The following is a 288,358-nucleotide window of genomic DNA, read 5'->3' on the forward strand; positions in this document are numbered from 1 at the left end:
GTCTCTTTCACAAAACGTTTGACACTTAGACTTTCCCCTTTATCATCAAATGAATTTATTTTCATTGTCATAGAAATTCACAGATAGAATTGAAAAACTTTTCATGTAACTGTAGGTCTGTATATTTTTATAAATTTAGCATTTAATTTTTTTAAATGTATTGGAAAATGTTAGTTGCAAGGTCTTCTTCGGCTTCCCATAAGCCATCCTACACCCCTGACCTACAGACCCGAGTATAGAACAGGGCCTCCCCTGTCATGGTGAGATGACGCTGGGCTGTCCAGCCTCAGATAATTTCCATCACAGGAGGGGCCTGGCTCCTAACCAGCACTTTTCAAAATGCAGCAGAATCGCCTGGGGCTGCTGTGCATAAAAATGCAGACTCCTAGGCGCTGGCAGACTCCCTAGATCAGAATCTCTGGGAGGGCTTTAGTCTGCATTTGTGTTGGCGTTTTGCAAGTCTCCTAGGATTCTGAGGTACAACTGAAGTTTGAGAAACACTCCCTTAGGCTTTCTCGGGAGCCTTTCTGGGACTCTCATCAGCCCTCTTGGAGGTCCACAGATGCTCCAGCTGCCTCCAGCTTCTCACACACACACGTGCACACACATGCATATGTATATACACGTTTTTTGTTTTCTGGATTACATGCACAATGATGCATGTGCATTTCACAAATCCATGTAAGGGAGGAGACCACCCCTTATATCATCTATACCCAATTTCTGCCTCCAAAGAAAGAATAAGTAAAAACTGAAAAGCAGAAATGAAGTCCACAGGCAGACAGCTCTGTGCCGCACCTTGGGCCTGGTAGTTAAAGATCGACCCCTGACCTAATTGATTCTGTTGTCTATAGATTACAGACATTGTATAGGAATGCACTGTGAAAATCCCTGTCTTGTTCTGATCTAATTACCGGTGCATGCAGCCCCCAATCATGTACCCCCTGCTTGCTCAATCAATCACGACCCTCTCACGTGCACCCCCTTAGAGTTGTGAGCCCTTAAAAGGGGCAGGAATTGCTTGCTCAGGGAGCTCGGCTCTTGAGACAGAAGTCTTGCCAATGCCCCCAGCCAAATAAACCCCTTCCTTCTTTAACTCAGTGTCTGAGGAGTTTTGTCTGCTGCTCGTCCTGCTACACATAGATTATAAAAGCAAATAATGTTGGAAATAGAAATTCTCTGATATTTTAGATCGGAGAGAGCTGCTGTTGGTAATCGCTATTTTTACTGCCTCCAATCCTGATGCATCCCCCATTTAGGTACTAAAAATGTAGCAGATTTTTTTCTCCCAGGAAAGCTTCTCCCATAAAATCAAAACAGGGTGCCCACCCCCATCTAACAAATACCTCATGGCTTCTTTATGAGCAAATACGTTTTTTCCCCCTCCTGGAGAAATCAAATGTCAATGTGGACCTGTAGCACTATGGGGTCAAATTATTTCCTCCCGAAGGTGAAGGGCAGGGCTCCTGCACTTGTTTCAGGATTTTTAAGGAGGTGCAACAGGATTTGCAATGCAGGCTCAGTGACTTAGCTGTCACATTAGCGTGTGTTACTGGGAAAGTCCAGAGTCCAAATTCAAGGATTTCTTACAACTTTTGTTTTGACTTTATAGTGAAGTTTTAAAGTTTGTGAAATATGTACTTATCACTAGAATCTCTTGAGACTTCCTTTTCTTACTGAGGCTAAAATTGTCCAGCTATAAGTTGATGGTATGTGAGCTCTATGAGCCAAACACTAAGCTAAATGCTTTATGTATATTATCTTAATTCTCTTGATAGCCCAACAGGCTGACGGCTATTATTCTATGTATAAGGAAAGTGGTGTGGTTACGTGAGGTTATGACAAGCCTGCCCAAGGACCCACAGATTGTAAATCAGTAATAGGACCAAGATTTATGAAATCCCTGCAGTTTGACTCTAGAGCTATGTCCTCAATCGCTGTAATATACTGGCCATTCAACTTTTTCCTTAACTTGGCCATGAAGAATCATGGTAAATATTTGCTATGCTTTCTAAAGGAGAATTGACAGCTTTGCTCATTACATATGCTTTCTTATTTTATTCTCTTGACAATATTGCAAAGTGGGTTAAGCTCCTCCCATCTTGCTGTTTTACAAAATGCAAAGAAAATAGGGAAAATCTCCACTGGACTTAGATGATCCTAGATCAGGGTTCCCCAGAGTGTGTTCCCCAGAATTTTGATAAAAGCCTCCACGGGTATTATCTGAGTGTTAGAACTCATCTCAAGGTCACAGGGCAGCTACTAGGGAGGAAAGGCTCTGAGAAGGTCTGTCATTAAAAGAAAATTTTTGTTACCACTAACAGTACTATTACCATGAACAATATCAAAGTACCATTAAAGGAACTGATACTTAGAGTATGACAGGCAGAATTTGAAGTTGATTACCCTGCTCTCCCACTCCCTGGTATCTACACCTCTATTATTTTTCATGCTGCTGATAAAGATATATGCAAGTCAGGCCGGGCGCGGTGGCTCAAGCCTGTAATCCCAGCACTTTGGGAGGCCGAGACGGGTGGATCACGAGGTCAGGAGATCGAGACCATCCTGGCTAACACGGTGAAACCCCGTCTCTACTAAGAAATACAAAAAACTAGCCGGGCGAGGTGGCGGGCGCCTGTAGCCCCAGCTACTCGGGAGGCTGAGGCCGGAGAATGGCGTGAACCTGGGAGGCGGAGCTTGCAGTGAGCTGAGATCCGGCCACTGCACTCTAGCCTGGGCTACAGAGCCAGACTCCGTCTCAAAAAAAAAAAAAAAAAAAAAAAAGATATATGCAAGTCTTAAAAAAGAAAGGTTTAATTGGACTTGCAGTTTCATGTGCCTGGGAGGCCTCACCATCATGGTGGAAAACAAGGAGGAGCAAGTCACATCTTATATGGATGGCAACAAGCAAAATGAGAGAACTTGTGCAGGGGAACTCCTCTTTTTAAAACCATCAGATCTCGTGAGACTCATTCCCTGTCAAGCGAACAGTGCAGGAAAAACCCACCCTCATAAATCAATCACCTCTCACCAGGTTCGTCTTACGACACGTGGGAGTTGTGGGAGTTACAATTCAAGATGAGATTTGGGTGGGGACACAGGCAAACCATATCAACACCCTTATAGAATCTCCTTCCCTTGAGTTTGTGTGGAACCTGTGATTTGCTGCAAACCAGAAAATATGACAAGGTGAAGGGATTGATTCGAAATATACAATTAAAGTCCCAAATGTGTTGGCTTTGAGTTCACAGATGATCCTGTATGGACCTAGCCTAATCCTGTGAGCCCTTTATAAGAGGGTCCTGGCCATCCATGAAGGGGGGAAGTATGCTGCCATGCTGTGAGATGGCCTGTGAGCATGGAAGAGGACTCTGGGATCCAGCAGGGAATACAGCCTGCTGACAAAAGGATTGCAGGATTGTGAGACCCCAGGCAAACAGCCCAATCAATGGATGTTCACATTCCTGACCCATGGAAACTATGAGATAGTAAACATACATTGCCTTAAGCCCCGAAGTTTGTGGTAACTAATTATGCAGTAATAAAAAATGAATCCAGAGACTTGCAAATGACCCAAGGTCATTTCACACAGCTAAGCAGCAGAAACTCTATTCATAGCTCCAGAGAAATTGAGGCATATACCCAACCATGCCCATACTTAGTGATATGAGAGGAGGGCAGGGAAATGCTAGGTAGAGAAGGGCGGGGTCCCTGGTGAGAGCTCCACCCTTGGGCTTGTGCCCATGGACATAAGTGAGAACAGGCGCTCCTGTTTTCTCACCCAAATGTTGCATTTTCCAAGACCACTCTGGCCTGCCACACCCCATCCTGTGCCCATAAAAACCTGAGACCCTAGTGGGCACAGATACAAGCTAAATATGAAGAGGGAGCAGAAGAACATACTGACAGATGATAGCAGACACCAGCAAGCCACTGAGGCAGGACAATGTGGAATTTAGTCGGGACAGTCAAAGGAGAGTCTAGCTGGTGGGTGGCCTGACTCCCAGGGAAGATCATCTTCCCACTCCATCCCCCATCCACTTCACTGAGAGCCACCTCTACCACTTAGTAAAACCTTGCACCCATCCTCCAAGACCATGTATGATCCAATTTTTCTGGTACAATTCAGGCAAGCACCTGGGATACAGAAAGGCCTCTGTATTAGTTTGTTCCTTACGGTATGACAGAAGGTCTAATTGAGCTGATTAATACAAGCTGCCTGCAGATGGCAAAACTGACAGAGTGCACTGTAATACACACCTACTGGGGCTTCAGAAACTGTAAACATTCAACCCCAGACACTTCTATGGGGTCAGAGCCCAAAAACACTCCTTATAACCTGCCTGTCTGTATGCTTTCCCTAGGAGTTTGAGCAGCAGGGCACCAAAGAAGCGAGCCACACCCCTGCTGCACAACCCAGCAGGAGGAATAAGGGAAAACTCCTCCCGTTTCATTAGTCTACTGCCCAGCACGTTATTGGAGCACAATCAAAATGTGTTGAACAAATGAAGACAGGGTTTTGAACCCAGGTCTGTTTCCTTGCATCATACCATATTTTCCTATTGTCTAACATCCAGGGTCATGCTCTATGCTGGAGCTGTGTCTGTGAAGCAAGCACACCTTCCCTTTGAACTTAATCTTTAGTTCATCAATACGTCTGCAAGTATTTACTAAGTGTGGCTAAATTCTCTGCCTGACTTGGGAAAACAGAGGAACAAGATGTCACTCTTGCCATGAAGTAGGTAAGTTTTGTTTGAAAAAAGAGGAGTTAAATGACCATGAAGGTGGTCATGATTACAGGAGGCGGGTATATTTAGGTGAGTCAGTGTCTGTGCAAACCACTTCCCCAGTCAAAGCCTGTGGCAGTGACGCAAGGGCCCTCTAATCTACATGCCCATTGCAGACATTGACCGTGACTTTGAGGAAATGATATGTCACAAGGACATCCACCTTTACATGGCTGTTTCATAGATACTTAGGTGTTCTTTAGGATGAAAGTAAGTGTAGGAATTTCTGGGCCAAAGATTTTCTTTCTTTTATCAACAGACCTTCTCAGAGCTCTTCCTCTCTAGTAGCTGCCCTATGACCTTCTGGGATGAACTCTTATTTTTTGGGAGGGGTGGGGGCTGGATGGAGTCTCGCTCTTGTGACGCAGGCTGGAGGGTAGTGGCGCAATCTCAGCTCACTGCAAACTCCACCTCCCGGGTTCAGGGGTTCTCTTGTCTCATCCTGTTGAGTAGCTGGGTTTACAGATGTGCACCACCAGACCTGGCTAATTTTTGTACTTTTAGTAGAGATGGAGTTTTCACCATGTTAGTAAGGCTGGTCTCAAACTCCTGACCTCAGATGATCTGCCCGCCTCGGCCTCCCAAAGTGCTGGGATTAAAGGTGTGAGCCACCATGCCTGGCTATGGGATGAACTCTAATACTCAGTTCTCATGGATGATTTTGGTGGAGAAATCTGGGGAGCACATTCTGGGAAACCCTGAGCTAGGATCTTCCAGCTGAGTGAACTTTTTTGCCATTACCATTTTAAACTCATTATTATACTTAAAAATTAAGGGAGGCCGAGGCAGGTGGATCACTTGAGGTCTGGAGTTTGAGACCCAGCCTGGACAACATGGTGAAACGTCATCTCTACTAAAAATACAAAAATTAACCAGGCACGGTGGCCCACACCTCTAATCCCAGCTACTTGGGAGGCTGAGGCATGAGAGTTGCTTGAATCCGGGAGGCAGAGGTTGCAGTGAGCCAAGATTGTTCTACTGCATTCCAGCCTAGGTGACAGAGTGAGGCTCCATCTCAAAAAAGTAAATAAATAAGTAAGATGTAATTGAACTATCATAAAATTAACCATTTCAAAGTGTATAAGTCAATGTTTTTTTACACTATATGAGTTGTGCAGCCATCACTACTGTCAAATTCCGGGACATTTTCATTTCCTTAAAAGGAAACCCATATCTATCAATCATTCCTCATTCCTCCTCTCTGTATCCACCCATTGTTTGTATAGACTAATCTAATCTGGATATTGCATATTAATGGAATTATAGACTATATGAACTTTTGTCTTTGGCTTCTTTCAATTAGCATCTACTTTTCAAGAATCATTGGTCCAGTTGGTTTTAAACTTCAGAATGCATCAGAACCTCTTGGGGATCTTATTAAAGTGCTGTTTTTCTGGCTCCTCTAAAATTGTTGCTTTGGTTTGTCTGGGGTGGGAATCAAGAATCTACTTGTTTAGGCTGGATGCTGTGGCTCACACCTGTAATTCTAGCACTTTGGGAGGCCAAAGTGGGAGGATCACTTGAGGTCAGGAGTTGGAGACCAGCCTGGCCAAGATGGCGAAACTATGTCTCTACTAAAAATACAAAAATTAGCTGGGTGTAGTGGCATGCATCTGTAGTCCCAGCTACTTGGGCGGTTGAGGCAGGAGAATTGCTTGAACCTGGGAGGCAGAGGTTTCAGTGAGCCAAGATGGTGCCACTGCACTCCAGCCTGGGCAACCAAGAGGGACTCCGTCTCAAAGAGACACAATATACCTGTTTGACAAGTTCTCTGGATGACTCTGGTGCAGGCAAACTGGGGACCAACTTTGAGATCCTCCAGCCTACTTCAACAGGGTTATCCCTCCTTTTGCATAGGAGGAGGTTAAGGCTCAAAGAGGAAAAGTGGTGTCATGGAGGTCACACAGCTGACAACACTCCATCCAGGGCTTGTCCTGTGTTTGAGATGTGAGGCTCAGGTTTCTATCTCACTCTTTGGACTCAGTACTGCAGTGATTTAGGAGCTAAGAAGCAATTACTTAGATAGTGAGGGTATGGAAGTCCATTAGAAACAAGAGCTCGGAATTGCGAGGAAAATGAGCAAAGAATTTCTCAGCAAGGCAAATTTACTTCTGTAAAAGGATGCTGCTCACACTTCTGGCAGCTGCAAGAGCACACCAAACAAAGGACAGAAGGAGTTTTTATCCCTAACACAGTCCCTATCCCTGTGTCCTTCTATTGGCTGGGGTTGGACTGCACAATCTAAGCTGACCCTGGTGGGCTAAGACTTAAACTTTTCCAATTAGGGTAAATGGGTGATTCCATAGGGAGTGGGAGGAGGGTAGGAGTGCTCCCTCTGCTACAGCACAAAACGTGTTCGGACATGTCTGGGCAAGTAGGGGCACAACAAGAGCAGGAGGGCTGCTCTCTGGGTAGAAACAAAGTACAAGGAGGTGAAGCCTCCAAACCAAGGACAAGGACATTACACAATTAAACTCTTTGAAGAGGAATTCACCATTTCTGGCAAAGTCCTTGGTAAGGTTTTCCCTTTAATGTAAAGCAGTCCCTAAATCATTTTCCTTTCTAAGAAAGAGCATCCTATAAAATGGAGCTGCAGGCATAAGCTGGAAGCTTGCATGGGTGAATACCTGCAGTTGTGCCCATAGGGATATACTACCTGGGAATAGGCATGTTCATATGGCAGCGCCATCTTTTTTTGCCAGCCACGTGTAGAAGTAAGGAGCAGACAAGATGGCCCAGGCCAAGTGGAAAGCCCATTTGCATAATAAGATTTGGTTGGGGTGACCAGCCTTTTCCCCATGCTATGTAAACATCACACGTGGTCAAACCAATCTGTGAGCCTTATGTAAACATCACACGGGGTCAAACCAATCTGTGAGCCTTATGTAAATCAGACACTGCCTCCTCAAGCCTGCCTAAAAAATCTGCTGTGGTCCACACCTTTCTCCCCCCGCTTTTTTTTTTTTTCCTTTAACGTGTCTCTCACAAGGAGCTGTTCTCCTCTCTCCTTTCTTTTGCCTGTTAAACTTTCCACTCCTTAACCTACCCACATGTGTCTGTGTCCTTAATTTTCCTGGAGAGAGATGACAAACCCTGGTTTTTACCCCAGACAACAACGCTGCTTCAGTAGGTTTTTTTCCACAGATATCCCCGTTAGTTCTTTATAATAATTGCTTGTGGGATTCTCTGGCATCTTGCTAGAACTCACGTACCACCATCCCACCAATGCCCCAAAATTCAAAAACGACCTGAAGGTTATTAGGCACGTAGACATTTGGGAAGGGTTACAGAAGACCTGGATTCCGAAGGTGTAGTTGCGTCTTGTGGCCTAATAGTTAAACCACATGTCTTTTGAGCTAGCGGTTGCATAGGTTTGGTCTTACCTGCTATAAGGTTTCCAGATTTAAAAATACAGGTTGGATGGATGCCAAGTTATGTTGAAATTTCAGATAAACAATAACTTGTGGTATAAGTATGTATCATGTTATATTTGGAACATAATTATATTAAAAAAGTATTCCCCCATTGTTTGTGTGAAACTCCACTATAAATGCATATTCCATGTGTTAGTTGGCAATCCACCAGCCAGATGCCTCTTTTACTTTCCTTGGGGCAACCCAGCTTCGTGGTTGATGTTGTCCAAGAACATGGTTTCTGGAGGCAGACAGCTTGGATCTGAATCCTGGAACCACATAGCTGGCTATAGAACCAGGGTGAGTTGGTTAACTTTTCCTAGCCTCAGTTTCTGCGTCTATGAAATGAAAGCACAGTCTCATGCGGTGATGTTACCAGAAAGGGGTCCTGATCCAGACCCTAAGAGAGGGTTTCTGGACCGCACACAAAGAATTCAGGGTGCGTCCACGGTACAAAGCAAAAGCAAGTTTATTAAAAAAGTAAAATGGTGAAAGTACATCTACTCTACAGACAGAGTAAGGCTTTCCCTAAAGTAAGGAAGGAACGCATCCACCTAGGTACAATACTTATGTGTGTGTGCGTATGTGTATAAATATGAGGTAAATCATGGGGAGATGTGCTCTGTTATAAGGATTTGTGATAAAGGATTAATTTTCTTAATTACTATATTTTGCAAGAATCAATATTATCTTTAAAGCAAAATTAGGAATGTTTCTGTTCTCAAGATATGGGGATATCGGGACACTCCCAAGTCTGGGTCTGTTTAGTAAACACTATGAATCTGTTCCCTTAATCATAAACATCTAGAGGCTAAGAATACCTCACTTTCTGGGGATGCAGCCCAGCAAGTCTGTCTCATTTTCCTAGCCCTCACTCAGGACGGAGTTGCTCTGATTCAAACTTCTCTGACAGTGAGAGGATTAAATGAAATAATCCATCAAGATAGCTTAGCAGAGATTCTTCCTGGCGGTAACAGATAAATAAATATGACTGGGGATTCCCAGTACTGTCTCAGTACCACATTAAAAATGCACTGGGGGTTGCTTCGGTAGTTGGTGGCACTGAAGCTTAGCCCTTTCAAAGTACTGGGAGCATTTTGGGGGGCCGTTTCAGGGAGTTCTATCTTAACTGTGGGACTGCAGATGCTTGGTAGCTGGAAATAGACCACAGGAGTAGGGGCAGATGGTTTCTCTTTCCATCTGGGTCTCCCGATGTGGGGAAAACAGAACTTCTCTCTTGATGACTCATTGTTGAAGCTTGGTTTAGCCAGCATTTAAATAGAAACGCCTGGCTGCAGAAAACATTGTCACCACCCAAAAGTGAGATCTGTTTCAAAACTGTTGTGAGCAAAGTGGATTTCTAACAGGCAAAACCAGTGTATTAAATTTAATGTACTGGCACGTCTTCTCAACCAAGAGCTGTGCAAAAAAGTCAGGCTCTTCTGGCCTCCTGCCTTCCCTGGTTTTAACTGCTCAGTGGATCAAAGTGTCTGCAAGCCTCATTTGCTCAAGAGAAGGTTTCCCTAGGTTAAGTGCTCGTACTGCTGGCGCACATACCTTAAAGAGCTTTGGATCACATTGCGGGGAATGTATTTTCTTTTCCAATGCTCTCCAAACCTTGATTATAGTATCAAGGAGGTAGTTTTTATCTTGATGTTGGTATGCCTTTTAAAATCTTTCTAAAATGTGCTTATTTCTTTTTTATTAAGAAACTGGTCTCCAGTATTGGAGACTTTGATGGGCAGTAGTTTTGAACTTGCCACTGGGGATTAAGCTCTGATATATATATATATATATTTTTTCTTATCTTCCCCAAATAGCTAAGGGGTCTGGGGAGTCATACCCTGCAAACCATAAATTCTCATCAGATGGGTTTTATTTAACTCTATATATCATGACTTACGTTCCAATCTGACTCTGGCATAACATTATGTGACAAAGAAGAAAATACAAATATTTTACCCCAAAACATGTTTCTTTGCCGTCTCTTGAAACGGCCCTGCAAAGCCATCCTTTGTGTGGGAAAATTTACATCTGTAAAGAATCTCTTAGCATAACTCCATCTTTTTCTTTCAAGCCCTGCCAATCCCAAAGAGATTAACTGAGAGTCTAGCACCTTTTAAAGGTCTTGAGTAGGAAACATTTATCTATTGTCTCTAAGGGCAGCCACTGTGAGATTTCAAAAGAACCTTGGTCTCCACAGTCTTTTATCTTAACCTGAACTTTTCCTTTCTATTGATTTCAGGTCTTTAGACAAACTTGACCAATTGTCAACCAGAAAATGCTTAAATTTACCTACAGCCTGGAAGCTCCCTCACTTTGTACAGCCTTTCTTGGACCAAACAAATGTATTCCTCCAATATATCTGATGTCTCATGCCTCCCTAAAATATATAAAACCAAGCTGCACCCTGATCACTTTAGGCATATGTTCTTGGGACCTCCTAACAGCTGTGTCTTGGGCCGTGGTCACTCATATTTGGCTCAGAATAAATCTCTTCAAATATTTTACAAAGTGATGGAAACAGAAACAAGAGCTTGGAGTTGGAAGGAAACCAGCAGCCAAAGGATTTCTCAGCAAGCCAAATTTACTTCTGCAGAAGGGTGCTGCTTGCACTTCTGCCTGCTGGGAAAGCATACTGAACAAAGTAAGGAAGGAGTTTTTATCCCTAATGCAGTTAGTCCCTCCTTCTATGTCCTATCCCCATTGACTGGAGTTGGACAGCACGATCTAAACTAACCCAATTGGCTACTGTTTAAAAATGAATATGGCTAATTAGGCAGGAAGGGAGAGGCTGTCCCTGATGGTACAAGGCATGTTTGGGCATGCCAGGGCACGGCAAAGGCGGGGGAAGGGTAGTTCCGGTGGGAAGAGCTGTTTCAGCAGGAGCGGCAGTTTACAGAATGGGTAGCCAGGAGCAAAGAGGACTCTTTCCAAATGAGGAAGAGATAGGAGTTATAGATTGGGATTGGCGGGAGACGTTTACAGAGCAGGTAGCTTAGGAGAAGAGGACAAGGTAGATGATCTCGAGAACAAAGAACAAGGAGGTCAAAAACTAAACCTTTGAAGCAGAACTCACTGTATCTGACACAAGTTTGATTTTTTCATTGACAACTCTAATAACATGTTTTGTTATATTGTGTTAGTGATTTTTGGTAACTTTTTATTATGATTTCTAGCTTATTGAAAAGTTGCAAAAATTACATAAGGAATGTTTTAATCCTATTATCCAGAATCTCCTGACTACATTTTGTCCCATTTGTTTTATAATCTTCATTCTGTCTCTCGATGCATATTTCTTTCTTTTTGGTTTTTGAGAAGGAGTCTTGCCCTGTCACCCAGGCTGCAGTGCAGTGGCGTGATCTTGGCTCACTGAAAGCTCCGCCTCCCGGGTTTACTTACTTCATTCTCCTGCCTCATCCTCCCGAGTAGCTGGGACTACAGGCGCCTGCTACCACGCCCGGCTAATTTTTCGTATTTTTAGTAGAGACAGGGTTTCACCGTGTTAGCCAGGATGGTCTTGATCTCCTGACCTCATGATCTGCCCTCCTCGGTCTCCCAAAGTGCTGGGATTACAGGCATGAGCCACTGCGCCTGGCCCCCATTTGTTTTATAATCTTCATTCTGTCTCTTGATGCATGTTTCTTTTGGAACCCTGAGAAAATGAATGTTGAAGACATCAGTCTCTTTTACACCTAGCATTTAAGTGTATATTTCCTAAGAAGTTCTCTCATATAGACCCAATGCAATCATCAAAATCAGGAAACATGATATTGATGCAACGCTACACTCTAATCTAGTGCATATTCACATTTCATCAGTTGTCCTGATACAGTTCTATATAGTTCTTCCCCACCCCTACTGCCTCAGTCTGGAATTCAGTTCAGGATCACACACTGTATTTAGCTGTCTTGCTTACTCTTTGGACTCTTTAAATTTGTAACAGTGTTAAGCCTTTTTTTTTGGCCTTTTTGATTTTGCCATGTTTGAAGAGTACAGGCCATTTTGGGGGCTTTTTCTTAGAATGTTCCTCAGATTGGGTTTGCCTAATATTTTTTCCTGAATAAATTTAGTTATGCATATTTTGGCAGGAATATTAAGGAGGTGAGGTTGTGTCCCTCTCAGTGTATCCTATTAGGAAGTAAGTAGTATCAGCTGGTCCACATTGGTGGTGTCGCCTTTGATCCCTTGGTTAAGATGCTGCCTACTGGGCTTCTCAACAATAAAGTTATCAGTTTTTACTTTGTAATTAATTGGTAATTTGTGAGGAAGCATTTGAGGCTAGGAAAATCTGCTACTCATTAAACTTTCACCAACTGCTTGATTTTCTAACTCCATTTTTTTTTGTATTTATTTGTTGGCATTTGACTATAATTACATATTAGTTATTGCTGGGCTCATGGGTTTTTATTTTATTCATGGGTTATGAGCTATTGTTTATTTTATGCTGAAATTGCCCCATATTTGACCAGTGGGACTCCCTAACCTTGCTCTGTGGTATTAATGCTTATGATTGCTTTCTATTCAACAATGGTATTTATTTTCCATTTATGGTAGCAATATAATTTAAAAATACATTTATGACTTTTAACAGTAGGTGGATTTAAAGAGAAATATTAATGATGTAATGGGGTATGTGTTGAGGGGGAGGTGTGCATATGTATATGTGTATACATATATCTACATATATAACAAAAAATATTACTGATACCTGAGACCTAGGTATGACAAAAATCACAAAGCGGTACACAAAAAATTGAAATTTGGCAAATACTGCTCTTGATCCATGAATATGTTGGCTGTATTTTTTTGTACTTCAAATATTTGACCATTGTGTCTTAATGAAAATTCTGAACTGTTTCAGGAATGACTATAATTTGGCATTCCTATTCTCTTATGCTGCTGTTGTCACTGATGTGCAATAAAAATCCTTTGCCAGCTATATGTCCTGATCTTTTTTAAAAAAAAATGTGCTTTTTGTATGGATATACAGGAAGTGGAACCATCTGAGTTATAACCCTAGCACATGATTCAAGACCCAGTTCAAAGGCTCTCTTTTGATCAGTTAGGGTTCTTTGGTTGCATGTAACAGAAATCAAGTCTGGCTAACTTAAGCTTACAGTATCCAATTCTGAACATCTGGTCTCAAAAAAAAAAAAAAATAGAAACTCAAGCAGCTTTGGGGACCTGGGTATCAGGAATTCATGGAGAGTATCTTTAGGGCAGTGTCTTTTTTTTTCTTTTATAGGTGAAGTCTCGCAGGCTGGAGTGCAATGGTGCGACCTCAGCTTACTGCAACCTCCACCTTCCGTGTTCAAGCGATTCTCCTGCTTCAGCCTCCCAAGTAGCTGGGATTACAGGCGCTTGCCACCACATGCAGCTAATTTTTGTATTTTTAGTAGAGACAGGGTTTCACCACGTTGGCCATGCTGGTCCGGAACTCCTGACCTCAGGTGATCCACCAGCCTCGGCCTCCCAAAGTGCTGGAATTATAGGCGTAAGCCACCATGCCCAGTCAAGGACACTGCCTTTAGAATGAATGAGCTCGGCCGGGCGCGGTGGCTCAAGCCTGTAATCCCAGCACTTTGGGAGGCCGAGACGGGCGGATCACAAGGTCAGGAGATCGAGACCATCCTGGCTAACACGGTGAAACCCCGTCTCTACTAAAATACAAAAACTAGCCGGGCGAGGTGGCGGGCACCTGTACTCCCAGCTACTCGGGAGGCTGAGGCAGGAGAATGGTGTAAACCTGGGAGACGGAGCTTGCAGTGAGCTGAGATTTGGCCACTGCACTCCAGCCTGGGTGACAGAGTGAGACTCCCCGTCAAAAACAAAAACAATAACGAATGAGCTCTACCTATTTGTCTCTTTGCATCTCTCTTCTTAAACTTCCAATTACTAGACCATTCATTTGACCTTCCCTGGGTGATAAGCCTCATTTGAGTAAACAAGGGCGAGGCACCTTGATTTACAGAAACCCCAACGCAGTGTATACAGCATGGGTCTTTCCCCAAAGGAAAATCAGGTGCAATGGACAAAACACATCGCAATTACAATTTCTTATTACGTACCAGTCACTCACAATAAGCATCTTATACCTATTGACTCATTTAATATCACCATAACCTCATAACATTTTAGTGTCATCATACCCTTCTACAGAGGAGCCAACAAAGGCCCAGAGATCAAATAACTTGGTCAAGGTCATTTAGCTGCTAACTATACAGCTAGTCAGGATTCAAACACAGACCATCTGTCTTCAGAGTCTCTGCTTTTGACCATGGAACTATCAGCCAAATTTGGCAGGCAAAACCAAGAGTGTCCATCCCACCTCCATTCCATAGAGCTTCTTTATCCTCTATCCAAATACCACCTCTTCCACTGTTGAAGCCCTGAGCCCCATGCATCTCTTCTGTTTATGCTTCTAGCTTTTTCCTGGTGATTGATGTCCCTGTCTCATGCCATCTTCTCAACCATGGGTTTTTGTTTTTTTTTTTTTTTTTGAGACAGTCTTGCTCGTTGCCAAGGCTGGAGTGCAGTGGCAAAATCTTGGCTCACTGCAAGCTCTGCCTCCCAGGTTCACACCATTCTCCTGCCTCAGCCTCCTGAGTAGCTGGGACTACAGGCGCCCACCACCTCGCCTGGCTAATTTTTTGCATTTTTAGTAGAGAAGGGGTTTCATCGTGTTAGCCAGGATGGTCTCGATCTCCTGATCTCATGATCCGCCCACCTTGGCCTCCCAGAGTGCTGAGATTACAGGCGTGAGCCACCACACCCGGCCCAACCATGGACTTTTTGCCAGCAGTGGCCAGGCTGTGTTTAACTCCTTCACAACATGCAAAACAGGGCCATGCACGTAGCCAAGGCTTAGTAATATTTGTAGAACGGAATCGAGTCTATTTCATAACATTAATATTAGGAGAGAGAAAGAGGGCCTGAGTAAGAATGGGAGTTTTAAAAAACACACTCTGAATTTATCTAGTTAATAATTAAATTAAGTGAAATTTAATGATAGATTAACTTCCTTCATTGCTAGTTGATTAATTTCAAAGGACCATTGAGATAATCAAACTTCTGCCTCCAAACAAACACGGGCAGAACAACTCTTAATATCGGAGGTCAGCCTGAGCAGCAGCCTGGGCTCAGTAAATCGACATTTTGTTTGTTTTGGCAAAGGGTGAAGAGACCAAATGTATTATGATTGTTGGGGTTTGTCCAATTCCCTTTTTTCCAGCATAGCGCATTAACTCATCATGCTGCTGAGTTCTCTCCCGTTGGCCTAGGATAGAGTTCTCCAGAACCAGGAAAATAGCAATAATCCCTTCTCACTCCTTGGGCAGGCTTTGGAAAGACTGAGAAGGGCTGGCCCCAGAAGTCAATTTAATTATGACACTAGCTTAGCTTTTGAATAATTTTTCCAGCTTAAGCCATAACGCATGTTTCCAGTGACTTGGCCATTAGAACTTGGCTAGGTTTCTAGGCCCCAATTCTGGAAACTCAGTTGCTAGCTGTGTAGTTTTGGGCACTTTATTTTACTTTTCTGTGCTTCATTTTGTCATCAGTTAAATGGAAATAGTGTCAATTACTTTATAGGGTTTTTGGAGGTAGTTGGCGAGTTAAGACGTGTAAAATGCTTTTTTCACTTGGATTCTACAATAGGATCCCTCAAGACAAGGACTTGGATGGAAATGGTTTATTGGGAATGTGATCTCAGAAAGCAGGAGTAGGAGAATGAGGTGTGGAACACACCTCCAAATCCTGAGACTAGAAGGTGGGAAATCTTGGCATTTATCCACCAGCTGCCGTCTTCCGCTAGTTGAAGCTACCCCTTGCCCCGCACCACAGTAATTCTGGGTGACCCCCGTGCATTTGTGCCCTGTGGTGTTGGAGGAAGCCTGCAGGCACAGAAGAAAGACCAGCGCAGGTGATTGATGTGGAAAGCTGTCCCCATGCCAGGAACTATCTATAGCTGCAGGTGAACTCTAGTGCACCAAAACAACATGTGGTGGGTGTCAGTGGTGATTGCTACAGGGGCTTCAAACAGTGTCTGGCACACAATGGGTATTCCATATACTGTAGCTATAGTGGACATAGGTTTAACCATCCAGCATCATTTCCTCTGAGGATCCTTTTGCAGCTTGACATGGTCCTGATTGTCTTGTCAATCAGGTTGCTGGAACCTACCAGGGCTGTGTGACCCAGGCTGGCCAAGTAATAGCCATCCCTCTACTTCAGTGACTGTTTTACAGACTGGCATGTGACCCAGAATGGGCTAATCAGAGCCTTCCTGAGAGCACCTTGGTTCACACTAGAGCTAGTAAAGAGAAAGTTCTTTTTCTTTGCCAGGAGGTTATTGGAACTACTGGTCTCCATCACCTCCCAGCTATTGAGAGAAGCCTTTCTGTCATATAGAGCTGGGTTCTAGACTGGACACCTCTGCTTTCCGACTGAGTGAACAAGGGCAGGCCACCTAACCTCCCTGAAATCCAGGGTCCTTATCTGTAAGTGAGGATGATGCTTGCTTTTCCAGGCACTGCCGCGATTCAGTGAGGGTGTGTGTAAAATGCCTGGCAAGTAGCAAATCCTCCGCAAATGTTAGTTTCATTTCCATAGTTGGTCTTGATTCAATTCCACTCAATGGACATCTGTCACCTCTGAGCTGGGGCCCGTTTTTGAAAACGGTTCCAATCTTTGAGTGTCAGTGTTTGTGAGTATGCCACATGGGTCACTTGCACTAGTTTTGACTCCCATGAATGGTGATTTGCTTTCTGGAAGCCTCTACTTCCACGGAGAAGAGGTCCCATATCCCCCAGAAAAAGAACCACTAGCCCCTCCTTGTCTCACAGCTCCTGAAATGGAGAGGAGTTCTCTTGTTCCCATGCATGCCAATTCCAGGGGCACCTTATCTCATAACTAAATAGACCATGCATGGGTGCTGGGAGACTGGCCAAAGAACTGTTACTCCAATATGGCACCTTCCTCTGTTCCACCTCCCACAGCTGAACCAAGTGAAATAGTAAAGTTCATTCTGGGAAGATTTCCCATGGTCTTCTCTAACTTGAGACCCTCTTGAGCAATCCCTTGATTCATCCCTCAATGAATTATTCTTTTAGTACAAAATCCAGAACCCTTGAAGTGAAATCCATGGACTTCCATAATCCAGTCCTATTGATTTTCTAGCTTTTCTCTTGATGGATGCAGTAGTTAAGTGAACCATTCCATGAACCTACCCTGGACTTCCTCACTGATGTACCTAATGATAGTTACTTGTCCTAGATGGCTCTCTTTGTCTGCTCCTGATACTCATTTCTCATCAATTATAGCCTCTTTGCCACTCAGACCACATAAATGCCCGGTACCAAGGCAGGCTTTACAATCAAATTGCCATTTTCACAATAAATGACTTATTTATTACCACATCATGAGTTCCCGAATGGCAGGGGCTAGGCACTTATTTTTGCAGCTAAGACACTAAAAATATGTCAGTAACATACTAGACATTTGATCAGTGTATGAATGAGTGGAGAAACCTGGTTTTGGAGGCATTTGTTGTCTGGCTCTTGGACTGGAATTGTGGATCATGATTTCAGCTGGGTTACATCTACACTGTGACATTTGGTCTTCTAGAATATGTACAATATGATCTCCATTGTAGTAGGAGAAAGCTCAAACACCAAGCAAATTCCCCAAGTTCGATCCCTGGTTTGGAAGATTCCAAGGCTTCTGCTCTTGCACAGTTGTTCGTGAGTGTGCACTCCTGTGCTGTGTTGATGTTTCAGTTGCCCCTGTCTGAGTTTCTTCTTTGTTTGGGTGTTTGGATGCCAATTTGAATAACATATTTCCCAGCGTCTTTGCTTGGCTGGCAATAGAAGCTCTGCTCATGGCAGAGAATACCAAAACATTTATTCTTTCCCACAAAGAAATCTGGAAGCAAAATATTGAGATGTATATAGTCTCTGTTGTTTGAAAAAAAAAAAAAAAGTAGAAAAAAGAAGCTACTGAGTTTTCCCAAGTATCCCATTCTTCCCAGCATTGACAAACGGAGGTAGGGAAAGAGAAGTATTGTTTACTGAGTGCTTGCTGCATGCCAGGCACTGTCCTGTGTCCTTTAAGTATCTTATTCTCGTGGATGACATGTGCTCATCTTTCATGGTTTCACTCTAGCATTGCCTCCTCCTCTGTGTCTGCTTTCCTTGCTATTCCCTCCCTACCGTGCATCTTCATTATCCCCTCTCCCATTGCATCTTTAAAGCTACGTTTATATCTTGCAGTCCATTCCCGCTCTTCCTCTACACCTGCCTGTCCAAAATGGTAGCCATTGGTCACAGGTGCTACTGAACGTTTAAAGTGTGTCTAGTCAAAGTTGAGATGTGCTTAAGCATAAAATACATACCAGGGCCAGTGGTATTCAACAGCCCCCAGACCTGGTGCTGACTTCCCATAGTGCCTATCTCCTGCTCCACTCCCTCCGCACAATCTTGTATTTCAGCTACACTGTTCTATTCTCTGCTCCACAAATTTCTCTCTACCTTGCTCATACACAAATGTTTCCCATGCCCCAAATGGCTTTTAAAATGTTACTACCCTAACCTCCTTCAAACCTTTAAAAATTAATCTGGGCTGGGCAGAGTGGCTCACGTCTGTAATCCCAGCACTTTGGGAGGCTAAGGTGGGAGGATCACTTGAACCCAGGAGTTCCAGAGCAGCCTGGGCAATATGGTGAGACCCTGTTTCTACAAAATATTAAAGTTAGCACACACCTGTAATCCTAGCTACTGGGGAAGCTGAAGTGGGAGGATTGCTCGAGCCTTAGGAGGTGGAGGTTGCGGTGAGTGAAGATCATGCCACTATACTCCACCTGGGTGACAGAGCGAGACCTTATCTCAAACAAAACAACAAAAAAATTATTTCCAATTTGTAGTAGACCTCTTTCCCATTTCCAGTTAAAAGTGAAGATGTGGATTTAGTTTAGATTCTAGATTTGGTGGCTGAGCTATTTTTAAATGTGACAGTGCACAAACACTGGCAAGGTGCAGCCATGGGATTCATACAGAGGACGTGAGCATTAAATAAGAATATACAACACTTTGGGAGGCTGAGGCAGGTGGATCACCTGAGGTCAGGAGTTAGAGACCAGCATGGCCAACATGGTGAAACCTCGTCTCTACTAAAAATATAAAAATTAGCCAGGCATGGTGGCACGTGCTTGTAATCCCAGCTACTCAGGAGGCTGAGGCAGGAGAATCACTTGAACCTAGGAGCTGGAGGTTGCAGTAAGCCGAGGATCATGCCACTGCATTCCAGCCTGGGCGACAGTGAGATTCAGTCTGAAAAAATACACACATACACACACACGTTGAACGCAGTGGCTCACGCCTGTAATCCCAGTACTTTGGGAGACCGAGGCAGGAGGATTACTTGAGCCCGGGAGTATGAGACCAGCCTGGGCAACAAAGGGAGAGCCCTGGCATAAAAAAAAAATTAAAAAGCTAGCTGGGCATGGTGGCACGTGCCTATGGTCTGAGCTACTTGTGAGGCTGAGGTGGGAGGATTGCTTGAACCCAGAAGGTCGAGTCTGCAGTGAGCTGTGATTGTGCCGCTGCACTCAAGCTTGGGCAATGGAGCAAGACCCAGTCTCAAACAAAAAAAAAAAACAAAAAAAAAAAAACCAAGAAAGTTAGTAGTGTAGAACTTCCTAAGAATTTCACTGACGGCGTGACTAACTTTTTCTGCTTTGTCAATTCTGGTTTATATATCTTGTGTTTTATTTGACATAGGCCTGTTTTGTTGAATTCCTGCTGAGAAAGATGGTAAAACACTATATACCCTCCCCAGCCATAAATTCCTCTTTTGTGAAACCCTACTGGTGGATATTTACTTTTTTGTATCTCTTTGGTAACCCTGAGGATTTTAGATCATGAAAATGAAAACTGTTGATGAGACATGTGAGTTTCAAAATCAGTATGTCACCAAACGCTTGTGTGGAAGGTTAGAAAGGTAAATATGCTTCTGGACATGCATATTATTTGCTACCAAGCAAGCCAAATTTACAAACATATCCTTGAAATCAGAGAAAACCGGCCGGGCGCGGTGGCTCAAGCCTGTAATCCCAGCACTTTGGGAGGCCGAGATGCATGGATCACGAGGTCAGGAGGTCAGAGACCATCCTGGCTTTCAACACTTATGAAACCCGCCTCTATTAAGAAATACAAAAACTAGTCAAGGAGGTGGCGGGCTTCAGCAGTCCCAGCTACCGGGAGGTTGAGGCCGAGAATGGCGTGAACCTCGGGAGGCTGAGCTTGCAGTGAGCTGGTGATCCGCCACTGCAGTCCAGCCTGGTGACAGAGCCAGACCCGGCCCCAAAAAAAAAAAAAAAAAAAAAAAAGAAATCAGAGAAAACCGAACCCCTAATGGGTTTCAAGTGAACAAGGGATCGTCATTTGAAACGCATTATATTTTCCCCTTATTTAAGGTTCAAGGTAGCATGATGAGGTAGTTAAGAGCATGAATTGGCGGCAAAAGTATGGCTGGAAATTGGTGAGTTCCAGCTTTCACTTAGTAGCATGTGATCTTAAGAAAGGGCAGAGGCTCCCTGTGTTTCAATCTTGTCACCTGTATGTGGACATAATGATAGACCTTACCTCTTAGGGCTGTGGGGAAGGCATGTGAATTAATATGTGGACAGTTTTTAGCCACATATAGTAGGTCGCCTTATAAACGTTGGGCATTATTGTTATTCTATCCTGTTGTTTTTTTTTTTTTGAGATGGAGTCTCACTCTGTCGCCCAGGCTGGAGTACAGTGGCATGATCTCTGCTCACTGCAAGCTCCGCCTCCTGGGTTCACGCCATTCTACTGCCTCAGTCTCCCTAGTAGCCAGGACTACAGGCACCCGCCACCATGCCCGGATAATTTTTGGTATTTTTAATAGAAACGGGTTTTCACCATGTTAGCCAGGATGGTCTCAATCTCTTGACCTCGTGATCCTCCCACCTTGGCCTCCCAAAGTGCTGGGATTATAGGCGTGAGCCACCGCGCCCGGCCTATTGTTATCCTATTATCGTTACCTGTATCATCATTGTCATCATGATCATATGATAGTTTTTTTGGTTTTGTTTTGTTTCTGAGACAGAGTCTTGTTCTGTCACCCAGGCTGGAGTGCGGTGATGTGATCTCAACTCATGGCAACCTCTGTCTTTCGGGTTCAAGTGATTCTCTTGCCTCAGGCTTCTGAGTAGCTGGGATTACAGGCAAATACTACCATACTCAGCTACTTTGTGTATCTTTAGCAGAGATGAGGTTTCACTATGTTGGCCAGGCTTTCTCAAACTCCTGACATCAGGTGATCCACTGGCGTCAGCTTCCCGAAGTGCTGGGACTACAGGTGTGAGCCACTGTGCCTGGCCCATATGATGTTTTCTATATATATATATATATATTTTTTACCTCATGGTTTTACTTCCTAGCTTGAGGGAACCTGAACCTGGTTTTAAAGGCTTTTCTCAACCCCTATTTTCTCCGTGTGGTCTTTAGTTTCTCACGTGGACATGCTCCCATTAGGTTTTTAACTTTTCCTGTTTCAGTTCCACATACATTGCATATTTAATAGTGCAACTGCAGCCGGGCGCGGTGGCTCATGCTTGTAATCCCTGCACTTTGGGAGGCCGAAATGGGTGGATCACGAGGTCAGGAGTTTGAGACCATCCTGGCTAACACGGTGAAACCCCTTCTCTACTAAAAATGCAAAAATTAGCCAGGCATGGTGGGGGGTGCCTGTAGTCCCGGCTACTCGGGAGGCTGAGGTAGGAGAATAGTGTGAACCTGGGAGGCAGAGCTTGCAGTGAGCCAAGATCACGCCACTGCACTCCAGCCTGGGCCATAGAGCGAGACTCTGTCTCCAAAAAAAAAAAAAAAAATTAGTGCAATTGCTTATCCAGCAATGATTTATGTGGAATAGCAGATGTCAGGCGAGGTTTTGCTATGCTGAATACTTTATTTATATTTTTATGTAAACATAATTTGCTTTGTAGGCACAATATAACAAAAGCTCTAAAGCCACGAAGACGTTAGACAATGTTTCAGTTCACTTCAATCAAGCTTAAATTACAGAGAAGCCTTCACAGTTCCTTTAAGGCAGACTGAGACATACTTTACACTTCCTTCAGAAAAAACAATCAAGAGACAGGAAAGAAGGTGCTTAAAATGAGAGTACGTTAAACAATGAATGTGCGTCCCCCGGTTCTTCACGGCAGAAATTAGTCTTACTGGTCAAACTCGAGTTTTCTCATTCTGTACTCTGAAAGGGTTTTCTTTAACCATCTGGCATAATTTGTGATTACTGGATTAACTTTGCTAGTTAAACAAAACAAAACCATACCCAGATTTGGGGGTGGGGTGGGGAGTACCTTTTTTATGCCTCTCCTCTGGTCATAACAAAGGCGACGTGAATTCTGAACTGAATTCTGAACATAGCTGAGTTCCCACGCCCCTGGGGAAGGAGAGCTCTAATATGGCCAGTGTCTCTTAACTCCTTCAGCTCTGGAAAATGTCATTTCTGCCCAACTTACTAGGAATGCCACTCGGATGACAGTTCTCCCTAAGACCCCCTTTTCGGCATGGTTACGGGAGAAACAGCCAATAATATAGCACTTAGCAAAGGTAATAGGGGAATAAACGCCCCATTATCTCTCTAAATGGCCCAGAACTGGAATAGTGGTGAGTCCTGGAGTAGGAAAAAGAATGATGTTGGTGTCCTCTTTTGGGATACTCTCATCCCTTGGTTCCTCAGATGACGGCACCCTTTCTTGTCTTCATACTTTACATACACATTCACAATGGGGAGAAACTCTTCAGATAAATATTTGGCATACATAACTCATCATCCTAAGCTTAGGATAGGAAAAAAGAACATGAATGAGGTGACATTTGCTACAAAAGGACTTTGGAAATCAGGTAATTGATAAGATGCATTCGTTCCTACCACTTGGGGAAAGGGTTGGGTCCACCCTAAGGCTTGTTGGTGGAGAAACTGGGCAATGTAAAAGCCCTCTGATGTTTTTCAGAACACAAACTTGGGGTACTAATCCTGTGAGCTCCTGGGATTTCCAGATTGGTCTGTGAGTGACAGTTAACCATTTTAGCCAAAAGGACTGGAATGAGGGAATGAGGGGCGCCGTTGCGGGAGACATTGAGATCCTTCTCTTTCTCGAGGGTAACTATATTCACCTCTCAAGTACAGTCAAATGACATGGGGGTAGGGTTCTTAGGAGCTGAAAAATTGAACAAGGTGTGTGAGCAGGTGGCTTGTTCCTTGGTTTCCCAAAAGCAGAGGTGATGCAGATTCTACACCAGGGGTTTATATATGGGAGGGGAGGAACTGTACATCTGGCATCAGATGCTGAATATAAACCTGTTATATCACTAGAGTTTGTTACATGTTGGGACATGCTTTGGCCGGGAAGGAGATGCTCCTTGACTTTTCCACCTATGGTCCGCAAGGGAACTCTTTGGGAAATTCATGCATGGTCAATGTGGTCACTTTCCCCCAGAAATTCAAGTTTACAGAATTGGTAATGCAGGTGGCAAGTGTGCAAACACCAGCAATGCTCAAGAATGACTTCTGAATGCATCTCGTATGTGGTGTTTTCTTAAAATTAAAGATATGGAGCAGGAAGAATCCTGCTCATGAGATGTGTTTTGGAGGATAAATCTTCATAGCAGGTCCTCAAACTCATGGCATTGACCCATTGTCTTCTGTGAAAAATCCATACCTGCCTCCCTCTGTTTATGGATAAGAGCCAGTGAAAGGGTCAAACACTGAAGGGGTAGAAGAGAATGGCTCAAACTTTTGATCATAGTCGTCTCTTAAATGGAGACAGGAAAAAGTACTACTAAGAGAGTTTCTAAATTTGTGAGCTTGTGAAAACATCCAGCCTACTCTCTTTCTGCTGGCCAAATTAGCAAGTGTTCTCATCAGAGGCATGGGTCATCAGCAGCAAAAAAGTGTCATTGGCCTGAAGAATTCTAGGAGCTGAACAGGGCTCTATGATAACACCTTTCCATCCAAACTTGTCTTTGCCCGTGTCTGGTCTCTTAGGCATTGAGCCTGGGGCTTGTATTAATTTGCAAGGCTGTTCTAGAACTGTCAAGAAGAACCCACAGATGGATGGTTTTGATACAGGGGAGAGGGGAGTGTGTAATACAGAGATAGAAGAGGGACATAATACTGCATGGCATGGGATTGGCACTTAATTTCAAAAAACAACAGTGATCAACAGCTTTTTAGCTCAGCTGACTGCAGACAAACACAACACGCACTGGACTATAGCATTTGTTCACTGGGGCACAGAAGAGTTTTCTCAGCCGGGTCCTCGTCTTCCAAACCATCCTTTGCATTCTCCCACCTGGGTCCTGGGTTACTGGATGAAGGGCATCCGCTCCTTGTTCTCACTGTCTCCCTCGTGGTCCTCCTCCTCTTCCCCTGCTTCACTGGTCTCTGTGCTGTCATTGGCCATCTGCAATTCAAAAGAGGATGTTACTGAGAGCTATGCAACCCGGATCCATCATCTCTGAGCATCTGACACAGTCCCATGGGAGGACTTGGGGGCTAGGAGTTAGGGTTGCTTGTTTCCCTGGAAGGCAGTGCAGGATTAGCTGTCATATGTTGGGGACCCCAAGAGATGGTGCTGAGATAAGGATTTGAATGCCAGTATCCGGAATTGGGAGATGATCCCACGAAGCACTAGCAGGGGAGTGAAGAAATGAGACTGAAAAGGGGAAGAATCCAATGCAGGGGATGTTAGTAAGTCAGCTCCTGTGTGGGTAGTGGGACTCAGTCCTGCTGGGGACCTGTGAGAGACCCTGGGGGACACACCTTAGAGCTGCCCCTTCTGAGGGAGGAGGAAACCACTTTATGGTTAAGGACTGCTCTCAGGGGAGGTGAGTTATCTCCCTGCACCCCATGCAGGTTCTGTGCAAAACTCAAGCATGCTCTGGTGACGAAATTTAGCTCTCAGGCAGAGAGGGGCAGGTGCTGGAGTGCAGGGGACCCGAGCGCCAAGGGGAGAAGGGAGGGATACTGACAGCGTCAGCTGCACAAACCCCCAGAGTTGAATTCTTGATGCTGTCACTTAGGAAGAACAGATACAACAACCAGAACAAAGGTGTACTGATCTGCTTTTTGGTCTCTGTTCCCCCATTGGAATATAGTTTTTGGGAAGACGGGGATTTTGCTTGGTTCTTTTTCTTTTGTTAACCACTGGTACCTGGCATAGTTATGAATACCCCTCTGGGCCTTCATTTCCTCCATCATGACAGTGGCGATAAATCCACCTGCCTTATAAAGTTGTTACAAGAACCAGGTGAAAGAAGATGGAGCAATGTATCTGAAGAGTCTAGCAAACGGCTGAGCACATCAGAGAGGCTCAGAACCAACATCCATTAACATCCCCCTATGTGAGCTGTGTGTGCCTCAGATTTCTTTTCTGTTCTTAGCTCCTGATATCTAGGTTGGACCCCAGATCTCCCGAACTAGAGTCCCTGGCTGCGTCACGGCCTATTCTGACAAACAGGAATTTGGCCCCTGAATCTCAGCCCACCCCATGTGGTCTCACCTGAAGCTGGGTTTCCCCCCTTGGCCACGCTGTGTGCAGTGCCTTCTCCCTGGAATGTCAGTCCTCTACCCCCTCTGCACAGTTCATCCCTACATTTCCTTTAGGGCTCATCCTACTTCCTCAAGGTAAGCCTTTGCAGAATTCCCTAACTGGAACAATCTCCATATTATGAACTTTCATGGCCCAAATACCTCTTCTTTGTAGCACTGATCAAGAGTTGCAATGTCCCGTTTATATGAATGGCTCATTGACGAATGTCCGTCTGCCCCTGGCAAACCATAGATACCACAGGGGAGGACCAGGTCTCTGCAGTTTTCTTCCCTACAACTAGGTATGTATGCAACAAGCGCTTTAGGATAATGAAGAACTAACCAACTAAGCTGTCCTTTAGTAGTGTATATTATAATCCATAGTCATCACCAATATGCCAGTTAGCTCACAGACACTGGTTCTTTTAATCTTCTCTACGACTCTATGAAATAGTAGCAATAGTAGTAATTATTGTTAGTTCCGTTCTGCAGCAGTGGAAAGGGAGACCCTGAGATGATGTGACCACAGAAGCCATAAAGGCAGCAGAGGTCAGTTGCCTTCAGGAAAGGCCACCCCTGTTCTCTGGGGCACTGGTCTGATGGCCAGGACTGGGGCAGGGCTGCCCTCTGGTACTGAGGGGTCTGGAGGCAGCAGTTCTGCCTCTGCTCTGACTTCATGACACATCATAGGATGAGTTCCAACTTTTGCTTTGGTCCAGCCTCATCAAGAGGAGGCCCTGCGCAGGAGAGACTCCACTCTTAGTGCCTCCCAGGAAATTCACTTCCGGAGCTGCCAAGAGCAATCGACTTCCCCTGCCTGGGTGCTGCCGATACGCCTTACAGCCCAGACTATTCTAGAGGAGCAGTGCATCTCCTGCAGCGTGCTGGCTGGGCAGATTTGGGGCTGAGTGAGGGCTGAGAGTGGTCATGGCTGGGCGCCGTGGCTCACGCCTGTAATCCCAGCACTTTGGGAGGCCGAGGCGGGCAGATCACCTGAGGTCGGGATTTCAAGACCAACCTGGCCAACATGGTGAAACCCAGTGTCTACTAAAAATACAAAAATCAGCCAGGCGTGGTGTGGTATGCACCTGTAATCCCAGCTACTCTGGAGCCTGCGGCATGAGAATCACTTGAACCCGGGAGGCGAAGGTTGCAGTGAGCCGAGATCACACCACTGCACTCCAGCCTGGGTGACAGAATGAGGCTCTGTCTTAACAACAACAACAACAACAAAAAGTGGTCATTCCAGTAGGAGAAAGCACCTCTGCAGGCGCCTTGTCCCCCTCCTCCAACACCTGCCGAGTGGACGGCGACCCGTCCTGCGGGGCCTGGAGCTTGACTTGTTTCCTCTTCCGTCAGGTGCTAGCCCTAAAATGACCTCACTGGATCCCTCCTGCGTCTCCATGTCTTCTGTTGAACCTGACGACATGCTCCCTTTCCTTCAAGTCTGCTTTTCCGTCTACATAGGCCGTGGCCTCTTTTCTACCACATGGTTGCTCTGAATACCCACTCTCTACTGTCTTTTGGTTTCTTTAGGTCTCGGATAAAAGCCTTCAGGAGGGCCAGGTATGGTGTCTCATGCCTGTAATCCCAGCTTTTTGGGAGGCCAAGGCAGGTGTGTCACTTGGTTAGGGGTCCGAGACCAGCCTGGCCAACTTGGTGAAACCCTGCCTCTACTTAAAAAAAAAAAAAAAAAAAAAAAAAAATTAGCTGAGTGTGGTGGCATGTGCCTGTAATTCCAGCTACTCCTGTAATTCCAGCTACTTGGGAGGCTTAGGTGGGAGGATCGCTTAAACCTGGGAGGCGGAGGTTGCAGTGAACCGAGATCGTGCCATTGCCCTCAAGCCTGGATGACAGAGAATCCATCTCAAAAGAGAAGCCTTCAGGAGCTTCAGAAACAAGGAAAATGACATTGTATGTTGCACAGGCAGATCCTGTGCTTTTACAGGAAAGGTGGGTTTTTCCGCCTCTGCTGTGGTAAGAATCCTTACTCCGTAAGACAGGCCTTCCTATCAGCCTAAGGACTTGGCAGCAACTCATGTGTGATAGACACAGGAGCATCCCGGGGTGGGAAACTGGTGCCAACTATTTTGCTTGAAAGCAATAAGCTTCCAGGATGGCCCTAGAGCCTGTCTGCCTTCTACAAATGGGACTGAAATAGGCTTGGTCATATGTTTAAAGACTACAAACAGGTGTACAGGAGACTCAGGATCCAAGTCACTCCCTCCCCTCCCTAACCTTACCCTCTCATCTGCTTTGAACAGCCCTAGAACTTAGTAAGTATTTAATAAGCTATATCCCTATTGTATAAGTCACTTAACAAGAGGGCGTTCTAGAATGTTGAAGTTGTCCTTCTTTGAATGAAATGACTGTCATACCCAAATTACATTATGGTTACAAGTCAAGGAAATACTTTCAAAAATACACACTCCAGGCCGGGCGCGGTGGCTCACGCCTGTAATCCCAGCACTTTGGGAGGCTGAGGCAGGTGGATCATGAGGTCAGGAGATCGATACCATCCTGGTCAACACAGTGAAACCCTGTCTCTACTAAAAAAATTAGCCGGGCGTGGTGGCATGTGCCTGTAGTCCCAGATATTTGGGAGGCTGAGGTGGGAGAATGGTGTGAACCCAGAGGCGGAGCTTGCAGTGAGCCGAGATCGCACCATTGCACTCCAGCCTAGGTGACAGAGTGAGACTCTCTCTGTCTCTCTCTGAAAGAAAAAAAATCAGGGGAACCATCAGGGAGCATCTCGGAAGCAGCTGGCATCATTCTGTTAAGAACATGAATGTGAAATTATTGAAATTTTCCAGGTATTTCCCCCAAGAGCTAGCAGCTGTAATAGACAGGTCTGTTGTTGCTATGCGTTCCTGCCTATGCCTTCAGATTGCTTTTGATATGCTCTCACTGAAGCACTGGCCTTTCCTTTTCAGCATTCATCTCAGTTTGTCATGAATCCCTCATGTGTGAAATCATTTGATTACCCCTAGTCTCCTCCACTAGCCCACAAGCTACCTGTACTTCCTTCTACCCCACCTGTGTCTGCACCTGATTGACCCATGGTGCTCTCTTACGTGGACCTGAACAGACTCCTCTGCTTTTCACTCACCAGTGGAGTTGGGGTCTTTTCTACATCCAGAATTAACTTGCCAATGTTCCCTCGGTCATGAATCCGCTGCATGGCCTCCTTCACCTGCCAGACAAGGCGAGAAACAGAGGTGCTGGTTAGGTGAGATGTTGCCCAGTTATAAAAGGGGCCTGGAAAACTCAAACTGTCAAGTGACCACCAGAGGGCGCTGCGGCTCAAGCTTAGTGGCTAAGAGGTTGATGTTGGACCTTGGGGGTGCAACTTCATTCTGGTTGTGCCATTCACACACCGATCTTGTGCAAACATCCTCTGGGTCGAAAAAATGAGGGTGACAGCTCTTGAAATAAGTAGATGAACATTTCTTAAAAGGGTGGGGGGAAGGTTTTCTGGAGTTCTCAGAGTTACATGCTGCAGGGTGGCAGGGTGCATTAGTCAGATTACATGTTGACCAATAAAGATATTTTCTGAAGGTCATTTGTGCCCTGCTTACTTCAATGTTATTTAACTGTGACTCACAGTTGGGCTAAATTGACCCATTACTCAAGGCTGAACTGCACTCAGGAAAATTCTCACGATTCTGGTTATTGGGAGGAAATGCTGTCTCCAAGTGGAGTTTCCCCTCAACATTATAGTATTCTCCCCAGAAAAGAGGGCCTCCTGTTTGTTTTCAAATGTTGGGGGCTTGCCAGGCCCACAGCTGTCTCCTGGGACCCTCTGAAACAGCAAGGTTGTGGCAGAATCCCATTTGCATTTTGAGCCTCTCATTCTGCTGCCACGTGGAATTCCAACTGTTGAGGGGTAGGGTCGGGGAGGAAGGCATGAGAGTTAAATGAAATCCGGAAAGGGCATCATGGAGCTTGGTACTTGGTACAGGCCCATGCTCCACATCTCAGTGAAATCTGCGTGGAAATGCCACATCTCTTGATTAAGAAAAATAATTGTTTAAAATAGATCTAGCCTAAATATTTTTCCTGAAGTCTCAAACATTTAAAATTTGTGTTCATTCAGTCCAAAAATATTCATTAAATGTTGCTTCTAGCCTAGGTGCTATGGTTAAACAAAAAGTAAGATACAGTGCCTGCCTCTGAGGAACTCACCCTGTGGCTGATTGATAGAGCAGTGTTCGCTTGTATGAAAACCAAAGCCTTCTACACATTTGGATAACAACTTGACACAGCTATTAAAATGTTTGTATTCTAATTGCTTTTCTGGAAATTTATCCTAAAGACATAATTTAAATTATGGGGAAAAAAACTTATTACACAAAAGATACTCAGTTACAGTATTGCTTTTTATGGCAAAACATTGAAGCAACTTATATGTCCCAGAGTTAAGGGAATGGTTGAGTAAACAATGACTCACTCACATTTATCTACTGAAAGGAAATGATATGTGACTGTTAAAGAATATAAAGATATATGCAGCTAATTACAAAGACTATACAGCAGAATTAAATGTTGTAATATTGCTAAATGAGAACTGACATTCATATTTAAAATATTTTAATCTCTATCTCCATAAAAACACACATATACTAAAATAACTAGAAAGGGCTATGGATATATGATAAAACATGTAGAAGAAATGGATACCTTTTAACTTTAGTGTCTGTCTGGTAACATTATCAAATCAGTATTTAATATAAATGCATTTTTAAATGCAGTCTTTGAACAACCCGGCAGTGATCAGAATCAACCCATTTTTGGGGGGACAGGGTCTTGCTCTGTTGCCTTGGCTGGAGTAAAGCAGTACAATTACAGATCACTGCAGGTTTGACCTCCTGGTCTCAAGCCATGCTCCCACCTCAGCCTCCCAAGTAGCTAGGATTATTATAGGCAAGCGTCACCACATGCTTAGCTAATGTTTCGCTTTTTTTTTTTTTTTTTTTTTTTTTTTAGTAGAGATATGGTTTTGCCATGTTGCCAGGCTGCTCATGAACTCTTGGCCTCAAGTGATCCTCCCCTCTTGGCCTCCCATAAGTGCTGAGATGACAGGCATGAGCCACTGTGCTCGGCCCTGATCTCTGACTAATAGTGTCATATGATTGATAAGTTTCTTGGCCCTAATACACAATCCAGTGGATTCCTTTTATTTCTGCAGTGAGCTCTGCTTTTCAAGGGTTTTCACATTTGTTCATAATAGCTACTATCCACCGGGAATCTTCATGTATTACAGCGGACACCTTCTAAAATGGTTGTCAGGAATCCCCACTGCCTGGTACTCATCCCCTCCCCGTGAATGTAGGCTGGATCTAGTGACTTGCTTCTAAGCAACAGAATAGAGCAAAAGTGATGATATATCACTTCCAAAATTAGGTAGTAAAGGACCGTGACTTCCATTTTGCAGTCCCTCTTTCTCTAACTCTTGACGCTTCCTTGTTCTGATGACTCGAGCTGCCACCTTGTGACCTGCTCTATGGGAGAGGTCCACATGGCAAGAAATTGAGGGCAGACCCCAGCCAGCAGTCAGTGAGGAGCAGATACCCTCAGTCCAAATGCCGGTGAGGAACTGAATGCTGCCAACAACCACAGAGACTTTGGAAGCAGACCCTTCCCCAGTTGAGACCACAGCCCCAGCTGACACGTTTGTCAGAGGCATCTGAACCAGAGCAACTCCCTCCTGAGTGAGGGGTAGGATAAACGAGGCTGAGACTTGCTGGCCGCATCCCCAGAGGGTTAGATATTCCTAGCCTCTAGATGCTCACGGTTAAGGGAACAGATTAATAATGTTTACTAAACAGACCCAGACTTGGGAGTGTCCTGATAATGATATCTTGATATCTTGAGAACAGAAGCATTACTAATTTTACTTTAAAGATAATATCGGCACAGTGGCTCACGCTTGTAATCCCAGCACTTTGGGAGGCCAGGGCGGGCCAATCACTTGAGGTCAGGAGTTCGAGACCAGCCTGGCCAACATGGGGAAACCCCATCTCTACTAAAAATACAAAAATTAGCTGGGCGTGGTGGTGGGTGCCTGTAATCCCAGCTACTTGAGGGGCTGAAGCAGAATTGCTTGAACCTGGGAGGTAGAGGTTGCAGTGACCTGAAATTGCACCACTGTGCTGCAGACTGGGCAACAGAGCGAAACTATCTTAAAAAAAAGAAAAAAATAATATTGATTCTTGGAAAATGCAGTAATTAAGAAAATTAATCCTTTATCACAAACCCTTGTAGCAGAGCACATGTCCCCCATGCTTTTTTTTTTTTTTTGAGATGCAGTCTCACTCTGTTGCCCAGGCTGGAGTGCAGTGCCACGAACTCGGCTCACTTCAAGCTTCGCCTCCTGGGTTCACGCCATTCTCCCTCCTCAACCTCTCGAGTAGCTGGGACTACAGGCGCCGCTACCACGCCCGGCTAATTTTTTGTATTTTTAGTAGAGACAGGGTTTCACCGTGTTAGCCAGGCTGGTCTCGATCTCCGGACCTTGTGATCCACCCGCCTCAGCCTCCCAAAGTGCTGGGATTACAGGCGTGAGTCACCGCGCCCGGCCCATGCTCTTTTTTATCCTACATTTAAACAAGCATTGTACCCAGGGTGAACATGTTGTTCCTCTTACTTTCTGGAACGCCGTACTCTGTGGCATAGCTATCGTTTCACCACTTGACTTTCTTAAACTTGTTTTTGCTTTGCACTGTGAATTCGCCCTAAATTCTTTCCTGAGTGAGACCCAAGGCCTTGTCTTGGGGTCTGGACCCCTTTCCTGATTACAGCCTTGTGAGAGTCAAAGCACCAACTAAGCCGTGCCCAGATTCCCCACTCACAGAAACTGGGAGACCATAAGTGACTCTAAGTTTGTTGGGGGCAGGTAGGGGTGGGGAGATTAAATGCAATAATAGATAATATATTCTTATCTTACATACATAATTCTTACCTTTCAACACATATCCCCGTTTTACAGATATATACCCTGATGCTCAAAAATAGAAGCAATTTATCCAAAGATTATATAGTTAATTGTGACAGAATTGTGGTTGACACTCAGGGCTGCCAGACCCCAAAGCTCTTTCCCAGTTCTGCCCGGTCTGTACTGCTTCATTTGACTCTCAAAGGCAGAGGAATGAGGTAGGTAATGTCTCACGTCATGGCTCCCCAGCATTCAGTTATTTTTCACTCTGGCAAGTTATTAGCATCTGAAAACTCCTTGGAGACTAGGAACAACTTTTAAGCTGCCTCCAATAAGACAGAGCCCAGAGAAACTGAAAAGCTGTTTTCTCACCAGTTAAAGCTTATTGTGATGCCAGGAGAAAAAGCTCCCTGCAGGGCTGCCTCTAATCTGCATGCTTTTTGGATATTTCTTCTGAAATGAACTGACTCCTTGAAGTCCCTTATGGAAAGGATGGATAAAGGATTAGCAGTATTTCCAAGAGGCCATTTCAGTAGCCTGACCCCCTAGTCACGCTGTTTGCATTTCTATCCTCTATGCTCTTGGAGATGGAAAAGACCCTTTCTGATGACAATGTTGAAGGAAAGAAATGATACTGTTCCTGATTAATTCTTTCTTAGGTCACCATATGAGGCCCTTTGCATAAGTTGCTTCCTTTTATCCACACACACCAAGCCTCTTAGAAGTGTCTGCATCAGTTTCACGAGGAGAAACCGGATGATACGCTGAGTTAAGCACCACAGTTTTACAGATGCAAAACCCAATGATTACAAAATCCAAGGTTCTTGCCTCTGGTGCCCATCTGAAAGGTGGTGAGAACCATGGGGGATTTGAGAGGGCAGCTTCCCCTTCCTCTGTTGTCAACACCCCACACTGCTCTCAACACCTTGACAAAGCAAAGTCTGCACAAAAGAGACATTACTCCCAAATTACCATTTATAAGTGGAAGTACCCTGGCATGGGTGACCGTGCCCAGAAGATAGTGCTGATGGGCTCCAGAAAGCTCAGTAGCACATGGGAGACCTGTCTTCTCCATTGGGACTGTCAGAGGTGTTTTTTTTTTCCCCTAAAGTACTCTTCTGTTTAAAACCCTTCCCCACTGTATTCAAGAGAACCGTCTAGTAGACCTGCATTGCCTAATACTATAGCCACTAGTCTATGTGGCAAGTGAGCATTTGAAATTTGGCTAGTAAAAATCGCCATGTGCTGTCAGTGTAAAATTCACGCCAAGGTGGCGGGTGCCTGTAGTCCCAGCTACTCGGGAGGCTGAGGCAGGAGAATGGCGTAAACCCGGGAGGCGGAGCTTGCAGTGAGCTGAGATCCGGCCACTGCACCCCAGCCTGGGCAACAGAGCGAGACTCCGTCTCAAAAAAAAAAAAAATTCACGCCAGACTTCACAGACTTAATCATCATAAAAAATCCAAACTATCTCAGTAAGAATTGTTGACATTTATTACGTGTTGAAATAACAATGATTAAAATTAGTTTTTTATAGTTTTGAAAATATGGCTAGAAACTAGAAAATTTAAAACTTTGCGTGTGGCTCACATAATTCTGCTGAACACCTCTGGACTACATGTTTCTGGAGCTGGTAACTGTTGCCTTTTCTGGCTTTATTGCTTTTCTCCACCTCTTAAAGCACCCTCATGTCCACCACTTACAATGCATCTGAAGTTCACTGGGCTCTCTGCACTGTCTCTCTATATCCTGGGTCCCTTCCGGGAGTGCCCTGGTCCCTGAGCTACCTTGGATTTGTCTTGCAGCCGTTGACTTGGATGTGAGCTCTTCTAAACATTTGCCCTCCACCCCCAACCTCACGGTCTTGCCCAAGCACTTCTCCTTTCACACCTAGCTGGCTAGTAATGTCAACCCTACCCCAGCCTTATAAGTTACATATCTGCCTCTCCTCTCCATTGCAATTCAATAGAACAGTGCCATCTAAAAGAAATATAAAGCAAACCACAAATGTGGCTAAAATTTTTCTAATTAACCAAGTCAAGAAATGTAAAAAGAAACTGATGAAATTAATTTTAAGATATTTAAGCAAATATATCCAACATGTTATTTCAATATATACTCAACATAATAAAGTAATAATTTACACTTTTTGCGGGGGGGACTGTTTGGAATCTAGGGTGTATTTTCTACTGAGAGTAAATCTCCATTCAGATGAACCACACTTGAGGTCCTCATTGGCCTCCCATGGCTGACAGCTACCATATTGGGGATTTCAGCTGTATATGGGCAGGACAGTGGTGTCTACCTCAGAGTCCATAGAGCAAAAGGACATCTGTCACACAATAGCTTCCAGGATGAATAAATGAATGAAAAAGTGGATATGTGGAGAATGTGAGATGCTATGTGGCTGAGCCTTACCTAGAGGTCTTTGTCCTGCCTACCCCACAACCTAGAGCCCCTGGCCTGGGCAGCTATCTCTTGGTGGCCTGCTCAGTGCAGCCTGGGTGACCCAGCGGAGTCTGTTCATAATCAGGACTATGGTCCCACACCCAGTCTGGGACGCCACTGCCAGCGGCATGGCTGGCCAGATCTGGACTCAGCACCTGGATTTTCCAGGGCCGTGATTCTGGATTTACTCAGGCCATGTCCAATAGAGCTGGAGGGAGGAAATCTGAGTCATGTCATTCAAGCACCTCAGGATGCCAACATTCTAAGCTCAAAGGACATCTGGACTTTCTCTGACACTTCTGGTGTCTGGGAGGCCACTTTGACAGCATCCCAAGTGTATGGTGGCAGGAGGCAGTGGGAACATTCCAGGACTGAATCCTGGCTTTGCTTTGAGTTGGTAATATCATTCCAACAAGTGGCTTCCTCTCTCTGCATCTCATCTTTCTTATGTGAATGATAATAGCTATACTAGCCATTCATTCATTCATTCATTCATTCATTCATTCATTCATTCAACAGAACCAAAGTCCTGGGCCAGGAACTGGGTGAAACAGATGTTCTCCGTCTGTCCTGGGGGAATCGTATTTTCCCTTATTAAATAGGTTTATCATAATCATTAAAAGTGCTACAGCTGGGTGGGGTGGCTCACCCAGCACTTTGGGAGGTCCTGGCGGGTAGATCACCTGAGGTCGGGAGTTCAACACCAGTCTGACCAACGTGAAGAAACCCCGTCTCTATTAAAAATACAAAATTAGCCGGGCGTGGTGGGGCATGCCTGTAATCCCAGCTACTGAGGAGGCTGAGGGAGGAGAATCACTTGAACCGGGGAGACGGAGGTTGTGGTGAGCTGAGATTACGTCATTTCACTCCAGCCTGGACAAAAAGGGCGAAACTCCGTCTTAAAAAAAAGAAAAAAAAAAAAAAAAGTGCAAAGGGAGTGAGCAGTGTTCCACAATGGAGAATACATGGTGAGGGGTGGAGGCAGAGTGACCCACTTAAACAAGATCCCTGGGGACAGCAGACAGAATAACCTCACACTCCCAAGCCATCCATTTCCTACTGTCCAGAACATGAGGGTATGTTTGTTACCTGACGTGGCAAAAGGACTTTGTAGAAGTGGTTAAGCTAAAAATCTGAGATGGGGGATTATCCTGGATTATCTGGGGGCCCCATGGAACCACAGTGATTCTTGCAGGAGGGGGAGGCAGGAGGGTTTGGGTCAGAGAGCAGGTGGTGGGACAAGAGAAGCGGAGTCTGGAGTGATGCCCTTGCTGGAGGGACCACAAGGCAAGAAAAACACACGTGGCCTCTAGAAGCTGAAGAAGGGAAGGAAATGAATTCTGCCCTAGAGCCTCCATGAGGAATGAAGCCCAGCCCTGCTGACACCTTGATTTTTGGGCTTTCAGAACTGTAAGATAATACTTTAATGTTATTTAAGCCACTATATTTGTGGTCATTTGTGACAGCAGCTTACAGGACACTAATATAGGTGGATTTAACAAGGTGATGGGTGAGACCTGAAAAGCAGAAAAGAGTGAGCCATGGAAGGAGCTGAGCAATAGGGATTCAGGGAGGGAAGCAGCATGTGCTTTGGCTCCAGGTGGATCTGAATCCCACGTGGGATTCCCTAAGAGGAGGCCAGAGTGGTGGAGAAAAATACAAGGGCGGGTGGAGAGGAAGGCAGCGGACGGATCCTGGGTGTCATGCGCGTGAAGAGACCACCAAACAGGCTTTGTGTGAGCAACATGGCTGTTTATTTCACCTGGGTGCAGGTGGGCTGAGTCCGAAAAGAGAGTCAGTGAAGGGAGATAAGGGTGGGGCCATTTTATAGGATTTGGGTAGGTAAAGGAAAATTACAGTCAAAAGGGGGTTGTTCTCTGGTGGGCAGGAGTGGGGGTCACAAGGTGCTCAGTGGGGGAGCTTTTTGAGCCAGGATGAGCCAGGAAAAGGAATTTCACAAGATAATATCGTCGCTTAAGGCAAGGACCGGCCATTTTCACTTCTTTGTGGTGGGATGTCATCGGTTAAGGTGAGGCAGGGTATTTGCACTTCTTTTGTGATTCTTCAGTTATTTCAGGCCATCTGGGTGTATGCGTGCAAGTCCCAGGGGATGTGATGGCTTGGCTTGGGCTCAGAGGCCTGACACTGGGGTCTGGAAGCGGAGAGCGTGGCAGATCTTGAAGTCTCTAACCAGTCACTATTTGCACCACTGAAGGCCCTTTTGTAAGACTCTTGGTTTTGCTCTGACGGTCTTCACATATTGCGAAGACTTCCTCTTTGCTAGTGAGAGAGCTCGTCTCTGATTGCTTCAAATCATTTCTGTGCTGGGAAGTGTCACAGAGAAGTGAATATCACTTTTCCATGACTTCCCCAATATTCTCTTATTTGCCAAATGCATATGCCTTTCCTGTGAGGACACCAGCCTGTACTGTGGAGCAATGGGAGTCTCTGGAGGGATCCAGGCTCCTGCGTTCTCTGACAGTGTGACTTCGGGCAGTTTCCCCAGCCTCTCTGTGACACTGTGGGTTTTTTCCCCCTTTATTTTCTACAAAGTCAAAGTAAGGTTTTATATCAGTTTCCTATTATTACTGTAACAGATGACCACCAACAGTGACTTCAAGCACAAATTTATTATCTTACCGTTCTGGAGGTCAAAAGTTTGAAATGGGTTTTACAGGGTTAACATCAAGGCTCCGGCAGGGCTGCATTCCTTCCTGCATTTGTTTCCAGGGAAGAATTCATTTCTTTGACTTTCCCATCTTTAGAAGAAGCCCTTGCATTTCTTTGCTTGCAGGTCCCTCCCACCATCTTCAAAGCCAGCAGGGTAGACCTTCAAATCTCTCTGACTCTCACTCTCCTCCTGCCTCCCTCTTTGAAAGACCCAGGAGGATCTCCCCAACACCTAATCCTTAACTTAATCTCATCTGCAAAGTCTGTTTTCCCATGTGAAGTACCAGATTTGCGGGTTCTGGGGATGAGGATGTGGGCATGTTTGCGTGGTAGTATTCTGCCCGGCCCAGGTTCTCACCCACCTAATAGAACTGCCGTGAAGGTTGAGGGCCTATGTCTGCTAAGCATAGGCCACTGTTACTGGGTCCACTAGAAGCTGCTTTAGGAGAAAACTTGGGGATCCAGCGCCCTCTACTGGATTTCTGAAAGCCATCTATGTCCTCCTCACCCAGAACCCTAAGATTGTTTCTTTCTTGTTTTGTGTTTGAGGCAGGATCATTATCTGTTGTCCAGGCTGGAATGCAGTGGCATGATCACAACCCACTGCAGCCTCTGCCTCCCAGGCTTAAGCAATCCTCCTGTCTCAGCCTCCCAAGTAGCTGAGACTACAGGCATGAGCCACCATGCCTAGCTACTTTTTCTTTTTCTGTTTCTTTCTTTTCTTTTTTTTAAAGTAGAGATAAGGTCTTGCTATGTTGCCCAGGCTGGTCTTGGACTCCTGGATTGAAGCCGTCCTCCTGCCTTGGCCTTGTGGCCTATTCCTTTATTTATCGGATAAATACTGTCCTGCCTACAGTATACTCAAGGCCACCTAATAAAAGGTAGACTCCAACTGGGTCCTTTCTGACTCCCAAGTCCAAAGGAGAGGTTCTACTCTGAGACCTGGTCCCTACTTAGAGGGGCCTACCCTGGCCTTCCTCTGCCTGCACCCCTGCCTATGTCTGCACCTCTACCTATGGCTCCCTTTGGTTGGAGCCAAAGAGACAGCCATGCAAAGCAAACTGTCTCCCCCAACACATACACTTCTAGACCATGCTTTGAGTTCCTGGCCTTGCAGAATTCTAATCTCAAATGGCCCCAAGACCAAATGGGGACTTTTTCCCACTATGTGGACAGGACCCCTTCTGGTGGTGTAGGTGGGACACTGGGGTGGAGACAGAAGGGGGCTGACCACGGGCTGGGATCCTCCATTTGCACTCTTGCCCAGGGCCCTGCAGATGTGAGGGGTGGGTTTGGGTACAGGACACACTGATAACGTGGCATGACTGGCAGGTTCTGGAAACGAGGATATGGGTATGACGGAGACTGAGGAGAGAGAGAATTAGAGATGACTCACAGCTGATCAGAAGGACTATGATGCTCTAGACGCCAGTCAGAATGGGGCACTCAGTGAGGGATTTGTCACAATGGAATGATGACAATGACAAAAATGATGACAGTATTCACATCAGTATAGCATTCCCATCTTTGCTGAGCTTCGTTTTGGAACAATAAACCTTAGGTTCTGAGATGCTAAGTGTTTCACCTAAGGTCACACAGCTGACAGTGCAGGAGCTGGGAGTAAGGTCAGAGGAGAGGGGGCCAAGCCCAGGCTTTCCCATTAGACCTGGTTTCCTTTCCAAGGAGAAGCAGCTGCATTCATGTCTAGTGTTGTGTTTGAGATCCTGGCTGGGCAGCCAGGGGAAAATGGCCAGAAATGCCTGGACGTTGTGAGTCACAGACTGATCCAGTCCCCGATAAGAGGGCCATGGAAACCTTGGAGAACAATGGTTTCTTCTCCCACCTCCATCTCTGAAAGGTAGATCAGAGATTGGAACAGGCCCAAGGAACTGGGAGCCAGGAGTAGGGCAAGGTGAGGGAACAAGAAGGTGAACAGATCCGAGGGAGGAAGGAGAAAAACTGGCAGGAGGTCCTTGAACCCAGGTCATGGTGATTTAGAGAGGACTGACTCAGCAAAGTGGAGTGGGCAGGAGCTAGATCACAGTGCACCGAGAAGAACCCCCCTTGGTGACAGCCTGGAACTCCTGTCTCCAACTTTTTTGCTTCTCTGTGAATAGACATGCAGCCAACAAAGACACTTGTTCCTCAAGCCCATCCTTCTTGAAAACTGCCCCAGCTGTTTCCCTCAAGGTTAAAGACAGCAGCACAGAGGCTGCAGCATCCTGATAGATGCTCTCAGAAAAATTTATTTAAAAATATTTCACTCTGTGTAGCTAGACTCATTAATGCAGAATTCCTGATTTGTTTATTTAACCCCAGTGCATTGCAACCCACTGGAGCTGAACTCATGCCATCGGTTCGTGCTCTCAAAGAAGTCAGCTGGTGTTCAAGACTCAGTGCATGACCCATGGGGAAAATTTAATTGGCTCACCCCATGCAAGCAGAGGAACAGTAGTCAGTCATTTCTGGGCAGTAGTTATAGTCATTTCTGTCTGCAATGAAATTAGGACAGGTGGGGTGGCTGGAAGCCTCAATCAGGGCTGAGGAGGGCTCATGGGCTGCAACCTTAGGGTCTTGGTTATCATTAGGGGGTTCCTCCCCTCATCCATTCTCTGGCCTCTGTTCATTCCCCCATGGACTGTATCTACCAGACTCCTTGCCCCGTGGCTTCCAGTTGACTTTGGCCAATGAGAGATCCTGGTAGATCAGAAAACAGGAGGAAGGAGAATGAAAATATTTCCCCCTTCATTCCTGCCTTGTGATGGGTCTCTGGAAGTAGCTATGCCTCCTCACAACTACAGCTCCTACAAGGTCCTAGCTTTCTCTCTGCAATCTGGTAATGCCTTTCCTTCCTCATGCCCCTTCAGGCCCAGGGTGGGTAATACCTTCCTACTATGACTTGTTTCTGGGCATCTCAACATTCATGTTGAGTTGGTTTCCTTAACTCTGATACCTTTAGAACCGCAGCTAAATGTGCTGCTTGCTTCCTGCCAGGGCACTGACTGATATATTTGGCTCCAAGCTTTTTTATTCAACGAATACACTGAGTGTGTACTAACTGTTAAGTCCTGCAAAGACAACGGCAAGCAAGCCAAACCCGTACAAGACCCCCTGAGCTGGTGAGGCTTTTACAGTTTCATGGGACCATAGGTTTCATCAAAGAATGACTCAAACAAATGTAACATTACCACTTGGTAAGATGGTGTTATGAGGATGTGGGTGGGGATTTGGTTGCAAAGATCAGGGAGTGCTTCTGAAGAAGTGATAATTGAGCTGGGATTTAAAGGATGGATGAGATTTAGATATGACAAGAGGATAGGGAGAAGACCATTCCAAGCAGAGGAAGTAGAATGTGACAGGAGAGATTGAAAAAAGCCAATGGCCTTGGGGACAAAAGAGCAAAAGTCAAGGTGGGGCAAAATTCTGGAAAGTATTTGGGGACTTTGGTTACTACATTCCAAAGAGTTTCCACGAAAGTGGTTGCAAATCTTGAACCTCCTTCTATCTCCCCTCACCTACCTGAGTGGTTAGTTCCTTCACACTTGGGCCATGAGGGTTAACAATCATCAATCTTTGTTTGGGGTTTCATTTAGTGCTTCATAATAGCCAACTTCCTTTTCAGTGGTGTGAAAGGCACAAAGTCATTAGGGTACAAATGACACTACTTAATAACCATAGCACTTGGCTTGTGCTGTGAATAATAATAAGCATAGCCATGTAAAAAAAGGGGAAAAAATCAAGAGGGGTAATTCCATGGATCACTATGCCTGTTAGATGATAAATTAAAAGCTTTGAAAACAAAGAAATGATTAATACTGGCCGGGCGCGGTGGCTCAAGCCTGTAATCCCAGCACTTTGGGAGGCCGAGATAGGCGGATCACGAGGTCAGGAGATCGAGACCATCCTGGCTGACACGGTGAAACCCCGTCTCTACTAAGAAATACAAAAAATAGCCGGGCGAGGTGGCGGGGGCCTGTAGTCCCAGCTACTCGGGAGGCTGAGGCCGGAGAATGGCATGAACCCGGGAGGCGGAGCTTGCAGTGAGCTGAGATCCGCCCACTGCACTCCAGCCTGGGCTACAGAGCGAGACTCCGTCTCAAAAAAAAAAAAAAAAAAAAAGAAATGATTAATACTATAATTAAGAAGCACATCTACCAAAGTCATCGGTGAGATATTCCTCATATTAACAATATCCATCTTTGGGAGGGATTGATGATTATCTAAAATACAAAGTGGGTGTTTAAATGTAACACATTCATTGCAAGTAGGCTTGAGATCTGGAATTTCTGGCCTCTGCCAAGTAGCTTCTGTAGTCTAAAGTGCGTGAGCCCCAAGATTTTGACCCAATGGAAGAGTGACTGGAAAAAGTAGAATGTCAGGAACCATGAATTAATCCACTGGAAGGATAGAGAAAGGATTCAAACACTCGACTCCTTTTTAGACCAGCTGCATATTGGGTCTTTGCAATAATGCAGGGCATAGACTAGGGTGGGGCAAAGGTGACTAGGATGCAAAATATAAGGAGGTGTCCATTCTCTGACTCGCACAAGTGCAGGATCATCACCTGAACGTGAGCATTGCCTTACATTTTATACCCTAAGTGTCTCTCTTGACTAATCATAGCCTTGGTCCTGCAAGGATGGTTATTATTTTTAAAGGAATGGGAGAAACATTCAACCAGCTATTATAAGGGAAGTACCTACTTGGCAACAGGATAACTAATGTGATTCTCCAAGGATTTTTAAAGGGGCTATTAGTAGGAACACTGGCTTACAAGAGACGGAATGTTCTTCCAGGGAGAAGAGAAAGCAAAAAGCAAGGCAGTGTAATTTGGATGGAGCGACTGTTCCTTTTGTCCTGCATCCTTGGATGGTATTGATTCTCTTGATCAAGTATACAACATGGTCATAAGGGGTTCATATGAATTAAACATTGAACCAAGAGCCAGAATGTTCTGCAGAAATCTGACTCATAACAAAACCAAACTATATATTCTTGTCTTACTGTATTTTGAACTAAAGAAGATAAAAAATCAGGTGAATTCCCTCGAGTGTTTGTCTTAGTTAACAACGCTCCATGGTGCTGGATTTGGGTGGTTGAATAGAATTGAAGTGGACACTCAGGGGATGCTGATTCCAACACAGGAGTGAGACCTGGGGAAGAGGATAAAACACATGTGAGGCGCTTTGTCTTCTGGAGATGCTCAGCCTCTCAGACCTGCGGAAAAATACCTGTTGCACAGTGTATGAGAGAGATGCTTGAAGTGCGATGGGCACAGAAGAGGAAGCAATTTATTTGGTATGGGAGAAGGATGAAAACCAGAGGAAGCTGTTGAGAGGAAGTAACTTGAGTAGAAGTTGGTCACTCAGCCAAACAGAGGGACATATAAATAACCCAAGAAGGCCAGGCATGGTGGCTCATGCCTGTAATTCCAGCCTGTAATCAATTTGGAGGCCGGGCAGGTGGATGACTTCAGCCCAGGAGTTGGAGGCCAGCCTGGCCAACATGGCAAACCCTCATCTCTACAAAAGATAAAAAAATTAGCCAGGCCTAGTAGCACATGCCTGTAGTCCCAGCTACTTGGAAGGCAGACGAAGGAGAATCGCTTGAGCCTGGTGAGCAGAGATTGCAGTGAGCTGAGAGCGTGCCATTGTACTCAAGGCTGGGTGACAGAACAAACCCCTGTCTCAAAAATAAATGCATTAATAACCCAAGGAAATATTGCTCTATTAAGAGAATGAGCAGTTAAAGTAACAATCTGAGCTCCCACCACTCCTGAAATTTCACATGAGAATGGTAGAACTTATATATATATAAAATATATATATGTGTGTATATATATATACACACTTTTTTTTTTTTTTTTTTTTGAGACAGTCTCGCTCTGTCCACCAGGGTGGACTGCAGTGGCCTGATCTTAGCTCACTGCAACCTCTGCCTCCCAGGTTCAAGTGATTCTCCTGCCTCAGCCTTCCAAGTAGCTGGGATTACAGGCACGTGCCACCACACCCAGCTAACTTTTGTATTTTTAGTAGAGATGGGGTTTCACCATGTTGGCCTGGATGGTCTCGATCTCTTGACCTTGTGATCCGCCCGCCTTGGCCGCCCAAAGTGCTGGGGTTATAAGCGTGAGCTGCTGCGCCCAGCTAAAAAATATATTTTAAACTTTTTTTTGGCTTTGAATCTTTCAGCAAAACCTTCAACTCAGGGAGAAAGATACTATATTTCTGCATGGAGGACTCTAGTTCTTTACTAACGATGTAATTACCTTGCTTCCAGGTCACACTGGTTTTATTTACTCACAGATTGGTAACTGTGTCATTCCATAATGTCTGAAAGTTTTCACCCAGCATGGTCAAACGTGAGAATTCATGGAAGAGGGCTAAAAATATAAGGAGTCCAAAGACCCTTCAAAGCCTTGAAAGTTCCCAAGTGGCGAGCTATCTTTGAAAGGGATGACGGCCAGACCTAATAGCATTTGGGAAAGCACCATTTAGTAAGTTGGTACAAAGGAATTGTGATTTTTGCCCTTATTTTCAATGGCAAAATGCACAATTACTTTCATAGAAGTCAGAGGTGATCATTACTTAGGCTTGGAGAAAAAGGGATGGTTTGCAGGAATAGGTGGTATTTTTAGTACCTGAGGAAATTGAGATACGTTGACTCTATAATCCATATATAACTGTTGTCTAGACAAATGCTAGGGTTCCTAGGCTGCAAAATTAGAGTCGGCCAACAGAGACAGAGTCCAAGACTGGGATAAACAGTCTGAGAACAGACTAAAGTATAAAGTGGAACAGACTAAAGTATAAAGTATATAATAAAAGAGTGATTCTATTTGTGTAAGCATTGCCAACCAAAGTGTTCTTATCAAAAGCTGGTTCTCCCCCACTTTGTCTAAAGGCGGGTATATATTGGATCCTCCCACTTAGAGAGGAAGGATAGGAGGAGCAAGCTATAGGCTCTGGACCTAAGAACGTAGTAATATGAGAGTCACCAGATGCCCATAGGTTGTAATGGGAGAAGATAAGTCTCAAGGAAAGAGATGAACCTCAAATCGGGTAAACGTAAAGGATAAGGCGGAGGTGGTAAATCTATGGCGTGGTGGAGGCCATTGCTCATGATCATTGCGGCAGCTGACATATGACAAGTGCTTACCAGGTGCTGTCACTGAGCAAAGCACCTCATGTGCATGACTTCATTTCATTGCATCATCCCAGTGAGGTAAGTGGGAGTTTGTCAGGCTGTCAATCAGGGGTACATAAAAATGGGCCCCCTTTTCTTCCTGAGTCTCTGTTGCTTGAGGAGGAGAGTCAAGATGAGAATGAAGTTCAGGAAGGTTAATGGCTTGTTCAAGGTTATTTTTTCTTTTTAATTAAAAATTTTTTAAATTTTTAATCTTTGTGGGTACATAGTAGGTATACCTATTTATAGGGTACGTGAAATGTTTTGATACAGGCATGCAATAGATAATAATCACATGAGGAATGGGGTATCCATGCCCTCAGGCATTATCTCTTTGTGTTGCAAACAATCCAATTATACTGTTTTAGTTATTTTAAAATGTACAAATTACTGTTGACTATAGTCACCCCATTGTGCTATCAAATAGGTCTTACCCATTGTTTTTGCCTAAGGTTAAACAGTGGAATACAGAGAAACTAGGCTTCAGACCCAGCCCCAAGCAACTACAGGCTTGATGCACTGTTGCTGGATATGAGACAGTGGGTTGGAAGCAATGGAGAGTGAAGAGGGGAGAGAGAGGAAGGAAGGATGTAGGATGCTGCGTATAGTATTGCAGGACCAGGAATGGCTTATTTCCTTTTATTAGACCAGTTTATGGTCTAATGAGCCAGATCTATATGCATCTTGCTTGTCCCTGGGTCATTACAGAGAGAGAACAGAAATTCTCTCTTTCTCTTTCTCCTTTTTTTTTTTTTTTTTTTGGGAGATGGAGCCTCTGTCACCCAGGCTGGAGTGTAGTGGTGCGATCTGAGCTCACTGCAACCTCCACTTCCCAGATTCAAGTGATTCTCCCATCTCAGCCTCCCGAGTAGCTGGGGTTCCAGACGAGTGCCACCACACCTGGCTAATTTTTGTGTTTTTAGTGGAGACAGGGTTTCATCATATTGGCCAGGGTGGTCTTGAACTCCTGACCTCAAGTGATCTTCCCGCCTGGCCTCCCGAAGTGCTGGGATTACAGGTGTGAGCCACCACACCTGACCCCATTCTCTCTTGAAGAGTTCCTCAATCTAGTAGCTATTGGCATTTTGGCCCAGATAACTCTTTGTTGTGGGGGCTGTTCTGGGCACTGGAGGATGTTTATCAGCATCCTTGGCCTCTGCTCACTCGATGTCAGTAGCGCTACCCCGTTGTGACAAACAAAAATGCTTCCAGGCATTGCCAAATGTCCCTTAGGGAGGCAAAAGCACCTCCAGTTGAGAATCATTGTTCTAAAAACTTTTTCTGTATCTCTACCCTCCCATTGGTCCATGGGCTCTTGAAGAGCAGGCACCTGCCTCATCTCAGTATCCACGTAACACCTTGCACACAGGAGGTTTGGTTCTGCTCTTTCCCAAGAAGGAGGAAGAGTGTGTGGTACACAGCTCAATAGGCGCTCGTGAATAGAACATAATGTGGTCTCTGATTTCAAAACACTCAAGTGGTTACATTAGTTTTTCTTAAAAATAGAAATTAAAGACTGCCTGCATTAAAATCATGTGTTTCCTATGACTGGCATTGATCTTAAAAAAATAAATAAATAAAAAATCGCATATGCTGCTTTTAAAAAGTGATGTATTGGCCTCACCCTAGACCTCTTGTTTTGAGACTGGGCAGGTAGTCCACTTCTGGTGATTCTGCAGCTCTGACGTTTTAGAGCCTTTTAATTCACATAGTGCTTTATTTAACAAATATTGACTGCCTACTGTGAGAAGGCATCATGCTGGGGTGACTTATGCAAAGAACAAGCAAGACGGGTCCCCTGCTTGGCTAAGGTGCTGAGAGGGGAAGATGACGTTCCTTTTTTAAATTTTTTTTGAGACAGACTCGCTCTGTTGCCCAGGCTGGAGTGCAGTGGCACGATCTCGGCACACTGCAACCTGTGCCTCCCAGGTTCAAGCGATTCTCCTGCCTCAGCCTTCTGAGTAGCTGGGATTACAGGCGTGTGCTACCACGCCCAGCTAATTTTTATATTTTTAGTAGAGACCAGGTTTCACCATGTTGGTCAGGCTGGTCTCAAACTCCTGACCTTGTGATTCGCCCGCCTGGGCCTCCCAAAATGCCGGGATTACAGGCGTGAGCCACCGCGCCTGGCCTGACGTTCCACTTTTAGTATCTGGATAGAGCCTAGTTGAACACTTGACTTAAATATCCTGGCATGTTGGAAAGCAGTAGAGAGCAGTGACTACAACCCTTTTCACTCCAGGGCAACAGAGAAGAAATCAGACCTCAGTTTTGGTTCTGTGCAAGTATCAACTTGATTTCTGCTCAGTGCATGAAGAAACCTTCAAGATACTGTTTTTCTGTTAATTATACCTATTCATTGTCTCCATGTGGCCCCTCCAAAGACCCAGCAGCTGAGTTTCATCTGCTGATGGTTTGAGGGAGGAATCTCAGTGGTGGTGGGGTCACAGGATGTGTGTGAGAAGTTAGAATCAGCGGGTTATGACAGCAACCCACAGTTTATGGTCTAATGAGCCAGATCTTAGTGCACCATGAACAGAAAACTCAGAAGCAAAGTTGCATGCTGGAAATGCAGTAGGTGGGCTTCTTTTCAAGGAAGGAAACAGCAGGATCTAGTGTGAACCAATGCCCAGTAGAGATGCACGTGCTCGAATTAAGAAATGCAAATCAGGCTGTGCAAGATGGCTCACGCCCGTAATCTCAACACTTTGGGAGGTTGAGGTGGGGAGGATTGCTTGGGTCCAGGAGTTCCACACCAGCTTGGGCAATGAAAAAACAGTTGGATGTGGTGGCACGCACCTGTAATCCTAGCTACTTGGCAGGCTGAGCCCTCAGGAGTTTGAGGCTGCAGTGAGCCATGATTGCACCACTGCACTCCAGCCTGGGTGACAGAGTGAAACCCTTTATCAAAAATGATAATAATAAAACTAAACAAACAAAAAGAAATGTAAATCGGTGTTCTGTCAAATGAAAAAAAAGTCCAGAAATAAAACTGTATTGAGCTATAACTTCAATCAAGTAAATAACTGTTCGCATACAGACAAGGACTAGAGATAATGCTTTCACAAATCATACCCAGTCTTCAGCTAAACGAATCATTCTTTTCATTAAAAAAATTAGGAGCCGGGCGCGGTGGCTCAAGCCTGTAATCCCAGCACTTTGGGAGGCTGAGACGGGCGGATCACAAGGTCAGGAGATCGAGACCATCCTGGCTAACACGGTGAAACCCCGTCTCTACTAAAAAATACAAAAAACTAGCCGGGCGAGGTGGCGGGCCCCTGTGGTCCTAGCTACTCCGGAGGCTGAGACAGGAGAATGGCGTAAACCCGAGAGGCGGAGCTTGCAGTGAGCTGAGATCCGGCCACTGCACTCCAGCCTGGGGGACAGAGCCAGACTCAGTCTCAAAAAAAAAAAAAAAAAAAAAAAAAAAAAAAAAAAAAAATTAGGAATACATGGTAATGTTTGGGTAGTATATTAGTTTCCTAGGGTTGCTGTCAAAGTACCACAAACCAGCTGGCTTAAAACAACAGAAATTGATTTTCTCACAGTTTTGAGACTCAGAGTCTGAAATCAAAATGTCAGCAGGATTGGTTCCTACTGGAGGTTCTGAGAAAGAATCTTTTCCATTATTTTCTCCTAGCTTCTGGTGGTTGCTGGCATCTTTGGTGGCCCTTGGCTTGGAGACACATCACTCCTGTCTCTGCCTCCACCATCATATAACATTCTCTTTTTTTCTTCTTACAAGTACACCATGTTGGGTTAGGGGTCCACCCTACTCTGATATGACCTCATTTTAACTACCTGCAATGTTGCAGCACATCTGCAACAACCCCATTTCCGAATAAAGTCACATTCTGAGGTTCAGGGAGAAACAAGAATTTAGGAGGACACTCTCCAACACAGTATAGTTAGTAACAGCTTTGTTTTTCCTTTTAAATAAAGAAATGCTGTTTAATTACTCATGGGTTTTTTTTTTTTTTTTTTTTTTTTTTTGAGATGGAGTCTCTATTGTCTAGGCTAGAATGCAGTGGTACCATCTTGGCTCACTGCCACCTCCACCTTCCAGGTCAATCGATTCTCCTGCCTCAGCCTCCTGAGTAGCTGGGACTACAGGCATGCGCCACCACACCTAGCTAATTTTTGTATTTTTTTAGCAGAGACAGGGTTTTGCCATCTTGGCCAGGCTGGTCTCAAACTCCTGACCTCGGGATCTGCCCGCCTCGGGCTCCCAAAGTGCTGGGATTACAGGCGTGAGTCACCAGGGGCTCATGGTTCTGCAGGCTTTATGGGAAGCATAGTGCTGGCATATGCTCAGCTTCTAGGGGGAGGTCTCAGAGGGGGAGCAGGCATGTCACATGGCAAAAGCAGATGCAGGCGAGGGGTGGTGATGGGGGTCACAGGGAGGAGGGGCCCCACAATTTTAAACTACCAGGTCTGGTGTGAACTCTGAGGGAGAGCCATTCATGAGGGATCTGCTCCCCTGATCCGAACACCTCCCACCAGGCCCCACCTCTGACACTGGGGACTACATTTCCCCATGAGATTTAGGTTGGGACACAGATCCAAACTATATCAACAGGTTTCTTCCTGACTGTAGGTCCCTAACTCTCCCTTAGAGCATTTACTTTAGAAAACTTGCTATTGTAAATTAGTTTTGCTCCTTTAAGACATAAATCTTCTGTAACCCAGGAACGTCTTTCTCAAGGACTTGGGAACCATCCCTTCAAAATGTAATCAAGAAAAATAGAATCCCTATCTCCCAGTCTCTGGGAAGGATAAGAGCCTAACTTCCATTAGCACCACTTAGCAAACACAGATGGCCTGATGACTTCAGCTCATCTGCCTTCTTCCTGAAACGTCCTCCAGGATTTTGCCACTATCTCCCCCTAGTGCTCAAAAATGCTCTACCTTTTGTTTCAAAGGAATTGAGTTCAATCTCTCTGCCCTGTTGAAATAATCTTGCCTAGTAACAGCTGTCAAAGTTTGTTTTCTCATGTTTTTTAATTTTAAACTTCTAAAAATTATAAAACACAGCTACAGAAAACTACACAAAACCAATACATCAAAGTAGAACTTTGTCAGCCACCCCCAAGTCCTTTCTGTGTCCCTCGTGCTAATCTTACCTCCTTCCCCTCCCTCAAATGTCACTGGCTCAATCCTTTTAAAGTAATCACTTCCTTGAATTTCCTTAATTTCACCCAACTGTGCATCCCAGGCATCATAGTATTGTCTTGCTCATTAAAAAAATATAAATGCACTCATACTTTTAAGTCTTTATTTTTGAGACGGAGTCTCACTCCATTGCCCTGGCTAGAGTGCAGTGGCGCAATCTCGGCTCACTGCAACCCCCACTTCCTGGGTTCAAGTGATTCTCCTGCCTCAGCCTTCTGAGTAACTGGGATTATAGGCTCCCACCACCGCACCTGACTAATTTTTGGATTTTTAGCAGAGACGAGGTTTTACCATATTGCCCAGGCTGGTCTCAAGCTCCTGACCTCAAGCCGGCCTCAGCCTCCCAAAGTGCTGGGATAACAGGCATGAGCCACCACTCCCAGCCCTTAAGTCCTTTTAAAACTACAAGTTACCCCTCTACTTTGCTGCTGTTCCCTGCAAGATGTCTGAGGAGTTCCGATTATTGAGCTCTGAGGAGTTGCACACCATCTGGATTGTACAGATTTTGGCCAGCCAATGCAGCCAACATCTCTCTCCATTCTCTCTTTCCTTCAGGTGAGGGTGAGATTTGATCAGGTTCATAGATTTTCTTTGTGTCTTTTCTCCGGAACCTATACCATGGCTGGCTGGCTCTCTTTCCAGGATACTAGCTTAATGCCTAGATGCAGTAATTTACTGGGGAGATAAACACAGTCGTGTTCATTTATTAGCTGCCATAATTTCATAAGGAGACATTTCCCTTCATCCATTATTTGATTACCAGTGATAAACAGGTTATATAGGAAAGTCAGGATAAATAATGGATTCTTTCTTTGTCGGTAGAAACAGCCTTTTAAAAGGAGAAAAATTAAAGAAATATGGAATAGGGCTGGGCGCGGTGGCTCAAGCCTGTAATCCCAGCACTTTGGGAGGCCGAGATGGGCGGATCACGAGTTCAGGAGATCGAGACCATCCTGGCTGACACGGTGAAACCCCGTCTCTACCAAAATACAAAAAAAATTAGCCGGGCGAGGTGGCGGCCGCCTGTACTCCCAGCTACTCGGGAGGCTGAGGCAGGAGAATGGCGTGAACCCGGGAGGCGGGGCTTGCAGTGAGCTGAGATCCGGCCACTGCACTCCAGCCTGGGCAACAGAGCCAGACTCCGTCTCAAAAAAAAAAAAAAAAAAAGAAATGGAATAAAGCTGTATAACATTCACTAATTTAACGGTTACTATACGTTATTCAATATTTAAAAGCAAAAAACTGGAGCAAAACGTCCATCAGGATTAGGATGGTTAAGGGCATCACAGAACATCCCCGAAGATCACTGCTTCCTACTTCTCATTAACACAATAAGCAGAATAAGAAATTGTATGTTCATCATGATCTTATGTATGTAAAATATATATTCATGAAAATTGTAGGTTGTATCAACCTTGGCTATATCTGAGTAATAGGGTTAGGGCTAGTTTTCATTTTCTCCATTATACATTGTGTGTGTGTATGTGTGTGTGTGTGTGTGTGTGTTTACATGGAATCTTGCTCTGTTGCCCAGTCTGGAGTGCAGTGGTGTGATCTCGGCTCACCGCAACCTCTGCCTAGCAGGTTCAAGCAATTCTCCGGTGTCATCCTCCTGAGTGGCTGGGATTACAGGCACCCACCACCACACCCGGCTAATTTTTGTATTTTTAGTAGAGACAGGGTTTTTCCATGTCGGCCAGGCTGGTTTTGAACTCCTGACCTCAAGTGATCCACCCGCCGTGGCCTCCCAAAGTGCTAGAATTACAGGCGTGAGCCACTGCACCTGGCCAATGCTTTTGTGTTTTAAAAAATGAGTACAATGAGCACATGTTCTTTGGATAATGTTATTAAAAGTGACTATGAGGCAACCACCAGCTCACTTTGATCACCACAGCATTGAAACCAGGCTACAGAGCCATGGCTGAAGGAAAGCTTAGGGGTGGGGTCATCTGGAATCTTTCATTAGAAGCTGCATAAGTAACGCCAACATAAAACTGACAACCAACTGTCTAGGAGGAGCCACGTGCTTCACAAAAAGGGCAGGACAAGCACTGCTGTGTCATCATCGGCAGCCTCACCTGCTATATTAGTCCCTTTGTATTGCTATAAAAGAATATCTGAAGCTGGATAATTTTTAAAGAAAAAAGACTTATTTGGTCCACGATTGTGGAGGCTGGAAGATTGAGCATCTGGTGGAATCTGCAGGCTGTTTCTGCTCATGGCGGAAGGTGCAGGGGAGCTGGCACGTGCAGAGATCACACAGTAAGAGAGGAAGCAAGACAGAGGTGAGGCACCAGGCTCTTTTTAACAACCAGCTGTGGCAGGAACTAGTAGAATGAGAATTCATTCTCCATTCCTGCAGGGAAGGCATTAATCTATTCATGTGGGATCCACTCCTATGACCCAGACACCTCTCATTAGGCCCCACCTCCAACACTGGGATCAAATTTCAATAGGAGGTTTGGAGAACAAACATCCAAACTCTTAGCACATTGCCTACACTTTTTTCTAGGATGCCCCATTGTGGGAGGCCCTGTCAGTACCATGATCCTAGGAAGAAGAAACTTGTTATCTGCCATTGCCTCCACCTCCCTTGACTTACTTGCTCCAGGCCACCAGAATCTAGACTTGACCTTTAATTGCAGAAGGATGTCTCCCTCTTGCAGCCAGTCGATCAGAGGTCTTGGCTGTAATCTCCTCGCGTGTATTGTCTCCACTCTGTTGCTGCATCATTCAAGGTCTCATTGTCTCCCTACAGCATTCTTTTTCTAGCCTCCCATTTGTTCTCTGAAGGTCTTAGCTTCTTCATGCTCCATTCTGCCCCCATCCTGCTGCCATAGTCATGATTACTGATAGATACAGATTATTGATAGATCTTATGTCTTTCATGTCCCAAGAGCTTGATGCTGTGCTGTAAATTCAGTAATGATAAGTGACAGTGATTTTGATGGCTAATGCTGACCCCCTTAGCACATGAGCTGAGTGCATGCTAAGTATCAAATGTTTTCCATGGAATAGTCCCTTCACTCCTCATTATAACCCTATGAGGAATGTACCATAATTATCTTCATTTTACATATGTAGAAGATGAACATTAGGGACATTAATTAACCTGCCTAAGGTCATAGACATAGTATGTCAAAGAGCTAGGATTTTAACTTAAAATGTTTATGAAATATTTACAGATGAAATAATGTTATGTCTGGGATTTACTTTAAAATACTCCAGAAAAATAGAAAGGGAAGGCAATGAAGAAAAAAATCAACCAAATAGTAATCATTGTGGAAACTGGGTGACAGGGAAGAAGTATGGGGGCAGAGGGTGTCAGTATCCTATAACTGCTGCTTTTAAATGTTTGAAATTTTCCAAAAACTTCACAAAATGTGAACTTTGAGCTTTCTTCCCCAAATGACAATTATAACGACAGTTCCAGCACCCAAATGTTTAACTGTGACACCATATTGCTAAGGACCCAGCATATGTTTGATGATGGTGTTGCAAATGAGGGGTGGGTCTGGATTTCCTAGGAGTCAGCTGTTAGAGAAGTTCAATGTGTTATTCTCATTTCCTAGATAGACAAGTGTACCGTTTCAATCAAACGGCCTGTGTTTGTGGGATGATAACCTCCACCTACTATGTGCCAGGCAGCATGCAGAGATAAGCACAGGCAGCCCCTGCCGTTGAAGCCAGGAGAGGAGGGAAGGTGGCCATGGAGTCAGTCAGTTCCAACAGAGCGTGGGAAGAGCTATATCCTAGCTATGAATGAAGAGGCATGTGAGTCCAGTGGAGGAAATGACTCAGTTTAGAGAAAAACAACTATTCCATTGGGTTTTAAGAGGGAGGTAGGGCCGGGCACGGTGGCTCATGCCTGTAATAGGCGGGCAGATCACCTTAGGTTGGGAGTTCGAGACCAGCCTGACTAACATGGAGAAACCCCGTCTCTACCAAAAATACAAAATCAGCCAGGCATGGTGGTGCATGCCTGTAATCCCTGCTACTTGGGAGGCTGAGGCGGGAGAATCGCTAGAACCCGGGAGGCAGAGGTTGTGGTGAGCCGAGATTGTGCCATTGCACTCCAGCCTCCGCAACAAGAGCGAAACTCCATCTCAAAAACAGAGGGAGGGGAGGCGTTTTTCAGGAAGAGAAACTGCGTACACTCAGGCAAGAGAACAGAGTCCTGAAAGGAATGCATTGCTCATTCAGGGGACTGAGAGTGATAGACGGTGGCATTGGGTGTCCTGGGGATGTTGTGTGCTGGGCAAGGTCAGCTGGTCCCTCTTATGTGAGCAGGAGGGAGCTGGGCATGGTCTTCACTTGGACGCAACCAGAAGTGTGTTTCAGGAAGATAACCCCAAGAGTAATGTTGGCCAATGGGCCCTGGATGGGGAGAAACTGGGAGACCAATGACAACCGGGAATTAGGGAGGCTGGCGAGGTGAGACCAACAAGATTTGAGGTAGGATGCAGAGGCATGCTGTTAAAACCCACTTGGTCTTTACGATTGTTTCAGGTTTTTCAGAAGCCAGGTAATCCCCAAAGGGCGAAAAGACTGCCTAAAATGACCTATGCTTTCAAAGATTCTTCATCAAGGAGAGATGAGATCTGGGGTAATTTGATTTATCTTCATCCATTTTAATTAGCACAAGAAGCGGATGGTTTTGTGAGCCCTGGAATCCTCCTTATATTCCTCCATCCGTGTCAATGTGACTTTAAAATCTAATTTTTAATTATCTCTACCCATTTGCAGAGGCAGGGAAGGTAAACAGAAAAGGGCTCACCTTCTTTCCTGTGTCCTTCCCACTTGCCTACCAGCTGAGTGTTTTTGTCTAAGTGGCAAGAAATATCTATCAGCCTTGAGGCTGTGTTGCCATGGTAACAAGACAAAAACAGGCTCAATAGACAAGGAATTAAAGTAAGTGGTTGAGGGAGGTGTTGTCTTCCAGCAACTTTCCATTCCTGCTCAGAGGTCAACTAGGGATGGATAGCCAGACTTCAGCCACTCTTGTTTCAGCCTGGGCTTCACTGGGATCTCAAATGGGACTGATCCCAGAGGGATGGCTGTGGACAGTAGTCAGGTCCTCTAGAGTCACAAGGAAGGGTTGGATCTAAGAAGTCTCCATAGCCAAGAGTTTGGTAAGTTGGGGAGGTAGGTGGCAATGCATCCCAATAAGAATAAACTGAAGTCACATCCACACTGAGCAGAGTAGGAAATGTTGGCAGAGATTTTAAAAGGTCTTTAGAACACCTTGCAAAGTCTTTAAAATTCTGACCTAGCAATTCTATTTCTGAGAATGTATCTTTGTTTTTTGTTTTTTTGTTTTTGTTTTTTTTTGAGACAGTCTGGTTCTGTCGCCCAGGCTGGAGTACAGCGGCTAGATCTCCGCTCACTGCAAGCTCCGCCTCTCGGGTTCAAGCCATTCTCCTGCCTCAGCCTCCCGAGTAGCTGGGACTACAGGTGCCCGCCACTGCGCCCGGCTAATTTTTTTTTTTTTTTTGTATTTTTAGTAGAGACGGTGTTTCACCGTGTTCGCCAGGATGGTCTCGATCGCCTGACCTCGTGATCCGCCTGCTTCGGCCTCCCAAAGTGACTTGTTCATTTTTGTTGGTATAGCGACAACAAACGTCTTAGATATAAATACTTTTTAAATAAAATTCCAATGAGAGATTTATTTCTTTAAGATACATTCTCGGGTCCAGCACGGTGGCTCTCGCCTGTAATCCCAGCACTTTGGGAGGCCTAGGCGGGCGGATCAGGAAGTCAGGAGATTGAGACCACCCTGGCTAACACAATGAAACCCCGTCTTTATTAAAAATACAAAAATTAACCAGGCGTGGTGGCAGGCGTCTGTGGTCTCAGCTACTCGGGAGGCTGAGGCAGGAGAATGGCGTGAACCCGGGAGGCGGAGCTTGCAGTGAGCCGGGATCGCGCCACTGCACTCCAGCCTGGGGGACAGAGCGAGGCTTTGTCTTTAAAAAAAAAAACAAAAAAAACCCACAAAAAAACAACAAAAAAAAAGTCAAGCCACTAAAGAAAACAAAAGCAAAAAGAAATCCCCACATGTCTAAAAAGGAAATACTGGAAGAAAAGACAAATCACACACAAGGGTTATTGTTGGTAATGGGAGCATGCTTTTTCTCGCTTTTGAAGGGACACAGTTTTACATGTCTCTGTTGAATATGTGCTACTTTTCTTATCAGGAAAAAATAACAATTACAAAAAGTTCCGGTCAGGTGTGGTGCCTAACACCTGTAATCCCAGCGCTTTAGGAGGCTGAGACAGGATAATTGCTTGAGGCCAGGAATTCGAGACCAGCTTTGGCAACATAGCAAGAGCCTGTCTCAGAAACTATATATTTAAAAATTACACAGGCATGATGGTGAGTGCCTATAATCTCAGCTACTCAGGAGGCTGAGGTGGTAACATCACTTGAGCCTAAGAGTTTGAGGCTGCAGTGAGCTATGACTGCATCACTGTACTCTAGCATGAACGACAGAGTGAGACACACAATCTCTCTCTCTCTCAAAACAAAAAAAAAAAGTTCTACAATCTGTAATTGGCCATTCCAAGTGAGTCAGTGGTCTCACTAAGCACTGACACCACAAGCCATGGTTTTTGTGCTCTTCTATGTGCCAGAACAGTTCTTGGCTTTGTGCAAACTATAAAACCAGATGATACAGCATCTTTGCCCCCCCCAGATTTGACAGACTAGCTCTGATAGCTTCTGGATGGTTCTGAAATCGAACACTCTGAATGGCCTGTGACTCAAGCTGGATAATCTATATGAACATACAAACGACAGGCATTTGTACCATGGTGAGTCTATAATTAGCCTCATCATTCTTCATTACCTGGGATTCCACGCAGGCTTTAAAGAAATTATCTCATGGATGAAGACAGCTTGGAAAAGTGTTTAGTTTCTGTGTGTGTGTGGTGGGGGGCGGACTAGGAGAAACCTGCCCCGTGAAGGTTCCATCTGTTTGGACTCTTTTCCTTTCTTGCTGTTCACCACTCTGCAGAGTCTTGGCACAGAGAAGAGATAGGTACATGTGCCTCTCAGCCACCCACAACTGTTTAAGGAACTAAAATAGACCTAAAATAATAATAATGATGAAAATAGCTATTTGAGCTCTGACTACTGTAGGCAATATAATAGCAAGAGTAATGATGATAATGATTGTTTGTCGAGAACATAACAATATACCAGCAGTAACTGGCTAACTGGCTTATAGGCATTATCTCCTTTAATCTTCACAACAATTTTATGCAAGACAGGTGCATTATTTCTGTTTTTACAGTTGAAGAAATTGAGGATCCTAGTATTTCCTGTGCTCATGGTCACAGAGCTAAAAAAGTGGAGGAGCTAGGATTTAAAGATGGGAATCAGACTGTTAAAAATCTATTCTGTCATGCCTATTACCCTTCAGTCATGTATTGCTTTCACAAATTGGAGACGTCTTTGTACCTCTGCCTGGGGAGTGTAAAATTTAGTTACAATCTTTAGGGGCTATGCTACTCCTCCTTAGGGTGGTAGCCTGAGGAATTTCTCTAGTATTCCAGTAAAGTAAACACATCTTTTAGAGGGACAAAGCTCACTTAATCCTTAGAGCAGGGTTTTTTATTCTTGGCATGGTGACATTTGGGGATGGATAATTCTTTGTTGCAGGGGGCTATCCTGTGTATCATGAGATGTTTAGCACCATCCCTGGCCTCCATTTGCTAGATGCTAGTCATACTTTTCCAGTTGTGAGAATCAAAAATGTCTCCAGACATTGCCAACTGGCCCCCCAAACGACAAATCTGCTCCCAGCTGAGAAGCACAGCCTTTGATGTAGCATTAGAAATGGGAGGTTGGAGGGGAGCCAGGTCTGTGGCCAAGCACCAGGTAGGCAAAGGCAGGTGGCATCAAGCTCTGAAGATACATCATCTTTGAAGCTTTCCTTTAAACAATGCTCATGTGCCCTGGTTCTGCAGCTGTGGGTGTGGAGGAAAGCCACGGTGATGTTAATTGCATCCTAATAACTGCCATATGTTATGTGAGAGCCCTATGCTCTTGTGCTCCTAGAAATGTCATTGCTTGGAGGCTAAGTGATTTGCCTGAGACCACACAGCTAGTGAATGCTTGGGCTAGTTTAAGAATACAGGGTGGGCCAGGCGCAGTGGCTCACGCCTGTAATCCCATCACTTTGGGAGGCTGAGATGGGCGGATCACGAGGGTCAGGAGATCGAGACCATCCTGGCTAACATGGTGAAACCCCCATCTCTACTAAAAATACAAAAATAAATTAGCTGGGCATGATGGTGGGCACCTGTAGTTCCAGCTACTTGGGAGGCTGAGGCAGGAGAATGGTGTGGACCTGGGAGGCAGAGGTTGCAATGAACCGAGATCGCGCTAGTGCACTCGAGCCTGGGAGACTGCAGTCTAGCCTGGGTGATAGAGCGAGTGAGACTCCATCTAAAAATAAAAATAATTAAAAAAAAAAAAAACAGGCTGAGTGTGGTGATACACACCTGTAATTCCAGCACTTTGGGAGGCTGAGGCGGGTGGATCACCTGAAGTCACGAGCTTGAGACCAGCCTGGCCAATATGGTGAAACCCTGTGTCTACTAAAAATACAAAAATTAGCTGGGCTTGGTGGTGCATACCTGTAATCCCAGCTACTCAGGAGGCTGAGGCACAAGAATCACTTGAACCCTGGAGGCAGAGGTTACAGTGAGCAGAGATTGAGTCACTGCACTCCAGCTTGGGCAACAGAGGCAGAATTCATCTCAAAAAAAAAAAAAAAAAAAAAAAAAAAAAAAAAAAAGAATACAGGGTGGGCTGGGCACAGTGGCTCACATCTATAATCCCAGCACTTTGGGAGGCTGAGGTGGGCGGATCACTTGAGGTCAGGAGTTTGAGACCAGCCCAACCAACATGATGAAACCCTGTCTCTACTAAAAATACAAAAATTAGCCAGATGTGGTGGTGGGCACCTGTAATCCCAGCTACTTGGGAGGCTGAGGTGAGATAATTGCTTGAACCCAGGAGGTAGAGCTTGCAGTGAGCTGAGATTGCGCCACTGCACTCCAGCCTGGGTGACGGAGTGAGACTCTGTCTCAAAAAAAAAAAAAAAAAAAAGAAAAAAAATACAGGGTGAATTCAAACCACTGCTCTATCTGCACATGTAAGTGATCCTGTGGCCTCCCTCCACTTGATCCTTCTATGTTGGGAGAGTCAGTAATTGAAAAAGAGGAATGAGGCAAGTATGGATGCAAGATTTCTCTTTCTCCAAAGAATTCTCCTTTCTTCAAAGCTGTATGAGCATATGAAAAAAAAGGCTCAACATCACTGATTGGCATGGTTTGGCTGTGTCCCCACGCAAATCTCATCTTGAATTGTCGTTTCCACAATGTCATGGGAGGGAACTGGGGAGAGGTAACTGAATCATGGGGGAGGGTCTTTCCTGTGCTGTTCGTGTGATAGTGAATAAGTCTCATGACATCTGATGGTTTTATAAAGGGGAGTTTCCCTGCACAAATTATCTCTTGTCTGCCACCATGTAAGACATGCCTTTCATCTTCCACCATGATTGTGAGGCCTCCCCAGCCATGTGGAACTGTGAGTCCATTAAACTTTTTTTTTTTTAATACCCAGTCTCACGTATGTCTTTATCAGTAGCATGAAAATGGACTAATACACTGATCATTAGAGAAACGCAAATCAAAGCCACAATGAGATATCATCTCAAACCAGTCAGAACGTCTATTATTAAAAAGTAAAAAAATAACATGCTGGCAAGGTTGTAGAGAAACCTTTGCAGAGGTTTGCAGAGAAAAAGGAACACTTATACACTGTTGCGGGGAGTGTAAATTAGTTCAACCATTGTGCAAAGCAGTGTGGCAGACTGGGCGCGGTGGCTCATGCCTGTAATTCAGGCACTCTGAGAGGCTGAGGCAAGTGGATCACCAGAGGTCATGAGTTTGAGACCAGCCTGGCCAACATGGTGAAACCCCATCTCTACCAAAAATACAAAAAAATTAGCCAGGCATGGTGGCATGATGCCTGTAATCCCAACTGCTCATGAGGCTGAGGCAGGAGAATAGCTTGAACCTGGGAGCTGGAGGTCGCAGTGAGCAGAGATCGCGCCATTGCACTCCAGCCTGGGCGACAAGAGCAAGACTCTCAAAAAACAAAAACAGAAAAACTGTGTCAATTTCTCAAAGAGCTAAAAACAGAACTACCATTTTACCCAGCAGTCCCATTACTGTGTATATATCCAAATGAATATAAATCATTCTGTCATAAAGACACATGAATGCCTATGTTCATTGTCTGGTTGATAGCTTGAAATCAGCCATGGTGGAAAGATTTACACCATGGAAACTCGCAATGAATACAAGTGAGCAACTGCTGATACAAATCAGCATATGATAGCACATCATAACTTGAATCTAAATCTGTTTGGGTGAGTAGGATGAATGGCAGCAGGAGATTCTAAAGGTAGAGAGTTACTGCTAATGCAACAAGCTGCCACTGGGTATTTCTGCCTCCAAAAAGCCCACTAGCACACCCCACAAGAAGCTGGGCCTCATCTTCTGAGAAGCAAGTGACTTTTGCTTATTCCGGGTACCACCTTAGTATAAGAAACATATTAACTGACATACTAATAACATATTTAAAGGAAAACCCCACTCTGCATCCATAAATGGAAAAAAAAATCAGTATTATTTGTCATAGACGGCTGAACATAATAAGCAAAATGAAAAGAAGTAAGTCTAATATATTCTAGCTTGATTCTGTTGCCTGCCTGAAGACTCTGAACTTGAAGCCTGCTCCCTCTTTGTTGAAAAGGGAGAGGGATAAGTGTTCAAGAGGTGTTAAAGCAGATTAGTACCCCACTGAGACTTTAATCTTAATATAATTGGAAAGATGGAGAGGGAGAAATGCAAAGGAAGCAATGTAAGGCTATTCCATGTCCCAGTCCCCCACCAAGTCACCTCACGTAAGAGTAGAGCTGTCTTTGGGAAACATACATTAGGTGATGCTGGGAAATTTGAAGACAGACAGAAAACCACTATTACTTTTAAATTAAGTATGGATGTATCATTGAGCTGGGTGCAAAATTCATATTAACTTTGAGCTAAAGACAGTGGTGTGGGGCCGGGTGCAGTGGCTCACACCTGTAATCCCAGCATTTTGGGTGGCCGAGGCGGGTGGATCATGAGGTCAAGAGTTCAAGATCAGCATGACCAACATGGTGAAACCCCGTCTCTACTAAAAAATACAAAAATTACCTAGGCATGGTAGCACGTGCCTTTAATCCCAGCTACTCATGAGGCTGAGGAAGGAGAATCGCTTGAACCCAGGAGGCAGAGGTTGCAGTGAGCCAAGACTGTGCCATTGCACTTCAGCCTGGATGACAGAGCGAGACTCTGTCTCAAAACAAAAACAAAAAGAAAAACAAACAAAAAAGAAAACCAAGTGGTGTCAGTAGACCTGGCTTGTAGTAGCTCATGAGAATCAATAGCTAAATTTTCAGGAATACAGTAAGTCAGTTGACAGCACATTTGTAGCTTGAAATTGGCCATGGTGGGAATCTTGATGCTATGGAAGTTGGCAAACGCTGTAAATCAGAGTTCCCCCACCCCTAAGATTTTATTGCTAAAACATCCACTAGCGTATCACTGGCCAAAGCTTTCATGATATTTTGAGCTTGTTTAGACTCTTTAAACCACAGTCTTAGACATCTGGAATGTCCCTTCTCTTTCTTCTGCCTTGGAAAATTTCTGTGGAAAACCTTGATGCACTGAACAACTTCCTTAGGTCTGATGATCTCATTTCTATTACTGTATCTTAAAGAACAGTGACAGAAACTACTGCTGAGAAATCTGCTATAATTGATCATTGTATATAAAGTAGACTAACAGGCCTTCTTTCCAACCCACACTCTTTAATGAGCTATTTTAGTGCTAGCCCTGCTAAATGTTCGAAATTTATAATGCCCTGGAAACTCATCCGTTTCTGAGGGTATAATGATTATTAGGAAAAATAAACCTCAAGTTACAAGACAATAATAAATTGAGTGCAGGAATTTTTCATCCTTTGTATTCCTTCAAGTCACTACTGTCTCTTTTATTCCAAGCCTCTCTCTGTATCTTTTTGGTCTAGAATCTCAAGCCCTTTTGGTAGCAAGAGGGTTTGAGATTTTCTTGTACCCAGGAAGCCAGAGAAGAACCAAACCCAGGTTACTGGATTTAGGGAAACATCTTTGGAGTTATGTTCCTCTGGGGCTGTTTCTAGCACATAACTATTACCACTGATGTGATGGTCAATATGTAACAACAGATCTCTAGAGGGAGCCCTGATTTGTAGCACTTGCTGAGTTATCAACAGTTCTCAGTGTAACTACTCCCCCCACCCCCCTCTGCTGATTTGAGCATGATATAACACCACTGATGCCTCGCTTTAAAAAACATGCACACAATTGGCTCTCAGGAGCTCGTGCATACTGGCTCCAGCACACACCACAGAGTGTTGCTCAAATATATCTCCAGCCTTTCCAGTGTTTCAGAGAATTGGTAAGCATTCAGTCCTACAGGGAGGTACAAACAAGCATTTTCCCAGAGTTAGCCTGGAAAGGTGGTCATGAATCCTATCTAGCTAGCAGAGGAAGGGTTACTCCCGTGCCCTGTGGGTGGAGCACCTAGGAACTGGGAGGGCAACAGAGCACTCAGAGCAGGATGCAGCTAGAAGTGGGAAGCCCAGATCTGAGCAGTCCAGTTTGGTGCAGGCAGGAAAGGTTTAAAGCCTCATTTCTGGGGTACACAGAAGATCCAGGGTCACACCAGCCAACCCACTCCTCTCTCTCATCCCCACACTCCTATTTCCCCTTTTGTCTGCCTCTTCTTTAAAAAAAGATGATATTTTAATTACAAAGTAAAAAATGATTTACTTGTTATATTTATTGCTTATTATTTTCCTTCCCCACTCACCTATTTTTACCATATTAATCTGTTCTCACACTGCTATAAAGAAATACCTGAGACTGGGTAATTTATAAAGAAAAGAGGTTTAATTGGCTCATGGTTCCACAGCCTGTACAGGAAGCATGATGCTGGCATCTGCTTGGCTTCTGGGGAGGCCTCAGGAAACTTACCATCATGGCGGAAGGTGAAGGGGAAGCAGGCACGTCTTACATGGCCGGAGCAGAAGCAAGAGAGAGAATAAGGGGGGGGAAGGTGCCACACACTTTTAAACAACCAGATCTCATGAGAACTTGCTATACAGTGCTAAACCATTCATGAAAACTTCATCCCCATGATCCAGTCACCTCCTATCCAGCCCCTCCTCCAACACTGGGGATTACAATTCAACATGAGATTCGATAAAGACACACATTTAAACAGTGTTACCCAGACAGTAGAATATAAGCTCTAGAAAACAATTTTTTGACAGGGGGTTCAGTTTTGTTTATAGGTATATCTCAATTGCATAAAACACAGCCAGCTAAATAGTTGGAATTCAATAAATATCTGTTGAATTAGGATCCAGCAGGCAAGGGAGACATAAGACAGATTTAGAAGAGTGGTTTCCGATTCATCTGTGCATTAGGGCCACTACGGTAGCATATTAAAACAGAAAACTCTGGAGCCCATCTCCAATAACTTTTGATTCATTAGGTCCAAAGTGGAGCTCAGGAACTGGTCCCAAGTGGTCCAGACTTAGAAGCAGTCTCTGCAGTCAGGTATTACCAACAGTAACCAGTGCTCATAAAAAGAAGGGTTTTGCCCTTTACACTTTTAGAGTCATTCTTTCCAAATAGTAGCAGGAAACACATTTTCCCAATTCTTAAAAATTCAGTGACTTAGCATATTCTTTCAGAGCGCTGTGATTCTATCTTAAGTATTTGGGCAAGTCTCCTTCGGTAATTTTCAACTCTTTAAGTCTCTTCTGAATTCCCAACTAGTGGGCTTCACTGTGAGTCTGAGGCTCAGATTGTATCCTCCCCTTATGTAATTCTAGGGATCCAACTCGTCTTTTCAAGGAACTCCTCCTGGTCTGAGAATTTGTGAGACAGCCAGGTGGGAAGGGCTCCCTGGCAAAACTCCAACTGGCCTATTCACTGGGAGGAGTGCACACTGGGATGTGACAGAGCAGAAGCACCGTCATCTCGGACAAACACCACCACAAACACCACCGCTTCAAGTTCCAGTTCCCTTTCTGGCCTCAAGCATTACAAGGAAATCACTTCTCTTCTAACTATAAGCAGCTAGAAAGAGCCAACATTAAAACACAAAACGGCTCGGCCACAAAGGGAGGTCGGGGGAAAGTCTCTTGCGTAACTGTCAAGCCACCCTTCGTGTTTCTCTCCTCTTTCTTTAATTCCTGCATTTGGTGCCAAAACCTGGAACGGGTGTGGGGGGCACAGGCTCTTGCAACTCAGGAAGCCATGGGTAACGGCGGCTCACCCTGAGTTAACTCCTGCATCCTGAGGGTCTCTGGCCACCCAACCCGTCTTTTCTCTCCCTTCACTTTTCAAGCGATTTGCGTGAGGAGGACAATGAACCTGAAGGGAACTGTGAGGCTCAGGCTGGGGCTACTCCCAGGTGGGCTCTCAAAACCCTCAGGTTGGGCTGGGCAAGGTAGCTCACGTCTATAATCTCAGCACTTTGGGAGGCCGAGGTGGGCAGATCACGAGGTCAAGAGATTGAGACCATCCTGACCAACATGGTGAAATCCCATCTCTACTAAAAATACAAAAAATTGGCCGGGCATGGTGGCGGGCGCCTGTAGTCCCAGCTACTCGGGAGGCTGAGGCAGGACAATGGCATGAACCCGGGAGGTGGAGCTTGGAGTGAGCTGAGATCCTGCTGCTGCACTCCAGCCTGGGCGACAGAGGGAGACTCCATCTCAAAAACAAACAAACAAACAAGCAAAGCAAACAAACCTTCAGGTCTTAGGAATCCACCCTGACCACTGGCAAGGGGTATTTCCCTCCCTAACCCTTGCTGCCTCTTCCTCCCTCTTCCTCTCTCTTCTTTCTTTAGTCCTTACAGGATGGAGCCACAGAAGTTCATGCTGTTTGCAGCAGGGAGGAGCCTGGCCCCTCTCTTCCTATGTGGAGCCTGGGACTCAAACTGCGAGGCAGGAAGCGCACAGGTAGCACATTCTCTCGCTTCACTAAGTCTCTGTTTGCCCTTTTTTTCCTTTTTGCCCAATAAATCCCATTTTTCTCACTCTTCAAATCATCTACAAGCCTACATTTTCGTGGCCATGTGACAAGGACCCCATCTTTAGTTGACTTTAGGAGAAGTCCCCCAACACTTGGGTCCTTTTGTTTGATGTTGGCTTTTACATAAAGGTGGGCGCCAGGTGCAATGAGGCAGAAAGAGCTGCCTGCGTGGTGACTTCAGGAGACCGATGCTCCTTTTACTCACTGTAGTAATCCTGGGCAAGTCAGAAAGCCACTCCCAGCCTCAGTTTCTTTAGCTCTAAAGTGGAAAATTGTCCCAGAGGGTTTAAGTGAGGAGGGAATATAGCTGAAGATGGACAAGTGTTTTGCAGCCTTAAGTCTCAGTATAGTAAGATAACTGGGAATGTCCAGCTTGCTATTCCAGGCCATGGCTCCCCTTGTACCTACCAGGTCTTTCCCCAGCCAGTCCTGGGAAGTTATAAGAAAAGTCAGTGGTGTGATAGTCTCCCTACAACCTTATCATGCCTTCCCATTTCTTCCCACTTCCTTTTTTTTTTTTTTTCTCCCCAGGTATATATCACTGATTCTGAAAAGAAGAAAATTAAGGGGTGTCAAAAAGAGAAAGAGAGGCAGGATGCTCTGGAGAATGAAATGAGTATTTATTAGGCATCTACCATGTTTTAGACAATGCCGGGTACTTTAGATACATGATCACACCAGAATTCCCAATAGCCCTGCAAACGGGTATTATTACTCCAATTCAACACATGAAAAAAACTGAAGCTCATAGGGGTTAGATATTTTGTCCATGGTCACACAGGTAGTTTATGCCAGAGATGAGCTTTAAATTCTGGGAGCTTAACATTAAAGCCAGTGCTGGTCTACCGTGCAACCCAACGGTCAGCAATCACTGCAGACACGATCCAACCAGTCTGAACCTCTTTCCCACATTTTCCCCTTCTCTCTCTCTCTCCCCCCCTCTCTCTCCCTCTCTCTCCCTCTCTCTCCCTCTCTCTCCCTCTCTCTCCCTCTCTCTCTCCCTCTCTCTCCTCTCCCTCTCTCTCTCCCTCTCTCTCTCCCTCTCTCTCTCCTCTCTCTCTCCCTCTCTCTCCTGTCTCAATGGATCAATAAGCATGATGTCATCATGCATCATTAAATGTGCAATAATAAATATGTGAGCAAAATGTATTAAAATCAATGCATCATCATGCGTTGCATGGTGAACGTATTAAATAATGCATCAATAACATGTAAAATAATAAATAAAATGTAAAAATAAAATAATGAAATGTAAAATATTAAATCATCCATGCATCATCATTGCATGTAAATAAAATATGCTTTATAATGCGTAAAATAATAAATAAATAAAATGCATGTAAAATAATAAATAATAAAAATATGCATCAATAAAATGTAATGAAAAATGTAAAAATATAAAATAAAATGTCGTTTTTAAATAATGTCATGTCATAAATAATCATCATGTTTAAATGTCGTAAAAAAATATGGCCTCACCACACCCTGTTTGATATTCCATACTCCCTCTCTGTCCCCCTCACTCCCTTTCCTCTTTCTCCCTTCCCACCACTGCCCCTCTCTGCCTCACCCATTTGGAATAAGAGGTAGTTTGTTTTTTTAAAACATCATTAGATGGGGAGTGCAGGAAATACTAGGCACAGGCTTGTGCTGATTGGAAAGGTATTTGGAAAAAATCGTTTTGAAAGGCTGCTCAGTATTTCTACAAAGAGTTTGTAATTCTACTTATAGAATGAGTTCTCTTACCCACACTACCAATTGTGGCTATCTGTAATAAACAGTAATGACATTTCTTGATGCCTCCATAAAAAATCTCAATTATCACTTTAAAATTGTATCGCATATTAGATGAGTGAAGGGGACATCTCTAACCCTAAAAGGATTTCACTCTTCCAATGAATCTTTTGTGTTTTCAGAGATGCCATACATTTTGTAAAATCATTTTGCTGGTTTCAGTAGAAGTTCAGACTAAATGGAATAAACTGCATTTTGTGGGGGTAGATGTAAAAGAGATTTCACTCTTCCAATGAATCTTTTACTGTCTTTTTCAGAGATGCCATACATTTTGTAAATCATTTTGCTGGTTTCAGTAGAAAGTTCAGACTAAATGGAATAAACTGCATTTTGTGGGGCAGATGTAAAAGACAGAATAGACCTACCTGAAGAAACATTCTGTGGTACCAGAGGAAATCAAGCACCAAGAGGCCTTTTTTTACCCGCTACTCAAAGATGAAAACTAGACCAGTGTCCTTTTTTGAGGTAAAATGACAGGCAGGTCCATTAAACTGCTATGAAATTGTTCCCCATCCTGCAAATTCACCCACCAGACCGGTCCCTGCATCTTACTCATCCTCACATCTCCATTGTCTGATATAAGCCCTGGCACAAATTGGTACTTCCTGCTTGTTAGTGAAACTCAATATATCACACAATTAAGTACCTTTCCATTTTAAGGTTGAATAATAAACCTACCCTATCTCCTTCTGTTCTCTGCTCTAATTCCTAGTTTCCTGTGGTGATCACCCTTTAGTGTCTTAACAGGATTCAAAGCACTGTTCACATCCCAGTAAATTAGTTCCCTATGGTTGCTATAACAAATTACTGCAGACTTAGTGGCTTAAACCAACAGGGGTTTATTATTTTACAGTTCTAGAGGTCAGAAATCCAAAGTGGCTTTCACTGGTCTAAAATCAAGGTGTCAGCTGGGCCGTGTTCCTTCTGGAGGCTCTACGGAAGAATCCTTTTTTTTTTTTTTTTTTTTTTTTTTTTTTTTTTTTAATTCTGCCTGCATTCCTTGGCTCAAGGCCCCTTCCTTCCATCTTCAAAGCCAGCAGCATCACTCAATCTTTTTCCAACCCCAGCCTCATGCCTCCCTCTTTCCATGACCCTTAAAATTACATTGGACCTACCCAGATAATCCGGTATAACCTCCCCAGCTCAAGACTCCTTAACTTAATCACACCTGTAAAATCCTTTTGGTCATGTAAAGTAATATATTGACAGGTCCAAGGGATTAGAACAGGGTCATCTTGGGGGCATGGGGGGCATTATTCTGTCTTCCACAACCGCAAAACCAGTTTTTCAGGCCAAAAACCTAGGGGTTTTACCTGATTCTCTTCTTCCCCTCAATCTTTACATCCGATCTGCCAATAAATCTGGTTGGCTCAACATCCAGAATATCTCCTGAATCTAATGACTTTTCACCTCTTCTTTTGGCCAGTCTTATCCAGGTGACCATCAATTTTTGCTTGAATGACTTCTGTAGCTCCCTAAATTATTATTCTTACTTCTATTCTTACGGTTCCCTCTCCCAGAACAGTCTATTCCACAGAAATAATCATAGAAAAGGAATCTGAAGAAAAAGAACACAGGCCACATCATGCCATCGCCCAAAGCACTCCAATGGGTTTCTTCCCATCATGGCTAGAAAATTTCCAGATTCCTGATTGTGCCTCCCTCTCCCAGATTATGCACCATCTGCTTATTTCTCTGACCTAGAGTATGTGCCATCTGCCTACTTCTCTGACCTCATTTACTGTTGCCTCCTTCACTTCCTTGCTCCAGTCATACTTGCCTTATTGTAGTTTTTTAAATGTACCCAGCCCACTGTCACCTCAGGGCCTTTGCACTTGGTAGTCCCCCTCCCTCCAGCCTGCTTAAGACCTCTTCTCCTTTGCTTCAGCCTCCTCTCCTCAAATCACCTCTTCAGGCTTTCCCTGACTCCCATATCCAAAATACCTGCCTTCCCCATCCCTTTTACTCCATTCCTTTAGCTTATTTTTCTTCCCGGAATTTTTCCATTGTTGAAATTATTTGGCCATTTTTCTTGTTTGTTATTTTATCCTCATACAGTTTTAAATTCTAGGAGAGCTGTGTCTGCCAAATTCTCTGCATACTGACTAGTAAATGGTTCATGTAGGTGTTTAATGAATATTCAAATGAATGAATGCATTTTTGATTTAATCAATCCTCACAACAGCTGTGTAAGGTAAATAGAGTTTTTGGAGTCAGGAAGATACGGGTTTGAGTCTGGCTTTGTCACTTAGTAGCTAAAGGAACCTTGGACAAATTACTTTACCATGCTGAACTATTGTTTTCTTAGACGACAATGGGAACTAAAATCGGGGTTTACTATAAGTCTAAATGAGAGAGAGTGATGAAACTTCAAGGAGTAATAATTGTAGTATTCCATCACATTAATTTCTTCTGACACTGCAATCACTAAGAACTTAGGGTCTTGAGGTGGAAGGATTTGTACTTATCCATATATGGTTCTCCTTTTCCTAAACACTCAGGGAGACTTCACTTCCCAGCCTGCCTGGAGTCAGGTGGGGCCATGTGATCAGTGCTAGCCAATGAAATGTGTGGAGGAGAATAGTTGCCAGCCAATGAAATGTGTGGGGGATAATTGTCCCCAAGTCCTTGGAATCACACCAACGTCTCTCTGTTCCTGTAGAGTTCTAACATGCTTGAATCCTACCATTCATTTTCCTGTGAGCTATCTCAGCACTCCTGGTAAAGAAAGACCTCATTTGTTTTTTCCCTTTGGATTTCTGTGAATCCACGAGGCAGGCAAGAATGCAGGTTTGTGGGCAAAACGGAGAGGAAGAGAAGTTTCGAGGTACTGTGGCCAGCACAAATAAGTAGATCTCAGGGATTGCTGAATTGGTAGGAGGTGTCATTCCTTTCAGCAGACACTCTGTTTCTACTTCAGGTACCAAATCATAAAGGACTGTCCTGCTTTTCTCTCAAGTGTAAGATACTGCATTGCTACGATTTGATAATCTGATGGCAGGGATATAGCATGGGACACTAAAACCTTGTGAAATTGTATTAAGTGAGATACAAAGAAAAGAGTTGCCATAGTCAAATAAGTAGGAAAATGCTGTATACTCTGTCAACAAGAAGTCCTGCAGGAAAGAAACCTGTCTCAGTTAGTTTAATCTGGCATTTAAAAAATTTACCGTATTTCGGCCGGGCACGGTGGCTCACGCCTGTAATCCCAGCACTTTGGGAGGCTGAGGCGGGTGGATCACAAGGTCAGGAGATCGAGACCATCCTGGCTAACATGGTAAAACCCCGTCTCTACTAAAAAATACAAAAAAAAATTAGCCAGGTGTGGTGACAAGCACCTGTAGTCCCAGCTACTTGGGAGGCTGACGCAGGAGAATGGCCTGAACCCAGGAGGTGGAGCTTGCAATGAGCCAAGATCGCGCCACTGCACTCCAGCCTGGGCAACAGAGTGAGACTCCATCTCAAAAAAAAAAAAAAAAAAAAAAAAAAAAAAAAAAAAAAAAGAAAACTGTATTTCAAGCTTATATAATGCATTTCCTTCCTTGCAATGAGAGAATAAGAATCCAAACATTCCCATGCACTAAATGCTCAGGCGTGGATGGATGAATGAAAACCCAAGGCAAAATAATACCTGTGTACTCCCTTAGTGGTAAAACAGGCAATCCCAAAACATAGCAGTAAAGGTACAATGTTTTCACATTACATGAAAGTTTTCCTATAAAAAATAGCAAGTCACAGTTCACATAGCTGGTTAGGTGATTTTCCCCTGACACTTCGAACTTAAATATAATTACTACTAACCCTACTAACTCTAGCATGTGCTAGCATTTAGTAAGACCAATATATTTTTTCCAGCTGTGTGATTTTCATATTGCCCCCTGCCTAGGGGCTTGTAATATCACTACATATGCAGACTTAATTATTTCCTACTAGGATTCTACTGTACAACAATCCACATTTACATAATTTTCCACTATAAAATCACTTTTTAAAAAGTACGATGAAAAGTAATTCTTGCATAGAATTTCTTTATAACATTGGGTGATGTCTCATACAACTGGTGAGTTTTACATATCAGGAAATAGTATTTCACCCTAGAACCCTTTCTTCCCCCTTCCCTGGGCTATTTTTAACACCTCGCAGGCCTTACTCCTCCATGAAACACATTTTGGAATATATGACGTAAAAGTTATTTCTATGTAGGCTGCTTTTGTTTCCCAGAGGTAAAATTTGTGATCTTGGCTGAGTTATTTCTTCGTGGGTCTCAGTTTCCTTATTTAAAAGGAGCTACTAAGACAGTTAAAGCCTAGAACCTTTCATTCCCAACATTCTATCATTTGGAGGGTGCTGATGTCATTTTGTATAAAGCTAGGCTGCCTAATGCCCACCCACCTCGTTCAATGAAAGTTTATTAAAACTTCTGAGAGTCATAATTCTGATCCAGGAGGCAATCTAATAAGAGCATTAAGACATTGGCTCTGGAGTAGAATAACCTGGGTGTGAATTGCAGGTCCACCACTGACTGACTGGATGTGTACTCTTGAACAAATGATTACTTTTAGCTAAATCTATAAGATGAGGAGAGTACCATTATCCACCTCTAGAGTTTTGAAGTTTAAATGAGATTGAATTTAAGATTCTTAGTACAATGCCTGGAACATCCTAGCTACTCAATGAATTATGTTGAATGTTGTGTCTTAGGTTGAATTAGTGTAAAGCCAGAAAGAATGCAGTGTCAAGAGAACAGCTGCTTTTCTCCACCTGCTCTTTCCAGAATGACAAACACACTGGGTGGGAGAGAGAACAGCCTTCTCTGCATGCCCCGTTGAACAACTCTGCATGTTGGAGCAGGCCAAGAGGAGACGTCCATCTCCTGGGAACAAGACTGAAGGTTTTCTTAATAGTGGGGGCTTTCAACACCCTGAGATTAGATTTATCCAAGCACCACATGATGACCCATGCCTGGCGGAGGGCTTTATTGAGTGCTACAGAACTTACCTTGAGATATAAGCGAGGCATGGGCCCTGGAACCTGTCAAGAACGTTGGGTCAAGATTGAGAGTCTCTTCGAGTTTGATTCAGTGAGGGGTTATCTACATGACACCTCCTTCTGAACCAGTCTCACCTGTCACTGCAGAGAGCTATTTAAAGGACAGGGCCAGACTAAACTCCTGTGGGCCCTCCTCCCTGAGGTGAGAGATAGGATCAATGGATGGGGTAGGTGGAATTGGCCATTGTTGGGAAACAGCTGAGCCATGTCCCCCAAAGAACACCAGTAGTGATAACCATGGGAGAGACCTAGTGGCTTTCACTGAGGCCATGCATGACCAGGAAAGACAGACAGTACAGGCTGGGGGTGGAATTCAGTGGTTCATCTCAAGAACAATAAGGAATATATGTTGGGGGTGGGTGCTGGTGGTTCATTCCAACAAAGACATGGAATATGGGCTGGAAAGAGGGGTGTGGGTGGTCGTTATCAAGAAGGATAAGAAGTTTGGGCTGGAAGGTAGGCCTTTCTAAAAGGGATAAGGAGTATGGGCTATGGGTATTGGTTGGAGGTTCATTTGGAAATAAGATGTCTTTTCTGGAAAGGCATGCAGGAAGAAAAATATATCATGTTGAAGAGGGCAGTGGCTTGGAGAACTCTCTGTGTTGCCCAAGCTAGTCTCAAACTCCTGCACTCAAGTGATCCTCCTGCTGAGGCCTCCCAGAGTGCTGGGATTACACACCCAGCCAGAGGGCAGTTTTTGAGTTACTGTGGTAACTTCAAACACCAGTTCTTCCACTTATTATCTGGGTCTCCTCAGACAGTTTGCTTAACCTGTAAATGTTTCATTGAATTTAAAATGGGGATAATTCCAACACCTACCTCATGTCACCTTGTGAGTATTGAAGCATGTAGTGAGGGGGAGAGTGGCCTTTACTTCTTGCTCTGAGGGCTCTCTATCTCACCAAAGCATTCCCATCTGACTGCCTATGTGTCACCCTCTCCATCCTGAAAATGTTAGTGTATTGAGATATGTTGACTATTTGGAAAAATGGGGGTCTTTTCTTCCACTTGAAATTACGTTTATATTTTAAATGTTCTCTGAAATATATCCATGATTTGCTGGAGCTGAGAATTGCTGCTAAGGCTTATTTATGACGTATTAAACACTGAAGGAAATTCAGCTTGTCTTGAAACTCCTTAGGGCCTAATACAAATACACGTACTTAAAAACACATGCACAGAGAGCTCATATAACTCCTCTTTCTACCAGTGTTGAGGAAATGTTGCTAATCTTTCTCTCACTAATGATCCCTGCCTGGAAGAGAGTATCCCATTGTTCAGGCAGCACTAAGTCTAGAGACTCATTACTGAAGGAGAGGGGAAATTTCTGTAGACAAAGAATGATGTCACATTCCATCAATCTAGAGAATGCAAAGCTCGAATAGAGAGCATTCAAAGTATATCAGTATCATGCAGCATAAAAGTAACAGAGCGGCTGGGCGCGGTGGCTCATGCCTGTAATCCCAACACTTTGGGAGGCCAAGGAGGCGGATCACAAGGTCAAGAGATCAAGACCATCCTGGCCAACATGGTGAAACCCTGTCTCTAATAAAAATACAAAAATTAACCGGGCGTGGTGGTGGTGCGCACCTGTAGTCCCAGCTGCTTGGGAGGCTGAGGCAGGATCGCTTGAACTCAGAAGGCGGAGGTTGCAGTGAGCTGAGATTGCGCCAGTACACTCCAGCCTGGTGACAGAGTGAGACTCCGTCTCAAAAAAAAAAAAACCAAACAAACAAACAAAAACAGAGCATACTGGCACAGTGGCCTAGAAGACTTCAATACTCATTTAAAAAAAAAAATTCTTACTTTCCTGACACCCCCATCAGTTTAAGACATTTTGTGTAATCGTTTTTATTACTGATTTTGGTGAGTAATATGAAACGCATCATTTAGGAGGGGCTTGCTTTCACATCTTATTTCCTTGATTATAGAAATTTCTTTAAATATCACTATGGTCAGGGGAGGGGTACAAGTGCCTTATTTAAGAGGAAATGTTGGATGTCACATCACATCCAAGATACAGGTTTCTGAGATGACAGTTATGGAACATTCAGCTATGACTTGTCTCTCACATGATAGTGTTACGAAAAATCTCATTACTTGATCTTTTAAAAGATGGGTGACCACCTCCCTCCATCCCTGAATTGTCCCCCAGCCATGATGGAATAATCATGAGAGATAATAGCAGTCACAATAGCAGGATTAGCAAACAGCTAATGAGTTTTTACAAGTGTGCTAAGCAATTATGTAATTTTTCTCATTTAGCGTTCTCCACACACACATTTGCTAGAGGGAAGCCTAGTGACCAGAGAAATGTCAGCTTCCTTGGGACTTCTCAGGTCACAAATGAACCAGAGCCAGGTCTTGCTATCCTCACAGCTTTACAAAAGGAGGCCAGCTCTGGGGTCTTTGGTTGAACTAAACAATATTAAAATGACTTTGTCAATAAGGCCTCCTGTGAAAATGGCCCACTTGAGCCTAGTAGACACTGAAGATACCGCATTGTTTTATTATTCTGATATTGTACGGAAGAGGCATCCTATCCTAATGGGAAGGATTGAATTAGAGGTCAAATGACTTTTGATTTCCATGAAGACAGAACTGTAGATCAGGGATACTAGTGATAAGAATGTTCAAAGGAAATTGAAAAGTTTATTTATTTATTTATATTTTTTTATTTTGAGACAGAGTGTCTGTTGCCCAGGCTGGAGTACGGTGGCGCGCTCTTGGTTCACTGCAACCTCTGCTTCCCGGGTTCAGGCGATTCTCCTGCTTCAGACTCCCGAGTAGCTGGGACTACAGGCGTGTGCCACCACGTCTGGCTAATTTTTCAGTAGAGAATGGGGTGTCTCCATGTTAGCCAGGATGGTCTCAAACTCCTGACCTCGTGATCTGCCCACCTCAGCCTCCCAAAGTGCTGGGATTACAGGCATAAGCTACCATGCCCGGCCAAGTTTTTCTTTTTTTTTGAAGTGCAAATCGGGACAGGCGGCCTGATGTAAATGAGTGGGGGTACCTAGGGTGGCCATAGGATGACTGCAAAAGCTCGTGGCTAAAGAGCACGGATTCTGGAGACGGATTGATTGGTTTTGATCCTGTTTGTACTTCTTACTAGTTGTGTGACCTTCATCAAAGTATTTAACCTTGCTGAGCCTCAGTTTCTTCATCTGTAAAGTAGGGTCAATAGTACTACTCACTATATGCCAAGCCCTCCTAACCGTGTTGACGTGTACTAATTCCTCAGGAAAGAGCTAATAACCATTATGTTGTCTTATATATTCCTAACCAGAGAGGTAGCATATGTAAATGTGTAATGGTCTTTGACAACCTGGAGGAAGTGATTGGTTGATGTCTAACTTCAGGGGTGGCCATGATAGTGTCCCAAGAAGCCAGAGTCTCTTTCTACGTCACATCTAGGAGGGAGGGTGTCCCCACCAAGGGAGACTGCAAGCGGAATGGGACATGTCTGTATCTCAGGGCTGGAAACAAAGGCTCAGCCAGAGTTCTAGAGGGGGCAGTGATATGCTCAGAAGAATCATTAATGGGTCATGGAGGTTGGTGAGGACTGTGAAGTCAACCTTAGTTTTTATCCTGAAATACTTTTTAGGAAACGTGGCCACACTTCCATATCCTTAATCAACCACCATATCTTTTAGCTCTTACCCTTACTTCTATTTTTATTTTTTTTGAGATGGAGTCTTGCTCTGTCACCCAGGCTGGAGTGCATGGTACAGTCTTGGCTCATTGCAACCTCTGCCTCCTGGGTTTAAGCAATTCTCCTGTCTCAGCCTCTTGAGTAGTTGGGATTACAGGCGCTTGCCACCATGCCTGACTTTTGTATTTTTAGTAAACATAGGGTTTCACCATATTGGCCAGGCTGGTTTCAAACTCCTGACCTCAAGCGATCTGCTTGCCTTGGCCTCCTAAAGTGCTGGGATTGCAGGTGTGCACCACTGTGCCCAGCCCAACACTTTTTGTTTGTTTGTTTTTTGAGATAGAGTCTTGGTCTGTCACCCAGGCTGGAGTGCAGTGGCACAATCTCGGCTCACTGCAAGCTCCGCACGCTGAGTTCATGCCATTCTCCTGCCTCAGCCTCCTGAGTAGCTGGGACTACAGGCACCCGCCACCACGCCCGGCTAATTTTTTGTATTTTTAGTAGCCATGGGGTTTCACCATGTTAGCCAGGATGGTCTCAATCTCCTGACCTCATGATCCGCCCTCCTTGGCCTCCCAAAGTGCTGGGATTACAGGTGTGAGCCACGGCACCCGGCCCCGACTCCTGTTTTTTAATGACAGATTATCAGCAGTAAAGGATTGAATGTATATGTGCCATTAATCACTCAAGGACTCAATAAAGCATCTAGGCAGCTTCATGGTCAAGGACTTTCAAAGCCAGAAGCAGGGGGAGGTGGGGGGGAATTAAAGGAAGATGATGCTTCTGGCTTTTTATGTTGTTTGACAGATTTCTCAAAAGGCACTGTTCTGTGACCCAGCAACAACTCTGCAGGATCGCCATCTATTTTATTCTTTCAATTTCCTGTAGTCTCTCTAGATTTTACGTCATCTGCAGAACCAAGGAAAAGCAAAATTGATTTTCGGAAGGGAAACTGTGAAAAATAGTTCTGGGCTAGTCTCATCTCCTGCTGAGTTCATTTTATTAAATGAAGCAGTGAAAACGCTAGAACCTGGAAAGCTGAAATAATCTTTTGTTCTTGTATTGACTCTGGGCAGAGAAAAGCAATATTGATTGAAGTGCTACTGCATATCTGGACATCTTTAATTCCCTGAAACAACCCTTTCCACTACGGGGTATTATTTAGCCTGATTTTGTAAATAGTAGGCTGAAACTCAAGCAACTTGATCAAGGTCAAATAGTGACTATTTGGTAAAGCTGGGATCAAATTCACATTTGTCAGATTCAGAGAACCAGAAGGGGCAGATGGTTTGGTCAATTCTGTAACCAGGGCCAGGACTAGGCAAGAGAAAGACCGCGGTTGTAAAATTTAAGGAGGTCCTCACTCTCCAGGCTGCATGTGAACCTGAGAGTAAGTGCTGCCTTAAATTGTGTACACTAGGTACCTTGCTTGCCTTACCCTAGTCTGCCCTGGCAGGAACCATTGCTTGGTGGTAGGGAAGTCAAAAGCTACTAACTTTGAAGGCCACCTGTGAGCTGAACATTCCATGAGGAGTTTTACGTAATGGGCCACCCATCTTCTCAGAATGCTTGTGGGCAAGCATTCTTATCTTTAATGAACACACTATTAGACAGAGATAGTTTTACGTATCTTAATTCTTACGGAAAGGGCCATGTATTTGGAAAGAAATCCTTTAGTAAAATGAAAAGGTACAGAGACTGAGCTGGCTATCTCTCTACCCAGGGCTTAGGTAATTTATTTGCTGATATTCTTAAGGGTCTTAAGAGAAAGGAAGACATTACCCTGCTAGACAGAGGGGGGAAGAATTGAAGGTCTTTGGAGTCTGGATTGAGGGGATATGAAAATAAGGGTAAGTAGGCCAGGCATGGTGGCTCACGCCTGTAATCCCAGCACTTTGGGAGGCCAAGGCAGGTGGATCACTTGCCAGGAGTTCAAGACCAGCCCGGTCAACATGGTGAAACCCCGTCTCTACTAAAAATACAAAAAATTAGGTGGGTGTGGTGGCGTGTGCATGCAATCCCAGCCACTTGGGAGGCTGAGGCAGGAGAATTGCTTGAACCTGGGAGGTAGAGGTTGCAGTGAGCTGAGATTGTGTCACTGCACTCCAGCCTGGATGACAGAGCAAGATTCTGTCTGAGGAGGTTAAAAAAAAAAGGCGGGGGGAAGGAAAAAAATATAAGGGGAAGTGGGTGGAAGCTTGGAGAAGGCTGGGGGTTCGTGCATTTTGATGTGCTCATTCCTGGCTCTCATACACTAAGGCTTAAAATGCTTGATATGTGTGCCAGGGAGGGGCATCTTAAGGGACCCAGTAAAGGGGCCGAGCTTGATGCTGGGTGGTCCTGGGTGAAAAGGAGACTCTGCCTGCAGTCATGAGGAAAACCTCCAGATCATAAGCCCTAGAAAATGGCAAATATTCAAGGAAAAGTTTCAGACTTTCAAAGACCACAAGATTGACTCGGGGGTATCTGAGTCAATATAGCTTCTTCGGGAGAAAGAGGGATGCCAGCTGACATCTGTATTACGTACAAATGGAGACAAGGAGGTTCAGAGATGTTGAATCAGTTGCTCAGTGTCTCCCAGCTGGTAAGAAACAGTGGGGATGCAACTTCTGGTGTGTCTAGTTTCAGAGCTGCATAAATAGATTTCCTCATCTTTACTAGCGGAAGGGAGGGTGGGAAGGCAGACCCCAAACCATGAGGGAGAAATCCAGTGAAGGCACTTCGTTTTTAAAAACTGTGAAACCAGCCTGGGTACAAACTTTGAGAAAGAAGCTGGTTTGGGAGAAGCCTTTGTCCATCTCCCTCATTTTACAGATTGGGAAACTGAGGTCTGCAGGAGAAAGCTATGTGACTAGGCAGGAGGCTGGCTTCTGAAAACTGCCAAAGAAATTCTACAGAAGTCCAACAGAGAGCAGAAAAAACCTGATAGGTGAGGATGCTGGCTTAATTTTGTTAACATCAATCTTCACAGGGACCAGGATTTTAAGACCTGATTCTGGGCCCCTGAGGTTATTTCATTCATTCATTCATTCATTCATTCATTCATTCCACAGTCTTGCTCTGTCTCCCAGGCTGGGGTGCAGTGACATGATCTTGGCTCATGGCAACCTCTGCCTCCAGGGTTCAAGCTATTCTTCTGCCTCAGCCTCCTAAATAGCTGGGACTACAGGCATGTGGCACCACGCCCAGTTAATTTTTTGTATTTTCAGTAGATACGGGGTTTCACCATGTTAGCCAGGATGGTCTCGATCTTCTGACCTCGTGATCCACCCATCTTGGCCCCCCAACATGCTGCAATTACAGGCGTGAGCCACTGTGCCTGGCCAAGGTTATTGCTTTTAACGAATGTTCAGAATTGTCCTCCAGAACAGAGGTTCGGGGGGTCACACAGGTTTGCAGCGTCTGCTGCTGAAGGAGGAATTCAGAGTTGGTCGAACTCTCCAAAGCCCACCACTGTGGCAAGGAACTGCTGGCTTTTAACAGGCTGCAAGGTACAATGGTGGCTCTCAAGATTTAGTGCTTATAGAAGTCAACCAAGATGGAACAAACAGGTCTAGGTTGATGTCCCGGAATCTGCATTATAAAGCTCCCCAAAAATTCCAACTCAGGTGGTTCACAGTGCACACTTTGAGGGCCACTGGCACAGTGAGAGTGGCATAGGATGGGAAGTCAGGCAAACTTTGGTTTAAATCCTCGCTCCGTGGGGAAGGAGTTTCAGCCCTCTGTTCCTCAGCATTTTTATCCATCAAATGAGAGTTTCTAAAAAGTGCCTAAAACAGTGCCAGGCACATAGTAAGTAAGAGTGGCATTCACTTTAATACCGTTCTCTCCCTTGGCCCTATTTTTGAGGCTGCTTCCCTACTTCTCCACTGCATAAGTCCTGTCCTTGCTGGCATATGTCACAGCACCTCTCTTCATCACATGTCCAGCTGTGACAAGCCGCTAGCAGCTGCCTGTCTTTTCATCATTAAGAATTAATCTCCTTGCATTCTGAGGCTAAGACAGGAAAAGAATGTTCCTTTGCAGCCATTAAGAAGCAGCACATTTCTAACAATGGCTTAGGCTCCCTTTGTCTGTTCAATTGAAACGTGTCTAACTCTGCTGCCTTGATGGAACTGGCCTTGGTAATTACTATAATTATGTGGCTCTGAGAAGCTCAGCTTGAACAGAGTACCTTTTAATTCCAAGACCTAAAAAGAATCATATGAATGTTATACATGCATGTGTACACACAGACATAGACACTGATACAGACACATACAGACACCGCCCTGTGACCCCCGCCTGCCATCCCAAACTCACACAGGGAGAGATTCTTCATTTATGAAATAAAATATTCCACATGCTTAAATTTGCCAGATAGTAACAACTTGTCTCAGTAGGTGCTAACCTGAAAAAAAGGTTTTTCTAAAGTATGTGTGGCTAGGATGCAGTGGCTCATGCCTGTAATTCCAACAATTTGGGAGGCGGAGGCAGGAGAATTGCTTGAGCCCAGGACTTCAAGACCAGCCTGGGCAACATAGTGAGACACCGTCACCACAAAAATTATAAAAATTACCCAGGTGTAGGGGTATGCACCTGTAGTCCCAGCTACTCGGGAGGCTAAGGTGGGAGGATTGCTTGAGCCTGGGAGGTAGAGGTTGCAGTGAGCTGTGATTGTGCCACTGCACTCCAGCCTGGCCAACAGAGCGAGATCCTGTCTCAGAAAGAAAAAAAGTGTACGTTTCCTTAATTGTTACTTATTCAAGTAGCATTTGAGGTGACAAAGAAAGTACAAGTGCCTGAAAGTCACAAATAAAGTGACCAAATTAGGACAAAGGGAAAATATTAATAGAGGCATAAAATTAAGCCACAGGTAAGAGGAACAGATAAAATAGATACGAAAGGTCCTGCATAGGTTTACAGGAGAGTGCATATCTGGCTTCCACAGCCGATGCAAAAAGAGAAATGTAACTAATTAAAGGATTTGTGGTCCCCAGAAGATGACAGCAAACACATTTCTCAAGAGAAACAGTTTTCTCTCCCACAGGATGTATTTCTTCCATGGGTTCTCATAAAGGAGAATCACTTCCGTGGATAAAGTTATCAAGCACCCCTATGAGATACACAATAGAGATTCTTCTTATTGCAACATGTCTCAATGCAAAGATAGGGAAATGTCAACATATTGTTCAGTAAAAGCAATTTCATGAGGAGTCAGAGGAATAGTCCTGATTTACAGTGTTCTTGGGCTATGACTTATTCCAACTGGAAAGAAAGATTGGCTTGCTTCCTTGCCAAGCCCCATGATGTTATTCCTATCAGTAATGGCCCTTCTTACCATTAAGATAAGATTTGGCATCAGAGTCCTTGTGCAAACAGATTTCCAGGTAGTCCCTGTCAACCCACCGAAACTGGCAAATGAGATAAAGCTGATTTGCCACTGCTGATCTAATGAAATGGATATTTGTGTTAACTTCGGATGAATTCTCTCTATGTATGTATGTGTGTGTATATATGCACATACATACACACAGTCGTATGTCATCTAATGATGAGGATACATTCTGAGAAATGCATGGTTAGGGGGTTTTGTTATTGTGTGAACATCACAGAGTGTACTTACACAAACCTAGATGGTATAGCCTACCATTCCCCTAGGCTGTATGGTATAGCTTATTGCTTCCAGGTTACAAATCTGTACAGCATGTTACTGGACTGAGTACTCTAAGCAATTGTAACCCAGTGGTAAGTGTGTATCTAAACACGTCAACATACAAAAGGCACAGTAAAAATATGGTATTGTAACTTTATGGGACACCCGTCTTAAACAAACATCTGTTGTTGACTGAAATGTCATTATACAAAGCATGACTATATACACACACATATATTATATATATTCATATATATACGTACATAGACACATGCACATACATATATATTTAGATATTCAGTCTTCTGAGTATAATTTAGAGGGTGTTTTCAAGTGCTGATGAGGTGTATGGACTTGTTTTGTTCCTCCTAAAAACGGCAGCTATGTTTTGGTGAGTCCTTGAGAGGTCATTTTAGAGGTCTAATCTGCTTCCTTCTCCTGCATTGCTGGGCTACAGGCTATCACTTCTGGCAGTTTTAAATGGACCTGCCTCTATCAGTTTCCTCCACCTTTTGAACATTCATAACTCACACCAGATCAGATTAGACACAGCCAAGATTTGCAGTGGCCAGACTTGCATGAAAAGCAAAAGTTCCCAGGGACTGACTAGGTCCTGCTTGAATGGGCGTATGCTTGGCAGCTCTGTGCAGTCCTTACAGAGATCACTTTGCTTTTCCTTCTGCAATTTTTTTTTTTTTTTTGAGTCTTACTTTGTAGCCCAGGCTGGAGTGCAGTGGCACCATCTTGGCTCACTGCAATCTCCACCTCTCACGTTCAAGCAATTCTCGTACCTCAGTCTCCCAAGAGGCTGGGATTACAGGCACCCGCCACCATACCCGGTTATTTATTTATTTAGTAGAGATGGGGTTTCGTCATATTAGCCAGGCTGGTCTCAAACTCCTGACCTCAAGTGGTCCGCCCGCCTCGGCCTCCTAAACGTGCTGGGATTGCAGGTGTGAGCTACCACACCCAGCCAAGGTTTGTTTTTTAGATAAATGAGATATACTGAACCTTTCGTAATAGTGACAGGTATCTCTTCCTCTCTGAATTCTCACTTTCTGAATTCTTGCTCTGCAAACTCAGGAGCTAAGGACATTTAGAAAGCAAGGGATATTTTGTAATCTTTGTCTTTCTCTATCACAGTCATCTCTCCTCTATCTCACACATTGACTCACTTGTGCTCATCTGCATGAAGGCCACCAACTGAAAAAATGGGATCTGAGAAGGCAGTTCAAACTGGCTCAGGAACGCTTGCAAATTCCCACATCCTATTCATCCTACCCTAGCTCTCTTAAGCAGAGAAGGGGGTGGTGTTTTTCAGTTCCATGTATCTCTACCTCTAATTAATTTTAAATAGGCTGCCTGGCAACACTGTTGCTGAACACTTCACATTCCAGCTACCGCTTCTATTTCTGTTAACTGGAGAATGTTTTGTTTCAACTAATCAGTCCAGCATCCTTTCCAATCAAAACAGCGTCCTGGTCTAGGCACAACACCTGTCACTGGAAGGCCTGGTCTGGTTTGCAAATCAGGAAGCACAAGGAGCTCTCTGTTTTCCCCTGGACACTTAAATTGCAGAGAAAGCTCCTGAAACGCACACACACGTATGCACACACATGTATGCACACACACACACCCCCTCAAAACTCCAGAAGGACTTTCAGCCTTTCATTAGTGGCTAGTTGGATTCAATGCCCTTCCTCTCCCCGATTGGCACAGCTTCTACTGCAGAATATCTCAGCACTGTTTATATAGCCAGGACTCTTTTGAATAAACAAGAAGCTAGATAGGAAGGAATGATGGATGGTGCCTGCTTCCCGAGCAACTTAATTTTAACTAATAGTCATGGTAAGCTCAGGAGAGAGATAACTTATTCCACTGAACAAACATTTACTGGGAGAGCCTATCTTGGGCAGGGTATTCTGCTATGCATTCTGAACCCTGAGATGTTATAATAAGGGAAGGCTCCTTCCTCCGGGGAGCTCAGAGTTGGAAGGAGGAGAAAAATGGGCAAAGTAAGAATTAGGAATGATCAGCTTGGGAGGGCTGATGCATTCATTGCCTTCCCATATTAAAGCTACAGTTTCCAGGATTGAGCTGGATAGTGAGAAGCAATTGGAAGATGCTATTTTTCCATCCTCCCAACAGCACGGATCAGCCAAATGCATCATGGGTCACACACTTCCAGCAGACACGGGGACCTGACATTCTAGTGTTGATCACAGCGACATGAGGAGAGCAAGGGTTGAGGAAGGGGGGCAAGGAGGCAGAGAGGTGGCCAGCGAAGGAGTCTAACAGCAGGACGATGGTGGCTGGTATTAGAGCAGGCCCTGTGGAATGAAGAGAAAGCACTAGATTCAAGAGACATTTGGAAGGAAGAAGGAAAGATAGTATGTGTTTGAATATGTGCCTGGTGAGAAGAACTTCCTACCTTGGTTTCCTGCATGGATGGTAGCACCATTAATTGGGATGTAACAAGAAAAATGTTTCTAAATCTTTGAATCACTACTTAGCTTATTGGGCTCACTGTATCACCTTTTCCTGGCCTCAGAGACACCACAGAATAAACAGCTTGCTGGGCCAGTTGGTAAGTGTCAGTGAGAGAAGCTTCCAGTTTCTTGAGCCAATTAGCAAGTTCCTTAATGCCTTTAATTTGCATCCCTACACCTCCCCATTCACACATTTATTGGATATGAAATTCTTCAAACTGTTTCTTTTTGATAGAAAAGATTCAGCCTGTATCTCTGCTCTTTCTTTCCCTATTTCCCTGCCTAGTTGGGTGACAAATAATTGATGGTTTCCTAGGGTGAAGAGAAGGGGCAGCCCAGACCTAAAGAGTCTTGTATATACAGAACTTCAGTGTCTGGCTTCGACTGATTTCCATCTCTGAGGCTCCCCTAAGTACAAAGACTAGGGAGGTCTGGGGATTCAGAGTCCTTCCAAATCATGTATCTCCCCCTCAAAGGCAGAAGAAATCACACACTCTCCTTATTACTCTTTAGTGTACTTTGGTAATAATCTCTCCTGTATTCTCTGGAATTTACTGGAACCAGAAAGGCAAGGCAGCAGAGTGGAGGGACCTTAGATTATTCAGATAGAATCTAAGTCTCTACTCCATCCTTTTCCAGTTCTTTCAAGCCTCTGTTTTCTTCTCTGCAGCCCTGTAAACTGGCTGTTAATGGAAGCTACAAACAACTCAAAGCATAAAGAAACTATGGTTTATTCTCGGAGCTGAATGAAAAAGTGCTTTCTTAATTGCAATGATTTGAAGTTGAACAGGGATCATTGAGACTGAATTAGGATGAATTTAATTATCTCTGTTACATTGGCACTGAAACCTGAGTTCCTTTAGCAATCTTTATTTTTCAATATTAAAGGTAATGTGGTTAAGGGCAGTACTTTAATAAAAGGTAATATCCGTGAAATTATGGAGCACAGATATGCCTTTCCACATAATGGCTACATCTTAGCGCTCAGGATGGCTTCCCCCTTCCTTTTTCATTGCTTCCAATTTTTCTCTCCTTCTGGTCTCACCTCCTGTCTCTCATCTTACTGCTAACTGGGAAAATGAGCTTAGATTTCTTCTGACCTTTCCTTTTCTTCCCTCTTATCATCTCTCTAAATTGGTCTTCAATTAATGAAGTGAGGCTTACATGGTGACTCTGAGAATCTACCTTATATTTCAGAGGCTCCATTAGGCCAAGGGACAAATTATTCAGCAATATCTTTTATCTAAATCTTTCAAGTGCTGGTGGATGAATAATAAACTTTGATCACTGAAGTAATACACAAAGATGATTTTTTAAAAATCAAAACAATGTCTATTAGAACGCCCAACTGGTATGGCTGTTGCTGTGAAAATGACTAATATCACCATGAGTGCAATCGCTACTAATCAGAGGGCACTCTTTGCCAACAACAAAGTGGAAGAATGCCAGGGGTTGCTTTGAAGATGTGTCTGACTTATATATATATATAAAAAAAAGGAGCAAAGCTCGGTGTAGTATAAGAAGGCTCCCTGTAAGAGTAGATTGAAAAAGCAACAGTAAAAGACGATTCCAACATCGATTCTTTTGAAAACCTCATTCTTTCTTTGACATTCTATAGGTGATAAAAATAACAAAATAACAATTTCCAAAACACTCTTACGTATATTTTTAACGCTCAGAACAACTTAATGGGAGCAAAGCACAGTGTTGCAGACCTGTAGTCCCAGCTACTAGGGAGAATTGCTTGAGCCCAAGAGTTTGAGACCAGCCTGGTCAACATACCAAGACTCCATCTCTAAAACGAGAAATAAACAATAATAATAATTTAAAAAACCCAGTGGAGAGAGAGTAGTAATATTCCTGTTTTACAAAAGCGGCGAAGACAAGAGATTCACAACGCTACAGCTACTTAGTGGCTCAGGTAGGGCTTGAACTCTGCTCTTCTGAACCTGAGCCCCTTATACCATACCATGTCATAAGGATGCTATCGCAGGGAGAGTTCTAGAGGAGGCAGCATTTCCAAGGATTCTTCTTTGCTCAGGAACACACAGTGAGTCCCCACTGTTGAGTGCACAAAACCCAAATGGACTTCCAGGAATTACAGCAGAGGTTGTCATTTCCCTGCCCTCGGCCCCCTTTCGTACAGACCCTACTGTGCTGCTACCCCCATTTCTTCATCTGAAGGCTTTCTCTTGCTGATGCTGCCTGCACAGCAGGCCAGAAGTGCCAGGGAATTAATGTTCCCCATTCCCAGAACAGCTCTCAATGAATGACTATTGGGAATTAATGCTTAAGTATGCTAGCTCCTCATCCGAGCTGGGGGTTGTGCACCGCTTCTCATAGCGCCCCAGTAGGATTAACCTCCACTTACCCACAGGAGTAGCTGACTTGACAATGCACCTCGCAGAAGTTGCCTTCCCTTCCTTCTCTAACTTTCCCACCTCTTCCACCAGTGTGTTCTGGGGGCCCAAATACACATCCTGCACGTGATTCTCTGTCTCAGGGTCAGCTGCTGCTTTGTGAGACCCTCTATCTGGCTCCATCTTCTAGCCAACCTCACTTGCCATTAGTACTCCATTGGTTCATTCATTCCCATAGGCTTGGTCTTGCGACTGATGGAACACCAACAACAGGGCCTCCTGCCTCTAGGCCTTTCCATTTGCAGTTTTTACTCATGCACTTGCTTCAAGGTTTTGCTCAAATCCCACTCCTCTGGGGAAGCCTTCTTGGTGACTCACACATAGGTAGACCAACTCACAGAGCTTTTGCGACATTTCCCTACACTAAACAATGTTATATACTGCCTTGTCCTCTAATTCTTATTGTGTCCATACCATTTGTTTTCCCCCAAATGGACTTTAAACATCTGTGTATCAAGATCATGCTCACAGCCAGTGGTGTGCTGATAAGTGTTTTAATAACTGACTCTCCGAAAAAATCCGTATATGCACATACATACATTTATGATATTTTTTTACTGACATAGAGGATGTGTAGTACACAATTTACAAACAGTAATAAAATATACAAGTCTATATAGTCTATTTGTTTCCAGAGAATGCTTTTGTTGAGTTTTGCCAATCTATGGTTACAATTCAATCACAATTTGACAAATTGAGTTGCATTCCAATCCAACAACTCTTTTTTTTTTTTTTTTTTTTTTTTGAGACAGAATTTCACTCTTGTGACCCAAGCTGGAGTGCAATGGCGCAATCTCGGCTAACTGCAACCTCCACCTCCCGGGTTCAAGCGATTCTCCTGCCTCAGCCTCCTGAGTAGCTGGGATTACAGGCATGTGTCACTATGCCCAGCTAATTTTGTATTTTTAGTAGAGTTGGGGTTTCTCCATGTTGGTCAGGTTCGTCTCCAACTCCGAACCTCAGGTGATCTGCCTGCCTTAGTATCCCAAAGTGCTGGGATTACAGGCATGAGCCACCATGCCTGGCCCATCAACTCTTGACCCAATCAATTTGGTGTTATTAAATCTGATAGGTGACTGATACCTGATCTATGATAACACTACTTCTCACCATCACACAAATTTCTTTCAATGAACTGTAACCTCTTTCAGCTTCACTAACCGGCCCAACAACTCTTTACCCAATCAACTTGGTGTTACTAAATCTGATATGTGACTGATAACTGATCTATGGTAACACTCTTTCTTACCATCATACAAATTTCATTCAATGAACCTCTTTCAGCTTCAGTAATACACGTGATATGTTTTCAAGTTTAATTTGCATTATTTACATTTTTTTCATTACTTTCTTTCATCTACACAATAAACCAAGTGACAAATCAAGCCCTGATTGTAGCGTTTGCTGATTTCTTTGGTGTGAATGCTCCCACCATGGCTGATTTTCAGGTTACCAAAATGACATAACTGTAAGTGGGGTTCGGACACAATGCATGGTAACACTATCTTATAGTACTCTACCATACAGGTACAATGAATGCATACAACCTCAAAAGCATAGATAGCCAAATGAACAATAACTAAAAAGTTGTAAGTTATAAATGATTATTCCATTTATTTTTAATACATATTTTAAATCATTAGTTTATATAATTCAATAACTATAATAGTTTTGTTGAATGACTGGCTCACAAAATTCCTGAATATTTAACAATTGGCTCTTGTGAGCCGGTATGAGCCAGCTCCAGCATATGCTGCATCTATTTTGTAATTCAGATTGTCTAATGTGATTCTGGGCTGCAGTAAAAGTTCTCTGAATACTTGCTGTGTGAGTGAGTGGCTTTAGTTTTCAAAAGAACAGATGACCAAATAACTTGAGAAAATAAGGCAGCCTTCAGGCATTTTTTCAGTCAATGTTGCTGAATAACAGCCTTTCTACCAAGAGGGAGCCCTCCATATCCTCATGAGGTTCATAGAGTTGGTCCCAGCTCTTTTACCTCCCCTAACTTACATCCCCAAGTTTATTGTATTTCTTATGTCCTAATTCTATGTCTGACTAGGATCTTAAACTTACCGTTTATATCTGATGTCCAATATTGTCTTAGGCAACTCCTGGCCATTGCTACAATACACATTTATGCATAAACTGTCTTCCTCCAACCATGTCAAAGAATAACCTGGCCCAGTCCAGGTGCCAACATGTCCCAGAGTTGAGTCCCAAGGACGGAGCCCTGGGACATTGCAAGATAAAACAGTCAAGGAGAAGATCCAACCATGGAGACTAACAAGCAAGGAAGGGTGTCCTAGAAGCCAACTGGAGGAAGCATCGTGGTAGAGGGAGGGGGTCTCTGTATCAAGATGATGAGGATTGAGAACTGATCACTGGATTTAACTGTGTCGGGGTCGGTGAGGGGGGTCCCTATTGACTTTGACAAGAGTGGGTTTGGTAGAATGTGGGGGCAGGAGTTTGCTTGGACTAAATTTAAATGAGAACAGAAGGAAAGAATTAGAGACAAAAAGCATAGACAACTCCAATGGGTATAGAATTTTAGAGTTGCAAGACAAAAACGTTATAGAGGTGTGTTATATGACATTGTGTATATAGTTAACAGTGTGCTACACACTTAAAAATTTAAGAGGGTAAGTTTATGTGTTTTTACCACAATAAAAATATTACTTTCAAATGAAATTAAAATTAAATCATTTAATCCAAAAAAAGTATAGACAACTCTTTTTAAATGTTTTGTAGCAAAGGGGGTCAGAGAAACAGCAAAAGCTGTTATAGACTGAATGCCTATGACCCCGCCCCCACATATGCATATGTTGAAGCTGTAACACCTGATGTGATGGTATTAGGGGGTGAGGCCTTTGGGAGGGAGTTAAGTTTAGATAAAGTCATGAGGATGAAGCCTTCGAGATGCGATTGATGCCCTTAGAAGAAGAAAAACCACTTCCTATCTCTGCCATATGAGGATGCAGTGAGAAGACAGCCGTCTACAAGCCAAGGAGAGAGCCCTCACCAAGCACAAAATCTGCTATTACCTTGATCTTGAACTTCCGAGCCTCCAGAACTATGGGAAAGAAACCTCTGTTGTTTAAGCACACAGTCTACGTTTTTTTGTTCTGGCATCCTGAGCAAACTAAGACAATAGCTATCAGGTGGGGTGAGGTGAAGAGCTACTTTACAATAGGAGAAATAGCAACATGTTTGTCTTGCCAGGGAAAATAATCCAGTTGAAATTGGATGTCATGTTTAATTTTTAAAATTTCATTCTATTGTAAAAAAAAAATTAAAGTAGACTTTGGGAGGCCAAGGAGGGAGGACTGCTTGAGCCTGGGAGGTTGAGGCTGTAGTGAGCTGTGATTGTGCCACTGCACTCCAGCCTGGGTGCAGAAAATAAAAAAAGGTAGACTTGTAGGATGAACCACCTTGTCTCCATTCACTTAGCTTCAACAATTATTAACACTTTGCCATTTTCATTGTTTTTCATCATGTTATTTTGTTTATCGAACACATATTATATGAAAGGCTCAATCCCAGGCACTTTACTTATGTTAACTTCACCCTACCTTGCTGGTATCTTGCACAGGGTGATCAACCCCACTTTACTGATGAGGAAACTGATGTTGAAAACAACTGAAGAGAACTCACTTATGCTGGGAAGTGGTAAATCTAGGACTTTAACTCAGGCTTGACTCTTTCTAGGTGGCTCATGGTAAAATGTAGGCATTCTGTAAATGCGTACTGAATGTTTTGTCTTTCTACTATGTCACACTGCCTTAGAGGAATTGAAGAGGTATTGTGGGCCCATCCTTTATATTGTAGGGTCCAAGATGAGAGTACAAAGAGTACAAAAGTGGGCCCATGTGTTTTATGTCTAAATATTTAGTGGACATAAACCAACCTCACGTACCGTTAGTTTTAACTGAACTATTTCTATCCTCCTCCCTTGAGAAACCATCACCAAGCCCAGGAGGACCAGGTTCTCGTTTAGAATTCTCATCCTCCCGAGTTCTATGCCAGAGATGGGGAGTGAGGACAGCTGACCCCACCCACTGGGGAGTCCCTTTCTTCCCATCCCAGCCTGTCTATCCCCTTGGGGTGCCTTGTGTACACTCATGTCGACTTCCAGCATGCACGTGCAAGCTCCTTCCCCAGCTCCCACAAATACCCACTCCTCAGGCTTTGGGAAGTGCAATCTGGTGGCACATTTGACCCACAGGAGGATGGGCTAGAAAAGAAGCTTGTTGAAGACACTGCAAGAGGGCTTAGGGCCATTTGGTCAGGGGATGCTGAAGTCTTGGATAGGCCTGTATCCCTTGGCCTCGTAGAAGAGCAAGGGTGAGGCTGGGGGAGGGTCCATATAGGGTCCTATGAAGCCCAGGGCCTTGGGCAGGGGCCTGTTTTTATGAATTTAAGAGAAGTACTGAATCCTCAGTACCGCACAGGGCACCATGCCACAGGATGAGAAGGTTTGGTCTCCCCTGGGCTGATAGTGGGGGAAACGATGAAGTAAGTAAAGCCACCAATCACCTCATTGTTTTGCTGCTCCCTGATCATAACCAAGGACCTTGGCTGTTTACAACGTATATTCTCCTTTTTCTTCCCAACTGGGACACTGGGATAACCAATGATGTTGCACGTCTGAGATGGAGGTTATGTTTTTCATTGTGAATCAGCTAGGATTCTGGTTTGAACACTGGTCTTACTGGGTGGTACAGGTTGGTGTACACTGGCAGGTTACTGCAAACCAGTTCCAGGTCCCTGCCTGTGGGATGATAGTAAATGTTTGCATGTAGTGGTTACAAGCAAGGCTGCATGGGTTCAGATCCCTGCTGTGCCACTTATTAGCAATGTGACTCTGGGAAAGTTATTTAATCTCTTTATTCTTTTGCCTTATCTATTAAAATGGGGATAGCAATTGCATCTTATAGGGTTGTTTAAAGAGGTAATGTCATAATGCTCTTAGCACAATGCCCGGCATATAGCACATCCTCAAATAATGTATAATAATGATGATGCACTAACAATTTTGATAAGTGGTAGCTTGACTAATGTCAATGAGATTTCTCTAATGCAGGGCTTCTCAGAGTCTTTTAGATGTTTTGATGCCTAGTGTATTCTTTTCTTTTCTTTTCTTTTTTTTGGAGAAGGAGTCTCACTCTGTTGCCCAGGCTGGAGTGCAGTGGCGTGATCTCGGCTCACTGCAACCTCTGCCTCCCGGGTTCACGCCATTCTCCTGCCTCAGCCTCCTGAGGAGCTGGGACTACAGGTGACTGCCACCACGCCCAGCTAATTTTTTTTTTTTTTTGTATTTTAGTAGAGGCAGGGTTTCACCATGTTAGCCAGGATGGTCTTGATCTCCTGACCTCGTGATCTGCCTGCCTCAGCCTCCTAAAGTGCTGGGATTACAGGCGTGAGCCACCGCACCTGGCCGCCTAGTATATTCTTAAGAAATGATACTGTATAATGAATTTCCAAACTACTAGGATCCTTGTTTGTGAAACGTACCCCGAGAGACTTGTTTTTTGGCTTTGACTAGACATCTGTGAAATGTCCCTTCATGAGAAAAAGAGCAGCTGCCATTTCCCAAGATTTCATTTTCTCTTTTCTCAAAGCAGATATGCTATCCATGCCTACACATCAGGTTCTGGGACCCTAGCCAGAGCCTTAAGGAATCAAGTAGGACTTCAGGGATGCCTTTTCCCCCTATGAGAATAATGCATACGTTTGCAAAGAATATTCCAACTCTAATTGAATTTCACCTTAAAGGGCATTCGTGTTTTCTAAAAAGAAATGAGAAGTTTCCTAAAACTGCCCTCTCTAGCAATTTGGCTGTTGTCACATTCTTGAAAAATGGTTTCAAATTGAATTCTTCTACAGGTCCGTGGTGTTCCCACAGGAGCTGCTCTTAGGAGGCAGGAAGGGAGGGGGAGCAGGCTGGACTGGGTTGAAGGGCAGGGATGTATGCAGGCATGGAAAAATTCAGAGCCCCAGTGATGTCGGTACAAATCCCAGGTCCTCCACTGAGCAGCTGTGTGATCTCAGACAAGCTACTGAACCTCTCTGAACCCTCGCCTCCTTACCTACCAAAGTTTGATTGGTTGTGAGTGGATTGTACAAGAAGATACAGGCAGAGTGCCCAGCACTCAGTAGCTCAAGAAGTCTTTTTTTTTTTTTTTTTTTTTTTTTTTTTGAGACAGAGTCTCCCTCTGTCACCCAGGCTGGAGTGCAGTGGTGTGATCTCAGCTCCCTGTAACCTCTGCCTCCTGGATTCAAGTGATTCTCCTGCCTCAGCCTCCTGAGTAGCTGGGATCATAGGCACACTCCACCACGCCTGGCTAATTTTTGTATTTTTAGTAGAGAGAGTTTCACCATGTTGGCCAGGCTGGTCTCGAAATCCTGACCTCAAGGGATCCAGCTGCCTAGGCCTCCCAATGTGCTGGGATTACAGGCATGAGCCACTGTACCTGGCCAAGAAATCTTTACAGTACTTACTGTAGAGAGGCAAGAAAAAGAAGGGCAGAGGAGGTAAGGTTTAGAAGAAATATATAGCCTATGACAGAATGTCATCACCTGATTTTCAAAAGCTGTTTAAATATAAGTTTTTGTTTTTCTTTTTCTTTTTTTTTTTTTTTTTTTTTTTTGAGACGGATTCTCACTCTGTCGCCCAGGCTGGAGTGCAGTGGCCGGATCTCAGCTCACTGCAAGCTCCGCCTCCCGGGTTCACGCCATTCTCCTGCCTCAGCCTCCTGAGTAGCTGGGACTACAGGCGCCCGTCACCTCGCCCGGCTAGTTTTTTGTATTTTTTAGTAGAGACGGGGTTTCACCGGGTTAGCCAGGATGGTCTCCATCTCCTGACCTCGTGATCCGCCTCCCAAAGTGCTGGGATTACAGGCTTGAGCCACTGTACCCGGCCAAGTTTTTGTCTTTCATGTCTTACTGTGTGACTTCAGGCAAGTGACTTTACTCCTTTGTGCCTCATTTTCTTCTATAATCCATAGGGATAAATAATATCATCTACTTCTTATGGTTATTTTGAGAATTAAATGAAATACAGTCCTCAAAATGTTTAGGATAGTGTCCAGTACATAATCAATGTTCAACGTGTGTTATTATCATCATTGCTGTATGTTACTGTCATATTATTATCATCCTTGGTCCATATCCCACTGCTTCTCTCTTTCTTCCTACTCATTTCCACTCTCCTTTTCCTGTATTTTTTTTGAGATGGAGTCTTGCTCTGTCACTCAGACTGGAGTGCAGTGGCCTGATCTCAGCTCACTGCAAGCTCCGCCTCCTGGGTTCAGGCCATTCTCCTGTTTTAGCCTCCCAAGTAGCTAGGACTACAGGCGCCTGCCACCACGCCTGGCTATTTTTTGTATTTTTAGTAGAGATGGGGTTTCACCATGTTAGCCAGGATGGTCTCGATCTCCTGACCTTGTGATCCAGCTGCCTCGGCCTCCCAACGTGCTGGGATTACAGGCGTGAGCCACCGCGCCTGGCCTCTTTTTCCTGTCTTGAGCCACTGAAAGGTCATGGTGATCAGACAATGCGCACCAGTACTTCTGTGGGTTCAGGAAGTGTTGTTGGCTTTTTCTACACTCCAACCGGGCCTATTATCTGAGCTTGTTACTTGACAAGTAAATCATGAAGAGCCTTGTGATGGTTTTTTTGTGTTGTGTTGTGTGTGTGTGTGTGTGTGTGTGTTTGTGTTTTGAGACAGAACCTCTCTCTTGTCCCCCAGGCTGGAGTGCAGTGGCGCGATCTTGGCTCACTGCAACCTCTGCCTCCTGAGTTTTAAGCAAGACTCTCCTACCTCAGCCTCCCGAGAAGTGGGGATTACAGGCACCCATCACTATGTCTGGCTAATTTTTTTGTAATATTAATAGAGATAGGGTTTTACCATGTCAGTCAGGCTGGTCTTGAACTGTTTTTTTAATTTATTTTTTTTGAGACGGAGTCTTGTTCTGTTGCCTAGGCTGGAGTACAGTGGCGTGATCTTGGCTCACTGCAAGTGCTGCCTCCCGGGTTCACTTCATTCTCCTGCCTCAGCCTTCCAAGTAGCTGGGAACTACAGGCGCCTGTCACCACACCTAGCTAATTTTTGTATTTTTAGTAGAGATGGGGTTTCACTGTGTTAGCCAGGATGGTCTTGATCTCCTGACCTTGTGATCCACCTGCCTCAGCCTCCCAAAGTGCTGGGATTTACAGGCATGAGCCCCCGTGTCCGGCCCTTGTGATGGCTTTTCTATCATCGCCTGAAGCGGATATTTCAATCTTTCACTGCTACTCTCTCCTTTTATTATGATTCTCTCTAAACAAGCACTAAAATGATGGATGGCGAGAAACATAGCTAAGCACTTTCGCTTTTGATAGACCACAACTGCCTAGCTCGGGCAAATCCAGCACTTGGCACCACTGCTCCCTGAAGGATAGGGGAGGAGGAGAACTATGAAGTTTTGGGTACTGAGCTCTTAAATTAACTGTTGGGGATATAAAACTGAACTTGATGTCTACAACTGCTTTTAGGAAGCTTATAGCTTAATGGAAAATATGGACAATAAAAAAAATTACATCTTTGCGTTGAAAGTGCAGGGTGCTGGGGGTACATAGGAGGGACTTGAGCATTTTTTGTCCAAGAAGTGAGAGCAAAACAGAGACCTAAAGAATTATGCAGCAATGGACCTAAGGCAGGCCTGGTGCCTAGGGCTGCTAACAGAGGTTCTGCCTGGATATTGATTTCTTTATATAGCCTCACAGAAAAACATTCTGAATGTTCTGAGATTTTCCCCAGTTACCTTGTACCAGGTTGTCAAACACAGACATAGCCAGGGTTTCTGCACACAGAAGACCAGCAAAAGTGAGCTCCATGCCTGGTGGAATCTGCCCTTCAAGCCATCATATTGTCAGTCAACCCTGGGGAACTGGAGTTAAGGAATATGTATGGGGCACTTGCTCCGAGAGCCGACTGTACACATCTCTTCCCAGCCATTGTATTCCATTGGCTTGTCATATTTAGTAACTTGTGGTATTGTGTATTATTTACATATGGAAATTGCCAAATGTCACTACACAGCAGGGGATTCCTTCCTTCCTTCCTTCTTTGCCCTTCCCTTCCTTCCTTCACTTCCCTTCCTTCCTTCCTTCCATCCTTCCATCCCCATCCTTCCCTCCTTCCCTTCCTTCCCTTCCCTTCTCTCCCTCCTCCTCCCTCCTCCCTTCCTTCCTTTTCTCTAGGGCTGGTTGTTAAAATATTTACCAGCACTTCACTGTGTAGACCCTCAATTGGGAGCTTTCTCTGCTGCCTCCTGCAAGATGTAACCAACTTCATAGGTCTCTATATCTTTTTACAAAATTGAAATTGAATGTATTGAATTGAATCCAGTTTTGAACACCTCTTCTACATCACGTTAAATCTTCTGGGCCCTTTTACATTCTAGCTACTGTTGCCAGGGCCAGTTCCACGCAGACTTTGATCAACTTCATGCACGTGCAAGATGGCAGTTCCTTGGGCCCTGCCTGTAGCTCTGCTTCACCCGGAGGTATCTCTGATGGGAGAGAGGGCAGCCCACTCACATGCATGCACAACCCTAAAATACTGGGAGTTGGTGCTTTGTGGCCACCTTTGACTAATGGGGAGTAACCATCAATGACAAATTCTTCCCTACTTAGTTTTTCAGGAAGACAGTTCTGAGTTGCATTTCCTTAGTTTTCTCAGGGATTAGGATCAGAAACCAGTTACTCACAGCAGTAGCTGCCTTTGATAACCCATCCTTCCTTCATTTTCCAAATACTCTTCTTCTCCCTCACTTCTTATCTCTGGGATCATTTCTCAAATAAGTTCCTGCACTTCAGTCTGTATCCCAGGCTCTGATTTGAGGCGATTCCAAGCTAAGGGTTGACATCTGTCCATCAATCATATGACTGTCCTGTTGTGCAAGTCACAGTGTAAAATGGTAAGTATGCTGGTGATGGAGAACCAGGTTAAGCACAACCTCGTCTTTGAAGCCTTGTCTGGTTTTCCCCTGACCTGGTGATGTTTTGCTTCCAAAGGAGCTCTGAAAGCACTCTCCACATTGCGCTGTAATTATCAAATGAGGTTAAACATCAAATCTCTCTCCCTCCAGGCTCTCAACATTAAGACAAAGGGGCTTTGCTGTCCTCACCTTATAACATCCCCTAGCACAGAGTAGGTGACAAACTTTTTGATGAGTTGAATAAAGAAGATACTTTAAAGAACTTTTAAGCACATCTCAGAAGAAGAATTAATTCAACACTCATTCCTGGGGGAACAATGGTGAAATGAGTTCCTGATGTGAGCCAAGGCCTTCCAAAATTCATGAGTGATGGTGAGGGGAACCTCAAACATCAAGGAAGCTTTGGTAAAGAAACCTAAAAGAATTAGACAAGGAAACGTAAAAAATTAGGTCTGTAGTAAATATAAACCTAAACCTCCTAGATCCGACAGAATGCTTGGAATGTCAGGGAGAGATGCAGTAGCTATTGCCTCTTTGTAATGACTATTTTTTTGAAGCATGTTTCTCAACACTGCAGGCCTATGATAAGCTTATAAACACTTCAGAGGACGCACAAACACAGGTGATGAAAGTTAGAGACAGTGAGTCATATTTGCAAATCAAATACCGTATGATGCTGTAGCACAACAAACCTACGTTACAACTAATGATACAAACAGAATAATAATGCAGGGAAGGCTGCCAACCTAGAAAATAAAACAAGGAACGTCAACCTGTGAATAACGGTACAACAGAGGACACTTAAAAACAGCAGCTAGGTGGAAACCAGAAGCAGGAAAACAATCACATAAAAATGGATCTGAACAGAAAAATGATCTCAGCAGGGGTGGAAATGCTACTCCATATTTGCACTCACAAGCTACCTTCAGGGAACTTCTGAAAAAACCTCCTTGTCAAATTTTTAAGTGTAAAAAATAAGGTTAGAATCCTGGCAAAAAGAAAAGGTCAGCGAGAATAACTTCAGGCATCTCCTCTCAGCGATTGCTTTTTCTCTCTTGATTTCGCTTCAAATTCGTTTCTTTGAAGACAACCAAGTTATGCCAACAAATTTAATATGCTTCAAATTCTTTTCTTCTTTGAAGACAGGCAAGCCATGCCAACAAACTTGATGTTTTCCTTATTTTTCTTTTAGCCATAGGAAAATTATTGCAAGATTCGGTGCATCTAAAGCATTCAATTTTCTTTACAGGTTGCCAACAAGAGGCATACAAATAATACCCAATATATCGATAGGTAGGGGATGTTTTATAAGGGCCTTTCATAATCATATTCAGTAGAGTTGAATTCCTTTTATTTGACACCAGTATTTCCTACGAACCTCTTTGCTTATTGAGTTTGCCATGCTGTATTTTAATCATTGGTTTCCATTTCTCCTTTACCACCAGTTGTTTTTTTCCTTGAGGTATTTTGATTTTCTAACTCTTCAGGGCCTTGTCCCAGGTTTGGTAAGTAGTAGGTGCTCAATGAAGACAAGTGGGCTTACAAATGAATGAAAACAATGAAGTGCAACCGTGTGTACATTGAAAAAAAAATTTTCTTATGTAAAAATATGGGTCAAGGAAGGAATCCATCTGCTGCCCAAACAATATTTGAAGCACATTTCTTGGCCCAGAAAGAATGCTCTAAATCTCTCCCTAGGGAATTTAGGAAGTGTTATGGATTGAACGATTGTTCCCCCTAATTTCATATGTTTAAGCCCTGAACCCCAATGCAATGGTTTAGAGTATTTGGAGATGGAGGCTTTGGGAGGCACTTAGGGTTAGATGAGGTCATAACGGCAGGCCCCCATGATGGGATTAGTGCCCTTATAAGATGAGACTCCACAGAGTGGGGACTACGTGAGGACACAGTGAGAGGGTGTCCACAAGCCAGAGACAGCCCTTACCAGTAACCAAATCAGCTGACACCTTGATCTTGAAATTCCCAGTCTCCAAGACTGAGAAACAAATTTCTATTGTTTAAGCCACTCAGTCTATGATATTTTGTTATGGCAGCCTGGAAAGACTAATATAGGAAGGAAATAAAGCAATAAGCCAAAAATTGTGTTAAAATTAAAAGCCATTAAAAAAAAAAGCAGGATGTAAATGAAACCTCAGAACAGACAAACCACATAAATACACCATTGGTGCCTTTAATGAAAAAACAAAAAACAAATCAATAACACCAGGAATAAAATAGAGTGGCGTAAAATAATACATAGAGAAGCATTTCTCTTTTGATGGGGGAATATGGTTATTCTTTTATGTGTTATTAGGTTGGTGTCAAAGTCATTACAGTTTTTGCCATTAAAAGTTATGAGAGAAACCGCAATGACTTTGGCACCAACCTAATAATGTTAACATCAAGTGGCATTGAATGATTATTTCTAAAAACAGAAAACATCCAAGATGATCTCCAAATCAGAATTTCCAAGTCTAGATAGGGTGGTTGTAAGCAATTTCTCTGTAAGATATTTGGTTTTTCCATTTTTGTATACCCCGGTCCAGTCCAATGCTTGGCTTAGAATAAGTCTTCAGTAACTAGGAGTGCTATTATTATTTTTAGTATCTATTATAGGTGTTCTGTGTATTAATTTTCACTCTCAGAAACTAAGGCTCAGGAAGATTGTGTTACATATACTAACCACATATTGCAAAGTCTATTTCCAAAATTATCGTAAGAAGCAAATGCATTTTTAAGCCTTGGACTCCAAAAAAAGAACAACCAAAAGCAAATCAAAGGTAGAGCTTACATAGCACGGGGGAATATCATATTTTCTGTGTGCTTGTCATATGCTTTATCTGTTGTAATTCATCCCAAATTTACAAGTGAGAAAACTCCAGTTCAGTGAGGGTAAGTTTCTTGGCGAATTCTCATTTACTAAATGAGATCTGAGACTAAACCCAGGAGATGTCTATTAAAAACAAAGATGGACTATCCTCAAGGAAATTTTTAAGAAAGGGAATGCCATACATTAAAAGCATTATCTACTATGAGAGTGTAAGGTATAATCTTTTTATTCCTTTGTTTCTTTTTTTCTTTTTTTTTTTTTTCAGACAGAGTCTCCCTCTGTCGCCCAGGCTGGAGTGCAGTGGCTCCATCTCGGCTCACTGAAATCTCTACCTCCCGGGTTCAAGTGATTCTCCTACCTCAGCCTCCCGAGTAGCTGGAATTACAGGACTGGACAATCACTCCTAGCTAGGTTTTTGTGGTATTTTTAGTAGAGATGGGGTTTCACCATGTTGGCCAGGCCAGTCTCAAACTCCTAACCTCAGGTGATCCACCCCCATTACCCCCCACCCACCCCGCTGTCGGCCTCCCAAAGTGCTGGGTTTATAGGCATGAGCCACCACGCTCGGCTTTTTTATTCTATTGATTGAATGATTGATTGATCAGTTTTCTTGTTAGCACATCTTCGGATAGGGGCCATCCTTGTCTTTTACAGCTTGTTGAGGTTCTTACATTGTTTTACCAAATATAATATTGTTTGGCATTTAAATTCCCTTTTAAAGTATTCAAATTGGTTTTGGTTTTAATTCTATTTTAAAGCATTTATCGGGTTAAGAAAAAAACTTAGTGACTGAATAAAAAATAGCTGCTGAATTTCATCAAATGCCTTGGCATCTACCAAGATAACTATTCAATGTTTTTATGGTAATGTGATAAATTATATGAACAACCCCATTCACTATTGTTCCCTGACATACACAGGTAAGGTTAATTACTCAGAAATGAATATTACCATGCATTTCTTATTCCATCCATGGCCTTCTGCTCCTTCTTGCCTGATTAGAACCAAGGATAAAGAAAGGAATAAGATGAGCTCATCAACCAGTAATGTCTAGGGCTGTGTATGATTTTTTGTTTTGTAATAGAATTTTAGTAAATTATACATAAACCCCAAAAATTTAGATTTTTAAAATGCAGCACACTGGAAGGCCTGAAATAACTGGTGTTTCTCTTATGGGACAACACTGTCACAAACAAATCAGTGTTAGGAAAACGGTGAATGACTTTGGGCTGAAAAACTGTGGCTGATAGCTTCTCTAAAATGCCTGTTAAGACAGCCACTTCCTCGGCAAACCATAAATGAGGTGAAAATTATGCTGAGAAATAGCAAGAACAAGACCACCACTGACAGCTGTTCTTGAAATTGGTAGCTCTTCTTGCTCTGCCCACTTTGGTTGCGCTGGACATTGGTTAGGTTATTTCAGGTTAGGGGTGAGGGTGACCCATGGTGGTTCATTTTATGTAACTTCTCTGATTGAGTGGGAGTGGGATGTTGTGCTGAGAGAGATCTGACACCAAGTGGGATGGATTAGTGATGTCTGCCGTGGGGTGTAGAAGGAAGTGCTGGTGGCCTGCAAACCTGGGAGTAGAACCACATTGTGTCTAAAGAGAAATATATTCCACCTGCTCTGATAGGAGAATAAGAGGCATTTGATAGGACTCAGGTAACAATTCTTTTGAATGATTCTGTGACTCTGGAGGAAAACCAGCAAAATTGTGTTAGATACTAAGTAAAAGCTAAACTACTAGCCAGGTGCGGTGGCTCATGCCTGTAATCCCAGCACTTTGGGAGGCTGAAGTGGGCAGATCACGAGGTCAGGAGATCAAGATGAGCCTGGCCAACAGGGTGAAACCCCATCTCTACTAAAAATACAAAAAATTAGCCGGGCGTGGTGGTGGGCACCTATAGTCCTAGCTACTCGGGAGGCTGAGGCGGGAGAATGGCGTGAACCCGGGAGGCGGAGGTGGCAGTGAGCTGAGATTGAGCCACCGCACTCCAGCCTGGGCGACAGAGCAAGACTCTGTCTCAAAAAAAAAAAAAAAAGGTAAACTACTGGACACACACCTAACATCATCTTGTTTGTGTATTTCAACAATATCAGCCCCACCTCCGAGCCCTCTGGCCATCACTTGCCGTGTCTTCTCCCATTCCAGTCCTCATTCACCCTTTGAACTTGATGCTTGCCAGTCATGAACTTCCTCGCCCTTGCTCTGTCAACAATGCTGGCCCAAAGCAAATGCCTCGTGCATTTTGCTGTGACTCTGTGTCCCTGCTTAGACAAGCATCATAATATGCCCTTAATTTGCTCAGGGCTCAGGAGCAGACTTGGGGCATTTATAATGACAACTTTTGGGGGCAGGGGGTCAGAGAGGGAAAAGACGTATGGGAATAAAGCCAGGAATGGGGCACAGTCTGACAATAACAATGGTTTTGTTTAGGGTGGCATGATTATGGGCAATATTTTTGCCTTTTTTTCTATTTTCCTTTTCCTTTCTTTTCTTTTTCTTTTCTTTTTTTTTTTTTTTTTTTTTTTTTAGACAGAGTCTCACTATGCTGCTGAGGCTGAGGCTGGAGTGCGGTGGCACGATTTCAGCTCACTGCAACCACCGCCTCCCGGGTTCAAGCAGTTCTTGTGCATCAGCCTCCCGAGTAGCTGGGACTATAGGCACCTGCCACTACGCCCAGCTAATTTTTGTATTTTTAGTAGAAACAGGGTTTCACCATGTTGCCCAGCCTGGTCTCAAACTGCTGACCTCAAGTGATCCGCCCGCCTCGGCCTCCCAAAATGCTGGGATTATAGGCGTGAGCCACATTGCCTGGCCCTTTTTTCCTATTTTCTAAATGTTGTATATTGTAGTTATATATTTATGTAACTTATTTTAATTGCAAGAAAAAAATATGCTGGGGAAAAGGGCAAAAGAAGCACATAAGCAAAGCACACAAACACACAGATATACGCAAACACACACATACTTATATGATCTCCGGAATAAGGAATGTGGCTTGGATTCCGAGCTCTACTACCTTGTGCAAATTACCTTAGTCTATGTTTGTAACACAGACATATCTGTGTAATGAACATAACACCTGTCCTGCCTATCTCTGTGGGTTTACGATGGGGCTTGATCCCCATAAAGGCAAATAAATGCTGTGCAAATAGAAGGTGTAGAGTCAGATACAGCCTCTTTGAATTGACACCTCTTCACTTCCCAGCACAGCCTTGCATATGGTAGCTTGGGAGGTAAACACGCTCACGTGGAGTATGTCCTACTGCCAAACAATAAAAATGCAATGAAATTGAAAGCCAACTAGTTGGTCATTTGCAGCCATTTGGGTGAGGCTGAAAGGGAGGTGGTGAGGCTCAAGTACTGGCCTCAAAGTCAAGGGAATCTGTGCTACTACTTAGTAGAGCTGTGTGTCTTGGAGAAAGCATCCGCTGGAAAGGTTGGGTGAGCATCACATGGTTTTCAGCTCCTGGTCATGGGAACAGAGCTTAATCACCACGTCCCCATCCTCACTCGCTTGGTGTCTGTTGAGCAAACTCACTGAATGATAACACGTGTGAATGTGCTAGGGAAGCTATGAAAATGACGCACGTTTTGGAAGGGAAGTGGAAGAAGCAAGCTAAAGTTGTATCAAGCACCCACTCTGCGGCATTTCTGTACACAGCATGCAGTTTACAGCTTACACACTGCCTGCAAGAGACTGTGAAACAGGCAGGAAGAGCAAGGGTTACAGATGCAGAAAGGTTTGAGATGCGGTGTCACCTGTCTAATCACAGAAGTTAGGAACTGATGAACCAGGGTGTTCAAGCCAATCTCTCCACTGCAAATCAGGACGCCTCCAATCAGGGAGATGGGGCAACCAGGTTGAAGAGCTCAGGACAAAGTCATCGCCGCTCAGGAGGGGGTTGAGGCCTTGGTGACAAGCACAGCTTCAGGAGAGAGTCAGTCTGAGAGTTGAGTTTTGGCTCCACCACTTTTTGTCTGTGTAACCTTCACCAGCTCACTTAATGTCTAAGCCTCAGTGCCCTCATCCGTAAAACGGGGGCAATAATAGTTCTTTCCCTATAGCATTGCCATGAGTCTAGATGAGCCAATGCACGTAAAGTGCTCAGCACAGGGCCTGGCTCTGGGCAGACATCACTCTTTAGCCATGATTGCTACTTTGTCATCTGTCCATGGCTCTGCAGGCAGCTGCTCACTTAGAGTTTATTAAATGACTAACTGGAGCGTGGCACTTTCCTGGCAGAACCTCCCAAAACAAGCCAACAATTTAGTCATCAGAGACTAGATGGTTGGAGGGTTGGAGGAATGCAAACACCAGCATGTGTTTATCATTTGTGCTGTTCGGAGCTTCTGTTCCATAAAGCAGCTCCCACAATTGCCTTTGGAAATGAGTACAAGCATGAGGAAAGGGCACTGGTAAGCCTGTTTGCACCACAGCAGTGGCACATCAGGGAGGAAACCAGCTCTGGGAGGTTTGACGGAAAGGTGATGGAAAGGCAGGGCCCCACCCAGCCCACCCTAGGTGATCTGGTAACAGAGGCTGGCTTGTACTGGGTGCCAGGGCATGCCTTAAGCCCTGTACACACAGCCTCATGATGTTTTCACAGCAACCCCAAAGAGGAGGCCCTGCTACCATCCTCATTTCACAGATAGCAAAAGCAAGGCTTAGGAAAGAAGTGAAGCCACCCTTCCAAGAAATCACAGCTATAACTGGAGGAGGGGGGACTTGAACTTAATCTGCACTTTGCCCTTTTAACCCTCTTGCAAAATGTTATCTCTTTAACCCTTTATAATTTGCAAGGCATCTTCTGTTTCTGATCATATCTGACCTACAATTTGTTATGGATATAACTGTGTCCCTCCCCGCTTTCCCAAGTATTCCTATGTTGAAATCCTAACTCCCAGCAACACCACTGCAACCTTATTTAGAAATGGAGATTTTGGAGATGTCATTAGTTAAGATGAGATTATACTGAAGTAGGGTGGGCCCTAATCCAATACTAGTGTTTTTATAAAGTGGGGGAATTTTGGAGATAGATGCCCACAGAGGGAATGCCTTGTGAAGACGAAGGCAGAGATAGAGGTGATGTGTCTATAAGCCAAAGAACACCAAAGATGGCCAGATCTAGGAGACAGGCATGAAACAGATTCCTTTGTGACCCTCAGAAGGAACAGACCCTGCAGACACTTTGGTCTTTACACTTCCAGCCTCCAGAATGGTGAGACAACACATTTCTGTTGTGTAAGCCACTTGGCTTGTGGTACTTTGTTACAACAGCCCTAGTAAACTCATACATAACTGTTTTGGGAAATAAAGTCAGCTGTTACCATTTTATAGGGGAGGAAAAGGAGGAAGAGAAAAATGAAGTGCTACAGGACAAACCGCTAGGAGTGCAAGGGTTAAGAAACCCAGTTTGGGCTGGGCGCAGTGGCTCACACCTGGAATCCCAGCACTTTGGGAGGCCGAGGCAGGTGGATCACCTAAGTTCAGGAGTTCAAGACCAGCCTGGCCAACATGGTGAAACCCCGTCTCTGCTAAAAATACAAAAATTAGCCAGGCGTGGTGGCTGGCATCACCTGTAACCCCAGCTACTCGGGAGGCTGAGGCAGGATCATTGCTTGAACCCGGGAGGCAGAGGTTGCAGTGAGCTGAGATTGCACCATTGCACTCCAGCCTGGGTGACAAGAGTGAAACTCTGTCTCAAAAAACAAACAAAAACAAACAAACCAAAAAACCAGTTTGTTGGACCAAGTATTTGCCCCATCCAATCAGAGCTGCTTCTGCACATTATAATATGCCTCATGTCAGCAGAGTGGTTTACAGTGTATAAGAATTCACCACATATGGACTCAATTGATGACACAATAATCATAAAACCCTATGCAATAACAAGGAACATGGTAGTATCCCCACTTCTAATGGAGGATACTGATGCTCAGACTGGAGTGTGTATTCCAGAGGTGGGAGCAGTGGTAATATCCACAGCGTGTTTATCTGCCAGGATGTGACCTTTTATTCATGCATTATCGGATTTGAATGTATGTCCCAAGATTCATGAATGTTGGTCTCCAGCACAGTTATCTATTTAGTCTAGCAAATAAGGAATCTGTGATTAACATATCAGTACAGATATCTTGGAAAAATCTTGAAATTGGTCCTCTGTTGCCTTTCTGCAAATAAGACATATAAAGTAATTTCTCCATCAACCTCAAAGGCAAACAGAACCTTTCCAGCCTTTGGAAACAGCAGAATCCTGGTCTGTATCTTTTAAAATACAGCCAAGGGCAGTGTGAGTTGACTCTGTCCCTGGCTCACAGGGAAATCCAGTTTTGTGAAGTATTTTCATCTGAATGACAGGCGTGAAGGCAAGGACGAGCATGTCCTTTGTAACAGGAATGTATTCAGAGCTGAGCTCCCAAACTCCTAACAAGGAGTGCTGAGCTGTGAATAAACCTAATCCTGCAACACGCTGGTCTCGTGGTATAGATGAAATTGTCTGCTTAGAACCTTGATGGGAGATGCTGCACCAGGCTGATGAAAATGCACGCCCTGAGGCCCCAGAAATCTTTTGCAGGGCGTATCCTGTGTTCTCCTCCCTTGGCATCTTGCCAAAGAGTCCCTGACCTCAAATATCTCAACTCTCTGGGGGAAATGCATTTGCAATGCCCTGTAATGATAACAGCTAACGCTGAGCACTTACTCTCTGTCAGTCATTAAGCTAAGTATCTTTTGTACATTAGGTCATTTAATTCCTCCAAATAGAAACCGAAGGAAGGTAGCATTATTCTCTCCATTTTTCATAGGAAATTACCCAGGCGCATGTCAATGAGGGAGGCAAGCCCATGGGATCTAAAAGCAGTACCTCCTAACTCAGGGTTGGGATAATGGCAAGAGGGTGGAATCGTTTTGCAGAAGAGTCGACACCAGGGCTGAGTATTAAAAGGAATTTTGCAGGAGGACAAGAAAGAGGGAAGGGCATGCAGGCCAAGTTAACAACTGGAAGAAAGGCAGGGAGGCGCAGAGACTCAGGTTTCTGAAAACCACAGTGGTCCAGTAAGACCAGAGTGATGGGTATATTCTGGCGGTTGGTGGGAGTGCCTCCTATCCTGTTGCCTCTCCCCTCCATTCAAGGTCAGTCTCCCCATCACTCTGTGATCCGCCTGATGAACCTTTTTTCTGTTGAATGTGCCAACCTCCATCTCTCTCTTCAACTTCCAGGCCTTTCCCCAAGCAGTACGTCCTAATTCAAGGTTGGGATAATGGCAAGAGGGAAGAATAGTTTTGCAGAAGAGTCGATACCAGGGCTGAGTCTGGTGTGGCACAGGCCTGGGTCTCACCCCTGCCCAGCTCTCTTCCTCCAGGCTTCATTTCCTGCTTATGTAATTGTCTGACTGTTCACTTCCACCATCTCGGCTGCCCCTGAGCATAGGCCCAGGCTTTCTCACTTGCAACTGTGTTTGCAAAGCCTGGCCCGGTGCTTGGTGTGCAGCAGGCAGGCACTCTGTAAGCATTTGTTGAGTGGCATTAGTAGTATGTATTAGTGTCCAGTTGTTGCTACAATAAATTATCTCAAATTTAGGTAAAACTACAAAAATTTATTCTCTTACAGTTCCGTAAATCAGAAGCCTGACATTGTTTCTTTAGGGCTAACATCAAGGTGTCAGCAGGGCTGGCTTTTTAATTTTTGTGGCTTTTCTGGCTTCTACAGGCTCTTCCCCTTCCCAGTATCACATCACCCTTCTTCCCCTGCTTCTGCCATCACATCTGCTCCTCTGACTCCAACCCTCCTGCCTCTCTCTTACATAAGCCCTTGTGATTGTATTGGGTTCATCTGCATGATCCAGGGTAATCTCCTTGTCTCAGAATCTTTCATTTAATCACACCTGCATGGTCCCTTTTGCCATATGAAGTAACATGTTCAAATATTCTACGGATTAGGATGTGGACATCTTCAGGGGGCCATCATTCAGCCTGTCACAGATGAATACGCTGAGGCAGAGCTGTGCCTTAATTTCTTTGGTCTGTTGGGCAGCTCGGAGCAGGGCTGGGTGCAAGGGCATGGCAGGGCCTGGGGGCGTGATGGTGCTGGAAAGTCTGAGCTGCAGAAAACACATGAGACTAAGGCCAGCTGGGGGAATGTGAGTGGAAATCGGAAATGTGTGTATGTGGGCAAGTGACTGGGGTGATTATGTTGAAATGAAAAATCTACAATTCCACTTAAGGGAAAGAAGTCATTCAAGAAGGAAAAAATGAAGGGTAGGGACCTACAGCAAACACAGCAATTGCTTCTGGTGCCCCATTTTGCTCATCTGAAAACTGGGAGAATGGACCAGGTGGGATGGTTTTCCGAAGCCATGCAGCTAGGATATTAATAAGGATTGAGGCCAGGGATCCAGAGATTCTAAGGCTGTGCCTCTTCCCCATCTCCCAAGTTTCCCTGATCCCAGCATTAAATAGCCCTTCAATCTCTCCCCTTCGCGTGTGCAATATATATGTATACTAGCCTATCTATCTTAGTATATATATGATATCTCTATATTGGCTTTATATATAATTCATATGCCATACAATTCACCCACTTAAAGTGTATGATTCAATGTTTTTTTTAGAGCATATTCAGAGTTGTGAAATTATCACTACATTAATTTTAGAACAATTTTATCTCTCCAAAAAGAAATGCCATGCCCATCAGCAGTTCCTCTCCAATCTCTCCAAGTCCCCCAGACCTAGGCAACCACAAGTCGGCTTTCTAAATAGCCCTCCAGTGACCTCTGTTCCTCCTGGCTGGGTTCCGGGTATTTGTCCTGTTCAGTGCCGGGTGGTAGGAGGCTTGTGCCAGCTGTTGGCCTGTCCTCCCTGCACCTTCCCTTCACGAACCTCTGCATTCAGACTTCCGCCCCCATCATTCTACTGACACTGCTTTCTGAAAGGTCAACAATGAGCTTGGGCCAAATCCAAAGGCTGTTTCTGTATGTACTTACTGGCTTGTCAGCAACAGCCGACACTAATGACCTGTCAGATGGCCGTGGTGGTTCCTTTACTGCTGCCTGTCTGTGTATGCCTCATCCTCTGCCCAAGGACGAAAGATTCACAGATAGGCAGCAATAAAGCGGGGTGCTAGGGTTCTGGTCTTTCCCACCATAGTGGAGAAGCTAATGTCCATAGCATGGACTCGAAAGCCAAACTGCCTAGGTCTCAATGGTTTTGCCATGCATTGGCCGTGTGACCTTGGGCAACTTATTCCTCTGTATGCCTTCATTCTCTCATTTGTATCACAACGCGAGTAACAATCCTCGCCACTGGGGGTAATCATGAGGATTTAATGAGTTAATGAATGCAAGGTACTTGGCACATAGAAACATGCTATGCTAAGCATTTCCTAATGGAATTATTTTGCTCATTCCTTTTTTTTTTTTTTTGAGATGGAGTCTCGCTTTGTCGCCCAGGCTGGAGTGCAGTGGCACCATCTCGGCTCACTGCAAGCTCCGCCTCCTGGGTTCACGCCATTCTCCTGCCTCGGCCTCCCAAAGTGCTGGGATTACAGGCGTGAGCCACCGCGCCCGGCTTTTATTATCCCTTTCCAAAATCTTCTATGCATCAGAATTTCCTGGGGTTCCAATTTCCATCAAATTCAATGGTAAGCAGGGACTATGGGCAAGTATGATCTCTCTAGAGCCTCATTTTTGTGGTTGGTAAGATGGGGATAATAGTACCTGGATACTATTGTGATGTTGGGAAGTTTAGATCAGTTAATACATAAAGCACTTAGAAAAATGCCTAGTACTTAGCGCATCCTCTAGAAATGTTGGTACTGTAGTAGCAGTAGTAGTAATAGTAGTAGCAATCGTAGTAGTAATTATCCAGTCTGAATGTGGTTGAGGGTTTGACTTGTCTGTGGACAGCTCCACCTGCATGTCCTCCTATGACTTTAAACCAAACTCACATCTAAGCTCATCAACTTTTTCACACCAGTGTCTATCCCCGCTAACTAAAATTCCATTGCTGGCTTCCCTGTTCCTGACCTCCCAGGTTAAAAGACCCTTGGTCATTTCTGACTCTTGCTTCCCCTTTGTCTTTTATTTCTGATTTCCTTTCTGTCAATGGCTGAGACAGGTTTATTCTCTCCCATCCCACACCCCCACTTGGGTTGGTGATTTACCTATATTCATGCCCCCCAAATTGCCACGGCCTCCCAGCCAGACCGGTTGCCACCAGTTCACCCTCCAAACCACTGTGTACATGACACAACACACACAGCCTGCTCTTGGGAGAGGCTTTTTTTGTTGTTGTTATTTAGTTTTTATTTCATAATCATAAACTTCACTTTGCAATCCAGCCAGGCATGGAAGGGAACAAGGAAAACATGGAACCCAAAGGGAACTGCAGCGAAAGTACAAAGATGATAGGATACTCCGAGCAAATGGGGTGGAGGGTGCTCTCCTGAGCTACAGAAGGAATGGTTTGGTGGTTAAGATAAAAAACAAGTCAAACTTACTAGACTTGTCCACAATCAGCAATGGTGACCTTCTTGCTGGCCTTGCTATTCCTGGACCCAAAGCACTCCATGGCCTCCACAATCGTCATGCCTTGCCAAAGACCACATGCTTGCCATCCAACCACTCAGTCTTGGCAGTGCACATGAAAAACTGGGAACCATTTGTGTTGGGTCCGGCATTTGCCATGGAAAAGATGCCAGGACCTATATTCTTTAGGATGAAGTTCTCGTCATCTAATTTCTCTCCATAGATGAGCTTGCCACCAGTGCCATTATGATGTGTGAAGTCACCACCCTGACACATAAACCCTGGAATAATTCTGTGAAAACAGGAACCCTTATAACCAAATCCTTTCTCTCCAGTGCTCAGAGTATGAAAGTTTTTTGCTGGCTTTGGAAACTTGTCTGCAAACAGCTCGAAGAAGACACGGCCCAAGGGCCCACCATCAACCGCACTGTCAACCCCAACATAGTGGGATTGACCATAGTGCAGCAGCAGTGTCTGCAAAGCCAGGAGATGCTTTTAAATCCTCACCCCACACTGTGCTCAGTGCCTCAGAAGGAGCTTCTAAATTTTTAAAGAGGGTCCATGCCAGCTAGTTGAAATCTACCACAGTTAAGTTGGGCTTTCCACGGTTTCTCTTTGAGTCTTTGCCTCCTAGTTTGGGGTGGGGTATCTGTTTTGAATGCTTGGCCTCATTCATCCTCTCTGTCCCCTTCTCAATCTGGTGCTGGAGTTGAAGTTTCTTCAGAACTGACAGTCACATCGCCACACAGCCTTGACTTAGGCCATTTCACCCTCTCTGTCTTTGGTGTCCCACATTAATCTTTTTTTTTTTTTTTTTGAGATGGACTCTCGCTCTGTCACACAGGCTGGAGTACAGTGGTATGATCTCCGCTCACTGCAACCTCCGCCTCCCAGGTTCAAGTAATTATCCTGCCTCAGCCTCCTGAGTAGCTGGGACTACAGGTACGTGCCACCATACCTGGCTAATTTTTCGTATTTTTAGTAGAGACAGGGTTTCACCATGTTAGCCAGGATGGTCTCGATCTCCTGACCTCGTGATCCATCTGCGTCAGCCTCCCAAAGTGCCCAAAGTGCTAGGATTGCAGGTGTGAGCCACTGTGCCAGGCTGAGGAACTGAATTTTTAATTTGACCTAATTTAAATTAGCTTAAATTTAAATAACCGTACGTGACCAGTGGTACCATACTGGAGAGCGTAGCCATAGACTTTTATATACATAATGTAAAATAGTAAAGACAATGTCTTTTTTTTTTTTTTTTTAAGACAGGATCTTCCTCTGTCACCCAGGTTGGAGTGCAGTGGTGCGATCTCAGCTCACTGCAACCTCCACCCCCCCAGACTCAAGTCATCCTCCCACTTCAGCCTCCTGAGTAGCTGGGACCATAGGTATGTGCCACCACGCCTGGATAATATTTTGTATTTTTAGTAGAGATGGGGTCTCACCATGCTGCTCAGGCTGATCTTGAACTCCTGGGCTCAAGCAATCTGCCTACCTTGGCCTCCCAAAGTGCTGGGATTACAGGTGTGAGCCACCATGCCTGGCCCAGATCCTGTCTTCAATAGAACATTAAAAAAATTGTTGAGATCTCCGCAGCCCTCTGTGTACTATGAAGTGGCAGATGGGGGAAGGCAATTTTAATCAGAGACCACAGCTGTATCTAAGTGCGAATCTTTACAGTGATCATACTTAGGGCCAGGGTGGGCCTCAGGGAACGGGGAAGATGAAATGGTGTCATGCTTCTTAGGCCCCATATTCTCCAACAGCAATCCCCCTACTCGGGATGTCGGCTCATACTCCTTTGCCTGGCAGCAAAGGGGTCCATGATTTGACTCCATTGACCAAACCAATCTTACTTCCTCTCTTCTGCAGCCAACAATCTCTGCTTTTCTCTGTACCCCACCCACTCCATACTCATTCCCACTTCTGTGATGTTGTTCACATAGTCCCTCCTGCTTGTAATATCTATTTTTGGTAACTCCAGTATCATCCAAATCATTCCTATCCTTCTCATCCCAAGGAAGCCCCACCTCATCTGTAAAATCCATCTCTCAACATTCTCTCTCTCTCTCTCGTTTTTTTTTTTTTTTTTTTTTTTGGAACGGAGTCTTGTTCTATTGCCAAGGCTGGAGTGCAGTGGCACGATCTTGGCACACTGCAACCTCCACCTCCCAGGTTCAAGCGATTCACCTGCCTCAGCTTCCCAAGTAGCTGGGACAACAGGCGTTGCCACCATGCCCGGCTAATTTTTTGTATTTTTATTAGAGATGGGGTTTCACCCTGTTGGCCAGGCTGGTCTTGAACTCCCAATCTCAAGAGAACCACTTGCCTCAGCCTCCCAAAGTGCTGGGATTACAGGTGTAAGCCACTGAGCCTGGCTAACATTGACTCTTAACATTGTTCTCTCTTGTTTTCAAATCCAGTTGTAGTTGAAATTAATAATCTGTGATTGCATACTATGTTACTAATTGTTTTATAAATTTTATTTTTGTCTCAGACATTAAATTATAAATTCAAGGGCAGGAAACACGTTGTCTATGACTTCTGTAGCTTTTACATTCTAAAATAGGATTGTCATATAGCACATAGTAGGTGCTCAGCAGTGTTACTGCTGCTTGGTTGACAAATACAAGTATTAACATGTTGTCTATGACTGCTGTAGACCTGACATTGTAAAAAAGGATTAGCACACAGCACACAGTAGGCACTCAACACTGTTACTGCTGCTTGGTTGAAAAATGCAAGTAGTTTTGATTTCTTTTCCATCTCTAAACTGTTTGGTGAGATTAACTTTCTTCCAACTTAATGTACAGCTGCACATTTACTATCTGGAAGCAAACCCGAGGCTGAAGTAGATCCACTCTGCTTTGTGAATTAAATTTACAATAAAGTCAAAGACAGATGGCTAAGAGGAAACTTGAATCGTCTCTGATATTATTAAATCTTCTAGTTTGAGGCTCAGAGAGCCCAAGAAAATTTTCTTTGAATCCCTATGGGCTTTCTATTCCATAGATGAAGTTATAGAGCTGGCTTGAGAAGCAATTTTGTGCAATCATTTACCGAAGGGGAGGGGAAAAATCATTATAGTCCTTCAGAGGTTTGCAAGTAATAAGCATGTTATACTCTCCTCAGGCCCAGAAGAGCTGCGTGGGTTTGATAAATAGCCACGTTTGGTCCGACTGCAGCTCTAAACAGATGTCTGTAAATATTGCAGAAAGCCGGCAGAAAGTTGGTGGGTGTTCTTGATGACTGGCTGTGGGTGCTGTTGTTGGCAAACAGGCTACAGCTGTCTCTCTCCTTTCTGTGGAGGATTACTCTGCTACAGGAACCTAGAATTCCTTTGTCTCGCTGGTGACTATCTTTGCCATCACGGCTTCTTTTAAAAGCAGTGGTTCTCAAGTAGCAGTGGTTTTTCCCCTACCCTTGTCCCGTCCAGGAGACATCTGACAATGTCTGGGGACATTTTCTATTGCCACCACTGGCAGTACAGGAGTAGAGGCCAAGGTTGCTGCTCACCATTCTACAGTGCACAGGGCAGTCCCTCGCTACCCAGCAAAAAAATTATTCAGCCCAAAATCTCAGTCATGCCCAGGCTGAGAAACCCTGTCTTATATTTATTTATTTTCTTATTTTGAGAAACCTTGTCTTAACATAATCTTTTAAAATTATAGCTTGTTCATTCATTCATCCATCCATTCATTCATTAATTCACTCATTCAACAAATATTTATTGTTAAAATATAGAAAATATCCAACTACGAGACCACCCTGGCGAACACAGTGAAACCCTGTCTCTACTAAAAAAATACAAAAAACTAGCCGGGCGAGGTGGCGGGCGCCTGTAGTCCCAGCTACTTGGGAGGCTGAGGCAGGAGAATGGCGTAAACCCGGGAGGCGGAGCTTGCAGTGAGCTGAGATCCAGCCACAGCACTCCAGCCTGGGCGACAGAGCGAGACTCCGTCTCGACAAAAAAAAAAAAAAAAAAAGAAAATATCCAACTAGTCCTCTTTCTCTGTGTTGGTGGATTGTTTCATTCACATAGTAAGTTATGTATTGAGCATCTATTCCATGCCAGGCACTGGGGTCTGGAACAATATAGTCTAGGTCTTCCCTCATGTAGGGTTTAAATTCTAGTGGAAGGGAGGCAAGAGTCCAAACAAGTTGACAAATAAAAGAAGAGGATCATTTCAACTGGCAGTAAATACAATGGAGAGTATAAATGGGGTAAAGGGAGAGAGAATGGCCTGGGTTGCAGTGGCTGTGCAGGGTGCTACTTTCAAGAGTAGGGCTGGGGAAGGCTTCTCTGTACAGGTCATACTGAGGCTGAGACCTGAAGGAAGCAGACTGTCAAAAATTGAGAAGAGGAGTGTTCAAAACAGAAGGAGCAACACGTTCAAAGGCTCAAGACAGGGAAGGCCTGGGTAGGCTCAAGGACCAGAAACATACATGGTGCTGAAGCTTGGGTGGAGGAGGTGAGGTTGAAGGAGGAGGTGAGGGTAATGGATGGGCAGGAGTCAGACAGTGCAGGGCCTTACAGACCTCAACAAGGAATTTAGACTGCACTTCAGGTATAGCAGGAAGCCGTGGGAGGATTTTAAGCTAGGTTAGACAAGATCTGGTTTAGGTATTTCTTGAGTCCACCCAGCTTAGATGACAGAGCTAAGAATAAAGATGGAAGAAGTATGTTCAAAGTAAAGTCCCAGACTTGCTTGCATATAATCCATGACTCAGTCAAGCAAGCTGCCAGCCTTAGATTTCTCATCTCTCGTTACTGCTGGTCCTGAGTACCTTTGCTCTGCATCCTTAGTGGACTCAGTCTTTGAACCAGTGCTGACAACCCCAGCATGCATGGAGCTCCATTTCCCCCAGCACTGAGGGTCGGAGATGAGTCTTGCTGCCTCATGTGCACCATCTGTGCCTGGTCAGACCCTCCTTAATGCTAGCTGAGCTTTCCCATTGGGAGGCTTCCTGGTCTGTAGTGAGCAGCTTTTCCTATTCCTTAGCTGGATTGAGATCTTCCTTGAATATCAGACTTCTGTAGTTGCCTAGTTGCCCAGGATCCTGCCTGGCAATTTCAGCTTCTGTCCTGATGGATAACACCCTTGGGACCAGGAGGTGGCACCTCCTGACTCTGAACCTATAGCAGCCCCCATGCTGCTTAGAGTAAAACCCAAATTTCCATCCAGCCCTTGCTAACCTATTCAGAGTCTCCTTGTACCATTCCCTCCTTGGCTCACAATAATCCACCTTTGGGATTTACCAAAATCTTTTGTTCCTCACCCCTTTGTTTTTGGGGGTCTCCTTGTGTAGAATTCTCTCCCTGTAGTTTCTTGCCTCCTTCATGTTCCAGCTCACATGATACCTACTCAGATAAACCTTCCCTCTTTAAAGTTTCTCTACAGCATGCATTCTCAATAAGCATGGTGTCACCCTAGTGGGGTGAACATTGGCTCTTAGAAGATAAAAAAAAATTACTCTTTTAATATACAAAATATAGACATACATACAGGACATAAACACACACATACTTGCACATACACACACATATGGTAGTAAAACTTCATGAGTTTATTGATTAGGCAAAATAATATCTAAAAAGTCTCTTTAGAGGAGCAAAAATGAAAAATAAGTTAAGCAACATTGCTCTGTAGAAACTAAGTCTCCCCTTTCCTGTCACCAACATATATCCTAATTTATCTCCTTCTAAGAACTTATTATGACAGGCAACTACCTTGCTTATTGTATTTCAGTATTTCCTATCTCCTCCTACTCCTCTGAATGCAAATTCCCTGAAGTCTTGGGATCTTGGCCATTTGTTCATCATTGTATCTCCAGCATTTGCTCAGTACTGGGCACACAGTAGTTGTTCAATAAATATTTGGTGGTTCAATTACCATTGTAACCAAGGGGTGATTTCAAATACTAGAACAAGAACCCACTGGGCCAAGTGGACTCCTCTTGGATTTCAATTCTCACTTAAATGCTGCCAGATTTGTTGGGTCCTTTTGGACCCTGAGTTCAAGTATAAGTCACCTTCTCTGGCCCATGGACAAGTTAATCTCTTATCTTTTTTCTTGATGATTCCCAGTTTTCTCTCCTTCCTAACCACTGAGAACCCAGTAACCAGGTAGCCCAGCCCTTTCCCTATTCCATTGAGATATGATAGTGAATACCATACGGGTGTCTGACTCATTGAATTAAAAACATTTAAAGAAAATTATAGCAATAGGCTAGATGTATTGGCAATTACACAGCAGAAGGCATGCACAATTATCTGATTTGATTTAGCACTAAATTGAATCACAGAGAGCATCTGCAATAGAAAAAAGACTGGAAGGAAGCAAACCAAAATGTTAACAATGTTATCCTTCTCTGGAATGTGGACTTGCAGTTTATTTTCTCCTTAAGTTTCTGGTTAATTGAGGAATTTCTGTAATGCGCATTTATTTTATCTTAAAAAACAAACAAGGTTTTTGGTGGCTAAAGGTTTTAAGTCCATCCATGACACTGCAGTATTAAAGAGAGATATAGGCACATTCCTGGTCCATTGATCTAGGACCAGTTGTATTTGAATATACAGTGACCCCCAAAGAGCCTTTCTAGTGGTATTTCTGTGCTTAGAGAAGCCACTGGATTTGGGCCAATGTAATCATTTAGGCAAACAGACACAGCCTTCTTGCCAGAAGCACACCCACTAGAACTTTCATACTTGTTTTTTTTTTAGAGATATTTGTGACTTGCAAAAGTACAACAAAGTAATTATACCATAAGGCCCTTCCCTCAGACAAAATGCAAAACAATAAAAAAAAAATTCCCACATATTTTAAAATATTTTTCAGGGGCTTCATGGCTCCCTGAAGCCAAGGTTACAAAATCCTGACTTAGGCTTCTTAGTGAAATGCCTCTTAAAATCCAGGCCACATCTCTTCATTTCTTCTACTAGCTGCCATTAACTGATTTACCAACTGCCCAAACCTTCCCCTTACTTGAAGGATTTTCTAGACCCTACCTCCTTCTAGCAAGGGTCATATGAACCAATACAAGCAGTTCATGTTTCAGTATCCTTCAAGGCTCCATTAGGGGTTCTGAATGTCCTTGTGATCAAGGAATGCTTTCAAATACTATAACTTTTGGAAGATCAACTAACAAAAAGACTCCATCCAACATTAGACCCAACAATTCAGTAGTAATTCCAAAGTCCATGGTGATAGCTAATATCTCATCGGGGCTCAAGGCACCCAGCTGAGCACACAAATCTTTTCAACTCAGAGCCACTATCTGCTTTGACATTGATCTCTTATGTACTCAAAAGGTGACAATAATATATGATGCCTCAACAATGTACACACGCTGTTGTAACCACACCAAATTATAGACATCCATAAAAATTTGGTGGCCTTACCTGGGAAAGGTTCATAGTACAAATGGTGTAATGAGGCACGTGGTTTGCAAATCACCAAAGAACTTAAAGTATTTCCTATATCCAAAGTACTATTCTATGGTACAGGTGACTTTTAGGACCCTCATTTAAAACAAACTCATCTGGGAAAAAAATCATTTAGTAGAAGATTGTATTTGGCTGCCCAAACCTTCCTGAGTTAAAGAGTTTATCTTCAGAGGAAAAGCACCATTCTTACCTCCTCCAGAGCCCACAAGGAGTCCACCACAGGCTTGATCTTCTTCTGGTTGTAGAGCCCTATGAGTTTTTCCACCACTCCCCGAATGAGGCCCGCCCGGCCTTGTTTGAAGAGCAGATTTAAAAGGGAAAACCCCGCGATGACTTTGTTCTCCTCGTACAGCTTGATGGGGTTCACCTTCTCCACCTGCCACCACTGCAAAGAGAGGTGGTGTATCGGGTTATAGGAACTCAATACCAGGATTAAGGCTACATTTGCAGCATTGCTGATGTCATCAGCGACTACAGGGGGAGCATGGGGCTGCAGCTTAGCAGACTCCACTGGCCAAGGGGTTGCTCTTGGTGGTGAATTTTATTTTTTATTTTTATTTTTTGAGATGGAGTCTCGCTCTGTCACCCAGGCTGGAGTGCAGTGGCATGATCTCAGTTCTCTGCAACCTCTGCCTCCCAAGTTCAAGCAATTCTCTGCCTCAGCCTCCTGAGTAGCTGGGATTACAGGCGCCTGCCATCATGCCCAGCTAATTTTTGTATTTTTGGCAGAGACGGGGTTTCACCATCTTGGCCAGGCTGGTCTTGAACTCCTGACCTCATGATCCACCTACCTTGGACAGTGGTGTATTTTTTTTAAAGCATCTATTTTGCTAGGCACTGTTGCAAGTACATGGGAAGCCATAGATAGTGATGCTTATGAGACGCTCAGGTCTAAGTGGGAGAGAGAGATCAAAACTAACTACAAGGCCACATGTAGTTGAAACATTAAGTACACGGTCAGGATCATCAGCTTCGGAGTTGAACTGTTGCTCTACAATGTTCTGTTATTAAGTGTAAAGCTCTTGGCTCAGTGAATGGTGGTGGTGATGATGGGGTTGTTAAAGGAAGTAGGATGGCAGAAAAGTTTACACAGTGTGGTGGGGGACATGACTGAGGTGGCCTCTCTGACTGCAGGAGCAGCTTTCCTGGGGGAGTGGCTATGACAAGGCTAAATCTGGGGAGGTGGGTAGGGATCCATTGGATAAAGAAGAGGGAGGAGGGGTGATTTAGGAAGAAGGGACAGCATGAAGAAATGATGAGGTCAAACTGTTGGGACTGAATCAGTGGTTCTGAACTGGCGTAGTTTTGTCCCCAACCTTGGGTAGAAGCCAGGGATGCAACTAAACATCCCACAATGCTCAGGACAAAGAATATTCACAGCAAAGAATAATCTACAACAAAGAATTACCCAGCCCCAAATATCCATAGCACTAAAGCCGAGATACCCTGGACTAAAATTCTGGGTGAAATACCTACAAACTATTCAGTGTGGCCATCTCTTTTCCAGTCTCTCATCTCCTCCCTTCAAGTATCAAAATAAGTAAATAATCCACTAGAAACCTAGAGAAATGGGGATCCAACTGCTTTGTTGTGATTTAATTGCTTTTCCTTTGGTGCTGGTTATAGGTTAGAAATCCAAATGTCCAGTTTCTGGGGGATTCTAGGAGATAAGATGTTCAATATCATTTCAATACAGGATGCAAAGAGGAATGTGATGGGCATTTAGAAACATTGATAGTATTTATGTTATCATTGAGTTCATTTATATCCTCTTTCCAAAAAGAATTAAGGAGACTGACTAAAGTGAAATTTTTTATTTTTTTAAATTGGGAAGCTTATGTCATTAGGAGAATAAGCATGGAAAAGATAGGGTGAAAACAATGATGAGGTTCATATAAAAAATTATTTACAAAAGCACGTTTGGAGAGGGCTGGGGGACCAAGAAGAGCCACACATTTGACCTTAGGTTTCTTAGGTTCCAATTTTGATGGTCTTACCTGGCAAGGGTTCGTGGCACAGATAGTGTGGTGAGGCACATGGTTTGCAAACCACCAAATAACTTAAAGTATTCCTTACATCCAAAATACTATTCCACGGGACAGTGATTTTTAGGACCCTCGTTGAAAACAAACCAACTTGGGAAATACAGCAAATATAGAAAAATAATAACTTGCCTCACAGTGTATCTGCAATGCCTCAGTGAATGTTTGTGGAATGAATGCTTGCTGCAAATGTACACTTGCTGCACAGTTGTGGTTAAGAAGGTTATAGAGCTGAATGCCTAGTTTTGAATCTCAGCTTTGTCACTCATGAGCTGTGTGACTTTAGGCAAATCTCTTAACTTCTCTGTGCTCAGTTTCCTCACTGATCCCCACGGGGTGGTTATGAGGAGTAAATGTGTTAATGCATATGAAGTGCTTAGCATCGTGTCTGCCACATACGAGGTGCTCTATAAACACACGCCATTTTTCTTATCTTAATTTGAACAAGATGTTTTTGGTTTAGTGAATAAGAGCTCCAAATATGGAGTCAGATTGCTCTGTAAATGTTAACTTCCTCTATGAGTATCATCATCGTTATGGTGTGAAAGAAAATGGCATGTTTGGCAAATAGTGAGGCATAAACTCTGCAGCAATTTTAAGACGCAACATCATTAAGATAGCTGAGTGGGAAATTCCTGTATAATTCCCGTCGACCTTCAATTTCTAAGCCTCTCTTGAATACATGCAAAATTTTTTTTTCTAGAACTTTTCAGAGCAAAGTTCCACCTCTTGGTAGGCCCTCTCTTCAGTTTTCTTCCAAATGACCCTTAGTGTTTGAGCAGGCCTCTGAAAGAAAACATCCTCATTCTTGACCTCCAGGTACAAAGCGTTCTGGTAATAGGAACCCCTGCTTTGGGCAGAGGAATCTCCATCTCCATCCTGGCTGTGCATTTATGAATGCCTTCGTTGAGCATGGGCACACTGCAATTATTTCATTAACAGTGTGTGCTGGGATTGTGCATTTAGGGGAGAAAGGGAAAACACTTCTTACAATTGTATGTAATTTGGGACCAGTGTGGTTACCCACAGCAGTCTGTCAACATCATGTTAATTACAGTCACAGCAACACAGCAGCTGTGCATGGCACAAAGCCTGTCTTCAGGGGACACACTCCAGACAGCATCCTTCATTATACTCCATTCTTACTCCTCCTGTAGGTTCTGTAGTCAGGATGATCCTTGACCTATATTTTAAAGCCCAAACGCATAGAGAGGACCTTTGATTCGAATCTCACAAGTGCAGGGAGTTATTATCCATTCCAGAATGTTTGGAGCTGAAGTTTCTGGCAGCCAATGTTGGCACTTTGAGAGCATATGAATACCCATAGTGCCACACTTAGAATGAATTCCAAACTCCTTACCATACTTTTCCCTGACCACTTTGTTTTAATTGCCTCCATCCACCCTGCTATTTTCTATTTTAGCACTCAATTTTTATCCCCTTCAGAGGTTTAGTAGCCATTTATAATCATGTTATTAACACATCTTGCTTATTTTGGGTTCGTCTCCCTCATTAGTATATAAGAACCAAAAAGACCCAAAGTGCACCTATCTTCTTTACTGTGATAGCCTGGTGCTTGGCACAATACCAAAAACAGCAGGTGCTCAGAAAATGCTTGTCAAGTGAGTGGATCAATCGATGCTGCACTGGCACATAGAAGTCCAAAAGTAGAGGGGGCTAAAACAAACCCTTGTGAAAAGTAGCAATCCCCTGTTGGGAAGGGGTAAAAATGAAAGTTTCTGCCATTTGACCCAGCAGTCCCACTACTGGGTATATATCCAAAAGAAAGTAAATCGTTCTATCAAAAGGACACATGCACCTGTATATTCATCGCCATTCTATTCACAATAGCAAACACATGGAATCAACCTAGGTGCCCATCAATGGTGGACTGAATAAAGAAAACGTGAGACATACACCATGGAATACTATGCAGCCATAAAAAAGAATGGAATCATGTCTTTGCAGCAACATGGATGCAGCTGGAGGCCATTTTCCTAATGAAATTAATGTAGAAACATAAAACCAAATACTGCATGTTCTCTCTTATAAGTGGGAGCTAAACATTGGGTACTCACGGACATAAATACGGGAACAATTAACACTGTGGACTACTAAAGGGGACTGGGAGGGGGACAGGGGTTGAAAAACTAACTATTGGGTACTATGCTCACTATCTGAATGAGAGGATCATATGTACCTCAAACTTCAGCATCATACAATATACCCGGGCAAAAAACCTGCACGTGTACCTCCTGAATCTAAAAAGTTGAAATTATTTTAAAAAAATACCTTGGAACGTGCAAAGAAAAAAATAAGGAATACTGGCTGGTGCTGGGGTACTGGTGGTTCATTTCAAAGAAGAGAAGGAATTTGGACTGGGAAAGGAGTGCTGAAATGATATTTTATTTTAAATTAATTTAATTTAATTTAACTTCATTTTTAGATGGAGTCTCGCTCTGTCACCCAGGCTGGAGTGCAGTGGCACAATCTCAGCTCATGGCAAGCTCTGCCTCCCAGGTTCACGCCATTCTCCTGCCTCAGCCTCCCAAGTAGCTGGGGCTACAGGTGTCCGCCACCATGCCCGGCTAATTTTTTTTGTATTTTTAGTAGAGACGGGGTTTCACCGTGTTAGCCAGGATGGTCTTGATCTCCTGACCTCGTGATCCGCCCACCTCAGGCTTCCAAAGTGCTGGGATTACAGGCGTGAGCCACTACGCCTGGCCGAAATGATATTTTAAAAATTAAGTTTGGCCGGGTGCAATGGATCGCGCCTATAATCCCAACACTTTAGGAGGATGAGGCAAGCTGATTTCTTGAACCCAGGAATTCGAAACCAGCCTGGGTAACAGGGTGAAACCTTGTCTCCACCAAAATAATAAATAAATTAGCCGGGTGTAGTGGCAGGCACCTGTAATCCCAGCTACTTGGGAGGCTGAAACAGGAGGGTTGCTAGAGTTCAGGAGGCGGAGGTTGCAGTGAGCCAAGATCACGCCACTACACTCCAACCTGGGTGCAGAGAGCTAGACTCTGTCTCAAAAAGGTTCAAGCCCACATTAGTATAATTCTAGCAAATATAGCTCCAGATAGGAAGATAGATCGGAGTCAATTCATAGTGAGGTGAATGCCCAGGGATATTGCTTCGCAATGGCTGACAAACTAACCACCATATTTAAAGCATGATCACCCAAGAGAGTGGTTCATGAGCTTGCCCAAGTGTACAAGTCACCCCAGAATCTTGTTAAGGTCATAGGGTCCTCATTTCTATCTCTAGTTCAAGAGGATGGGGACACAGATCTCCAGTACCCCAGAGACCTAGTCAGAAAGTGGCCAAGTGAAAGGCTGGCCTCTCTATGGAGCAAAGAAAATGCGCTAATGTTAAGTTCATTTTTGACCAATGATTAAAGACACCAACACTTAAGCAATTTTGACTGAAAGTTGAAGCTTTCTTGAGTTTCACTGACACTCCCACGTTTCTGTTTCATTTAGACAAAAGTAGTCTAAATTCTGGTCCTGTCCATTTGCAGGGAGCAGGGCAGGAGTGCAGGCTTTATTGGAAATGAGTGATGAACATGAAAGACAAGATTAAGTCAATGCCTTATGATAGAAGAGCTCACAGCTGGGTGTGGTGGCTCCTGTCTGTAATCCCAGCACTTTGGGAGGCCGAGGTAGGCGGATCACGAGGACACATTGAGACCATCCTGGTCAACATGGTGAAACCCCACCTCTACTAAAAATACAAAAATTAGCTGGGCGTGGTGGTGCATGCCTGTAATCTCAGCTACTAGGGAGGCTGAGGCAGGAGAATTGCTTGAATCAGTCGGAGGTTGCAGTGAGCCGAGATCATGCCATTGTACTCCAGTCTGGCAACAGAATGGGACTCCGTCTCAAAAAAAAAAAAAAAAACCAAAAAGCTCACAACACGTGAATCAACATACCACAACAGTACGTCAGATGTGCCTGGATACTTACTGATTTTGCAAAGCTGAAGAAGCTCTTGGTCTCTCCAGTTACCATGTTGGATGAGCCTGAAAATGAAAGATTCCCTCATTAAGCAATTGCTAATGAAAATTGACATCTCTTGTTATGCATGAAAAAAATGGCAATTGTTTGGTCCGGAACTGGCAAAATCTTGAAAACAAATTTAATTAAGCCTTGGCAAAGTGAGGGGAATGAGAATGAGGCATCAAGTTGACTATTTTAGCTAAGTGTCCCTAATCAAAGAGAAAGTGACATTTCTTATGGTGACCGTTTCATTACTTTGAAAAATTGGGCATGTAGCAAAAATATGATGTAGGCCAACATTTGAATAAAATATGAGTTGCCGAAATGTCTCTTCAGGTCTGTTCTTTGAGACTGAGAAGGGAGCTCCTTAGTGAACCTTTTTTGTGATTCTGAATTTGATTCCCTAGCAAATGAGGAGCTTGGGGCTCTGACCTGGGCTGGGTACCTAACTGGTGGGAGATGTGGAGCAGAGTTAGACTATAGATGGATTGGAAAAAATGGGTATAGAAGCTTGCAGATGAGAATGAAAAGAGGCCCAGGGACCAGGAAAATGGTGTGACCCATGTGTCAGCTCCAAAGAGGTCTGAGACAAGTGGTATGAGAAACAGTTTTGCCAATTGGACAAGCAATATTCAGAGGGCAGATGGGAGGTGGAGTTGGGAAAGATTCCCTAAGATTCTCATGTGGAGAGAAAAGATCCTTTACAAGGTTTGAGGGCAGGGGAGAATGAGAGAGCTCTTAACAGTATGGGGAACATTCAAGTACCATACAGGTGCTTTTTCAACGACTTTCCTGCCTTGTCTCCAAAGATTTGGGAGTAAGTTCTTCTCAGAGAGGAGTTATTTAATAACATAATCATGTGTATTTTAAACTATTTAGCCTGGGTAAACTAGTAGCCAGTTACTAGGTTGGTGCATAAGTAATTATGGTTTTTGTCATGACTTTTAATGCCAAAGACCGCAATTATCCTTGCACCAACCTAATAGCGAACCATTGCTTCTGTTTTTGTGGGGTGAGTACCACAGGGCATCACAGTACTAGACTTCGATCAATTAGTGACCAAGTGATCAATGTAATGAATTCGATAATTGTGAACTACTCAAATTGAATAATCAAGTTGAATTTCACCAAAATGACATCATGAAACTGGGGCACAAATAGAATTATTGGTAAGTGATAAGTAAGGATGACTACATCATCCATCTGCATTTGACTTACGTGTTAGTCATATCCGATATCCTTGCAATGTGCAGTGACTCTCATTGATAATAATAAGCTACACATCCACTTCAAAGGAAATACATGGCCATGATTGAAATTACTGGAACACTCCAGCAATGGGATGTTTACCTGCCTCTGGTGAGCTCGGCTTTCTTTCTGTTACAATGATCTGAAGATGACAAAAAGATGCTTGCATATTTATACCCCTGAAATATTTATTTTATAAGCTCTACAGGTAATAGCAGGGAATTAGTGTTTTTTTCTGAGTTACCCAGAATTAAGACTCTTCTATTGTACCAACAGGGGACGAAGGTACCAAGAATCTCAAACGCTGGATAAATCCAATATTGTTTAGTGTCAGAATATGCCATTTAGCTTCAAATACTCCTACTTTAGTTTGTGGAGACTAATGTTTAAATTAGTTTGCATGCCTGTGACAGAAGAGAAGAAAAAGAAGAGAGAAAGGAGGCCTTGGAGCCTCATTTTGCTGGAGAAAATCTTCTCCCGGTCGTTTTTCACACATCTCTTCCACTCCTAAGAGCATAGAAGTGAATGTAGAAAGAGATGGAAACGGACATGAGCTCCATCTATCCAGAGCTTCTGTCTTGAGTGGGATGCTCAGGAGTAGTTTAGGGGAAGAAGAGTGTGTACTTCGCAACTTCTCGAATAGTGAAGATCCTCCCTTAAAACCCGCATGTCCTAGCCACTCTTCCTCATCCTACTGTGGGTCCTTCATGCCTTCTTTATTTCTGAACTTCCTTTGAAGACCTTCCTATTTTCCACCTGTGCTACCTTCTACAAGTGATGCCCCGTAATGGTTCTACTCATATCAGTGACCACATTGGCTTGGTCTTGCTTTATCCCATTTGAAATAATAGGACCTAGGACAGTAGGCACATGTTATTTTACAACTGAAAAGAATTCACAGCAGTAGAAACATTATAGGAGACATTAAAAAAATGAAACACCCCCATCCCACTATCCCAATGTATCTGCACAATTCACTTTTCAGAGCCTTTGCAGGCGCACGTGCAGAGTTACCTATTGCCGACCATGTCCCTGATGCTGTTTTGCACTCACCGTATAAAATGTAGGTTCCCAAGGGTTTGAGAAGACTGAGACCTTTTCCAGTGTTGTCCCCACAGAGGCAATCCAAAACGATGTCCACGCCTTCAGCAGAGATTCTAAACGGTGAGAAGGCAAAGCAAAATTCTGTGACCTGTCAGGAGCTAGACCGCCAATCCCTTTCCTTTCCTGTGTCATACTGTTTGACTCCCAGATTAAGGAACCCTGAGAGTTCCAGGAGTAGCAACAAATAGGGCAGGAGCCCAAGAGGTGGATTTATCTTCCCGGATCCAATGATAAAAATGTCACAAAACTGGAGGCAGCTAAGAATCCGGCTGGTAGCTGGCGCTGGGAACCAGCCTGGGCTGGAGGAATGAACTTGGGGTCAGTGGGTCTGAGTTTGTATTTAGCTCCTTTACTCAAATTCTCTAGCTTTGGCTTTCTCCTTTGTAACGTGGAGCTGGTATGTTTCTTTGTGGTAAGAATGAAATGAGGTGACAAAAAAGGAGGCTCAGGCTTGCCACAGAACAGTCATTCGGTACCTCCAGTTAGCAACTGCTATGTGCAGAGCAAGGATTAGTTGCTGGCTCTGTTCAAGGTGCTGGAGGTAGAGTGAACCAAACCAGTATGCTCCCTGTCTTCGTGGGACTGCTTCTCCAGCAGGGACTGGCCTTCCTACCTCCTAACTTCCTTTTACAGTGAAAAAATAAAGCATGTTAATCTAACTTGCAAGCTTCTTCTCTTCCTCCAATGTCCAGGTCTAACCTAAAACTAATGCTAAGAGGAAGAGGGTTAAATAGAGATGAACTTCCTCCAGCAATAGGAGGCTGTGGAGTCGAAATAAGCCACGTTTGTACTGCATTAGACAAAGCATTTGTTGATCTCTTCTTCTATTTATTTATACATTCATTGATTCACTCACTCACTCAATAATGCATGTAAGCAACTTTTACTGGGCTCCCACTGTTAGAAGATATACAGGAGGAGCCTACAGAACACGAAGGCTCTGGAGATTGTGGGGAAGATATTCATGCCCACAGAGATCCTATTCTTGCAGATCCCTGCTCTGTTCGGACAAGAATGGCATTCCTTGTGTTTGCAAGTTTGCAGGATTAACTTATCTTGGCAAATATCTCAATTTTTCTACCCCCAAGTTCACCCTAGCAAAATTTAGGCATTGCAGTGTGTGTCAACAGCTGGGTCTTGTGTCCACAGTGTCATTAACTAGGAAACTGCACGCACATCTCCTGGGTGCGGAGACTAAGTCAGCTTCCCCATGCAGCTGAGTCTTTATGTGACTGTGCCCTTCAAAAGCCCTCATGTCATGTCCACAATCCAGCCCACTACCAAGGTGCGTCCAAAATGATCAGCTTAGCTTCCTGCCTAATAGAGCTCTTATCTGCACAGGGGTGTCCTCTTAAGTCTCACCTGAAAGTTCAAAACAAAGGAATTAGGACAGTGGATCTCAAACCGAAGTGTGCACTGTAATAACCCGCAGGGTTTATTAAAACGAAGATTGCAATCCTCCCCTTCTTCTCCGATTCTGTAGGCCTGTGATGGGGGTTTGCATTTCTAATGTTTGTTTCCAGGTGCTGCGGCTGCTGCTAATTCCAGCTCCACACTCTGAGAATTATCCATCTAAGCCAGTTACGAAGGAGCCAAACTGGCACTTCTTGTTTTGTTTGTTAGTTTGTTTGTTTTACAAATTAACTAATTTGTTCTGTAAATATCCAGCAGTGGGCACCGCACTAGGCACGGGAGGATGTAGTGTATTGCTTTCTCCTCTTTTTGGAGCGTATAAAAGGCACATATTCAACAATAGTTACGCAAATAAATGTTAAGTTGAAATGTGGTCTCATGCCACTAAGGGCATGAATTGTGTAAATTGAGAATTTTCCCAATCAGAGCTATTAGAGAGGCATCCCTGGGGAAGGGAAGGAGTTAAGTCGTAAAGAGTGAAGGGAATAGTGTCCTAGGTAGAGGGAACAGCACGTGCAAAGGCCCTGTGGTCGAGGAAGACTGGGAAGTCGCCAGTGTGGTTGGAGTATGAAAACAAAGGGGTGCTTGCTTTGAGGTTGGGCTTGAGAGGCAGGCCCGAGTTGAACCACACGGACTCTTGGTTGCTGGGCTTCAGGTTGGTGGTCAGGTCTTCACCTTGCATTATGGGCTGGGTAATTGTGCTCCTATCTCCCTCACTTCTGCCAGGATCTGTTTTCTGCCACGTTTGCTCACTCTTGTGGGAGTGGGATCCTGCTATGTTTTTACCAGCCAGCCCTCCTGAGCTATCAAGTCATCCCAGTGAACTGCATTTCCCCAAGACCTCTCCCCTTGCCAGCAGGACGCCCACCTGAGGTCAGAAGCAGCCTCACCAATATTAGGCCATGCATACCTCCTGCTATACCCCTGATGGGTCTGCCCAGCCTTGAATTTTCATCCCCTGATGCTCCTCATATCTGCATTCTACTTGGCGGACCACATTCTCTCCCATGAACTGCCAGTCATATCTCCTTGTATTAGCCCCACCTTGACCTGTTGCTCTGTCTGCTGGACTCTGGTTCTGCAGAAAAGCAGGGCATGTCCATAGCCAGCAGTGTACTATAAACTCCTGTGCACTTCCCCATCTTCACCTCCCACCCACAGCTCAAGGCATTTGGCCTTTTGATTGTCCCTAGAACTTTCTGACCTCAGGGCCTTTGCACGTGCTGTCATCGCTGCCTGGACTGCCTTTCCTCTGCTCTCCTTAGAGCTGGCTCCTCATCCTTCAGATCTCACTCACATATCCTCCCAGAGGAGCTGTAACTAATCACTCCACCTGAAATGTATCTCCATTTTAGTTTCCTTAATACTTTAGTGTCTACACTGGAGATACTTTTTAGCACGTACCATAGGTTATAATTATTTATTTATTGACTTTCTTTTCCACCAAAATTTAAGCCCCATGGAGCATGTCTGTGCTGCTTATAGTATCTGTAGCCCTTCTCTTCCTGCTGGATATAGTGTTGCTTCTCAAGAAATAGTGATTGACCAGAGGAATGCACAAGTGTTTCAATGACTGGGTAACCGAATGAATGAAACACGATGAAGAAAACAGTTTAAGACTGCTATTCTGTGTCTCTATATGTGCACTTCCTTGGAAAGGAAACTCACATTTCAGAACCCTCCTATATAACAGCTATTTCGTAATTAACCCTCACAAAAAGTCTATGAGGCAGGCATTTTAACTCCACTTTTTAAAAAGTGAAATCAAGGCTTACAGATGCAGCAATCTTGCCCAGGCTTACGTAACTAGCACAGCTGGAATTCAATTCTACGCCTAGTTTAACTCCAAAGATGATGGCCTTTTCACCACTCTGAGTTTAAGACTTTAATAAATGTTCAAGCCAGTGTTGAGTATGGAAGCATCACTTTAGCAAGCAGCTCTGAGAAGCAGGCAATTTAATTTAGTCTTTGAAGAATTCAGGCTTAAATTTTGTCTTGAGATAAATACACATGCATTCAGAGTCTGATTATATTTGATCAAAGTTTGGCCTGGATCAAACATCTAGACCAAAAAATTTCTCTTTTCAAGCTGGTTGTCCCCCAGAGTTTATAGGAGAGACCCAAGTTCAGAGTCCCACAAATTTACCCTTAATTTCCAGCCACTGGATAACCATTTTCTGAGTGTTTACTGCATGCTAGGCACTGTGCATGCTGAGTTGGGAATACACAGAGAAGGCAGAAGTTTGCCATGACCATCCAGGAGCTCATGGGCTACAAGAGGAGACATCTATAAATGGATCAAACACAGAGTGATCACTGCTCCAATAGAGCAACTTATGAGCATTGGAAGATGACCCTCTGTTGAGGGTTGGCAGCAGAGGGAACCAGAGGGAACAGGATGTGCATAGCCCTATGGTGGGAGGAAGACTGGGAAGCAGCCAGTGTGGCTGGAGTATGAAAACAAAGGGCCGATTGCTTTGAGGTTGGGCTGGAGAGGCAGGTGGGAGTTGAACCACAAGGACTCTTGGTTGGTGGGCTTCAGGTTGGTGGTCAGGTCTTCACCTTGCATTATGGGCCGGGTAATTGTGCTCCTGTCTCCCTCTCTTCTCCCCGGGTCTGTTTTCAGAGCAGAAATTGGCCAGGTGACAAAGGGAAGGCACTTCTCGGAGAATAGTATCACAGCTTGACCTAGGACAGTGAGAAGGCTTTGGGACACTAACCATGGCAATGAGGAGGCCCGGCCACTGGCTCCTTCTAGAAGGACCCTAAGACTGGCTATCACAACCAACAGCTAACATGGAGGTGGGTAGGCAGGGGAGAGGGGTGGCTCAAGGGCAACACAGCACTGGGCTTAGGAATATACATTTTATATTAGTGTTAAGCATTCAGTTCTGCTACTTACATGCTGTATGACCTTAGGTGAGTTACTTAGCCTCTCTGTGCCTCAGTTTCCCCAACTGTGTAAGGAGATGATGGTGATAACACCTATGTTTTCTTTATGAAGCTTGAATGAATTGATGCAAATGGAGCACAGAGCCCAGCTCATGGTAAGCTCTGGGTCCATGGTAGCTTTGACTGATTACCATTTTTCAAAATGCCCCAACTTCAAGTCTTTTGGTTGGGAAAAGGGCATGAAAAGAAAGAGTATGCAAAACCTCTCCAACTCAACCTTCAGGGTGGGTGGAGACACCAGCCCAGAAATTACTAGAGTTGAGGCTTGATGCTCTTGACCTTCCGAAGAGAGTGTGCCACACTCTTGAGCGCTTACTATGTCGCAAGTAGAATGCTAAGAACTTCCTAAGTGTTTCATCATTGAGACTGGGTCTTGCTCTGTGGCCCAGGCTACATTTATGCCTCATGCTGATCCTCTGACTCTGGGGCCATCATTATCCCCATTTGATGGACAAGGAAAATGAGACTCAGTGAGGTCAGGTGACTCGCCCCAGGGCCCACTGCATAGAGTGGGAAGACCTTAGTTTGTTCCATCACATCTAGAAACCAGACAAGGGCATCAAAGGCGAAGTAGGGTTTCGTAGGGTAAGTAGTAGCCAACCCCGAGGCGACCACCACTGTCACTTCTATGCCATGCAGGTACCTGGCAGGGATGAGCAAAGCTGGGGGGTGCTTCCTTGGGCTTAACACTAGAAGGAGACACTTGTGGGTCTCCTTCACATTCAGGCCACCTGCCCCCTTCCACACTTCTCTCTCAGTATTTCTACAGTTGAATCATGTGCATGTCTGGGGGTCAACAGAACCACAAATCCCCTCCTTCCTGCCATCATTGCATCCTTTTGAAGGTCAGTGGCCGGGTGGAGGGTGGGAGGAGGGAGAGAAATTGGATTCTGAGGGGGAGAAGTTGGGCAGAGGCAGATATCATTCTCAGGACCTGAGCGTGAGGATGCTTTTGCTCTTTCTGTCAAACCATTCCAGCAGCTATTGCTCCTTTCAAGGGTAGAAATGTACCTTCGGGTAAGAATTTCAAAATTGAAAAGCGTTCCATCTCTGTTGAGTCATGACAAATCCGATAAAAGGATTGTACTGAACCGGAGTCAGTTGGATCTATTTAGAATGTTCCTGGTCCCATAAGCAACCTTGGGACTAGCCCTGTCTCAGTTAACACCCACACTGAAAAGCACTGCAGTAGCCCTTTTAATGAAATAATCATGAAAATCACAAATGGAGCTGGAAGGCTCATCAGAGGAACAAGGACCATCCTCATCATTTCTGTGCCCCCCGACTCTGGTTTCTGGGGGTGTTCACCACTGCCTGCATATGTATAATTATTACATGAAAGCAAGGAAGGCAGGGCAGAAGGCCAAATGCAGCAATTCCTTTGTGTGCTTTTTCCTGCTGCCATAAATCTCTGCGGATTTAAAAAGCAAACACAAATAGCCCCAGCTCGGGGATTATATGAGCCAAATTCAGCACAAGATATTTCAGAGTTGCTGATCCAAGACCTTCATGTCTGTCCTTCCTGTGTCCCCAGCCCCGGCCTCTGGATGGTGAATGCTGCCTCTTTCCTTCTTGATCACACAGATCAGGGAAGAATTTCTCTTGAGTGGCGGTAGGTTCCAACAGAGCCAGTGCTGAGAGAGAAACCCTTTGACCTTGCCAAGAAACGAATTCTCCTCTATGGTGACGTTGCTGTCCAGCTGGGTCTTTGGCTCTCCACTCATTTTTCTCTTTCTGAATCCCTTTTTCTCAGAACTCATCTGTGCCACAGCTTTAACCATCACAGGATGAGACTATGTCCTAGTGCCTGGCACTTAGTAGGCTTTGTACAGGGTGCCAAGCACGGTGCCTGGTACACAATAGGCTTCTAATAGAGGACTGGACACAACGCCTACTCCACCATAGGCTTCTCACAGAGTGCCAAGCACAGCAGCCAGCACGTGACAGGTTTCTCACAGGGCACCAAGCCCAGTACTGATGTGTGGTAGGCTTCTTGGTAAGTGTTTACTATTAGTAGTTCCCATATGTACTTAGCAATACTACCTCCAGGAATCCCTTCTAGATCCCTTTGTCCCTATTCTCTCCAGGTGATTAGACTCTTATTAATTTCCACCAGTTTTAAAATAAGCTCCTATTACGTGCCAGGCATCATGCTAGAAATGCAGGAGTTCGGTCTGTTCTCTGCCTTTTCTGAGCTTATACCCCTTGGCTTCACCTATGACTGGAATCTGCAAGATTCAAGTCATTTGAACAATTAGCTGCTCCCTCTCGATCAGGAGTTTGAATCTTTCCTCTGAGGGCTTTGTGCTCCTTTGGCTAGAGATTGTGCTTTATTTCCGTTCCCTAACTTCCAGAGCCAGCTCACATCAGTCATTTGGAAAATGCTCGAAGTGGGTGGTTGTTTTTTTAAATCATTGAGACTGGGTCTTGTTCTGTTGCCCAGGCTGCAGTGCAGTGGCATGATCATAGCTCACTGCAGCCTCAAACTCCTAGGCTCAAGAGATCCTCCTGTCTCAGCCTCCCAAGTAGCTGGGACTACAGATGTATACCACTATACCCAACTAATTGTTTTTTAGAGATGGAAGTCTCATTATGTCGCCCAGGTTCGTCTCAAACTCCTGGCCCCAAGTGATCCTCCAGCCTTGGCTTCTTAAAGTGCTGGGATTATAGGCGTGAACTACCACACCCAGCCTAAGGGAGGGGCTTTGTACTCACTGGAGCTCCAGTCCCACTTTCCCAGGCCTGTTGTGCAGGCCCCCTGGAGTTCTCACTTTCACACTATATTTATCTTGTCTAAAGGAAGTCAAGCTTCCATTGCTCATTGTCTAATAACAACAAAAAGGAAAACAAGTCTTGGTCTCATCTTGCAGTATTTTCCCTAGTCACAGTCATTCTGTCTTGTTCTCCTTCAAAATCATTATAGGCACTGCCTCTCCCTTCCCCTTTCTGCTACTCATTCTCCTGATTTTGGAGATCTCTTCTCTTACTCATCCTGTACATGGCAGCCAGATCAGTTTTTTTTTGTGGATTCGCCTTTCAAAACAGTGCTTAAGTGCTTCAAATCTGCAAGGAACTCTACATTTCTGACATAATGTAATGTTTACTCCATTTAAGAGCTTTCAAGAGCCTCATCAATCTAGCCCAGTTCTCCACTAGGGTCTGGAGACGTTTCATATTTTCATGACTTGAAGGGCAGGGGGGTGCTACTGGCATCTAATGGGTAGAGACCAGGGATGCTGCTCAACATCTACAATGCACAAGGCGGTGCCCCCCCGACAGCAGAATGAGCCTGACCCAAATGTCCACAGTGCTGAGGTTGGAAGCTCTGATCTAACCCCATCCTACCATCTGAACACCTCACAAAACCTCAGCTCCCTGGCTGAGGAGCAAGCCGCCCTCACTTCCTTTGTGAGAGTAAGAGTGGGTGCTAGAAAGATCACAAACTCTGGAACTACAGCCACCCGGGACTGAGTCCCGTCACACCTATTTGTGTGACATTTACTTAACCAGGCTTGCCTTGCCTCCCTCTGAAAAATAAGCACAGTGTTTACTTCATAAAATGTGTAAGACCCCAAAGAGAGCTCCCACGTGTTCTTCAGGCTTCCATTTAGGCATTGCTCACCTGTGCCCCCACACTGCTCTGTACTTCCCTATCAGCTGTCAACCCCATCAAGACGATCAGGGGGATTTGCTTGTTTTGCTCACCACTGTATTTTCATAGTCTGTTTGTAGGCATCGCTAATATAGATGGTCCTCCATTTACAATGGCCTCACTTAATATTTTTTCAACTTTGTGATGTACCCATACAACTGTTCAGTTTCTCACTTTCAGTACAGTATTTCGCAAGCATTAAGAACCCTGAGTTGTGTATACCTGACTGCACACAACTCGAGGTTTTCAACACTTTATTGTGAAATAGGCTTTGTGTTAGATTATTTTGCCCAACTGTAGGCTAATGTAAATTTAGGGTAGACTAAGCTAAGCTATGATATTCAGTAGGTTAGGTGTATTAAATACATTTTTGACTCATGATATATTTTAAACTTATGATGAGTTTACAAGGATGTAACGCCATTGTAAGTTGAGAAGCATCTGTACAGGAATAAATGAAAAAACAAAAGGTCTGAAATAATAATGTGTACCCATTTCCCACCCAATGAAGTTTTAAAATGTTGTGTATTGTGGGTTTTCTTTTCTTTCTTTCTTTCTTTTTTTTTTTTTTTTTTCTATTAAGATAGTCTCTCTCTGTCGCCCAGGCTGGAGTGCAGTGGCATAATCTTGGCTCACTGCAGCCTCCACCTCCTGGGTTCAAGCAATTCTCCTGCCTCAGTCACCTGAGTAGCTGGGATTACAGGCATGCACCACCACACCCGGCTAAGTTTTGTATTTTTAGTAGAGACGGGGTTTCACCATGTTGGCCAGGCTGGTCTTGAACTGCTGACCTCAAGTGATCTTCCTGCCTCGGCCTCCCTAAAGTCCTGGATTTACAGGCATGAGCCACTTAAGCCCGGCCTTAAATATATTTTTGACTCATGATATTGTAAGCTTCTGATGGGTTTACAGGGATGTAACTCCATTGTAAATCGAGAAGCATCTCTACATGAATGAATGGATGAATGAATGAACAAATGGTCTGAAATAATACTGTATACCCATTTCTACCCAACAAAGTTTTAAAATGTTGTTTAATTTTTTTTTTAAAGGCAGGTTTTCTCAATAGCTTTGAGATATAATTGACATACAATAAACTGTACATATTTAAAGTGTATAATTTGATGAGAGATGAAATATGTTCACACCTGTGAAACCCTCACCACCATCCATGTAATGAACATATCCTTCACACCCAAAAGTTGCCTTGAGTCCTCTTGTAAACCAAGAGGAATTTTGCAGAATAGAAAGCTGATAGAATCACCCATCTCCAAGGCCAAATCTAGTCCTACCTCTCAATTTCCTTATGTGTAAAATGAGGAATGTTCACCTTGCAGGGTTGTCTCAAGTGCACATAAAATGGTCTAATTGAACTCGTAGCAGGACGGCAGGAGATCAACAAAGCGTGGCTATTATTATCTGCCCTGTTCTGTCCGAGATTCCCTTGTGTGGATTCTCTCACGCTTCCCTCCACCTACTGAAATCGATCGCAACCTTCAAGTGCACCTGAGGGGCTGTCCATCTTGACATGCTCTCTCTGATCTTTCTCTTTTCCTTATTTCTAAAGCCCTTGCTAGTTAGGTACACACAACTCAAGGTTTCTAACACTTTGGCTTGGTTTCACTCATAATCATCTCTGTCCTCCTAAAGAGAGAGAAAGTAACTGATGTAAAGGTTAGGTCTGTATCATAAATATGTTTTTTTTCCTATTCCCTTTACAACACCTGCCTCCAGGCTGAGAATGTGTTCAAAGGAGGCTTCCCGATTCACCTGCTTATAAAAGAGTTTTCATCTCCAGAAATTTTATCTTTTTATTTTTTTCTGCTTCATTGTACACATAATAGTGTAACAATATCTGTGATCAAAAAATAAAGAGAAATCACTCTGCATTCCACTCCTATTGCATGTTGGCAGTTGGATATTTTCCCTTTCCTTTCATTTTAGGTCTACATGCACCGAGAATTTGTACAAAGCTGTGATCACAGAGTAGACGGAATTTGGCATTCTGCTTTTTTCACTCAATGTGCTACCATGGGCATCTTTTTCATTTTGTGGCTATCTTCATAATTATCATTTTTTAAGGGACTGCACAATACTCAAGTATGTGGGTGTAGCATAATCGACTGAACTGTTTCCCTTCTGTTGATTGTGGAGGCTGGTTCTGAATTTTCACTATTGCAGACAATGCTGTAATTCACTCTGTCAACATGTGCTGAGCACTTACAATGAAGCAGAAGCAGTGTTTGGCTCTGTAACAGGCAGCCTTGTACCTGTAGCTTTGCTCTTCTTATTTCCTGAGTGTAGGTTTGCTGGGATGGAGGGTCATGTAAACATATTTGTAACTTCCTGGGCAGTCTGAGTGTAATCCCAAGGTCTCTATTTAAAAACACAATGAACTGTGGGAAGTCACCTTTGAAGGAAGGTGAGGGTGAGGTGGGTCTCAAATGCCTTCTGTTCCTCTGACATTAGCAGACACCAGTGATTTGGGGGCTAAGAGAGTAGATCTAGGACAGTGGGAAGATGAGAGGATGGGAAGGATGTGGAGGAAATGGGGCAGGCAGGAGTTCCCTGGTTACGGGCTATTAGTTTTTCAGAAGAGATGCCATCTCCCTTCTCTTCCCACTCCCCACATCCTGCCAGCTGCACTGGCCTCCTTTCAGGTTCATAAGTTCAGCAAGCTTTTCCCGATGTGGGACCCTAGCCCATGGCATCCCTGCTAGTTAGAAATGCTCTTCCTTTGGCCAACTTCTCACCCCTCAACTCTCAGCCAAAATCCCACTCTATGATTGACAGTGTTTCTGATTTCTTCATCAGTAAGTATTCGCGAGCATCTTGCATTTCACTACCAGAGCACATGTCGAAAATGTGAATCAGTTATTTCTCTTTATGGTTTTATTTTTTGTCCCCTCTCCTTCCATTAAGACTACATTCCACAAAGACAGTGACTCTCAAGGTGGTATTGCTGGATCTCTGGCCCTGGCACAGTCTCCAGGCCATCACAGACATAAAGCACAGATGTATTAAGCAATTGTATGCATGCATACATGAAAGAATGCTTGCAAAAATATCACGTAAGGAAGTCAAAGAAAAAATGACTGAAGGGACAATGATAGTTCATTTTCCAGACGACAGCTTAAGAGACTTGAGTTAAAGATAGGAAGAACTGTGAGCCGAGATCGCGCCACTGCACTCCAGCCTGGGTGACACAGCGAGACTCCGTCTCAAAAAAAAAAAAGATAGGAAGAACTGACCGGGCGTGGTGGCTCACGCCTGTAATCCCAGCACTTTGGAGGCGGGCGGATCACGAGGTCAGGAGATCGAGACCATCCTGGCTAACACAGTGAAACCCCATCCTGCTAAAAATACAAAAAATTAGCCAGGCATGGTGGCGGGCGCCTGTAGTCCCAGCTATTCGGGAGGCTGAGGCAGGAGAATGGTGTGAACCCGGGAGGCAGAGCTTGCAGTGAGCGGAGACTGCACCACTGCACTCCAGCTTGGGCGACACAGCAAGGCTCTGTCTCAAAAGAAAAAAAACCTACCTGAGAGCTATGGAACTGGGCAAATGGATGTCCTCAGAATTAGTCTGCAGCCTCTAGACATCTGAGAAACAGAGGGTCAACTTCTAATATATAGCTTTAAGCTTTCCTTTCACATCCTGCTGGAACTATTGGGACAACCTTAAATTATATGCAATGCTCTGCATTCAAAATTTAAAAATAAATCTGAAAACTCAGACCATCAGAACCCCCCCCCCTTTTAAGAAACTTCCCAAGTTTCACCAAATCTGTTCTAAAACTATCACCTCAAATAACTAGCTCTCCCATCCACTTGTCCTTCAGTTTTCCCAGCTTAATCTGTGATTTGAAGAAAATTGTTTCCTTTTTCAGACAGGCTTTTGCTGTCTGTCACCCATGCTGGAGTGCAGTGGCATGATAGCTCACTGCAACCTCTACCCCCAGGATCAAGCAATCCACCCACCTCAGCCTTCTGAGTAGCTTGAGACTACAGGCATGCATCACCATGCTCAGCTAAGTTTTGTATTTTTGGAGGGGGGTGCAGGTAGAGATGGGGCTTCACCGTGTTGGCCAGGCTGGTCTCAAACTCCTGGGCTCAAGTGATCTGCCCTCCTTGACCTCCCAAAGTGCTGGGATTATAGGCATGAGCCACTGTGCCCAGCCTTGTTTCTTTATTATGATTCTATCTGGACTACGTAATACCTTTGTATGTAGCAATTTTGTGTTGGAAAATGAGAATGCCGAAACAATGGCTCTGGCCCAAATCTGAATCCTCTCAGGAGCTGTGAGTGGCATGGACCCTGAGAACAAGCCTGGAGCCCAGAGCAACAGCCAGAGTGAGACACACAAAATCATCTGAAACCATGATGGCAGCTGGGTCTCCATCTGATTCTCTGTGTTGACACACATGTGGTCATGATCAATAACTTCAGAATCACAGGTTATAAACCACCATTCCCCCAGGTGACTGCAACAACCAGCACATGATCTTGCAGTCCCAGCCTCCCTCCTCCCATCTATCCCCTCGGCACCACCAGTGATTGTTCAAAACTCAAGTCAATCATAGCTCCACTTCAGTTCATCAGTGGCTCTTGGTCACACCAAGGTTGGAGTCCACATTTGCTAGATTGGTGTACATGGTCTTTATGTGCATGATACCTGTCTCCTTGCTCAGCCTCACCTCATGCCCCTCCTTCCCTTTCCCGCAAGATGTCCCTGTGCCAATACCTATAATTAGATGAGATAACAAGACATCCCTGGACTTGCACCCCAGCAAGCCTTCTTGTAGTTGTCCCCGCCTCTGAGGCTCTTGAGTTCCTCAGTATGCATGCACAAGACTTTCCTTTCCCAGAGCAGCAGCCCCCTCCCTGCCCCTTTCTTCCTATGGGTAATTCTGGCTCATGCTTCACTTTTCAGAGAGGTACTATCTGTACAGGAAAATCACGGGCTCCAAAGTTGAAATGCCTGACTTGACTCCAGGCTCCACCCTTTACTGCCAGTGCCAGGCCTTTCTGGGTGCACACAATGACAAGGTTTCTCAATTTGCTTTCAGTAAGGCGTAGCCAATGACCTGAGCAGTAGTGCTAGACTATGAGAAGGGTGTGTGTTCTTTCTGGGACTGACCCAAAAAACCTCCTCTTCATGACCCTTTGGTGCTCTCTGCCCATCTGTTGGCTAGAAGCTAAGGACCTTAAGACCCAAGACAATAGGGGAACCATAAGATGAAAAGAGCCTAGGTCTCTGAATGCTCTTACAGAAGATCATCTACCAAATATCCACCTTAAGCTGTCATGTGAATGAATGAGAAATAAACTTCTATGCATTAAGATGGTCAAATAGGAGCTAGCGTAACTTTAATACATTAGCTTTGCAAGTTACTTAGCCGATTCGTTCCTTGGTGATAATGGGGTAAAGGGGATTAAATGAACTAATGCATTTGAAGTATTTGGCTCAGAGCTAATAATACTAAGCTCCCAATATATGTTTGTTATATATTACTATTATTATTATTATGATGATCCCTCCTTTAAATAAGTGCTACTGCTCTTTGAGAGCACAGCAAGGGCCAGCCTAGTGCTTTTTCAAAAGCAAACATCTTACCTTTTAACTTCTTGCACATAGTCTGCATTTCTGTCAAAGAGGTGGGTCACAGAGTCTTTGATTGCTTCATGCTTGAAAGTAGAGGCTGTTCCAAAGACAGTCACACTGGGGACAGTGGAACACAGCTGAGCCACAGCTTGACCCTGGAAGGAAAAGACAATAGCTATGTCACACATAGGAGCCACCAGTGCATAGCCAATCTTGCTGGGTGTAGAGCAGGATTTCTCCATTTGCACTATTGATTTTTTTTTTTAAAGCAATGGAGTCTCACTCTGTCACTCAGGCTGGAATGGAGTGTGCAATGGTGTGATCTCAGCTCACTGCAGCCTCTGCCTCCCGGGTTCTAGCCATTCTCCTGCCTCAGCCTCCCAAGTAGCTGGGACTACAGGCACATGCTGCCACACCCAGCTAATTTTTTGTATTTTTCTTAGAGATGGGGTTTCACCGTGTTGCCCAGGCTGGTCTCAAACTCCTGAGCTCAGGCAATCCACCCTCCTCAGCCTCCCAAACCTCAGCCTCTAAAACCAAGTGTTGTCTATTTCTGGTGTTCCATCTGCCATTTTAAGAAGGAATACTATTCTACCAGAGTCATCTGCGATGTTAATTTCTGCCTATCATCTTATTTTCCTGTCTTCATGCTGGCGGACTAAATCAGGTTGGCAGGTCAATTTATGGAAATGTTATCTTATCACCCATTGCAATTAAAGGAAACGTTGAGAAAATCGTAGAATGTCAGAGTTGGAAGATCATCCAATTACCCTCTCCCCATGACTGCTCTATAGACAAAGGAAAAGACATTCAGAAAGGTTAAGGTTACCCATTTTTTCAGAGGCATATCTGTGATTCAAAGTACGGTGTCCTGGTTTCCAGTTATTGCCATTTTCCATTGTGTTATGCCGTCTACTTATTTTGACATTTTAAGCTAAGCAGGCTCTAAAGTTCCTACCTAAAGTAGACATGTTGCTGGCACATTCCCTTGGAGGTCAACATTTCAGAATATGGGCATGAACCTGAGACTCTGGACAGGCTATAGTTTTCTGTCCAAAGAATAGCATTGATACTTGTTTAATTCTCCTGCCTTCTAGATTTTATAAAACAAAGAGAGGACTATGTTTTCTAGGGAGTGTAAATATCAGCAACCAATGCAGCAATTCTCTAAAATTTGCTGGCCTCAGAGATGTCACAGTTACAGCTCCATATGGACAGGGCTTGCTATGATAAACTTCTTAGTACTAGGACAGGAAATTACAATTAGTTCCAGTATCCCTGTATTCCCTTCTGCCCTCTGTCCTTAGGTAAAGAGGACGTACATTCATTCAACTATTTTTCAGATTTCTATTCTGTACTGCTTGCACTGTGCTATGGATGCCAGGGTGTCCAAAGTGACTGGCATGTGTAAATCTCCAGTCCCAAGCTGCCCACTGAGTCCTGGACTTGCATCTCTATCGTTTTGGCATTTGTCTGCACCTGGCTCTCCCATAAGCAACACATCACACTCAACGGATCCAAACCTAACTCGTGCCCATCTCTGAATGGATGAGTCAGTTTCCTAGTGCTGCTGTAACAAAGTTCTACAGACCCAGTGGCTTAAACATCAGAAATTCCTTTTCTCACAGTTCTGGAGGCACAAAGTCTAAAATCAAGGTATTGGCAGGGTTGGCTCCTTCTGAGGGCTGTGAGCGAAAGATCTATTCCAGGGCTTTCTTCTCGGCTTGTAGATGTGCCTCTTCTCCCTGCATCTCTCCTCTCTATCTTCCCTGTGCCTCTTCTCCCTGTGTCTCTCCACTCCATCTTCCCTCTATGACGCTCTGTGTCTGAATTTCCCCTTCTCATAAGGACACCGGCCATATTGGATAAGGGCCCACTCCAATGACCTCAATGTAACTTATTTGCCTTTGTAAAGACCCTATCTCCAAATAAAGTGACGTTCTGAGGTGCTGGGGGTTAGGGCTTCAACATAAGAATTTGGAGTGGTGGGGGTGGGATGCAATTTAACGGGTAACATTCCTCTTACTGTGTTCCCTGCTTCAGTGGATGGACTGCACCATTCCCCAGTGCTAAAGCCAGGAATCTGGGCTGCATCGTGGCCTCCTCTTCCTCCCGCGCCCCCACCTCCCTATATTCAGCAACTGCGTTATCTCTTTATCCTCGACAGCTCTCATGACTGTCTCTTAGTCTGAGTGGTCATGTTTCTCACCCTGGACTATACCTGGCTGTTTCCAAGAGTCCTTCTGTGGTCAGAGTGACAGTTCTCAAATACAACACTGAACATGTCACTATTTATTTTGGACTTCCCAATGTCCATCACAGCTTTCAGAATAAAATGCACACCACCTAGTTTATCACACAAGGCTGGCCCCTATTATCTGACCCAGTCTTCCTCATTCACTTACTTCCTCCACTTTTCCAATCTCTACTCCCTAACACACACAGAACTTCAGCCACCACGACTAGCGTTTGCCACAAGCATGGCATTATGCAGCCCTCAACCCTGGCATTCTCAGAATGACCTTTCATCTTACTTTTGTTTGTTATTACAGACAGGGTCTCACTCTGTCACCCAGGTTGCAGTGTAGTGACTCAATCATTGCTCACTGCAACCTTGAACTCCTGGGCTCAAGTGATCGTCCCATGTCAGCCTCTCCAGTAGCTAGGACTACAGGTACATGCCACCACACCCAAATAGTTTTTTTTTTTTTTTTTTTTTTTTGAGACAGAGTTTCACTCTTGTTGCCCAGGCTGGAGTGCAGCAGTACAATCTCGGCTCACCACAACCTCCGCCTCCTGGGTTCAAGCAATTCTCCTGCCTCAGACTCCTGAGTAGCTAGGATTACAGGTATGCGCCACCATGCCTGGCTAATTTTGTATTTTTAGTAGAGACAGGGTTTCTCCATGTTGGTCAGGCTGGTCTCGAACTCCCGACCTCAGGTGATTTGCCTGCCTCGGCCTCCCAAGGTGCTGGGATTACAGGTGTGAGCCACTGCACCCAGCCTTTAAAAAAATTTTTTTTTGTAAAGATGGGGTCTCAATATGTTACCCAGGCTGGTCTAGAATTCCTGGCCTCAAGTGATCCACCTATCTTGGTTTCCCAAAGCACTAGGATTACAGGCATGAGCCATTGTGCCCAGCCTCACCTTAGTTTACTGAGGAAGAAGCTGAGGTTTATAGAGGGTAGGTGCCTGCTCCAACACCACTAGAGTAACAGCTTGATCTGCTTCTCTACTGGCTGCCACACGTACCAGCTGAGCAACATATTGGCACCACTGTTCACTCATCTAAAATATTTGTATAGCAATACTCTACACGGTCTATGTTTACTGTGAGATTACATGATATAATGCATCCAAGTGCCTAGAACAATCAGTGCTCAATACATACTTGCTATCACTACTCCTAAGTCCTCTCTTACTATTTTTCTTGGTCTTACTATATTCGTAGTAGCCCCATATCCATTATCCTGCCATCAGATCCTGCAATGACTATGCTATTTTAGCATCAATGCCAGTTTCCCCACATGCTTTCCTCCTTCTTATTATGCCCCCCCTTCCTCTTTTTTCTTCCAATCAGAGCCATTCCCACTCAGGCATCTCCATCCCCAGGAATCCTTTCCAGCATGCCAGATAGAGTCGGTTGCCCTCTTTTGTGCCCCTGTTGACTTGTGGTTCCTTTCTCCCAAAGCGTGGCTACCACAGCCTCTGTGGCTTCTGCCTGCCCCATCTGTGAGCTCTGTGGGGACAGGGACTGTGTCTCCACTGGCCCTCTGCCTCTGTGCCCAAGGCAGAGCCTGACACACAGTAAATGTCTGGTAAAACTTGGTGGACAGATGCATGGGAAACTGGAGGAGTTGAGTGCATAGGGGTAGCCCTTCCCAATCGTTTTGCAGCCTTCATGTCCTTTAGTGTTGTAGAGTTGGACTAAAGCGTAGATTTAATTAACCTATGCAGGTTCTGACTCAAGCAGAACTTCACTATTTCTATTTTAAAGAAAAACATGCACATGTTAAAAAAAAAAAAGAGAGATAATATAGGTATTCCAGATCACTTATGTACTTATAACATATAATATGTAATAGATAATAAATATACAATTACTTATAACTAGAATAGTGTACAATTAATATATATAGCCATGATGTGTATATGTATAATACATACTATCTATTTAATATAGAAATAGAATTACTAATAACACAATTAAAATTAGTATGCTATATAAGTATTATGCATAATATATAATAATCTATGCTATTACCTAAAGATTAATGGATGGAAAACATAAATTCATCACATGTCTACTTGCAGCCTTTCTGTTCTCCATCACCTGTCTTAGGCAATGAGAGGCCCTGACAACATCTTCAGTAAATGTTAAATAACACTCCGCATTCTGTATTTAAGCGGAAAAGTGCCTTCCCACACATTTATAGAAAATCTGTGTCCTCCCTTCCCCAACTCCTGAGGTGAATGCAGGATCAGCAGCTCATTTATCCTCTTTTCTCCTACGTGCCTAGCAAATAGCATGGACTCAATAAACATTTGTGGAAGACAGAATGAACTTTCAATAAAAAGGACCTTGCAATTTACCTCCAGAACCAGAACATAAAATGAACAAGACAATCCATTCTCCCTGTCGCGGCAGTAAATGATGATTTGCATGCACTTGTTTTTAATGGATTTTCCTTCCTTCTTTCGAACGTAAGAATTCTGCACCACATCTGCCCTTCTCTTCCCTATGGCTAACAATAGAGCATTAATAGCAGCTGCGGCTTCTTTTGTCCCACCATGGGGCAGATACTGTACTAAAGTGCTTCGTTAAATCCTTAAACCACCTTTAGTGTAAGTATTTTTGTCTTCTTTTCATATCTAAACATGGGGACTCAGAGAGAAAAAGAAAGTTGGCCAAGGTTACCTGGCTTGTGAATGATAAAGCTGGGAATCAAATCCAGGTATCCCTGACTTCAAGGCCACTCTGCTATTAATCTTCTTATCTGTGCAGCTAAGCACTCGAGTTGCCATCTTAGAGACAACTGCGGGTCTTTGCCATCAATTGCTCTTCGGATGACTTTGTCTCAGGTTCATATGGGCGAAGAGATTTTCAACCAGATGTTAATCAACTCAATCCTTATTGCAGAGCTGCTGGAGTCTCCTTAAGCAGAGCACAGGCAGCAGGGAATCCAGGGACTGTGGTAACAAGGGAGCTGATTTCGGTCCCTGAAACATGACCCTGATCAACAGACTAGCCATTTAAAGCAAGATCATATTCCAGCAAAGCTAAGCATGTAAATGAATGATTAGAGGACTGAATCCATCTCTTTAAAGGCTTCCTACACTGCCTGGTACATATTAAGCACTGAGTAAGTAGCAGTTTTTAGCTATAACAGTTTTGGGACTGGGATGGGGCCCAGCTGAAATTCTTTTTACCCACTAAGTAGGAACGTAGGCTAGATGATCCTACCAGTGCACTGAGATTCAGGATTTAGCATCAGAAACTCGACTGAGTAAGGACAGAGAATGGATGGCTTAGGAAAGTCTCTGTAATGTAAATACCGTCTACTCCTTCAGCCTTGTTTCTTACCATGTTCCAGAACTCTACCTTGACCACAGGGAAAAACGATCAGTTCTTCCTAAGTGCCACCCCCTCTTTCACTGCAGGATCTTTGCACATACAGTCTCTACTGCTTGGAATCCTCCTTCCTGTCTTTTCTCCCAGTTTATTCCTTGTATGCTTTGAATCTCAGCCTCTCTGTTACTTCATTGAGTCATTCATTCCATCACTACAGTGCTTTTTTTTTTTTTTTTTTTTTTTTTTTTTTTTTTTTTTTTAATGGAGTCTTGTTTTGTTGTCCAGGCTGGAGTGCAATGGCACAATCTCAGCTCACTGCAACCTCTGCCTCCCCGGTTCAAGTGATTCTCCTGCCTCAGCCTCCTGAGTAGCTAGGCCTACAGGCGCCTGCCACCATGCCCGGCTAATTTTTGTATTTTCAGTAGAGTTGGGGTTTCACCGTGTTAGCCAGGATGGTCTCAATCTCTTGACCTCGTGATCTGCCTGAGTGCTTCCCAAAGTGCAGGGATTACAGGAGTGACTACAGTCCTATTTAATGAGCATCTGTACTGGATCAAACATTATCGGAGGTGCCAGAAATATAAACAAGTTATTTATATATATGGTCCCTGTCTTGGAACTTGCATTGTAATGAAGATGACAGATATTAATAAAATAAATAAACCACTAAAAGTACAATTATACACCTAAACCATGAGAATGAGAGCACCAATTCCACTGAACCACTAGCAAAAGACCACATTGGTGTGCTATGTTTTTGCACATATGTAGACAATGAGGGGCATGCATTAAAGTGGAGTGTGTGGGCATGTCAGGGGAGATAGATAAGGAAAAGGAAAGGACTCACCTGTGGTCAAGTTTCTCAAATGGGTTGTGTGACTAGGGGCAAACTCATCATCTCTCTGTGCCTTGGTTTCCCTTTTTCTTTTTTTGAGATGGAGTCTCACTCTGTCGCCTAGGCTGGAGTGCAGTGGCATGATCTCAGCTCACTGCAACCTCTGCTTCCCGGGTTCAAGCGATTCTCCTGCCTCAGTCTCCTGAGTAGGTGGGACTACAGGCACACACCACCACGACCAGCTGATTTTTGTATTTTTATTAGAGACGGGGTTTCACCATATTGGCCAGGTTGGTCTTGAACTCCTGACTCGTGATCTGCGGGCGTGAGACACCACGCCCAGCCGGTTTCACATTTTTAAAATGGGAACTTGGACTTAATGATCTCTATGGTCTCTTCAGTTCTAAGATTTCTTGATCCCATTGACTAGTTATTTAGCTGGGCCAAAAGCAGTCTATTTGGAGAAATCTCCCAAAAAGTATGAAAGTTGAGTCACTATCTCAAGTTTGATGAAAATGGAACTTTCTATTACTAACTTGACCATTTTCAAGATCATCTTACAAACAGAATTTTGTATATCTCTTCTAAAAGTTGTTTTCGCTAAACAGCTCATGAAAACCACAGATGATTAATGTAGTCAAAGAATGGAAATGAATGAGCAGAATGAATTTGTGAATGTTGTGAGAGGAGACCTGGAGGGGATGGTGAGGTAAGATTTTCTTCTTCCAAAGATTGTCACTTTATTTTTCCATCTTCCTCAACGCATGGAGGTACTTAGATGAGCAAAAATAACTGAAAATTATCACAAAATCAAGTCCATTGGATGCATGAGCCATACTTACGTTTTTCTTAGGACAATACAAGCTCCCACATTGAGGTTTAGACACAGAGTCAGAAACATTTTTTTTCAGATCACGCTGTCATTTGTCTCCTCAACAATTCAGGGACTCAATTGTTGTAAAAAGAAATGCAAACCCCACTGTGTGGGCTGATCCATGTGACCTGCCACCGAAGGCAGCAAAGACTATTCTATGTTCTCACCAACAATGCTTCAAGCGTCAGTCAGTTTTTCTTTGTCTTTGTTTGTCACTGCAAAGCTGTTGACCTACACGTGACATGTGCTGTGACACACAGGTGCTGAGAATTTCAACAGCAGGAAGTTACAGGGGTGAACGGCTGAGATAGGATAGAGGGAAGAAAAATTGAAAAGAGTGGGACAGCCATTTTTCAATAGATCAAAATATAAGTATGGACAATTTTTTTTTTTTTTTTTTGAGACAGTCTCGCTCTCTTGCCCAGGCTGGAGTGCAGTGGTGCGATCTTGGCTCACTGCAACCTCCACCTTCCAGGTTCAAGTGATTTTCCTGCCTCAACTGCTTGAGCAGCTGGGACTACAGGCGCATGCCACCGTGCCTGGCTACTTTTTGTATTTTTAGTAAAGACGGGGTTTCACCTTGCTGGCCAGGCTGGTCTCGAAATCCTGACCTCGTGATCCGCCCTCCTTGGCCTCCCAAAGTGCTAGGATTACAGGTGTGAGTCATGGCGCCCAGCCTAATTATTTTTAATCCCCAAAAGAAGTAGACATATCCTTTGGGAAGACTTGGTGGACAGTGTCTTATTTTTTTCTCTCTTATTCATTGTACGGATCCGTGCTTCTCAGTGTGTGGTGCCAGAGCCGGCAGCCTCAACATCACATGGGGACTTGCTGTAATGCAGATTCCCAGGCTCTACCCCAGACGTATGGAATCAGAAACTCCCAGGATGGGGCCCTGCAGCCTGAGTTTGGACAGGCCCTCTAGGGGATTCTGCTGCAGCTCAAGCTGAGAACCACTGACGTAAATCATTACGGTAAATCATTGGCACATTCCCTGTGATTTAGAGGAGAAAGGTCCCATGATGCTCAGAATATCTGACAATCAGATATTTTATTTAAAAGCTGGATGCAGCCTGACTATTCGTATATAATTACACATTCCCTGGAGAATCCTAATGTGCTGACGGCGCTGAGATGCACTGCTCTATAAGGGCATCCTTCTTCTAATGTGCTCAATTATGGCATTGTAACAATCCACTTCCTCTTTTCCTGGTTGAGGCTGACATCAGAGTCTATGGGTTTAGCGTGTGGGATCCTGTAGATCAGGGCGTGATCATCACAGTCTTCTGTGATCAGAGAAGCAGGAAGAGAAAATCAGCCCTCATCCCCATTAGCAGGGTCTGAGGCTTTTGATGCTTGGCCACGGTGCACCAGGTTTTCCTAGCCTGTCACAGCTCTGCTCCAGCAAGTGACTGCAAAGATGACAATGTAAACCTTTTCCTCTGGTTAGACTGCTCTCAGCTCATTGCAAAGGTACTGGATTAAGAAGCAAGTGAGGCAAAGTGGTGAAGCATACAGGTTGATTCATTCAACTCCAGCTGCACAGAGCTTACTGTGTACCTGGCAGGGCTCAACATACCCTATAAATAGCTCATTCGATCCTCATCATAACCTTCATGAGGTAGGTACTAATTCATCCTCATTTCATAGATAGAAGAACTGAAGCACAGGGAAGTTAGATAACAGCCTAAAGTCACAAAGCAATACCAGGGAGAAGATCCGAATCCAAGTAGTCTGGCTCCAGCTTCCACAGTTTAACCACTGCCCTATGCAACAGGACAGTTGTGGGTCTGCAGGCTAAAAGGAGAGAAGGAAGGGGAACCACCTCTTCCTGGTAAGTTACGTTTTGTCAAGCACTATGCTGGGTACTTTATACACATCCCATTCTATCCAGCCAACATCATATTGCCATCTGGAAGAAAGGTTCAGAAAGAGCAAGGGGATTTACTCAGAGTAATCTTGCCAGGATCATTGGAAACCGAGGCTCAGAAAGTCTAAGTACGAGCAACTGCAAGTGATGAGGTTTAAATGCAAGCCTCCTTATTGCTGACCCCAAGTTCTTTGTGCTTTGTTACCAACATCTAAGGCAATGAAACAGAAAATGTAATGATGCAGAGGTTGCGTACCGAGGTAAACCTTCTGGCTCTCATACTTGAGTCAGTCCGGGGCTCTCATTACCTGGTTGATCTCGGGCAAGGTGAGCCTAGCTGAGTCTCAGATTCCTCCTCTTTAGATGGAGGATGATAATGGCTACTCCATAAGGCCAGGTGTGGGTCAGTGTGGGTAACACATGTGATGTGTTCACCTGGGGATGGCCCAGAGCGGTTGCTCAATAAGCTGGTTTCATCCCCTTTGTCCTCCAAGACCACCTCTTCTGGGAAGCCTTCCCAGAGTTTCCCAGAAGAGTTCATCTATTTCTGCTTTGTCCCAGACTCATACATGTCACCACCCAACCATCCTTTACTCTGTACCCTAATTCTCCTCTCCTGTTTGCTTCTGTTCTCTAGTTTTTTGCCCTCCCCTCTCCTCCCTTTCTTCTCCTCCCTTCGCTTCTCTGTCTCTCTCTTCTTTAAAAATTTCTTTCATATCTCCCATTAGGCTGTAAACTCCTTGTATTAGTCTGTTCTCACGCTGCTAATAAAGATATCCCTTAGACTGGGTAATTTACGAAGGAAAGAGGTTTAATTGACTCACAGTTCTACATGGCTGGGGAGGTCTCACAATCATGGCAGAAGGCAAAGGAGGAGCAAAGGCATGTCTTACATGGCGGCAGGCAAGACAGTGTTTGCAGGGGAACTCCCTTATATAAAACCATCAGCTCTCGTGAGACTTATTCACTAGCATGAGAACAACACAGGAAAGACCCAACCCCATGATTCAATTACCTCCCACTGGGTCCCTCCCACGACACGTGGGGATTATGGGAGCTACAGTTCAAGATGAGATTTGGGTGTGTACACAGCCAAATCATTACTCCTTCAGGAAAGGACCACATTTTACTGCCTTTATATCCACAGCATTTATCTACTGCATAGGTCTCAGTAACTGCAGGAGAATGGAGGAAACAACAGAAGAGTCAGAAGTGTGAGCAAAGACAAAAGCAATCAAAAGGACCCACAATGTAGATCAGAGGGCAACTGAGGGCTAGGGCGGAGGATGTGTGTCCTTTCTAGGAAACTGGAGGCTTGGAAGGAAGGTTCAGTGGCTGCACAGTCACCTCCCTTCCTTTATCCCTTGGTTGGAAGTGGACGAGGTCTGCCCACTGAGATACAACCTGTTGGTAGCACGGTTACAACTTTACATCAGTGATGGGGGAGATTTATGTGCACGCCAAGGGCAAATATTTTGTTGTTTTGCTTTTCAACCATGCACATGGAGTGGGGAGAAGGGTAAGATGAGGGTGACAATGGAGGGAGAAACATAGGAAGAATGTTGGGATAAAACAGATGTGGGTGTAGAAATACATTCCACAAAGAGCCACCAGAGCTGGACTGTAGCGCTGGCTCTCCCTAGGGCAGTTTGCAGATGCTTCCTGAGCTGGACTGAGTGAACTTGGACCTGTCCCTCCCTTTGCTGCTCCCACCCCACACCCACCTGCAAGCAGAAGCCTGCTTCCAAGATTCAGGTCACCTGTGGGGACAGAAGGATGTGTTCACGAAGGGATTTGGCAACAATGACTCCCACTCTGCACATAAACTCGGCTGCCAGCCAGTGCCTAAGATGCTTGATCAGGAAACCCCTCAGCTGGGTTTCCTGACGCCCAGTCCTCATGGAGCACAGCAGGCAGCTTCAGGATCAAGGGTGGGAGGGAGGTGACTTTTGCTTTCCCAAAGCTTCTCCTAGGAGGTGGCTCCATGAGCCCGGGCCTACGGGATGACGCATCAGTGATAGCCCCTCCTCTGCTCTAGCCGAGAGGGAGGTCAGTCCACTTTCGGACTGTTGACTTTTTGAGGGTCAAGCCAGCACAGAGTTTTGTTGTTTGAGCAATAAGGACGGGCAGCCCCGAGATAGGGAGTGGGAGAGGAGCACTAATATGGCCCTGGAGGAAGAGACTGTGGGAGATCCCTGCTTTCAGAACAAGACCCAAAGCAAGCTGGCTCTGAAGGGAACCTTGAACACGCAGGAGCAGAAAACCTGAGTTCTGATTCTGCTCTTGCCATTTCAGGGCTTTGTAGCTTACGTCCCTCAGATGTACGGGAAGGAAAGGAGAGAGTCTCCGAGGGTCCTATGTGATGGTAACTTGGCACTAGGAAAACACGACAACATGGACTTTGGAGTCAGGCAAACCTGAGTTTGCAGCCTAGCTATGGCACTGACAGGCCGTGTGACCCTGGACAGCTACTTCATCTCTCTGAGCCTCAGCGAACTCACATGCAAACAGGTTAGCATACTTAGTACAGTGCCAAGCATAGTGGATGCTCGGTAGATTTTAGGACCCTGCTCTCTCTCTCTCGCTATTATTATTATTTTTTTAATACAGGTTTTCACACTGTTGCCCAGCCTGATGTACAGTGGCATTGATCATAGTTCACAGTAAACTCAAACTCTTGGGCTCAAGCAATCCTCCCACCTCAGCCTCTCATATAGCTGGGACTACAAGCACTTGCCACCATGTCTGGGTAATTTAAAACAATTTTTTTGTGTGTATGTGTAGAGACAGGGTCTCACTATGTTGCCCAGGCTGCTCTCAAGCTCCTGGCTTCAAGTAATCCTTTCACCTCTGCTTCCCAAAGCACCGGGATTACAGGCATGAGCCACCATGCCTGACCAGCTCTGCTCTTCTTACTCTAAAGACTGTATCATTCCGTGTTATGACCTTCGGTCTACTAATTCCAGATTAAATAGCTATTTTTTCAGGCCCTCTGGGATTTCTGATTGTCAATGGCAGGACAGGGTTGGAAAGGTTCAATCTGTAACCATAGCTGCCCCTGCTCTACCCTACCACAGTTTTGTGTGAATTAGAAAGACAGGCTAGTATCTGTTGCCAGGCAGAACTGTGAGCCCAAGCAACCAGAGTGTGGCCATCTCTTGCTTGCCCCATGGTTTGGTGTTTTTGTGCAGTGTACAGCCTGTCCAACTGCACATGGTAACTCTGCTAATCAACCCTTTTAGAGACCATATCAAGGCTCGTGTCTGTCATCAACAATACTCTCCAAGTGAGGGACACCATGCATGGCCACAGGACAACCCATAGCCCACAGACTGACACATCGCTTGACAGTTGGACTCCAGCAACCGTGGAGCAGGCCAGTCCACCAGATGGCAAAGTCCCCTTCACAGGGCTCTAAATCAAGGAGTGTAGGAGTATTAGAGTCACTTCCAGGCTGGCTGCCTTCCATGTCGTGCATTTGGATAAATTTCCTGGATGCTTATATTTGCATAGTGGGATGCTGGATTCTCATTTCCAGCCCAATTACAATTTGTACCCACAGTCTGAAGTTGTGGTTTTGATGAATGCATCTCTTTCAACCAAAACAAAACAAAAACAAAACGAAAAAACAACCAAACGACTGAAACTACTATTGTGTAGGGTGACCATATAATTTATTATCTAAATTGGGACTCTTTTTGAGAATGAAAGGGGATGCTATTATTAATTCCCCTTGATCAACAGGCACAAACTGTGTCTTAGGCAAATTGGGTCATAGAGTCATCCTAATATTAAGGCAAGGAAAATAATTAATAGGGTGGCCAGGAGAGAAGGGCAGAGGGGCAGCATCAGTGGGACGTGGATTCTGATCCTTGGATCTACTGCTAAGCACTTGAGGGAACTTGACCTTGTTACTCTGAAGTGATAGCCTTAGCTATAAAGTTGGGATGATATTACCTACCTCACCAGGTTACCATGAGTGTACAACAGACAAGTGTGCATACAGCCTTGCACGGAATCAAACACAAAGTAGGGGCTTAGGAGATGTAAGCTCATGTCCCCTACTCCTGTCTTTACCCATCTCCTACAATGCCTGTACCCTACACACAGGGATTTGTACACCAGCATGCAGCAGTGCCTGGCAGAAAGCAAACGCGCTTACTTCGGACGATCGTTTTCACAGCTCAGCAGCCTGCCTTCCTGCCTGGCTCGGGTGACCGTGTTTGCTGAAGGCACCTCATTAACAAGGCCTCTCAACAGGAACAGGAGCCTGACCTTGGTTTCAGCACCTTCTGATGTGATCAAGAATTCCATTTCAAAGTACCTGCCCTGAACATGAATGACTCACACGCTCACATCATTGCTCCGTTTCTGCCAGTCCTCGGAGATCAGACATCGGGACTCTTTCGATGACTTTAGATCCTGCGGCTGAGGTTCTATTCCAGGCGGGACAGGACCCATCGCAGCTGGAAGGTGACATCGGAGGCTTCTGGATCAGAGTACGTTTTAACTGTCAGTCCTGTAGGGAACTGGAATGCAGTGCCCAGGTCTCCAGACAGAAATTCCTACTGGGATGTTTAGTTCTATTCATTTCACCTTTGCCACCTTTCCATTCTCAGACCTGCCTTCTTTGTAGGACAGGACCCTTTTCAAAGCTCTTTGTCCTGCTGTTTCCTATCAATGACAAACTTTCAAAGTTAACTGGCTTTCTTTGTGAATGTAGTAAGAGTAAAATTATTTCACTCTTAATATTGTTTACCAAGCCATCCCCCTTGCTCAAAGAGCGGCATCACCAGAACCAGTGCTGTCGCCAGTCACCTCTTATCTGGAGCCCCTGGTACACAGCCAAGCACATAGAATTTGTTCATAAAAACACAGAGATGAATGAGTGAATGGATGAACGAATGATGATTTCTTCACATTTTCCCCTCCTTTGATATCTTAGTAATGCAATGCCCTGTTCCTTTCATGGTATCCTCTCTGTCTCAGAAATTTTGCACATTTGTGTCTTGTTTCATTCAGTGGACATTTATGTGCCATGTACCTAAGTGCCATGCGCTGTGCATCTACTTTTATTATTATTATTATTATTTTTTTTTTTTTTTGAGACGGAGTCTCGCTCTGTCGCCCAGGCTGGAGTGCAGTGGCCAGATCTCAGCTCACTGCAAGCTCCACCTCCTGGGTTTACGCCATTCTCCTGCCTCAGCCTCCTGAGTAGCTGGGTCTACAGGCGCCCGCCACCTCGCCCGGCTAAGTTTTTGTATTTTTTAGTAGAGACGGGGTTTCACCGTGTCAGCCAGGATGGTCTCGATCTCCTGACCTCGTGATCTGCCCGTCTCGGCCTCCCAAAGTGCTGGGATTACAGGCTTGAGCCACCACGCCCGGCCCAACTTTTTTTATTATTATACTTTAAGTTATGGGATATACGTGCAGAACGTGGAGGTTTGTTACATAGGTATACATGTGCCATGGTGGCTTGCTGCACCCACCAACCCATCATCTACATTAGATATTTCTCCTAATGCTCTCCCTCCCCTAGCCCCCCACCCCCTGACAGGCCGCGGTGTGTGATATTCCCCTCCCTGTGTCCATGTGTTCTCATTGTTAAACTCTCACTTATGAATGAGAACACGTGGTGTTTGGTTTTCTGTTCTTGTGTTAGTTTGTCAAGAATGATGGTTTCCAACTTCATCCATGTCCATACAAAGGACATGAATTCATCCTTTTTTATGGCTGCATAGTATTCCATGGCATATATGTGCCACATTTTCTTTAGTCTATCATTGATGGGCACTTGGGTGGGTTCCAAGTCTTTGCTATTGTGAACAGTGCCCTATGCTGGGTAGGTTCTAGGAACACAAGGTGGCATGTTCTAGAGGCAGACCACCTGCGGAAGTACCCCTGATCACATTTACTAGATAGCTGGCATTGGGCAAATCACCTAAGCATTCAGAACTTTTGTTTTTGCCCATGTGCACGGTATTGGTGCCTCCTGAAGGTGGGTGTAAGGAGTGAAGGAGATGGCCCCAGTAAGGGCTTAACACCCTGCCTGGCAGCAGCTAATATTAATGGTAAGGACATCAGCTCCTTACCTGTCTCTCTAACAAGATCATGGACCAGGCATGGTCCCACATGGGGCAATCCCACATGGGGGACCAAGATGGAGGCAACATGAAGAGCATTGAAAACACAGCTCTGGAGACTCTTAGGACCTAAAATATCCATGAGTCATCCACTCCAACCTCCTACCTGGTGCAGGAGGAGCTTCCTGACTCAGCTTCCTCCTGTAATATTTCCAGGATGAAAACTAATGAGGCGGAAATGGTGCACTAATTGCCTCTCTCGTCAGCCGGTTCTATTTTGAGGTACCTCTAATTGTTAGAAGGTCTTATTTATAATATGCTATCCTCAGCCTTCCTGTAAATTTTGCTCTTAGGAAGCATGACACAAAAAACTATAGGCTTCTATGTGTCATATCCCTTCTTACTCCCTGTTGATATTTCCACCACGCTCCTGCATCGTGGATCTTCTCTTTTCCAATCTGAGCATGTTTAATCCCTTCAACTCTTCTCTTTGGCAAATGGCACTACATCCAGGGGACGGTGGCCTGGAAGGTGATAACCCTCTTCCACGTGGCACAGCAGAACCATCTCCTTCCACTTGGACATCAGCAGTTCCTGATATTTCTTTGTTCACAGCCTACTTTTGTATAACACAATTTTGGGGAGCACACTTGACTGATAAATTCAAATAACACTAAAAACTTAGGAGAGATTACATTGCCATTCACAACCACAGCATAACAGCATCTCACAGTCTCTACATTGACACTTAGTTTTGCCACTTGACTTTAGAACTTCTTAGTTGTCTGACTTGGCTCTTTTGATGCGCGTGCACAAGACAAATGTCTTACATGGTCCAGTAAAAGGGTGATCTTCCTCAGGCAACAGCCTCAATTTAGTACTCACAGCAGCGGTATTGCACGTTACACTGCTTTTTTGAGCTCTATCATGTCCACACTCTGATGGACAGGCAAGACATGCATACTCAGTTGTACCAAAAATGAAATGTACACATGGGTTAAAATATGGTAGTCCACTTTGCCAAAGTTTTGAAGTGCACAGTTAGCATAGGATGAGGGCAACATCTTTCCAGGACCACAGGCTTATACATCAGAAGCATGGGAAGACCGAGGGACAGGTGATTGGTTTGGTTTCTGTCTCCCTTCCACCTCTCCTACACCCACTGCTTTTGGCCACTATTTAGTGGTTGCAGGTCACAATCAACAAAAGAAGTTAAAGGCACATAAGTCACAGTTTAAGAGGTTTTTTTTCCCCTGCTTTCTCATTCTCAAAAAGCTCTTGGCATGACTGAAAGCAATTACTTTTCCAAGAGCAGCAAAAACTGTGAACATATTAGTAAGTTCTCCTGATACACATAAACATCAGAGAATGAAATGCTGCATTTTGCAGAAGGACCTACTCCAACTTTTACTAAGCTCTTATAAAAAGTATTATTACGAAAGCAACGTGTTTATGCCATTGTAAATCATGAAATTTGGAAAATACAGAAAACTATAAAAATGTCAACTATAATGCCATATCTCAGAGATAAACGCTCTAAATAATTTGGCTTATTCTGTTACAGTAGTTTTCTAATATGTATTATCAATATTTTTTTAATCCACAGAATTGGAATCACACTGAATACACCACTACGTACCCTGATTATCTTTTTCTTTCTAAACTCACATTGTGAGCATTATTGTGGGCCATGACAAATTATTTAACACCCCCATTTTGAATGGCTATGGAATATTTTATTATCTAGATGTACTACAATTCCTTTTAACCAACTATCTTACAAGAAATTACGGTGTTAAACTATTATACACTGTATTTCAGTGAAGATTTTTGTATACATATCTTTGATTCTAAGTTTCAGAAGACAGAGTCTAAGTCCATCTTACCTATGACTGTATGCTTTGTGTCTAACTCATTGCTGCAAGAACTGCTGATGCTCAGTGTTTGCATAGTGACTGGCTGGCTGTTTGACTAACTCTCTGGTTATCTCTTTAGAAGATATTGCCAGTAGTGAAGGTTGCATCCTGTCTTTTATTAGTATATGGCAGCCCTACCAGTATGAAATCGTGAGGTCAAAGGGTTCAGTAAAATTCTAAAGAAAATATTTGGGGCAGTAAAGCAAGAATTTCTGTCACTGTGGTTCACGGAGGGATCAAGTGGAACCTGCTGGGGCTGTTCCTGCTTTGGTATTGGGAAATCAAACACAGTCACTGGCATAATGGCTTACAAGCTGTTTTCAGTCATGAAACTGTGTCTACATGTAGCTCACATTTTGATGATAATGTACTCATTTATTCTACATACTAATGTATCCTCCCCTTGTGTAATTAAGAATATCATTATCACTACATAGGATAGGTAAAGTTCATCCATTTGATTTGATCCAACACTTGCCAAGCCCCCACTCCATTCCAGACCCTGTGGTATGTGGTGGAAACACAGAGATGCTAAGGCCCATTCTGATTTCAAGAAGACCCCTCTAGCACAGGGAGACCTGGGATAATTGCACATATTAGTGCCTGGGATATACAGGCAGTTAATGCATAGTTGCTGGATGGATGGATGCACAGATAGATGAATCTAATAAGGGTAATATCAGGAAGATAATGTAGACGGCATAGAGGCAGAAGAGCGGGAGGGGCTTCCGGGAGGAAGTGACGTTTAAATGGTGAATAGAAACTTGCCAGGCAGAGGAACAAGGGGAGCTAGCATGGCTCTCCCGGTGGAAGGTTGGACAGTGCAGAATTACATGGAGACGATGAGCGGACAGGCCGGGCTGAAGAAAAAGCGACTGGGGGAGGGGATTATGAGGAGAGGTGTTTGTGTTCATCTTGCCTGATCGTCAAAGACTTTTTCAGAGGGTTTGACTTTCCCCAAAAGTGGCCCCTAGAGTAAAAATGTGGGTGCATGCAGTTTAGCTGGGATGGGTCTCAGGAAGTAAGATGAACGAGTTAGGGTGGTGAGGCATCGAAGGGAGGAAAGCCTACAAAGTGGCTTACCCCTGACAACAACAAAGCTGTGTTCTAGTGGGGTCCCTCTGAGAGGTGACATAGAACACCCCTCCTAACTGTCCCATGGAGGGAGAGCACGCTCAGGAACGTATCCCCCACTCTCATCCCGCACCTGCTTAGGGATGCTCCTGTGGCATTCAGTTAGGACTCTTGCAACCTGCCTGAGCGTGGGCCAAATTGCAAACCAGGACACAACCTCAGGCAGAGCTGCTGGCATCTGCCTGTGTGAATGGACACTGTCAGCGCTGACCTCAGGGACGAGAATATGGCTGTGTCTGCTACACAGCCCAGTGGCCAGGAGGCTACATCTTAGCAAGCAAGCTCTGCGACTAGGAAGAAAATCCTCTTCCAATGACTTAATCTTGATGGCAAGTCCTGCCTGGGATGTTTGCAATTTCCAAAAGCCTTGCAAAGTGCTTTCTTCCTGCTTTTTACATAACTGCCTCCTTGTCTCTGCCTAAATGTCACCCACTCAGTGAAGACATCTTTGATGATTTAATGTGCAGTATCTCCGCCTGATATTCACTTTGATAGCATCTTGATCCTTTCATATGTATGTGTTATGTATATACACACACGCACGCACACACACACTTATCACATGTGTATGTATGTGTATATGTTTGTGTGTATATATAGCCATCCCCGGTATCCTCGTGCGATTGGTTCCAGGAGCCCTGGATACCAAGATACCAAAATCTACAGGTGTTCAAGTCTCTGATATAAACTGGTAGGCCAGGCGCGGTGTCATCCCAGCACTTTGGGAGGCTAACACGGCCGGATCACCTGAGATCAGGAGTTTGAGACCAGTCTGGCCAACACAGTGAAACCTCATTCCTAATAAAAATACAAAAAGTAGCCAGGCGTGGTGGCGGGCACCTGTAGTCCCAGTTACTCAGGGGGGCTGAGGCATGAGAAGCACTTGAACCTGGGAGGCAGAGGTTGTAGGGAGCTGAGATCGCGCCACTGCACTCCAATCTGTGCAACAGAGCAAGACTCCATCTCAGAAAAAATAAAAAAAAATAAAAAATAATCTTGTGTAATATTTACATATAACCTATGCACATCTTCCTGTATACTTTAAATCATCCTAGATTACTTATAATACTTAGCACAATGTAAATGCTATGTACATAAGCTGCTATACTGTATTGTTTAGGGAATAATGACAAGGAAAAAGTCTGTACCTGTTTAGTACAGATGCAACTATCCATTTTCAAAAAATACTTTTGACCTGTGGTTGGCTGAATCCACAGATTTGAAACCCATGATATAAGGGCTGGCTACATCTTATTTATACACACATACTATGTGTATAGTATGTATATGTGTATGTGTGTATATATTTGTCTGCTGTATAGTTATGTGCCTCTCTCCCTTACAGACGGTCCTTGAGGACAGTGACTATTTTGTTTGCCATCGCATTCCAGATACCTAGCATGCCACCTGGCACGTAGTACATGCTCAATAAAGATCTGCTGGGTGGCCCAATAAGGTCCACCACCTGTCTCCTGCTCTCTCTGGCAGAGGAAGGCAGAGGCAGTTTGGTCTCCCCGCTGGTCCTCCTCCACAAGCCCAGACCTCCAGGCCTAATTGTCTCCCCATGCTGAGGGGTCGTGTGGCTGGGGAGGGACCCTGAGTGAGCATAGGTTGTATGCAAATATTAGACCAGTTTTTAGCAGGGACCAGTTTACATAAGGCACAGGGAGTAGACTGGCCTCTGTTTGGCCCCGTGAAGGGGGGTCCAGATCTGGCACTGAGCACACAGCCTTTTTCTCATTGTGGGGATGGGCTCGAGACAACAGGGCTCCTTTTAGCTGCTGCTCTTGAGGCTTAAAATATTTCCCGTTCTTAATGCATTCCTGACTGGACGTATCTCCTAATCAACTCAAATCCTGGCTTTCGGCCTCACTGGTGTAATTAATTCCCTGGAAGGTTTAGAACTTTCTGTGGGAGAACTCAGGGGTTCCTGGGAAGCAAGGTTTGCCAGATACAATTTGTATTTGCTAAATCCAGCATCTCTCCTGGGGATCGACCTTCTGTTGGGGCTCTGGAGATCTGGGAGTAACGTGCTCACCTCTTTAAGCTGGGGCATCTTGGTGCATCCTCACCACCCTGCCAGCCCCATGAGCTTCACCCTTGCCCTCCCACTGCCCAGCTGGCTTCTCAGAGGCCAACATGACCCTATATACGATTGAAAAAGACAGCCCATAGCAAGGTCACCTTGATGCTCCCAAAATAGTTAAGTGGGCAGAGGCAATGAGCAGATGGGTAGACCCATACCTGCTGTCTCCTTTCTCATTTCCTGACCTATCTTTGTGGCTTAAAACACAGGATTTGAGAAGGACCCATTTGAGTGTGAATTCTACCTTCATCTTTGCCAATTGTGTGACTTTGGGTGACTGGCTTTATTTCAGTAAGTTCTGAGTTTTTAAACCTCAAAATGAGTTGATGAGAATACACTATACCTCACAGAGTTGTGAGCAGAAATAAAATAACGAATACAAAGCACTGAGCAGCATGCTTGTCAAAAACGGAACGTGGAAAAATACATTTTCTTGCTTAATTTTACATATATATTATGCATACAAATTTACATGGTAAAATTTGAAAAATTGCTAGTTGGTATTATCTTGGAATTCGTTCCATCCATCAATTTATCCACCCAAGGAGTTACGAATAAAACTCAATTTGTGGAGCTGGGAGTAGGGAGAGTAGAAGTGTTTTAGAATACTGACATTACAGGAAGAACCAGCGCCCTCGTGATTTATTTCTAGCTGCCTATCTCACTTATCACCACCTGCCCCTGGCTTTGGCCATACCCAATACTTGCAGCTCTCTCAAAGGATCATGTTCTCCTGGGCTCTTGTGCCATGTTTCTTGGCTTCCTGGAAAATTCCTGTTTAAGAACTCTGCTCACCTATCATTCCCAACTCCGCACAGGAATTCATCATTTTTTTCCTGTGAATGACTTTCGTTGGTTCTGTCATTGCAGACTCCACACTCCATGCACATATTTAGTTGCTTGTTGGTCTCCTCCAGAGAACTGGGAGCCCTCTCAATGCAAGCACTGTGTCTTACCCATTTCGTCTCTGCAGGGGCTTGTACAGGGCCAGACACAGAGCGGGCACCCATCTATAGATCTACAGGAGTCTGTTTCAAATGACTGTCAGGTTCATTTGGGCCCAGGAAGAGTTTTTAGACTTTCTCCTTGGAAAAGAGCAACCAGACTGATTTTGAAAGCCCTTGGTAGCCTCTCCCGATGGACACAGGCTTAGATGCCACTGAGTCTTTCAGAAAAAGTGCAGTCCAGGCTTTTCCTTGCATGAGTTGAGACTCGCATTTTGCCACCATGTTCCAACCCCATGTAGAGCCCCAGTTTCCAGGCTTTTTCAAGCGTGCAGGAAGCCCACACCTTTCTCCCTCTGTCAGAACAATGAAGCCCACTCTAAAAAGCAGTTTCCAGGAGACAGGGCAATATCTTGACGGAATTGTCAGCTCTTTGACATAGAGGACATTGCTGTAGCGTGGACAAAGGCTGACATTTGTGAGAGAGAAGAGGAGGTAGTAATTTATGCTTCCAGTGTCCCATGACTACCAGTAGGAGGGTGACGATCTGTCATGTGTAATAGGTCAACAAGGAGGAAATACACCTGGGCATTCCCACCCGACGAGAGAGTTCCTGCCCGATGAGAACATTTCTAAATGCTCATAGTAAAACATGTTATTGGCCAGGTGTGGTGGCTCATGCCTTTAATTCCTGGCACTTTGGGAGGCCAAGGCAGGAGGATTGCATGAGCTCAGGAGTTCAAGACCAGCCTGGACCAAATAGTGAGTTCCCATCTCACCAAAAAGTTTTAAAAAATTACCAGGGATGGTGGCATGAGCCTGCAGTCTCAGTTACTTGGGAGGCTGAGGTGGGAGGATTGTTTGAGCCCAGAAGGCTGAGACTGCTGTGAGCCATGATTCCACTACTACACTCCAGCCCGGGCAACACAGCAAGACTCTGCCTCAAACAAACAAAAAAATGACATGTTATTGGTGCATACAAGGCCATTTGATTTAATAGTTAACTTTTAAATCCACGTAGCTTGCTTAAGGTTTGAAGTTAAAGTTACTGTAACCCTTAAGATGAAGAGGACTGAAAAAAGTGGGCAACAACCATGCTTACGTAATTTGAATATCTGCCTTCTGAAATCCATGCTGGATTGTGTAATAAGATGATTTCCAATATTACAGTTAAAAATAGCTAACTATGCATTACATTCTAGACCCTATGCATTAAATGAGTGTTTACAAATGAGGAAGCTGAGACTTCGAGAGGTGAAGGAATATGGCCCAGGTCCCACAGTCATCAAATAGCAGGGCCAGGAGTCAAACCCATATGTGCCAAGTCCAGAGCCCTGACCACTGCATTCTCCTACCACGGGAGTAAACATATTCATCACTAAGTTGTGGTGTATTTTACAAACACAACTGGTCTGTAGTATTTTCTTCTGAGATGCAAAACCAAATGAATGTTCCCAGGATGAGGAGCACAGATCTGAATGCCAGACAGATTTTATGGACACAAAATAAAAAAGAAACTGAGGAAGATGAAGAGCATCTAGATACTCTTTATGGGTTGTTTTTCTTGTTATTTTACACCATGGAATGCTCCTGATACTCTAACTACTGGCTTTATGCTACAGAGAGAGGTCAGCCCTTCCACCAGCTGGGCCAGCATGCAGAGACGTTTAAAAGGGGAAGAGGTCCTAGGTTTAGTTTTGAAAGATTTTGAAATAATCATTCACATGGGCCCTTTTACGAGGACTTCCCTGACTACCTGCCTCCCCACCTAATATGCTGGACTGCCCATCTGCTTGTATGAGCAAACACTAAAACGTGTACAAGATAATGGTTCTGTTACCTATTATCTCTGATGTAGGGCATGATATTGGCATAATCACAGACACCGTTCACTGCAGGCTCTCTTGGAGAGCTAATGATTGCATAGATTATCTCATTAAACTTCACAGCAACCTTGGGAGGGGAGATGATTTGCCAGTTTTACACATGAGGAAACTGAGTCTTAGAGAGATGAAGCAGCTGATTAAGATCACCCAGCAAGGTGCGGAAGCTAAGATGCAAACGTAGGTCAGTCTCAACCCAAAGACTCTTACCTCTATGCCATCGTAGACATAAGTGAACATACACTCATTCGGGGATTGACATGAGTAACAACACATTCTTTAACTCCATATTTAATGTGCTTTGCATGTTCTAAAGCCCCTGCATGCAATGACGGTGATATTGAATTCTTATTGAATTGCTGAACATCTGGTTCTGTTCCAAGTGCTCTGCATCAGTGGTTCTCAAACTTGAGCACGCATTAGAGTCTCCTGGAGGGCTCATGACAACACAGATTGCTGACCCCGCCCCAAGGTTGTGTACCACCCAATCACTTACTGTCGTTTTTCTCTATTCTCCTTCTCACTTATCATACTCTGGTCAGTTTGTCAAATGCCCAGGTCTCATGTTGTTGCCCACTCTTTTATTGAGATGGAGTAACTCTCTGTCGCCCAGGCTGGATGCAGTGGCGCAATCTCGGCTCACTGAAAGCTCTGCCTCCTGGGTTCATGCCATTCTCCTGCCTCAGCCTCCCGAGTAGCTGGAACTACAGGCACCCACCACACGCCTGGCTAATTTTTTTTGTATTTTTAGTAGAGACGGGGTTTCACCGTGTTGGCCAGGAAGGTCTTGATCTCCTGACCTCATGATCCGCCTGTCTCGGCCTCCCAAAGTGCTGGGATTACAGGCATGAGCCACCACGCCCGGCTGTGTTATCGCCCATTCTTAAAACACTCTATCCTTTCCCCCTTCATTCCCTTCACCTCCCATTTCCTCCTCCTCCTTCAGACATCAGTCCTCAGTTTAGTCCCTGAGCACAGTCATCTTGGGTCCTCTAGACCAGGCGCTTACATCCTCATGTTCTGCGGCAACTTTTACTCCTCCCTCTAGTACCAATCACCACTGCCATCGATGACTAATGTGCCTCTTTATAAGTCTGTATCATATCCACAGGACTGCAGGCTTCAGGAATATGGGATGAGACCTGAATTTGCTCACTATGGAATACCCAGAGACCAACACAGTTACCCCCCAGGCTTGTACTTGACAGATGCTGAAAGAAAGAGATGGGGGTGGGGAGTGGAGAGAAAGAGAATAAAAGTGACAAAGAGAAGGAGGAAGGGAGGAAGGAGAGAAAGAGAGAAGGAAAAGAAGAAGGAAAGAAATAAGAAAAAAAGAAGAAAGGAAGGAGAGAAGGAAACGGAAAAGAGAGGAAGGGAGACAGAAACACAGAGAAAGAAAAAAGGGAGAGAGAGATGAAAATGGACAACAAGACAAAGGAACAGAGAGAGGCAGGGAGGCAAAGGAGGGGGGAAAGGGAAGGAGACAGGAAGTATAGATCAGTTTGTTGGGGTGGGATGGGGAGAGGGACAAAGCTTGTCTGAGGGGCAGGGAGTGCTCAGATTTCATCTCTCTATCCTGTCGTGGAGTTGGATGCCCAGGCATGTTGAGAGTAGGGGGCTGAGTGCAAGGAAAAGGGAAACCGACAAATTTGCCACGACGTGAGCTGCAAAATGAACACAATCACAGTGACCAGTGGTCAGCCTGGGTGATGGAGGCGCCAGGGCCGACAGCCTGGTGGGGGTCGCTAAGTACAGAGACCACGCGCCTCAAAGGCAATGAGGCTGCTTCTTGCTACACACCTCCCTTGCCCAACTGAAGTGATTTTTCTTCTTAATAAAGGCAATAATAAAAGCAACTGTGGCCTTTTGGGTATGTCGCTGGGAAAGTGGACGGGTCCCCAGAGCCATATAAACCCAGCCAAGAGAAGTCCCTGTGTTTGGAGTTCTCAGCATGTATCCAAGCGGCCAGAACTGTAGAGCTAAATTTTCCCTAAAGTCCAATTATTTCATATGTGGTCAAGGAAAGCGATGTTTGGAAAGGGGCTTGAGACAGTCTCACCAGTTCATGAGAGCATGGAGCAGCGGCTGTCAGGGAAGATAGACCAAGGGAGCTGAGATTGGCTTTCTTTGCCTCTACCTCTAGGTTTCAACTGTCAGCCTAACCTGTTTGCTTTTGGCTGTAAATGCCAAAGTGTCGTTGTGTAACATCATCTAATGAGACAATGATAATAATGATATAATAGGAATAATTCCAGATAACATTTGAATATGTGCCAGGGAACCTCTAAGTCCATTACAAGATCCCCTTTTCAAAATGCCATTTAATAAGGATACAATAGATATAAGACCTGTTCTTTACAGATGAAAAAATAAAGTCCAAGGAAGTTAAAGTACTTACTCAAGGTCTCTCACCTGGAAACCAGAGAAGTTGGCATGAAAACCAGCTCTGATTCCAGAATCTGGAACCTAAAGTTTCATACCATTTTTATAACGTACATACTGCTGGTTACGGCCCTTTTCTGTCTTCTTTCCCTTGATTCTTTCATTTCTTCTACAAACATTTCTGAAGTAGCAGCAATGTGCTGGGTACTGAGCTCAGTGGTTGGGATACAGGAGATGAAGTGTTCACACCATCCCTGCCTTCATGAACACAATAGCCTGAAGTTTAATTTATAAACACAGCAGCCTGAGGTTTAATTTCATAGATGCAGCAGCCCGAGGTTTAATTTATGGACACAACCGCCTGAGGTTTAATTGCATGGACACAGGAGCCTGAGTTTTAATTTATGGACACAGCAGCCTGAGGTTTAATTGCATGGACACAGGAGCCTGAGGTTTAATTTCATAGATGCAGCAGCCTGAGGTTTAATTTCATGGACACAGCAGCCTGAGGTTTAATTGCATGGACACAGAGCCTGAGGTTTAATTTCATGGACACAGCAGCCTGAGGTTTAATTGCATGGACACAGTGAGCCTGAGGCTTAATTTCCCAGCAGACAGCAGCCTGAGGCTTGTTCGTATGGACACAGGAGCCTGAGGTTTAATTTCATGGACACAGCAGCCTGAGGTTTTTCCAATTGCATGGACACAGGAGCCTGAGTTTTTAATTCTATGACACAGCAGCCTGAGGTTTAATTGCATGGACACAGGAGCCTGAGGTTTAATTTCGTTGCATGCAGCAGCCTCGAGGTTTAATTTCATGGACACAACTGCCTGAGGCTTCTTAATTTCCTCATGGATACAGCAGCCTGAGGCTTTAACTCTATGACATGCAGCCTGAGGTTTAATTTCATGGACACAGCAGCCTGAGGTTTAATTTCATGGACACAGGAGCCCTGAGGTTTAATTTCACAGACGCAGCAACTTGAGGTTTAATTTATGAACATGGGAGCCTGGGGTTTAATTTCAGGCAGATAGTTAACATCAAGGTAGTTCCAAGCACCAAATCTGCCTGACCCCTTGAGAGATCAGCTGTGTCAACTAAAGATCCTCCCCACTTCCTCAGCTCCTGGGAAACCTCAGGCTGTCCTCAACTCATGGAGGGGAAAGTCCACCAATAAGACCCGTGGAGTGAAATCCATTTCATCTCACCCTAGGCAGAGGCACGGCTTCTTTCAGCACTGCCTACCTGTCAGCACAGCCTAGCACTTAAAAACATGGGCTCTGTATTCAAAGAGAGTTCACATGCCAGCTCTTCCTCTCTATAGCTGTGTGACCTGGAATAAGTTACTTAACCTCTCTGTGTCTCAGTTTCCTCTGTTAAAATGAGATGCCATAGTCTCTTATAGACAATGTATGGAAATTATTGAGCTCAATCTACTTTAGCTCTTCTGTCTTCCTGAGCTTATATATTTATTCAACGAATATTGCATGAATAAATCCTGTCACAGAGGCCAAATTCACCTGTACAATATTTATAATAAAGTTAGTTCATTTGAGCCAATCATGATTTACTGTCAAGGAGATAAAAACAATTAAAATAAAGAATGAGTGATGCTTTTTCAGCAATAGACACGGCTTGGAGAGGTGTTTTTAGATCTATATATTTTTTAACCTAAGGCATTTTGCTGATAGGAGGAATCTAGTCATGTGCTGTGGGCATCAGAGATTTCTGGGAGCAGGGAGGTGGGGCCCTTGTTCCACAACATATCTCAGAAATGTCCTTGACATTTCGGAAGGCAAGGGTCTGTTTCCCAGGGTCAGCAGTTAGGGAAAGAGGGTCTTAATCACTGCAGTGAGTCCCCAGCCACAGCCCTTCTTGCTGATGTGCAGATGCAGTTAATCCTCATCACTTTGATTATTCATGAAAGACCTGATAGAGCCATTTAGTTCTCTTTAAAGTTTCAGGCGTTCTGTTTCCCATGATTGCAGGACCCTGGGGACCAGGTATCTGGCCATAGTGAAATCTCCCTTATCCTGGGGCTCATGGTGGGACAGGCCGAAGAAATGAGGGAGGTGCAGATGTTTCTGAGGCCACCATGTGGTGTAGTGTCAAGAGCACTGAATTGGGAGTCTCTAGCTCTCCATATTTGAGTTCAAATTGGATCCTCTGACTAATTAACATTATAGCCTAGAAAATTACACTGAAACTCTTAGTCTCAGAAATCAGCGGGTGTTTAGTCATGTGCCAAGCACTGCCCCAAGTTCATAAGTAATACCTAAGGCTGGCACTAATATCATCTGCACTGTACAGATGAAGAAACTGAGTCTGAGTGTGGTTAGGAAGCTGGAGCTGGGACTAAACCCAAGGAGTCTGACTTTAGAGCTCATACTCTGTTCTCTTCTCTGTCACATACTATTCAACAGGAAAGATTTTAGGAAGGTTAAATGAGCAGCTTTCGGTTTTTCTTGAGACAGAGTTTTGCTCTTGTTGCCCAGGCTGGAGTGCAATGGCACTATCTTGGCTCACTGCGACCTCCACCTCCCGGATTCAAGTGATTCTCTTGCCTCAGCCTCCCGAGTAGCTGGGATTACAGGCATCCACCACCATGCCCAGCTAATTATTGTATTTTTAGTAGAGATGGGGTTTCGCCATGTTGGCCAGGCTGGTTTCGAACTCCTGACCTCAGATGATCCGCCTGCCTTGGCCTCCTAAAGTGCTGGGATTACAGGTGTGAGCCACCACGCCCAGCCATGAACAGCATATTTGAAGAGCCTAGTACATAGTACTTGACTGACAAAAGTGCGTGTATGTCTTAATTCCCTTCCAGCTCTGAGATCCCACGCATTGCCTGCTAGTTGGGGCTTTGAAGGAAATGGACTCAGCATAGCTGGACCATGGGATGATGGATGGAGTGATGCTGGGACAGCCACAGGGCCCATGAAAAGGGGACCTCATTTCATGAATATTACATACCAGAGGCAGCCAAAAAATCTGGGAAGAATATTCAGACTGTTGAGAGAACCCCAAGACTGCTTAATGGATTTAAATTTACAAGATCACTAGGAATGATATTTCCTCCCCCTGGGATTAACTCAGTTGACAGGGCTGTCCTTAGTTGAGCAAATAACTCTTCTAGAGTATAGGAAAAAAATGGCTTGTGACAGCTTTTTGATTCACAAGTATTTACTGCATTTACTACGTGGTAGGGACCAGACACAAAAAGAGTAAGAACCAGTTCCGTTTCCCAGTTTGAATGACACTGGGAAATGCCTCATCCATAATGAATAGAATTTGATCATTGAGTGGCTGCCAAATTTAACTCCATCTGAAAGTTAAGCTCTGCTTTCCTTTCCAAGGTCGATGGTCCAGCCCAGGCTGTGGTGATCAGAGAAGCTTCTCTCGGCCTGCTTAGTGTTTTCCCCAAATGTCTTAGCTGGATGCCTGTCGAGAAAACCTCATCTGAGCCCGGTGGAGATCCAGGGATGCTTCTTCCAGCCCTTCCTGTGACTTGCAATTGGGGCCAGACTAGAGAAGGATACAGCTGTCTTTAGGTTGTCTCTAAACTGTCCTTATAGTAGGGAAAGCGAAGACGACATCACGGCAGAGGTGGATAATATGCTTAGAGGTGAAAGAATCTGGAAACTCATTTGCCTTCATGGAATCCCTTGGCTAAAATAGTCTGTCTCTCCATGTTTCTCTCCAACTCTTTATCTTGGAATAACTTTAGTTTTACAGAGAAGTGGAAAAGACAGTACAGAGATTTCCAAGATACCCTTTGCCCATACTTCCTTAATGCCAACCTCACAGTGCTATGGTACACATCCAAACTAAAGAAACAACACTGGTACCAAATGGTTAACTAAACTCCACACTTTATTCTGATTCCATCCGTTTTTCCATTAATGGCCCTTTTCAGTCCAGGAAACCACATTTTGCATGTATTTGTCATGGCTCCTTTGTCTCTTCCCATCTGTGATGGCTTCTCAGTCTTCCTATGGTTTTCATTACCATGACAGGGTTGAGGAGTACTGGTCAGGTATTTTATAGATTCCCCTCAATTTGGGCTTGTACTGTGTTTTATCGTGATTCGGTTGGGGTTATGGGTTTGGGGAAAGAATATCAGAATATCTCATCATCTCAGGGAGTTTGACACATACATGGAAGCAGTACCTTTTTTGCATCAAATATTTGGACAGGAGTAATTCAATAAACATTTATTCAGCCACTGGTATGTGCCCACTACGATGAATATAAAGAAACCTCTCCCTCCCTTCTGCTGTCTCTCTCCTCTGCCTCATCTTCTCTCCTTACCATTTATAGATTATATGTCAGGTATTCTGCTAAGCCCTTTGTTTCTCACTTAATCCTTACGTGAGGTAAATGTTACCATTTCCATTTTATAGAAACTAAGTTCTTTGCCTAGCGTCCCCCCCGCACCCCTGCACCCACCCCCTGCCCGTCCCCCCATTAAATGACAGAGCTGAAGACTGTATTCAGTTTGCCTGGCTTCTTCTTACCAAACAACACAGCCTTCAGTAGATAACTCTGCCCATGAAATGTTGCTGGGAGGATGAACCATGTATTATTCTGTTCTCAGTGTTAATAAAGAAATACCCAAGACTGGGTAACTTATAAAGAGTAAGGGGTTTGGCTAGGTGCAGTGGCTTACACCTGTAATCCCAGCACTTTGGGAGGCTGAGGCACGTGGATCACCTGAGGTCAGGAGTTAGAGAACAGCCTCGCCAACATGGTGAAATCCCATCTCTACTAAAAATATAAAATTAGCTGGGCATGGTGGCACGCACCTGTAATCCCAGCTACTCGGGAGGCTGAGGCATGAGAATCCCTTGAACCCGGGAGGCGAAGGCTGCAGTGAGCTGAGATTGCACCATAGCACTCCAGCCTGAGTGACAGATTGAGACTCTGTCTCAACAACAGCAACAAAGAATTAGAGGTTTAATGGACTCACAGTTCCACATGGCTAAGGAGGCCTCATAATCATGGTGGAAGGCAAAGGAGGAGCAAGTCATGTCTTACATGGTGGCAGGGAAGAGAGCTTGTTCAGGGGAACTCCCCTTTATAAAACCATCAGATCTTGTGAGACTTATTCAGTATCACAAGAACATAGGAAAGACTTGCCTCCATGATTCAATTACCTCCCACTGGGTCCCTCCCACAACACGTGGGAATTATGGGAGCCATAGGTCAAAATGAGATTTGGGTGGGGACACAGCCAAACCATATCAAACCATAAACAAATAAAAGGCTGTAAGGATTCTCCTATAGCTTTTATTAAAGGGCTAAGGCTACCCAGACAAGAGAGGACAGCATGGCTTTCCAAAGGATCTGACATCTGAATTGGGAGAGAATACCATTTTGGAAAGAAAAAAACAGCATGTGAAAAGGCACGAAGTTCAGAGCTTCAAATTTTGCTTACTCTGATGCTATCAGATTACATTAGGAGTACACCATAAGATAAAGAGTGTTCTGAGTAGAGTGAGGTCAGAGTGGCTGGAGGGGAGAGTGCTAATCTTGCCTTATCTTCCCTGAGACAGTTTCTGAAAAGGCACAGAATAGAGGGGCATCTCATCTCCCTCGAGGGTCTGGCTGGGGGTGGTGGAGCAGTGACAGCATCGAATGGGGTCGGGAAGCCGGGGCACATGCTGGCACCTAGGTTCACTTCATCTTCTCTAACCATCAGCTTCCACTTCTGTAAAATGGGAACGATGCTTGCTCACTGCCTATAGTAATCTCTGCTCAGATGATGTGATGATAAAGGTAAGAGGACTCTGAAAACTACAAAGCATCAGATATCAGACACAAATGCAAATAACCTCACAGGAACAGTAATGCCACTCTCCAGAAACTGGGTACACCCGCATCAAGAGGCTCAGAGTCACAGCAGCCTCATCAACAAGGCTCATTAAACGGGACTGGCAACAAAACTCTTGAGGTCCCAACATGAGTCTCGTTCTGTTACTTAATCTGTTATTTTTCCTTTAAAGGATTGTGAGCCAATTTTCAACCACTTCCTAAAGATCTTAGTAAGAGCATTGCCATTTGGGGCCATCTGGTCATGCTATTGTCAGACTAAAACAATGTCCTCAAAGATATGACAGAGCATGGAGGCAGTGGGCAATTCCAGTGAGAGTGTAGCCTGCTCTGGACTGAATTACATTTCCATGCTGTATTCAAGTTTCCTTAAAACCATAGCTTAGTTGGATATTCCTCACATGCTGTCCGCAAATTCCCCATCCCAGCCTTTGATGAAACTCAGGAGTCTTGGTGCCATTAGGGCTACACACTTTACATAACCCTATTTAGGAAATTTTTGCCCCAGCTATTACTAGTTTAATCTTCTTTGTCATCTTACTGACATCAAGTTAGGAAATGTGTACCTGGGCCAGTCTTTTGGATCTTGAAAACATCTATGCTGAGCCCTGGGTAGAGGATGAATAAATATTTGTTAAATGACGGACTAAAGAATCTGGGCTGGCTCTTCCAACATTTTGGGCTGTTGAATGGAAAGAGGTTTTGGAATCAGCCAAATTGGGGTAGGAATCCTAGTTCTGCAATTTGCTGCTTTTATTTTCTTCAGGCCTCTGTGGGCTGGCCATAATGAAAAGGGAGGGAGAGAGGCAGCCCCCAGGGAAAGTGGTAGTATCAGTTTCCCGTACGTGGTAACAAATTAACACACACTTAGTGGCTCAAAACACAGATTTCGGATATTAAAGTGCTAGCGGTCTGAAGGGCAAAATGGGTTTCACTGGGCTAAAATGAAGGTCTTAGCAGGGTTGTGTTCCTTCTGAAAGCTCCAGAGGACAGTCCATTTCCTGCCTCTTCCAGCATCTAGAGGCCACCTGCGTCCTTGGTTCACAGCCTCCTCCTCCATCAGACCCAGCAGTGTAGCTTCTCTCAATCTCTCTCTGATTCTTCAGATTCCCACTCCCACCTTTTTTATTTTTTGTTTTTTTATTTTTTGAGATGGAGTTTTGCTCTTGTTATCCAGGCTGGAGTGCAATGGCGTGATCTCGGCTCGCTGCAACTTCTGCCTCCTGGGTTCAAGTGATTCTCCTGCCTCAGCCTCCTGAGTAGCTGGGATTGCAGGCATGCACCACCACGCCCAGCTAATTTTGTATTTTTAGTAGAGATGGGGTTTCTCTATGTTGGTCAGGCTGGTCTCGAACTCCTGACCTCAGGTGATCTGCCCACCTTGGCCTCCCAAGGCGCTGGGATTAGAGGCATGAGTCACAGCGCCCGGCCCCACTCCCACCTTTAAGGACTCTTGTGATGACACTGGGTTATCCTGAATAATGCAGGATAACTTCCCTATCTCAACGTCCTTACTTTAGTCATACCTGTAAAGTTCCTTTTGTCAGGTAAGGTAATATGCAGGTGCCAGGGACTCACTGGTCTCTCCCTGTGGGGGAGTGTGATGGTGTGGGCTGTCTTCAGGACTCCTTAGATTTTGTAAGACAGTGCCCAAGCCATCCCAGCTCAGTGGAGTGCTCACATATGTGGATCTGCACTAGGCCAAAAGTCTCTTCTCTAATAGTAACCTTGAGCTGCCACACACCGCCTATCAAATCTTGGTTGCGAGAAACGCTGTTCAGAGAGACCAGCCCACCTAAAGATGGGTCCAACTGAGCTTTTCAACTCTGTCTGAAGATTAAACCAGACCACATCCTTTTGGCCCCAGAATATATGCTCTCACTACATTTTGCTTTACTTTGTTGCTCTTAGATTACATCATTAGGAGCGCACCCTAAGAAAAAACTTCATGGAAATAGTTGCATTTACTATAACAGCTTTGTTGAGGATGTTTATTGCCTTTCAGCATACGTTTCTTATGAGAAACCACAGAGAAAGAAAGAGTCCTCTGGTCTCCAAAACCAGTGTTAGCTATGGTTACCCCTAGTAACTGCTTTATTTCAATCAAATGAACACTAGTTCACGTGGATGACCATTTCCCCCTATTTTCACTCACTATTAGAAAGCTAAGAGACGAAACTATTGTTCATCTTCAGCAAAGCTTTAGGACTACAGAGCCTGTGCTATGTGCATTGACTTATTTTCCAGTCCTCATTATCCACTTTCCCCAGTTCCTTCACCTGTTTTATACTTTAGTTAGTATTGTTGGTAGCATCTGTAAGCCCAGAATAAAGCATGATAAAAACTTTTTTTATTTTCCAAGATTATTTTCTCTTTTGTAAGACGCAAGCCCCTGATACATTCTTCTTTGCTCCAAGAACAAAATAAAAATAAAAACGTGAAGTGAAATATCATAGGTGCCAATGTATAAACATGAATTCTCAGCAGAACTGAGTCCAGCATCATTGTAAAGACTGAAGCTTATGCTGATCGTATGAAAACAACTCTCTAATGCTTTGTATGCTGAGCACACTAAGATCATAAATGCCAGCATTCTAAATGGCTCGCTTGCTGTTAGCAGATCCACTGGAACTGAAAGCCATTTCTTTTCTACGGGCTGCTTAGTTTTTATTATGTCTTTATTCATGGTCAAAAGACATCAGCAAATTTGCTAAAGTGATTGAAGATATTTTTCTTAAGGCATTCCTAAAGTTTCCTATCTTTGCCTTCATGGTTCTGGATGTGAGCTTGTTTTCTTAGATAGAAACAACAGAAATGTGCTCCACACTATATAGCGTTTTGATAGTTATAGAAAGCCAAGTTTTTCTTTTTTCAAATCAATGGTATGCTAGCAAAACCTCCAGTGAAATATCTCTGAGATACACCAAATCATAAGAGTTTATTTCTGAGTCCATCAAACCACAGAATCAGTGACTCTGAGAACCTCTCAAAGCCTCTAAGATAGAGTATTAATCTCTACATCCACAGAGTCTAGAACATGCTATGTGTTTAATAAATATGTTTTGAACTAGTGGGTAGTACTTTCCACTCTCGGAAACACTAACGTTCCACCCAGACCCCAGTAGACCAATGACAGACATAGTGCTTGCCAGGTAGCGGGCATGCAGTATACACTGAATGACTGGCACTGAGATACAAACAAACCATGGGAGAAATTTCTGCCATCCCTGAAATCCACAGCAGAAATTTTGATTTCCACTATTCTCCCCCTTGGCAGAGACACGCCTGACTGATGACATTGACATGTGCACCCACTTTCATGAATGTACTCAGGTTTATGTATGATTTCTAGTGTGCTAGTACAATCTATGCCTACCTTTCTCCCACTCAAGAAAATATGGTAGAATACAAATTAGTAAGAATGTCATTAATATGGGAACCATCTCCAGTCCACTGCAATTTATTGAAAAAACTAAATCACTGACAAAATGACCATTTTGTCATTTCAAATAATAGCAGTAGTAGATGACTTGTAAGACATCTTACAATGATTGACACAACCTTTTATCATGATACCAAGACTGTTGAGAACGCTTCTCAACAGGAACCATCTCTGAGAGCCACTGTTTCCTCACAGGTCATTTTGGCGACCTTCCAAAACTGCAGAGAAACCATCTCTCAGGCTTATCCTATCCCCAATGCAATCATCTATATGGGCTCTGTTGTCCATGTGAACTCCACCAGAACCACAGTGATGATTCCTACTAAAGGACATAGCTAACATAAGACCTCAGGGGGGTGTTACTCCACTTCCACCATCATGACCTTAAAGAAGAGAAGTTAAAAACAGCTGACTTACCACGCCACCACCAGCTGAGTGCACGAGCACAGACATCCCTTCCCGGAGGTTAGCAACTTCAAACAGCATCACGTAGGCTGTGACGAAGTTCATGGGGAATGCAGCAGCCTCGGAGAAGCTCATATCATCTGGGATCTTGTAGACAAACTCCACTGGTGTGCAGACCACCTCTGCCCAGGCATTGTAATTGACAAATGCCATGACACGGTCCCCAATCTGGGCATGGGGAAATACAGAGTTAGTGGAGACTACCTCATGACAGAGGCTCAAGGAGAGAACAGAATTACTGGGAGCTGGCCGGGTGCTGTGGCTCATGCCTATAATCCCAGCACTTTGGGAGGCTGAGGCGGGTGAATCACTTGAGGTCAGGAGTTCAAGACCAGCCTGGCTGACATGGTGAAACCCCATCTCTACTAAAAATACAAAAATTCACCAGGTATAGTGGCGTGTGCCTGTAGTCCCAGCTACTCAGGAGGCTGAGGCAGGAGAACTGCTTGAACCCAGGCGGAGGTTGCAGTGACCTGAGATCACATCATTGCACTCCAGCCTGGGCAACAAAGCAAGACACTGTCTCCAAAAAAAAAAAAAAAAAAAAAAAAGTTATTGGGAGCTATCCATGGTCCAAACACATTGTTTCTATTGACTCATACACTTAACTCTATCCAAATTTTTGAGTATCACAATCATTTTTTTTAAACGTCGACAAAACATAACTTTAAAAATAAATTTGCAGTGAAAAAGCTACTGTGTACATTTCACAATACAACTGATTTAATGAACCATTGAGAGCTCTATGTTTCTTGTCCACCCATCTTCAGCCACTACCCTCTCCTCTCCAGAACTAGCTAAGTTGGTTAGTTGAGAACCCATTCCTTGAAACTCTGAACATTATTTAGGTGGTAGCAAAAGTCCTGGGAAGTGTCAGTGCACATAAGGAAGGTAGCAAAACGATGCAGAGCCCTCCTTCATGCTTTTGAAACCACCTGTCACCTGGCAAACTTCTGTCCTTCCTTTAGGACTTCTCAAAAGTGTAGTCCCCACAGCCAAGCATGAAGAACTTACAGCCTGGTTGGAGAATGGATTCCTCCTCATGAGAGTTTTTATTTTTATTTTCTTTTTTTTTTTTCTGAGATGGCTGGACTGCAGTGGTGCCATCTCAGCTCACTGCAACCTCCGCCTCCCAGCTACAAGCGATTGTCCTGTCTCAGCCTCCCAAGTAGCTCGGATTATAGGCATGCACCACGATGCCTGGCTCTTTTTCTTTTCTCGTATTTAGTAGAGACAGGGTTTCACCCATCTCTGGTTGTGAACTCCTGGCCTCAGTGATCCTCCCGCCTTGGCCTCCCAAAGTGCTGAGATTACAGGCATGAGCCACTGCATCCGGCCAAGTGGTTTTCCTATATGTACATTTGATCACTCTAAAATCTATGATTTGCTAAACAATCATAATGTACTAGACTGTAATCTTCATTTTGTCAGTTATTTAATCTACATGAAAGCTTAATAGGATATTATTCTTATTATAATATGAAGAAACTGAGGCTAAGAATGGTTGAGTATCTTGCCTAATGACATACAGAGTGAAGCCTGTCTAATTCCAAATATTTTTCCATGACATCACAATGAGCCATGTTTGTATATGAAGCCCCTTCTTGATCTTAGGTTCCAGGCACTGGAGATATAACTGTAAATTAGGTACAGCTCATGCTTTCAAATTATTCATACTCCCTGATATTTTCATAATTTTCATATGGCAAGTGCTATGAGTGATAGGGCTTAGAGGCAAATCTACTTGGAAGGGATAATATTTCAGCAGAGAATGCAGTCTTAAGTCAAAAGCATGAAATTACGATGGCGATGTTTCAGATATTGGTCCAAAGATAACAGAGGTCATTTTTTGGGTGTGGGAATGGTGGGTGGGGTCAAGGGATGTCAGAGTAGCCTGGAGGTGAGCTCTCCCAAAACCTTGGGGATTTTCCAGGTTGGCCAGTTCTGTGTATTTTGGAATACAGCTGCTTCAGCCTCAGTGTGTGTCTGGAACAGGATCCAGAGGACTTGATTGTCCGTTTGGCTACAGGATGGTATAATATAAAGACAACAGACTGATCTTGGTGCCATTCAGACCTGGGTAATGAGGAGTTCAGGTGAATGAGACAGTTGGGGACAGCATCAACAATGTTCTAAGTGAGCCTGGCCACCTCTCTCCAGCTGCCAGGGCAACTCTGTCGGGGCAGGGGTTTGGGTGACCTAATTCAGGAAAGACGCCTGAACCACAGAATCAAATTGCTCTGCCCTAGTGTGTCTTCTGGGGCTGTCGTGACAGCAACAAGAGCAAGGCAAAGTCTAGTCTGTTTGCTTTGAGAAAAGAGGCAAGTGATTAATCAACATGACGATCTGACAGCTGGGCAAGGACATTCTCACTGCCTCCTTGCATCTCCTTTCCTTATCCTTGGGTAGCCTGGCATAAACCTAAGCAGGTCTTCCCCTCTCTGAATCCTCTCCGGACTACTGCAGAGGGAGAAGTCCTTGCCTAGACTTACCTGTATGTTATCTGTGGCTCAGCCCCCACATGCCTTCTTTTCTCCCCTTCCCCAAGCCCCTAAATGACCCTAGACTTCATGGATACTGGAAGGGAGTGGCTCTCCACACTGGTGGTGACAGCAGTCTGTCCCAGAGAGGGTACAATTAAGAATAAAACATCAGCCAGGCCAGGCATGGTGGCTCACACCTATAATCCCAGCACTTTGGGAGGTTGAGGTGAGTGGATCATCTGAGGTTGGGAGTTCGAGACCAGCCCGACCAATATGGAGAAACCCCGTCTCTACTAAAAGTACAAAATTAGCCAGGCATGGTGGCACATGTCTGTAATCCCAGCTACTCAGGAGGCTGAGGCAGGACAATTGCTTGAACCTGGGAGACAGAAGCTGTAGTGAGCAAGATCGCGCCATTGCATGCCAGCCTGGGCAACAAGAGCAAAACTCCATCTCAAAAAATAAAAATAGAAATAAAAATAAAAAACATCAGCTAACAATAAGAAGTGGCAGCAGTGGGTGGGAGCTCAGACAATGGGAGCAAAGGAGAAAGGAACACTCAGCCCCTGTGCTTGTTCAGTATTGACGCCTGTGTCTCCCTTATGGCCATGCTGGAAAAGCAGCAGGAAACACAGGGAAGTGCATGCTCACACCCTCATGCTTTTGTATCTGCTGTTTCTGCAGTTGGCACTCTCTTTCTTTTGGGAAAGTATTGATTTTCCTTTAAAGCTCAGCTCAAATGTTTTCTCCAAAACTTTCCCTGATGACCAACCTTCCCCTACAAAAGCAGAACTGACATGTCTTCTTATTGCTGCTAGTATTTGTGTTTATTGAGTGCTGCCTGTATGCTGGCACTGAGTACACAGTAAATTAAATTACTGCATTTAATTCTGATGACAACCCTATGTGGTAGCTTTTATTGTTGTTCGCATTTTATAGACTGGAACCTAAAGCTCAAAGCAGTTAATAAGCTGCCCAAGACCACACAGTTGTAAGTGGTAAAGACAAGATTTCAGGCTGGGCACGGTGGCTCACGCCTGTAATCCCAGCACTTTAGGAGGCCGAGGAAGGTAGATTACTTGAGGTCAGGGGTTTGAGACCAGCCTGGCCAACATGGCAAAATCCCTTCTCTACTGAAAATACAAAAAATTAGCCAGGTGTGGTGGCGCTTGCCTGTAATGTCAGCTACTTGGGAGGCTGAGGCAGGAGAATCACTTGAACCTGTGAGATGGAGGTTGCAGTGCGCTGAGATCGTGCCAGTGCACCCTAGCCTGGGCAACAGAGTGAGACTCCTGTCTCAAAAAAAAAAAAAAAAAAAAAAAAAAGACAAGATTTCAACAAAAGTCCACCTGATTCCTTATGTAATCCTTCATCATTGTGCAGATCCCATTATAATACTGGCTTATCCTTTTACATGACTAGCCTCCCTCTAAATGGGGAGATCTCAGAGGGCAGAGGCTGGGTCTCATTGATTTATGGATTCTCAATGCATGACCCAACGCTTGGTGCATAGTGAGTGATGGGTTGATGGATAATTACAAGTAACTGAACCTTGTCTAACTTCTCCATGGGTGGGAAATGGGAGAGAATAAGGGAAGAAATTCAATCCTGGAGAAGCTTTCAATAGTCTCATAGGAAACATCTCTAGGTCTAAAGGGGAAAACCAGTGTCTGCAATTGAGTAGAATGCACTGCTAGGGCAGGGGTGCTAGGAGCTATTGTTATTGATAATGATAAATGCCATTTACCAAAACAAAAACTAATATGTTCCTGAATCTGGGCTAAGTGCCTTTATTTACATGACCTTACATAATTCCCACAAGAACTCCATGAAGTTCTTGAAGTTGATGACTAATAATGAACTATTACGGTACCCTTTATACAGATGGGAAAATTGAGGCTGGAGGGTGAAGGAGTCATTGAGGAGCAGAAGCAGAAGCGAAAGGCTTCCAGTTCAGATCTGTCTCTCTGCAGAGCTCTCCCTTGTTCCAGCTAGTTTCCACCTCCTTGGTGTTGCTAAGACAAGCGGTTACTAAGAGGAGGCTATCCTGACTGACGGCTCATGCTGGTTTGAGGGTACTTCTCTTATTCTGCAGGAAAAGATACAGAGACAATGGGAAACACCCCGACAGAGCTCAAGCTTGAGGATGTGAGTATCGATGAGCTTTCCTTTTCTTGGTAAGGGGTTTGGTCTTCAGCTAAATGTGTGTTTTTGCTGATTTTACGGGGATTCTAAAGCAGCACTGGTTCATCTAGCTGGCCGTAGCCTCAGCCAAGGCCACGGTGAGTTTTCTTAGTGCTAATATAGTTGTAGAGGGAGAATCACGGAAACCCTGGGAGTCACCATGACTATTGTCATCTCCTCCTAGCGTTAGGTAAAAGTTCAATCTGACCAGATGTGGGAGCCCACCTCAACCCTCTTGAAACCATTAAAGAAATGGCCTCAGATAGTCTGATTCCAGATACAAATAATTAATTCATTACACTTGAGATAAGTGTTCCAAAGGAAACATAAAGTTACGGGTGCATAACAGGGGAACCTACAAAGTGTGGAAATAATATTGAACTTTTTAGGGTTCAGTCTCCTCAGCTCCAAAATGGGTATAATACTAGTAAAAGGTCCTTGTGAAAACTAAATGGCATAATACACACACAATGCGCTTAACATGGTGCACGGAAAATGAGGAAAGAGCAATACATGTTCGCTCTTTAACAGAACAGATTGGTTCCTGACCTGATGGAATTCACAGTTTAGCAATCAGCAGTTAAATACTGACTCATTATACTTCAGGAAGCAGGAGGAACAGCTGTCTAAGGAGGAAACTGAGGGGAAAGAGAGGCTGTCCCACTGTCAGTGAGTGTCCTTATCCCCGGAAGGGGTAAAGACGAATTGACGAATGTGAAGAATATCATCTTCAGGCCAGGGGCAATGGCCCACGCCTGTAATCCCAGCACTTTAGGAGGCTGAGATGGGTGGATCACCTGAGGTCAGGAGTTTGAGACCAGCCTGGTCAACATGGTGAAACCCTGTCTCTACTAAAAACACAAAAAATTAGCCAGGCGTCATGGCAGGCACCTGTAATCCCAGCTACTCAGGAGGCTGAGGTAGGAGAATCACTTGAACCCGGGAGGCAGAGGTTGCAGTGAGCTGAGATTGTGCCATTGCACTCCAGCCTGGGTGACAGAGTGAGACTCCATCTAAAAAGAAAAAAAACAACAAAAAAGAAAAGAATATCATCTTCAGTGCATCGGAAGATAACTAGGGTGTAACACTAGCATCCTGTTCTTCACAGAATCACAAAAACTCAGACACAGCCTCAGTCCCACAGAGTAGCTGATGGCCTCCAGGGTCAGCACAGAGTATAATGAACAGAATATTTCAACCACCTTGACAGTGGTCTCATGGTCATCACTGCAGGGCTGGCTGCTCACACATCTCTTCTTCGACTTTGCTGCATCACTTCCATTTCATTATCAAAATAGCAAATATGTCCAAGCCATAGGTTCGGCTCCAGCCTCAGAGTGCAGAGGCAGGCACATTTAAAACATATCCACTTCATCTCATTATTTGATTCTGCTAAGAAAAAAAATAATTTGGGTGCAGCCAAAAATGCACCCAAATTATTCCTTTATTACTGGGCCTCCGGTGATGGCTTTTCATCATCTCTTGCCATCTATCAAACTGAGAGAGCTACTCAGTGTGCTGCTGCAAGGAATTCCATCTCCAATATGACTGAAGATCTTAAGTCAAAATTACAGAAGGAATATTAGTGCCAGTTTTCTCCCATATGGCACCCTAACTGGAAACGAGTAGGTGACTTATATTTTTGGTGCAGCCACAAGTCATGGGATGGGACAGAGTTTGAAGGGTGGGCTTGATAGTAAACAAGCCAGGGCAAATTAGCAAAAGATAAGTCACACTGAAAGGAAAAATATACATAATCAAGAACAGTAAGTTCTCCCTCTAAACCAAGTCCAACAATGTCCCTGTTTCCTGTTATATTCTAAAATAAGTGGTTATTTATTCAATGCTCAGGGTTAATGGAGTAAGCTGCATGATCTTTTCTTTGGGGACCATGTGGAGGATTGAAGAGAAGATAGTATTTCTTATGTGCAGCACTTTCAGGGGGAGATAGTGTGCCTCTGGTTACATTGCTTACCTGGGGACAGAAAAATGTAAATTCGTATATAAAAAAAAAGAAAAGGTTCATTTACTGCCTCTTTCTCAACATGTATCTGCTGTCTTATCTGGAAACCATTGGCAAAACTACTGATAAGTGGGATGAGATTTCCAGACATTTTCCGTAATGAATTTGGAGCATATTGATATTTTCACAGGATACTGAGGCTCAGACACACTGAGACTGAGAACCAGGCTCCAATTCCATTTCAAGGGCATTTTGGCACTGCATTTTGTAGAATTCTTCTTTAGTTCTCCTGTCCTGCATTTATTATCGCAGTATTTGGGGGCTGGGAGTAGGGAGTGAAGATCATGAGACTGTAAAGAGGATAAACAAGCTCTGGTGATTTAAATCCGGGTTCTGCTAGTCCTAACTACCCTTCTGACCTCACAGAAAATTACTGAACCCTCTCAAACCTCATCTACAAGGGGATAACAATCTTTGCTTTGCAGGGCTGTGGTGGAGGCTTTAAAAAGATAACTTCTCCATGGTTCTGATTATAGTCGGTTCTCAAATGTTCATTCCTCCCTAGGGGAGCACTTAGTTATGAGTAAGAGCTCTTGTACCTGATTTGCATTGGTTTTTCTGACTCCAAACGACTGCAATTTTGTGCAATTGACTTGCGCACAGGTTCTGAGTTTTTATAGATTGGTTTCTATTTGATTTGCGTTATAATAGTAGGAAAGGTCATACATCTTTTTACAAATTAAAAAAGGTTTTATTATAGAGAATTTTGAACACGTACGAAAGTAGTCAGTATAATAGAATAAACCTTTTTGCCCATTTCGCTACTTCCAAAGCCATCAGTCCATGGCCAATTCCATTCTACTTATCAGTTACTTCACTTTTTAAGATCTTCTTCATCCAAAATGCTACTTTCCCAATCCCTGAAATACTTAGGGATTTATAAATGATCACTTAAATGTACCAGTTAAGTGACTATCTGAAGGAGCCAAGTTATATAATAGAGAGTCCATTTCCTCCAAACTTCTGTGTTTAGATGATGAGAAAATGAGAGTTCTGGATATGGGAAGGGGCTACGCACACTTAGTTAATCCAACACCAAACACTTTTGTTTAATAGCTGCATGACATGAATAAAGGGGGAGACAAGATTTGTCCTGCTCACTGCACCAGAATGCTTCTGGGAGCAACCAAGATAGTCCATAAGAAAGGCATGAGACCTTAATGACTATAAACATTGTCAACAGTCCAAATAAGAAGACAATAATAATAATGCATGCCATAGGTTATTTCAAACACTTCTTTCTGCATCATCTTTTGTTGTCTCAATGGATTCGAAATGAATATTACTCTTCAAGTGAGAATCAAAACATTACCTCATATCCTTTCACGCTGTCCCCCAGAGCTTCAACAATCCCAGAACACTCAAATCCTGGCACCAGGGGAGTCTTGGGAGGGTTGTCAATATTCCCTTGTCGCACCATCAAGTCAATGAAGTTTAATCCACTGTGAAAAGCAAACGTGAAAGGAGAGAAATTCAACATGAGATCCAAAAGAAAGCACCGACCTGGTTTTCTTTTCTTCCTTTTCTTCTCCTCCTTTCCTCCCTCCCTTCTTCACTCCTTCGTCTCTCTTTTTTTTTTTTTTCTTTTTGGCAAAGTATCACTAAGAGTAATGCCACTTAGCTAGATGTCACCAATAAAGCAAAATTCAATTACCTCTATGCAGACAAGTAATACATTTGTGGCAGTGAAAGCAGTAGCTGCAGAGTTTACACTGATTCAAGAGATGGCCCCTTTGTCTTCTCTCAGAACCTGTTTATGCTTACTCTAAAAACATATTGACTAGCCTGGCTATTAGAATTCCTAGTACTTAATCAAAGGTAAAAAATTTACCAGGAAGAGGTTATAAACAGACACATGGAAAGCAGCCAGACCCAATGGCAACCAGCCAGTGCCTGAGAAAAAGAAAGAAGACCTAACTAAAAAGGTCTCAAAACAACCAACCATCTCTCCTCAATCATCACGCACACTTACACCAGCACTATGCATAAACAGCTCCCATAATAAAGAATATGAGCCATCAGGAGATAACATTATGTTCCGCTGGAGGAGACGGGACTCAAAGAGAGATCAAAGGAATGCCCCAATAGATATGGAAATACTGGAGTGTTTCAAACATCTAAGTTATTTCCAGATGAGAGATATTACTGGAAATTTCTGAATAACACATTACTTTTGGAATAAGAAAGTTATTAAAATATATCAAAGTCATCATAATGGAAAACCATACACTTGATTCCAATGATGCTATTAGCAATGCTCCTGGACTCTTTTTATTTTATCAGAACTACTCTTGGGAATTTCATTTAACACCCATTTGCTAATCACATGGGAAAACACATCTCATTAAACATGGATTTTTTCCCAACAGATGTGGTTGTAATGTACTTTTTTTTTTTTTTTTTTTTTTTGAGACAGAGTGTTGCTCTTGTTGCCCAGGCTGGAGTGCAATGGCTCAATCTCGGCCCACTGCAACCTCCACCTCCCAGGTTCAAGCAATTCTCCTGCCTCAGCCTCCTGAGTAGCTGGGATTACAGGTGCCTGCCACCATGACCGGCTATTACAGACGGGGTTTCACCATGTTGGCCAGACTGGTCTTGAACTCCTGACCTCAGGTGATCCACCTGCCTCGGCCTCCCAAAGGGCTGGGATTATAGGCATGAGCTACTGTGCCCAGCCTGTACTTTCTGTTTTTAGAAGCCACCATCTCAGAAAGACTCGTACTATAGAAAGTACACTCTTCAGTGTGACCCAACATCCATTAGCATCCAACCACAGCTTCTTTTCCAAGCTAGATGACTTGAACTAGTTCTTTTTTTTTTTCCTTTTTGAGATGGAGTTTCGCTTCGCTCTTGTTGCCCAGGCTGCAGTGCAATGGTGCGATTTTGACTCACTGCAACCTCCGCCTCCCAGGTTCAAGAGATTCTCTTGCCTCAGCCTCCCAAGTAGCTGGGATTACAGGTGCACATCAACATGCCTGGCTAATTTTTGTATTTTTAGTAGAGATGGAGTTTCGCCAACTTGGCCAGGCTAGTCTTGAACTCCTGACCTCAGGTGATCCGCCCACCTCGGCTTCCCAAAGTGCTGGGATTACAGGCATGATCCACTGTGCCTGGCCGACTTGAACTAGTTCTTAAGCACGTCTTTCCTATTTCTTCCCTGATCTCTTTGGACCCAAGGAAGCATCTAACTCCACCTGTGTCCACTGGTCTCACTTATGAGTCTCATACAAAGGGATTGAATAAAGATGAGTAAAATGATTTCCTTGAAGTGTGGGCTCAAAACTCACCACCTTCTCAAAGTTTTCCCAACCACAAATTAGAGAAGTTTCACATACTGTCCCAGCCGGTGCTTCTCTAAAGTGCGCCCTCCTTGAAGGCAGCCATATGCCTCATATTTCTCTGCTTCCAGTGTGCCTGGCATGCATCGGACCCAAAGAAATATAGTAGGGATTCAAGTAGCATCTGCTGAATGAAGAAAGGGTCATGGATATTCAAAAATATGTGCTGCCAGTTTGAGTACTAATTCCTTTTAAAAAGCAGTCGAAGAATGTTTGGAGTAATGGATACGTTTCTGAATGATATCTGTAGACTCCCAAAGGTCCTACTTTAACGGTTAGCAGTTATCCAGGTCAGTTATTAACTGAAATGTTACCCAATAACATGGCCAATTCCTTAAGAGCTTGGGGAGCGTGGGGTACAAATCCCAGTTCTACCACTTCTACCTCTATAACCTGGGAAAAGTTACTGAACTTCTCTATGCCTCAGTTTCCACATCTGTAAAGTGGGAGTTAGGATAGTACCTACTTCACGGGGCTGTCATTGAAAATTAATGCACATAAAGCACTGACATGTGGTGCCAGGTACGTAGTCAGTATTCAATACATGTTAGCCTTGAAATTTGCATCTTCAGTTAAGAAGGCAGAAGTATGTGATATATTTTAGGAAGACACTCATAAAAAAGGTTAAAAACACTTTCAGAACTGACATGGAAAAACTTCAGCTATCTCTGAACTTCACTTGTATAAAACGGCCGATTTTCTGACACAACCAAATAAATAAAGCATCACTGTATAACAGTAAAGGAAATTTCTACATCCTGAAACAAGCACTCCATCTCATTGAATGTATATTTTAGCTCACTGTGTTTTTCTTTGCGTGAAAACCAATGATTTCCCAAGACCCTGTTGGAAAAATGCTGGAAGAAATTAGTTGCCATTTCTGCAAACATGGCAGCCCCCTGGAGAAGGCCTCATCTTTGACACTTACTACGCTGCTCAACTGGGCTGCCTGCATTCGCCATCCAGCATGAACTGGGCCCAGTGATGGTAAACTGAGAGTCAGCTACTTAAATTCCAGTAAGAAGAGCCTAACACTGACTTTTCAAAAGCCTGTAGCACCCTGTTTCCTCAGTGAGGCATTAGCTGATTCTGTCAGGTCATGGAGAATGCCCCCTATTTTTAGGATGTGGGTGCATTTTGGAGACAGAGACCAGGACAGGTCAGTATTGTTTATCTCCACACAAAGGGGATGTAAATAATTGTTAATAGAGTACCCCCAAGTGTTGGATCAGACCTGTTTCTCTTGATATGGATATAGCTAGCTTTTGCTGAGGGTTTAGTTTGTGTCAAGAACTGTGCTAAGTGCTTGACTTTTGTTATTTAAGACTCATCAATACTCCTCCTGTGAGGTATGAACTATCACACTAATTTTTCAGATCAGAAAACTGAGACCCAGAGAGCTTAAGTAACTTGCTTGCCATGACATCTTTTCAAAGTGTCAAAGTCGGGATTTGAATTCATGCAAAGTCTAGAACCTGACCCCTTAGGCAACACGCTCTACCTCTTTATGGGGAACTTCTCTATGCCCCGCCCTTGCACATACAAGAGCCATGTTTACAGCTCTTTGTATCTTCCCCTTTGCAGAGAGTTGATGGCACCAATGTGGGCCCACTATTGGAGGAGTGGCCATTCATAATCTAGACAGGAACCTATTCCTTAAACTGAATAAATGAGCTGGTCCAAGAACTGGGTGTTCTCTGTAAAACTATGAATTGGGAAACACACATCAAGAGAACGACTTAGCAACAGAAAGGATGTCAAAAGACAGAAGTGAGTGAGAGAGACCTAGTTGACCCGAGCTTTGGCGAAGCATACGTGGAAAAGCCAATAGATGGAAGAATTAAAAGAAAAAACATGAAGAGCAACTCCCTGCACCAGGATGAGGCTTTGTAGACTTCCATTGCCGAGTTCCCTAGAATGAGCAGAGGTCCAGTCTCTGGGCTTGGGGAGGTCCAGCTCCATCACACCTCCTGCTCTCTGATTTCCATGAGTTCCTTCATTACTTCACACATGTGTTTATAGCAGAAACTCTTTGTTTGGATTACCTGTGTGGTCCCTGTCACATGAAACCAAAAGATACAAACTCAAACGAATACCATAATCAATCACTCCCAATCACCCATTGGGACAGACATCGTTGACTCTATTTTTTTTTTCCTCAGACAAAACAAATAACTTTGTTTGTTTAGAGATAATAAGTTATTTGCCCAAGGCCACACAGATAGTAAATAGTAAAATCTATGAACTTAAAAACTTGAGTCTAATCCTTTTCTTTTTCCACCACAACAGAAAAAAATAAAATAAAAACAAAACAAAACAAAAAAACAGGGGCATGTCAATGCCCCTATTTTGCACAATTACGGTTTCCAGTATTCTCTAAGGTAATATGATTCTTAGTTAGAATGTTTTTGAGGGTGACAATGACTACACCTGATTACTCAGGCCCACAAAGGGAGTAAAATTTTTATACAGCTCTTAAACATTTGAGATCGTTGCAAAAAAAAGTGTTGGAAAAAAAAAAATTGTTGCAAAAAAAAAGTGTTGGAAAGTGCCTGACATAAAATTCTGCCAGGTAATCCTGTATTTGTCAAAGATTGGTATAATTTTAATAAATAATAGAAGACTGTCTCGGTTTTCTTCTCATACTAAATTATTAGTCAGAGGCTGAGTTTAAAGAGTTATTATTGAGACGTAGCATCCTGAAGGAATGAAGATAGAAGTTTGAAAAAGAGACCCTGAAAAGCTCAAAACATAGAATGAGGGATCTGAAGACATGTGAGGGAAGATACAGGAAAATTGGGGGACAGTTCCTTAAAATAATAACACTTTCTTCTATTTGTATAGTACAGCACAGTTTGTCATGCACTTTCATACACATCTCATTGAACTTCGTAACAAGCTGAGAAAAGCAAGAAGTGCAGATACCATTAATCCCATTAAATAGATGTGAACATTGAGCCTCAGATAAGAAAACTGACTTGTTAAAGGCAGCACAACAACACTGACAGCACATGACAGAGGCAGAGTTGAGACCTGAGTAAAGGTCTTCCAACTCCTTGTTTTTTGTGTATCCCATAACACCATGAAATCTCAAGTAAATCAAATGTTACTAAAATAAAGAATTTTAAGATTGAGGAAAGCCGGGGCATGGTGGCTCACGTCTGTAATCCCAGCACTTCGGAGGCTGAGACAGGTGCATTACCTGAGGTAAGGGGTTCAAGATCAGCCTGGCAAACACGGTGAAACCCCATCTCTACTAAAAATACAAAAATTAGCCAGGTGTGGTGGCGCACGCCTATAGTCCCAGCTACTTAGGAGGCTGAGGTTGGAGAATCGCTTGAACGTGGAAGACAGTGAGCGGAGATCACTCCACTGCACTCCAGTCTGGGCAGCAGAGCGAGACTCCGTCAAAAAAAAAAAAAAAAAAAAAAAAAAACATTCAGGGACAAGAAGACTGAAAGGAAGCAGTGAAAGGAAACAGATGCAGTTGCTTCGGTTTTAGTCTCCGTACTGCCATCAATTAGCGGTGAAGTTTGGCTGAGTCTCTGAAGCCTTCCCCAGCTCTCATACTCTGTTTGTTTGATGGTCCTTTATCCTGTGGGCTCTGTTTCAAACATTATCAAAACCAAAGCTTAGGTAGAGAGTGAGAGACACTTGGTGGTCTTGAGAAAAAAGACATTGACTTGTATGCTTAGACTCAGAGATAAAAGCTAGTCTTGGCCTCTACACTTTCTTTTCTGTTATCTAGTAAGTGAGGAATATCACCCTGTCAAGTCTCCTGAGAGACATTTAGCTGCCTTTATTTTTGTCCTACCAAAGTCAACAAACATTGCTCCCGTGATGATACTGCTACATGTTAGGTATTAAGGGATGGAGTGTTTTAATCTCCATTTGGTACAAAAGGGAGGTGAGGCCAAGAGAGAATAAACTAACTTGTCCAAGGTTATATAATTGATACCAGAACTGGGAATATGAGCCCTTTTTATATGACTGCCAAGCTTGAGTTCTGACCGCCAGGCTGTCATTGTGTGATCTATAAACCATGGTAGGTTTCTGTGTCTTCTTGTCCCCAAAGTTTATCGTTCGGAATATTTTTTGGGATATGCTAACAATATCAAATGAAGACACATGTGATTTCTTAAAAGACATCACTAAGTGGATGACAAAAGAATCAGCCCAGCTATAGTTTATTAATTTTCCAATTTGAGGTGAAAAGTGACTCAAAAGAAGTTTCGCAAAGAAGATACAGGTAGCATGGAGATGCTCCCTTGTCTTCTACTCTCCTGGTGAAAGGAAGGCAGGGGTTGCTCATGTGAAAAGATCTTAGGCCTCTTGCTATCCCGTTCCTTCCTCAGGTTGTCGGTATCCTCAGCACCAATCATGAAAATCCAAATAGCGTCAGATCAGTAAACAAATCTCCCTCTTCTGAAACCTACTTCTCTATTGATGCAGATTATAGAGCCCCATCCTATATTTTCATATTACACTCAATAGAAATCCCAAGTCTTGCTCTGTCATTAGCTCAATTAAGAGATAGAGTGCCAAAGAATCTTCAGAAACCCACGGTTTTATTAGGTTGGTGCAAAAGTAATTGTGATTTGTGCCATTACTTTTAATACTTACTGCAGGGATTTTGTTAAGTATATAATTTGCTACAATATATATTCACGACTTTATGAAGACAGTATTTTTTCCTCAAATCTCAGCACAAGGATCGGCTTTATGGATCTTATAGGCTCAGTACAGTATATACATTGGTTATGTTTATTTCTTTGCATTGGCTGTTAGGAAGCTCTGAGCCAAATTGATCACATTCATTCTCTATATCATTTTTGTTGTTGTTGTTTTTGAGACAGAGTCTAGCTCTGTCACCCAGGCTAGAGTGCAGTGGTGCGAACATGGCTCACTGCAGTCTTGACCTCCTGGGCTCAGGTCATCCTCCCATTTTGGCTTCCCAAAGTACTGGGAAGTGTGGGAAGTGCTGGGCCACCATGGCTGGCCTCTATATCATCTTAATACTCAACTTCATCTTAATCTCTGAATACTTTGGAGTTTCTACTTTTTAAATCCTTACACTCCATTACCAGTATTACTAGTATTGTGAATGGTTCTCAAACTTTATTGTTCATCAGAATTTCCAGGAGGGCTGGTTAAAACACAGATTGTTGGACCCCACCTCTGAGTTCTGGACTCAAGTAGGTCTGGGGTGAGGTCTTAAGTTTTTCATTTCTAAGTTTCTAAGTAATGCTGATGCTGCTGATCTGGGAACCACCCTTAGAGAATCACTGATTTTTTTTTTTTTTAATTTTTTTAAAGCTAATTCAAGGCTTTTTCTAAATGAGACAGAGTAAAAATTAAATGGTTAAATAGAAAGTAAATGACAGTTCTCATTGTCCTCCAGGGCAGTTGAATTTTTGATCTTAGTCCAGAGGATTATAGTTATCCTTGCTAGATTTGGTGTTACTAGATTAAGTTCATCATTCTCACTTGTCTGTCTCTTTCTTGAATCTTAATTATTTCATCAAAAAAAATTAATTCTTCCTCCTGGATTTGTATCCTGTGAAAATGTGGTTATCATGACACAAACTTCTACATCTAAGTTGCTGATAAAAATATCAGACAGGCTGCCCCATTCCTGGTTACTAAGGATGTTTGTGAAGACCATGAAGGATGTCATGGAGGAAATTTAAAACACAAGACTAGCTGACACCCTTTCTTCAAATCTGGAGCTCTCATGATTCTATGAAATAGCTCCAAGACACCTTGAAGTCATGTGTGGTAAACTCGATAAAGACTATGAACGCTCTCTCTTTGTGAGTAATGGCAGTAGATCACCTCCCTCCACCCATAGCTGCAATTGCTGAGAAGAGGGGGTGAGCCTTGAATACAACCACTTTTTTAAATGCAAGTCAGGATCATTTTTTTTTTTTTGACATTTATTATTTTCTGAATGTGCACATCCTGGCCCCAGCTCTGAGAGTCTCTTTAGTGAAAGCACATACTCTCATGTGTTGTTAGGGTTGCAAAGGAACACTTGAGTAGCCCAATGTCTGTTGTTCCCATGGAAAAAAAATGATCCAAAAAGGATGGACTCTTCCTGAGAGGACTCTCCTATAGGGCTTTGTGACTGTTGGAGGCATCCCCAAGAAGCTAACAGAAATCTGACCATTCTAATTTCTCTGACGGTGGAGGATGGGAAGGAAAAGAATTGTTTTTTTCTTTTGTGGCTAGTAATTGTAATAGGAGAGTTTCATGGGGTGCTTGCTATGTGTCAGGCATGGTGTTGAGTGTCATTTCATTTTTTACGAAAATAATAAACAATGCTAAGAGATCAACAATATTACCCCCATTTTACAGAGAACAATACCAAGGCCCATTGAGGTTTACAAAATGTTGGTTTTACCTGGTTTACATTGCTTGCGAAAGCAAGCGATGTAAATCCAGGGCCTGTGCTCTTGACTAACATACTTGGCTCTCCTAGAGAAAGATCATTGCTCAGTTTTCCCAGTTACAAAGACAAGACCTCTCCACTCAACTAGCACATTGAGCACTCACTGTATACTATGCCGTATACTAGGTAGTGGATGCCCAAAGTTAACAAGGGGTTCCAAATTCTCATGGGGAAACAGAATCATAAAAACTGATCATGGCCAGGTGCGGTGGCTCACACCTGTAAGCTCAGCACTTTGGGAGGCTGAGGCAGGTGGATCACCTGAGGTGGGGAGTTTAAGACCAGCCTGACCAACATGGGAAAACACCATCTCTACTGAAAATACAAAATATTAGCCAGGTGTGGTGGCACATGCCTGTAATCCCAGCTACACGAGGAGGCTGAGGCAGGAGAATTGCTTGAACCCGGTGGGTAGAGGTTGCAGTGAGCCAAGATCGCACCATTGCACTCCAGCATGGGCAACAGGAGTGAAACTCTGTCAAAAAAAAAAAAAAAAAAAAAAAAAAACCTGATCACAATGCGATGAGTGGTCTTCTAGAGCAATGGACCTTTTTGGCACCAGGGACCAGTTTAATGAAGACATTTTTTTCCATGGAACAGGGGTGGAGGGATGGTTTCCGCATGATTCAAGCACATGACATTTACTGTGCATTGTATTTCTATTATTATTACACTGTAATATATAATGAAATAATTATACAACGCAGCATAATGTAGAATCAAGTGGGAGCCCTGAGGTTGTTTTCCTGCAACTTGATGGCCACATCTCGGGGTGACAGGAGATAGTGACAGATCATCGGGCATTAGATTCTCATAAGAAGTGCACAACCAGCTGGGCGCAGTGGCTCATGCCTGTAATCCCAGCACTTTGGGAGGCCGAGGCGGGCGGATCACGAGGTCAGGAGATTGAGACCATCCTGGCTAACATGGTGAAACCCTGTCTCTACTAAAAATACAAAAAATTAGCCGGGTGTGGTTGTGGGCGCCTGTAGTCCCAGCTACTTGGGAGACTGAGGCAGAAGGATGTGTGAACCTGGGAGGCAGAGCTTGCAGTGAGCCGAGATTGCACCACTGCACTCCAGCCTAGGTGACAGCGAGGCTCTATCTCAAAAAAAAAAAAAAAAAAAAAAAAAGCGCACAACCTAGATCCCTCACATGCGCAGCTCACAATAGGGTTCATGGTCCTATGAGACCAGTACCAGTCTGTGGCCCGGGGACCCCTGTTCTAGAGTGTAGGCAAAGTGCTCATATAGCCCCCAGGGCACATGCTAATATACAATATAACCATGAAGTCAAAACATCAACCTCCAGAAAGTTCTCCCCAAAGAATTATTCCAAGTAGTCCTCTGCAATCACCAAAGCTAAGTTTAGATCTTTAGCATTAGCTTTCTGGCTCCTCCTCAAGTGGGTTGCTTGACTTTGGGCCTTAGTTTTTCCATCTCAACAATGGGATAGTAACATACCCACCTTATGGGCTGTTGTGTGGATTGCATGTGACAGTATATGTAAAACAGAGTACCTCATACACAGTAAATGCTCAATAAACATGAGCTGCTTTCCACATCACTGTCATCACTCTGACACAAAGAAAATGCCATAGGTCACGTTCCCTGGGAAACAGACTCCGAGACTGAGATTTGCAGCAAGAGGTCTGATGGGGAGTGTTCTAGAAGAGAACTCCTGGATGGGCAGGAGGGAAGCTGGACTGGGGACGGGGAGAAGTTGAATTCTGATATATCAGTAAAGTGGTCTTAGTTCATCCTTGCAACGTTCCAGACATAGCATGGTTCCTTGGGTAACACTGAATCGAGGCAAGGGAACTGAGCCTTTGCACCCCTGAATCAACCAGTCAGGAATGAGGGCTGCCCCCAGGGAGGGGGTGCAGCCTTGGGGAAAGAGACTTCCTTTGGCTGAGAACAATTCCTCAGGAGAAACCAGCTGTGAGCTGTCGGCTGCCATCACTCCTGGTAGCTGGGGGAGTGAGCACTGAGATTCTAAAAGGATGCTTTGGGGTGGTGCACACCAGCACCCACTACGAGGAGAGTGGTGTGATCTCCCCTTTCAGGGTTTATTCCCTTGTGATCACAGAGCAGCTGTCACTGATGGTGAATTTTTATGAGGCTCCTTTGCACAGCGGTCCCTGAGGAGGAAAGATCTAGTGGTTTCTATAACAAATGGTGCAAAGGCAGGAAAGAGAAAGATCTTTAAATAAAAACCTGAAAGAATGAGAGGAGGGGGAAAGAACCTGCTGGGATCAGGTGCTTCTCACAGAAAGCATCCCTTAGGAGTGGGCATGCCCCTTGCTCCCATTCTCTCAGCCCCTCTCTGGTCCCACACCGCCTTCCTATGGAAGGGAGAAGACAGCACAGAGTGGCCACGGCTTGATTTCTCCCTGGAGCCACCAAGGACTAGCGTCCCCATGGAGAAACAGTCCATTTTTTGCTATGACGTGACAGCTGTTTCCTAAGGTATGGCTGCTGATAAAAGTAATGTTTAATAAAAACAGTGGCTTCCATAGAAAAAAAGGAAGTGAAGATTAGGAAAATAAAGAGATCAGGCCGGGCACGGTGGCTCACGCCTGTAATCCCAGCACTTTGGGAGGCTGAGGCGGGCAGATCACGAGGTCAGGAGATCGAGACCACCCTGACTAACACGGTGAAACCCCATCTCTACTGAAAATACAAAAAATTACCCGGGCGCGGTGGCGGGCGCCTGTAGTTCCAGCTACTCGGGAGGCTGAGGCAGGAGAATGGCGTGAACCCGGGAGGCGGAGCTTGCAGTGAGCCGAGATCGTGCCACCGCACTCCAGCCTGGGTGACAGAGCAAGACTCCGCCACAAAAAAAAAAAAAAAAAAAGAAAAAAAGAAAAAGATAAAGAAAGAGATCAAGGAATTTAAAAAAGGGGCAGAGGCTGGGGCACGGTGACTCACACCTGTAATCCCAGCACTTTGGGAGGCCGAGGCGGCCAAATCACCTGAGGTCAGGAGTTCGAGACCAGCCTGACCAACATGGTGAAATTTCGACTCTACTGAAAATACAAAAATTAGCTAGGTGTGGTGGCTCACGCTTGTAATCCCAGCGACTCAAGAGGCTGAGGCAGGAGAATTGCTTGAACCCGGGAGGCAGAGGATGCAGTGAGCCAAGATCTCTCCGTTGCACTCCAGGGCAAGACTGTCAAAAAAAAAAAAAAAAAAAAAAAAAAAAAAAAAAGGCAGAGACTAAGGAATCGATAACAGAAAAAGGAATAAGCAGATAAATACACGCAGGATTGGTAAACTGCTTGGGGAAAATATATGAAAAAATCACACTTCAGGGCTTTCTATGTGTCTGTGGGAGGTCGGAGATAACAACACTGGCAGAGAGGCAGGCATCAGATAAAACACCATCAAATTCTCAACAGGAAGCTTTTACCAGCCCTCTGCCTGGGAACCTTAACCAGCGCTGCATTTGTGGCAGCCTTTGCCAGCTCTGGGCAGAGCCAAGCGGACCTCAAGCGAGGCTTCGTGCCAAGCAGACGCAGCAAGGGAAGGTGCGCTCTTTGCTTATTCTGCCCTCGTCTTGCTGATAATATGTTCATCAAAGCACTTAACATCCAATCCATGCGGGGTCAAAGAAGCAGATGTTTGATTCATTTTCTCATTGCCCCAGAACTGAAGCTTTTGTTTTTGTTTCTTAATCTCAATTGAAAACTTGAAAATGCCTAGGAAAATAGGCATTGATCTCAGAAGATCTTGGGCATAAATCTTCTTTTTTCTTTTTTGATTTGCTCAAGCGCCGGTTTTGTTATCTCAAGACTGTGAGAACAGACTGACACAAATTTGCTGGGGAAGAAAAAGCTCACAGTGACCAAAGCAAGGACACTGTTTATGCACATCTCAGGTGGCAGCTCTAATTTGAGAATAGCCAGAATTGTCTCGGAGAGGTCTTAGGATTCACCTGAAGAATCCACCTGTGTTCAATCAGAGGCTGGAAAGGGTACGTTGGGATGCTCAGACTCCCCTCCCACACTGCTGGCCCGTGGCTCTTGACACCAGTCCTCTTGGTGACCAGTTCCACATAACCCTGTCCACCCTCTCTAACCACTATTTTAAGATAAACAAGCCACTGCAGCCATGGGAGACATACGGAGTTTTCCGACCCATCTGATTTTATTCATAATCTACCACTTTACATTAGTAGTGCTGTCATTGCCCCACTGAGATCCTTTTCTCCATAACATATGCTGGGAGAAAAAAGTTCTCTTTGCACTGGGACTTGCTAAATTTGTACACCGCTGCTGGAGCTGAAGACCACCACCTTTTCCAGCCTCAATAAGGAAGCTCATTGTAGCAGGAGCACAAGATGCTAACTCATGAGGAGAGAGAGGATAAAAGATGGAAGGGAAACGAGAGGGGAAAGCCCAGAATCCCGGGGACAAACTCAACACGATGGCCAGCATGGCTGAAATAAGGACAGACAGGAGGGAGGAGGTGACTTGGCAGTGATGATGAGGGTAATACAGCTTGGGGATACAGTTGTACGACTTCTTTGTTTCTACCGTGTCTGAGAAAAGAAATACATTCAGATCATATGTCCAAATTAGTATTCAAAACACACCTCAGTAGTATTTCCAACGTAGAACAAAATGGCCAAGGAGACACATTGAGAATCTAAATGTCTACAGCCAGTTTTCAGCAGAAACAGAAAAGCCAGGTCCGAAAGTGTCCAAAACAAGCACTCCTGGATGCTGAGACTAACTCTTTTGACTTTGAGACCTGGAGTTATTTACTCTCAGCACCTCCTCAGGACACAGCAGGAGGTATTTATTGCTAAGGTCCCTGTAAAGGTTAACATCTTTATGCTCCACGTTTGATGTTGACCAAGGCATTGACTTCAAACAGGTGCTCGGCAGTGACTGGTTGCATAGAACATTTAATGTCCTTCAATTTAAATTCAACAGACCCCTCTGTGTTTTGGGGCTTGGCTAGGCACTAATGTCACAACAGTGACAATGACATCTCTGCTTTCCAGGACTCAGAGATCAACAAAGGAATGACTATACAGCATGACAGTTCCATAAGAGGAGGCTGTACAAGAGTCACAGCTAGTGCAGAGAGGGTAGTTCTTAAATCACGTGACTGGGATCAGGTTCTTCTCAAAGAAAGTATCACTGAATGAGTGTGCCTCTTGCTCCTGTTCTCTCAGCCTCTCCAGCCCCATCTCACCTCTCCACGGAGGGGAAAAGATAGAGTGGTGATGGCTTGATTTCTCCTCGGAGCCAAAGATGGACAGGGTCCCCATGGAGAAATAGTCCATTTTCACTACAACATGACAGCTATTTCCTAAGACATTGCTGCTGATAAAAAGAATATCTAGCCGGGCGCGGTGGCTCATGCCTGTAATCCCAGCACTTTGGGAGGCCGAAGCGGGCAGATCATGAGGTCAGGAGATTGAGCCCATCCTGGCTAACATGGTGAAACCCCGTCTCTACTAAAAATACAAAAATTTAGCCAGGCGTGTGGGCGGGCGCCTGTAGTCCCAGCTACTTGGGAAGCTGAGGCAGGAGAATGGCGTGAACCCAGGAAGCAGAGCTAACAGTGAGCCCAGATCACGCCACTGCACTCCAGCCTGGGCGACACAGCGAGACTCCGTCTCAAAAAAAAAAAAAAAAAAAAAAGAATGTCTAATAAAATGGTTGTTTCAATAGGAACAAAAAGGAGATGAAGACTTGAACAGACACGTCCAAGAGAATGCTCTGGAATGATGGAAATGTTCTGTGTCTGCGGCTCTCCAATATGGTTGCCACTTGGCCACGTGGTATTGAACACTTGAAATGTAACTAGTGTGACTAAGAAACTGAACTTTTGGTTAAGTAATATTTCAGTCTAATGGATCCTAAGGAGGAGATAGCAGCAGCATCTCTACCCTATTATCTTCCCTGTAGACTTTGAGCAACTTTAGGGCACAGGGCTTGTCTTAAAATCCACCTTTCAATGTTCAGTGCTTAGCACAGGGCACATTAAAGGCTGGCAAACAATAATTTCTCCACTGAAGGTGTAAGTAGGAAAATACCTAGGAATGATTTGAGCCCTCTTCTTTCTTTTTGCAAGAGAAATAATCTCTTAGCCGTGCTTGGCTGGCGGCCCTGCTGCGTCCACTGCTGTGATGGTGAGAAGGAAACTGAGAAGATCAAAGACTTGCTTGATTGATGCGCTTCAAAAAAAAAGCAAGGATTTACTCCTGGAAGATTAAAGACTAGATATGAAAAGTGAATAAAGATTGCCAAGAAATAGCAAGAGCAAGGTTTCAAAATCTGGAAGAGTTTGAAGAGAGCAGAGAAGAGTTTGGAGGGAGCAGCGGCACTTGTGGGATACACAGGAAAAGAAAATGTTTGAGAAGTCTTGTCTGTGCCGTGAATGGATGCAACTTTAGTGTGCGTGTGTGTGTGTTTTCTTTTTTTTTTGAGGTGGGGTCTCGCTCTGTTGCCCAGACTGGAGTGCAGTGGCACGATCTTGGCTCACTGCAACCTTTGCCTCCTGGGTTCAAACAATTCCCTGCCTCAGCCTCCCGAGTAGCTGGGATTATAGGCGCCTGCCACCATGCCCGGCTAATTTTTGTATTTTCAGTAGAGATGAGATTTTACCATCTTGGCCAGGCTGGTCTTGAACTCCTGACCTCATGCTCCACCCTCAGCCTCTGAAAGTGCTGGGATTACAGGCATGCGCCACTGTGCCCGGGCAACTTTAGTGTTTTCTAAGGGACTCAAGACTTTGACAGTGCTTTTCAATTATTTTGGAAGCTGGGTCTCCATTCAAGAGCAAACAGGCCCAGCTATCTTAAGGACACAAATGGAAAAAAGATGACTAGGAAGGAAGCCTGCTAAAAATGCAAAAGGAAGATATGGAGTCTCCCACATGTGCTGCTGGCTAAGGACAGAGATGCTGAGGCTCAAAGCGGTGGGAGGGTGAAAATTGCCTTTGCCATTCATTTCCTATGTAGTAGTAGTCCCGGAGACATGTACTGTCTGTCTCTCCTCCGGGGTCAGACAGAGAAGGCCTTCAAATCTGAACGGACTGTTTCAGGAAGGTGGGCGCATTGATGGCTGCATCATGCATCCTCGATTCCGGCTACAAAACGTTGAGTCAGAGTTTATTACGAGGTCCCCAATCGGAACAATTTTAGTGAGTTTAACTGAGCGGATAAAGGGAAACCAATTAGAAAATCATTCAGACCAATCACAGGTATGGTAGGTTTAATAGCTCCCCATTAGCTGATTGAAGTAGGTGTAGCATAGATAAATGAAAAACATTTCTTTCTGATCCTAGATGAGGGATGCTATTTTTTTTTTTTTTAAATGAAAGTGTGTACTTCGATGGACAGTCCACTCAGAGATACAAGTGTGCCTGTGTTGGGAGGAGGGGCAGGAGTACAGAGAGTGCAGTTTGAAAGTCTCATCAGGGCTCCCTTGAATCATACCGCTCAGACTATCTGGGCCAGTGGGGCTGCCCCACAATGTGTCCATTTGTATGAAGAGCAGCTATGTCTTCTGGGAACAATAACAAACCTCATCCTAAGGGAAAAGTGAGTTGGAGAATACAGGTCTGGATGAAGCAGGCTGGGAACAAACAACGGAAGGCGGGATATTCAGTGCTGTCGTTCTGCACCATTCAAGGTGTTTTTCAGCTCCAGGAGTTCTTGTCTGGAACACAGCAGTGAAAGGCAGTGACAAGAAGCACGAGAGGTGTGGGAGCTGGAAAAAGACAAATCCTGGTTTAAAAGCAACCTCTCTGTGGCTTGTTTGTGTGATGATTGGTGAGTTCTTTCACTTCCTTGATCCTGCTTCTTCATGGGTAAGATACTTGGTATCACAGACATCACCATAAAACACGGCATAGAGCGGGCAGATCACCTGAGGTCAGGAGTTCGAGACCAGCCTGGACAAAATGGCAAACCCCATCTCTACTAAAAATACAAAAATTAGCCAGGTGTGGTGGCACATGCCTATAATTCCAGCTACTCAGTAAAGGCTATTATGGGGCCAGGGGCAGTGGTTCACACCTGTAATCCCAGCAATTTGGGAAGTCAAGGCGGGCAGATCACCTGAGGTCAGGAGTTCGAGACTAGCTTGGACAACATGGTGAAACCCCTTCTCTACTAAAAATACAAAAATTAGCCAGGTGTGGTGGCACATGCCTGTAATCCCAGCTACTCGGGAGGCTGAGGCAGGAGAATTACTTGAACCCGGGAGGCAGAGGTTGCAGTGAACCGAGATCGGGCCACTGCGCTCTAGCCTGGGCAACAGAGTGAGACTCTGTCAAAAAAAAAAAAAAAAAAAAAAGGCTATTATGATAATAGTGAAATATAATTAATATATCTTTCCTATTAACTCCAAACAGTGGGAGCATTAAATATACAAGATAGCATGTGCTGCTTCGTAACCTGCATTGGGGGGAAAATGTGCCACAGCCCAAGCAGGGAGCCTGAATTTCTATCTGGAACAGGGAGAAAATGGGGACATATTCTGGGTAGCTTTAGTGTATGGCAGTGGGAAAAGAACAAGACCATAGGAAAGGTTCAGGATCATTTGGGGAACCAGGAGAACTGTGTTTCTGAGTACCTACGCAATACCTCTTAGGCAACCCTTGAAACTCTCTGTGGGTTTTGAAAGGTGCAGTTTGGGGGGCCTGATACCTACGGAGGGTAGGGACAGAATCGTAGAAATATGGTTTTATGATTTTAACATCCAGGTTGGTCGGCCTTAGAGTCCCCAGGCATACATGATAATCCCATCTATTGCAGGGATGCTTGAGTGATTGCTCATGGAATAACAGTCATTGGGGCTGCATGGCAGGTTCTCTCTAAGAGCTTCGGTCTGCGGCACTCGATGGAGCCAGATGCCAACAAGGAGAAAATTACAGAGCATCTTGAGAAGTCAGAGACCCACATTTCCCAGGCTAGAGAAAGTAGTTATTAGCACAGAAAGTGCATTTTGCTTCCAAGAGAATAGATTGTGTGAAGGAGAAGTGAAACTCCTGAAAACATAGTTCCTTTGGTATTCTTCCAGGTTCTCACTCAGAGATCTGCATGAGAGGCCTCAGGAGAGATTTAGGTTCTTGTTGGAGAAAGCTGAGATGAAGAAGGGAAGCTTGAGCCCCACTCACCAGGAATGACCACTGTTTGTATCAGGAAGGTCATGTTTACTAGAAAGTCAGTAATCTATTTACTCATTCTTCAGGTTTATTGAGTGCCTACTGTGAAGCAAGCACCATGCTTGGCATTCAACAGTTAACTGATCACAGAGAAAATTCTTAGAATTTCCAACGTTACCAAAAAGATTTACAACATGATGGGTCTCTAAGTTGAAAATATATGTTATTTAATGTGACTTAATAACTGTGCTGAGAAAGGTACAATCACAGGAGAGGGAATGAACCTGACTTCTCCAGTTCCCCTCAGATTCTTCACTTTTTACTGGATGAAGAAGAGTCTTACATCCACCCATGATGGCTACCATTTAAATTAGTCCCATGTGTTTCTTATCCCCCACCTTCTGGTAATTACTCTCCAGTCCTTTTGGAGTATTTACCCTCTCCTTTTCCCCCAATACACACACACACACACACCATGTATTCCAGCGGGGCTGTCAGATATGATGCTCACATTCTTTTAGACCAAGGTAAGACAGCATGAGGCACAGGTGTGGTCAATCACAGCTCCTTATTTTCTTAAGCCAGAGAGAGAAAGAGGAGAGAGAGGGAGACAGTGGAGAGGGGAAGAGATGGAGAAAGTGAAAGGGAGAAAAGGGGAAAGACAGAGGGAGGGAAAAGAAGGGAGGGAGAGAGACAGAGAAAGAGAGGGAGAGAAGAAGGAAGGAGAGACAAGGAGAGGAGGGACAGGACTGGGAAAGGAAGAGAGGGATGGAAATCTCCAGGGCCTGGTATGTGATTTGCAAAGAACCAATCAAATTCCTTCCTTAATACATGAAAACTGGGAGAGAAAAAAAGTTCTCTTTGCACTGGGACTTGCTAAATTTTTACACGGCAGCTGCAGCTAAAGGCCACCACCTTTACCAGCCTCGGGAAGGAAGTTCATTGCAGCAGGAGCACATGAAGCTAACTTATGAGGAGAGAGGATAAAAGAAGGGGAAGGAGAGGAGAAAGTCTAGAAACCCAGGAACAAATTCATCGTGATGGCCAGCAGGGCTGAAATAAAGAGAGGGGAGGCCTTCCTGCCCTCTAAAGATCTCTAAGCTTGGTCCAGTTTCTAGCACACAGTAGGAGCATAGTATATTTTGATTCCATTTCCTCTCTTGTCCCTTCAGGAATTAATCTTGATCTTCTTGTATATGTCATGACACAGTGGCACATCCTGCTTGAGCTACTTTTGATGTCAGGGCTTTGTACTCTTGGGGGGATACAGGTGGAGTCTGAATGAGGGACTCTATTCAGAAAACTTTATGAAGCATGGAGGGACTTTTTAATGTCCTATTTCTTTGTACCTCCTCCCCACCATTAATATCTATCAAACACATGTTATACGACACACATACTTCATTTATTCATTCATTCAACAAATATGAAATGTATCAACATCCTTGCTAGGCACTTTAGCTGCATTATTTTTTTCTATCCCCACACAAAAACTTTTACCCCATACATGCTAGTATTATATCCATATTACAGATGAGCAAACTGAGGTTTCAAAAGATTAAATCATTTTTCCAAGGTTATACAGGTAGCTAAAATTGTTAGAGCCAGGATTTGAATCCAGGCTTGTTTTAATTCACACATTAACTATTTTATAACCAAGAAGCATACTGCTTCTCATCTGGCTTGGGTGTATGGCCAGTGCCAGGTTAAGAAAGGAATCATTGCCATCCCTTGCTCAGAAGATAATTATCCTGCATTAGGCTCTGGGAACCACAGTTATTTAGAGAAGTCAGGAGTGAGAGGACCCAATGCTTTGACTTCGGGTTCTGTTTGGTGAGGCATTGTTTAGCATGTCCCTGGCTCCAGGAAAATTCTGGGGACGAGGCATCAGGGTCATTGACAGGAGACTGAGGACAGACGCTGACTGCATGTTCTCATCAAGAAAATATGACGTTCAAAGATAAAACAGCTTCTTTCACTGGAACATCTATTTTGTCTCCTGAGCCTTCAGACATAAAACTCATTTTCATACCATGACTCCAACCGATGTTCTGTATGAGATCACACACAGAGGAATCCAACTAATTTGAGATTATATGCTTGCCACCCTTTCCTGTGAAGAGTCTCTTCTTCCTTCTAATTACACTTTTTCTTCTGTGACAAACGCCAAGATGTCCAAAAGGCTCTCTCTTAGGAAGACGAAGTCCCAGGAGCTTGGGGGTCATTGGGGCACTATTTCTTCATGCCTGGGTGAGTTCTGCTGTCAGTGTTGAGTGTCAGTGATGGGTCCAAAGTGTGGGATTTGACTCCTTTGAATGAGAGTGAACCAAGCTTCAGAGGCTGGATTGTCTATATACATCCAGCTAGGAAAGAAATCCCTGCAGCAACCCATGGGTGGGGAAGCAGGGGGCTGGTGGGAGGGCAGCAATAGACCAGTCCAAATCTATTTCCAACCCTGGAAGTTGGGTAGCTTTGAAAGCCAGCATCTAAAAAAAAGAAAAAAAGAAAAGAAAAGGAAAAAGAAAAATTGCTGGGCATAGTGGCTTAAGCCTGTAATCCCAACACTGTGGGAGGCTGTAATCCCAACACTGTGGGAGGCTGAGGCAGGCGGATCACCTGAGGTCAGGAGTTTGAGACCAACCTGGCCAACATGGTGAACTCTGTCACTGCTAAAAATACAAAAAGTAGCCGGGTGGTGCATGCCTGTAATCCCAGCTACTCAGGAGGCTGAGGCAGGAGAATCACTTGAACCTGGGAGGCGCAGGTTGCAGTGAGGTGAGATGGTGCCATTGTACTCCAGCCTGGGTGACAGAGCAAGACTCCATCTCAAAATCAAAATAGATTTAAGGGGTACAAGTGCAGTTTTGTTGCATGGATATACTGTGTAATGGTCAAATCCGGGCCTTTAGTGCATCCACTGCACCAGTAGTGACCACTGTACCATTAGGCAATTTTCAACCCTCATCTTCCTCCCACCCTCATACCTTTTAGAGCCTCCAATGTCTATTATTCTACTCAGTGTGTACCATGCCCATGGGTACCCACTTCTAAGTGAGAAGGTGCCAGGTTGGACTTTCGGTTTCTGAGTTATTTCTCTTGGGATAACAGCCTTCATCTTCATCTATGTTGCTGCAAAAGACATTATTTCATTCCATTTTATGGAAAAGCCAGCATCCTACCCCCTGCTGGCAATGTAGTTTGGTGTGAGAACCACTAGACAAGAAACCAGGAGATGGCAATTCATGTCCCAGTTCTGTATGTAAAAGCCCAAGTCATTTGGGAAGACACAGCATTTATTGAGTACCCACCATGTGCAAGCCACCATCAAGACTTCTACAGACACTCAGCTAGTCTTTGTAACAATACGTAAAAGTGCATGTCATTAACAAAGTGAGGAAGTAGACAAGTTGAAAGTGCTATTTGCTTAAGATCACACAGCCACAGTGAGGTAGAGTTAGGATCTGAACGCAAATCGATTGTAGCTTCTCACTATTTCCATTCTATCCCTGAGTCCCAGCTTCCTCTCCTAGAAAACATGGATGATAATTTTGGTGACACCTACCCCATGGGGTGGTGAGGATCAGATGAAATGCTGAGGTACATAGTAGGTTTTGTCACTGCAAAGATGCTGCAGATAGATGGTAGGGTGGGTGCAATGATCAGTCGCCATTCCCTTTGCCCATCATCAGCCACCTGCCATTGGTTTCTCACTAGTCCCTGTAGAGTTGAGATCTGGCTGCTGTTCATAGAAACCTAGTATACATCGGATGTTCTATGAGGTTGTATCTCCATTTTATAAGTAAAGCAAATAACACTTAGAGAGCTAAGCAACTGGCTAGGCGTGGAGCCTCATTCCTGTAATCCCAGCACTTTGGGAGGCTGAGGCGGGCAGATCACCTGAGGTCAGGAATTTGAGACCAGCCTGGCCAACATGGTGAAACCCTGTCTCTACTAAAAATATAAAAATTAGTTGGGCGTGGTGGCAGGTGCCTGTAATCCCAGCTACTTGGGAGGCTGAGGCAGGAGAATCTCTTGAACTCGGTAGGCAGAGGTTGCGGTGAGCTGAAATTGCACTACTGCACTCCAGCCTGGGCGACAGGGCAAAACTCTGTGTCAAAAAATAAAAGGGGGGGGGAAAAGGGAGCTAAGCGATTTGCTCAAACACAAATGGTTAATAAACGGCAAAGCAAAAATTTAACCCATGTCTGCCTGAAACCAGAGCCCCAGCACTTTCCAAAGAATAAGCAGCTTCCTCCCCATCTGCACTGAGTCCCTACCAATGCTAGTTGACCAACTAGGTGGAATGAATAAATCTTTTCTGAGTGGACCCATCCGCCTTCGTTCCTGCTCTTCCTTCAGGCTCTTCCTTTTGATTCCAGGTCATTTTTAATTCCATACTTTCAACCCCCCAAAAGGTTTAATCCTGAGGAAATACCTACCACAAACAAGTCATCAGAATTATGACAACAGTGTTGATTTTTAGCAAATTAAAACGTTCTAAATGGCACAGTTTAACTATTTGTTGTTAAGCTGTTAATAAGCTGTTAAGCTATTTGCCATTTACTTCACTTTTATTTTCTGAAATTATTTCTACTTGGATGAATCCTATTTCATGTAAAATATTATTATAACAAATCTCAGTTTCTCAATCTTTTTCCCACTCCACTGTAAATTCTACCAATTATTGCTCTATTAGTGAGGTTATTCTTTGGTGGCTATTTTTTTTTAGCAGCAGAATGGAAAAATTGGAAGACAGGAATATGTGAAGATACAGATTGAGGGAGAGGGGACATAAAACGGAGAGAAAAGACAAAGGTTTCTCTATTGATAGTGAGATCAAAATATTCTCAGGGGGCAAGATGGCTAAGTATAAACAGTGGGTTCAAATGATGGGGTCAAAACATATTTCCTTGTTCTCATGAGCTAGAAGAATCACTGATTCTAGGTTTCCTTTCGTCTTCAAATCGCCAGAAAAGCAAGAAGTCCATTTCATTGTTAAAGAGTGGATATTGTCACCATCCCCAATCATCATCAGCAAGGACTCAGTTGATGACAGAATGCAAATTTCATTAAATAAAAATGACCCCTGAGCTAGCACTTCCATGTTCTCATCATCAAATGAGGCTTAAATATGACTCAGCATGGAGTCATCCTTTACTGTCAAATCCTGACGCTTCCATCCAATACAGAGTGATTCAGAACACATTATTTCAATCTCCATGTCGGAGTGGCTCCTGACTTGGCATTAGAAACCCTCTGAGCAATTTCTTAGTTTTACAAACATCTGTGTCACTTAACCTCATGGACGCCACTTGTTTATTTGAATAAACACAGGGAATATCATGTTGGCCACGTTTCATTGCATCAACCTTACTCGTGACAGTTTAACGCTCTGTTGTTTGGGGATAACTTATACTCAGTTTGCCAATGTAGCAATGGCCTGATCAACGTAAAGGAGGCAGAGGGAGGAACTCCAATATTTTGAGTGGTTCAAGGAGTGGTGATTGTGATTGTGTTTAATCAGCATGGGTGTTCTGGGTCAACAGTCATAGTAACTCCATCTAGATGGATCCCCCAAAGCATCCCACACACTGTATCTCACAAGTGTAGACAAAATGGATGTAGTTCAGAAACATAATGGCTGTTTTGGGGTGGGAGGCAGGATACTACTGTGCAATTTTGAGTCTTAGCAGTTGTACTTCAAATCAGTCAAATACATTCATGGCTCTTTCTCTGTATATTCCTGTCTCTGTGCCTGTCTGCCTCTCTGTGTCTCTTGGTCTGTCATGATTTGTGTGTGTCTCTCTCTGTCTCGTTCTCTTTTATGTCTTTGTCACTGTGTCTCTTTGATTCTCTGTCTGTCTCTCTCTGTCTCTTTCTCTTTTATGTCTTTGTCACTGTGTCTCTCTGATTCTCCAAAATGTAAAGAGCCATATGGGTTTTAGGCACACTTGGGTTTTCACACGGCTCTTCCACGTAGCAGTCTGTGATCCTGATGTGTCTGTGAATGTCAGTTTCCTCATCTTTAATTGGAGATGGCGATACTGATTTTGTTGAGTTGTCATTAGGATGAAATGAAACAGAGTGTATCGCAGGCAACTCAGTTCCTGCCTCATAACAACTGGTCAATATACGTTTGTTCCTTCCCCCATCTCCAATTTACTATACCCTCGTGACATATTAGAATCCCACCAATCTGGTAGCTTTCTTCTGATGTGGCCTGCCCTCAGCCCATTTTCAGATCAGCCAATGGAACCATGACTGGCTGGAACCATTTTTCATCCAATTGGTCTCTTTCCAGCAGTTTCATGTAGCCTCTTGCTGTAAATCACTCTGGGAAAATAAATGTCCCTAATCCATTAGTGCCCTTCTACTGCAAGCCAATTGGAGCCACAAACCAGACAAGGTTTGTTAATGGCCACTTAAATACATTCCTGCAGCCCAACGTGGAGACCCTCTGCCAGCCTAAAATCCTGGCAGCCCCTGTCTCAGAGACACTCAACTGTGACAAGACTGATAGCAGCAAAGGCACAGTTCTGACTCATATCAGTTAGGGGAGAACCATACACCTTGGTTTGCTTAAGACAGTTCCAGTTTATGACAGTAGCTTCTCCTATGTAGGAGTAATTATAACAGTGCCCCTTTTACTTTTAGAAGAGGTTCAGTTTGTTTGAGACCAGCCTGAACAACACAGTGAGACTCTGTCTCTATAAAAAATAAATTTTTAAAAAAATTAGCTGGGCACGGTGGCACATGCCTGTGGTCCCAGCTACACAGGAAGCCAAGGCAGGAGGATCAGTTGAGCTAGGGAGATCAAGGTGGCAGTGAACCATGATCACACCACTGCACTTCAGCTTGGGTGACAGAGCAAGACCCTGTCTCAAAATGTAAGAGCTCCAGTTTGAATAATAAACGATATAAGTATCTACATCAACCAAACGTAAAAGTTTAGATAATAATGGTTATCATTTTTTGACTACTTGTATGCCTGTCTCAAAATATAAGAGTTCCAGTTTGAATAATAAACTATATAAAGTATCTATGGCAACGAAAAGTAAAAGTTTAAATAATAATGGTTATCATTTTTTGACTACTTGCTATGCCTGTCTCAAAATATAAGAGTTCCAGTTTGAATAATAAACTATATAAAGTATCTATGGCAACGAAAAGTAAAAGTTTAGATAATAATGGTTATCATTTTTTGACTACTTGTATGCCTGTCTCAAAATATAAGAGTTCCAGTTTGAATAATAAACTATATAAAGTATCTATGGCAACGAAAAGTAAAAGTTTAGATAATAATGGTTATCATTTTTTGACTACTTGCTAAGCACCAGGCATCCTTATAAAGGTCTTTGTATATGGCATGTCATTGAAGCTTTATTACAACACCATGAAGGGAGATGCTATTATGAAATGGATGCTTTGTTTTATAGCCCAGGAAACAGAAGCTTGTTAACATGTTCTTAACAACAACATGGCCAAGGCCAACCAGAAGGCAGGGTTTGTACCTCACCCAGATCCCATCTATGGGCAGCACGCCCATCCCCAAACTGCTGGAAGTGTTGGCTGCTCAAGCCTCAGTCATCCCTTTCCCTAGAGAATTTTGCTCAAATAGAAGCCACTTCTGCTTGAGAGGCTTGATGTCCCCACTTAGGAGGCAGCCCACAGCCAATGACACACAAGGCTCCGTCTGTTCCTTGCTTCAAGGTGGGACTGACTCTGCAGTGGGATCCAGCTAAGACCACATCCTTGCTTAACACCTTCCTCTTCCCTAGCCTGCTTCCCTTGTTCCCATAGGTCTAAAAGCATGCTTTCAATAAACCACCTGGAAAAGGATACCTGTGTCAGGCTCTGCCTCCAAGGAGCCAGACCTAAGACATCCAGTTAGCAAGTATCAGAGCTGGGACTCATGTCTAGGAAGCTCTCTTAATCACTAAGCAAATGTGACATGATATTGCCTACATTACATACATGACTAAAATGATGGCCTCCAAGTTGTCAGGTCACCAAGCAGCATATATCACATTGGTCTAGATATGGCAACAACAGCAGTCACAACGAATCCTACTTATTGAATGCTGACAACAGCCAGTGTCTTTCTTGCATTGGATCCTCTCAACAATACCATGAGGTTCACTTTATCATCCCCACTTTGCAGATAATGTATGGGAAGTTTGGAGACATTGAGACACATCCCCCAAGGGCATATGGATAGGAAGAGAAGAGACTTAAGCTTATATCCAAGTCCATCTTTCTTCAAGGACCACATGCTGTTTCCACCTGATCACTTAAACCTCTTATTGCATAAAGAATTCCATGAATAATTGGTGAAATCTATCTGCCATCAAAACTGACATTTTAAAAAACAATTTAGACAGAAGACTCTGCTATCACTCCAACCTTGACCCCAGCAACAGTTCTTTTCGAGCTGCGTTTGACCAAAATGTCTCTACTTTCTGGAGAAAGCCATACTACTTTGGGAATAGCTAGAGAATATTCTCTTAAGCCAGCCATAAAAAGAGCAAAGGAAATATCTTCGGTGGAGAAAAGAAAGTGAGACTTCATGCTAAGAGGGGAATCACATGTCCTATGGCTTTTCCACCAAGGGAGACAAAATGGAATAAAAGGAGAACAGCAAAAATTCAAGGAGAAGCAGATTCAAATCCTAACTCTATTATTGTGTGATGTATTTGGCAAATGACTCAATGTTTCCAAGCCTCAATTTGCTCTTCTGTTCTACAGGAAAAATACTCATGTCATTGACCCATGAATGAAAGAGGGTAAATGATATAAAATAGATATTCCTTCCTGCCTCATCTCTTCCATTTTCATAAAATGTATAGCCAACTTGGAACGTCATTCTAGGTCTAACTAATACTGGTTCAAATGGACTATGCTTTATTCCAAGCAAAAAGCATATCCTATTATGACAAAAAGGTTTCTATTAAAAATAGAGAGCAGATAAAAGGGAGACCTTCATCCAGGAAGCCATCGGCTGATTCATAAAAATACAGAATGAGTCATCCTGGATCCCAAGGCTAAAACTTATAATCAATGGGCATGTCTGGCCAGCCAATCCCAGCCCACTGGAGAAGGAGCTGCCCAGTGGGCCATCTTTACAAGCCTATTACAATCCTTGTAAAACCATTAACTCTGTTTCCAGCTTGGTGAAAGGAAAATCAATCTGGGCTGTTAGCAACACTGTAACCTAAATGTACCTGCAGCCTGGTTGGCTTTCTGAACAACTGGGGTGGGGGAAGTGCAGTGATTCCTGTGTGTGTGTATGTGTGCGTGTGTGTTGAGCTCCACTGAAGAACAGGCTTGCACATCTGGCTTTGAAAATCAATGTCTTGGCCTTCATCTTGACATTTATTATTTCAAAATGCTTCAGTTCCTATTAGCAATTATGCAGTTAGCATAAGACTGGAAAACACAGAACTATGTGTACTGCAGATGATGCTCTTTCCTTTAAAAAGTAGTTTTATCATTTTCAGTCTCTGAATATATACCCTGACGTAGAATCCTAGAATCCCATCCTCAATTTGGATGAAGGGTCATAAATTACATACACATACATATGCAACTGTATATGTAATTGTATATATGTATATGCACATATATGTATACGTGTGTGTATGCAGGTAATATTTTTTGATGAAGTGGTTAAGGAAGGAGAGTTCTAAATGCATGGTTTCAATTGTACTAAGCAAAAGCTCTTCCACTAGCAAGTAAAGAAAAATAATGACACAACAATCCTCCTCCGAGCTCTTTCCTCAATCCATTCATTCAGCGATAAGTTATTTAGGGTATGCAGTGTGCCAAACAGTGTACTAGGCATTGTGGGGTGGGGGAGTGGGCTGGTCTTTGGGGATTTAGCTGCGACAGGGCAGGTATAAGCTCTCCTTCTGGGATCAAACAATTTGATTCAATAAGAGTTCATTGTACAGGATCCCCCGGTTTGCAAAAACCTCTTCCCTTACCCTAAATTCCTCACCAGAGGCCCAAGAGTACTGTTCAGAGTCAAACCTGACCAGGTGCATATATGAACAGCAAGGCAGGGATCAGCGCCTGCTTCTCCCACTAGCTGCCTTCTAATCTGGCAGATGAAACCTGCGTCTGCTCTCAAGGGGGTGAAGGGGAGGGGACGTTCCTTTGCATTTCTCTTGACTCCAGATCAGGTCCAGATCTTGGGTTTCTGATCTAACCTAGGAGCTTGTGAGCTGGCTGTTGCTTTGGAGAGCAGTATGTACTGGGAGGCTCTACAAAACAGATGGGAAGGAATAGGCTCGTCTCACCGTGATAACAGCAAGTTCCCCTTACAAGTTTAACATGCAAACCTAGTGTTGGGTCCAGTCCGCCTCTGCCGGATGAGCCCTTCCCAGAACTTCAGGGAAATGATCTTACAGTGCCCGCACAAAGAGAGGCTTAAACTCTCCCAGGGAATCTCAGCTGAGCCTGAGGGCCTGGAGAAGTTCCCCCAGGGGGAATGGGGAATAGAGGGCAGCTTAGAGAGCTGAGCTCCTTCTGAGATGGGAGCAGGAATTCCGGGGAGACTGATCAGCGTTTTTTCCCCTCTCGGAGAAACAGAGGATGGAGAGGGGGATGGAGGGGGTTGTGCTGCAGGCCTGGCCTCCACCCCCACCAAGCTTGGGTGCAATGTACCGACCCTCTTGCTTACTAGTTCCTTTCCCCGTCAGGCTACGGGGAAGAAAGTGTGCAGGAGGCGGGACCCAGCCCTGCACCCTGTCCCAGGCCCTTCAGGACAACAGCATAGAGGTGAGAAAAAGATCAGGTATCAAATTCCCGGCCAAGCCACTTAGTGGCAGCTGAGTGATCTTGGGCAAATCACTCATTCTCTCTGAGCGGCGGCTTTCTTATCTGTAAAGGGATCATGATGGCACCTGACTCATGAGGTCCTAGGAAGTATTAAATAGGATCGCACACGTAAAACTACCAACGGCAGCTGGCACACAGTGGGCTTGCGGTTCTTAATACATATATTTTTAATTCTGTTAAGCATTAACCCCCCCGTGCAGAAGCTGAGTTTCCTCTCAGACGGAGAACTCCCGTAGCGCAATCTTCCAGACCCTGGGTGCTTGGGCGCCAGCATTCTCCCCGCGCTCAGGAGCTCACATTTTCCTCCCGTCACCCCTAGATCTGGCTTGGGGAGGCCACCCCTCTGCATCCTCCCCAGCTTTGGCCCGGGGAGGCTCTGAGACCCGGGTGAGCGCGCGGAGGGGGTGCGCGCGGCGGCTCTACCCGGGCAGCATCCCAGTTGCAGCTTTCCCACCCCCTCCCCAGCGCCCAGCGCGCAAAAAGAGAGAAAGCGAGAAAGGCGCGGATACTGGACCAGGCTTTGACGCGGATCTTGAGCTCGCCGTCCTGAGGCTCGGGCATGGCCTTCCTGGAGAGCCGCAGCTTGTTGAGACCCCCGAAGCCGGCCAGCACCACCGCGCGCATCTCCTGGGCGTCCCCGAGGCGGTGCGAGCCGTCGCCACCGCCGCCCTCCGCAGGCTCCTTGCCTGCCTCCTTCTCGATCATTTGCTCCGTCTCCTCCGCCTTCTCCACTCCTTCCTTGGCCATGGCGCTCGAGGGCGCGGGGCGCACGGGCTGCGGTGTCTGCGCCGCTGGGGGATTGGGGCTCCTCTCCCGCGGGTTCCTCCTGTTGAATGTGGGATGCTCGGCTGTGCAATGGCTGCAGCCTCTGCGAGCGCCGCCGCGGTCCACAGTCTCCGCCGTAATCCTCACAAGAGCCGTGCCCCTAAGCGCTCCAACCCCGCCCCACCCTTCTTTCCTGTCCAAACGAAGCCTCAATTCCAGTTCCTGAAATAGTCCCAAATTAGGCTCGGGATCGCGACCCCAAACCCAGATTTGCCGAAGATCTGTGACTAAAAAGGGCCTAGAGAGGCCACCTTGTCATCCGCCTACCCGTGGGCCCAGTACTTGGTTATATACGGCACAGGCTCGGGTGCCTTGAAATGGACTGAGACGAATGTCTGGGCCTGGAGGATGCCTTCCCGCTACAAGGTTGCCCTCTCTCCCTCCCATCTGGGAGGCTGGGCGGGATAGTCGGGAAATTGGATCGTTCCTCAAACAGCCAGTGGAAGGGCGGAGAGGTTTGGGAAGCAGGGAACTAGAGATCCCGCTCACTGCCCTGAAGAGTCCAGTCCGGGGTCTTCTCACTCCAGACCTGCAGGGTCAGCCGGGATGCTCTTTTCTGGATATCACCAGGGGCTTCCTTACGACGGCGAATTCTCACCATTCACACCATTTCGGGCTATTAAAGAGGCTAGACAAGAATCCTGTACCAGAAAGGATCCTGCTCCTGTTCTGATCCCCGGAAGACCAATGTGTACCCGCTCCCCAACGTGCACGTACATACACAGAATAGTAACTGGCGTTTTGTTTTGTAATAAGGCTCTTTGAGAAAAAGAGCTCATAGAAAAACTTGGATTTTCTTAAATAAAATGATGGGAGAGGAGTTGGTTTTCCTAGGGGCAGTTTAAGGAAAGAGATGCAGTTGAGGAATTAGGTCTATATTCTATTATAGTTGCTATGCCGTCGCCAGCCTTGAGATCTTGGGCAACTCATTCAACCTTCCTGAGCCTCAACACCCTCATCTATAAATTGGGTACATTGATTTTGTTTTTTTTTTTTTTCTGTGTTGTGTGAAGTGCTGGGGTGGATATGATTTCAGTGAGACATGGTCCTTATATTGGAAAAGGTCAATTTCAGAGCATGAGGCAAGAAGGGCAGAATCAACAAATGTGGCACAATGAATGATCTAAGTGCTACCTCTTTTCTCCCCCCAGTCTTCCTGCGCCTCACTGCTTTAAATGCCCTGGTCTTCTATTCCTTAAAAAAAAAAAAAAAAAAAGATTATTTTCCCTCCTTCCACAGGGTTCTACACCTGCTGTCCCCTTGGCCTGGGGTATGTGTTCCATCTCCTTTATCTGGTGTTGACTCCTACTTCATTCTCACCTCAAGGGTCCATTCCTTTTGGGAGGCACTCCAACCTCCAGTTTGGTAACCTCCATGACTACAGACACTTATGTCCCTTTGTAGCTAACTTTTATATGTTTACCTGATAATACCTGTTTCCTTTATCCAACTGTGAAATTCATGTGAGTAGTAGCTATTTCTACTTTTATCCAGCGTGATTTTCCCAGGGCTTAATACGTGATTGGTACATAGTAGAATATGCACAGAAAACTGGTCCAGAGAGTTGGACCAGTCCAGAGAGTTGGAGAAGTTCTCATGGAGGAGGGAACATTTGAGCAGGACCTTGAAGGATGAGGCAGGTTCTTCTGGCAGAAAAGGTCACAGGCTCGTTCAAATACACCAAAAGGTAACAGGTAAAAGGGCTTTTGAGATGCTGGTTTGTTCTATGTAGGCAGAACATTGGCTGTATTTATCAATCGTTGGAGATGAGTTTGAAGGGTTGATTGGGACCAGCTTTTGAAAGTTTTCACATACCAGGTTACAAAATTTAAGACATAACCACAGAGGCAACTGGCGCCATAAAGGCTTAAAAAACAAAAACATGGGAAGAGCATTACCAGAACTGCATTTTAGGATAATAACTTTGACAGTAAGTGAGTGATGGATTAGATGATAGAGTTACTGGAAGCATGGGGATCAGTTAGAGACTAAGCGCAGGCAAAAAAAAAAAAAAAAAAAAAATCCACCCCCCCAAAAAAACCAAAATAAATGAGAGTGCTCCCAACTGATGCAATAGCCACGGGATGGAAGGAAGAGGGCTAAAAGAAGCCTGAATAGACAGGGCTTGGTTAGTGAATTGGACATTTTATTGTGAATCCAGTTGTCCAAATTGTTTGTCTTGTTTACATTGTGAGATATAGTGTTTAGGCTGGATTCTATCCTGAAACAAGAATTTGAACACCCGTGGTTTATTTTGGAAGTAATCCCAGGAAACTCTGGCTGGGAAGTAGGAAAGTGAGAGAGAAAATTGATGGTACCCAATATGGGATGTATTAATAAGCAGTTTACCGCAGTGGACAATTGGAGCTCAAACCCGCAGGGGACATTTGAGAGACAGTGTAGAACAAGTCTCAGAGTTGTCTCACCCAAGGAGTGAGGACATAGGTATTTATTCACTAAAGTCTATGCTTGATTGGCCAATAACTGTTCCTGGAATTGTTAACTCCTTGACATTTCTATCCTGTCCCATGTACTTGGGCTGAGAGAATCCCCAGGCAGAGAATTGTGTATGCTCTTTGCAGGAAGCTATCATTTTATACATGGAATGATGAATTCCAACGAGACATAGCTTTGACACCAATAATATCGGCAATATATGTTATTGTTTTGGAGGTGTCTGCTGTTCTAGACACTTTAGGTACATTTCTTAATTTGATTCTGAAAATAATCTCATGAGATAAGAATTCCTTTGGGAGGCCGAGGCGGGTGGATCATGAGGTCAGGAGATCGAGACCATCCTGGCTAACATGGTGAAACCCCGTCTCTACTAAAAATACAAAAAACTAGCCGGGCGTGGTGGCGGGCGCCTGTAGTCCCAGCTACTCGGAGGCTGAGGCAGGAGAATGGTGTGAACCTGGGAGGCGGAGCTTGCAGTGAGCCGAGATCGCGCCACTGCACTCCAGCCTGGGTGGCACAGCGCGAGACTCCGTCTCAAAAAAAAAAAAAAAAAAAAAAGAATTCCTACTCCCACTTTATGGAAGAGGAAAATGAAAATGAATCTTAACATGATGAGTTATTGTGCTCAAAGGAACATGCTAGTTATAATAAGATAGAAGACCAACTCCAAATCCAGGCTCTTAATATCTCGCGATGCGTGTTTATACAGACAGGCCAAACCAGTTCTCCCCTGATTGACAATACTCCATGGCATTTTTTAATGTTCCCTGCTCTTTTTTTCACTGCCTACTATCTCTGTACCACCGAGGTCCCTTGCCTTGGTTCTGAGTGTTTTCCTTTGGCATTAGTAAAGTAAATCTACTTTGTAGTCAGCACACAGCATGTTTAAGAGAAAGTGTTTGTCTTACAGTGTGTTAAAGGGAATATAATTACTCCCTCCAAGGAAATCTTCTGGCTGTTTACAAACCCCAGATTATAATTGGTAGGCAGCTGATTATCACAACTACCCAGAAAGAACCCACCACAGTCTGTGTTGCTGGTGGGGGGAGATACCCTCCTCTGAGTCCTATATACCACTATTGTTAAGTATTGCCAACTCTGATCCTGCCTGGTGGAACGTGGAAAGAGCCAAAGTGCATGGCATATCTCCAAATAAACACAATAAATCAATTTTTAATTTGTAAAATTGATTCCTTGGACTTTCACTCAGAGCCTCAGTTGTGAGATTTCTTACATGATTGTAGAACAATGTCAAACAGTGGCCACTGATGGTAAAACATAGTATTACAGCTCAGCTCTGTTAACTTGCAATTGGCCTGGGGCAGGGTATGTGCACATGGTGGGGGTGGGGCGTGGGCCGGCGGGGAGGGGGGTGTGATGTAGAAGGCCAGATATAGGAACCCCTAATAGAGGTAAAGTCTTTGAGTAAGAAAATATGGGAAACAATCTTAGTATGATTTTAGAAATGGTTTTCTAAATAATTTGGAATGGTTCAGTAACTTCCCAGAGAAATGTTATTTGAGGAAGATGGTCAATGTCTTCAACCATATGCTTGAATAATAATACTTGTTGCATTGTATTCTCTTCAATACAATTAGAATTGTATAGAATATAATGTGTTGTACATACATTATATTATTTCATCTTTAAAATAATCCTATGCTGTAGCACTATTATCCCTATTTTACAGAGGAGAAAATTTAATATAAATTGAGTAACTTTCCCAGGATTGCCTACTAAACAAATTGCAGAGTTGAGATTTGAAATGGGAGCTATTTGACTTTGAAATGCTTGAAATGCATGTTCTTAACCACCACACTTCAATGCTTATGGTTTTATTTGTTGCCCTATCTTTTACTCACAAAAAATGCCATCAAATAGGTCAAGATAAAGGAGACGAATTTAGGAGGTCAATAATGGAGAGCGGTAGAAGATTCTGGCCATTGAAATATCCTAACAAAATCCAGGGACTTCTATTAGAGGATATGTGCCATCATTTCTTATAGTTTTTCTTTATGCCATTTAAAAATAATGAAACATAATTGCCAATGAGCACAACATTATTTTTCAGAGACACGCTATAGAAGTGTGCAGCTCACCCTGATGGTGGTAGGATAACCTTATAGGACCAGTCTTACGTGGTAAACTCTAGTTGTGTCAGAGGGGAAAAAAAAGTGCACTGATATTTACTTGCCACTTTTTGAGTGGTTGCCTTGAGCTATTGCTAAATGCTGGCGGTAAAATGGTGAATAAGGTGAATAAAACAAATATATTCTCAGTCGTAAAGGAGTTGTCAGTCCTGTTGAGGAGGTATATATTGGTTTAGATTGGGTTGCCCAGAAGCAAACCTTTCTTAATTTGAAGATTTTCATACAAATGGCTTCAGAAGTGATCCCAGGAAGCACTGGAAGACGTCTGTGAAAGTGATACAGGGTAGGAAAAGAAGCCAATATGAGGTGTATTACCTAGCAGGTTATCACTGCTATAACTCAGATTAAATCCTGCTGGGGAACTCTAGGAGACAGTGTAGAGCACACCTCAGAGGTATCCCCATCAAGAGGCAAAGAAAATGGAGAATCTACCAACTCCTGTTAGTCCTTAGTTGAGGACTGTTTCTGTGGGACACTAACCATCTGCCACTTGTAGCCTGCCATGCACGTGGACTGTTTGGGAATAGGCAGCTAGACAAAGCTGTCCTGAAAGAGTTGTAGGTGTTTGTACTTGGAAGCCATCGGATCATTGTGCATGGCAATGGTGAGCTCCGAGAGGGTGTAGGTTGGGCACTGACCATCTCTGCTACATATATTAAACCAAAAAATAATTTATGTAAATAATTAGTCATTTACCAGTCAATAAGTGCTATAAAGGAGAAATACAAGGGGCTATCTGCACGGTCCGGAAAAGCTTCTCTATGAAAGCGATGGTAATGTATTAGGTTCAGCTACAGACACAAAATATAATAATAAAATAAAAATTGGCTTAAAGAATATGAAATACATTCGGGTGGGATGGAGGCTGTACATTATCATCAAGGATCAATGTTCCTTCCTGCTCTGTACTCCAAGTCATGAATCATTGGCCTCCATTCTCATAGTTTAAGATATAGCCATCTCATTTATGTGCTGGGTGGCAGGACAGAGATGTGTGAGAGGGGAAGAAAGACCCACATCTTTCATCTTAGGCACACTTCAGGACTCTTCCATAATACGGGTACTTACCTCGTATTAGCCAGAGCCTAGTCACATGGCCACATCCCACTGCAAAGGATGCCGGGAAAGCTAGTTTTTTTCTTAGCTAAGTAATAATGTCCAAGTAAAAGTTGAGGTTCCACAATTAATGAGGAAAGGGACAAATAATATTAGGAGGTGTAGCAGTATCTTCCACAGATGCCACTGAAGGGCTTTAAATAAACGAATGATAGACTGTGGAGTATTAAGAAGAGTCCCCATGGCCTCTCTACAACACAACATTACGCAAGGATCCCAGTCCCTGGGATTCAGTGCAGCCCTCTCACAACTCCTTTGTAAGATATGTTTTCACCCTATTGGAGTTTTCTCTCCATAGGGATCCAGCTGCAGGTTTATAATGGATGTTAACAGGAAAACCCTAACCAAAGTGCTACTCACAAGATCCTGAACACCATTTTAGTTCTCTATTAATCTGCTCATGTATGAATAGAATTAGAAACATTTCACCTGCTCTTACTCGTCTCCATAAGTAGCTGTTATCCATGTGGAAATGATCTTATCAATTGTTTAGTATCACTTGGTAAACATGGTTGGTCAAGTAAAGAGGAAAATATACAACATAGGACTTGTATATGCAACACAGGAAAATATATGACTAAATCATGTAGTTTTTGTTTTTGAAATCTCATTCATGCTGAAAGATAATTTCTGCGTGATTTCTTGTACCCCTCCCCTTGAATATTATCTAGGGTCCTCCCCCTAGTGTGATGCTGTATGATTTTTTTCTCTTCTTCTTCTTCTTCGTTTCTTCCTCTTCCATTTCTTCTTCTCCTCCCCCTCCCCTGTCCCTCTTCTTCAGATGGAGTCTGGCTCTGTCACCCCAGGCTGCAGTGCAGTGGCAGAATCTCAACTCACTGCAGCCTCCATTTCCCAGGTTCAAGTGATTCTCCTAAATTAGCCTCCTGAGTAGCTGGGACTACAGGCGTGCACCACAACACCTGGCTAATTTTTGTATTTTTAGTGGAAACATGGTTTCACCATGTTGGCCAGGCTCATCTCGAACTCCTGACTTCAGGTGATCCGCCCACCTTGGCCTCCCAAAGTGCTGGGATTACACGCGTGAGCCACTGTGTCCGGCCCCTGTATGATTTCTTGTATGAATCACCACACAATAATGCTTCCTGCTTCTTCCAAGCACTGCAGAGAGCTGTGTTTTCCCTGAAGTACTTTGCTATAGATCATGGTGAGTAATGGTAATGGGATGGGGATGTAAAATTCAGGTTCAGAAGTAAACAAAGCATTTACTCCTCAAATAGGGTCCAACAGAAACCAGAAAGGGGGTGAATTCCTCCCCTGCACTGTATTTCCCACCTTACAAGCTGAGATCATCATACTATAAATCAGGATGAACTAGCCCTCCAGCTGATTCACTCTCTTGTTTCCCTGATGTCTCTGGTTGAGGCTAAGAGCTGACATCCCTGAAAGTTTTGTTGCTTTTATTGTTGGATTGGCCCATATCCAGTTGGTTGGGGCTTCCTTGGAGGAATGACTGTGTGAAGCTACAAGACCTCAATGTAACTGAAAATGCACGCTATGAAAAGTGCACATTTTGCCTTTCCTGTTCTGAGGTTAGCAGGCTTAAATCCCAGGAAATGGGGAAATGTTATTCAGAAATCCTGTCCTATTCCCTTTAGTATGCACCTCCTCTTTACAGAGCCTAAAGGGGTGCTTTCCACAAAGCAAATGAGAAGAAGTCCATCCATCATCCAATCATCCATCTGTCCACTCATTCATCCAATTTTACATTCTTTGTTGTTGTTGTTGTTTTGTTTTGTTTTTTGTTTGTTTGTTTTGTGAGACAGAGTCTTGCTCTGTCACCCAGGCTGGAGTCCAGTGGCACGATCTCGGCTCACTGCAACCTCTGCCTCCCAGGTTCAAGTGATTCTCCTGCCTTGGCCTCTCGAGTAGCTGGGATTACTGGCAGCTGCCACCACGCCCAACTGATTTTTGTATTTTTAGTAGAGACAATGTTTCCTCATGTTGGTCAGGCTGGTATGGAACTCCTAACTTCAGGTGATCTGCCCACCTTGGCCTCCCAAAGTGCTGGGATTACAAGCTTGAGCCACCATGTCTGGCCCAGTTCTACATTCTTGATATGCACTAAGGAAGGTAGAAGGAATACATACCTTGTTTCCAGGACTTGTTCAGAACCCAGTTTTCCCATTTTCCACCTATGTGAATTTTAGGCTCTGAAAGGTTAAGAGAATTGCCCAGTAAGTGATTATTAGAATATCTAATTCTACATGAGATACCATGCGTAACCAGGAACAAGCTCCTTAATGTTCTCTTGCTTCTTTTTTTTTTTTTTTTTTTTTTTTTTTTTTTTTTTTTTTTGAGATAGAGTCTTTCTCTATCACCGAGGCTGGAGTACCGTGGTGAGATATTGGCGCACTGCAACCTCCGCCTCCCGGGTTCAGGTGATTCTCCTGCCTCAGCCTCCCGAGCAGCTGGGATTACAGGAACCCGCCACTGCACCTGGCTAATTTTTCTATTTTTAGCAGAGACGGGGTTTCACCATCTTGGCCAGGCTGATCTCAAACTCCTGACCTCGTGATCCACCCTCCTCAGCGCCGCAAAGTGTTGGGATTACAGGTGTGAGCCACCGTGCCCGGCCTGTTACTTCATTTTCTAATCTGTGAGGTGTAAACATCGATCACATTGTCTTCACAAATGTGTGGAGAAATTTAAAAGAGCTGATTGAAATAAAAGTCTAGGCTTAGAAAAAAACTCTTTACATGTTAGTACTTTGTAACTGCCTTTGTCATATCACTTAATATTAAACACCTGTGTCTAAAATTAAACACCTGTGTCTAATTGGAAATGGTCAGAGTTCTAGTTCAGTGTTTTCCACAGTCTATTCGACGGAAGAGTGGTTTCCTAAATGTTGATGGATGCCAGGGTAAAAGGAAGGTCTGTGGTCAAATTAGCCTGGGACGCTCTGGGTCAAATACAGTTAAGCAGCTTTCTTTAATGTAGATTTAGAGTCTTAGCATAACTCTTCCATCTCTACACAGGGATACAGAATACAGCTTTACCCAAACTTTCTTGACTTCCAGCCCTTTGCCCTTGAAGTTAACAAGATTAGCATTCTGCAGGATATCTTTTGGGGAAAACTGCTGTAGATAAATGGATAACTCTTTTTAAGTGTCTGCTCAAGGTTAGGCACTGTAGAAGGAGCAAAAGGAAAAAATAACATGACTCTGACCTCAAGGAACTGAGGGGCTTACCTAAGAAAAGATATACCACAAATTGTTTTAAGAAAACTTAAACTCTAAATCCAGGCCCAAGAACATCATGAATTACATGAAGTGGGCCTGTTGCGGGGCATAATAGAGAGTGGTGGGGACTGTGACAAACCAGAGTGCAGATGGCATTCTAAAAGGGACAGTGACTGGGCATGGTGGCTTAAGCCTGTAATCCCAGCACTTTGGAAGGCCAAGACAGGTGGATCACTTGAGCCCAGATGTTTGAAACCAGCCTGGGCAACACAGTGAGACCCCGTCTCTGCAAGAAAATACGAACACTAGCTGGGCACATGCTACTCAGGAGGGGAGGCTGCAGCAGGAGAACTGCTTGAGGCTGGGAGGTTGAGGCTGCAGTGAACCATGATCACACCATCGTACTCGAGCCTGGGCGACAAAGCAAGACTCTGTCTCAAAAAACAAACAAACAAAAAACTCAACTTTGATCCGTCATTGTAATGTGAAAATGTGAGCTCAGAATTGCTGGGGCTTCCAGGTGTTTCTGATAAGCCAAAGGTCTGAATTTTTATGTGAAATATACCAAATTTATAAAATTTTGATTAAATATTAGATAGGCTAAACGAAACATGCCTGTGAGCCAAATTTAGCCCATATGGCTCAAATTTGCAATCTTTTCTCTAAGTCAGAGGTGATTTTACCCCTTGGGGGACATCGGCAGTGTCTGGGGACATTTTTGGTTGTTACCAGTAGTGCTACAGGCATCTAATGGGTACAGGCCAGGGATGCTGTTAAACATCCTGCAAGGCACAGGACAGCCTTACAACAAAGAATGATCCAGCCTAAAATGCTAAAATGTTAATCGTGCCAAAGTTGAACCACCCTGTTTTTTTTTTTGTTTGTTTGTTTGTTTTTTGACAGAGTCTTGCACTGTCACCCAGGCTGGTGTGCAGTGGCACGATCTCGGCTTGCTGCAACCTCTGCCTCCCAGGTTCAAGCGATTCTCCTGCCTCTGCCTCCTGAGTAGCTGGGACTACAGGTGTGGTAGAGACGGGGTTTCACTATATTGGCCAGGCTGGTTTCGAACTCCTGACCTCGTTATCTGCCCACCTCGGCCTCCCAAAGTGCTGGGATTACAGGCATGAGCCACTGTGCCTGGCCTCTTTTTTTTTGAGATGGAGTCTTGCTCTGTTGCCCAAGCTGGAGTGCAGTGGCATAATCTCTGCTCATTGCAACCTCCACCTTCTGGGCTCAAGCAATTCTCCTGCCTCATTCTCCCAAGTAACTGGCATTAGAGGCATCCACCACCACTCCTGACTAGTTTTTGTGTTTTTAGTGGAGACGGGGATTTCACCATGTTAGCCAGGCCGGTTTCAAACTCCTGACCTCAAATGATCCACCCACCTCAGCCTCCCAAAGAGCTGGGATTACAGGCATGAGCCACTGCCCCGGGCCTGAACCACTCTGTTCTAAGCCATGGATGGATCTTTGACTTCTGGGAGCAAGGTAGCCTGTGGTTTTGACTTGCTGCCTGTGTGACTTTGGAAATGTCCTTGTTTTGGTTGGTAAAAGAAGGTCCTTGGACTAATTGATGCTCAAGGGACTTTCCAGCCCAGAAGCTGAGGTCACATTAGTCCTCTCTATTGGCAGTGGCCTGGCACACAAGGGCTGTCTTTGCAGAAACGACATTGATTGGAAATGATAGCTATTGATGTGACAACACACACCAGGGGAATGTTCCCAACCTGGGATACTGTTTGTCCTTTGGACGAGCTCAGAGGCCTGTTTCATGCAGGTCTCATTGCAGACACTTGAATACATTTGAAGCTGATGCTAGAAGGTTACTAAATCATTCTGGGCAGTTTTGTTTTAGAGACTGCCATATTTTTTTGAGGGAAAAATCAAAGGACACACTTTAATTTAATATACCTCTCCTTTTCCAAATAGAGACAGTCTCCCAGATATTGATTTTGAGTTTTGGCATTGCATGTGCCTGTTTATCTAGTTGGTCATCGTGAGCAAAGTTTATTTTTTATCTTAAGGATTTAACTCAATCATTTCCACAGTAGAACTGAGCAGGCAGGAAGATGAGGTGCATGGGGAGATGTGGTGATACTTGGATCAGGAGAATCAGGGATTGGGGGGACACAGACTACCTGTACATGCAGGTACTAAAGACTGGAGTCTCCAATACATACACCCAGGACATTACTGCTAATGCCCATCCCCAGGCAGTGTGAGTCACCCAGGCTGCTCTCTCACTCTGTGTGGGCTGCTATCACAAAACACCATGAACAGAGTGGCTTATAAACAACAGAGATTTATTTCTCACAGTTCTGGAGGCTGAAGTCTAAGATCCAGGTACCAGCAGTTTTGATGTCTGGTGAGGATCTGTTAACTAGTTCATAGAATGGTGCCTTCTAGCTGTGTCCTTACATGGTGGAAGGAGTGAGGGGGTGTCCCTCAGGCCTTATTTATTTATTTATTTATTTTTTTTTAGTTTTTTTTTTTTTTTTTGAGACGCAGTCTCACTCTGTCGCCCAAGTTGAAGTGCAGTGGCACGATCTAGGCTCACTGAAACCTCTGCCTCCGAGATTCAAGCAATTCTCCTGCCTCAGTCTCCTGAGTAGCTGGGATTACAGGCACATGCCACCACGCCCAGCTAATTTTTGTATTTTTAGTAGAGATGGGTTTTCACCACGTTGGCCAGGCTGGTCTCGAACTCCCGACCTCAGATGATCTGTCTGTTTTGGCCTCCCAGAGTGCTGATATTACAGGCATGAGCCACCACGCCCGGCCTTCAGGTCTCTTTTATAAGGGCACTAATCCCACTCAGGAGAGCTCTGCCCTCTTGACCTAATCATCTCCCAAAGGCCCCACCTCCTGATACCGTCACCTTGGGAATGAAGATTTCAACATATAGATTTGGAGAGGGGGACACATTTAATCTATTGCACTTCCCTCTCGTGGTATCATTGCTTCTTTCTTCAACACACTGCAGAGCTTCTCAAGCAGGTGCATTTCTGGGGCGAAGGGGCTTGCTTTCTGTGATCCTGGAGAGGCAGAGACAGAAGTGTTGTTTAGTGATTTTTGGGTGCTGACCCTATCCCCCAAAGCCTCTCAGAGAGAAGGTTTGGCCTTTAATGATGCTGCATTTCATTCAAGAACCACAAAACAGGGGGCTTGCAACATTTACTTTAATAGCAGCATGTCAGTTGCTAGGGTAAGTTCTTCTGGGATGGTGATACAAGCTTGAGGCTATAACAGCTGCAGCAAAATGAAACCCTATGTGGAGAGTGCCATCTACATCTGTCCTCCTGTTAGGGGCTTTGGGGCCCAGAGGAACTGCACCAAACCATGCTATATCCACCCCTTTTATGGGTAGCAATTGCTCTTCTAATAGGTTCTTATAACCTTCGTTTATTAGGCTGGGAAATCAATTCACTTGCATGGTAGGTATAAGAGCAAATTCAGGCAAATCTGCCAATCCCCTAATACACTTGAAATGCAACTTGTAAAGATTCACTTTACCAGTGAAGGTGCAATGATGCCTGATGTGCAGCTGTCTCCGTGTAGGATAAACTAAGTTTAGGAACCCGCAACTCGGATTTGAGGCCAAGCAGGAGAGGATCCCAGGAAGCACTGGTAGTGGAGTAAAAAAGTTAGACAAGGAATGAAAAGAAACAGGAAAGGGGTGCATTTTCAAGCAAGTAGGCATCTGGGGCTCATAACCACTGGGAAATTCTGGAAGATGGTGTGAAAATGTGTATTTTGAGTTCTTCTAAATAGCCACTGGTGAAGCTGGGATATTTATGCACCAATAATTCCCCTTCTATCATGGGTTGAGGGCTGCTTTCAGGGGAATTAACTTTTCAGAACCTCTGGCTTGCTCTACTTTCGGTCCAACCAGGCTCTCATAGCAAAAGCCCTCAGGCAAGAAGTAGCAGATATTCACAGTGAGCATCTTTAGCAGTACAGAGTCGAGAGACGGGGCTATGGGTGGAGAAGTGATGGCACCTGCTGTTTGTAGCACATTGATTTAAATTGTAATTATCATCATACAACTTGTATGAGTGTAAGCCAGCTGTAATATCCTCATGCTTATGACTCTTATAAATAACTCTAAAAAGCAAGGCTTGCTTACACACTACATTTGTAAAGCAGTAAAAAGCAATACAGGTGAAAATAACAACAATAACGCAATGTGAGGCACGGTGGTGTTTGGTCAAACAAAATCAAGGTTTGCAACACAAATACGGTCAGGAGATCAAGACCATCCTGGCTAACATGGTGAAACCCTGTCTCTACTGAAAATACAAAAAAAAAAAAAAAAAAAAATTAGCCAGGCATGGTGGCGGGTGCCTGTAGTCCCAGCTGCTTAGGAGGCTGAGGCAGGAGAATGGTGTGAACCCGGGAGGCGGAGCTTGTAGTGAGCCAAGATTGCCCTAGTGTACTCCAGCCTGGGCAACAGAGCAAGACTCCCTCTCAAAAAAAAAAAAAAAAAAAAGTAGGGACAGTGTCTCATTATGTCACCTAGGCTGGTCTCAAGCAATCCTACCTCTTTGGCCTCTCAAAGTGCTGAGATTACAGGCGTGAGCACCTTGCCCAGCCTATGCCTACACATTTCTTAATGGATAAGAATAGGTATCGAATGTGTATGTGTAAAGAAGGGGAATGAGCTGGCAAGAAAGGGAAGAAAACAGTTTATATTGAGCCTTCAACTCCCAAAACATGAATAGATTGGGGGCATTGAGTTAACAGGAACCAGAAGGTAATTTCTGGAATAGAACAGAAAATAATTCTACTTGGTAGGAGAAAGGAAATCAGTAAAAGGTATATTGAAGCCCTCGGAACTTCTGCTATGAAGAAAGAACACATGGGTATAAAACTAAGAAAGACCAAGGTATTTAAAAGAATACCAAAGATTCTACAGAAAAAAGGTACTAAAGGAATATTCAAGGACAATCTGGCTTTCTACAACCCTTGCTCTGGAAATAAAACTCAAAGGAAGTTAACCACGACCTCCTGAGCAGAGGCTCTTCCTGACCTTGGTTGACACACTAGAACTTCTTGCGGGGAGATGCAGATTTTACTGTTTTTAATAAAAAATTATGGGGTCCCAGGCAGATTTATCTTACTAACTTTTCTCTAATTATACAAAAAATAAAATTATTCCCATAATAAGAATACTGGAACAGATGGGCTGCATAATCTATTTGAAATTTTTTCCCACCTGTATTTTTGGGCATCTGGGTATTAACCTGGGATTTCACGGGAAGGCATATGCTCAGAAGTGAAAGTCATTTAGAGACAGACACAGCTCAGTTGAGAAGACCATCATCATTCCTAGAAAAGGCCCAAGACACGGCAGCAATTTAAGAGTGTTCCAGTTGGTGAGCAAGAAGTGTCTGAAAAAATAATCTTTAATAAATGAAAGTTTAAGTGCTGACCTTTCTGCTGTAGCCAGCAGATTGCAAAATTGTGTGAGAGTGTGTTTGTGTGTCTTTGGATGCTACAATGCAGTTTGGTTCTACCTATGGGGTAAATGACCTGCGTGGAGTATTTTTGGAAGTGTACAGTGGTACAAACATGTGAGAGAGTGATTTGGGTATATGAGACAAAAGCCTTAACAAGATAAAACTTTGAACCCATTTAATAAGGCTATTCTTAGTAAACAATTAAATACATGTGCAAATATTTTAGTTCTAAGTACTTCCATTGCAGCATTAATTAAAATACTCCAAACCTGGAAATCTAAACTTCTGATAGTGGGAGTCAAGATAACAGATTTATTTTTTGTATCCATACAATTGAAAACTGTGGGATCTTTGAAAATATTATGCATGGAAGACTATTTTGATCAGGTTTAAAAAGCACCCCAAATAATATGATAAAAAAATAAGTAAAATAATGTATCTTTTTTGAAGTATGTACATATGCACATGTACTGAGTATTAACATTTGGAAAGATCAGCGTCTTCATGGTGATTATCTCTGGTGGATGTTTTTATGCGTGTCCTGAAATTTTTATTTTTTTTGCATTTCTACAGTTTTTCTGCAATTAACATACATTGCTTTTATAATTAGACATTTTTTAATGATCATGTTTTAAGGGGAAAAAAATCCAGCATGGTTCTTCCTTTCCAGCTTTATCGATGAGAGAAGCAAGATATAATTTTTAATAAGTGAATAGCTGTGTGGTTTGCAATGTTTAATATACATCTCATGAATGGACATAATATCCTGTGAAGTATAAAATCCTTTTGTCTTAATTTTGCGCTTATTTATAAGAAGCTGAGAGGTAAAGGGATTATATACTGCTTGAGAACAGAAAAGCTGAATTCAACCCAGGTGGGCTGGTACCAAAACCCATATTATTTTCACCACACCTGCTGTCACCCAGTTCCCAAATGATCTTCCGGAGAACCCCCTTACCCCTGCTTTTGATTTCCCAGAGTTCTTGCCTCAAATTGGCTTTGAGAAGCCAAGACTGCCTTTTAGGGGGAAAAAAACTCACAAGAGTTTATAGTCTATCTGATTTTAAATACCCAACAAATATTAACCCTTGGAAAAGGATTATTTCTGCCCTTGCTCCCCTTTCTGGGACAGAGAGTACACTGAGCCTAGGATAATAGTATCTAGTAATAGGACACAGGCTGAAGAAAGAGGCAGGCTCTTCTGGGACAGCACAGAGGGAGCATTAGACTTGGTGCTGTAGAATCCGGTAGCCTTGTAAATGCTTCACTGGCAGGGTCCAAGGTGAACCTGTATCCCCATTCCCAGTGGCCCACCCAAAAGAAATTCAATGAATTAACAAATAAATGAGAAGTGGGTGAACCTTCCTCCAAGAGTGGGGTAATCTAAAGGATTAAAGCTACCAAGGGCAGTGGAGGAGGGAGTAGAGAGAATGTCCAAAGGGAGAAAATAGCTTTTACTTTCTAACTGCAAAATAGGCAATGGTAAGGCATAACATTAAACACTTAGACGAAAAGTCCTATCTCTATTCACTTGCTGGGAGAGTTGTTGCTAAGCTAAAGACATAGGGGAGCCATTGGCCCTGAGCTTGGTCTGAGTTGGAATGTACAACTCAAACCCAAAGTATAGGATTGTTTGACATATGTCAAGTCTTGTTTCACACTGATCCCTAGTGTGTAAGTGACTGACAGATGCTAAGTTACCAACAGATTTTACCACTCGTCTCTTCTCGCCCTGGTTGATTTTATTTTATTTTCTGAACGGATGGAGCATTAACATGTTTCTAGAAGTCAAAACTATATAAAAGATATACTCCGAGAAGTATTCCTCCCTTCTGTACCCACTCCATCTTGTTCCTCCTGGCCAGCTCTTGAAGGTAAACAATTTCATAGCTTTCTAGCTTTTCCTTTGTGTTTCTGTTTGGAAAGATGAGTGCATGTATATGCATTTCATCTTTTTTTCCTCTTCTAACACAAAAGGTAGCATTCTATATATTCCTTTTTGCACCTTGCTTTATTTTTAACCTGACACTATCTCCTAGAAATCACTCTGTAATCATTTTATACAAATCTTCCTTATTTCTTTCTTTTTTCCTTTTTCTTTTTCTTTCTTTCTTTTTTTTTTTTTTTCTAGACAGAGTGTTGCTCTTATCACCCAGGCTGGAGTGCAATAGTGCGATTTTGGCTCACTCCAACCTCCGCCTTCTGGGTTCAAGTGATTCTCCTGCCTCAGCTTCCCAAGTTGCTGGGATAACAGGCACCCGCCACCATGCCCAGTTGATTTTTGTATTTTTGTTAGAGACAGAGTTTCACCACGTTGGCCAGGCCTGGTCTCAAACTCCTGACCTCGGGTGATCTGCCCGCCTCGGCCTCTCAAAGTGCTGGGACTACAGGCGTGAACCACTGCACCTGGCCAAATCTTCCTTATTTCTTTTACAGCTGCCTAGTAATCCACTGTGTATGTACTCAAGGTTATTTCCACCCAGTTTTTTAACTCTTGATAACTATTAAAAATTCTTTTTTTTTTTCTGAAGTAGAATAAAACACATCAGTGGCCTGTGAGATCGTCATCGCCAGCCTGCACATTTGCATAGAGTTGAACATGTCCTCAAGGGAAGGAGAGGGCTCTGGGGTTGGGATATTGGGATGCAGAAGCAACCAGTTCATGGTTGGGTGTTGAGAACGATTCCCAAGACTGAGAAAGGGTCACGGGTACATGAATGGTTGGGACACACCTCCCACTCGTTCATAGTGCACCAGGGAGGAGACAGATATCAGAGGAAAGTGGCTGTGGGGAGGACGCTCATAAGGAGGCAGAGCCCCAGGTACCAGGACCCTCAGCCTCACAAAGCACCTGCACTCAAGCTATGCATGGAAGCAGCAGAGAAATCCTCCTCCAAGGAGCACATCAGTAAGAACCAGGAGCCTCCTGAACAAAAGTTCTGCTCTTGGGAAGACCTCTAGTGCCTTCACAAGTTGGAGGGAGATCCATTATTGTATTTTCTGCCATCCCAATGGAATTGGGAAGATCAACATAGGCTATTCCTTTATGTATTTGTTTATAGCTGAGATGCAGAAGACTGTTAGTATATTAAATTTTATTCAGGGGAACAAATGCAACATTTCTTGTATCCTGTGTATTGAAGTTAGATTCATTCCTCTTTCCTATGTACTATCTTATTTGATTCTTACAAAACTACTGCTGAGAATATATTACTCCAACTTTATAAGTTTTGAGTCTAAGATCCTGAGAGACTAAGCTTCTTGTCCAAGACCACACAGCATATAAGTGGCAGCACTGGAGTTTGTACCCTATGTCTGACTCCAAACTCCTCAATTCATCTTTTCCAAAGAGTAGCACTTCCCAAAGTAATGGAACCCATAATGAGTTCATTGTCACAGAAATCACACTCCTTCAGAGTGTTAAAAAATATACTCTGGTGTATTTTGTTCCTTCCATTCAAACTCAGGAAACTCAGGAACTACACAGAAGTACAAAGTATTATGTGTTTAAAGTCTATGTAAGGAAATCTGCAAGTGTCCCGGAGTATTTTTGAACAATCGGATGAAGCAGTCATGGATATTTATTTGTCGTGTTTTGTGAGTGACACAATTCATTTTCACTTTTTGCTTGGGAGAGGGGGAAATTTACTGCAAATAGGAGAAGCAGCAATGAGAACTTCAAGAAGAGATATAAAGGTAAATCAATTCAATTGACTATCAAAGTAGCTTTCTCTCTCTTTCTTTCTTTCTTTCTCTCTTTCTTTTCTTTCTTTCTTTCTTTCTTTTTCTTCTTTCCTTTCTTTCTTTCTTTCTTTTTTTTTTTTGAGACAGTCTTTCTCTGTCACTCATGCTGGAGTACAGTGGCAGGATCTCGGCTCACTGCAACCTCCGCCTCCTGGGTTCAAGTTATTCTCTTGCATCAGCCTCCTGAGTAGCTGGGATTACAGGCACCCACCACCACACTTGGCTAATTTTTGTATTTTTGTATTTTTAGTAGAGATGGTTTTCATCAAGTTGGCCAGGCTGGTCTTGAACTCCTGACCCCAAGTATTCTATGTGCCTTCGTCTCCCAAAGTGCTGAGATTACAGGCATGAGCCACTGTGCCTAACCTCTTTTTTATTACTGTCTTTGATTAAAAATAAAAGAAAACCTTTCGCAATGAGCTTAAAAGTGAGGTGGTGTTTGGAAGGAAGCCAAGGGCAGGCAGGAGCGCAGAACAGGGAAGACGTCTGACACCCAGCCTGCCATTTTTTCAGTCTCTCTGGGACAATGTGGTTTTTTGTCTTTGCTTGTCTCTGAAAATTTGCTTTTGTCTTCCCTTTTTTCTTTGCTTCTCTGTGCATATGTTGGAAAAGTATTGTTTTGGCCTCCAGCATGTCTCCTCTTGGCTTCTTTCATGGACAAGAAAGGAAATAAGTCAACCATCGTGAATGAGAGCAAATGAGCTTAGTAGAAAATGCAGAATCTAAAAGAGACTTTCTTCTCCCAAGTTCTAAATGACCTTTCAGTGGGTGCAGACTGGCTCTTCAATGGAGGGGAGTTCAGGAGGCAATGGGGCAGACAGAGGCCTGGAAGTTCAGGGAAGGTACATTTGCAGACTGCCCAAGGTCGTGCTCTTCTAAGAAGCAGACACAGGGTTTGAACCTAGCTGTCTCTGACTTAAAACCATTACACTAGGACTGTACTACAGGAGTCATTTTCCTATTCCTGACTCCCTCATGGGTTGTTGGGAACTTCCAATAAGGTAAACAGCTGGTAATAATATCTTGGGAATTAAGGAATACCCACCATATGTGACACCATATGTGACAAGTTTGTTACTGACAAACCTACAGCAGCAGAACCCAGGGTCAGAAGACAAATGAGGCTGAGTTGTGCAATGCAGGGACGGGGCCTCTCTTGATTGAAAATATTGCTATTTCATTCATCATGGATTTTTTGCATCAATTTTCATTTTTTAGAAATAATGCATTTAGACCATTACTTATCTTGATTACTAAGGTTTTTGATGCCCCCTGAAATTTTGCATCTGAGGTGAGTTCCTCACTCTCCTGACCCTACTTTTGCCCCTTGAGTGGTTTATCTTAGTAGGTTTCCCAAAGTGTGGGACACATACAATTAGTAGTGCACACATAATTTTAGGTGCTACCTTGCCATGATGTTACGTAACACGGGGCATTTTATGAGAAAGTTACTTTTCCTTTTTCTTCCCCCATTCTTTTTCACCTTCTCACCAAGTGGAAAAGTCTCAAGTTGAGTGCTAGCAAGTATTCTGACACCTTTCTGACATTTGCTAATCTACTCTTTGAACAGTAAGAGATTGGACTTGAGGCTCAACTCCCCAGGAGATGTCCTAGGTATCATTCTGTTTGCCCTCTAGATCCTTGCTCTTCCTTTTTCCATGCCCTCCTCAATGCCTGGAAAACCTATCTCCATGGAAACCATTGGAGTGGGTCAATAGGCTGATCTGGCCTCTAGTTTCTGGATTGTCCTAATAATCAGACATGCCAGCAGACAATTGGAAGACAGGAAGAGGAGAGCAAGTTCAGAATCCTTATTTCTCCAGCTCATCCCTTGTCCCATTTGGCTTTGTTCCTGTAAGGGAGGCTGTAACTCCAACGAGGCGGCCCTTCCTTTCCAAATATCCCCGACCCTGTGTGTTCCAATAACCACCCTCCTTCCTACACTCTCATGCCTAGTGTTGCCAGAAAAATACAGAACATCCAGTTAAATTTGAATTTTAGATCAATGACAAATCACTTTTAGTATAAATAGATACCATACATTGCAAGAGACATAATTATACTAAAAAAATTATTTATTATTTTCTGAAATTCAAATGTCACTGGACATCCTGTGTCTTTATTTACTAAATCTGGCAAACCTGGCCTTGTGGATAATTGCCCTCTACTGTTGCCAGCTCTTTTTTGTGATTTTCCTTAACTTTGCCCACATCATTGTTAATAGTTTCTCCATTAAACTCTCCTCCAATTCCCCATTTGACAACGTCATCTATTTTCTGACGTGCGCCAGACTGGTCACACCTGTATTAGTAGGCATCAATACTGTGTTTGGCTACAATTTTCTGACATTGTTTTGTTTCTCATTTTTAGTTTACCTTCTCTTTATAGCAAGTGATGTTTGTTTTCCTTTCATAGTAGTGAAATATATTTTCTTTTAAAAATAATTGACTGGGTGTGGTGGCTCATGCCTATAATCCCAGCACTTTGGGAGGCTGAGGCAGGTGGATCACTTGAGACCAGGAGTTTGAGACCAGCCTGGTCAACATGGTGGAACCCTGTCTCTGCTAACAACACACACACACAAAAAAAAATTAGCTGGGCATGGTGGTGCGTGCCTATAATCCCAGCTACTCAGGAGGCTGAGGCAGGAGAATTGCTTGAGCCCAGCAGGCAGAGGTTGCAGTGAGCAGAGATTTTAACACTGCACTTCAGCCTGGATGACAGAGCAAGACTCCCTCTTAAAAAAGAAAAGTTTGAAAATAACGTAGAGATAGAACATAACTATGGCAAAATTCATAGAGGTTTACACGTGGACTTGCTTTTGAGAAATACTCAGAGGCAAAAACCACGGCCTCTGGAGGCAGACCAACACTGGTTCAAATCCCAGCTCCATCACGTAGGGCTGTTGCAAAGATGGAAGGAGATCCTGAATGCAAGGCCCTCAGTAGGGTGTTGGGACTGGGATCATAGCAGGGCCGTATTTAAGTAAATATGCACACACACACATACCATCACCCACCCCAAACAATAAAGTGTTTCACCCAAGGACACACAGCAAATGTGAGGACTGAGGCTGGAGTGCAGGAACTTGGCCCTGAGCCCAGTGTTTTTCTATAAGACCACAGGCCCCGTTGCCTGGTGTGCCAGGGAACTTCCACATCAGCTGGCCCTGCTCCTTGCCCTGCAGCCTATCTGGAGAGAGTGGTCAGTCCCCATGATGTGGTGTTTTGGGAGACTAGAGTCAAGGCGTTTGAGTCATGCCAAGTTGGTGTTTCAGAGGGAGTTTTTAAAAACAACAGTTTTTCACTGGGCTTAGTAAGCTCAGAGAAGAAAAGAAGAGGTCTTGCTTTACTAGTGAATGAATGAATGAATGAATGAATGAATGGATAAATAAATAAATTCAGGGAGGTGTGAGGTGAATCTCAACCTGCCAAACCCTGGCTGCAGGGCCCTATCCCCATGCCTCCTGTAAACTCCCTACCAGGTGCAAGTTGACTTCGTGGGGCATCTTCTCCCCTTCTGGGAGATTGGAGGTAAGGACAATGTGGGGACACAGCTGAAGAATAGTCTAGATTGTCTGCATCTTTGGTACGTGCCCATATTGGCTGTCTCTGTAGGCAAAGTTTCTGAGGCGTGTTCGTTGGGGTCCATTCCGTAGAGGTCTTCCTTCTGATATTGGACTCCAGATTTCTCACTCATAGGCACCAACCACATGAATCTTCTGCCATTTTGTCCTTAACATTTTCATGAGCCAAGGGTTTGCCAGGAAAGCTAAGAGCAGGCAGAACTGGCATGAATAGAGACTCAAACTTTCTCAGCCAAGAGCACTTTCTATCAAACATTGCTATCTTTCCTGGGTAGGTGGTGGTAGGAATGGGCTTCTCAGGCTTGGCACTGATGTCTCAAGTGCCTCTGGAAGGGACAAACCTCTGCTTAAAGGTGCATGTCTCTTAGGTGGCCAGACAGCTTCACACGTTGGCTTCTTTAGAAAGAAATAAGTTTGTTTGTTTCTTGGCACAAAGCCTTGTTGTGTCAGGTCCTTTTTTCTGAAGCAAGGAACATGATGACTTTCATATTTGTCTTCTTTGATGAAAGAACAAAGCTGAGAGCTTTACAATGTTCCAACCTCTTTGCAAACTGTGCCTTTCCAGAATTATAAACAATTAAGTAAGTGGTATCTGTCCAGTTTACAACGGGCTTTAGCACTTTTGATCCTTAATATAACTATTAGGAAAAATGGGTGTTAGTGTCCAGAGAGTCATTGATCTCTGCAGACAGTTGACTAAACTGAGGCTGTAACTGGTTTGTAGAAATCAGGGATGAGAGTCCAGAAAAAATGTAAACCTTGCAGTGCTTGGTTCAGTACAAGTGTCATTGCAAGATGGTGTCTCTCAGGTGCTATTTCTCCATCATTTAAATTTGGTAGCACATTACACTTCTGCTTAGCACAATGGCAAATGTAGTAAGGGTTTAAAAAGTGTTAGCTACACAAGACAACAAGTGTTGACAAGGGTATGGAGAAATCGGAGCCCTTGTGCACTATTGGTGGAAATGAAAAATGGTGAAGCCACTGTGGAAAAGAATATGGAGGTTACTCATAAATTTAAAAATAGAACTACCAGGCTGGCCGCGGTGGCTCTCACCTGAAATCCCAGCACTTTGGGAGGCCCAGGCAGGCAGATCATGAGGTCAGAAGTTTGAGACCAGCCTGGCCAACATAGTGAAACCCCATCTCTACTAAAAATACAAAAAATTAGCTGGGCGTGGTGGCACTTGCCTGTAGTCCCAGCTACTCAGGATGCTGAAGCAAAAGAATCACTTGAATCTGGGAGGTGGAGGTTGCAGTGAGCCAAGATAGCACCATTGCACTCCAGCGTGGGTAACAAGAGTGAAGCTCCATATCGAAAAAAAAAAAAAAATTGAACTACCAAATGATTCAGCAGTTCTACTTTGAGGTATTTACCCAAAAGAATTAGAATCAGGATCTCGAAGAGATATTAGTATCCCCATGTTCATTGCAGCATTATTCACAATGGCTAAGAGGTGAAAATGACCAAGACAACCTAAACCTGAATCTGGGAAACAACAAGCAGGCAGCAGGCTGAGGGTGTCTTGAAGGAATCCAGGTGCCTTTCAGGCATGCTGCACTAAGAGCTCTCTTGCCACTTAATACCTGGTGTCCCCTCTCTAGTTAAAAAGGATTGAAACAGCAACTGGCATGTTGATCACCACTAAACAGCTGTGCCCCCAGCTCAGACCAGAGAAGCATCTGCTTGGAACAGAACATTTTGTTATTCTGGATGCCTTTTTCTCCAGTAGTTCAAGCATGATGGTGCATATGAGAGATATTGAGCAGATATTTATTCAAACACCTACCATAAACTGAAAAGTTAATTTAATTGCTCTGAGCTTTTGAAATAGCCTCCACACTGTTACCAGAATGACCTTTCTTCAACGTAACTCTGACCTTGTCAGTGACCTGATTTTAACCCTTTAATGATAGCCTCCTCTCTACAAGATGAACATTAGTGTCCTTGGTGAGTCATTCAAAGCATTTCCTAATGTGATTGTTACTGACTTCTTTGCTTCATCTTCTGATCTCCCTGGCTTCATACATACACTCTAGTTTACCTAATCGTTACAGCTCCCTGGATGGGCTTTGCTGTTTCATGTCTTATTTTATGCACTTTCAAATGCTGTTTCTGCTGTTTGGGATGTCTCTCCCTGTCTTGGTCACCTGCTGAATTTCTAATCATTTTTCAGGACTTCACTCACTACTTTTGTAACGCCTTCAAGGTGAGCTACTTTCTGCCATTGGAAACATATAGACCCAAGGGATACATTCATTCATACTGGATTACCATAGGTTATAGTCAACTTATTTACTTGCCTTTTTCAATGAAGTCATCTCCAGGTGAGCATATACAAATTGCTCTAAATGAAAAAGCCACTAAATGAATACAAATTTCAACTTTTATTAAAGACCTACTAAGTGCCAGATTAGAGACCCAGGTATAGTAGGCTGTAAAATAGCCCCCCCAAAACACCCACATTCTAACCCCTAGAACCTGTGAATGTTTCCTTAAAAGGAACATTGCAGATGTGATTAAGTTAAGGATCTTCAGATAGGAAGATTATCCTGGAATATGCAGGTGGGCCCTAAGTGTAATCACAACTGTCCTTTTAACGGATGGTAGGAGGAGAGACCACATGGCAGTGTGAATACTGAAGCAAGATGCTATACTGCTGGCTTGGAGATGGAGAAAGGAGCCATGAGCCAAGAAATGAAGCGCTGGAAGCTGGAAGGCAGAGGAACAAATTCTCCCCCAGAGCCTCCCGAGGGAGCATGGTCCTGCCAACACTTTGGGTTCAGTCCAAGAAACTGATTTCAGATTTCTGGCTGCCAGAAGTTCAAGAGAGTATTGTTTTAAGCTGCTAAGTTTACAGAAATCTGTTACAGCAGCAATAGGAATCTGATACATCAGATAACAGATATAATAGGACAGGAATGACAGATGGTAATTATACAGGAAGTGTGAAATAGAGCAGTGCTTCTCGAACTTCAGTATGCACAGGAATCACTGGGGATCTGGTGAAAGTACAGATGCTGAGTCACTAGGTCCAGGGAAGAACCTGAAGCTCCGCATTCCTTGCAAGCTCCCAGGTGAGGACATTGCTACTTGTCCAGGGACAGCACTTTGAGTAGCAATAAAATAGCAATGGACAAATGTAGAGGAGACAGATCAAAACAAAGAGTTTTGGAGAGGCAGCTGTGATACTTGATATAATTTCTGTTTTGTTTTGTTTTTTTTTAATTTGTACACACTTGTTTTGTGGCCTAAGATATGGTCTATTCTAGAGAATGTTCCATGTATAGGTGAAAAGAATGTGTATCCTGCAGCAGTCGAGTAAAATGTTCTGTAAATATCAGTTAGGCCTACTAGATGGAGCGTGTAGTTTAACTCTACTGTTTTCTTTGTTGATTTTCAGTATGCACAGAGTTTTAAAGACACAAATCAGATGGGCATGAGTGATGTGCCCAGGATGGACCTATGTTCATACCATTGATGTCTCAGTGCCCCTCCTGGTCAGGTGTCCAGAGACCTCTCACTTTTATTATGTCCATTATTCCCAGCAACCCTGCAGAGTAAGCATTCTAATGTTTGCTTGACAGATAAGGACATGGCGGCCCAGGGGATTAATGTCTTTGGCCACACCCACATGGGACTAGGATTGTGTAACTCCAACATATGTGGGTTACTTTTTTTTTTTTTTTTAAACTTTATTACCTTTTCTGAATCATGGATAATATGCATGTGCCATGGGGCTTTGCAGAAAGATCAGTGATCCCAGCTAAATGGAGATTTTCATCCTCCAATGAAATATGCTCATATTACCAGGGACAGAAATTGGACTTGCCAAACCTAGGCTGAGAAGGAACCAGAGATTTATCAGGGCATCTTCTTAGGGAAAGTGACAGCCCAAATGCTCAGAAGGCAGAGTGAGCCCTGTGCAGACATGAGGGCTGAGAGGGTGAAGAAGGAAAAGGCCTTGCCTCCCTGTTGGTGGTAGAGAGGATGTAGAGGAAGGTGCATGAGCATGAGTCAGCCCTGTAAGAGTTCCTACGGGGTCAGATCAGAGAAGCTAAGGGTAAGGAAGGTGCATGAGCATGAGTCAGCCCTGTAAGAGGCCCTACGGGGTCAGATCAGAGAAGCTAAAGGCAGTTAGCAAATCCAAGGAGCAAGAAAAGGGCAAAAATAGGAGGAGAAATTAAGACTAGGTCCAGATCTAGGACTAGATCCAAAACCAGAAACTAGGTCCAACACCAGGAATAGATTCAAATCCAGAACTAGATCCAGAACCAGGACTAGATCCAGATCCAGAGACTAGATCCAGATCCAGGACTAGCTCCAGATCCAGAGACTAGATCCAGAACCAGGACTAGCTCCAGATCCAGCTCTAGATTCAGAATCAGGACTAGATCGAGAACCAGGACTAGATCCAGATCCAGAGACTAGATCCAGGACCAGAGACTAGATCCATAACCAGGACTACATGCAGATCCAGGACTAGATCCAGAACCAGGACTAGATCTAGAACCAAGACTAGATCCAGATCCTGAGACTAGATCCAGAACTAGGACTAGATTCAGATCCAGAGACTAGATCCAAAACCAGGACTAGATCTAGATCCAGAGACTAGATACAGATCTATAACTAGAGAGGGACAGCAGTGGTATCAAGAGCCAAACATCAGCCACAAAGGGAGCCACACCCTTTATCCATTGCCAGCTCTGCAGTCTTGGCAGGTCTCATCTGCCACCTGGGAATGGTTACACTGATGCTGAGTGGCGGTGAAGAATAAAGCTCCTGTCATTCTAAGCTGTGATGAAAATGACCAATTCTCTTAGAACCACAGTGTCTGCTATTGTTCTTTATGAGTTAGTGGACTTATGGTCCTATATGGAACAAGGTGACCTGACATACAAGTTTGCCACAGAGTTCCTGCAGCTTCTGAATGAAAAAGTCCTGTATTTGCAAGCTTTTTCTTGATATTGTTTGGGTTATAGTTTTATGGCGTAGAAGGTATAGAGAAATCTTTGCATTTTTTTCTAAATTATTAAAGATCATCAGAGGTTAGGAGGAGAAAGGAAAAGTAAACTTTGGGCAGCAAGTTTTAATCTTGTGAGTGATATATGTGACTGCTGGATGGTACTTACATAGTACATGATATAGAAGGGCCTTCCTCCTACTCCTCTTACACCCACCTTCTTAATCCACTTTTTTTTTTTTTTTGAGATAGAGTCTCGATCTGACGCCCAGGTTGGAGTGCAATGACATAATCTCGGCTCACTGCAACCTCCGCCTCCTGGGTTCAAGTGATTCTCCTGCCTCAGCCCCCCAAGAAGCTGGAATTACAGGCACGTGCCACCACTTCCAGCTAATTTTTGTATTTTTAGTAGAGATGGGGTTTCACCATGTTGGTCAGGCTGGTCTTGAACTCCTGGCCTTGTGATCTGCCCGCCTTAGCCTCCTAAAGTGCTGGGATTACAGGCATGAGCCACCGCGCCTGGTCTCAATCCACTCTTTAGAGGCTCCTATCCTAGTCCCCAAAGCTACTTTTCCTTCCTGGGCAGCAGATTTTGTAGAGTTTTAGAGAACACTCATGATAAGGAAGGATAATATTATTGTAGGCAGCATTGCAGATTCATTAAGAATAGAAGTTTTGCAATTAGAGAGAAGTGGACTGAGCCCCAGGTTTACTTGGAGAAGTTACTTAATCCTTTCTGGACATCATTTTACAGATGATGTAACTGAGAAGAATCCAACCTCATGGTCTTTGTGAGGATTTGGAAGAGCATTTAGACCAGGGGTCAGCAAACTTTTCTGTAAAGTGTCAGATAATGAACATTTTTGGCTTTGCAGGTCATAGGTCTCCGTGGCAACTACTCAGTTCTGTCAATGCAGGGCAAAGGCAGTCACAGGCAATACGTAAACAAAGAGTCTAATGAAACTTTATTTACAAAAAACACGATTATGAGCCATAATCTGCCAATCTCTGCTTTAGAACAATACCAGTAAGCCTTCAAAAATAGTGGTAGTAATTATGACTCTATACCATTGTTGTTAGAGCATGGTTATGTTGACCTAATCTTTATTCTCTAACTAGCAGGTTCTCACAAATTGGGGCTGATACCATACATTTTCATTTTTTATCCTCCTTGAAGAATTGTTTCTGTGGAAGTGCTGGTAGGGATGGGATGGATTCTTTCTTTTGTACTTTAAACTTGTGAATAGAATTCTATAATTCTATAATCCAAGGGTTTTGGGTATTGTTTCTAAAAATATGTTGGCCCCTTAATGATTTAATTTTTATTTTATTTATTTATTTTTATTTTATTTTATTTATTTTTATTATACTTTAAGTTCTAGGGTACATGTGCACAACGTGCAGGTTTGTTGCATATGTATCCATGTGCCATGTTGGTGTGCTGCACCCATTAACTCTTCATTTACATTAGGTATATCTCCTAATGCTATCCCTCCCCCCTCCCCCCTCCCCCAATCCCACAACAGGCCCTGGTGTGTGATGTTCCCTACCGCGTGTCCAAGTGTTCTCATTGTTCGATTCCCACCTATGGGTAAGAACATGCGGTGTTTGGTTTTCTGTCCTTGAGATAGTTTGCTCAGAATGGTGGTTTCGAGCTTCATCCATGTCCCTACAAAGGACATGAACTCATCCTTTTTATGGCTGCATAGTATTCCATGCTGTATATGTGCCACATTTTCTTAATCCAGTCTATCGTTAATGGACATATGGGTTGGTTCCAAGTCTTTGCTATTGTGAATAATGTCTCAGTAAACATATGTGTGCATGTGTCTTTATAGCAGCATGAGGAATCACCACACTGTCTTCCACAATGGTTGAACTAGTTTACAGTCCTACCAACAGTGCAAAAGCGTTCCTGTTTCTCTACATCCTCTCCAGCACCTGTTGTTTCCTGATTTTTTTTTTTTTTTTTTTTTTGAGACGGAGTCTCGCGCTGTGTCACCCAGGCTGGAGTGCAGTGGCGCGTTCTCGGCTCACTGCAAGCTCCGCCTCCCAGGTTCAGGCCATTCTCCTGCCTCAGCCTCCGAGTAGCTGGGACTACAGGCGCCCGCCACCACGCCCAGCTAGTTTTTTTGTATTTTTAGTAGAGACAGGGTTTCACCATGTTAGCCAGGATGGTCTCGATCTCCTGACCTCGTGATCCGCCCGCCTCGGCCTCCCAAAGTGCTGGGATTACAGGCTTGAGCCACCGCGCCCGGCCTGTTTCCTGATTTTTTAATGATCGCCATTCTAACTGGTGTGGGATGGTATCTCAATGCGGTTTTGATTTGCATCTCTCCTGATGGCCAGTGATGATGAGCATTTTTTCATGTGTCTGTTGGCGCATAAATGTCTTCTTTTGAGAAGTTTCTGTTCATATCCTTTGTTCACTTTTTGGTGGGGTTGTTTGATTTTTTCTTGTAAATTTGTTTAAGTTCTTTGTAGATTCTGGATATTAGCCCTTTGTCAGATAGGTAGTTTGCAAAAATTTTCTCCTATTCTGTAAGTTGTCTGTTCACTCTGATGGTAGTTTCTTTTGCTGTGCAGAAGCTCTTTAGTTTAATTAGATCCCATTTGTCAATTTTGGCTTTTGTTGCCATTGCTTTTGGTGTTTTAGTCATGAGATTTAATTTTTATTGATCAACTTTAGGGTAATGGAGGATAACCCAAGAAATTAATAACATATTGCATGGTTCATTTCTCATTAGCTCATCCAAGATCAACTGCAGAGGAAGAGGAGGGAAATTTTAAATGGGAACAATTATCTGAAAAATGTGAGTAGCTCGGGATAATCTGATTGTTTACTTTTAGCTAACCTTGAGGTCTGAATACTTAAGCCAAGAGAATTTATCTGATGAGTTTAGTCCAAGAAACACAACTTTATTTTCCCACTACTAGCTGAACATAAGTGCCAATTTAACAGTGCTACATGCCCTACAAACATCGATGGTCTCATGTTACAAACTAAAAAGTCATTAGTGAGCTTCTCTCCTGAACTGGAAGCTGAAATTAATGAATTTTGTCGGATTGCCTTGAGTAGTGATAGGAAATGATAGAATTCTTCAGCAGTCGATTTCTATTCTGTCATCTGCTTAGTTCTTTTTTTTCCTTTTTTTTTTTTTTTTGGTGTTTTTCTGTTGCCCAGGCTGGAGTGCAGTGGTGCGATCTCGGCTCACTGCAAGCTCCGCCTCCTGGGTTCACGCCATTCTCCTGCCTCAGCCTCCCGAGTAGGTGGGACTACAGGCGCCCACCGCCATGCCCAGCTAATTTTTTGTACTTTTAGTAGAGACGGGTTTCACCATGTTAGCCAGGATGGTCTCGATCTCCTGACCTCGTGATCCACCCACCTCGGCCTCCTAAAGTTCTGGGATTACAGGCGTGAGCCATGCGCCCAGCCTGTTTTTGTTTGTTTGTTTATTTTAAATAAATGTCACTCCTAGGGGTCTTCTGAAATTAGTATGGTCTGGAAATCTCAGGGCACAATGGCTAAATTGCATTGTATTTCCCCACTGCTGTAAATGTATTCGATGTTAGGGTTCCTTTGCTTGCAAGAGACAGAGACTCAATTCAGACAGGCTTAACAAATCATGTTATCCACACACATAACAGGGAAATTCATTGATGATCAATAGCCAAAGGCAATATGAAAACATGCCGTGTAGATGAAAAACACAGCTACCACCAAGCCCTAAAATAACACATATGATTTCTCTTCTTTTGGTCTTTCATGGGAAATGTAACATTGGTGGGGCTGGAATATAGGTTCTGTTATAGCAATCCTCACTTAAGTAGCCTTGTATTCTTGGGCAAGCATTGAAATTCACCAAATCTCCTTTCACTGTACAACAGAGCTTGCCATTCTAGTCTTGCACATAGGATTATAAGGACAACTAAACAAGAAGCCAAGTGACAGAACTCTATGAATATATATAATTGTCCATTTCATTTGTTCTTTGGCTCCTTTTAGACCCAACTGTTTCTAGTAGGAGTGGGTAGAAGAGGAAGCTATGGAGAAGGAGTTGCCTACTCAATGTGGGCAGAGAATGAAGGTTTTCAAAATCAATAAGTCCCATGAAATGACCCACTCTTAGTGTTGTACTGAAAATCTGCAGAATGAGAGACACGTGTCTTCTGCATATGATGGCTCAGACTATTTCTTAGTTATGATATTTTCCCCAAATAATTTCTCATATTTGGCCATAATTTAAATCCATATCTTCAGGTCAGGATGCTTGTGATCATATAGTGGACTTGAAATTTTGCACAATGATGAACTATTTTTTTATTTTCCTGTCTTGGTAAGCAAGTCATAAGGGATGGTCTTGGGAGATACATCAAAATTGTTTAATACAAGTGTGTGGTAAGAACCTCAGAGCCCTACAGAGGCTTCCTACATTTATCTCTATGAAGATGTCTGTTTTCTCACCTGAGGCTGCACATAGGAACTGCTAAAGCAGTACAAGCAATACCAGCCACCGCAGTCTGTCTTATATCATGATTTCCCTTTCAAAAGTCTCAGGTTCTTCTGCCCAGACTCAGCTTGTTATCCTAGGCTTCATTCCTTTCAGGTTGATTTTACCCAAGGGGACTTGTGCTTCTGGCATCTTGTTTATAGTGGGATACCCTACCAAGCTCCAACATGCCTGTGCATTGCTGGACTCCAATGCTGGCAAGTTGCAATGTTCTTCCTGGGACGTGGCTCAGCCCCCACATGAATCAGTTGATGAAAATAGATACCCAAGAGAGGGAGCAGCCATAGCCTCACATATCTCCCTTACATTTAGAAAACTTTCTCAAACTTCTCAGAGTGTTTTATATATGGCCAATTTTTACTGCAGGTGTGAATATAATAAACTGGGGTTAGAGGGGTGATGTTATGGCGCACGTAAGCAATGGACTTGGAGGCAGAACAAAAGGGAAGGAAGATGGTCTTGCAGCCATGAATATTATACGAAAGTGTTGCCTGGGCAGCTAAATTGATGTATGCCAAAGATGTGCCAAGGATGGCCTCCCTCTGATCACCTTAGCTGAATTCGGTCACTGAAAATTCTAGTTTCAGAATTTGAATTTTTACTTTCTATCTTTTTTAATTTAGGGATTAGGTTTTCTGTTTTGAGGGGATTTTGTGTTTTTAAGTTAAAAAAAAAAAAAACTCCTCATACTCAGACATTCCAAGTCCTTATATTTTATATCCTTTCAAAACTTCATTTTTAAAATTACTTTTATGGATTATTAAAGCAGTGTGTACACATTGTAGAAAAATTAGGAAAAAAGGCCCTGGCCCAAAATAAAAACTACCAAAAAACAAAGAATATAAATGATAATTATAATCCCAACCTCCTCCCTGAGAAGACAATTTTTAACACCTCCGTGAATATCCTTACAAATAGATAAGTATGGATAAAACTGACAAAAATGAAACTATATATATCTTTCTATAATTTACCATAATTTATTTAAACAGTTCACAAGTTGTTTGGTGTCTAGATTGCCTTCAATTTTAGCTAATGTATACAAACATAGAGCTGGACTAATTAGCTGAGAGTAAATTACACAATCTTTAAAATAGAAAAAAAGAATAATTCTAAAATATAATTAAAGATGCATGAATAGTACTATGATATAAATTATCAATATTAAAAAATAATACAAATTAAAGTAGCAGTGCTTGGGAATTTTATTTTTACCTAATCATTGCTGTGATTTCATTCTTGTTTTGACCTACTTCTTGACAATAAAATAACCTTGACCATATAGTTTTCAGCCAAATTAATTCATTCATCCACTCAGTATTTCTTTATTGAATTCTTTTTTTTTTTTTTTTTTTTGACGGGGTCTCGCGCTGTCGCCCAGGCTGGAGTGCAGTGGCCGGATCTCAGCTCACTGCAAGCTCCGCCTCCCGGGTTCACGCCATTCTCCGGCCTCAGCCTCCCGAGTAGCTGGGACTACAGGCGCTGCCACCTCGCCCGGCTATTTTTTGTATTTCTTAGTAGAGACGGGGTTTCACCGTGTTAGCCAGGATGGTCTCGATCTCCTGACCTCGTGATCCACCCGCCTCGGCCTCCCAAAGTGCTGGGATTACAGGCTTGAGCCACCGCGCCCGGCCTCTTTATTGAATTCTTAATGGAAAATAAAATATAATTAAAGGTCCCCACACTCACAGAGCTTGTGTTCTAGTGTGAGAGATAGGAAAAAAAAAAGTATGTACACAAAAAGTATCAGATATGGAAGCAGAGTAAAATATGGGTGCATAAGAGAGAATGACATCAGGGTTAGACTCTTCCAGGAAAGGACGGGTATACTGAGAATTGATGATAAAACAAGTGCCATCCATGCAAAAACCAGGGTGAACACAGTTGCTAGGAGGGGGGCGTCTAGTACAAGAGCACTATGGTGGGGGCAAGCTTAGCATTTCTAAAAGGAGAAGGAAGCACAGGTGAAGGAAATTCAGTGGCCAAGACCAAGAAGGGTCAGAAGTAGGCAGAGTCCACAATGTGCCAGTTTTGTCAGCCAAAGACAAAGGTTGAACTTTATTACAGGCACAGGTGGGTGGGCGCACTAGCTCACTTCTGCAATCCCAGCACTTTGGGAGCCAGAGGAGAGAGGATCATTTGAGGGCAGCCTGGGCAACAGAGCAAGACCTTGTCTCTAACAAAAAATGAAAAATAAAGAAGAAAAAAATAAAGTCAGGCACAGCTGGATGACACTAGAAGGTTTTAGGCCAAGAAATGGCATGACTTTAATCATAGCTTCAAAAGATCACTCTGGATGTTGGGTGAAGAAGAGCGTGTAAGGAGCAAGAATAGGTGCAGGGGAGGTAAGGGGTTGAGGGGGATGATGAGGCTTGGACCAGGTGCCACAGGTGGAAAGGGGGAACAGGATGCATTTGGGGCATGAATCAGAAGCAGAATGAACAAACTTGCTGGTGAAGTGCAGGGAGCAAAGAGGGAGAAAAACAAACTCAAGCATAATGCCTCTGGGACTACTAAGAAGAATAATTATTTTGTCTGGTGTGTGTTTTTGGACAAATAGGATAATATGTTTGGACACCTATTATGATATAAAGCATAGTATAAAAATTGTTTCTGATAATAATAATTGTACCTTCCATTTATTAAGTATATACTATCTTCTCAATGCTGATCTCTTTTTTTTCTTATTGTATGTAGAGGGGATAAAAATATGTATGTTGAATTAAATACTATTCCTTTCATCTCACTTATTAAATTACCAAATAACCCATGTTTTCCATATGACCTTTGCCCGTTTGAGGATTGCATTGCCAAGGAAACAGATTGTTAAGCACAGGCTCTGCAGCTAAATCCTATTAAATATGTCATAATTCAAACAAACTGCGCAAAGCCAACTAGTACTTGGGTTTGGAATATTAGCTTCCAAGGGTCCCCCTCCTAAGGCCTAACTATATACTTAATAAGGTTCAACGTTTAGATGCCTGTCTAATTCTACCCAGAGCCCTGGACTTGTACATTCCTGCCCCAAATCCCTGATCTGAAAGTCAGAATTTTTAATTAACCTCCCCAAATGGTATTTTCACATAATAAACTCTATGTATGCTGCTAGCTTCAAACAGTAGACCAAAAGTGATTCTTTTCTTTTCCTCAGTCAGATTTTTCCTTTGCAAAACATTAAGCAGAATGGCTTCAATACCTGGATGTACTTAAATAAAGCGGGAGAAAACCCAGAACTGGAGATTCCGTAAGCAAAAGGAATTAGAGATTAACTAGCTCCAATCCGCTTTACACACAAGGAACCTGAGGTTCAGCAACATTGTGATTGATGTCTGCAAGGTTACAGAGCGTGTTTATGGACAGTACTAGGGGCAATGCCTACCTCCCCTGGCTGGCGATGTCTTCCTTTGTCTCAGGGTTCTTCCTTTCACCACCTTCCTCCTAAAAGTCATCCTCGCTGTTCCTTCAGTATAAATTCTTCATTTCTTCCTTCTTCACCTACATCCTTGGCTCCCCAGTCTTCCCTTCTGGCCCTCCTGGCCTTAGATCTACCCTTCTTCTGCTCACTTCCTAAATGCAGCTTTTTCCTCCAAGTCCCACTCCTGATCTTATCATTCACCCCCCTCACCACTACTCAGGCTCAGTCTCATCTAGCTCATTACAGGATCAATGAATTCACCCACCAAATGTGCTTTGCACAGCATGTTTTTTTCAATTCAGTGCCCATGGCTTTTGCTAGAAGGCTGTCCTCACTTGACCCTTGTCATTTCATTAAAAAATATCTAGTGGAGTGAGGAAAAGTGTAATTGAAACCAATGTACCACAAATAAACTCTTCTTGTTTAGGAAAATTCACTGCTAAGCTTATTGAATGTGGAAGGTGGGTCCTAGTGGGCAAGAGATGCATGAAGCCAAATAGCATCCGCTGAAAATGAAATGAATGTCACTTTAGCGGTGGGAGCAAATAGAAAAGCAAAAGGAAAGAAGAAGGATATGGAGGAATACAGCATCAGCCTGATACCCAACTTGGGAGAAATGGATAGGACTTTTAAAGAACAAGAAAAACATAATATTCAAATTTAAGTTTGGCTCCCTTATGTTGCAATCAAAGTTTACCTGGGTGATATCCGTATGTCTCCAACTGAAGCCACTCAATGATTTACATACAAGTTACTTTAGGAAAAACAAGGAGAAGCAATCTCTGTCCTGGATTTAGGTTAGCACTAAGGAAAAAGACCTCAAGATGCAGAATGCAGGACTAACATTCACTGAAGCTGGAAATTGAACCTAAGATGATTAGAAGAAAAGTACTCCCTGAAGGATTTGAATGAATCTTGGGGAGAATATCGAGCTTTGCACTGGAATTACAATGGGGATTTCAGGCAAGTTTTTGTAGATACGAAGGGGCGTGGTTCCTAAACACAGGGCAAGCATTGAGGCTAGAAGGGTAAAGGGGAGCTAATTCTGCTCCTCTGGTAGCTCATAGTACATCAAGACCGCTAGGTATGGAAATAAGTAAGTTACAAGTCAAAAACTGATTAAAGTTAGGAGCCACTCACTCATGTCCACTCTTGGTAGAGCACTTTATATACCTTATACAGTAAATGCTGGAGGGAGTGATTTACAACAATGCTAGACCACCTTAGGCTGACCTTTGTCAGATGGTCTGTTGGGAAGAGACTGAATTTTCCTTAGCCCACTGAATTAGCTATTTGAATAGGAAGAGCTACTTCTTATTTAGTTGTACTCTTTTATTTAACAAATATCCATGGAGTATCTACTCTTTACCCAGTGCTGTGCCAAGGGCTAAGAGTATATTTGTGTATGGACCAAAATTGAGACATGACTGTGCCATTATGGAACTTGAAGTCCAGAGGGTGAAGGGACATCAAATAATCAAAGGGATATCATATTATAACTATGACACGAGTTATGAAGGAGAGGTACATGGCACCAAGAGAGCTTATAACAAGGAGAACTAACCTAGCTGAGGCGTCAGAGAAGGCATCCTTCAACAATAAATATGAGGTAACCAGGCGAAGGGAAATGGTTGAGGGATCAACTTGTGCAAGAGTCCTGAGTCACCAATGAACTGAAACTGAGCCCCTACAGGCCAGTGCTTGAGGGATGAGCAGGGAGGGGGCTCATGGTACTACACACAGCCAGAGAGGTAGACAGGATCCAGGACACAGGCCTTATAAGAGCCATCCTTCTTTTTCATAAAAAACAATGGGAAGCCATTTGAGTGCCTCAAGAAAATATGATGATATTTGTGTTGAAAAATAACACTGGCTATAGAAGAGAGATGGGGCAGGGTAAGAGTTACCAGATAGATACAAAAGTTTTCAGACATTTATGACAGCTTTAACCAAGCTGATGTAGGTAAAGATGAGAAGAACTAGATTTGATAGATATTCAGAAGATAAATTCAGTAGGATTTGGTGAAGGACTAGATATAGGAGTGTCTTAGTTTGGGTTTACCTAGAAACCTAGAGATAAAGATTCAAGTTGTTTATTTAGAATCTACAGGGCACATTGTTATGGGAGTGGAGAAATGAGACAAGGGAAGGCAGCCAATGAAAAGAGGTGTGAAACCTGCCACCACAGTGGGCACCCAGAGCTTAGTTCAGTTTGGGAGCAAGTACAGAACACCTATCTCAGAATTATCCCACCCAAGGGGCAAAGAACCTGAGCTATTGATATGCAAAATCCCATCAGTCATTGGTTGAGGGCTGATGTGGGAGATATTAATTCCCTGGCACTTCCAGCTGGCCTGCTGTGGCTTTGGAAAAAGCCTGCAGGAATAGAGATGCAAATGTAGGTTGTTGGAAGTGATCTGGAGCTCACTGCAATGGTAGAGTCCTAGGGATGTGGGCAGGACACAGACTGTATCTGTACATGGGGTGATCATTACTTCTTCAGTGTCCTAGTGTCCTGGCCACACATGAGTCATCTAGAGCCACTCTGTCCAATAGAATTATACTGCAAGCCATGTATGTAAATTTAAATTTTCTAGTAGCCACATTCAAAAAAGTATTAAGAAACAGGAAAAATTAATTTTCACCCTATATTTAACCCAACATCTCTAAAACATTATCATTTCACCATGTAGCCAATAGTAAGTCTTTGAAATCCAGTGTGTATTTGACTCTTACAGCATCTCAGTTTGGATAAGCCACATTACAGGTGCTCTGTAGGCAGAGGTATCTCGTGCCTGCCCTTTTGGAAAGCACAGCTTCACAGTTATCTTGTGGGTTAACCCAGACCCGAAGGCTGCTCCAGAAATGTTGATTCAGACTTTGATACATTTGCTTTAGCTTCTGTTTACTGAACCAGCAAAGAAGTGATGCAAAGGACACATATGTTATCAAAGACATAAGTGAGTTGACATGGGTCTCCATTGTCCCTCTTTGTTCCTTATAGAACCTAAAGGCAGTCTATAGAGGAGTTATGAGGGCAACTGTGGTGGGGGAGAGGTGAGAAGAGCCAAGCAAGCAGGAATCTGTTCCCTTCGCCCCTTAACTGCCAGAGCAGTTTCACTTCTATGTTGGCAGGCAGGCCAGGCATGGTGGCTTATGCTTGTAATGCTAGCACTTTGGAAGGCTCAGGTGGGAGGACTGCTTGGAGTCAGGAGTTTGCGACAAGCCTTGGCAACATAGCAGGACCTTGTTTCTATTTATAAAATAAAATATAATAAACATATGTGGCAGACAATGAGTTTCCCATTATCCTCCTCTTCCTTGTTAGCTGGGTCTGCCTCTCACAGTGGAGGCGAAAATGTCAGATGTCTATTTTCCTAATTTTTCTTGTAATTAGCATATGGACTCAATCTGTCCAATGGGTCTGAGAGCAGACTGGGTTTTCTGTCTTCAATCTTCCCTACCATGTCATATTGCACTTCCAGAAGACTCTACATGTGGATAGGTTCATTCTAAGCGAAGAAAGAATAGAACCAAAGGTCCCCATAGTGTAAAAGGGTGTGAGAAAAGAGAAAAGAGAAGGATATAGAGACGTGTGTCTGTGATATGTTAGGACACTTTCCGGTGAAAGTTACAGAACTCCTAAGCTTCCTCAAGCACATTAGGGAATTTAACTACGAAGGGTGGGAGCATTTCATGGAAACCATGGAAACATCCAGGTCTCAAGAACAAACATCCAGGGATTCTAATGCCTTCACAACACACGACTGACTTTCATTGCTCTTCCATTCTGGTCATTGACTTTGTTCTCCTCTCTTGTTGCGGATAAGCTTTCTCTGCTTCCCGGGGCAAATGGTGGAACACAAACACTCACATACGCTCTCTTCCAGAGGGCAGGCAGACAGACTCCGGTGTCGCTTGGTACTAATCTCAAGGGAATTACGGAGGGACTAAATCTGATTAACCGAGTTTATCCTGGGAAGTCAACAATGTCCTGTTTCCATGGTAATCCTAAGACAGAGCGGAGAGCTATTTCTCAAAATGAAGGGTTGTTTCAGAAGGGGGCTGTAGAGTTTCCTAGGGCTGTCCTAACAATTTGCCACAAAGTTGGTGGCTTAAAACAACAGAAATTTGTTATCTCACAGTTCTGAAGTCCAGAGATCTGAAATCAAGGCATCGGCAGGGTCACCCTCCCTCCAAAGGCTGTGGGGAGGACCCTTCCTTTCCTCTTCCAGCTTCCAGTGGCTCCCGGTGTTCCTTGGCTCATGACAACATAACTCTAATCTCTGCCTCTGTCTTCACATGGCTTCTTCCCCTTGTCTCTTGCAACTGTGTGTCTCAAATTTCCCTCTTCTTTTATTTATAAAGACACCAGTCACTGGATTTAGGGACTACCCTAAATCTAGGATGATCTCATTTCAAGGTCTTTAACCTAACCACCTCCGCAAATATTTTATTTCAAAATAAAGTCACATTCACAGGCATTGGGGTTAGGATTTGGACATATCTTTTTGGGATCACTACTCAATTCACTACAGGAGGCTAAGATGGGTTAATATATATTTATAACAGGTTGAGAGTTCTAGCAAAATGTTTCCACTATCTTCAGCTTATCATTTAGCCTGATGTTAGACCATACAGATTTATAGTTAGAAAAAATAATGTAGGCAAATTTTCAGAATGCTGTTTGGGATCCGTGAAATATAGCTGAAACTCAAGGCTGATGGAAGAAGATGAGATGAGACTAGAGTGAAGAAACACATGAAAAAACTGAGTAGAAGAAAATAATCAGAAGGAAAATTTCAAGGTTCACATGGGTGATAAATGAAAAAGAGGAAAAAATTGACACAGAGATGTCATTGACATCCATGGTGAAGTAGAGAGTAAGGGCTTCATGATTTAAAATGAAAAATCAGGAAAGTTATAGTTGAGGAAACATTAAACCAAGTCTATAAAATGAAAATTTATGGACTTGAGTATGAGACCGTAAAGAAAGATAAATTGCTTCCGGAAATGTTTCTTCTTCTTCCAGTTGTATCTGTTGGAATCCCTGACATGACAGCTACTGCTTAGAGCAAAGACATATTTCTACCAATTATTGGCCAACCAACCTTTAAACTCTGACTTCTTGGGCTCACTCATCAGTATGTACATGAGCAAAAATATTTCCCAAAGATATGTTATCTTCTGGCATTGTTCAAAGTCTTTGGACAATCGAATGGACTTTAGCACAGGTATTTAAGCAGATCATACAAGTCAAAGGCCATTGAATTAGGGGCCACCAATGGGTTGGCCATTGATGCTTGGTCCATTCATCTGAGGATAGGGGAACTCAGACTGAGGGGTCTTATGGTTCGTGGTTCTGTCCCTTCCAGGGTTAGGGCTGGAATAAACACAAAGATACACATGTATTATACAGATATGCAAAGGAATGCAACGAAGTGGTGTCCATGCTAATAATATAAAGTAAGGGGTAGTTGAAGAAGTGTGCATAGAGAAATTGGCTCATAAAGTCTGAGTTGTGTTCAATGTGGCAAGGCCTAGGGAGGTGGCTGAGTGGGGATGAGGGGGCAATAAAAAATTCTTAACTGAGGCGGGGTGCGGTGGCTCACTCCTGTAATACCAGTACTTTGGGAGGCTGAGATGGAGGATCACTTGAGGTCAGGAGTTTGAGACCAGCCTGGCCAACATGGCGAAACCCCGCCTCTAGTAAAAATACAAAAATTAGCCAGGCATCATGGCACACACCTGTAATCCCAGCTACTCAGGAGGCTGAGGCAGGAGAATTGCTTGAACCCAGGAGGTGGAGATTGCAGTGAGCCAGCAGCAAGCCACTGCACTCCAGCCTGGGCAACAGAGCAAACTCCATCTCAATAAAATAAATACATAATAATAATAAATCTTAATTGAGTATACGCACAGGTCCCATTAGGAACCACACCAAGTATGTCACATCTGAGACAAGTGGACTGGGAGATGATCACTCTAGCAATTTTAACAAAACTTCATGCTATTCTCAAATAAGAAAGCAACTGTTAACAAGAATAAACAGTTGGATAATATCTAATCATCTTGTCGAAGAGGTGGAGGAACGTTTTCTCTTCTCAGTCCTTTAACTGGAAAGCTGGCACCATGAACGAGTTGTTAAATTAGCAAGTATGCCAGCACTTTCATTTATTAATTGGTATGTTCCATTTTATTTAAAATCATCCTGGCTAATTACTCATTTCACTGTGTGCAGCACCAGCTGAATAAGCTGGAGGACATGATGAAGGCAAAAATAAATCCTGCACTCTCTCTAGTTTATTCACTTTGAATTGCTTTCCCTTTCACATGTGGTGACTCAAGGGAGATATAAATGTAACCTATTCTTGCTTCATCTTCAAGTATGTGGTTACAGCAGAAAGAGCATGGGGTATGAAACTCAGGCATGTGGGTTTGGATGTTGGCTTTGCCATTTATGAACTGTGTGACAATGAGCAAATATGTAGCATCCCTGATCTTCAAGGTTTCCTATCTAAAAATAGGAATAATAATAGCATGTACTCACTACAAAGAGTTGATGTGAGGGTTAATGAAATAAAATGAAAGACTGGGTACATAATAGGTGCTTAATAAATGTTCGTCTAACTCTGAACTAGAGAAATCACAATGATTATTGTTATTGTTATGATATAATGTTATAGTTATAATGGTACCATAATTAGTAGCCAACAGGTAACTGGGCACTTATTTCCCAGGCACTGTTCTGAGCACTTTGGTATGCTTTAAGTAAAGAGGTCACATGTGTTAACTCATTTAATCCCCTGACAGCCCTAAAACAGAATTTATTTCTCCTACATTACAGAAGAGGAAACTGAGATCTACAGAGAAGGAATAACTTGCTCAAGGTCACAGAATAGGCTGACACTGGAGCTGAGATTCAGAGCTAGGCAGCCCAATTCCAGACTCAGCACTCTTAACCCCCTTTTTTTTTTTTGAGACGAAGTCTCACTGTATCACCAGGCTGGGGTGCAGTGGCGTGATCTTGGCTCACTGCAACCTCTGCCTCCCGAGTTCAAGTGATTATCCTGCCTCAGCCTCCCAAGTAGCTGGGACTACAGGCGCGTGCCACCACCCCCGGCTAGATTTTGTATTTTTAGTAGAGATGGGGTTTCACCATGTAGGCCAGGATGGTCTTGATCTCTTGACCTTGTGATCCACCAGCTTTGGCCTCCCAAAGTGCTGGGATTAGGTGTGAGCACCCAGCCATCTTAACCACTTCTTTACCAAGATTGCAGGGTTGCAAAGAAGACAGAGTTGAGCTGTCTGGATGGCAGAATGTAGAGAATTTATAAAATCTAGGGACTGGAGAGATTAGATGTTTTGGGATGTCCATCTAGCCCCCACTTACCCTTGCCTTTGAACATATTTTCGAGTTCCTGGAAACCTTCCAGGTGACCCATGTTAGGCCAGATAGAATTAGGGACTGAGGCACTGAGTGTCTCTTGTTTTTCTATGTCTGTGTCAATCAATTCAAGATGTTTCTTGTTGCAATAATGACAGGATATAAAAGAGAAGGTTCACATCCTTCTGGCTTTGAGGTAGTTAGCTGTGTTTGTTCCTTACTGCCTTTTTTTTTTTTTTTTTTTTTTTTTTTTTTAACACAGTCTCACTCTGTCACCTAGACTGGAGTACAGTGCCACAATCTCGGCTCACTGCAACCTCTGCCTCCCAGGTTCAAGCAATTCTGCCTCAGCCTCCCAAATCGCTGGGATTACAGGCATGCACCACCACACATCGCTAATTTTGTGTTTTTGGTAGAGATGGATTTCACCATTCTGGCCATGCTGGTCTTGAGCTCCTGACCTCAAGGGATCCACCCGCCTAAGCCTCCCCGAATGGTGGGATTACAGGCATGAGCCACTGCGCACCCCTGTCCTTCTTGAAGTTGATTTATTCAGTGGCTTCAGAGATTCCCTGAGATCTGTACCTTGTCAATAACTTATTTTATTCGAGCCAGATATATTTAACTAGGACTCTGAACATGGATACTATAAATTACACCACTAAGAAGGAAGCGGCAATATCTCCTTTGCTAAGCATCCTGCCCCATAAATTGTGTGGCCCTAAGTGTGCTCAGATTGACTTCAGCTGGACTGGGCAGGTCTGGGAGAGTTCACATAAACAGACAGTTTGGAAGGGAGGCTTTCTGCACTGTCAGAGAGGTCAACCATCTACCCGGCAATTACATTGCTGTCAGATTGTAAATACACATTTGCAAATACTTCTGTAATGGTTCGGAAATAGTTCAGGCCTGTTCACGCAGGGCTGGTTACAGAATGTTAATGGGGAAGCGTACCCAACATCTGCTTTCATGGTTGGAGCCAGATTTCTGAGGCTTAAACATATGTGGGTATAAAGCAGCCAATCAGGTATTTGGCTTTGCCAACTCAGAAAAGAAGAACTCAGCAGCAATGGATAGCTGCATGGCTGATTGATAGGTTTGGTGTGGGTATCACATTTTCAACTATAACAAAGTCTTATTAAAAATGGTTTGGTTCTCTAGAAAGCTAATAGCAATAAGATGTGAAATTGCCGTCACAGAATTGTGGTTATGTTGCTTGACTAACTTGCCTCTCTGGCCTCAAGGATGATTCATATAATTAAACAAAACAATCCAGGCTAACTCTGAAGCATGATATATGGAGATGCCCACATAAGAAGTAGAAGACCTCAAGGTGCATTACAGAATGTCTGTCTTTTTGTCTTCTGATTTGGGGCTGATGCTCTAAATCACTGTTTTTCTGCCCTCATGATCTCTAAACATACATCATTATCTCTCCCAATTGGTAGGCATAGAAGCCTCTCATATTCCTCAATTTCAGCTGCCCTGGATGGTGATTGCCAAACCCCACCTCCCACCCAGGTAGGGCATCCTATGTGTTTCCCAGAACCTACATGTAAGGTATTAGATCAGTTGGGCTCGGTGGCTCATGCCTGTAATCCCAGCACTTTGGGAGGCCCAAACAGGTAGATTACCTGAGGTCAAGAGTTCGAGACCAGCCTGACCAACACAGTGAAACCCCATCTTTACTAAAAATAAAACAAAATTAGCTGGGCGTGGTGGTGGGCGCTTGTAATCCCAGATACTTGGGAGGCTGAGGCAGGAGAATCACTTGAATCCTGCAGGCGGAGTTTGCGGTGAGCTAAGATCATGCCACTGCACTCCAGCCTGGGTGAAGAAGCAAGAATCCATCACAAAAAAATTAAAAAAAAAAAAGTGTCAGATCATCCCCGTTTCTAACTGCTTACAACACTGCTTACAATGTTCAGATGAATATTCTAGCTATTTTCAGGTGTTGGAGCGTACTGGCTAGCTCTGCTATAGAAAAGTGACTCCAAATTATAGTGGCAGAGAGATGACACAGAATTTTATTCTTTTCTGATGTAACAGTACCAACGGAAGAGCCCAGGTTAGAAGGTTACTTTGTTCCAGAGTCGTTCATTGATTCAAGCTCTGACATCTTTTGGTTCTGCCATTCCCCCGGGAAATGTCCTCATTTGTATGGTCAAGGCTGGGTTGCAGACAAGTCCACGTTGCAGCTCATGGATAAAAGAACTAGAGGGACTCTAGGGAGACTGGCTTATCTCTTAAGTTGGAGATGACCTGGAAAGTCAACTTTCACCCATAACTCATTGGCCTAAACTAAGTCCCAGAGTTAACTTGAATGGCAAGGCATCTGGAGTAATGCTGTTTCTACCTGGAGTGCTGTGGACCCAGCTTAAACTCTACCACCATAGGGGACAGGGAAGATAGGTTTTGATGGATGGCCAGAAGTTTCTGTTACATGTAATAACAGATTTAAAAAATATATATATATATATATATATATACACACACACACACACACACATATTTTGCCATCCGGATGCAGTGGCTCACACCTATAATCCCAGCACTTTGGGAGGCCGAGGTGGGTGGAGCACCTGAGGTCAGGAGTTCGAGAACAGCCTGGCCAACAGGGCGAAACCCTTTCTCTACTAAAAATATAAAAATTAGCCAGGCATAGTGGCAGCTAGTGATCCCAGCTACTTGGGACGCTGAGTCAGAAGAATCACTTGAACCCAGGAGTGGGAGGTTGCAGTGAGCCGAGCCAAAATCGTGCCACTGCACTCCAGCCTGGGTGACAGAGAGAGACTCTGTCTCAAAAAAAAAAAGAAAAAAGAAAAAAATATATATATATATATATATTTGCCTCCTACAAATAAGGTAAATGCTACATGGTCATATATTCAACAAATCTTTATTAAGGGCCTACTATGTGCCACATATTCTTTCTTATATGTGTAAGAAATATATTATTAACATATTTTGGGTAAAAATGTGCAACACTATAAACATATTTTTCATTTCTGAATAGCTTTTACTTTTTCAGACAATAGAAGTCAACTGGAAAAGAGGCAAAGATTCTAACTACATACTGCATAAAAAATATTCACACCTATCAAATTCCAACAGCTGGCGTTATTGTTGTTCTATGGATAAGCACACACAGAATCCTCGTGGATAGTTCTTTGTCTCTTGGTCTCGTAAATCATAACTTGCTTGTAGCTTTTTTATGAACCTTCAGGAATAACTCTTCAGAGGATGATAATACATCATTAAGATTAAATTGAACCTCAAAGGTGGGTTTTTTTCCCAAAATGATAAAGGCCACCAACACTGCAAGGTTTGCTGTTATTCCCTTGATCTGGTAGGTGACACCATCTTCAGGATTTGTGTACTCAAAGATATGATTAATAAAACGGTGACCGAGACGTGTGACGTAATGCTGGTCATGGACCTGTGGATGCAGGAAATAGGCCAGAGGCACTAGGAATACATCCTTAACTTCAGCAGGATTCGGCTGGGCCTGGAAGTTGTGGTCTATTAAACCCACAAATGGAGTTATCAATGCATCTGTCTAAAAGCAGAAAACAAAATAGAGAAATTAAAAAGTAAAGTGATACTGTTTCAAATACTAAAATCATGCCACTCACTAGGTAAGCTAACTCACTAGGTGAGCTAAGAAAATACACCAAACCTGGGAGAAGGGGAAGAAAGCTTACTCTGGAAGTAAATTTATGTTCCCCCTAAAATGGGAGTCATCCTGCCCTACCTGAAGTGGCATCTATGAGATGACTCTGAAAATGATTTCTTGTATGAACATAATGTAGTACAATCTTTTGGAATGGCAATTTGGCAGTATCATAAAAATGTGTTCCCTTTGACCTGGGAACTGCATTTGTGTATCTGTATGATAAATTCCTACCGGTAAGAAAAGATACAAATATAAACCTGAAGCATTACTTTCAACAACAGCCCAAAATTCTAAAGTTATCACTCTTTAATTTATAGGCATTTAAGTTATATAAATTAGGTTTATATCCATAAAATAGGATACTATGTAGCCTCTAAAAAGAATGGGATAGACACCTTTCCTTCTCAGTAAAGAAAAAAATGTGCTATACTTATGAACAGAAAAAGTGATATAATACTAGTTATGACATATTCCCATTTATGAAAAAATTTATATGTACATACACACACACATATAATTATGTGTCTTATATATAACTATGTGAACGATTTTATATAACACACGTTTATATTACATACGAGAGGGATTTCTATTTAAAACCACAACTGCTTGCAAATGAACATGAGTGGCCAGGTGCGGTGGCTCATGCCTATAATCCCAGCACTTTGGGAGGTCGAGGTGGGCGGATCACCTGAGGTCAGGAGTTTGAGACCAGCCTGGCCAACATGATGAAACTCCATCTCTACTAAAAACACACAAATTAGCCAGGTGTGGTGGCGCGTGCATGTACTACTCGGAGAGGCTACTCGGGAGGCTAAGGCAGGAGAATTGCTTGAACTCAGGAGGCGGAGGTTGCAGTGAGCCGAGATCATGCCACTGCACTCCAACCCGGGTGACAGAACGAGGCCCAGTCTCAAAAATAAAAATAAATAAATAAATAAAAACAAAAAAAGCAAATGAACACGAGTGCTATCAAATGAAAGACTGTTTTGTTATACTGGAAACCCTGAGAGGGAGGCCTGGGGCTGAGTGAGGATGTGGGATCTGGTAAGAGCTGCCCGACTTTGTATTAGAAAGTGAGAAGAATTGGAATTCCCGGAGCATCCCAAGAGAAAGTGGGTGGGAAAAGCCAGAGAGGTAGACACACGGTGAGGCTGGGACCTATCCAGCCTGCAGCACGTTCTCAGAGGGACAGCTAAAGACAGGAAAGCAAATTTAGAAACAGAGACAACTCAGACCATTAACCAAAATAATGGTGAAAGTCAACATCTGGACCAGGAGGAGACAAGAGGAACATAGACTTCATATGTCCTTGGGCAGGAAATCTGGGGTCATTAAGTTACCCAAGGGCAGAGGCAACATTCTATCAGCACCTAACACCACACCTGGCAGTGGGGGAAAGGCTTAGTCTCTGAATATGGAGTTTTTCAGGTGGACTCTGAGATAAGGACTCAGATGCAAGTGATGTTTTAAGAAAGTGCTCCCAGGGGAGACAGGTAAGGGGAGGAGGGGAGCAAGACTCATAAGGGTAGAAGGCTGGCAAGGGCACCATTGGGTGTTCTAGAGAGTAAATTAATATGCAGTTCATCCCACATGGAGACAAGGGAGCTGGGGTTTCATGCTCCCTAGCCCCAGTCAGTCACTGGTTAAGGACTGCCTGGCCAGAAGTGACTTCACAGGCACTCCCAGCTCTCTGTGCAGGACACATGGCAAGGTGGCTCCAGTATCAAGGGTGCCAGCATTCAGAAGAAAGCCGCCAAGTGTTGTCAGAGACGTTGGAACCAGAGCAACTCCGTCTTGAATAGGAGCTGGGTAAGATAAGGCTTGGACCTACTGGGCTGCATTCGCAGGAGGTTAGGGCACGCTTAGTCACCAGACGAGACTGAGATACAGGTCATAAAGACCTTGCAGTAAAGAAGGCCGTCGAAACCCACCAAAACCAAGATGGCAACGAATGTAACCTCTGGTCATCCTCACTGCTCATATGCTAATCAGAATATATTAGAATGTTAAAAGACACTCCCACCAGCGCCATGACAGATTACAAATGCCATGGCAATGTCAGGAAGTTACCCTATATGGTCTAAAAAGGTGAGGAACCCTCAGCTCTGGGAATTGCCCACCCCTTTCCTGGAAAACTCACGAATAACCCACCCCTTATTTAGCATATGATCAAGAAATAACCATAATAATGGCCAACCAGCAGCACGTGCTATTGCTCTGTTATAGAATAGCCATTCTTTTGTTTCTTTACTTCTCTAATAAATTTGCTTTCACTTTATGGACTCACCCTGTGAGATCCAAGAACCCTCTCTTTAGGGTCCGGATTGGGACCCCTATCTGGTAACGGTGAGTTATCAGAAGCCTTGCAGTTGTAAGAGGAATACGAAGGGGCCTGGACAGAGCCCCAACAATGCATACTCAGTAAATATTCGTGGTTGCTGCTACCATTAGTGACCGCAACTTATGGGCACCTAGTCTAGTTTCCAACACCCTCTGATTCCTTACAACAATCTGCTCTTGAAGAAGCCTTAACAACTGCAATTAGAGACGTGAAGAAACTTGCCCAAGGGCACATCCTGTAAATACTTGGCAGAAACTGGATTCAACCACAGACATGTTGCTCATACTCCTGGGTATATTTCAGAGACCTTTGCAAAAAGAAGTACAAAAACGTTTCGCAAAAGGGAAAACTGGGGTGGGGGTTGTGGTGTCACAGCCTGCCTGGAAGGCTTATGTAGCAGGTACATACATAGGTAGCTACTCTGGAGGCTGAGGCAGGAGAACTGCTTGAACTAGGGAGGTGGAGGTTGCTGTGAGCCGAGATCACTGGACTCGAGATTACTTGGGAAAAGCCAACAGCACCCTCCCAGCTATGATCTCCAGACATTACCAAATTCCCCAGGGTGGAAAAATCACTCCAGGTTAAGAGCCACATAGATTAGATGATGCTTATAATTTTTAACAAATGACAATTTTGTGATACATTTTAAAAATTAGCAGGGGTCAAAAAACAAAGTAACCCTCCCTTGTGCTTCCAAACACAGCAGACCTTTCTTTAAAGCCTTTGTTTAATCTCTCAATCATGCCATTTTAGAAATCTCCTGTTTCAGGAGTATCTGGCCCCCAGGAATCTCCCATAAACACATTTTCCTGTTAACGCTGTTGAATTCTATCCACCCACATGCGGAACTCAGTAGCACCTGGGGACTTTGGGAATGGAGTTAGTCTCATTTTGGAAACTTTTAATCAGTATAGCTAAATTTGTTAATTGATTTCTAAAGTAAATCCTCCAAATGTTGGTGGATTTGCAGAAATCAACTGAAAAGAGTTCCCATTAGAAAACAAAATGGAAAAGTAATTGACACATTTCTCGTGTAATTCCATGTCTCTATCCCGGTTTCATACACACACACTTAGAAAACATTTATTTAGTGGCCACTAGCTTCTTGCAAACAAAACCACCCTTGGGTGCTGACCTTTCTATTTTTAAAAAGGACCCAATTAAGACAGGCATTATCTCAGCATCACTGATCTTCAAAACACTGTACCACCAAGACTTTAGTCAAATGGCACATAAAGGATGTTCTAACCCACTGGTTTTCTAACTGTTAGGCAACAGTGGGACTGTTCTTTTGAAATAAAAACTTACCCGAAAGCCCAATATATAAAACATTAAGAGTTTATACCTACCCCTGATATCGTGTGATGAGAGCATTTCACCTCTCTGGTGTTCCCAAATTATGACCCCAGCTTAACGATGAGAAAAATACCAGACAAACCAAAATTGGGGAACATTCTACAAAACACCTGGCCACTACATCTCAAAACTGTCAGGGTCATGAGAATAAGAAAGTCTGAGAAACTATCACAGACCAGAGAACTAAGGAGACATGACCACAAAATACAATATGGTATCTTAGATGAGATCCAGGACAGAAAGGAGGACACTAGTAGAAAAACTAGTAAAAAGCAAACAGAGCATGGAGTTCAGTTAATAGTAACATGCTGACATTGGTTTCTTTGTTGTGACAAATGTATGCAGTGATGTAAGATGTCAATGATAGGGGAAACTAGGTCTATGGCATATAAGAACTTTCTGTACTATCTTCACGACTTTTCCATCAGTCTACTGCTATTCTAAAGTTAAAATTAAAGGTTTTATTAAAACATTTATATGGTAAAATCATGCTGTTATCCAAGATCATACTTATTAATACAATATTTACCCCTTCTAAAGTCAATTAGTACAACAAGGAGGTTGATGTGGTGAACCAATAGAAAGTAAGATCTGAAGCTGAGTACAGTGGTTCACACCTGTAATCCCAGCACTTTGGGGGGCTGAGGTGGGAGGATCGCTTGAGGACAGGAGCTCGAGACCAGCCTCATCAACAAAGCGAGATCCCCATCTCTATAAAAAATAAAATAAAAAGAAAATAAGATCTGGTTATATCAGCTCCAAAATTCATTTTAAAAAATATTTTAAATATGTTTTGATGTATATTATACTATCAAGGAAATCCTGATCCAACACAAATGCAGTTATGAATAGTAATAGTTTTTAAATAGCTTGCCTAGTGATTTCATGGTTCATTCAATTAATGTGTTACAGAGAGGCTTTATTCTATAGTATGTAGAAAAATGAGTATCTTTATGGCAGAAGTAATGCATTGGTGGTCTCCAAGGGGCTAAAATTTGGTATCCAGCACATTGGAGTGTGTGTTATTTTTTCAACTGAACTCTCAAAATCAATGTATACTGGAGAAAAATAAATGTGAACTGAATGTTAATAATTCTGAAGCATCTCTCTAGGGTTCTATGGCACCCAGTTTGAAATCCACTGATGGGAGTTCAACCCTTTTATTTCTGGATGGGGTCCAGAGAGGCAAAAGGGGTTGCCCACAGCCACTTGGCTCACGAGGGGCAATGTCCATTGGAGAACCTGGTTTCTTGACTTTATGTACAGTACTCTTTGGGGTTATGTTTGGAAAATGTGGAATCCTGAGAACAGTAGATCCACCTGGGGGTGGGGACGGCGCTCGAGTGTCTGAGGAAACCCTTACATCAATAAGACATGGCACCAGGCAGCAGACAACTTCCACTTGATGAGGACGCAGCCCCACTTCCTCCTGGGCTTCCCGGAGAGCCGTGGCTGCATCATCCATGTCTGTAGGATCACGCTTACCTCCAGGGAAGCAAACTTCTCCAGGGGCCCTTCTTAGCTGGATATAGAAAGAACAGCACTACAATGTGGGATTCTAATTTTGGAACTATTTATTCATTCAACAAATACTTACTGAACTTCGATTTTGTACCAGAGACCATTCCTACCTAGGTGGTGGTATCAAAACCCTCATGGCCCAAAAATGTGTTTTCTTGAATCCTTTTAAAGAAATGAACCTTGAAAATTTTTCTCACTGCTAACTTTTATTCTATTTCTCCGCAAAACATACCACACACTATATTAGTCTGTTCTTGCACTGCTATAAATAAATAGCAGAGACTGAGTAATTTATAAAGAAAAGAGGTTTCGTTGGCTCACAGTCCCGCAGGCTGTGCAGGGAGCATGATGCTGGCATCTGCTCGGCTTCTGGGGAGACCTCGGGAAACTTACAATCATGATGGAAGGCAAAGGAGGAGCAAGCATTTCACATGGCTGGAGTGGGAGGAAGAGAGCGGGAGCGGAGGTGCCACACACTTTAAACAACCATATCTCGTGAGAACTCACTCACTATTGTGATGACAGTACAATAAAGAAATCCGCCAGCGTGATCAAATCACACACACACAAACAGACTGCCATTGCTAGGGGAAAAAAGCTGAAAGAATAATATAAGGGGCAATATTATCAACAGATAATTTTGTGGAGTCCTTTATTGGGTGCTTATCATATTCTGGGCATGCTGTTTCACAGAGATTTTTTACCCACTGGGTCCTCAGAACCGTTCTATAAGCTACTAATTTTTGAATGAGGTGAAATTCACATAAAAGTAACCATTTTATAGTGAAGAAAATAAGAGACATTTAATACATTTACTGTGTTGTACAATCATCCCCACTATCTCGTTCCAGAATATTTTCATCATTCGAGAAGGAAACCCCATACAACAGTTGATTCTCATTCCCCTCTCCCTCTGTCCCTGCTTCCTGTCTCTGTGGATTTACCTAGTCTCGACTTTTGTGTCTGGCATTTTTCCCTTCACATATGTTTTTGAGGTTCTTCATGTTCTATTGTGTATTGGTACTTCCTTTTTTTTTTTTTTTTTTTTTTTTTTTTTGGGAGGGAGTCTCGCTCTGTCGCCCAGGCTGGAGTGCAGTGGTGCGAACTCGGCTCACTGCAAGCTCTGCCTCCCAGGTTCACGCCATTCTCCTGCTTCAGCCTCCCGAGTAGCTGGGACTACAGGCGCTCACCACCACGCCTGGCTAATTTTTTGTGGTTTTAGTAGAGCTGGGGTTTCACCATGTTAGCCAGGCTGGTCTCGATCTCCTGACCTCGTGATCTGCCCTCCTCGGCCTCCCAAAGTGCTGGGATTACAGGCCTGAGCCACTGCGCCCGGCCATAAGCTACTCTTATACTACTATTATTTCTACTTTCATACAGGGAACTTAGGCTCACAGAGGCTAAATAACCTGATCAAGTTCACTCAGTGAGCTGGAATATAAACCAGTGTTTAATTTACGAGCTTGTGGTTTTAATCAGTACAACATGCATTTATGAAAAGTTTAGTAAGACACAGAAAATATGGGCCCTGGAGCTATTAGCATTGTATTGGCATCTATGTTTATCTTTGCGTGTGTTGGTAAAGGAATAGAGGTCTCCTCTTTCCCTGCATTGCCTTCTTCCTTGATTCCATTCCTTCCTGCCTTTAGGAGAACTGACTGTGTCTCTATTTATAGCATCCTAAAATTACTCCCTTTCTTATCTGTGTCTTTAAAATTATTTCTCTCATATCTTGGGCAGAAGTGGAGAGGCACAAACGCTCCACTATTCTCTCTTCTGCAGGGCCAAATATCTCAGCAAAGTGACCTCAATTTCTTTTATGCCCACTCGTGCCTAGTACCCACTATCCTTTCTCTCCTGAATTGTCCAGGAGCCCTCAGGCTCAGCAAGAGTCCTGGGTCTGCCTCTTTCCAACTGTGTTCAATGGGGTAATGACAGTCTGCTCCTCACAGAGCTGTGAAGATTGTTCCATGAGGGTGGAGTGGATGCACGGGATTGGTGCCTGGCCACATTAAATATTTAATAATGAGAACTCGTAAGGTCAGTCCTGGACATTGAGAAGCTCAGTCAAGAGATCATGTTGCCGTTGTTAGCACCTAGGCCAATATATCTATGTAAGGAGAAACTAGATGCCTGCAATGGCCTGGTTGTTTATTCTCCCATGAATCCATATGTTGAAATCCTCACCCCTAAGGTGATGGTATTAGGAGGTGGGGCCCTTGGGAGGTGATTAGATCATGAGGGCAGAGCCCTCATCAGTGAGATTAATGCCCTTATAAAAGAGGCCCGAAACAGACCCTTTGCCCCTTTCTCTGTAAGGGCACCGAAAAGATGACTATCTATGAACTGGAACAGGGCCCTCACCAGACACCAAATCTTCTGGTAGCTTAATCTTGGACTTCGCAGCTTCCAGAACTCTGAGAATTAATATCTGTTGTTTATAAGCCACCCAGTCTAAGGTGTTTTGTTCTAGCAGCTTGAGAGGACTAAGACAATGCCATGATACATTTTTGACATTTTATAGTCCATAGCCTCATTTGGGCAAGGCTCAAAAATTTTTTTTTAAGTCCTTCTGTGCTGATAAATCAGTAACACTGCAGAAATTGCTGCCATAGCTGAATACTTAAGACATCTTCACCTCAATTACAGTCGTGAGAACAGGTGAAAAGAAGGTTGATGGACATATTTCTACTGTCTTGAACGAACGCTCACCACCCACTGCAAATATGTCTCACCAAATGCATAAGAAATACACCTAACGTTAGAGCAACTCTGAAAAAGTGCTTTATTGTTAGAATGTTCAACTCCAAGGCAGCCAGGGACAGAGGCACCTCCAAGCAGTCATCAGGCTTGACAGAAATACAGACCTGATATGATGCCTATTTTAAATGTACAGTCAGGGACACATTCTGAAAAATGCATTAGGCGATTTCATCATTGCACAAACAACACAGGGCGCACCTGCACAAACCTGGATCGTATAGACTACTGCAAACCGAGGCTATATGGTGTAGCTACTGCTTCTGGGCTACAACTTGTATACCATTTTACTGTCCTGGATATTGCAGGCAATAGTAACATAGTGGTAAGTATTTGTGTATATAAACACAGAAAAGGTACAGTAAAAATATGGTATAAAAGATCAAAAATGGTTCACCAGTATAGGGCATTTACCATAAATGGAGCTTGCAGGACTGAAAGCTGCTCTGTGTGAGTCAGTGAGTGAGTGGGTGGTGAGTGAATGTGAAGGCCTAGGACATTAAACACTGCTCTAGACTTCATAAACACTAGACACTTAGGCTATAGTATGTTTATAAAAATATTTTTCTTTTCCTTTTTTTTTTTTTTGAGATGGAGTCTCACTCTGTTGGCCAGGCTGGAGTGCAGTGATGTGATCTCAGCTCACTGCAGCCTCAGCCTCCCAAGTAGGTGGAATTACAGGCAGCTGCCACTATGTTCGGCTAATTTTTGTATTTTTAGTAGAGACGGGGTTTTGCCATGTTGGCCAGGCTGCTCTCGAACTACTGACCTCAGGTGATTCTCTCCACCTTAGCCTCCCAAAATGCTGGGATTACAGGTGTGAGCCACCACCCCTGGCCTTTTTCTTTTTTGAATAATAAATTAACCGTAGATTACTATTACTTCTTACTTTCTAAACTTTTTAATTTTTAATTTTTTGACTCTTGTAAGAACACTTAGCTTAAAACACAAACACATTATACAGCTGTACAAAATATTTTCCTTATACCTTACTCTAGAAGCTTTTTTCTATTTTTAAGGATTTTTGTTTTTCTTTTTAAACTTTCTTGCTAAAAACTAAGATACAACACACAGAATCATCAATGTCACCGTATTCTACCTCTACTTCTTGTCCCACTGGAAGGTCTTCAGGGGCAATAGTAACATACATGGAGCTCTCATCTGCTACAATGACAATGCCTGTGTTTTTTGGAATACCTCCTGAAGGACCTTACTGAAGCTGCTTTATAGTTATTTAAAAAAAAAAATAAGTAGAAGAAGAGCACTCTAAAATAATGATTTCAAAGAATAGTGTAGTAAATTTCATAAACCAGAACTGTCATTTTTGTCATTATCAAGTATTATATATTGTGCATAATTGTATATGCTATACTTTTAGACCACTGGCAACACAGTAGGTTTGTTTACACCAGCATCACCACAAACATGTGAGTAATGTATTGTGCTATGACATTATGACTGCTGTGATGTCACTTGGTGATAGGAATTTTCAGCTCCATTATAATCTTACGGGACCACCACTGTATATATGGTCCATCATTGATGGAAAAACGCTGTTTTGCAGCACATGACTGTATTTTGAAAAGTTTCAAAACTATCTCATAGCATACCAATTCTACTCAAGTTGCCTTGTACACCTATTCCAATTAATAGGTAATAGGAATTGGAAAAGACCATTCTGGCTTAGTGAGAACACTACTCTCAAGAAAATGTTATCCTTGGTCTAGGCAATGATTTTTAAAATATGACCCCAAAAGCACAGGCAATGAAAGGAAAAATAAAAACATGGGCTTACATCAACTAAAAAGCTTTTGCACAGCTAAGGAAACACTCAACAGACTGAAAAGACAATCTATGGAATGGGAGAAAATATTTGCAAACCATAAAAGGGGCTAGGATCCAAAATATATAAGGAACTCAACTCAATATCAATAATAAAAAACACCCAATTAAAAAGTGGACAAAGGACCTAAATAGACATTTCTCAAAAGGTATATTTAAAAAATGCTTAACATCACTAATCACCAGGAAAACTCTAAAACCACGGACAGACATTACCTCACACCTTTTAGAACGGCCATTATCTAAAAAGCAAAAGGTAAGCGTTGTTGAGGATATGGAAAAAAGCGAACGATCACACACTGTAGGTGGGAATGTAAATTAGTACAATCATTGTGGAAAACAGTATGGAGGCTTCTCAAAAAGTTAAAAACAGAATTGCCATATGATCCAGCAATCCCACTACTGGTTATATATCCAAAGGAAATCAAATCAGTACATTGAAGAGGTATTTGCACACCCATGTTCACTGCAGCATTGTTCACAACGGCCAAGATATGGAATCAACCTGAGTGTCCATCAGCTAGTGAATGAAGAAAATGTACATCCAGAGAGGAATATTATTCAGTCATAAAAAAGAAGGAAATCCTGTCATTTGTGACAACATGGATGAAGCTGGAGGAAATTACGTTAGGTAAAATAAGCCAATCACAGAAAGACAAATGCCACATAATCTCATTCATATGTGGAATATTAAAAAGTCGGTCTCATAGAAGTAGAGTAAAATGGTGGTTACCACATGCTGAGGTGGTTTTGGGGGAGGTTGGGGAAATGGCCAAAAGATAAACAGTTTCAGCCAGTCAGGAGGAATAAATTCAAGAGAGATATTTTATACTATGGTGACTATAGATAACATACTGTATTCTTGAAAATTGCTGAGTGGATATAAAGTGTTCTTACCACAAAGATGATGACTATGTGAGATTGTTACGTGTGATGATATGTTACCATATGAGGTACTGTGTGTGTTAATATGTTACTATGAGAGGTAATGTATGTGGTGAGATGTTACCACATGAGGTAGTATGTGTGTTAATATGTACTATGAGAGGTAATGTATGTGGTGATATGTTACTATGTGAGGTAATATGTCTGGTGATATGTTACTATGTGACGTAATATGTATAGTAATATGTTACTATGTGAGTTAGTACATTGATTAGCTAGATTTAGTCATTCCACAGTGAATAGGTACTTCAAAACATCATGTCGTACAGGATAAATCTATACAATTTTATCTATTGATTTAAATTTTATTTATTTATTTATTTATTGAGATAGAGTCTCGCTCTGTCACCCAGGCTGGAGTGCAGTGGCATAGCCTCGGTTCACTGCAACCTCTGCCTCCTAGGTTCAAGCAATTCTCCTGCCTCAGCCTCCCGAGTAGCTGGGACTACAGGCATGCACCACCACACCCAGCTAATTTTGCATTTTTAGTAGAGATGGGGTTTCACCATGTTGGCCAGGCTGGTCTGAAACTCCTGACCTCAGGGGATCGTCACACCTTGGCCTCCCAAACTGCTGGGATTACAGGTGTGAGCCACCATGCCCAGCCTACTTTTTTTTTTTTAAATGCTATTTTGAAGAAAATATGTGTGATGACATGTTACTATATGATGTATATGGTGATATGTTACTATGTGAGGTAATATGTATAGTAATATGTTACTATGTGAGGTATTGTGTGTGGTGATATGTGACTATGTGAGCAATATGTGTGGTAATATGTTACTATGTGAGGTAGTACACTAATTAGCCAGATTTAGTCATTCCACAGTGAATATATACTTCAAAACATCATGTTGTACAGGATAAATCTCTACAAGTTTATCTGTCTATTTAGTTTTGTTTTTAAAAAAGAAAATATTACACTGTTTTGAAGAAAATAGGCACATTTCTAAAACTGACTAATCAAAAACTATTAGCACTGCAAAGGGCTCTAAGTACAAAAGCTGTCAGTCATTTCTTTGATAAATAGTATACATTTTTTTTTTTTTTTTTTTTTTTGAATTAGGGGTCTTGCCCTTTCGCCCAGGCTGGGCTGCAGTTGCGCGGTCTCGGCTCCCTGCAAGCTCCGCCTCCCGGGTTCACGCCATTCTCCTGCCTCAGCCTCCTGAGTAGCTGGGACTACAGGCGCCCGCCACCGCGCCCGGCTAATTTTTTGTATTTTTAGTAGAGACGAGGTTTCACCGTGGTCTCGATCTCCTGACCTTGTGATCCGCCCGCCTCGGCCTCCCAAAGTGCTGGGATTACAGGCGTGAGCCACCGCGCCCGGCCATATTTTTATTCAATAAAACCTTCTGAAGTGCTACTCAGAGGCCAAATAAAGCTGCAGCCTAATTTCCTAAGACTTCAATCTTTGCTTTGTTCTTGAATTTTCTCTTGCCTACTTCCAGTCCCAGAGAATGGGGTGCAGGGAGGAGGTTGGAGGAGGGTAGAAAAGGGGACAGAGGACGGATGAGAGGCCAAGGGTGTGGGGAAGAGGAGGACCGATAGTGCAGGGCAGCTAATTCCTGAAAGCTATAAAGTGGGTGACTTTGAAGGCTTGAAGGGCTCTGCCCAGGTGTGCAATGGAGAAAGGGGTTTGCCAGCTCTTTGCCGCGCACCAGGGACCTAGGGTTCTGAGAGGAGTTCCTTATCCAAGGTGGGCCCGGACAAGGTGAAAACGAAAACATAGGTAGCAGCCAACAGCATGCAGCACTATGGCATGCCAGCAGCCGTGCCGGGCGTTTTACAGATCTTTTTCAGGCTATAATAACCCTGCACATGAGGTGCTGTTCTCAGGCCCATTTTTAGGGATAAGAAAACTGAGGCGATTAAGAGATTTAAGAACTTTTGCAGGCCAGGCGTGGTGGCTCATGCTTGTCATCCTAGCACTTTGGGAGGCCAAGGCGGGCAGCTCACCTCAGGTCGGGAGTTCAAGATCAGCCTGGTCAACCAACATGGTGAAACTCCGTCTCTACCAAAAATACAAAAATTAGCCAGGCGTGGTGGTGCACACCAGTAATCCCACCTAATTGGGAGGCTGAGGCGGAAGAATTGCTTGAACCCAGGAGGCAGAGGTTGCAGTGAGCTGAGATGGCGCCACTGCACTCCAGCCTGGGTGACAGAGCAAGACTCCTTCTCAAAAAAAAAAAAAAGAAAGAAAAAGAAACTTGTTGAAGGTTCCAGAGCTAGTGGGAGAGCGCACATTTGAGAAGGGTTAACCCACTTCTTGCCCTGCCCTCCCCATCCATTGGGGGGAAATCTCCTACCAGTCCCCTGCTTGTGTGAGGGGCAGAGCGCCAGAGGGAATTTCTCACCCCCACAGCCAGATAGTGTTTACAATCAGATTGAATTAAATTTAAATAGTTTTTTAAAAGTGACCTTAATAATAGACGGGCAAAAGTGGCTCTGGGTGAAACAAAAGAAACTAGAGACCCTCTTGGTTGAGTTTGTAGTATTGTCTAGATTTCTTACATTATTGTTTGTCTGATCATTCTATTTTATTTATTTATTTATTTATTCATTATCAAGATGCAGTCTTGCTCTGTTGCCCAGGCTGGAGTGCAGTGGCACGATCTCGGCTTAATGCAACCTCCACCTCCCAGGTTCAAGCAATTCTCCCTGCCTCAGTCTCCCCAGTAGCTGGGATTACAGGCGCCCACCACCACGGCTGGCTAATTTTTGTATTTTTAGTAGAGACGGGGTTTCGCCATATTGGCCAGACTGGTCTCGAACTCCTGACCTCAGGTGATCCACCCACCTCAGCCTCCCAAAGTGCTGGGATTACAGGCATGAGCCACCGCACACGGCCATATCTGATAATTTTTAAATATATGTAAGTGCTTCTCCTGTGCTTACTGGCAGAGCTGGGAACAGACTCTGATCCCCTCTTTTCCATTTAAGTATCTCCCCTTGGAACCTGGATTTCTATCATGTCCTGAGTTCACGGCATTTCTGCCTGGCTCAGATCGAACGCAATCCGCACAAGTCTACTTCTACATCCACAAAACTCCGGCTGATTCCTTGGCATTTAAAAAAAAAAAAAAATACTTTTCATTATTCTGCTTAAAAAGCCTATTAACATGGCTTATTTTCTTTTTGTACGTGGATAACCTTAAAATGACTGCTTCACCAGCTTTTCCTTGAAAGTTCCCCACAGCAAGGGAAAGTGATTGCGCTCATGGGTGCGGGGGTGATAGAATTTTGATATTTGTTCTTGCCCAAATCTCATGTTGAATTGGAGTCCCCATTGTTGGAGCTGGGGCCTGGCGGGAGGTGACTGGATCATGGGGGCAGATTTCCCATGCATGGTTTAGCACCATCATCTTGGCACTGTCCTCATGATAGTGAGTGAGTTCTCATGAGATCCACGGCCATTTAAAAGTGTGTGGCATTTCCCCGCTCTCTCTCTTGCTCCTGCTCCCCCTCTGCCCTCTGCCATGATGGTAAACTCCTTGAGGCCTTTCCAGAAACTGAGCAGATGCCTGTGTCATGCTTCCTGTACAGCCTGCAGAAACATGAGCCAATGAAACCTCTTTTCTTTATAAATTACCCAGTTTCAGGTATTTCTTTTTTTTTTTTTCTGAGATGGAGTCTCGCTGTTACCCAGGCTGGAGTGCAGTGGCACAATCTCTGCTCACTACAACCTCTGCCTCCTGGGTTCAAGTGTTTCTCCTGCCTCAGCCTCCTGAGTAGATGGGATTACAGGCGTGTTCACCACGTCCAGCTAATTCTTTTGTATCTTTAGTAGAGATGGGGTTTCACCATGTTGGTTGGGCTGATCTCAAACTCATGATCCGCCCACCTCACCCTCTCAAAGTGCTGGGATTACAGGCGTGAGCCACCGCGCCCGGCCAGGTATTTCTTTATAGCAATGCAAGAATGGACCAATACAAGGGGTAAGCCAGAAACTCCATTCCCAGCCCAATATTTCCTTAAAGTGACATCATTTATCTCAAAGCTTCAGCTCATGTCTGCCACTTGACACTAACGATGAAAGCCAAAAATTACTGAATTCTTGCTTGCCAAGTACCAGGGTTGTATAGGTGCTTTACATTTGTTACCCTGTGAATGTTCATAGCAGCTGTATGAAGCAGTAACTAATATTCTGTCCTCATTTTACAAGTGAAAAGACTTAAGTACAGAGAGGGTAAGTAACTAGGCCAAAGTCACAGCTGGCAAGGAGAGAGCCTGGATTCAACATGGATAGCTAGCTTTAGAGCCGAGGCTGTTAACTTCTGTGCTCTAGTATTTTCACATTATACTGGGGGTGGAATAGTTTAAAACAGTGGCCCTTGGTGGGGGCAATTTGGCACCGCCAATCCTGCCAGAACAATAGGCAATTCTGAAGATATTTGTGGTGTGTATGCTACTGGCATACCGGACAAAGAGACAAAGGTGTTTATGAGCTTGTGTTTCTGTGTGCTACTGGCATCTGGTGGGTAGAGGCCAAAGGATGATGCTAAACACACCACATAATACAGGACAGTCTCCACACCAAAGAATTATTCAGCCCCAAAGGCCAATAGCACCAAGGTTAGGTAACCCTAGTCTGAAAGCATTTTAAACTGCTTGCTAGCTAAATTCCCTCATTTTCTTTGTTAAACCTTCTCCAAGAAACACCATGTTATCCCATGACTTGTGGTTGTATGCCTCTGGCATCACAATTCTGAAAGCCCTTTTGAGAATTTTGGCATCGAAATGTGTGCAAGTGACAAAATCTCGTGAGGTTTTCTGATGTCCTGAGGTTTAAGGGCAGGAAATTTTTTGTCCACCTACCTTCTCTGACCGGACAGTGAACAACAAATGGAGTTTTCCTTCTTTAACCACCAATGGCAAAAGGATGGAATATTTGTTATATGGCAAGTGAGAATATTTGCCTCCAATATCATACTTTCTTAAGCGGGCCTTAGCATCATCTAGCAAACTGTTTCTAAAACAAAAACAAACCAGACAGACATTTTAGTAAGCAGAGTTACGGTAAAAAGCTTATAGTCCTGCCTCTGTTTCTGCTTTGTTGTGTATTTAGGAGTTTGCCATTTCTGACTCTCTGTGTATTTTTCAATAACACGACAGAAATGATAGTATCTAAATTGCATGGTGTTCACAAGATGAAAGTGACAAAAAAACCTCCTAAGCACACAGTTTAGTACACAGGTTCTCTTTGAAACATAAAGTATGGTAAAATGTTTTTTCAGTAATGCAATAGTTGAATTTTGAAATCCACAATTATATTCAGAGAAGACAGGTTTGATGAAAACGTCATTGTTAAGGTTAGAAGACCACCTTCTGTTAAGCTGGCCCTTATGTTCTCCAACTCCTATGTCTTCAACTGCCTTATAACAGTGGTTCCCAAACTTTAGCAGCAACAGAATCGCCTGGAGGGCTGGCTGTCACATAGACTGCTAGGTTCAGTCCCAGACTGTGACTCGGTAACTCTCATGTAGGGCCTGAGAATTAGCATTTGTATCAAACTCCCACATGACAGTGTTACTGACGTTGTGGACAGGGGAACACATTTTGAGAACAATTTCCCAATAATATGCAAGTATTTGGATTTATAACCACAAATGGTGCCTTCCTATGTGGACTTATTTTGGTCCTTTTGACAGGTGTGTTTTGCTGCTAGTTTGTATAGTGGGTTGAACAGTATCTCCTCACCCCTGAAATTCATGTCTACCCCAAACTTCAGAGTATGACTTTATTCAGATATAGGATCTTTTTAGATGTAATTAAAGTGAGCTCTAAATCCAATGACTGTTGTCGTTATAAGACCAGAAACAAGCCGAGTACGTTAGCTCACGCCTGTAATCCCAAAACTGGGAGGTTGAGGCGAGAGGATTGTTTGGGCCCAGGAGTTTGAAACAAGCCTGGTCAACACAGCAAGACCCTGTCTCTACAAAAGAAAAAAAAAAAGCATAAATTAGCTTGGGCATAGGGCATGCAACTCTATTCCCAGCTACTTGGGAGGCGGAGGTGGCAGGATCACTTGAGTCCCAGAGTTCAAGGCTGCAGTGAGCCATGATTGCACCACTGCACTCCAGCCTGGGTGACAGAGTGAGACCCGACTCAATAAAAAATAAAATTAAATTAAATTAAAGAAGAAGAAAAAACACGGAGACATGCACACAGGAAAGAAGACCATGTGAAGATGGCGGCAGAGGTTGAAGTGATGCTGCTGTGAGCCAAGGAATGCCAGAAACCACCAGAAACTGGAAGAGGCAAGGAAAGGTTGCCCCCAGAGCCTTCTAAGGGAGTGTGGCCCTGCTGACACCTTGATTTCGGACTTCCAGCCATGAGAGACCATTTCTATTGTTTTAAACCACCCAGTGTGTGGTACTCTGTTATGGCAGCCCTAGAAAAGGAACAGGTGATTTTACTTTTTCTGTGGGATGGCAGTTTTGCATAGTGGGCAGAATCAGATGTTTAAGATACCCAGAATTGGCTTCAAATGTGTATAGGAGGCCTGGTACAGTGGTTCATGCCTGTAATCCCAGCACTTTGGGAGGCTGAGGCAGGTGGATCACTTGAAGTCATGAGTTCGAGACCAGCCTGGCCAACATGGTAAAACCCCACCTCTACTAAAACTACAAAAATTAGCTGGGCATCATGGCACATGCCTGTAATCCCAACTACTCAGGAGGTTGAGGCAGGAGAATCGCTTGAATTCAGGAGGCAGAGGCTGCAGTGAGCCGAGATTGCCTACTGCACTGTAAGCCTGGGTGGCAGAGTGAGACTCTGTCTCAAAAAAAAAAAAAAAAAAAAAAAAAAAAAGTGTACAGGATTGACTTCTCTGAGTTTCATCTTCATTTGTGTCAGGCTTGAGGATATTTATGCAGATTAAATGATGCAGTTCATATACTGTGGCTGGCACACAGCTGGTGCTCAGTGAATGGTAACCACTGTCATAAATCTCCCCATTATTAGATAAGCAGTTGTTTGCAGGAGGTATTTGCTATTTTTTGCCTCTTTCTAGATGGCAGAGTGCTCACTAGATGTGGGTGGGTAACAGCAGTGGATTTCAACGACCAAATGGCCTGGAAACAATCACTGAATGCTGGCACAGGGGATTGCACAGTACATCTGATGCACGTAGGCCTGCCTCCAGAAAAGGAAACTGTGGGATGGTGGCTTTTAAGCACCCAGAAACCGCAGAAGTGACCAGAGAAACCAGCTGAAGTAAAAGGCTGCAAAAACGTATCTGTCCACTTTAGGGACTGGCCGCTGGAATAATCACCAAGATATCAACAGCAGTAGCAGCCACCCCGTTCTGAGCATGGTCTCACTTTCCACGTTTCTCATTTTATCCTCACAACAGCCCGGCAAGTGATCACAGGGTCACCTCCAGGCTCAGAGAGCTTACGTAACTGACAGACCCAAGGTCACAACTGGAAGTAGCCACTGGGGGACTTGAATCCGGGGCTGCCTGGTGCGGGGCTGTGCCACCCTCGGGGATCCTGGGGTCCAACTCTGGAGACGCGGATTGCAGAAGAGCCAAGCCGGCTGGGAAGGGGAGCAGCGTGTATGTAAACCACAGTGGCTAAAGCCGGCTCTGTTACTGGCCAGAGCAGGTGCAAAGGTTCGGGGACCCTGCGGGTTGCTGGAGGCGAATGCTCCCATCCGGGGCTCGCAGGTGGACTGGCGGGAGCTGCAAAATCGGTCCCGGACTAAAGGCCTCAGTGGCTCCGCTGCTATCAAGGCCGGGCCTGGCCAAGCTCGGGGCGCCAGGACCCGAAAAGGCTTTACCTGACTGGCTCCTGAGGAAGACCAGGTGGTGACATTGCCCTGGGGAATATTTGTTTCCGGGCGGACTCTTCGGAGCGGCTCTGCCGGTCGCGCTTGCGCAGAGCAGCTCTGGGCCTGGGCGCGGCCTAAAGCCAGAGAGAGGGGCGGGTCTTAGAACAGGAGGCGAGGCGGGGTCTGGGGCGGAGACAGGGGACGGGGCGGGGCTAGCTCTGGAGTCGGAGGCTGGGATCAGGGCGCGGCCTATGGCCAGAGGCGGGACTAGAGGCGGGGAAGAGGCGAGGGGCGGGGCTTAGGGCCGGGTCTCCCCGGTTGCGCAAAGCAGTTTCTGCCTGGCTCCTTGCGCTTCTATGGAAGCAAGAGGCACAGGAGTTGCGGGATTTAGAGCTGAAAGAGTTAAAAAAAGAAAAAAAAAAGAAAGAAAGAAAGAAAGAAAGAGAGAGAGAGAAAGAAAGAAAGAAAGAAAGAAAGAAGGAAAGAAGGAAGGAAGGAAGGAAAGAAGGAAGGAAGGAAGGAAGGAAGGAAGGAAGGAAGGAAGGAAGGAAGGAAGGAAGGAAGGAAGGAAGGAAGGAAGGAAGGAAGGAAATACCGTGCTGGTGAGGTGATTGGATTTTACACTCGCATCCACTGTTGCTGGAAGGTTAAGGTGATTCATTCAACTTTTTTGAACTGCTGTCAGCACTTGCAGATCCCACAGCTAGCGAAAAGACACGTGGAGCTCACAGTCAAATGGTAGAAATATAAATTAATCACACAAGGCTGGATGCAATGGCGTATGCTTGTAATCCCAGCACTTTGGGAGGCCAAGAGGGGAGGATCACTTGAATCCAGGAGTTCCAGGCTAGCCTGGGCAACATGGGGAAACCCCATCTCTACAAAATAAAAATAAAAAATTAGCCAGGCGTGGTGGCACGCACCTGTGGTCCCAGCTACTCAAGAGGCTGAGGCGGGAGGATCGCTTGAGCCCAGGAGGTCGAAGCTGCAGTGAGCCGTGATTGCGCCACTGCACTCCAGCCTGACAGAGGTAGAACCTGTCTCAAAAATAGTAAGAAGAAGACAAAAAGTTTTTAATGAAAAAAAAAAAAACACACAGATAAAGCAGCGGCCTTTGGTCCTTCTTGAGCGTGCGAAGGAGAAAGGTGACCAAATTAGGAGGCAGAGAAGGGTTGGTAGAGGAAATAGAAGTGCAGTTCATTTTGAAAGCAGCAGTTCTCAAAGTGTGGTCCTCAGACCAGCAGCATCCGGATCACTTTGGTCCTGTTAAAAATGTGGACTCTGGCCCAGGTGCGGTGACGCACACCTGTAATCCCAGCACTTTGGGAGGCCGAGTCGGGTGGATCACCTGAGATCAGGAGTTTGAGACCAGCCTGGCTGACATGGTGAAACCCCGTCTCTACTAAAAATACAAAAATTTGCCGGTGGCGGGCGCCTGTAATCCCAGCTACTAGAGAGGCTGAGGCAGGACAATTGCTTGAACCTGGGAGGCGGAGGTTACAGTGGGCCGAGATCGTGTCATTGCACTCCAATCTGGGCAAGAAAAGCAAAACTCTGTTTCGGGAAGGAAGGAGGGAGGGAGGGAGGGAAGGAGGGAAGGAGGGAGGGAAGGAAGGAAAGAAGGAAGGAAGGAAGGAAGGAATAAAAAATGAACTTTGGGGGCCCACGCCACACCTGCTGAATCAGAAGCCAGGAGTCAGGCCCAGTGATCTGTGCTGTAAGGGGATTCTGATGTTATGTGCGGGATAGTGGAGATAAATGAGGCAAAGGGTGAGGGAGAGTGTTCAAGGAAGAGGGCAAAGTTTGTGCAAAGACAGCAGAAAGGGGCTGGAGGAGAAAAGTGTGTGTGAGCCTGATGCGAGCTGAGAATCCAGGGGTCAGTGTAGGGCTGACTTCTCCCTTAGAGGCACAGGAGGCACACAGTAATTTTAGGGACCTGTGTAAATGTTTTAATTGTAATTTCTTTTTAAATTAGAAGAAGAAAAGGAATGTAATAAAAGCAATATATAATAATGAATCCAGCTTGGATTACAGTCATCTTTATATGAATGCAGTCATAAAATATTCATTTTTAGATTATTTTATGGAAGAAGGGGAGAACAAAACCAAAGTAGCTAGGGCCCATGAAAGTCACATTGTGGCTGGCCCTGGGTCAGTGGGGCAGTTTGTGATATTAATGAAATATTGCTGTGATATTTACAACATCCAGTATTTACACCCCGTGACATCAATGAAATATCGCTGTGATATTTATAATATCCAGTGTTTACACACCGTGATATTAATAAAATATGGCTGTGATATTTGTAATATAAAATGTTTACACACCGTGATATTAATAAAATATCGCTGTGATATTTATACTATCCAGTGTTTACACACTGTGATATCAATGAAATATCTCTGTGATATTTATAATATCAAGTGTTTATACACCATGACATCAATGAAATATCAATGTGATATTTATAATATCCAGTGTTTACACACTGTGATATTTATAAAATATGACTGTGATATTTGTAATATACAGTGTTTACATACCGTGATATTAAGCAAACATCGCTGTGATATTTATAATATCCGGTGCTTACACATCGTGATATAAATGAAATATCGCTGTGATATTTACAATATCCAATGTTTACACAAAGTGTTTATGCACTGTGATGTTAATTAAATATCGCTGTGATTTTTGTAATATCCAGTGTGATATTAATGAAATATCGCTGTGATATTCATAATATCCAGTGTTTCCACACAGTACTTACACACTGTGATATTAATAAAATATCACTATGATCTTCATAATATCCAGTGTACACACAATGCTTACACACTGTAGCATTAATGAAATATCCCTGTGATATTCATAATATCCATTGTTTACACACAGTGCTTACACACTGTGACATTAATGATATATCGCTGTGATTTGCATAATATCCATTGTTTACACACAGTGCTTACACACTGTGACATTAATGAAATACCGCTGTGATATTTACAATATTCAGAGTTTACGCACTGTGATATCAATGAAATATGACTGTGATACCTGCACTGTGATACTGGCAAAATATTGCTCTGATATTTATAGTATCCTTTGTTTACACACTGGTTACACGCTGTGATATCGGTGAAATATCACTGTGATATTTGCAGTTTCCAGTGGTTACACACTGTGATGTTGGTAAAACATCGCTGTGATATTTCCAATATCCAGTGGTTACACACTGTGATATTGGTGAAACATCACTGTGATATTTACAATACCCCGTGGTTACACACTGTGATATCAGTGAAATATCGCTGTGATATTTATAACAGCCAGTGTTTACACACTGTGATATTAATGAAATATCTCTCTGATATTTATAATATACAGTGATTACACACTATGATGCTAGTGAAATATCACTCTGATATTTATAATATCCGGTGGTTACACACTGTAATACTAGTGAAATATCATTCTGATATTTATAATATCCAGTGTTTACACAAAGTGTTTACACGCTGTTACACTAGTGAAATACCACTCTGATATTTATAGTATACAGTGTTTACACATGGTGATATAGGGAAATTTCAGTCTGATATTTGTAATATCTAGTGTTTACACACTGTGACATTAGTAAAATTTCTCTCTGATATTACTAATGTCCAGTATTTACAAACTAAGACATTCGTGAAATTTCACCCTGATATTTATAATATTCAGTGTTTACATACTGTGACGTTAGTGAAATATCGCTCTGGTATTTATAATATCCAGAGTTCACACACAGGGTTTACACACTGTGACGCTAGTGAAATATCGGTCTGATATATATAATTTCCAGTGTTTACACAAAGCGTTTACACACTGTGATACTAGGAAAATTTTGTTTTAGTATTTATAGTATCCAGGGTTTACACACTGTGATATGAGGGAAATTTAACTCTAATATTTATAGAATCCAGGGTTTACACTGTGATACCAGGGAATTTTTGCTCTCGTATTTAGAGTATCCAGGATTTACACATTGTGATACTGGGGAAATTTTGCATTGATATTTATAGTATCCAGGGTGTACACACTGTGATGTTAGGGAAATTTTGCTCTGATATTTATAGTATCCAGGGTTTACAAACTGTGATATTAATGAATATCGCTCTGTTGAGGATACATGTAATATCCAGGGTTTACACACTGTGATATTAATGAAATATTGCTCTCCTGATATTAATTGTAATATCCAGTGTTGACACACTGTGCTATTAACAAAATATCACCCTGATGTTACTTGTAATATCCAGTGTTTACACACTGTGATATTAATGAAATATCGCTGTGATGATATTTACAATATCTAGTGTTTACACACTGTGATATTAATGAAATATTGCTCTGATGATATTAATAATATCCAGGGTTTACACAGTGATATTAATGAAATATCTCTCTGATGATGTTTATAATATCCAGTGAGTGAAATATCACTCTGATATTTATAATATCCATTGTTTACACACTGTGATATTGATGAAATATGGCTCTGATATTTATAATATCCAGTGTTTACACATTGTGATACTCATGAAATATTGCTCTGAGATGTATATTATCCAGTATTCACACACTGTGATAGTAATGGAATATGGCTCTGATATTTATAACATCTAGTGTTTACACACTGAGATAGTAATAAAATATTGCCATGATATTTATAATATCCAGTATTTACACATTGTGATATTAATGAAATATAACTCTGATAATTATAACATCCGGTGCTTATACACTAAAATATTACTGAAGTATCGCTCTGATATTTATAATATCCAGTGCTTATACACTAAAATATTAATGAAATATTGCTCTGATATTTATAATATCCAGTGTTTAGACACGGTATTTACACACTGGGATATTAATAACATATTGCTTTAATATTTATAATATCCAGTGTTTAGACAGTGTTTACATACTATGCTATTAATGAAGTATCGCTCTCATATTTATAATATTCAGTGTTTACACACTATGATATTAAAGAAATGTCGATCTGATATTTATAATATCAGCTACACACGGTGTTTAAACACGTTGATAATAATGAAATATGACTGATATTTAAGTATTTACACACTGTAATAGTAATTAAATATTGCTCTCATATTTAAAATATCCGGTGTTTACACACTGTGATATTTACAAAATGCAGCTCCGATATTTACAATATCCAGTGTTTGCACACACTGTTTACACACTGTGATATTAATGAAATATCACTCTAATACTTATAATATCCAGTGTTTACACTCAGTGATTACAAACCACGATATTAATGAAATATCACTCTCATATTTATAGTATATACTGTGTTAACACAATGTTTACACACTGTGATATTAATTAAATATCACTCTGATATTCATAATAGCCAATGTTTATACACAGCTTCCATATTATTATGAATAATATCACAGGGTGTACACTCACTATGATATTAGCCATCATATCGAAAATATTATAAATAATATTACAGCAGAAGTACAAGTGGGGTGTACACCCATTGGGATATCAGCAGTAAAATCGAAAATATTAGGAATAACATCACAGGGTGTACACCAACTGTGATATTGGCAGTACTGTGATATTAGCAGTAATATCAAAGATATTATAAATAACATCACAGGGTATACACTCATTGTGATATTATCAGCAATATCGAAGATATTAATAATATCACAGGGTGTACACTCACTGTGATATTAGCAGTAATATCAAAGATATTATGAATAATATCACAGGGTGTACACCCACTGTGATAGTAGCAGAAAGGTAACGAGGATATCATGCATAATATTGCAGGGTGTACATTTACTGTGATAGTAGCAGAAAGATCACGAGGATATCATGCATAGTAGTGCAAGGTGTGTACCCGGGGTGTACACCCACTGTGATATTAGCAGAAAGGTCGCAAGAATGTCGTGTATAATATCACAGGGTGTAAAGCCACTGTGATATTAGCAGAAAGATCGCGAGGATATCATGCATAATATCGCAGGGTGTACGTTCACTGTGATAGTAGCAGAAAGGTCGCGAGAATATCATGCATAGTATTGGAGGGTGTGCACCTGGGATATACACCCACTGTGATATTAGCGGAAAGGTCGCGACGATGTCATGAATAATATCGTAGTGGGTGCACACACCGTGTACATCCACCGTGATATTAGCAGAAAGGTCGCCAGGATGCCATGGATAATACCACAGGTGTACACCTAACTGTGATATTTATTAGCAAAAAGATCTCGAGGACACTGTGGATAAATATCCCGCATAATATCACAGAATACATATGCAGGGTGTACACACAGGTTGTGCAGCCACTGTGATTGATCGATATTAGTAAAAAGATTGCGAGGATATCCTGCATTAATATCACAGGGTGTACACACAGAAGGTGCAGCCACTGTGATTGACTGATATTAGTGGAAAGATCTCGAGGATATCCTGCATAACATCACAGGCTGTACCTTAGGGTGTAGAGCCACTGTGATTGATTGATACTAGCAGAAAGATCGCGAGAATATCCTGAGTAACATCACAGTGTGTACACACATGATGTGCAGCCACTGTGATTGATATTAGCGGAAAGATCGCAAGCATATCCTGCATAACATCACAAGGTGTACACGCAGGGTTTAAAGCCACTGTGATTGATATTAGCAAAATGATCGCGAGAATATCCTGCATACCATCACAGGGTGTACACACAGGGTGTAAAGCGGCTATGATTGATATTAACGGAAAGATCGCGAGGATATCCTACATAACATCACAGGGTGTAAACACATGGGGTACAAGGGCTGTGATATCAGCAGGAAAATCTCGAGGATATCACGTATAATATCACAGGGTGTACACCCACTGTGATAATAGCAGAGATATCATGGAAATATCATGTATATAATCACAGAGTGTACACAGAGGGTGTACATCCTCTGTGATCGTAGCACAAAGATTGCAAAAATATAATGCATAATGTCACACGGTGTACGTGATAGTAGCAGCAAGATTTTGAGGGTATCAGGCATAATATCACAGGATGTACACCCACTGTGATAGTAGCAGAAAGATCGGGAGGATTTCATGCATAATATCACAGGGTGTACATCCACTGTGATATTAGCAGAAAGATTACGAGGATATTAGGCATATTATCACAAGGTGTACACACACTGTGATAGTAGCCGAAAGATTGTGAAATTTTCTGGATAACATCACAGAGGGTACCCCAACTGTGATAGTAGCAGAGATATCACAAGGATATCATGCATAATATCACAGTCTGTACACCCACTGTGATATTAGCAGAAAGATAGCGAGGATATCATGCCTAATATTACAGGGTGTACACCCATTGTGATAGTAGCAGAAAGATCGTGAAAATACCATACATAATATCACAGGGTGTACACCCACTGTGATAGTAGCAGAAACATTGCAAGAATATCATGAATAATCACAGGGTATATACCTACTGTGATAGCAACAGAAAGATTGCAAGGATATCACACATAATATCACAGGGTGTACACCCACTGTGATAGTAGCAGAAAGATCGTGAAGGTATCGTGTGTAATATCAGAGGGTGTACAGCCATTGTGATAGCAGAAAGATTGCAAAGATATCATGTATCATATCACAGGGTGTACACCCACGGTGATAGTAGCAGAAAGATCGTGAAGATATCGTGTGTAATATCAGAGGGTGTACAACCACTGTGATAGCAGAAAGATTGTGAAGATATCATGTATGATATCACAGGGTGTACACCCACGGTGATAGTAGCAGAAAGATCACATGTGCTACTGGAAAAACGACACTGATAGACTTGCTTGATGCGGGGTTGCTCGCAAACCTTCAATTTTTAAAAGACCCAATATCTGCAAAGCACAACAAAGTGCAGTGCAATGAAACAAGGCGTGCCTGTATATCCTGCCTATTAAACTATTAAAAAATGGTTTAAGGTGATTCAACTGATATTAACACAGAAGCTAAGTGGGGAACATGAACTGTACAAGTGGTGATGGGGGGGAAATTTTACCAGAAGCCAAGGATAAGGTGCTAAGATGTTCAATGCGTTTAAATTTATCTTTGAATTTTCAGGTAGCCAAGGGAAGAAAACAAGAACCCTTCTCTCCTTCTCATTCTGTGTCTATGTCCTGTTACATATTTCTACCTTGTATTTTCCTTGTAGTGTGTCCATAGATGATGGGCCCGTTTCGCTCCTGGGGAGGACCAGAGTTCTTACCTCTCTCAGTAGGACAGAAGAGAAAGTGAGAGTAGATCAGCATCTAAGTCTTAAACTTGCCCTTACTTCTGGGGGGTGGGGCATCCTCTGTGTGTTTTACTAATGATGTTTTTTGGGAACTGACCTTACAAAGTCCACACTAGTTGCAGTCCTGGACCCAGTCCAGTACACTGGAGAAGGGCCTGCAGAGATTGTGGTTCGTCCCTGGTAGAATAGGATTTTAAATAACTACAAAGTCCACAGAAAGGCATTGAGTAACCAAAGAGTTTTGAAGGGGAGGAGCTGGCATCGTTACTGAGGGGTATCGCATGTGGGTTAAGTCCAAATACTCCGGAGCCAGATGAAACTGGATTCACATCCTGCCTCAGATCTTGCCTGCAGTTTTAAACTGGTAGGTTAGATAATGGGGCCACCCCATTAGGGTTGTTTTAGCACCAGCTGAAATGAGGTACATGAAATAGCATAGTGAGTTCTTGGTACGTAATAAATGCTCCATGAATAGCAATGTCACACATGTTGATTTACAGAGATCTTTTTGAGCTGGTTGTTGATCATCTTTCTACCTGATTATGCTTATAAGCATTCAAGTGTAACATGTTTCAGCTGAGTGTGAAGATAATACTGTTGCTCACTGATTTCTAGTTCTCCTTTTCTTCTTGGACATATAGGAGACTCCTCTTTCCTCACAACTAGGCAGAGTCAAGAGACTTGTTCTGGCCAATGAAATATGATTGAAAGTAATGTGTGCCCCTTATGGCTAAGAGAGTGAAAAAACCACTGCAGGAGTGTCCCATTTCTGCCTTGCAACAGTATCCTTGGAGCCACACATTGAGGGAACTGGGTCCCAAGATGCTAGAGCTCTGTGAGCCTAGGTTTTGAGTGATTGGAGGAGGGTGGTACTGCACCCATTCCCCTACTCTTGCCGTTATATACACACATACCATGCTGGACATGTAATGTGAGCGTGGCATGTAACAAAAATAAGCCACTGAAAATTTATGTTTATTTATTTACTGCCTACCCCATTCTACCTTAACTGGTACAGAACTTCAGTCAATGCATTTCCGGTATCCACCAGAGGCAAATTTGATACAGTGGAAACAAACATCTCAATTTTCATTGAATTATAGTTAGGGATCATAAAATTATGCTAATAGCCTTGAATGCACTAGTATTGAGAAATTAGAACCTTCCAGCTAACAAACACCGAGATCATGTTAATCAAAGAACGAGGCATTTCTCTGAAATAATACATGTTCGGCGTTTTTATTTCTGTTATATTGCTGCTGTTACATTTGGATCTCAGAAATGTTCATTGTAGTTAAGTGTATGCCTTACAACAAATCTATGAAGTGGTACAAAGCCTGCGTATGCAAATATGTGTATAGACATACATGTATGTCATATATTAACTATCATGTACAGCACAGACTAAAGGTGAATCTGGGTAAAGATGAGTCTGGAGTCTGACCGGGGGTTTTACCACTTAACTACACACAGTCTGTCATCTTTGAGAAGTTTAGAGAGGCTTTTTAGGAAGAGCTCTGCGTTGGTCTCCCAAGCGGGTAGCAAGTGTATCAGGACTTCCTCCCTCATTTAGAAGTGAATCAGAGCATCTAACAGGAAAAAAAAATTATAAATGAAGGAGAGCAGAGAAGGAGAATCCACTGCTGTCTAGAGCAGCGGTTCTCAAACTTCAGTGTGCGTCAGCGTCTCGTGAAGGGTTTGTGAAGGCGTAGATTCCTGGGCTCCACCCTAGAGTTCCTGATTCGCTTGTTCTGGAGTGGGGCCTTAGAATTTGCATTTCTAGCAAGCTTCTGGGTGATTCTGCTGCTGCTGCCTCGTTCTCAAAACTTCACTTTGAGAACCACTGCCCCAGAGCTTTGCTTGTCCAAGCGTATTCTATGGATTAACAGCATTGGCACCAGCTGGGAGCTTGGTAGGCATGCAGAGTCCCAGGTCCCACCCAGACCTGCTGAATTGGAGCCTGAGTTTTACCATGATTCCCAGACGCGCTGTGTTCACAGTGAGGTCTGAGAAACATCACATTGCAAGAAACAGAAGTGCTTTCCAGCACAATATGAGCTTTTGAGAACCCAGCTGCTACTAGTAATGGTTTAGCTTCCCTAGTGTCTACCAAGTTCTGCCACAGTCCCTTTCTGTCTTGTGATCATATTGAATGGGTTTTCATGCTCCTCTGATCCCCGAGTGGAAGTAAACTTCCCAGATCTGAATGTCCATTGTAAGTTACCGATTTGCACAATACTGCAGTAGGGGCTATGATACCTCCACAGTGTGTTGTACAATGTGTTGTATACCAGCTCTGAGTTTCAATCCCAGCTTCACTACTGCATTGCTTTGTGTCTTTGACAAGATAATCTCCCTAAGCCTCCTTGTAAAGGAGCTTAATTGTAGGATCTACCTTATAGGATAGTTGCATATTGTTAATGTGCATAAAGTTCTAGAACAGTGTTGGACATATAGTGTCTCTTAAATGATAGTCATTACTATGTTCTGTCTCCTCTGAAGCTTTTCAAGTCTAAGCTTCTATTATGAGTTCTTATCTACATGCCTAAACACACACTGTGACTGGATGGATGTCTGAGCTTGTGGATAAGTGTTTCATCCATCTCTATATCTTGATAGCACTTAGCACACAGTAAGATGCTCAGTAGATGTTGTCTGAATGAATGAACTTGCAAGTGTGGGTGTGCATTGTGTGTGTTCTCACTGTACCTATTAGGCTGGGAAGTGGGGTTTTCAGGAACACACACAAAAGACAAGACTGAGAAAGGTCCAGTATAATCATGCAGCAACTTGTTTTCCCAGTCTCCCACTCTTGAAGGCTGATTCTTTGTCAGAGAGAGGCAAAACCAAGGCACTGTGAATCTCAGTGGCACGGCAGAGTTAGAAAACATATCCAGGATAGGACAGTCCAGGAGAAAAGGTCAGATACCCAGAGAGGTGGGGAGCTGAGACCAAAACCCAGTCCTGGGCGCTGGTTGCCTCTTGCTCTCTCCAAGGTAAATGAATTATGCTTAGCAGGTCTTGAAACTCACTTCCCATGCAGGCTGCCACATCTCTTCCCACCCCTTCCCCTCTCCATTACCACTGCCTCCACCTTCTGTCATCCTGCTCAAATATTGATACGAGAAAATAAAACCCAAGCAAGGGTCACAGCCCACGATAAGCTGCCAAGACATCATAGGCTGTTAGACTGTCACTTTATCTAACTCTGGGCTCAAGAAACTAGCTGCCTTGTTCACTCTAATACCTGACAAAGACTCTTCTTGTGTAAACTTTACTAAGGCTCCTCTTCTTGACTAGGCTTTGACTTTGGTTAAAACTAAAGTGCTGTCTTTGGCCTGCTGTCTCACTTTTAGCTTGAATGTTGCTAAGTCAGTTTAGCAAGAACCTCCATACCCTCGATATCTGATCACCCTCCATACCTGATCAAGTTCCTCCCCCACAACTTTTGGTATATAAGTCCTTGACCTGTCTCCAATAAGAATCCCCCTATTCTCCATGTAACCTCTTAGCAATTTTCTTTCGATGGACCCCCTCAGTCTGCTCACTGGTGATCAAGCCTCAGATGTCTGTGCTATGTTCTAAGTTGAGTCCAATCTCTCCTAAGATGATTATGATAGTCTTACACCTGTTGCGATAGACCTCAACAAAGTCTTACTAACCATTTCAACATGTGTAAGAGCAATTTTTTCTTTAACCATCCTCAGACCCAAGCACAGTGTGTGACTGTCGTAAATTTGTGTAACACACTTGCTGCCTCAGTATCCACAGATAAGCCTGACATAGGTGGTTTGAAACCCAGTTGTACCCCATCACCTCTGGCCTGGTTAAAAGTTCCCCTCGTCCTGTTGCTGTTTGCAATATAGCCCACTTGTTCCTCATCGCACTGACCCCAAGCCCAACACACAATGGCTGCTGATCA

The 288,358-nt window shown here is 43.7% G+C and overlaps 2 protein-coding genes across 5 annotated transcripts; both read right to left on the bottom strand.

Annotated features, from left to right (window-relative positions):
- Positions 1 to 22,172: 22,172 nt before the first annotated feature.
- Positions 22,173 to 211,955, bottom strand: VAT1L (vesicle amine transport 1 like). Its single transcript, XM_003917210.4, has 9 exons — positions 211,584 to 211,955; positions 182,626 to 182,755; positions 174,576 to 174,791; positions 139,318 to 139,460; positions 125,635 to 125,738; positions 123,301 to 123,356; positions 117,477 to 117,671; positions 28,950 to 29,033; positions 22,173 to 24,713 (listed from the first exon to the last, which is right to left on the bottom strand). The coding sequence occupies exons 1-9, from the start codon at positions 211,814 to 211,816 to the stop codon at positions 24,615 to 24,617; spliced, it is 1,260 nt and encodes a 419-aa protein (XP_003917259.2). The 5' UTR covers positions 211,817 to 211,955; the 3' UTR covers positions 22,173 to 24,614.
- A 44,811-nt stretch (positions 211,956 to 256,766) lies between these two features.
- Positions 256,767 to 276,268, bottom strand: NUDT7 (nudix hydrolase 7). 4 transcript variants are annotated; one of them, XM_009196907.4, is made up of 5 exons: positions 276,110 to 276,268; positions 273,143 to 273,296; positions 262,623 to 262,781; positions 261,877 to 261,970; positions 257,372 to 257,442 (listed from the first exon to the last, which is right to left on the bottom strand). In XM_009196907.4, the coding sequence occupies exons 1-5, from the start codon at positions 276,142 to 276,144 to the stop codon at positions 257,372 to 257,374; spliced, it is 513 nt and encodes a 170-aa protein (XP_009195171.1). In that variant the 5' UTR covers positions 276,145 to 276,268. The 4 variants fall into 4 exon arrangements, with proteins under 4 accessions (XP_017809077.1, XP_003917257.1, XP_009195170.1 ...); XM_017953588.3 differs by lacking the exons at positions 261,877 to 261,970; positions 262,623 to 262,781 and adding an exon at positions 263,102 to 263,215 and having other exon boundaries at positions 256,767 to 257,442; positions 276,110 to 276,242; XM_003917208.5 differs by lacking the exon at positions 261,877 to 261,970 and having other exon boundaries at positions 256,767 to 257,442; positions 276,110 to 276,239.
- Positions 276,269 to 288,358: the final 12,090 nt, after the last annotated feature.

The sequence above is a fragment of the Papio anubis genome, chromosome 18, assembly GCF_008728515.1.
Source record: "Papio anubis isolate 15944 chromosome 18, Panubis1.0, whole genome shotgun sequence".
NCBI lineage: Eukaryota > Metazoa > Chordata > Mammalia > Primates > Cercopithecidae > Papio > Papio anubis.

What these genes read in the sequence shown, in the direction of transcription:
- VAT1L (XM_003917210.4), bottom strand. Translation starts at nt 211,816, where the DNA reads ATGGCCAAGGAAGGAGTGGAGAAGGCGGAGGAGACGGAGCAAATGATC. An exon ending in ACTCAGCTGGTGGTGGCGTG is followed by an intron (nt 139,461 to 174,575) that starts GTAAGTCAGCTG and finishes TTTTCCTTCCAG; the next exon opens with GGTCAAGCTGTGGCTCAGCT. An exon ending in TATGTGCAAGAAGTTAAAAG is followed by an intron (nt 125,739 to 139,317) that starts GTAAGATGTTTG and finishes CTCACCGTTTAG; the next exon opens with AATCTCTGCTGAAGGCGTGG.
- NUDT7 (XM_003917208.5), bottom strand. Translation starts at nt 276,144, where the DNA reads ATGTCACCACCTGGTCTTCCTCAGGAGCCAGTCAG. An exon ending in CTTCCTCAGGAGCCAGTCAG is followed by an intron (nt 273,297 to 276,109) that starts GTAAAGCCTTTT and finishes TTTTTGTTTTAG; the next exon opens with AAACAGTTTGCTAGATGATG. An exon ending in TCACTGTCCGGTCAGAGAAG is followed by an intron (nt 262,782 to 273,142) that starts GTAGGTGGACAA and finishes TTCTATATCCAG; the next exon opens with CTAAGAAGGGCCCCTGGAGA.